The 235371-nt window shown below is 43.5% G+C and overlaps 2 protein-coding genes and 2 long non-coding RNA genes across 9 annotated transcripts; 2 read left to right on the plus strand and 2 right to left on the minus strand.

The window, feature by feature from the left end:
* Positions 1-15187: 15187 nt before the first annotated feature.
* LOC309516416 lies at positions 15188-16951 on the minus strand. The gene is made up of 2 exons (XR_014212896.1): positions 16857-16951; positions 15188-15892 (listed from the first exon to the last, which is right to left on the minus strand). It is a non-coding gene; the product is annotated as an uncharacterized lncRNA (long non-coding RNA).
* A 439-nt stretch (positions 16952-17390) lies between these two features.
* EPB41L4B (erythrocyte membrane protein band 4.1 like 4B) lies at positions 17391-155843 on the plus strand. Of its 5 annotated transcripts, XM_082194808.1 has the most exons (26): positions 17391-17642; positions 60206-60310; positions 63064-63106; positions 64628-64706; positions 68417-68461; positions 72085-72137; positions 75133-75253; positions 76258-76345; positions 76516-76604; positions 76803-76872; positions 77017-77186; positions 78429-78538; positions 79751-79781; positions 80544-80577; positions 81789-81856; positions 97285-97472; positions 100058-100164; positions 107438-107566; positions 112388-112455; positions 120749-120853; positions 123899-124019; positions 126043-126120; positions 126882-126935; positions 144148-144216; positions 150284-150450; positions 153818-155843. In XM_082194808.1, exons 1-26 carry the CDS (start codon positions 17406-17408, stop codon positions 153885-153887), a joined length of 2499 nt encoding a protein of 832 aa, XP_082050934.1. In that variant the 5' UTR covers positions 17391-17405; the 3' UTR covers positions 153888-155843. The 5 variants fall into 5 exon arrangements, with proteins under 5 accessions (XP_082050934.1, XP_082050936.1, XP_082050935.1 ...); XM_082194810.1 differs by lacking the exon at positions 144148-144216 and having other exon boundaries at positions 153818-155842; XM_082194809.1 differs by lacking the exon at positions 126882-126935 and having other exon boundaries at positions 153818-155842.
* Positions 29515-57890, minus strand: LOC309516387. Its single transcript, XR_014212864.1, has 5 exons — positions 57582-57890; positions 45125-45299; positions 34291-34397; positions 31384-31595; positions 29515-30462 (listed from the first exon to the last, which is right to left on the minus strand). It is a non-coding gene; the product is annotated as an uncharacterized lncRNA (long non-coding RNA).
* An 18627-nt stretch (positions 155844-174470) lies between the features above and the next one.
* On the plus strand, positions 174471-223272 carry DDC (dopa decarboxylase). 2 transcript variants are annotated; one of them, XM_082195552.1, is made up of 14 exons: positions 174471-174586; positions 187530-187746; positions 190648-190761; positions 191361-191480; positions 194718-194852; positions 197422-197565; positions 200474-200540; positions 203309-203403; positions 208692-208759; positions 209363-209439; positions 216528-216547; positions 216790-216888; positions 221985-222086; positions 222771-223272. In XM_082195552.1, exons 2-14 carry the CDS (start codon positions 187546-187548, stop codon positions 222975-222977), a joined length of 1449 nt encoding a protein of 482 aa, XP_082051678.1. In that variant the 5' UTR covers positions 174471-174586; positions 187530-187545; the 3' UTR covers positions 222978-223272. The 2 variants fall into 2 exon arrangements, with proteins under 2 accessions (XP_082051678.1, XP_082051679.1); XM_082195553.1 differs by lacking the exon at positions 174471-174586 and adding an exon at positions 183608-183673.
* The last annotated feature ends 12099 nt before the right edge of the window (positions 223273-235371 follow it).

Consider the following 235371-nt stretch of genomic DNA (forward strand, 5'->3'; position numbering starts at 1 on the left):
ACCCAGCGAGCCTTGAAAGTAGGAGAGCAAAGAGCTCAAACACAGAGGGCACGTAGCAGCACTCGTAGAAGAGGAGATGATGAGAATGATGAATGAGGAAGTGGGAGAGAAGGGGGTGGAGATTCACTCAGGGCAACGCCATTATCTAAGAGGCTGGGTTCTATAGCCTCTCTCTGTAAAGATTGAAATAAAAAAGCACTGTAAGAAACTTTGCCTTGTTTTTATAATTTCCTGGGCAATCAGCAGCATCCTGACAACGAAACTCCTGTATTGGTACAAATGTAAATGACTACCTCATGGTCACGGCAGGAATGCCTTTGAGGCTGGTGGAGCAAAGAGACTCAGTCAGTTGCCCTCACCTGTTTTGAGGGTTTCCGCAGGCAGAGATTCCACTGGTTCTGCCTGCTAGCCCTTTGGCTTTCCTGCCAGCGGTAGAGTTTCCCCCCCTCATTGACAGAAGCCAGAAGGGCAATGCCCCACTCAAACCACCTCTCATATGGCAGGTTGGAAGCTTGGATTTCTCAGTTAGCTCCCATGTGCTGTGTTCAAAATAAATGGGAACGAAGTATCCATTTACTTTCATACTTCTCTAGAAAAGGGGTGAAGGTGAGTCTTCACTAGGAATATGGAACCTGTGACTCTCCTGATCTTGTTGAACAACAACTACCACCATTCCTGACCCTTGGCCATGCTGATATCTGGAAGGCCACCAACTACTCATTCCTGAACTGCATACACTGTGCCCATGTACACCTTTAAAGGACATTCAAAGCACATTCATACTTTCAAATAATTCTGGGCACGGTAGTTTGTTAAGGAATGTTGGGAATTGCACTGCTGAGAGGCATAAACTACAATGTCCAGAATTCTCTGAGCGAAAGAATGTGCTTGTAAGGTATAGTGAATACATAGCCTGTGGCTTTTAAAATCACTATTACATTTGAACAAGGCATCAGTCCTAACCAGGCTTTTTAATGCAAAAAAGGAGAGGTGTCAAATATACTTAGCCAGCAGCAAATCAAGATTGCATATGCTACCAGGTAGACAACGATAAGAGTAGATTGTAAGCCTCATTCAAACAAATAAGCTGCAATGTTGGGCAACAGAAATCAAAACCATGCTGAGGCTGTTTTGTGTGGCCAAGCAATGCAAATGATTCTACCACAGCACAAGCTTCCAAAGAAAACAGTCTGCTGTGCCATGATGTCCAAGCCAGTGGCCACACTCAAGCAGCTTGCCACATGTGGACCTCAAGCAGTTTGGGATGTCAAGAGGCTGCTGCTTTATGCAACTCGAACCTTGAGAATGTAGAACTACCAAACCACAAAACTAGAGTAAAATGCACAAAGCAAAGGCATATTTTTATCAAATTAAAACCAGCAAGCACACAAGAAAAGAAAAAAACAGGCACCCACAATGATGCCCTTTGGGTAGGACGTTGGGGCAGAAGTCCTGGTCCCCAATCAGCAGAAGATGCAACAGGCCTGCTCACCACACTTTCAAGTAATACACATTGCCATCCTAAAAGGCCACTGACTTCAGAGTCTACAGTTACATACCGTATTTTTTGCTCTATAAGACTCACTTTTTCCTTCCTAAAAAGTAAGGGGAAATGTGTGTGTGTCTTATGGAGCGAATGCAGGCTGCGCAGCTATCCCAGAAGCCAGAACAGCAAGAGGGATTGCTGCTTTCACTGCGCAGCGATTCCTCTTGCTGTTCTGGCTTCTGAGATTCAGAATATATTTTTTCTTGTTTTCCTCCTCCAAAAACTAGGTGCGTCTTGTGGTCTGGTGCGTCTTATAGAGTGAAAAATATGTAACTACATCATTTGGACATACAAAGATGTGCCAAAATATGGGTACTCAAATTACTGTGTAATGTAGAGAATAAAACTACACTGAGTCACAATGTATTTTGCTAGCTACCTGTAATGTGTATGGGTTGCTCGTGCGTAAGTTGCCGCCTCTCCAGGCTTTGTTGCCTTGCTAAACCTTTCAGTCTGGGCAGCCCTTCACTTCGTGGCTGCCTCAGTCGCTAGCAGAATCTGTCAGTGGGCGTTTCTTGAACCTCTTCCAACATAAAAGTTGTTTGACACACAGTCTCCTCCTACTCTCTCTGCATAGAAGTCTTCTGCGCAGGGTGGGCATGGGTAGCGGAGGACCCATGCTCTCCCCGCTGGTGTCTGGTGAAGAGTCCTGGAACCCTCTCACCGATTCCCCCATCAGCCCCTCTCTATCCCTGGTGTTGCACTGATTTGCTTCCCCATCTGCGGAGCTGCCTCTCTCCCTGCTGGGCCCTTCTCCAGCATCATTTGAGAGCCTTCCCTCCGCCTCTAGCTCCAATGTCAGTTCCCTGACACTACCCAATATAAATCAGCCCACCAGTTTGGAAAGGCATGTGCCAAAAAGCACTGAAACAAAAGGCCACACACACACACACACACACACACACACACACGGAGAAACATCTGCTAGAAAGATGCGGGAGAGAAAAAAGAGGAGAGGGTTAAATGCAGAGACTCAATAGATAGACATTAGCAGAGAGGTATCTTAGGGGGTGCATTTGAGAGAGGATAAGGGAGAAAAGCAGGTCCCAAAGTGAATCAAGTTGGCAGGCAGGAGACACCAGATCCAATGGCGGCAGAGGGCAGGACGTAGGTAGGCAAGGAGCATCTCAACCCAATGAGTGCTGCGGCGCTGTTGAATGACAGGAGGTGCGCCCAAGAGAGGCATACCTTAGGTGGGAGCTAGGGTACCAAACCAAAAAAGTGGACATTTTGGCAAATTTAAAAAATCTGCCTGTACAGACACTTTACCAAAAAGACGATGTGTCCAGGAAAAACTAGACATATGGAAACCCTATAGTATGAGGATGCTGACGTCCTTTCGTGAGGAAGGCATGAGGGAAGCCTTTGAGCTTTCGTTTAAAAAAATAAAAGCAAGTTGGTGTCCTATAAATAAAGTGACAAAGTGAAAGTTACAGGCAAACCTTAACTTTCTGAACGATTTCTGTGAGATAGTTATCCTAGCTGCTCCCAAATTTCAGCATTTTTAGACAGTGAGTGAAGCCAAAGCTGTGATTGATCAGCAGATTGTTTGGATGCCAGGAGACAGGAATCCTTCTCTGCACTTTCTTTCCAGCTTCTGTCTCCTTTTCCATTCCTTGGAAACACTGTACTTACATTCTGTGAGTTACTTTCTGCAAATTTTACTATACAGTAAGTGTGGGTTAAAGAATTCTCCTTCTTTTGAGTGTGTAACTGAGAGCTCAATCCGCATACAATATTCCACTCCCCCCACCCCTTGGCAGCCCAGTATGTAATGAAGGGGTGGAAAGAATCAGGTTTGCTTGGAAAGAACTTGAGGAGTGTTAATAGCATGTCACTTTTACAGCTTAGATCTAGGGCAGTGTTTCCCAACCACTGTTCCGCGGCACACTAGTGTGCCGCGAGATGTTGCCTGGTGTGCCGCGGGAAAAATTTAAAAATTCGAAAGATTTTTTTTTTAAGTCAAATTTTCAATTGGGGCGCCGTCACTAGATGACCCCTGGGGTTCCCTCCCTCCCGCTCTGCGCCTCCCTCCTCCTCCTCCGGGGAGGCCCTTCCTGGCTCTCGGCCAAGGCTTGGCGGCTGCCACTCACTCACTCGCTCGCCCACCCGTCCCTCCATCCCTGCACCCGGCCTCTCCCCTTCCGTCCCCGGCGCGGGGGCTGCCGGGATCCGTAGTCCCCTCGCCCTTGGGCTCCGCGCCCGTGCGGGGTGCGCAAACTACGTTTCCCAGCGTGGCCTGGCGGGCCGGGCGTTTTGTTTGAAGCGCTCTTCTCCCGGCCATGGAATGAGCGCAGCGGCGGCGGCCGGGCGGGCAGGGGCTCTTCCGTGCAGACCCCGCGCAGCCTGCCTGCGCCCCCGCGGAGATCGGGCGGCAGGATGGAGCCCGGGGATCCCCGCGGAGGCGGAGCGGCGGAGGCGGAGGCTGCCCCCCAGGTAGGGCTGCGTCGGGGGTTTTTTATTTTTGCAATGCTGCATCCGCGCCGGAGGGGACGCATCGGACCGCGGGGAGACCCCTTGGCGGGCGTACAAGGCAATGCATGCATGCAGGCGTTGCATGGAGTGCAGTGCAATGCAATGGCAACGCGGCGCCCTGCATGCATGCATGCAACTTCCACCGGCGCTCCGGACTTGGCAGGTGAGGGGGGTCTCCAGTGGGTGGCAGAGAGAGCCGGGAGGGTGAAGGGGAGCCGGGGGGGAGCAGCGCTGCTCCCCGAGCCGAGCCCGGGGGGAAACTTCGGCGTCGTTGCGCCGGGTGTTGGAAGCAGAGGCTGGCGGGGGCCCCTCACCTGCAAAACCTGGTCGCCTCTCATATATTTCGTGCATTGCATTCATCGCCCGCTTTCTCCTCCAAGGAGCTCCCGGGGGCGCGCGTGGTTCTCCCCGTGTTATCCTCGCAACAACAGCCCTGCGAGGTGGGTCAGGCGAATGGCCCAAGGGAGCACCCAGGGATTGTCCTGGCCAGGTGGGGTGATTTGAACCCTGCTCTCTGCCCGGTCTTCGTCCTCATTTAGCCCCCACATGTGCATGACTGTGCATGACTGAGGTTTTCCCCCCTCGGCTATGGTGTGAGTCTGTGCTGTTAATTAATGGGGTTCTGCCTTCGGAGAAGATGAGCCAGCCCTCAAGGAGGTGATTATGTAATTTGCTAGCAATTCATGTCCCTCCCGGCGTGACGCTGCGCGCTGACGTCACGGGGCTGTAATGGTGGTGTGCCTCGAGATTTTTTTCATGAAACAAGTGTGCCTTTGCCTGAAAAAGGTTGGGAAACACTGATCTAGGGGGAAACTACATGGATGTTGGCATGCAATTCTGTTCGCTGATAGCTTATTGATTCATTCTTCATAGAAAACAAATAGGAGATGAATGAACAGGCCCACTTCCATCTTGTCTGCTAGACAGGAAACAGGCTATGTTGATCTACTTGACTTACACTAGTTGGAGCTGCTTTAATCCTGGGGAGAAAAGACATGTTGCAAGGTTTGGACAAAAATAATGCATAGCAAAACTTTATCACCCAGGAATTCACTTCTAATTTTTATTAGCATGACTTACCACAACTCACCCTGGGTGGGAAATCTGCTTACCCTTTGCAAGTCTGTATAACTCCCATGGCATTCAGTGGCCTCAGTTGCCCATTTGCTATTGGGTGGTTGAACTGACACGTGGGGTGGACAACTCTCACAGCAATCCTGATTTCTTCCCCTTCCCCTTCCTCCTATTTTCCTCCAGTTAAGGAGGTGCAGTCATTCTCACCAGCCAGAGAAAACCAAGACTCTTGGGCAGGGCTAGACAAAGAGGTTCAGGTTCTCAACATTTCAGAGAGAAATAATAGAAAATGATAGGAAACTATTATCGAAAGTGTATAGTCTGTTGCTAGAATGGGAAATGAAAGATGAAGAGGTTAAATCAGTTATGATTAAATGGGCACAAGATGTGGGCACAAGATGGAGGATTGGGAAAAACTATGGAGGGCTGAGATAAATTTTACTGCAAGTGTGGTGATTAAAGAAAACTATGAAAATGATGTATAGATGGTATCTAACTCCAGTAAAATTAGCAAAAATGTACAAAAATAAAGAAAGTAAGTGTTGGAAATGTAAATTAGCAGAAGAGACATTTTTTTTCATATGTGGTGGGATTGCAAAATTGTTAAGAAATATTAGGAAATGATTTATAATGAAATGAAGATGAAGTTTAAAATAACTTTTTTTAAGAAACCAGAAGCTTTTCTATCAGTATAACAGGAGTGGACATACCAGGACCACAAAAAGACTTAGCGTATTTTGCGCCCCATAGGATGCTGCGGCCCATAGGACGCACCTAGTTTTTTTTTGGGGGGGGGAATAAATAAAAAAAAAGGTGCAGGGCTGGAAGAACCAGGTCGGGGAACAATGGGAAGGCGCGCTCTGCCTCCCCGCTGTCCCCCGAGCTTGTGGGGCTGGCGATGGGGAGAAGTACGCTGAGCCTGGGACTGCAGGCAGCTCTGCGCAGCCATTGGGAGCTGGGTGGGACTCCCAATGGCTGCGCAGAGCTGCGCTGAGCCCGGGACTGCAGGCAGCTCTGCGCAACCCTCGGAGCCGGTCTCCCGAGGGTTGCGCAGAGCTTCCTGAAGCCTGGAGAGCGAGAGGGGTCGGTGCGCACCGACCCCTCTCGCTCTCCAGGCTTCAGCGAAAGCCTGCATTCGCCCCATAGGACACACACACATTTCCCCTTCATTTTTGGAGGGGGAAAAGTGCGTCCTATAGGGCGAAAAATACAGTATTTAAGTATACAACTACAGCTGCACGAATACTGCTACCACAGCACTGGAAAGAAGAAGGTGTCCCAAAGAAGATTGGCAAGTTAAATTAATGTAATATGCTAAAATGGCAAAATTGACATTGAAACTAAGAGGAAGAGACGACGAGTTTAAAGAAGACTGGAAGGACTTTATTGCATATATACAGAAGCAATGTACACAGGTTAATACATTAGCAGGATTCTAGAAATATTTGTAAGGTAATATGAATGGAAGATAAGTAATTTTAATGATTTTTTAAATTAAAATGGACATGCAGTATGATGATAAACAATGGAACCAGGGAAGGGACTTGGGGGAAGTCAACTTTTCTTTTTTCTTTTTCAATTTTTTTTCTTTTTTTTATGTCCAATTATGAATATGTATTATTGGTGCTATTGTTGATGTTATTCTTTCTTTTCTTTTTCTGTTTTATATTCGGAAAACAAAAATGAAAAAAAGAAAAGGTTCCGGAACTTGCTGACCATTTTCAGGAGAGCACCCACCCAAAGTTGTTGAGCCAGACAGCGCCTCTGCAGCACAGCCTCTGCCACCTCTGCCACCTCTGCCATGCAGCCCCAAGCGCCACGCAAGGGGACAGCACTACAGAACTGCTGGAACACAACAAAGAGGGGCTGGAACTCAGTTCCAATGAGCACCAGCTGGAAAAAAGTTCTGCTCCTGAACCATCTTTCTGCTTCAGCATATATTTTGCTAGGTTGTATAACCATCAAAACTCCTGCTTTAACTGTGCAATAAAGGTGCTTAAACATTATTTCATGATCAGTAGCTAAGAGCAGGCTACAGTGTTCTCTTTAAATTTGCTTTGCCTTTCTGTGACAATGAGGCAAATGTAGAAAATGCTTCTAATAGGGCAAGAAATAGGGTATGGGGCAAGAAAACAGGTGGAGAGATCAGTTGTTGGCAGGCAGAGTAACAGGCACCAGAGAGGGTTGCTGAATCTAGCAGTTAAAAGCACACCAGTGCAAGTAGATAAATAGGTACCACTGTGGCAGGAACGTAAACGGCATTTCCATGTGCTCTGGTTTCTGTTGCACCAGAAGCAGTTTAGTCATGCTGGCCACATGACCCAGAAAGCTGTCTGTGGACAAATATGGCTCCCTCAGCCTGAAGTGAGATGAGACCACAACTCCACAGTCACCATTGACATCCAGGGGTCTTTAACCTTTACTTTTTACCTGTTGAGCCTAGAATGTGGCTTCATATTTCAACTGTTACATACTCACGGCTCTGAGGCTTTTTGATGGCTCTGGTTCTTTAACCACAGTTAAAGAGGAAATTTGCATTTACCCATAATGCTAAGTCATAGTTAGCATTAACCAAGATTTATAAACCAACTACAAACCTTGGTTAATCTGCATTCTTTAACTGTATAGGTAAGCTGCAGGACCAGGTTTGGACCATAAAAATTAACTCTGGTTAATGAAATTATGCATTATAAACCAAGACTTAGCAGAATATGTCTTCCTTCTTCATGTAGAAAGGAATGCCTCTTGTAATAGGGGAGCCAGTGCTGTAACTTTGTGCACATGAAATGTTAAAAGTAAACTATTGATTTCTTGTTAGTCTAAAGAGGTTAAATAGGTCTGGAGTCTCTATACGTTTTTGAAAACAGAAATGCGCCAACAACAAGAGGACATCAGTGTCAGGCAAACATAGGTCCAACTATCATGAAGAATAATTTTTCTGGCACAGTGGAATGAAGAATAATAATTATTGTGCTGGCTTCCTCTTCATTGTGCTATAGAAGACTATAGGATCAGCTATGACTGCAATGTGATATTCCTGATGAAACCATACGCTGAGTATTTGTGTTTTGAGAAGCACACAAGATATTTCTCGGCCTGTTTCCATGGGAGATGGAAGCTGCTTTGATGGAAGTGTTGACAGTGTTGTCTGCAGCTCCTCACTGTCCTCTGTGGACTCATTCCATACTTTCTTTTGCAGAGATCCTGGGGGGGGGGGGAATCGTTCAGGCATTAAGATACTTTAACATTATTTCCCCCTACCACTCATTCTCAGTGATCAAGTCAGCCAAACCCACAATAACGTGAAGCTGCTCTTTAAAGGGCATCTATCCCACGAGTGTCTATTTTAAATGACAGCAGCACCCCAAAGTCTCAGGTGATGAGAAGCTACTTAAGAATCTTTTTGGCCTGAGTTATAGGGAAGTGAATCTAGGAGCTTCTGTCTGCATGGCGCTTGCTCAGTCTGTGACCCTCTTGGTTAGAATCCTAAACTGTCCCCAGAATAGCCTGCCCCCTTCAGCCCCCCTTGAAGGATATTGTAGACAAGGCTTCACGGAAGTCTTACTATAATTAACTGAAATTTTATCAAAGGTCTCCAGAGAGCATGTTGTTAGTCCCTGCTAATAAACTAAATTGCCATAAAGAACTGTAAAATTGCATCAACTGAGTTAAATGGCCACCAACTGTGTAAGAATAAGAATGTTCTGTACTGGAACATTGTCCTGTCTTGGTTTTACAGTCATTTATAATTATTCTTATATTACTGGCCTGCTGTTTTCCAATAAATTTTATGATTCTCTCCTTTCTTCAGTTGAGTTTTAGAAAACATAAATTAGTGGTTCTTATAACTGTTATCTGTTAAATGCAGTTTGCATATAAAAAACAATGGTTCTCTTTCAAATGAATTAAAGTCTTGATTGCTGGGACTGTGTGGGAAGTTTGACTATTAATATAATAAAGAGAGAGAGAGATGTGAACAGGAAAAGGAAGTCTAATCAGTGATGTGATTTAATGTTTCTTGGATTTGTAAATTACTTAACATTCTCCTGTGCTTTACATATTCTTTATTTTGTAGATAACATCTACTATTCTAATTCTCGCTGACAATGTCAAAAAATTGTGTTTTACATTATGATTTTATTATTTTTTGGCTTGCATTATTTTTCAGGTTAATATGTTTCCAATATAACCCTTAGATATGTTTACATAAGCATTCCTGACTTCCTTTTAAAGTAAATTATGGTTTTAATATCAGGCCAAGTCCATGGACAGGTGCATTCCAGTCAAGACCTTGAACATGTGTTCTCTATCTCATTTGCACTACTTTGTTGGCCAGGCTGAGGGCCAGGGCAGAAGACAAAGAAGATTCCCTCCCATTTTGTCATTTATACTTTCTGTCAATTTCAGGGGGTGGTGTTACATATTCCTATTCCCTTCTGTGTTTGAAGAGGGCTCTAAGATAGTGTGGCGGCTATTCTTGTAACTGAGACTATGTAAGGTGAAAAGGAAACATGCAACATTTTTTCATCTATATGTGCAAACAAGCACTTAATTAAGAAACCACTCCTGGTCTTCTGATTACTGAACTGGCTGGTTGTCACCTTTCTCCATTGGACTGATTGCTATCATTTGGACCCTTTCTTCCTTTCTCCCCCACCCCCCATAAGGGTCTCTTCTAGTTTTCCTAGTACTTGATTTTCCTTTTTTGTGTAATTCATATTTTGGACATCATTGGTCTGTTGTTGTTGGGAAGCTCTGGCATGTTTGTTTTTTTAAGCTTCTCTTCAGCCTTGACATCAGTAAACCTTTCTGGGTAAACAGTTGGCATCCGCCCCCCTGATACTTTGTGCTATTGCAGCAATCCTTCTAGGTGAACCGTCCTGCACACATTGATGCAGGTTCTTGCAAGGACCAATATGGCAGCTCTTAGCTAAGCATATAGAAGCAAGAACCACTAGGTCCCAAGCTCAAGAAGTGAGTTAGTTCCTCATTTACATCCCAAATTGGATAGGAGTCTTTTTAAAAAATAAATAAATAAAAATGAAGGCTCATATTCTATAAATACAGGGTGAGTCCTTTGAAAGAGGCCCTGTGGATACAGATTACACATGTTAAAAGGCTCACCCTGTATTATAACAACTAAAATGATCACAATTTGTTTGTTAATATTGTGACACGCTTCACCTTCAAGTCTAGTTTAAAAGAATAAATTTAGGCAAAAAGAAGAAACATATGGAAAGTGTTTTTCTTTCTTCACACTGATTCACTGACACATCTGGTATTTAGCAACATAGCACAGTATTCTGGAAGTTATTGCATAATATTGTGAAATGTTTGTAGATACAACATTGTGTAGCATCACTGAATACATGTGGCATCAAGCATCTTCTCTGAATGCTCAGTGTGAAGCACCAGGAGTTTCAGAGCAGGATTTCTGATCCAAGAGATCCAAGTGCCTGTTTCTTGCCATGAGGATGACAGCTTGCCAGAAGAGGGACCTGTCTGTGAGCCACTTCTTGTTCCTCAGCTGACACAAAACTCAATGGAGCAATACAGCACTGGGGGCATGTTTCACCTTTGCAACGGTGAAACTTGGGGTGGCAATCTCGTCAGTTGGTTTTTCAGGTACAGTTGCATTCCAGTATTTAAAAACACACGGTTTCAACTGAGGTGATATCATCATGAAGTTAAGTGCCCTTGTCAAGAGTTGTCTGAGGAAAGGGTGGGTATGTGGGTAACAAAGGAAATTCTGTTGTGATGTCATGTCTCTCACACGGGGGTGGGAAATCTAGCATACGTCCGGCCCTGAGGTTCAGGTGTCCAGGTCACTTCATGCCGGTGCTTTTTTCCAGCCGGAGCGCAATTCTGACACCCCCTACACTTTTTAAAGACCTATGGCTCCACCTGACTCCTAGCCGTGATTGGTCAGGCTACAGGGTGGAGCCAATTCGTATTTCCTTTTCTTCAATCCATCTCCCATGTAGCAGTGGCAGGCTCTAAGCCTTCCAGCCAGGTGTTTGCGTGAGGGTCCTTCTGAGCTGTCCTAGCTCATCTGCCTGAATCTAAGAGAACAAGGAAGGCGAGGGTGCATTCACCTGACCCACACCAGAACCAGGGGTGACCCCCAAACCAGCTAGGGAGGCAGCTTTCCTTCCATATCAGGACTGGTTCAGGACATTGTGCTGCCTAAGGTGAAGACAACCCATTCCATCCCACATGCAGAAGGCTTGGCCGTGGGACAGTGTTCTCCACCCCACCTGAGTGCAGTGAGCTAGTTTAAGGGAGGGGGTGGAGGGCAGGCCTTGAAGTGTCCACAAAGGGAAATGGCTAGTAGGCTCAGGGCTGCTGCCGCTGCCTGGTTGCCTCACTCTGGCTAGTTATAGAATAGAATCATGAACTTGGAATCGACCCTGAGGGTCATCTAGTCCAACCCTCTGCAGTGCAGCAATCTCAACTGAAGCATCCCTGACAGATGGCAGTCCACACTCTGCTTAAAAACCTCCGAGGAAAAGAGCCCACCATCTTCTTAGGGAATCCATTCCACTGTTGAAAGGTCTTCCTAGTTTTAGTCAGAACAGGACTGGCCCAGTTACATATTGTGCTGAGGCAATCTCTCATCCAGACATCTTAGATGGCCAAATATGTCTAATTTCCTAATAAAAGTGTCGTAACTTCACACCATTCTCTGGACAAATTGTTCTTGCATAAAAGGAGGGCAGTCTTTCCCCAAGTCAAGGTAACTTCTTGTCCAAAAGAAGTGGAATAGGGAAAATCTTCAAACTATACTGTACACTTCTGATAGCTCAGCTGGTAGAGCACAAGCCTTTTAATCTCAGCTCCAGGGGTTCAAGCCCCACTTTGGGCAAAGTCCTGCAGGGAGTTGGATGAGGGGTCCCTCGTGATCCCTTCAGTCTCTAGAATTCTACTATTCTACTACTATTTCACAGGACACATTAGTGATCTGCTGGGCTCAAATTACAAGTGGGCCAGAGGGATCCCAGCCCATTTACCTTTGAGGCAGCCTCCTTAATTAGTGTACTGCTGGTCAGAGACCATAGGGGACATAATTTAGCTAAGATTAGGGGTGGTAGTCAATGTCAGTCCTACTCAGAATAGACCCTTTAAAGTTAATGGACATGAGTAACTTTGAAACTAATGAATTTAAGAGTTTATTCACCACAGGACTTTGTGGAACAGAGCCCTATTTAGCTTAGGGCTCATCCAAATGTCTGTCCCAGTTGAATCTTTCAGCATTCAGTCAGATCATATGAAGAGCAAAAACTCATCTCAAGATGAGTCTGGCCAGTGGATGTTGAGGTAGGGCGAGGGTAGCAAGTTCAAGTTGGTAGGATGAGTAGCATTTGGTGAGGTGACTGGGTAGACTTTGCCCAAATATGTTAAAGGCAAGCTGCTGCACCCAGCAGATGGCTGCTATTCAGTTCGAAAACCTCTTGAGAATGAAGGTAGTCAACTCCCTATACAATGCAATCCTGTAGCAATATTCCCAGAGCTGTTTTCAAATAGATTTTTAAACTGACTAGTAGCCAGCTGCTGAGGAGAGTGGCTTGGCTCTGTTTAATGTTAATAAAAATAGAAGGAAATGGGAAGGTCACTCACTCGCCTGTTAAATAAGCAGGTATTCTTTCCACCCAAAAGTTTTTTGGTTTTCATGGGAACGCCATGAAGATTGCAGAAATTCTCACAAAATCTTCATTTGTGGACCAAGGTTCAGCAAGGAGGAAAGTGAGGTTGTGTATAGACTTAACTAAATCCCATCTTGGCAACAGGTATCAGTTTTGGGTCAAGTTGAATTTGGACAGAGACCAGGAAATGACATTCAGTAAGTAGTCTTACACAAGCCAGCCGTGCTTCATTGACTGGCATGAATTTTAAACTGCTTACCAGAGAATGAGCAAACCGTAAGGGTATCTTGATTTAAGTTATGTTCCCGTAGCTCTGCAAGTCAGCTCAATGCAAAAATATGCTAACTGCATTTTTCACCATCGTTGAGCAGGTAAAAGGGACACTGCCTCCCACAAGTGAGTGGCACAACTAACTTTAAGGTCAGATCACAGCAGACAGTTAACAGCACACAGAAGTACAATTCTGCCTCTGGGCACATTCATTTGAAATGAAAGAGAAGATAGGTACATGGTGGCAGGCACGGTATAATTAATGACTCTGGAATGCTGCCATACAGTCTACGTTAATACCTCTCCCCTTGTAAAAAGGACAACCACTTTTTTTTTAATTGCTCACCAAGAGCAAATGTTTAGTTGCGTATTTTTGAACAAATGTGGTTAGATTTATATTAGAACTCTATTTTCTTCTGGTTAGAAGAAAGGCAGATTACATCTTGCTTCATAGAACTTGCATCATAGAAGAGCAAAGTGAATTACAGAATCCTAGAATTGTAGATTTGGAAGGGCCCCTGAGAGCCATCCAGTCCAACCCCCTGCAGTGCCGGAACCTCAACTCAAGCATCATTACAGGTGTCCCTCCAACCTCTGCTTAAAAACCTCCTATATAGGATAATCCTTCACCTTCTGAGGGAGCCCGTTCTACTGTCAAAAGTTCTTCCTGATGTTTAGTCAGAATCTCCTTTTTTGTAACTTGGTTCGAGTTCTACGCTCTGGAGCAGGAGAGAACAAACTTGCTCCATCTTCCATATTGAGATATTTGAAGATGGCTTTCCTATCTCCTCTCAGTCTCCTCGTTTCCAGGCTAACTAATTTTGTGTTATGCTACACCCTGATGGCAGCCATATTCTGACTGGCACCCACAATACTTCCTCAAAAATTGAAATGGTCCTACTGGTCCAAAAAGGTTGGCCTTGCCTGCTCTAGATCTGTTTCAGCTCTGGTTGGGGGTGGGTGGGTGAATGTGTAAGACTGTTTGCTTATTCAAAACTATACTTGGCATTGAAAGGGAAACACTCTATTTTTAAATGAGAACAGAGTATATTATAAAGCTCCCATTAAGACCAATATGTATAGTATTTTTCCGTCTATAAGATGCCCCCATGTATAAGACTCCAATTCAAGAAAATGGGGAGAGACGCATCCTAATTTTTGACATTACTTTTTAGGGGGGAAACCTAGTCTTATACACGGAAAAATATGAAAATTCCTTCCAGTAGCACCTTAAAGACCAACTAAGTTAGTTCTTGGTATGAGCTTTCGTGTGCATGCACACTTCTTCAGATACACCAAAAGAAGAAGTGTGCATGCACATGAAAGCTCATACCAAGAACTAACTTAGTTGGTCTTTAAGGTGCTACTGGAAGGAATTTTTTTATTTTGACTATGGCAGACCAACACGGCTACCTATCTGTAACGGAAAAATATAGTACTTACTGGGTGATAATCTCACAGAATTTAGCCAAGTAGATTTCCATAGGAATAGGCTGAAGAGCATCTTGGAATACATTTTAAAGAAAATAACTCATTTAGATATGGAGGTGTAATTTGGTATTGCAAATTATTTGAGAGGTCAGTAGACTCCCTCTAGTAGGGTGAATTTTTAGCAAACTGACTTCACGAAATCTCCTCTTGTATACCTTGACCTAACCCAATTCTTCCAACAGGCATTGCAGCCTTGTTCTAAACTGGTAATTTTCCTTTCTTGCCCTAATTTTGAACAATGTTGCATTTCCCAATTAATTTCTCTTTCTTCTCTTATCCAGCGTTCTTTTAATATTTTGTTTTGTTTAAATACTGAGGCAGGGTGTGCTTGTTAGGCTTCCAGAAGGCCAAAAGGAGTCTGCAGCTATTGCAAAATCATGTATTCCCAGCCTGGTTGTTGCAAGGGAAGAGAGGCAAAGCACACAGAAGGGCTGTAATGTTTTCTTTATTTAAAATATATCTAGGCTGCCTTCTCCCGCTGCCGTTGCGCGATTACTGTTCTCATCCTGAAGCAAAGTTCTTAACCCGAGGTACTATTTCTGGGTTAGCGGAGTCTGTAACCTGAAGCGTCTGTAAGCTGAAGCGTCTGTAACCCGAGGTACCACTGTATATTCTTCCCAAGGTGGCGTGGGCGATCATAAATGAGAACCTTTTGAGGATCAGGTTTTTGTTTTGTTTTTTACAGAACTATTCTGCGAGTTGTTGATGTACCAGCCTCCCCCTTCCCTATGAATCGCACAACCCTTTAACCCTTTCTGTACTTAGTTCATACGTCCAGATTTTTTCAGAGTTGCAAAATGCACACCATCCTGAAAGGCAGGTTGTATGTGGAGGGAAGACATTGCAAGGATCTCCGGTGGGTGATGGGAACATACAGAGGGGGATGTGTAAAGGTGCCTTCTCACTGCCAGGCCAGCCAGGGCAGAGAGCAAGGTCTGCTCTCATCATAACAGTGCACAACTTGACTTTTCTCCATTGGAGTGATGGCAACCTTCCATTTCTCTGGAAGGGCTGCAATTCATGGACATGACTGGAGTCAGAGTTAAACTGCTCCTTGCAGCTTGTGCTAGTCACTTGGACTCCTACTTGCTCCTACACACAGCCCTGGATAGAGAGAAACTTGGCAACTTGCAGTGCTCACTGACAGAGACAGGAAAGTGAGACAACTGGCCCTTATCTGTGTTGTGCTTTGCTGCTTTGATCCATGACAGACCATAGAAGACACGGTGTTAAGATGGATGCCTTCTGTGCTGAAGAGCTCAACACTTGAGCCATTTACTGCTTTCTTTCCTGGGCAGGGCAAATCTTCTTTGTTCACACATGCATCTCAGCATGCCTGGTCCTGCAAGAAGGTGCTCCATCTGGGTCTGGCTCTGCTCCAGGACACCAACACCTAAAGAAAGGGCACCATTAATGAACAACAGTATCATTACTTTATGGCTTTTTATGTATTGTGGTATTTTATGTATTTTGCTGTTGCTTTATTTTATAATTTAAGTAACGGTTACTGCAATTGTTGAGAGTGAATTTCTGTCTAATGTTTGCTGATAGGTTGACATTATTTTCTTGTATACTATTATATTCTAATGGGATATTAAATATTACTTTATTTGATACTGTGGTTTATTTTAAGTCATATATTTATCTTGACATTTTTATTGGATCATTATAAGATGTGTGACCTTTGCTGTATATTGTTGTTTCTTCAGCTTGTAAACTGCCTTGTATATAGCAAGACGGAAAAGGCGGTATGCAAATTAAAAAATGAAATGAAAATGAAACAATGAAGGGTGCAGCCTCAGTGTGTTCTGTGCTTTACGGAAACCCTCATTTTGCACTCCCTTCCACTGGCCTCACCCTACGCTCTGGGGGAGGGGGCTGCCGGGGCCCCAGGATCTGCCTGTGTGCTTCCCATTGGCATCTGGTTGACTCCTGGGAGAACAGACTGCTAGTTGCCTTGATCCAGCAGGGCTCTTGTCCTAGTCATCCTAGCATGGTAGAGTTGGAAGGGACCCCAAGGGTCATCTAGCCCAACCCCCTGCAATGCAGGGATCTCCACTAGATCGTGGATGGAATGGTGGCGGTTCCTACGAAATAAAAGCACAAAATACATTGATGTTCAACAGTGAAAGGGGCTTCTTTGGGAAGTTGTGGGCTCTCCTCAATAGTTGAGATTTCTGCATGGCAGGGGGCTGGACTGGATGACCCTTGGGGTCACCTTCCCACCTCTGACAAAGAAAACAAGAGCACAGACTGGAAAACAAGCCAACCATTCCCATCCTAACAGTTGCTCAGGCCGAGATCCAAGCGTGCGTTGCCAGGCCCTTTCTGCCGGCTTGGCCTTGCCCAGAACTTACTCGGAAGTAAGTGCCCAAGGTCCGCAGGCTTCTTCGGAGCAAGAGACGCGCTCTCCGCCCTTCGCCTGCCTCGGCGCGGGCCAGAGAGGGCGCCCCCGACTCGCCGAAGGGCCTGGCCGGCTTTCCGGGGAGGAGCGAGGCATCTCGGCCGCTGCTCCGACCCCTCTTCCTCCGCCCAGGTAAGGCCAGGTGGAGCAGGTGGCCAGCCGGGCGCAGGTAGAGCCGCAGGCGCCCTTTCCGCCAGGCGGCCCCGGAGGAGGAGGCGAGGGACGCGGCCCCCTTTGGCCCAGCCAGAGCGACGGCGCCGCCGCCACAGGTCGCCGCCGCCCGCCGCCTTTGTGCAGCCGCCGCCGCCGCCGTCTGCGGCAGGAAGGGAGGCGGCGGCACACGGGGACCCCGCCCAGCGGCGGCGGCGGCGGCGAGCCCTCCGCTGCTTGCCTGCCTGCCTGGCTTCCCGGCGGGCGGCGGAGCTCCGTCCGCGCAGGAGCGCCGGCGCGGGGCCGCAAGGAGCCGGAGTGCCGCCCGCGTCCCCCGGAGCGAAGGCGCGCCATGCTGCGGTTCCTGCGCAGGACCTTCGGCCGGCGGTCGATGCAGCGCTACGGGCGAGCGGCCGGCGAAGGAGACGAGCGCGACGGGGCGCCCCGGGCGGCCTCGGCCGGAGCCCCGCTGGCCGCGCCCGGCGCCCCGGCGCCTCCGCACATCCAGGCGGCCACGACGGGCGGCCGAGCGGCGCTGCAGTGCCGGGTGCAGCTGCTCGACGGCACCGAGGTCAGCGTGGAGCTCCCGGTGAGTGGGGCGAGGGGAGGCGGGCTGGGGCTGCGGGACCTCGGGGGAGCCTGGGCAGCAGGGACTCTCCAGCCACCCCCCCCCCCGTGTCACGATCCCTCCCCAGGCTTGCCTTCCTTCCGCCACGTGAAATTGCAGTGTCTTTAAAACATGGCACCGGTTGCCTTCCTTTGCTTTTTTGTACCCCCGTGTATGCATTCAGACGTGCGGCTGGCGCCTTTCCGGACCATTTGCGCGCCGGGAAAGCGTTCGCTTGCCGAGCGCCTCGGTCCCGGGGGCGCGTCGCTGGCTGCCAGCGGCCTCCTCCTCCCCCTCCTCCTCCCTCCCCGGCGAGGCTTGCAAACCCGAGGGGGGCGCGCCTGGGACCGACGGCTCCGCCCCTCGCCCTCCGACTCCCCGGAGGCGTCTCGGTCCCTGTTGCTCCCACCCCGCGGCGTGTTTCCAGGTGCGCAGCCCTCCTCCGGTGGGGCCCGTTTCCAGGCCCCTTAGCCGACGGCGCGGGCTCCCGCCCCGCCTCCACTCGTGTGAACAGCCGCCCGCAGCTGCATTTTGCAAACTCCCCCCCCCGGAGGGGAGCAGAGCCACCTGTAGCCTGTGGCGCTGCCTTGGACGTGGCGAAGGGAGGCGGGGGGGTAGCTGCCCCCCAATCAATTAAGAACAAAAATACATAGCTAAGTGAGGTTCTCCCCCCCCCCCCACAACAGGCCTGCCCCTCCTTGCCTGCGCCCGTGGGAGCTGGTGCCTGTTTGTTTTCTCCTTGCCTTGCCTGAGGCAGGTGGGACCTGAGGGACCGGCCTTCTTCCTTTTTCATCTTTGACTTGACAGGCGCATTTCGTTGCCCACTTGGCACTAAGGAATTCCTGGCACTGGTGAAATTCTGCTGCAAGTTGTGGCCATGACCCTCTTCCCCTGGCAGGGCCATAGCCAGACTTTATATGGGGGGGCAGAACCTCAGTTAAGTGTTTTTATTGATTTACTTGATTTAATGGGGGGGGGGAAAGCTGCCCCCCTCCTCCCTTGGCTCCTCCCCTGTCCCCAGGGAAGAGAGTTTTATGACCCTTGGATCAAGAGCCTTTTGAGTTTTCACAAGACCAGTTCTGCCTGTCCCTGGTTACGCCACCTGGGATTGGGCTGCCTCTAAGCAGAGGATTGCCCTTTCCAGGGCGGGATCCAGTTCTTAACTGTCTGCAGCTGCATTAGTTGGATTCGCTTCAAGGCACCACACTGCCCTCCCTATAGAAAGCATCCTTCTTGGGGATGAGTGTCAGGTGGGGGTCAGACAAGCCCCCTCCCTTCCCCATGTCCAAAATTGTTGCTTCTGCTTCCTGCAGGTGTTCCCCTCACTCCCTGTGTTTAAGCTTCTTGGGTTCCTTGTGAAATTGCCTTTACAGTGTGTTGAATTTCTAAAGTGTTGGATACTGTATTGTTTTTAAAGAAACATGAGCAACTGTAGCTTTGAAAGTATGGAATTCATCCACAGAAATTGGCCGGATAAGCGCCTGTTTGCTCTCAGTAAAAATAAAATGCAAATCAGATATGATTTTAAAACAATATGGAAAGTAAGCAAGGTGAAACTTCTTTTAAACCCCCAAATCATCAGATTTCCATATGAATTTGTGTAGAGTCCGATTGTGTATTTTACTAATAATGACCTTGGAGTAAATATATCTGTGTGTGCTTAAGGTGGTTTGGACAGTGCTCAAATCCACCAGATTACCAGTGTAATAGGTACTGTATTAGTCTTGCATGAAAATGCACTCCAGAAATCATGTGAGAGATCTGTGTGTTTAATCTCCACACAGCAGGTCACTTATTTGTATATCAGAACAAGCAGGTGACCTGTTGTATGGAGATTTTAACACAAAGATCTCTCATATGATTTCTGGTGTGTCTGTATATCCAGAAATTGTGAGACTTCTGTGCTAAATATCAGTACCTTGAAAGCACATACGATGCTAGTTCTGCTGCATATAGTATTTCTGCTCTGATCAGAGTATTTGTGCTTAGATTCCTAGGCTGGTTATTTTAACTAGGTCTGCCATGATTAGTTCTGATACTCAGGAGGCAATATGTTCTTCTAAAGCAGGGCAAATGGTCCCAAAGGAATGATTATGGGGCAGAGGGCCCAGAAATAGTTTACTAGAGGGAATGCAAAACAGATGTATGGTTACACACCCTCCAACATTTCTCTGATGAAAGTAGGGACGTCCTATTCCATAATAATAATTTCCCCTATCCACTTTGCCCCCCATTTTTTTTTTACTCAGTTTATAACACAACTAAACAACACAAGCAGAAAAAACAAACAATACAAACAAATTCTTATCCTTATTTTTTCTAAACATTGTTAGGTGGGCTTCGCCAATCCCCTATCCACTTTGGGCAGCTTATCTCCTTAGCTCGGAGATAACTCCATACTTTCCAATATTTCTCCGATGAAAATAGGGTCATTCTGGGATCAAATCACAAATCAAATCATACATATCACTGTGTTTCTCTACTTCAACAGACATTGTAAGAACTGAGCCTTTCCAAAATGTTGTGTGCAAAGCACTCTAGATTTTTATTTTTAGTTAAAGGACAGTGGTGAATACCTTTTTTTTTAAAAAAAAAGTTCAAAGCTCTATTTCATTGTTGCTCTTTTTAACCAACACAAAACTCAGAACTCTTCAGAACTCCAAGCAACATCACAAGCATGTAATGCTGTAAGGCCAGTGAGACCTGTTGGAGGACACAATCAAGTGCCAGGAAGGAAAGCCAGTGGGATGCCGCAAAGTGTTTTTTTTAAATGTGCAGGCAAGAAAACAGTAAGAAAGAGTAAGTGACAAGTCCATGCCCCCACTCCAGATCATGGAGGAAAGTGAATCCCACTTACTTCTGCTGCAGCCCCACCCAGACCTATTTGTCTGCAGTTTGGCAGGCGTAATCCACTCTAGAGCAGACAAAAGGCCCCTTTCCCTGCCATGGATGGACCTTAGGGAAAGGGGGGGAGGGTGCAGGGGTTCCCTGGCTGTCCAAGAGACATGAGAGACGAGGGCCCTGGGTTCTGGAAGAATTGAGTTTAAGGGCATGAGGGGAAGGCCAGAGAGAGCGAGAAAGGACAGCCAGAGCCATTGCACATGAACCAGGAACTTCAGAGATTTGGGAGGTTGAAGTTCATTGACTGATCTTTGAAATAAGCAGGCATCCTTGGCTTCAGGCCTTTGTTTTTAGATGAATTGCTCAAAATATCCATTGATTTTATTTTTGCCCACTTTCTTGCATTTCATTTTACTGTGCAGCTATTTTTTAAAAATAAAAAACCCTATTATTTCCCTCTTCTCTGAAGTGCATAACCTCAAAAGGCTACTAGAAATTGTGCTTGCCTTTTAATGTAAAGGCAGTTTCCTCATCAGGCTTTTCAAGTCTTGATCTCCTAATGCTTTCATGCTCTCTTCCTCTGCTTTTAAGTCTTTACAGTGCACTTTCTCAAAAGGGCTCTCTCTTCTTTCTAAATGGAGTGATGCACTCTCTAGCCTCTTGAAGCTAGAACTCCTCAGGGTCTTCCACGCTGAACGACACAGATTCTGACACGAATGTCCGTTCATCTGTTGCTGTGGAGCGATTGCCTATGGCGAGGAGGGTGTAAATGTAGCCATTAGTTCCCGTTGACCTGATCCCATGTGATTCACTATGAACTGTTTTAGAGAGTAGTGAGAAGTGAGAGGAGCGCTTGGAACACAATCCTTCTCTCTGCCTCAGTGTCTGGGCCAGCTAAAAGCTTGCCGCTCTCTATCTCTCAAATTAAAACTGCAAATCTGCCCCTTCCTCTTGCTATGAGAGAGACCCGCAAACTCCGATGAGTATTGCACTCCAAGTCTGAAAAAATACTCAGGGAATTTGTTGAATCATCTTACTCCCAAACCCACAATTGTTTCCCTTAGTTTCAGGAGGAAAGCCTTTGTGACATCAGCAGTCATGACAGCACTTCCCACCTTCAGCTCAAGAGAAATGTTCATACCTAGCAACTAACACAGCAGAAGCAGGAGGAGGGAGGAATTTTTGGTGTCTGCCTGTTAATTCTGTGAAGGGATTCCTCCCCCCCCCGCGCAAAAAAAAACTAATGTAGCCACTGCACTGGACTAAAGCTGAATGCAGCAGAAAGTAAGTAAGGAAGTGAAGGTGTGAGGAGGCAACTGATGATAAAGGCAGGATTCAGAATTGTAGAGTTGGGAAGGGTCCTACCCCCAGCATTGCAGGAACCAGGAATCTTTGAGGGACAGAATAAAGGTGGGTCAGTGGCAGCTGCGCCTCGGATGTCGTCCCCCAATGCACTGCATCCTCACAGCATTTGAGGAGCTTCATGTGAATCTTTTGATGAAGAGCAGCTAACCACAAAGAAATCCTATTTTTAAAAAGTCATATAGACTGGCACTACACAAGCTCGCTCTTCTGCTTCATTGTTATGATTTCTTTATATAGCTATGTCCACATATTCTTAAAACCCACATTTCTGTTAATGAATTAATTATATAGTATGATTTTTGAAATGCATCCAAACACCATCTTGCTATTTTGCTACTGAAAGAGCAGTTAGACAGTGGAACAGTCTCCCTGGAGGTTGTGGACTTTTCTTCACTGGAGGTTTGTAAGCAGAGGCTGGATGGTCACCTGTTGTGGGTGCTTTAGTTGAGATTCCTGCCTTGCAGAGGGTTGGACTAGATGATCCTTGGGGTCCCTTCCAACGCTACAATTCTATGATTCTAACTCATAATTGTGGCTAGCCCTGAGCTTGCACTATTCAGAGGTGTACTGCCTCCAAATACGGAGATTTCATTTAGGTGTCATAATAATAGCTATTGATGCACTCCTTTTCCATGAGCTTCCTTTAATTCTTTTTAAAACCCATCTGACAATGTCTTCTTTCTTTTTTTTAGAACAATTAGTGTAAGTCTGAAATAATTTCATTTTAAACAATTGTTAGGAATCGCTCATCACTGGCAGTTAATACTTGAGTGTAGCTCATGAATGAAAATGCTGGCTCTTCAAACTGCTTCTCTATTCTAGACTGGTCCTGGAAAACATGGTAATAATGCCTAGAACTTCAGTACACCATCCTGTAATCCTTGCACTAACTCTATAAGAAGTGGTCAGTCAGTGTCCTCTGGAACCTGGTGGGTCTACTGAGAGGTCATGGTGGGGTGGTGGCCAACTTTTGGTTTTCTCCCCATCTTCCTCCCTTGCATAGATACTTAAGTGGACATTTAAGCATTGCTGTTTTACAAATAGCACCAGGGTGGATTTGATTTAAATCAAATCGATTTAAATCACAGTTCAAATCGCTAGTCAGTAAGACTTGATTTAAATCATATTTTTTTTACAGAAAGACTCATTCTTTCTGTTATAATCTTAATATTTACAACCAGATGGTTTCATTTTTTGGAACAACAAATTTTCAGAGTAGTTTTTACAATTACTGTATATCAAAAATTACTGATTTGGTTATACTATTAGAAATACATAGACAGATAATTATGAAATTGTTGTGAGGTTTAATAAGTTAACTGTTTATAGGAGCTATATTTCCCAGCAGCCCTGACTTTGGAGAGGCTGGTCTTTCTTTTTCTAGAGGGGAGAGTGGGGAGGAGGAAAGATAAAGTTGGTAGGCCTAGGCTTGCAGAAAGAGCAGGCCGAGGAGAAACAGGCTGGTGGAAAGCTGGAAAAGGGGAACCAAGAACTGGAGCGGAGAACTTCAGGGATTCCTGCTGCAGGACTGAAGTTCCTGGTAGAGACTTTATTGTTTGGAGAATGTCAGGTGAGCCCTGGGAAGAAGGGCATGGAACCAGTGAACTCTGCTTAGTTGACCTGCAAGCACTGCAAGGACTTCCAGATCCCAGTTATCCACATTCCCCCCCTTTGGATTTCCTTCTGGATTCAGGTGCCTATTCTGTACGGTTAGGTGTGAGTGCAGTTGTTGGAACCCAGTGGGATTGGGAAGAGGTTGCCAGCCCTGAAGAGCCTTCAGCCCTTGCCTCAAGTCTGAGGCACACACAAAGCATCCCTGCTGCCAGAATTGCATTTCTGCTGGGAGAAAAGTTGTCTTCTTTTCCACCTCTTTTGGTACTCTCCCTGTCCTCCTCTTTGCAAAGAAACAGTGGACATTTGAACATTGGCATTTTATACTTAGCAGTTTGAGCTGTTTGCAGATGTAGAAACAGCTCCGAGCATGCTCAGAACAGCCCGTGGGTCTACCCAAAAAGTAGACTAGTTCTTGTTAGCTGCATTATCTGGACTGAAATAGTGACAACAGTGAGGAGGGGAAATTACACATCTAGGACAAATAGCTAGTACTTCTGGTAAGATAAAACTTGGGTTTGGTGCTTAGAGACAGATGGGCAGATCATGACCCCTGGTCTGGGAATAGTTTTGGACTGAGATTAACTGAGTGGTGCAGAGAGCTCATTAGCCATAGAATGGGAGATTGACAGAAAAGTACCCAGGGCACACTCTACCTTGAAATCAATTGTGGAATGAGGTGTGGGACAGGAAAGAGTGTGGCTTGGAGATTTGAGGACTTAAAAAAAATAAAAATATGGGCATTTCACTTGGTAAGGTGAGCCCTGGTTGTCCCAAGGAATCAGCTTCCACCTCGTTAGGTAAGAATTATGATTTGAAATTTGCTAGGTGCATTTTTTCACCTGACTCTTGGCCCTTGTGACTGAGTGAAGATTCCTGGGCCCTAGGATGGCACCTGATGTCTCCGCCATCTGCCTGCCTGGGGATTATTGGATCGTGACTATTTTCAAACACTAGCAACACATCCTGTAGAATTCTGCTGTGATATTTTATCTGCACAATCAGAAGGAATCACAGCACCAAAAAGTCGTATTGAAAAATATGACTTTTGAGCCATCTGGCCCCAAAATGGCAACTAGGCATTCTGTTTTGGCAACTGTAACCCTGGTTTAAGGAGCCATTTGGCACCTAGCTTATATATCTGAGTTTCTAACACTGATTACAGGGTTATGTGTGGACTGAGGGCTTCAAAGAGGGTTTGCTTCAAGTTACTTAGTGAGTTCAAAGACGAGGTGAAATTTGAACCAGGTTCTCAGGATACTCTTTATTGGAGCAGCTATAGTGTTGAGGGTAGCAAGCTTTTCTTTCAGTGGCTCTGAAATGCCCATTACCACATAATACTTCTTTTCTGTAGAGCTCTGTGCACCTTATCAAACTTTTGAGTATACCAAATCAATTTGGTCTAGTGGAAACTCTCGCATGAACAAAATTGGATTGTGTCTGACAGTAGAATTAAATGCTTCATCTCCTTGAGTACCTGAGCTGCCAAAGGGAAAGTTTTGAATGTGTGTGTTGCCTTTCAGCCTCATTACTGAGCTGGAACTGAATAGTTTGAAAGGCCTGGCGGGAGAAGCTCCTGGCAGGCCACAGTGCGTGTCTTGAGGGCTGCATTTGACATGTAGGTCACAAGCTGTGCTAATCCACCCTAAAGCTAATTTTAAAAATAAGGCTGGGGCTTTCCCCTCCTCAAACAACGTTATCCACCAAATCTACAAAAAATAACGCTTCACCATTTTTCACAGTTGCGGTCAATTAGGCAAATATGTTACTTAGAAAATATGCTTATTCCTATGATGTTTGGATTGCATGAAGTGAGCAAAGTGGTTCTCCATTAAGGCTAGTAACCCACTGGATCCATTTGCTGCTTTGGTGAAGATGCCTTTCTCCTTTCAGGCCTGGGAAGCTGCTGCCTTTACCAGATTAGACTGTTTGTCCATCTTGCCGAGTGATGTAAACTCTGACTGAATTCCTCTTCAGGCTCTCAGATAGAAGTTCCCCCCAACATCTGTACTTTGTGTTGTTGTTGTTGTTGTTGTTGTTGTTGTTGTTGTTGTTGTTGTTGCTGTTGCTGTTGTTGTTGTTTTGTCACCCTGTCTATCTGGCTGGGTTTCCTCAACACTATGGGTGGCTTGCAGTGCATATAAAAGTAAACGTTGCACATTAATAACTTCCCAATACAGGGTTGCCTTCAAATGTCTTCTAAAAGTTGTGTAGTTCTTTATTCTTCGACATCTGATGGGAGGGCATTGCAAAGAAGGGTGCCACTGCCGAGAAGGCCCTCTGCTTGGTTCCCTGTAACTTCACTTCTCCCAGTGAGGGAACCGCCAGAAGACCCTCAGAGCTGGACCTCAGTGTCTGGGCTGAGCGATGGGGGTATATACTGGGCCAAGGCCATTGAAGGCTTTAAAGGTCAGTACCAACACATTGAATTGTGCTCAGAAATGTACTGGGAGCCAGTGAAGATCCTTTAGGACTGGTATTATAAGGTCCTGGTGGCTGCTCCCAGTCACCAGTCTAGCTGCTGCATTCTGGATTAGTTGTGGTTTCCGGGTCACCTTCAAAGGTATCCCCATGGAGAGTGCATTGCAGTAGTCCAAGCGGGAGATAACCAGAGCATGCACCACTCTGGTGAGACAGTCCGTGGGCAGGTAGAGTCTCAGTCTGAGTAGCAGATGTAGCTGGTAGACAGCTGCCCTGGACACAGAATTGACCTGCGCCTCCATGGTCAGCTGTGAGTCCAGAATGACTCCCAGGCTGTGCACTTGGTCCTTCAGGGGCATAGTTACCCCATTCAGGACCAGGGAGTCCTCCACACCTGCCCCCCTGCCCCCCCAAAACAATACTTCTGTCTTGTCAGGATTCAGCCTCAATCTGTTAGCCGCCATCCATCATCCAACTGCCTCCAGACACTCACACAGGACCTTCACCGCCTTCACTGGTTCTGATTTAAAAGAGAGGTAGAGCTGGGTATCATCTGCGTACTGATGAACACCCAGCCCAGACCCCCGATGATCTCTCCCAGTGGCTTCATATAGATGTTAAAAAGCATGGGGGAGAGGACGGAACCCTGAGGCACCCCACAAGTGAGAGCCCAGGGGTCTGAACACTCATCCCCCACCACCACTTTCTGGACACGGCCCAGGAGGACGGAGCGGAACCACTGTTTCATGTAGATGATGAACTTTTCAGTCCAGGGTAGTAGTTTATTTTAAACTCATTTGCCCTACTCCTTATAGCACCAGAGAATTTAATTTAAATTCTGTTGCTCTTTGGCTGCAGTCCTGACACTGCCTGCCTGCTTTTAAGCATACCAATAGCCTGCAAATTGCAACATTAGGTTAGCATTAGACTAGCTTCATGGACCTTCTAGAGTGTACTGTCAGGTTTAAATAAGTAAAGGACCCTTTTATTGTTCAGATTTCATGATACTGCTTCTCTCGTCTCAGAACAGCAAAGTGCATTTCAGAGAACGACTGCTTTTTTAAATCATAATGGCATTTCCCGAGACTCTGGATAGTTTTATGTTGTAATGGGAAGATGACATCATAATGAAACATTGTTCATGTCGGAACCTTGAATCAGCATTTTCAAGGAGTTAAAATCAAGGCTGTACCATCAGTTAAAGACATTTAGGTTGCTCATTTTACCATTTAATCAATTAGTTTGTTTAAATTTACATATGCATATTCATACCTCACTACTGCTTCTTAGATTTTGAAGGAAGTGCAAAGCTAACAGTAATGTTAAATCTCACCATTTGCAATAAATGATGTAGAATGCTTCCTTTTTTAATTCCCTATTACAGTAGCATCAGCACCAAAGTAGCTTCAAAAATAAAAAATGCATTTTACTGCAGCCCTACTAATTAAAATTTTGCCTCCTAACCAAATTAGTTAGTTTGCAGCTTTAGTTCTTTAAAAACCCATTCAGTACAATTTCCAGTGCTACATATGTATAAGTGCGTTCAACATGTTGGAAGTATTTTCTGTAACATGTTTACAAACCATGAACTTTGCCCTCAGAGTTCAGTGAACCTTTTGCATTTCAGATATGAATAAACGTTGCAACTGCTTCCTCTTAAAATAAAAAATATATATGCTAAAATGAGGCAAGGCAGCTTTCCGGGAGTCAGCGAAACTCAGGAGGCACTGTCAGGCTGCAGAAACTTGCTCATCTGTCATGGTTTTTGTTGCTATTTGCAGTGTGTGGAATGTTTGCATGATTCAGGAAGTTGCCCTTCAGCTTCCAGGACTTAGGTGTGCAAATAGAAAGCAAGTTACTTTCATTTTCTCTCCCTCAGGGTGTTGACAGGTGGCCTTTGTAAGAGGGCTATTCGAGGTGTGTGAAAGTTGGCAAAGTTGGCTGAATTTTCAGGATCTTGTTAACAAACGTTTATCCTTATTTTTGCCATACTTGTTCCTTCCTCTGTTTTCATCCTAAAAGGCTTCTGCTGAGTATGTTAAAATCCTTAGGAGGTGCTTTGTAAGCAGGATCTTATTTTGTACCTTTTAAATTTGGTGACAGGTGCTTCCTAGTTTTTTGCTGCCCTAATTTTTTATGTGTGAAGTGAGTCCTTTAGAATTTGCTAAATATATAATGCAGTTTACTGAATACAAGCATGGGATGTAAGTGCCCTGCCACTGAAACACAGTTTGGGACCTGAAAACTTGCTAACTATTTTGCAATTACTTTGGTTGATTCTAATACATAGTTTGTCCAACTATGGATCATGGTATTTTCCTACGGACAACTTTCTTAGTTTTTATATATTTGGTCAGTACCTGTTTTCATTTAATATCTCATAATTAGCTGACTTTGGCTGAGTGTTTTCACTGAGGCGCCAACGGCATTGGGATGGTTGCTTGCTCTGGCAGTCAGAGTGAAGAAAAAGGGGTGTTTCTGCCCCAAAAGTGTTCTGTTACTTGCAGGAACATTATTGGCTGACTAACCTCAGGGCTTGCAAGGTGAAGAAACTGCCTCGGGTGGCAGGATCCACAGGAGCAGCAGATCCAGCTTCCAAGGAATGCATTGGCTGTTGCTGCTGCCACTGCCCTGAGAAAAGCAGGGGCCTGGGGCACGCTTCTCGGAGGAAGGGGCCTCCGCAGCCCTGCCAATGCGGCTTCTGTTCTGGGTGAATAGGAGGTGCTGCTGGTCTCCTCCCACCCCCAGGAAGGAAGTGGCGGGCCGGGCTGCTCTCTGGGGTCTGCTGGGCTCTGCACCCCCCCCCCCCGAGCAGATCCTTCCTTCCGCCCAACAGCCTTTGATCCCCATTTCAACCATCAGGTTAGGTTGGTTTCATTCCTGCCTTGTTCCCGATGTAGATCTCCATTCCCCGCTTCTTCCCTGACGGGTGTTGGTGCCATTTTGTGGCTTGCCTCAGGTGCCAAAATGTCTCTCCCTTACTAACAAGGTTATCTTAAGCTTATAGTTGTGGCAAGAAACAAAATTCTGACGCTGGATTCCCTTCCCTTTTAAGAGGGGGTGTATGGCGGCCTTATAAGGACACTTCTCTGTGGAACCCTTAACAAGAAGGCAGCGCAACAGGAGCCGCCTAGAGAGAGTCCAGGGTGAAATTCAGTGTTGCCTCTTCTGGTTTGAAATGAGATTACAGATTTTTATTGCATGTGTTGATTAGGCAACCAGTGCCAGGATGTTTTGGGTTATTTCGCAGCGTTGCCTTGTTACCAATGACCGCTGTTAACTATTTTGCTTTCATATAATTATTAATATCTGTACAATATCTGTAGTTCTCAAATCCTTGGGTGAGAATCAGACAAAATTTTGTTATTTGTAACAAAGCCACTTGGTATAATATAAAATTAAGTAAAAAGCAAGGTATCTCATTCTCTGATCAATATTCTTAAGGGATAATGCTTGTTATAATGGGGTTGGCATTTGAGCCATATGTTTGTGTTGTTTTTTTAACTGGTCAGTTTTAATGCTATCAGATCCCGGCAGGTAAGAAAGCAACATATAAATGAACAACTTCCAAGGGGAAAGTTAACATTTTTTCCTTTTTCTGTTTCTTACTGGAATTCATGTAATGTTAAGTCACTCCACAATGAGCATATATGCCGTAGGCTACCAGAAGGAAGGCTGTGGGCTCTTTGCTCCTTCCTGGTCCTGCTGCTGCTGTGCGGGGTCACAGTTTGGCTTAGCATATTGTCTAAGCTCAGCCTCATGGTTTAGCTTTCTTCCAGACAAACCACAAGGTGTCACCAAGGTTTGTCCTGTGGTTTGTTTGGGGGACAGCACAACACAAGGCTGGGCTCAGATGACACATTAAGCTAAACAGCAGCTGAGTTCAGTGCAGTGCTGTAGCAAGAGAGCCAGAGAGGAGGAAATTTCCTCTCTGGAAACCCATTCATTTGCATTGACTAAGCCGTCATTTGGCTTAGCTTTAATTGTTACCTAATATTTTGATGGTGTATTTTCATGTAGCATACGGACTCAGTTTACTATTTTTTTGGCAAGATTTTGACAGTGTATATCTTATTTTTAATGGCTTTGCTGCACATGACTCATGCAACAAGGTGATCTAAATAATTGTAGATTCACACTGAAGGCTTTTACTGTGTATGTTTTGGAATGTAATACGGAAACTATACTTTGACTTCAACACCTTTCTGTATGGAACCTTGCCCAAGGTTAGAGGATGACGTTCTCCAGCCCCGTGCACTGATGAAATAATATTTTGAATCAATAGACTAGTAATCCCTTGCAGATGATGTAGTTACCAACCCATGGCATATCATTGTTTTCTTAGAAAGAACAGAACAGTCACTCTACCACTTAAGACGTAGGTCATTGTTATGCTTCTTTTCCATCTTTTCAAGGGACCTCCAGCTTCTGCCAAATTAATGTTCTCTCTGTCAGTGCTGCCAAGACTCTTGAAGAGCTTCTGTTGTCCAACAATAGGAACAATTGGGGGTTGGAGAAGGCTTTCTAGGGGGAACCAGCCATGCCTTCTGGGTTCCAGCAGGATCTGGTGAGAGGGGTGCATGCCCTCAGGGGTGCCCCTTGGATTCCACTGCCCAAGGCAGGTGCCTCAGTCGGCCTTAGGGCTTGTGGATGACCAGAAGGAGACTCAGGGCTCTTTGGCCAGGCGCCACTAGAGGCGGGAGAGCTCCTGTCCCCAACGGAGCCAGCCCTGATTTCCCTTGGGGCTCCTTGGCCAGACTCCCTCCGCCTTCGCTGATGTGGGGGGTGGGCGGGCTACCTTGTCCACTCGCCTCCCACTCCCCGATGACGGACCAGGCGGCAGTTTCCAAGCACACAGAGCCTGACAGGCTCTGTGCATTTGACTGCCTTCGCCTTCGCCTGTGTGGGTGTGCTGCCTCTTTCCTGGGGAGGGGGGTTCATTCACCCCAGGAGGAAAGACGCTGCCCACCTTGTAGAGAGGGGCTGCTGGAGGCTGCTAGTGAGCGCTAGACCACCTGGCTGCCTTCTACCGAGAGGGTGGGCTCCAAGCAAGGCTGCAACCCCAATCCCACTCCTACTCCTGTGCAAGCAGGAGTGGGTTTGGGGCTCTCTCAGCTGGGAAGGGGGACTAGTTTAATGAAGCCGCTGGCTTGTCGGAGCCGGTGGAGGGTCGGGGGCTCTGAAAAACTGCTTGTTTCTCCCTCTGCCTGTCAGGAGGAATGTTGGAGACTGCCTCCTCAGGAGGAGGAAGAGGAAGACAGTTTAGATTACACTCAGCACTGGTGTTGGCCTGGGACAAGACACCGCTGGGCATCCTTCCCTTGCCCTGACAGGATACGGCAAGCAGGGCAGAGGGCGCCCGAAAGGGCGACGAGGGGAAGCTTTGAATTCTCTGGTGGCGTGTGCAGGGTGGGGGAGTGGGGCTGTTTTACCCTTGCCCTGGCAGTTACAACCGCCTGCAAAGCTTGCAAACTGGAACACTTACCTCCGGGTTTGCGGCATTTGGGTTCCAAGTTGTTTGACGATTAAGCTGTTCGAGGACCAAGGTACCACTGTAATGGGAGAGGAGGAGCAGGCAGAGTCGGAGCAGCATCTGGCTGACATGTTGTCACTAGAAAGCATTCCAGACCCTCCATCTCCCAGAACCTGGCGAGTCTTAAAAGTAGGAGAGCAAAGAGCTCAAAGACAGGGCAGCATCTGTAGAGGAGATGATGAGAATGACGAATGAGGAAGTGGGAGAGAAGGGGGTGGAGATTCACTCGGGACAAGGCCCCTGTCCAAGAGGCTGGGTTCTATAGCCTCTCTCTGTAAAGATTGAAATAAAAAAGAACTGTAAGAAACTTTACCTTGTCTTTCTACTTTCCTGGACAACCAGCCGGGAGCTGCTGACAGCACCCTGACACAGCCAGGGCAGAGTGTGATATACCGCTGGTGAAACCGTCCCTGCTTGAGTCCCTCTGCCTCCAGCTCCTGGCTAGTTTGTTTGTCCTTCAGTGCGCTGGGCGCTGGAGACAGAGGGACTCAAGCAGGGATTGTTTCACCAGAGATGTACCGGTGAGTGAAGCTGCCATCGCAGTCTCCCCCCATACTGGTTCTGGGAAATATATTGCCCTGGCCCAGTTGTAGCATCATTCCACATCTTTGTATTTTTGTGGCAGGCTATACAGTGGTATCTCGGGTTACATACACTTCAGGTTACAGAGGCTTCAGGTTACAGACTCCACTAACCCAGAAACAGTGCTTCAGGTTAAGAACTTTGCTTCAGATGAGAACAGAAATCGTTCTCTGGCGTCGCGGCGGCAGGAGGAGGCCCCATTAGCTAAAGTGGTGCTTCAGGTTAAGAAGAGTTTCAGGTTAAGAATGGACTTCTGGAACAAATTAAGTTCTTAACCCGAGGTACCGCTGTATAAAGTTTCTACTTTGTAGTCCTGTGAACTTGAGCAAATTATTTGTAGTCCACTCTGCTTATTGCGATGTTTTTGATCCCTGAGTTTGCCACCCCTGGCTGGCACAATTGCTGGTGTTTGGGAGGCAAGCAGTTACCACATAGGTGATGCTGCTGGCGGTGATATGTTTTTTGCCTAATTTTGAGGCATTGCAGCAAGAAAGGGTGTGTGACCACTGGGCTCTGAGCTCCAGATTACAAATACTGTTACCAGCTTTCTCCAACTCCTCCAGTTATATGCAGTGTTTGTTTGCTTTTTACTTATTTATATATACATTTCTGTCATACCCTTTTAGTGGCTGTGTATCACTCAAGGCAGCTTATGACAACTTAAAATCACATAAGAGCATAAGGATCAGGCCGGCAACCCATCTAGTCGAGCATCTTGCCATAACACTCGCCAGCCTGTTGGAAGCCAGTGCACAAAACCCAAGTGCAAGAATGCTCTGTTCTCCTGCAGTTTCCAGAAACTGGGACTGAGAAGCATTTCTGCCTCCAGCCATAGATATAAATTCACCTAGAAATAATTAAAATAAAATAATGAAATACACTGCCCCCCCAAATAATTAATTGGGTTTCTTCACCATTATGTCACTTGAAAAATGACTTGTGGCATATACATAACCTTGGCTATCTGTTTATCCAGTCCTTGCGCTTATGTTCTGTGTTTGTGCCAGGATAAATAAAGATTCTTTCATTCTATACTCTGCATTTTGCTGTCAGAAGTTAGTATAACACTGATTTGTATGTTGAGCAGTGAAGTGGAGATAGTAGCTTTGAATGTAACCAAAATATTTAACAGCAATGAATTTTGTGGGGGTTTGTAAGTACATGAGTATTTTCCCTACCAACCCCCCCCCACAAAAAACACTGTTTTATAACATTTTTCCTGTGAAGAAAAGGCATGTTATCTCTGCAGACACAAATTCACACGTTTGAGAACTGCAAAAACAAGTATCTGTGATAATATCTTCTCATTAGAAAAACTGCCCCAAATAATCTTACAGAAACCTCTGGAAGAGCATGACATTGTGAATGGATTAATGGAATTCGTTTACCAAAAAATCTAAACATTGCATATAAAGCCTCATGCTACATAATTAAAAACAAATCCTTATTTCCTGATGAATAGCCTTTGGACTATAATGTAACTGAAATGGAAAACTATCTTTAGAAAGATTTTTCCTCCAAAAGCATTTTATTTTTTAAAAAATCTGATTTAATTTTTTTAAAAAAAGATTTTTAAAAAATATATATATATTTAAAAATCATTGATTTTTATCCACCCTGGTTCAATCATGGCTTCTAAGGTCATGACATAACACTACAAGTCATGACAAGGAAGGTCAAAACATGGTTTGTGGCCAATTCTTGACCATCGTTTAGGCATTCAGAGATCTTCAGGGGGGGGGAAATAAGGAAGCCAATATATATATATATATACGTCAGGACTGACTTTTTCTTTCTGGTGCATTTAACTGCATGTTCTTTGGGCACTCTTAGAACTGGAATCTAGACCTTCAACTCTGCATTCTGCTTGAGGGCCAAAGAACTTGCTTTAGGTGGTTGTTGTTGCACCAATGTCATTCCTTCTGAATATGTGCATTTGTAAATATAATTTTTGGAATACGTTTGAATTTATAGCTCACCCTGTCCAGAAGTTGCTGTCCAGATTGTACAGTGGCTTTTCCTTACTGGTCCTTGCAAACTTTTAAAATGGTAGCATAGTTTTAATGATAAGAAACGGCGGCTGTAATACAATGATTTGCTAGAGTTGATGCCTGAACTTAATTTGAATCCTTATCTCCTAAGTCTGAGTCTGTACAGGCTGTCTTGATTTCTCTCATAAAGATTAGGAAGATTTATTTTGACTTAAAAATGCTTTCTGAAGTTATTTTCAGACAAATTCTTTTTCTGAATTAGTTGTATAAAGGGTGACATACTTACTTCTCTCCTAAATCTTCTAATCTTCAGTGATCAGAGGAGGACCATCTGGTTGTGAGATGAGACCTTGCAGCCAAGACCTTTAAGTTGTTGTAACAAGATACATCTGCCTTGAAGCAAATATTAAAAGGGTTTCTCTTAAAAAAATAACCAGAACAACTGCCTGAAGATTACCACATACTTTCCAAATTCCTCATTTTGATTTTGGCATCGTTTAAAAATGCTGCATTTGTTTGTGAGGGACATGTCACCTATCCTTTTTTTAAGTGTTCTTTTTCTTATGATTCAAAACTTTGTCCGTATTCCTATTTATACAGTAGAATTATGTAAGTCTGCTTAGCGACAAGGCATCTATACCTGCAGTGATACTAAGATTTCAAGTAAGTGATCTTGCCCTCTTAGGTGGGTATAGCAGGAGTGGCGAGCCTCCAGTTTGGGGTCCTGATCCACACATACCAGCATTTTTTTCTGGCCTTCCAAGACAACACTCCCACCCCAATTTTGGTGGCAGTGGCAGAAACAAAAATAAAGTTCACACACCACAGCCCTGGGGCGATAAAGCTCAGTGCCCTGATTGGGATGCCAGTCACCCCTTCCTCACCCCTCACTTGGATCATTTGAAGAGTGGAGATGGGGCAATGCGCCCCTGCTCTGAACTGCAGAGGTTGGCTGAGGAGAGGGGGCTGTGTGTGTGTGTGCGCATGAGAGTGCATGAGAGAGTGTGAGGTGGTCACAGCCACTACTGGCATGCAGCAGCCCTCGGACCATAAAACGTTAGCCACCCATGAGGTGTAGGATCGCAGCCTGATTTGAAAACAAGTCCACTGAACAGAGTGGAACTGCAGAGTAAAAATGCACAAGTTTGGGTCGTAGCAACTGTCCAGTACTTCCCAGAGGCAAATAAAGGGAGTTACTGGGGAAAATACTCAGAACTGATCAGAGTTCAGGCATTTCAACAAAAAATAGGAGTACAACAGGATTGAGGTGTTTTAACTCTTGTCAGGGCCGTTAACTCGTATATAGGAGATATAAAAGCCATTATCCGGACTGGAAGCAAGTAGAACCAGAGTCTGCATTACATGGGATGTGGGGGGCATGTTGGTATGTTGTAAGGATATATACACCCTTTGGTTGAGAACAAAACCAACCAAAAGTTTATTTGGAATTATAATCGCCTTTTTCTTTTCTTTTCTTTTCTTTTCTTTTCTTTTCTTTTCTTTTCTTTTCTTTTTCTTTTTCTTTGCAATATTCTTCACACATGTAATCGAAGGTATTCCAGATTAGTCCAATGTGAGTTTTCCAAGCTGGGACAAATCAATTCAGTGATTTGACTGAAAGCAGTGTAAGATACCTGCTTGCTTGCTGTGAAATCTGCCATTTTGCATTTTTGGGAGCTCACACAGTTGGTTTGTGGATTCTGATGAATTTATCACATCTTTGTTTGCATTGATGTATAAGCTAGTTTCAGTGGAGGAACAAAATGTTCCCATGCAAGGATGGGTAAGAGAAACAGGTTCGGGAATTGGAAGAACAGGATATATGCCGTTGGCTAATAACAGCTTGACAGTTGGGAAAGTGTTATGGAGATCACTTCAGGTGGCAGATTTATATGTGGGATTTGTTCTGCTTCCAGGCTAACATGCAGTGATATGAAAGCTGTAAATGTTTTTGTGAAAGCATTTAGCTCAAGAACTAAATTCTGATACTTCCACACAGCACTTGCAAAAAAAGAGCCTTTAGTAAGCCCTTATTTTGAAGATAGCTAAAACTCTGCCATTCATCATTTTTATATCTCTTAATGTAATTAGTTCAACTTCCTGACTTCTTTGATAAGGCGGTTGTGACAGAAGGGGCCCTGCCCACACCTGGCAGAATGGTTCTTGGGCAGCCTTGGAGATGAATGATGTCGCTTCCAAGCTTCTGCTGTCAGTGCCGGAGACTCCTTGCTTTGAGTTGCTGCTTGCAGCCCAAATAATTTAATCCCTGCATTAGCAACATCATTCCCAGAAATCCATGTAACAAACACATCAAAACTTATTTTAGGAAGAGGCAAACTCTTGTTTTGGCTTCAGCAACCTGCCTCTGTGGGCTGACAGTTTGGCTTCAGAAGACGCGGATGACCATCTCCCCAAAGAAGCCGGAGGTGATCTGCATCAGAATATTTCTGCTGCATTCCTAGCTGGCCCTTAGATCCGATTCAGTTCTTGACCTGCTCATGAACGCCAAAAGCAGCACACAGCCGCCCAGTTGGATGCAGAGCCTGTCTCCCAAAATTGCCTTGCTTGTGATTCGTTCTCGGGTTCCAAGCTGTTTGGTGAGCCCCCACAGTGCAGTTTGGCGTGTGGTGAATAGATGACATGGTTGCTTAGCTATGCATCCAGCTTGTGGGCCAGCCGGCTGCATTTTAGCATGTTTGGGCTGTTGCAAGCTAGATTAGCAATTGCACAACCTCTTTATTTATTTACAGTACTAAAGTCTGTTCATATCAGCATTTCTCCATGTCAGAATGACTACATGAATTTAAGGCAAGGTGTATTTTTAATAAGCTCATTTCCTTCAAAACCTACTTCGTTGTCACACACAATATTTGCTTTACATTGCTGCTACAAGAAAAAGCTTTAACAAGTGTTAAGAAATTGCATAATAATACTCAGGGCTCCTTTATAACCATGTGAACAAAGTGTTCAATTTGGGCCCTGCTGGCTGAGAGGTTAAACCATGTAATCTTGGCACAAAAACAGTAGTCAAAGACTGGGCTAAACTGATATTACCTTAGTGATATTTGGTTTTAACCAGATGGAATGTTAAGCATTAACACATGAAAGGATTACGTTGATGTTGGAAATGCAGCTGATGACAGTTGCGTACAAAAGAGGCAATTCACTAAATTCTTTGTACTGCTGTGCCTATTTTTGTAAAAGAGAGTCAATCCGGCATAAATGGCAGGTTATAGCCCCCCCCCCACCCCAATGCATGAGCCTGTTCTAATCAGCTGAACTCTTGTAGCCTTTCTGTATTATAAGCTAACAAAACTTTGGGACAAGTAAGTACAGTGGTGCCTCGCAAGACGAAAAGAATTCGTTCCGTGAGTCTTTTCGTCTTGTGATGTTTTTCGTCTTGCGAAGCAAGCCCATAGGGAAATTCGTCTAGCAAAGCAACGCAAAACCGAAAAACCCTTTCGTCTAGTGAGTTTTTCGTCTTGCGAGGCATTCGTCTTCCGGGGCACCACTGTAGAGCGGAACTCTGAAGTGGGAAGACTCCAGGTGATGGAGAGGACTGCATGTGTGGATCCCTGCTCTGCTCAGTGGGAGACTATTGCTGCTGCTGCTGCTGCTGCTGCTGCTGCTGCTACTGCTAAAAATACAGTTTTTATTTATTTTCATGGTACAGAAGATAAATTTCGAGAAAACAATTGTTACAACAGTAAACAACAAATTACCGGTACTTGTCCTGATGAAATTACAGACTTCTGTCATGCCATGTGTTAAAGTTTCATTTGATTACTCTAAGAGATCACGCCACATTTTCCCATGAGTGCTGGGTGGATTCCTGCCACTGCCTGAAGAATTTATTTATTCAATAAACATTTGCCATATAAGAGGAATATGGATTGTGTTTGCCGTCTGCTGCTCTCACCTGGCATGTTAGTTTCTCAGCCAGTGCTATTGACTGTACTCTTGTTAGACAAACACCAGTTTTCCAACATCTGGCTGTCTCCATATGAGCAGCTGACAATAGAAAGGCTAAGAGGTCATCTTTGGAATAATCAGGAGCAGGCAGGATCCTAAGCCCAAGTAGTGCTAGTGCAGGGGACTTTCTCATACCTGTAGGAATACTGGTGTGAAGTTTGCTTTCCTTAGAGCTGATTTTTAGTTATCTGCACTCCCAAATATTTTATTACCTTGTGGCAGGTTTTAAAACCTGTCTGATTTTGAATGGTGAAGGAATGCCTATATACATTAGTTCTGATTTGGATTTGTTGATTTTTAATCCAGCCACTTCACCATATTTGCCTAGTTCTTTCATTAATACAGGCATTGCATCTTTTGGGTTAGAAAACATTATTTTTGCTATATCATCTGCAAAAAGGCTTATTTTATGCACTTTTTAATAAAAAAATTCTACTCCTTTTATCTCCAAATTGTTTCTAATGGAGAGGTCCAGTGGTTCAATTGAGACGGCAAACAAGAGGGGTGACAGAGGGCATCCCTGCCGCACCCCTCTTGCAGTGGAGAAGGCTTCAGAGTCTATACCAGTTACCCTAACCTGAGCGTATGAGTTTTTGTATAGTCTCATGACAGAATTCATAAAATATAGCCCCATATTCATTTTTGGCAACAACCCTTCTAGGAATTGCCAGTTGACTCAATCAGAGAATTTATATGCATCTATTGATATGACTGCTAGTGGTAAATTTTTGCTTTTGCTTGGATCGTTAACATTTCGTAGACGGAAAATTGGGTCACAGATCTGTCTCTGGGGTATGGACCCAGCTTGATCCATAATCAAATAAACGTGTTGAGGCTTGCAGTAAAGATTTTAGCTTCTTGATTTTTCCCTGGCTTAGGTATAATCTAGGGCTGGCATATGTCCTGAATTTCCTGGACATAGCCAGGATTTGGCCCCTGGAATAGACTGAGGCAATGAAGTTGCAAGCTGGAGTCCTGGAAAGCCTTTTGTAAAAGACAAAATTTCCATCAGCAAAGAATATTAAACCCCCTCTTGGAGGCAGGAGAGGAGAGGGGGAAGTTGTGGACTGAGTATGCCTGTGGGAGAGAGCGAGGAGATCTGAAATGCCACTCTGACCCTGGAAACGGGCTGCTAGCAGGACTGACCTCTTTTGGAGTGTTCATTGACAGCGTTTGGAACGTTTGTTGACAGCTAGCTAAACAAGAGAAATACATTGTTTCTACTGTCTCCGGCTGCTTTAAAAAGGAGTAAAGTAACTGAAAATTGAAACTAACTTTGGAATTGTTTGAATTGTGTCTAAAAGAGGATACTATTGACTATTACAAATAGAAACTGTTTCCCCCTAGTGGAAGCCTTTGTAACTGGTTGCTTTACAGGAGCTGGGCTAGGGGAATTTACAGCTGCAGTAAAAAACCGTGAGACTCTGGGACTGACCTTGAATCTTTTAAGTGTTATGGTAAATGGAAGAGGAAAAACAGACCAGTCAACTGCTGACAAAACATTAAGGTCTGGGAAGACTTGGCAATAACCTAGGAGAGGGTCACCATCAGACCCCCCTGCTCCTTCTGTGTTGCCTTTGTACCAGTACATTTAAAACCAAGAGGAATGTAGACAGAAGAGGCTTTAGTGGCTGCACTATATAAGATAAATGATTCACTGGAACAGCTTAACAGGAAAATGGACGCGATAAATGTGAGAATGGATGTTTCAATTACTAACATTAACTTAAATACAGAAAGTATAAATAATATCAATACAGAAACCACCCAGAAATTGATACAGGAACCTACTTTGATACGGCAAACTGCGGAGGAAGTCAGGGAAAAAGCCGTTGCGGCTGAATGTAAAGTAACACAACTGGAGAGAAAGAGAAAGAGAACCCCAGCCCTACAGAGGCAATTTGATGAACATAAGTTGACGCTTGCTATGATTGAATTTAAAGAAAAACAGATGAATTTGAGGATTAGTGTTCACCTTTGGTGGACATGCCCAAGGATCAAGACACTTTGTGAGATGATTCACAATGAAATGAAAAAGGTATTTAAATATACCCTTTTGAAGAAACCAGAGGCCTTTCTCCTGGGCATGGTCGGCCAATTGGTGTTAAAGAAGGATAGAACTTTTTTTACGTATGCAACAATAGCAGCAAGAATACTCATTGTGAAGTATTGGAAGACACAAGATTTACCTACTCGAGAAGAATGGCAGATGAAGTTGATGGACTATATGGAATTGGCGGAAATGACTGGCAGAAATCCGAAACCAGGGAGAAGAGGCGGTGGAAGAAGACTGGAAAAGGTTTAAGACTATTTATAGAAATATTGTAAAAATAATGAATGTTAGAAAAATGTTGGAATGAAGTTATAGGGCTTTAGTAGAAATGTTATAAGGAATTAAGTATAAATAGATTAATAGAGTATTAAAGGGGAAAATAAGGTTAGAATGTGTTAAGATAATTATAGGATAAGAAACAGAGGAAGATGGAAAGGAATTGCTGAAACAATTAATAGAAGTGGAATATAAAAAGGGAGGTGTGAGGAGGTCGTGGAAATAAGTGAATGAAAGATAAGATACTGAAATTGTTCTGTGTTTTAAATGACCTGTATTGTATAGAATTGCTGTATTGTTTTTCTTTTTTTCTTTTTTCTTTTCTTTTCTTTCTGTTTTGTTGTGTTTAAACTGTTGGAAAATTAATAAATATTATTTTATTTTATTTTTAAAAAGGATTTGGCCCCTGGAAGCAGCATCCGGGTGGAAAACGCTGAAACATCCAGGGAGGAAAAAACTCAACAACTTTGGCAAAATAAATAAATAAATAATGCCCCAAAACTTTGCCAAAAATACAAAATATGGCAACCCTATATAACTATTATTTTAGAGTGTTTCCAGGAGGTTGGTACTTGACCACCTGAAAGAATATCATTAAACAGAGAGGTTAATCTTGGGATCAGAATCTCACTGAATCACTTATAGAAGTTTGCAGTGTAACTGGCTTAACTTTATACCCCTTCAGTTTTTTTTTATTACTGTGGCTACCTCATCTATAGGCTGGTTTAATTAGTCCCCGTGGGTGTCATTTAGTTTAGGTAATGCAATTCTTTCCAAATACAGTGGTCCCTTGGTTCTCAAACGGCTTTGTACTCAAAAAACTTGGAACCCAAACACTGCAAACCCGGAAGTGTTCTGGTTTGCGAACCTTTTTTCGGAAGCCGAATTTGAGTGCTCCGTTTTGAGTGTTACGCTTCCAATTTGAGTGCCACACTTCTGTTTTGAGTGTTACGCTGAGGTCCGTCTCTTTTTGCTATTTATTTTGCGTTTTTCTTTTTGTGGCTTTTTTGTTGTTTTTTTGTGACTGTGTGGAACCCAGTTCAGTTACTGATTGATTGTTTGACTGCAGTACATTGTTTATTGCTTTCATTTTATGGATCAGTGGTCTCATTAGATAGTAAAATTCATGTTAAATTGCTGTTTTAGGGGTTGTTTTTAAAAGTCTGGAACGGATTAATCCATTTTGCATTACTTTCTATGGGAATTCACACCTTGGTTTTAGAATGCTTTGGTTTTGGAATGGACTTCTGGAACGGATTAAGTTTCAGAACCAAGGTACCACTGTATTCTGTAACTGTTGGGAAGGAGGTGATAGGATCAGCATATAGGGAGGCATAAAAATCTCTAAACATAATATACTTACTGTTATCATCATATTTAAGGGTACCTGCCTTATCCCTTAGCTGGTTTACTCTCTTAATGTTCATTCTTTTCTGAATACGGTTAGCAAGCATCTTAGACTTTTATCACCATGTTCATAATATTTTTGGTTGAGGAAAAGCAAATTTGTAGAGTTTTTTTATGTTTCCAAGGCTGTGACTTCTGCTCTCCTAGCATTCAAGATCCTTATAGTCTTCTTCCTGCCACCTCTTATGTGCTCTACTTCAAGCTGCCTTATTTCCAGTAGGAGGTGATCTGATTCTTTGGCAGCCTTTCTTTTGATTGCTGTCGCTTCACTAATGCAGGTCCCCTGATGATGCCTTCAGAGCTTCCCAGACTGTTGCAAGAGGCATTCTCTCTGTGGTGTTAATATCTAAGTAGTTATTTATTTCTGAAAAGAGGTGGTCTGTTGCCAGCTTGTTCAGTAGGAGAATTGCAGGAAAACTCCCGCAAGATGATGACTTGGGTTTTTCTTGGAGATGTAAGGTGGCTCCCACTGGAGCATGGTTGGAAACAGTGCGACAGCCAATCTTTGATTCAACAATTCTTTGAAAGTCTGATGTTGAAATCATGACAAAATTGAGATAGGAGTATGATGAGTAACAACTTTAAAAATTCAAAAGTCTTTAGTAGTTGGGTGGAGCTCTCTCCATATGTCTGCCAGCTTGTGTTCACGAAGTATGGCTTCCAATGCTGAGGGTGTTTTATGTGACTTGGTTACAGTGGGACCGGTTCTGTCCAGTTGGGGATCTCATACAAGATTTAATTCCCCTCCTAATAGCACCATGCCTTCCTGGAATCCAGATAGGTCTTGCAGAGTGAGTCGGAGAAATTGTAACTGTCCTTTGTTCGGAGAGCAAAGTGAGGCTATAGTTGGTGTGATGCCTTTCCTTGGGCCTTTGACATAGTGGCCTCTCTTGTCTTTCAAAGTTCCCTTGAGGGTAAAAATCAGACTGTTGGAAATCAGCACCGCTACCCCTCTTGCTTTTGATGTGCCAGGAGATGAGATTTTGACATCAAAGCCTTTGAGACAATGAATTCTATCCATTTGCTTCTTACAGTGCGTTTCCTGTAGGCATATTATTTTAGGTTTTCCCATTTGAGCAGTAGCTTGACTCTTTGTTGTTTCACTGGTGAGTTGAGACCATTGACATTTATGGTGAGTATTTTTCAACAACAACAACAACAACAATAATAATTTATTTATACCCCGCCCATCTGGCTGGGTTTCCCCAGCCACTCTGGGCAGCTTCCAACACAATATTAAAATACAATGATTCATCAAATATTAAAAGCTTCCCTAAACAGGGCTGCCTTCAGATGTCATTTCTAGTTTCCATATCATCCATTGGCCAGATTATTATTATTATTATTATTATTATTATTATTATTATTATTATTATTTAAATTTGTTAGTCATTTTATTTTGCCAAGGGTAACCTAGAGTGACTTACAACTAACCAGACAGATGGATTCCTTCACATAGATACATTAAAATAAAGAGGGGGGGGGACACATTAAAAACATTCTGTTCCCTTTCAAAAGGCCACATATAGTTAAAGTTTTAGCCCAGCACCTAAAGATATGTAGTGAAGGCACCAGGCCAGCCTCCCTGAGGAAATTTTACTGCTGTTGAGATCACTCGGGGTCTGAGGCTTTTCACTGGGGGGAAGTGGTGGTTCTTTTGCGTCTAAGGAACCCCCACCCTTTCCTAGTAAAATACGAAAGGGGATAGGAGATTTCTTTTTCTGATGCCACCGCTGCTTCTCGAGGCTCAAGATCCCCTCTTGAGCTTTCCCAGGGTTGCATAGCCCTTGCGTAGCCCCAAAAAGACCCCCTTCAGTGACTGCTCCATCTCCGAGTAGCTCAGGTGCGCACCCGCTTTGATCCGCGGTAAAACAGGAAGTCGGCAGTCCCACCCCAGCCTGTGCCATGCTGGCGTTTTCCAGCACTACCCTCCTTCTGCTGCTTGGTTCCTCAAACGTCAGAGGCTGCGAGCACCACCATGAACCACAGAACCTGGACACAGAGTTTGCCCTCGCTCTCTACCAATGCTGGGCAGAGCTCCACCACGGAACGAACCTCACTGTTTCCCCAGTGAGCATGTCTCTTTCTTTGGGGCTCAAGGGAGCGCATTGGCCCAGCGGCAGCATGCTCTGGGAACAGCACTCATGCCTTTGAGAAACAGCTTCTCGGTCATGAACTTCACCTTACAGCTTGGACTGTCAAGGCAGTGGATGGTATATGCTAGGTCAATACTGACCACTGTCTCTCTTCAGCCACATGTGAAGGGTTTGGGTCATGGCAGGCTCCGGAGAGCGGGGACAAGGGAAGAAGCGTTGGGGGACCAAGGGGCAGAGAGAGCCAAGCCCAATTCCTCCCAGGGCGGGCCCAGTGGGGAGGCAGTTCCATCCTTACTTCAGACATCGTGATATATCGGTATACGACAATGTTTAGCTGGTGTTATATTGTGATGTTGAAAGCCAGATGCCATCCAGCCCTAGTCATGGGTGGAGTGCAGGGCTTGCTGTTACTGCAGCGTACATTGGGGCTGTGACTCAGTAGAGAAGCACACGGTGTGCATGTAAAAGGTCCCTGGTTCAGTCTCATGAGCCACATGGAGACTTCTTGGCAGAGCTGGTCAGAAGTGGAGAAGGAACAGGACAGGACTGTGGAATTGGATCCTGGGAAGGGGCCCATTGGCTTGGGAGGTACTGATCTTGACACTGGGGAGGGACCAGGTTGGTTGTCAAATGGAGGTCTCATCCCCAGTACAATTGGACATCCCAAGAGCTGAGGAGGAGCCCCCTGGTTTGACTTCAGCCCTGTTTCCCATTGCCTCCGGATTGGCATCTGAGGCCGGAACAGACAGCGAAATAGCTGTGAGACTCTGTCTCCATATCCAAGGATGTGGTGCTAGCTGTGCCAGCACAAGCCGATCCAGCCTACTCTCCAGAAAGCCTGTTTGCATCTTCAGAAGGGGAGCTGCAGGGGCATGTGAAGCGTTGGGACAATGGCCTAGCCATGAATATTAGGACTGATATAACTGCTGACTTGCACGCCTTGTAACCTGATCTTTGTTTAGCCCTTGCATTTGGCAAAAAGGGAGCCAAGAGTACTGTGTCTTCAAGTGGGAGCCAGAACAATGCCCTGCTCGTGATCTTCCAGGGGCCAGTGTTAGACACAGAAACCTGTGTTTCTGACCCAGCTAAGGGATTCTTAAGTTCTGATTACAGTGTACCATGATGCTATAATTTATACTGGTAGTGTTTTTACTATTGTCTCCAAAGGCAGTTTGCAACAAACATGTTTTGCTATGTACGCCTTACAGGTGCAATGAACAGGGGCCTGGGATAAGCTGTGGCTCCTTGCTATGTAGACATGCGGGGGCAAAGCACACATGACATTGCATGCTGTGTGAAGCAGCTGTCCCTTGTACCTCATTCTCAGGCATCAGTCCTCTTCCAAGTTGGCCTAGGAAACAGATGGTAAATACTGCAGGTATTCAGCTGTCCATTCAGAATCCATTTATCCATCCTTCCTGAGACCTATTTTTAACTTTTGTCAATTCTGTTGTTGTTGCTGTGACAAGTTTGTGTAGCAGAGTTGATTGGCTTTAATAAAGATAAAGTAAATTACTAGAAAGCAAACTTAAACTGTTGATATACGCTACAATTTCTTATTCTAAGCATGCACATTTCCTAATAGCATGTACTAATTGGCTGACAGAGTCATCAGAACATGCTGATTTGCCCCTAAATGTAACTTTTATGTTATTCAGAAGAGTTTAGCATACATGTGCATGCCTGCACATGTATTATGTATATGTTAAGGTGCATAACAACCAGCTGTTGAGCACATTCTGCAGGTCTCACAGATAATGTATTTTTCAGTATATAATGCATCTAGTGTTTTAAAAATACAACAAATTCTAGTGTACTAGAAACTCATACAGTGGTGCCTCGCAAGACGAAATTAATTCGTTCCGTGAGTTTTTTCGTCTTGCGGTTTTTTTCGTCTTGCGAAGCACGGTGTCGGAAAAGTTTTGGAAAAGCTTCAAAAATCACCAAAGTCTTCAAAAACCTCAAAAAAGGCTACCACACTGCGTGCTATGAGTTGCTCCTTGAAGTCAAGTCGCAACTGTATTAACGGTTTTAAGAAAAAGGAAACAAACTTGCAAGACGTTTCCGTCTTGCGAAGCAAGCCCATAGGGAAAATCGTCTTGCGAAGCAACTCAAAAAACCAGAAACCCTTGCGTTTTGCGAGTTTTCCGTCTTGCGAGGCATTCGTCTTGCGAGGTACCACTGTAATGATATTTTGACGTACGTCAACATTCCCCAGACCCCGTAGAGACTTTTCCATGAGGGGTTCCTGAAGTGGAGTTGGGGCAGACATGTGGGTCTTTCACATGGAATCAATGCATCTGGCAGGAGGGAGACTTGGTGCATGTGATCCACACAATCGCCCTCTGTGATTGGGTCATTTAAATTTTATCCCAGCGATGTGAGAGCTTGTTCACAGAGAAGAGGCTTCCGTGAATTTGGATGCAGCTGTAAAGAGCCCCGTGCTCATGATTTATGTCCAACTGCATTTGGCTGATATTTGGATGTTGAATAAGGAAACTACCATACAAAGTCTCCAAATGAGGCTACTTGCAATCCACATTCTATTTTAAGTCGACACCAAGTCCCCAGAGATCATGGGATCATAGAGTTGGAAGGGACCCTGAGGATCATCTAGTTCAAGCCCCTGCAATCCAGGAATATTCACCTGTCCCTCATAGGGAATGAACCTGCAACCAGCATAGCACACCATGGGCCGAATCATAGAATTGGAGGGTGCCTTGTTAAGCTGTTCTGTTGACTCCCATGCTCAGTGTGGGAAAACCAAATGCAAAGTATCCCCAACAGAGAAGCAGATACCGTACTTGGTATGGAGACATAAATATTGGAGAACGGAACAAAACTGCAGAGTGTGAGTAATTAAGGAGTAATTCAACTCTCTGAATTAACCTGGAGAGATACAAGGAGGAAGGCATTTTCTTTGTAATATTTCTTTTTAAATTTTCATTTTATAATGTTATATAAAACAGAGAGAACAATTGTAACAGATGAAAATCAAAATATAAAAACAAAGTAAAATAGGCACCAAGGACGAGTGCAGTTGCACATGCAATAAAATAACAAAGTTCAAGTAAAAAATATTAACATTATCATCAGATTATCAAGCCAAGGTAAATATTTGGAATGCTCTCAGTCTGTCAGTTTTGCCAGCCAAACTTTGAACAGGAGCTTTCAAACTGTGTGTGTTTGGATGTTCTCTCTCTTTTCTTACACACACACACACACACACACTGTCTACATGTATATTTTGTGTGTCTATTGACATCAAGCTAAAAGCATTTTTTATTAGAGTGGCCTACCCAGATATGTAGAATGTTGAGGGGTGTGTGTGTGCTTAATAGATTTTACTGATTTTTCAAAATAACATGTAATAACAGTCCTCCCAACCAACATCACCCACTTCACACACCCCACCCTCCAAATACAGGTTCCTCATGGGAAAACATTGTTCCAAAGTGTCAGGTGTGAGTCTGGTGGACCTCATTCTGAGTGACAGTCAGTTGTGTGTGTAATAAAAGAATGCCGCTATAAAGTTATCCTCTTCTCCTTTTCCAGCTAATGCCTTGATGTCCTTAGTTAATTTTTTGAAAGTGCCAGTATCCCTACTTTCTTTTTCCACTGTGATGATAATAATTAAAGGTAAAGGACCCCTGACAGTTAAGTCCAGTCGTGAACGACTCTGGGGTTATGGCGCTCATCTCGCTTTACTGGCCGGGGGGGGGGCGACGTTTGTCCACTCCGCAGGCAATTTTTCTGGGTCATGTGGCCAGCATGACTAAGCCGCTACTGGTGAAACCAGAGCAGAGTACGGAAACGCCATTTACCTTCCCACTGGAGTGGTACCTATTTATCTACTTGCACTTTGAGGTGCTTTTGAACTGCTAGGTTGGCAGGAGCAGGGACCGAGCAACAGGAGCTCACCCGATTGTGGGGATTCGAACCGCTGACCTTCCGTTTGGCAAGCCCAAGGCTCTCAGCGGTTTACACCACAGCGCCACCCGCATCCCACGATGATAATAATAATGATTATTAAATCTGTATACCACCCTTCATTCGTAGATCTTGGAGCAGATCACTGCATAAAAATACAAGATAATAACACAAAATGCATAATAAAAACAAGTACAAAACAAACCTATAACCCCCCTCACCCCACCCCGCTCCCACTAACACATTTGAAAGAGTATAGGATGTTAATCAGCCAAAGGCCTAGTTAAAGAGGAATGTTTTTGCCTGGCTCCTAAAGGTGGATAATGAAGGCGCCAGCTGACTCTCCCTGGGGACTTCCTATTTTGAGCTATGTAGTATTCTAGTGGCAATGTAAAGGAAGGTGATTAGTGCTTTGTTTGTCAAATTAACACTATCACCTTAAAAACTGTTAGCAGAACCAAGGTTGGGGTGCAAGTAATGTTGTGGTTTGTAATCAAGCTTATGTCACTAACAACAGTCTTCCAGAATGCTTGCGGTTTATAACATTCCCACCACATGTGAATAGTTCTGATATCTTTACACCCTCTAATGAAGGCATTTTCTGAAGCACCCCAGTGCCAGTGATAAGTTGCCAATTCATCACCCACCTTCTCAAGGCAATAATACAGATTGCATTGAGGCTGAAGGTCCCCCTTCTTGGGTGCAAGGACACTTTCATGTTAAGCGTCTGGTCCACCAAGACCCCCAGATGTACTGCTAGTAAGCCAGGTGTTCCCCATCCTATATTTGTGCACCTGGTTCTTCTTGCCTAAGTGTAGATCCTTACATTTGTCCCTCTTGAAATTCACTTTGTTAGTTTGCGCCCAGTTCTCTAATCTGTTAAGGTCATTTTGAATTCTGATTCTGTCTGCGGCATCAGCTCCCCCTCCCAGTTTGGTGTCGCCTGCAAATTTGATGAGCATCCCCTCAATTTCTTCATCCAAGTCATTTATAAAGACGTTGAACAACAGGCCCAGGACAGAGCCCTGAGGCAGCCCACTGGTCACTTTTTTCCAGTCAACGATATACGATATCTTTATTGTCATTGTCCCATGCAGAACAATGAAATTGAAAACCTGCTACAAATCCACCTGTTGCCTCATTCAACCCACATTTTACCAGCTTCCTCGCAAGAATATCATGGGGGACTTCATCAAAAGCCTTGCTGAAATCAAGATATACTATGTCCACAGCATTCCCCTGATCCAACAAGTTTGTAATTCCATCAAAAAAAGAAATTATATTGCTGCCATTACTTATTTTTGAGAAACCCATGCTGGGTCTTAGTGATCACAGCATCCTTTTCTAAATACTCACAGACTGACAGTTGAATTATCTGTTCTGAAGTGAAATGCTATTCTTTCTTTGCATATAACATTTATATCTTGGGGGGTGGGGGTTGTATATGATGAAGGCATGTTCCTGGGCTCTCCTCAGCACAAGCATATAAATATAATAATAATAAAAACTGTGAGAATGATCAGGTACATGTTGTTGTTGTTGTTTAGTCGTGTCCGCCTCTTTGTGACCCCCTGGACCAGAGCACGCCAGGCACTCCTGTCTTCCACTGCCTCCCACAGTTTGGTCAAACTCATGTTGGTAGCTTCGAGAACACTGTCCCACCATCTCCTCCTCTGTCGTCCCCTTCTCCTTGCGCCCTCCATCTTTCCCAACATCAGGGTCCTTTCCAGGGAGTCTTCTCTTCTCATGAGGTGGCCAAAGTATTGGAGCCTCAGCTTCAGGATCTGTCCTTCCAGTGAGCACTCAGGGCTGATTTCCTTAAGAATGGAGAGGTTTGATCTTCTTGCAGTCCATGGGACTCTCAAGAGTCTCCTCCAGCACCATAATTCAAAAGCATCAATTCTTCGGCGATCAGCCTTCTTAATGGTCCAGCTCTCACTTCCATACATCACTACTGGGAAAACCATAGCTTTAACTATACGGACCTTCGTTGACAAGGTGATGTCTCTACTTTTTAAGATGCTGTCTAGGTTTGTCATTGCTTTTCTCCCAAGAAGCAGGCGTCTTTTAATTTCGTGGCTGCTGTCACCATCTGGAGTGATCATGGAGCCCAAGAAAGTAAAATCTCTCACTGCCTCCATTTCTTCCCCTTCTATTTGCCAGGAGGTGATGGGACCAGTGGCCATGAGCTTATTTTTTTTGATGTTGAGCTTCAGACCATATTTTGCGCTCTCCTCTTTCACCCTCAATAAAAGGTTCTTTAATTCCTTCTCACTTTTCTGCCATCTATGTTGTGTCATCTGCATATCTGAGGTTGTTGATATTTCTTTCGGCGAACTTAATTCCGGCTTGGGATTCATCCAGCCCAGCCTTTCGCATGATGAATTCTGCATATAAGTTAAATAAGCAGGGAGACAATATACAGCCTTGCCGTACTCCTTTCCCAATTTGGAACCAATCAGTTGTTCCATATCCAGTTCTAACTGTAGCTTCTTGTCCCACATAGAGATTTCTCAGGAGACAGATGAGGTGATCAGGCACTCCCATTTCTTTAAGAACTTGCCATAGTTTGCTGTGGTCAACACAGTCAAAGGCTTTTGTGTAGTCAATGAAGCAGAAGTACCAGGTACATACCAGAGAGTAAGTCCTATTGAACTCAGTGGGACTTACTGCTGAGTAAAAGTGCTTAGGATTGCAGTGTAAAACTGCTGCGGAGGCAGGAAGAAGATTAACAAAATCCACCCTCCTGGCAAACTGGGGAAATATCTCCTCCCTCACGCAGTTTAGGACATCCTACACCTTTCCTCAGCAGTTTCTTTTTCTTTGAGAAAAATAAGAAGCTCATGTAAATGTAAACAGAGCTTTAAAAATAAAGAAAACTGGAACAAAATAACATATTGGGAGAAACTAAATACAACAACATGAGGCAAGTTTTGAGGCAAGAAACAAGGTGGCAGTTGGTCCCTCTTAAGGGATCACACCCTGAAGGGAGGGGCTGATCCAGAGCAGAACCCCCAAGAGACTCTCCCCAGGGTGGGTGGGAGAGAGAGGGAGAGAGAGAGAGAGAACACACAGAAGCAAGCCAGACTCCAAAGTGCTTATCTTTGTGAACTTGCCATTTAAATTGTTTAATCATGTTGCAAAACAGAGGACCGGGTGAGGAGATCTGATCTCTTCATCACTTTTAATGGATCTCAGAGACGTGAAGGAGAGGGAAAAGCAACAGGAGAAAGGATCTTTCTGGGGGCTAGGGCGCTAGGTCCCTTCGGATTCTCTTCCTCCGCTCCCCGCCCCTCCAGAATTTCTTTCTCACAGGGGAGCCTATCTTCCGCTTCACTGCAGAGAGCCTCTCCACATTTTCCAGCTCCCCCTCTCCCTGCATCACATTGTAAATAAGGCACCTTCAGCTTCAGGGGGAAAGGGGACAGTAAGAGCTTGTGGCTGCTGTTCACTTTTTCATATTTCTCTCCATTTGAAGCACAGCCATGCAGGGAGGCTGGGATCCAGGAAGCTTCACCCCGGACAGAAATCCTGGCTGCTCCCCCCCCCCCAGCTGCGGCTCTGATTGAGTTCACGTATAAAACCCACTGTAACACTGTCCTTTATGCAGCCCTCTGTGTCTAGTTTATCCTTCTCTTGTGCCCTCCTTTCTTTTGCCACTGCTCCCAGCTCTGAAGTTAACTTTCAGCCAACAGAATGCCGTGAAGAGAATAGAGTGGCCCCCAGAAAATGCCCCCCCCATTACCAATAAAAGTTTCCTTCCTATGACTGCTGCCAATGCAATGCAGGTGGCCAAAAAGTTAGTTAGTAAATGGACAGAAAAGGCCCAATGTAAGTCCTGTAAACCAATCCTAAATGCAACAATTATATCACCTTTCAGAACGTGTAAAGTGGCTGGATCTGGTTGCACGGCTGACTGCAGAACAGAGGGAGAGCGGAGTCCCTGAGTGCAAGGCAGCCTGGCTCCGGTATTGAGATTCACTCCTCTTGTTTACAGGAAACACAAGCTCTGCAGAGTTCAGCGTCCTAGAAAAAAGCAGCCTTGTACCAGTTATAACTTGTACAACAAGAAGTACCTAGTTAACAGTAACAAGCGTGGAATATTCATTACAAACCTTATTGGTTTGGGGTGTTGAAACACCATGCTGAAAACTGAAGTTATGTGTTCATGCTCCTGTGGAATTAAAAGTATGCACGGGGGCTTCAACGTATTTTGAGTATGCCGAATTGCATTTTGTTCAGTAGGTTGTGTTGTCCTTGGGAGCCACATCTGGAATTATATGTTCATGTTACTCTGCACACTTTAATTAAACTTGAGAAAATCTGTGCATGCCACAGAAATTAGCAAATACCATGTAAGTAATGAGAAGGGCCCCGAGGGCGCGGCTCGACAGCCGCAAAATTCTTGCAGAATTACAAGAAGTACAAGGGGTATATTTTCTCCCCACCATCGTGCACTTAGTTTTAGGGGAAATCTAGAAGCATGAGTTCCTCTCCAGCTGATTTTTAGGTACTTCAGAATTTATTACTCATCTAAGAAAATCATTCTCTTACATAACTTAGTTACGAGTTAGATGCACAAAGCTACTGGTGTTCAAGTTCTGTGACTGTAGCTTCTCAAGGCTTTGTAAAACCAAGTTAACCCTCAACATAATGTTGGAAAATGTGCCTTTTGCCCTCCAAGTCAGTCAACAGTGTGAGTCATACTCTGAACTTTATCAGGCAGTAATCTTACACTTTTAAAATTGCAAATTCATTACAGTCATCTGTGCTTTATGTGGAATAACAGGCTCAACAGGGTTCTCTAGTCCAGATTGTGGTTACTCATTAAACATGCAAATCGAAAAATATTTCATAACTCTAAATGAAGCAACTGACATTGTTTTTCAGGGGGGGTAGGTATTTGAAAATATGAATATGAATTTTCATGCCCCTCTGTTTATGTATATGTTCATATATAAATAGGATTAACTTTGAATCAGAGAATTGGAAAGAGACCAAAAGGGTCATCTATTCCAACCCACTGCAATGTGATACATTCCCCACTCCTGACCACTTGCTACTTGGAAATCAGTGTGGAAGGAGGACTCTGTGGGTGAACTGAAAGATTCTCAATGGCTTAAGATCTGGTCCACTGTCTCTTTAGGTTTGTGTCTGCTAACATTAGGGATAATTCTTTGAAGGTGGTCCACCGCTGGTTTTTCAACTCCAGTCCAACTAGCTGAGGTCTAGTTCCTCCTTATGTTGGTGGGATTGTAAGGTACTACTACTCAATCCACCGGAGCCTGTCTCTGCATGCAGGGGAGGGTTTGAGACCCATCAGCCACCCTCACCTGGTCAGCCGGCAAGTCAAAGTCGTTTCCCGCGATGTGGCCACTGTCATATGCTGACAGCTTCTAGGAACCACAGGTGAGAACTGAGTGCAGCATAGAGCCCAAAGGTGGACAGACTACTCTAGGCAGAGCACAAAATGTCTCCCACCATCGGTACTACCCTTCCCCCCACCCCATACACCCCTTTTAAGTAAAATAAATAAATCAAAAGGCAGCAAGCAGCAAAGATATGAATTCATGATCCTTCTATCTCTGGTTTTATTTCATGTGGTGGTGGTAATTTTATTTTTTCTTTGATTTAGTAGCATGGGAAGGGAGGGTGGGGAGGCGGGGCACCCAGGACAGCAGTGGGGCTGCAGGGGGCCCAAACTGCTGCGTCCCTCCCGGGGGCCCTCCAGCAGGCCCAGTGCTGCCGTGAAACGCAACCGGGGTGCTCTGCGGCCGACACACACCAGCTGCATCCCTGCCGGGTGTCCCTTGCCCACTTGGGACCCCCTGCCTCCGTGGCACAAGCAGGGGGGTGCGACCCCAGCGCTCCTGCCTTCTTCCCACAAAGAGCCCTGAGAAGGAACTGGGTAAGAACCTCAGGAAAAGAGGGCAGAGAAGGCGGGCAGATCCCAGGAGACAGGTGCCCTCAGGGATTCAGTCTGCAGGTCACTCACTCTTCCTCACTGTTACTAGACAAACGCATTCAACGAACAATTTCCCATGGAAATGTAAAGCTTCAGAGAACCTTCCTGATCATGTTGTTTTTGGGAAAACTTTGTGCGCCCTCTGTGCCCAGCCACACCCCCCAACCCGGCTCCCCAGAGCAAACCGCCTGGTCCGAAACTAGACCTCAGACTGATCCCGGGTAGCCCTGCCTAGCCCAACGGCGAGAGGACCAGACAAGGGGCGTTCTCACTTCCCATTCACTCAGGTGGCACGCCCTGCCCACCTCTGCCCCATGGCACAGCACATGCAAGCACACCTTCGGCCCCCCAGGCACAGGTGGGTGGGGCTATGCCAGTGCCTCGATTTGCAAATGTTGGAAGAATTACCCTGCCGGTGCAAACAGGGTGGATTTGATTTAAATAACTAGTCAGTAAGACTTGATTTTAATCATATTTTTTTTTTACAAAAAGACTCATTCTTGCTGGTATAAGGTTTCATTTTTTAAAATAATAACTTTAGATACTAGATAAACTCTAGTGTAGTTTAGATACTCATATTTATGGTATGGGAAAGGGAAAATACATAAAGGCTTTTCAAACCATATAATAAGAAAGTCATTAATAAGAGTGTGGGAAAAATAAAAAGATCTATTAGAGCGGAAAACACCATGGTGGCTGTCACCCACTGACGCATTTTCACTTAAGTCGACCAAAAAAGTCAGCTGGTTGACATATAGAGAGTTGTTAACAGAAGAAGAAGGTAAACTCAAACTAAAAGAGTACAAAGTTGGTTACACCATAGGCAATTAAATGAAATTTTTTAAGGAAGACAATAAAAAGGGGTTTAGTTATACAATCTCCAAATTTCAAAAAGAAATAGTGGAAGAGAATGTTAAATTGTTAAAAAAATCATATAGTATTTTATTAGAGTGCGAAACCAAAGATAAAATCAGTTATGATTAAATGGGGTCAGGATGTGGGACACAACATCCAATTTGAAAGTTGGGAAATTATGGAAAGTTGATATAAAATTCACAGATTGCATACTATTAAGAGAGAATTACATGAAAATGATGTATAGATGGTATATCACGCCAGTGAAATGTTTAGGAAAGAAGATAACAGATGTTGCAGATGTAAGGAAAAGGAAGGAACACTTTATCATATGTGGTGGGAATGCCACCCAGAGTGGCTGGGGAAACTCAGTCAGATGGGCTGGGTATAAATAATAAATTATTATTATTATTATACAAATAGATTAAAAATATTGGGAAATGATATACAATGAATTTGGAAAAAAACGTTTAAAATGAATTTTGTCAAACACCCTGAAGCCTTTTTGTTAGGTATCTCAAATCAAGAGCTATCAAAAGAAAGATGGACATTATTTATGTATGCTACAACAGCAGCAAGAATCTTGATTGCACAATATTGGAACACGGAAGAAACCCCATCAAAGGAACAACGGCAAGAAAAGCTGATGAACTATGTAGAATTGACTAAGCTAACATACGAACTACAAGAGGACGAAAAGGACTTCAAGAGAGTCTGGGAACCATTTACAGTTTATTTGCAGAATTTATCACTGGCAGGATTTGAATAAACTTGCACAACTTCATTTGAGTAACAGATATTTTAGAGAAATGATAAGGGATTTTATTTTTGTGTTGGAAAACCAGGATACAATAAATAAAACTAAATAACTCAGCAGAGGGGGAGTTGAGGGAAGTCCAGAGGAGGAGAGGGAGAATAATTGTAAATAACATGTTGAATGAGTTTGGTATCATTGTTATAGAATTCAATAAATAATCGGAAAAAAAGAAAAAAAAGAAATATAGAGACAAATAATTATGAATTATTGTGAGGTTTCATAAGTTAACTGTTTATATTTGGACAACTTTTCTGATGTACTTTTTGTAGGGGGGGGGAGGAAAGATAAAGTTGGGAGACCTAGTCTGGAAGAGGCTTGCAGAAAGAGGAGGCCAAGGTGAAAAGCTGGAAAAGGGGAACCGAGGACTGGAGCGGAGAACTTCAGGGATTCCTGCCGCAGGACTGAAGTTCCCGGTAGAGACTTTATTGTTTGGAGAATGTCAGGCCAGCCCGGGGAAGAAGGGCCTGGAAGCAGTGAACTCTTCTTAGTTGACCTGCAAGCACTTCAAGGACTTACAGATCCCAGTTATTATTTCCAAACCCCGCCCCCCTTTGGATTTGCTTCTGCATTCAGGTGCCTATTCTGTACAGTTGGGTGTGAGTGCAGTGGTTGGAACCCAGTGGGATTGGGAAGAGGTTGCCAGCCCTGAAGAGCCTTCAGCCCTTGCCTCAAGTCTGAGGTGCACAGATATGCGACTGACTTGCACAATTAATACACAAAGATCCCAAGACTTGTGGAATATTCTGCTCACAAGGCTGCACTTTCATTTTCACTGCTTCACACTTAGCTAATTCCACTCCAAACAATCCATTCACTGAACCTCTTGGAACTTAGCCTTTCAGAGGTAAGGGCTTGGTTCTGTGTATGTAAATTTGCAAAGGAACAATGGGATTAAGGTTTTCTCCTCAACTCTGTATGTTTATTTTATAACATTTTTCCTGTGAAGAAAAGGCATGTTAACTTTGCAGACACAAATTCACACTTTTGAGAGCTGCAAAAACAAGCATCTTTGATAATATCTTCTTGTTAGAAAAACTGCCCCAAATAATCTTACAGAAGCCTCTGGAAGAGCAAGACATTGTGAATGGATTAATGGAATTCATTTACCAAAAAAACCACTGCATATCAAACCTCATGCTACGTAATTAAAAACAAATCCTTATTTCCTGATGAATAGCCTTTGGACTTACCGTAGATTCCAGCGTATTAGATGACCCCCCCCCCAAATTGGCAGCTGCAATTGGGGGTTTCATCTTATAAGCCCAGCTGCCTAATACACTGGGCTGCTCCGCACCGGGAGAAGGCTGCCTGGAGCGAAGCGCAGCCCCCCGCCCCTGTTGTTGCTTCCGAAGCAGCAGTGGGCGGGCTCCGCGCCAGGCTGCTCTCTCCCGGTGCAGAGTGGAGCCCGCCGCTGCTGCGGCTGCTTTGGAGCTGCCGCAGCTGCAGCGGGGGGCGGATATCCAGCGTAAAATGCGACCCCCGACTTTTTAACCTCTTTTTCGGGGTTAAAAACTCACCTTATACGCCGAAATTTACAGTAAATTGAAAACTATCTTTAGAAAGATTTTTCCTCCCAAAGCATTTTATTTTAAAAAAATCTGATTTAAATTTTTTTAAATCAGATTACAAAATAATAATAATAATAATAATAATAATAATAATAATAATAATAATAATAATAAATTTTTATTTATACCCCGCCCTCCTCAGGGCAGCTAAAACCAATAAAATTACAATAAAACATAATGGGGGGGAACAAACAAACAAACCAGTTTATAAAAATATGGGTTAAAATACAATTTAAAATGCAGCCTCATTTTAATAGTAGCCCATAAATCAACCATAACGGGAGGGAAACATAAGGGTCAGAGTCCAAAGCAAAGACCAGGCGGAACAGCTCCATCTTGCAGGCCCTGCAGAAAGATGTCTTGGGACAGAGCGTTCCACCAAGTCGGGGCCACGGCCAAAAAAGCCCTGGCCCTAGTTGAGACCAATCTAACCACCTTGCAACCCAGGACCTCCAAAGTGTTGTTATTTATGGACCTTAAGGTCCTCCGCGGGGCATACCAGGAGAGACAGCCCCGTATGTATGAGGGTTCTATCATTAATTTTTATCCACTCTGGTTCAGAAAACCAACCCCAAATTTACCCTCAACTCTACCCTCCTTTCCAGATGTTTGGGTTGCAACTCAAAATCACTTCCTACCTTGTGAATTCCTCATGGAGGTTGTTTGGCTCTGATGAATAGTATTTGATTCGAAAGTGCAATGTATATGGTGGCTCAACTAGATGAAGAAAGGTTTTTAAATGTTAAAAGCCAGAAGCCGTGCAGTAACTCATACAATACTCTATTACAACGATCGAAGGTATTTTGTGAAAGTGCTGAAGCCTATGGTGTGAGCAGGGCTGATGTCACAAAGGCCCAGCAGTGATGCTGCCACAGACAGACTAGGCAGGAGAGGGGAGTCCAGGGAGCACTGCTGAAGGAGAAGAGCAGAGAAACAGGAGAGCTGAACCAGATGTAATGGAGGCAGCTGTGTTTGTTTCATCACAGATTTGCTGGGGGAGCCAAAAAGCTGCCTTAGTAGCGTTTGGAAGCAGCCCCTCTGATTCGGATCCACTCTGCCATTCCACTCTGCGCCCTATGGTTGGGTGCGTCCTGTAGAACGAAAAATACGGTAGATAAATAGGTTCCGCTCTGGCAGAAAGGTAAACGGTGTTTCTGTGCACTGCTCTGGTTCGCCAGAAGTGGCTTAGTCAAGCTGGCCACATGACCCGGAAGCTGTAAGTAAAGCGAGATGAGTGCCGCTACCCCAGAGTCGGCCACGACTGGACCTAATGGTCAGGGGTCCCTTTACCTTTTACTAATTATATATATTTTGAATTTTATTGAAAATTAAGAACCTCTCCCTTTGTTCCTGGGAATGTGCTGTTGACGACTCTTAACGACTGCAATAGGTCTTACAGGAAAAGTAGCTGTTTTACTACAAAGGAATTTCAGAAATAGACTGGAAAGAGAAGCTGCTGAATTGCAACTCATTACCAAACTTAAAACCATGGAGAGACCTGGTCTGAACAAAGACATTGGATTCTTATCTCATTATACATGACTAAGCCATTTCTCACCTTCTCACCCCTTGCCTTTTCCTGTAAGACCTATTACAGTCGTTAAGAGTCGTCAACAGGCTCATCTCAGCTACCTGCCAATCTCCCATTCCCACCACCCTTCTGAGTAATACCCCTCCCCACCTTCTCACTATATAGAAGGGTCTGGCAACTTCTGTTTCAGTGTATCTGAGGAAGTGTGCATGCACACGAAAGCTCATACCAAGAACTAACTTAGTTGGTCTTTAAGGTGCTACTGGAAGGAATTTTTTTATTTTGGTGTTCTTTGATAGCTGACCTGTTTCTAGGGACTAGCTTGCAACATGGTGACTTAATTGGTCCTTTTGTTAACCTTAAAAATGTGTTCATCGTATTCTTTTTCATGATTGCCATTTGTGCCATCCTGTTCAGATGCTCTGGCTTTTGTATGAGTGTATGTGTGAGTGTGCAAGAGAGAGAGAGGGAGAATCTTTATGTGGGCTGTACTGCTTTAGAACGCAGTTAGAGGGCTCACGTTTTTGAATATTCCTTCATATTTAAAATAAATAAAATTAAAATTGCTTGATGTGGAAAACCAGATATCAACAAAGCATGCTCTTGATATGCTGGTTTTCTAACATCCCTTCCTGGAGAAGACTTGGGATATTTTTCACACCAGTAAGTTAAGCAAGAAAGCCTTTGCAGGGGTTTGCAGGTGGCAAGTAATGCAGCAAAAGACCCGTGAGAGTTTTGACCTGTTCACTTACTGCTTTCTGGGGAGAAATCCCAATTCAGTAAGAGGATCTAATGCACTGCAACATTTATTTTGAATGTTTAAAAAACATGGTTCAGGGACAGACTGGAAAGTGGTTTCATTCAAGTAAGTGGCAGAGCCTGACTTAACTTGTGATGGAGATGCCTGTTGAAACCATTTCAATTGCTCTGGTGGATCATCTATACCAGGAGGAAGACAGATTGTGGATTATACTGGATCCCTCAGTAGCTTTTATACCTGGTATGCTTCAGGATAAGTTCTTGGGCTGGGGACTGGAGACACCATTTTTCTGTGATTTTCCAATCCTATCAGGAGGGCCAGTAACCTTGAGACTGGATTGCTGCAATGCACTTTATGTGGGGCTGCCTTTGAAGAGAGTCCAGAAATTGCAGTTAGTCCAGAACACTCTAGCTAGGTCACAAACAGGGACTGGACAAAGAAATCTTACTTTGCCTGTGTTGGTCTTAACGTTCATGGCTTAGGACCCAAATATTTCTTGGGCTGCCTTCTGCTCTTTTGATCTGTCCACTTCCTGAAAGTATCGTCTGGCACTTTTTGAGGGGTGCCCTTGCCTTCTGAAATATAGTGAGGAGTGAGCAGAGAGGGTGCCTTTTCCTTTGGTGGCTCCTAGCCTTTGCAATACCTACTTCAAGGAAGTCCAGACCTTGTTGCCACCATTTAGGCAACCTCCACCCCCACCCCCGGCATTTAAGAACTGCTACTGTAAGCATCTTTAACTCAGAGCAGTTTGCTTTTACTGTCTATTTGAACAGGCAGTTGCTGCTCCAGTTGCTTTAATTTTCTGTATTAGCTTGAGTTTGTTATGCTGTCGTACTTTTTCTTTACTACCTTTCTGTTAGCTGAAAGCGCAATATTGTGTTGAAGTTGTCAGGTGTCAGTAAATAAATATTGTTTGTATGAAACATGCATGTAACTATATTTCCTCCTTTTTATGTAATCCTTTCTTGTAGAAACACGCAAAAGGGCAGGATTTATTTGACCAGATTGTGTACCATTTGGATCTTGTGGAAACGGATTACTTTGGCCTTCAGTTCATGGATACATCCCAGATTTTGGTATGTAAATGAGCTTTATTTTATGGTAAATATGGTGTCTAGAAGCATATACTAAAAGCTCTGATAAGGAAGACCTTGTTTATATAATGTTGTGTGCCAGGTGGACCATTGCTTCCTGACTAGGTCAGAAAACTGGCACAAGTTTCAGAATTGCTCTGTGGAAGCTGGTGTGTCTTCAGTCCTTGGGTCTGGCTCTTATGCCAATAAGATACATCTTGCATTTAGAGGTATGAGAAGCATTTTTACATCCTGGCTGCATTCTGCTGAGAGAGGGTGAGGGATGCTATAGAAAGGTATTCTTTATTGGCTGTGTTTTGCATATTGCCTCCAGTGGGATGTAAGAAGCCAGATATGTAGTACAAGAATGAAGCCCAAGAGTTGGGATTCAAATGAGAAAGAAAGTGTGTCATTGCAGATTTGCTCTCCAGGACCCTCCACCTAGTGGGAGAAGTGATGAATACTGCTAGCACCTCTTTCCACCTGAGCAGAGCTTGCATGTTTTCCTGCAGATATGCAAGACTGATCCGTGCTCTTTCTCCCTTTTTGCTCCCTGCAAAGAAGCCTTCTTATTAACTGTATGGTGATTGGATTGGTGTGGTGGTTTCCAGGGATCTTTCCACCAATGTGTGCTCTCCTTTCATCTGAGATTTTTGGTAGGCATGTTACAAAGGAAAAGGTATAGAAATGAGGTTGAGGGCTAATCTGAGCTATGTTATGTGGGATGGTTTTTCACTCACAACCGGAGGCACTTCAAAATCTGCTTGAATCTGTCACTTTCAAAGTCTGCCAGGAAGTCGTATGTGACTTGGGGTAAATCTACATCTTCAGTAGATAAACAAAGTACAGCTCTCTTCATCACAGAACCATTTCCGAGTAGGAACACTTGGAACACTTGTTTGTGTCATAAACTTCCTGCACGTTGAACAACTTTTGTGTCAAGGAAAGGCGTGGCAAAATAGGAGGGGTGAACTGAGATCCTTGCAGTGTAATGGCTTTGGCAGACCCTAAAGCTTCCCTGGCCTGTTTCTTTTGGGGTCTTTGTGGCTTCAAGGCTGAGAAATTGCACCCACATACAAACAGAATAGCTCTGTTTCTTTAGCAGACTGAATTGCCCTTGGTATCAAATGGAAATTGTCCTGGCAGTTTAGAAGAATTGGTGCTTAGAGGGTAATCTGAGACTATCTGAAACTGTCACTTCCAAAATACCATACTAGCTTCTTTCTGAATAGAGAAGTCATTTACTTGAGATGCAATAACATTTTTAATTATCAGGCTTCAACTCTACAGAGGAAGAAGCCAAAACACTTGGGATTCAATTTGTATCATCTGGCAGAGATGGCACAATAGAGATTTGCTGAAGCCAGAAGTTGCCTGAATTATCCATGGCTTATTTTTTGGTAACTGAAGTGACAGTGTTCTTTGAATGAATAACAGCAAATAGTTGTGCTCCTCGGCCCCTGGGTGAATTGTATGCGTCATCTTAAAGGAGATCTTGTAAAGCAGCTCCACCTCTAAAGGAGCCGTGTGTGTTAAAAGTGGGCATTGCGTCTCCCCCCCCCATTTGAAGTGGCTGCTTCAATTCATTGTTTCCCCGTTGTCATGCTATTTTAGTGCTGTGTTCTGTGTGTTCAGTTTTTAAAATAAATAAATGCAAACACACCTATATTTCATTTTTTTAAATTTACAGTATTTATATTTATTTTCCCTTTTTTGGTGAGATTATCTGTTAAGATTTGAAGAGGAGCTCGTTGCACAATGAGAATGGGGATTAAAAAAACCACAAAAAACCCACAAAAAAACCACAAAAAACATTTGGGCTCTTCCTCTCTAATGTGAATGGAGCTTTTCTCCATCAGGCATCCTCACTCTGCTTGGTCCAGAGGTTGGGGAGGCACAGGGGATTGGGCTAGTATAGGGAAGGGAAGTTGGGGCAAGCAGCTCTGGACTGCAGCCAAGTATGCAAACAGTGAAAGGTCTCCTTATTTTTGAAGTTTTTCCAAGGTAGATTTCCCTTTCAGTTCTCCTGTTTTTGAGGGGAAGGCTTTACATGTTTCTCAATACAACTTCTGAACACCCCCTCTTCCAGCTCTAAGCTGGGGTGGGGAGTCTGTGGCCCTCCAGAGTGCAGCTGGGCTGCAGCTCACATAAGTCCCAGCCAAGGTAGCCAATGGCCAGGCTTTGTGGAAGTTCCAGTCCAACAGCATGGAGAGGGCCATAGGCTTCCCGCCCCTGGTTTAGAGTGGGACGTGGGGGTGATCAGTAGTTGTACTGAGAAACCTGTAAATCCTTTCCCCACCCAAGCAGTTCAGTACCTCTCACTTATCATATCCACATGTGTCGTAAGGTATTTTTTCTTTTTAAAAGAGGAAATTGAGCCTCCTCCATCTCTTAACAGTTGTGGCATATGAGGTTCAGCTCCAGACATTTCCCAAGCCAAAGTCACATCTCTCAAGAAAAACAGACAAGCACTGCTAAGGACTGTGGAGATGGTGCTGCTTTTCTGGACTTTCAAAAAACATTAGATTTTTCTGTGGTGTAAAAAGTCAGAAATCCAGGGGATATGAAGGATGGTATTATACATGCCACATTTAAAAAGTGCAGTTATTCCACACAAATGCTTGGTGTGGAAGCAGCACATGGAAATGGTGCAAATGCTTATTGAACATGGTATTCTTTGTATGTTTCTTTCTGAACTATTAAAAACGAGCAGAGTCCTTCCTTTTTTAAAAAAAACAACAATTTTCTTTTCCTAGCACTGGCTAGACCATTCAAAACCCATTAAGAAGCAAATCAAAAGTAAGTATGGTGAACCTAAATCTTGAGTCATTGCTAAATATTTCATATTTTTCAATTCACGTTGCCCACTATTTGCTCACTAGTTGAAAGGTGTTTGTGTGAGTTCCCTAAGCACTCCCCCCCCCCCGATACTGCCTCTTTCAGTAGTTTTCTCTTGATTAATAATATGCTATTTGGTAGTTCCCCATCTGGGACCACAATGCAGAGCTAAGCAGGTATGAACTTGATCACCGTCCACCAGGAGCTCTTAATTAAGTTTGATAAGGGCTTTCAGACTGCTTTCTGATAAGCAAGAATGCAAACTTCTGATTGGCTTTGCTGATCTGAGCACCTAGATCCTGAGTGTGCACTCTCAATTTAAATCATAAGAAGTGCCTGGCTGAATCAAGCTAATCCCTGGACTAGCAATTGACTGGTAGTTCTGTAGTGAAGTGCATTCATCCTTTAGTCTACCTCTGCTCTTCTTACTCCATATTTACTGAGTATTTGATATGTCCTGTGTCTCTGTGCTCTGTTGATAGTTAGTTGAATGTGGAAGTGGAGTGAATATACACCGGAAGAGTAATTTATATGCAATGTAAATGTGCACTTAGATGAGCCCCTTAAATAAAAAAATTACACTGCTTTTTAGAGCACATTACCAGACATAAATTTTCCATAAAAGCATTTACGATAGAGTACCTACCTAAGTCTCCCAGTTGAAGGGTATTTCAACCAGTGATGTTCATGATCTATATTTCTTCTCCTTTAGCTCTTACACCCATGGCCCAGTCTGTCCGCCATTGTTCGTTTCCTGCTTTCTCTGCCCATTCTGCCTTCAGTGTTGCCCTTTCCTTAAGCACCCCTCAGCTTTTCTGCTTCAAGCTGTTGCCTCCTCCACTCCACCTATCCTTTTCTTAAGATAAAACAAGATGTAATAGTAGCAACCCAAATTACTTGGAGTCCACTTTTGCAGAAGTGCTGTACTGCCGCCTGAAATTTCACCATATCTCCAATTTTAATCCACTTTTAAAAATAAAAGTTTTCCTGCAGAAACCCCCACTGAATGGATTGGCCTGAAATTTGCCAGGCTTAATTCACTCCGTTTGAAGAGGCAATTTTTCGATTTATAGTCAAGGAAGGGAGAGAGAGGGAGCTTCAGATTTAATGGATCAGATTGGGATGACTAGTGAATGGAATGGCAGAGTGGAACTAAATCGAGGGGCTGCTTCCCAACGCTACTAAGGCAGCTTTTTGGCTCCCCCAGCAAATCTGTGATGAACCAAACACAGCTGCCCCCATTACATCTGGTTCAGCTCTCCTGTTTCTCTGCTCTTCTCCTTCAGCAGTGCTGCCTGGACTCCCCTCTCCTGCCTAGTCTGTCTGTGGCAGCATCACTGCTCGGCCTTTGTGACATCAGCCCTGCTCACACCAAAGGCTTCAGCACTTTCACAAAATACCTTCGTTCATTGTAATAGATGTATTGTATGAGTTACTGCGCGGCTTCTGGCTTTTAACATTTAAAAACATTTCTTCATCTAGTTGGGCCACCATATACGTTGCACTTTCGAATCAAATACTATTCTTCGGAGCCAAACAACCTCCATGAGGAATTCACAAGGTAGGAAGTGATTTTGAGTTGCAACCCAAACATCTGGAAAGGAAGGTAGAGTTGAAGATAAATTTGGGGTTAGTTTATTAACCAGGGTGGATAAAAATCAATGGTTTGTTGTTGGTTTTAAAAAAAAGATAAAAAAATGATTTTTTAAAAATTTAAATCGGATTTTTTAAAATAAAATGCTTTTGGAGGAAAAATATTTCTAAAGATAGTTTTCTATTTAAGTTACATTATAGTTCAAAGGCTATTCATCAGGAAATAAGGATTTTTTTCTAATTATGTAGCATGAGGCTTTACATGCGGTGTTTAAATTTTTTGGTAAATGAATTCCATTAATCCATTCACAATGTCTTGCTCTTCCAGAGGCTTCTGTAAGATTATTTGGGGCAGTTTTTCTAACAAGAAGATATTAACACAGATGCTTGTTTTTGCAGCTCTCAAAAGTGTGAATTTGTGTCTGCAAAGATAACATGCCTTTTCTTCACAGGAAAAATGTTATAAAATAAACATACAGAGTTGAGCAGAAAACCTTAATCCCATTGTTCCTTTGCAAATTTATATACACAGAACCAAGCCCTTACCTCTGAAAGGCTAAGTTCCAAGAGGTTCAGTGAATGGATTGTTTGGAGTGGAATTAGCTAAGTGTGAAGCAGTGAAAATGAAAGTGCAGCCTTGTGAGCAAAATATTCCACAAGTCTTGGGATCTTTGTGTAATAATTGTGGAAGTCAGTTGCATATCTGTGCACCTCAGACTTGAGGCAAGGGCTGAAGGCTCTTCAGGGCTGGCAACCTCTTCCCAATCCCACTGGGTTCCAACAACTGCACTCACACCCAACTGTACAGAATAGGCACCTGAATGCAGAATCAAATCCAAAGGGGGGCGGGGTTTGGAAATAATAACTGGGATCTGTAAGTCCTTGAAGTGCTTGCAGGTCAACTAAGAAGAGTTCACTGCTTCCAGGCCCTTCTTCCCAGGGCTGGCCTGACATTCTCCAAACAATAAAGTCTCTCACCACATCAGTTAACAAACATGGATACATATGCTGTAATATTATTGTTTTAGTTAAATAAATTGTTTAAATAGTTATTAAGGAAATGATTATTTTTCTCCTTCCAATAAAGTGCAGGAGAAAAGTTGTCCAAATATAAACAGTTATGAAACCTCACAGTAATTTCATAATTATGTATTTCTAATTGTATAACCAAATCAGTAATTTTTGATATAACTGTAAAAACTACTTAGAAAATTTATTATTCCAAAAATGAAACCTTCAGCTGCTTGTAAATATTAAGATTATACCAGCAAGAATGAATCTTTATGGGAAAAAATGATTTAAATAAAGTCTTACTTAATAGAGATTTAAATCATTATTTAAATTGTGATTTAAATCAATATGATTTAAATCAAATCCACCCTGTTATTAACAATGTTCTTTTTAATAGCATTATGTGCAGCTTTTGCCTAAATGTGTGTTAAGTGAGCTGCCACCAAGTATGGGATCTTTTGCATTCTTATTGAGTTTGGTGTCTGTAGGGACCAGGTTCACGGAAAATTGACAGAATTTAGCAATGGTTAAAAAAATTCTGTGCTTAAGTGACTGTATCTTCAGACTATCAAGGACTGATTTTGTCTTAACTGTGGTTAAGCTTCATTCTAGTACCTTCTTTCTCCCTGGTTTATCTATGACACTAGACTCCATGTTCATTAAACGTAGGCACTGGGAATAACTAGCCACTGCCAACAGCTAAGGAGGGCAGCTCTCAGATCTCCTTATCTTTCACACGGCTAAAGGATGCTGGGTCACTGTCTGTATCAAGAGAGTCTTATCAAGCAGCTGGTATCCAGTTTCTTATAAGATTTTGACTTATTCTTTCCTATATAGTCTCTGGAAAACACATGCAAGGTGATGTCTTGTCCTTCCTGCATTCTGTAATTCTAAAACTGGAGGCTTAATTTTGTCAGAGGTTGGTTTGGATGGGATGGTGCTGTTGCCTCATGGCAGGGAGCTAGGAGCACACTTGTCAGACAGGAAGGGTCTTGTTTCCCTCTTGAAACAGATGGTGCTTTAGTACATATCACACACTCGCTCTCATCTCCCCGAGAGAGGAAAATAACCTGACTGATGGGTTTTCTGTCTGTCTTCTCCAAAGACAGGTAATCCACCCCACCCTGGTCTGGAGTCCAAACCATGAGAGAAGCATCTAGGAGTGGCATTTTCAGGTCAGGTCATGTTGGAAAAGGTGATACAGTAGCATTCTCCCTACCTAGTTTCCTTGTGCCTTGACTTTTTCCTCACTAGTTCCATTATCGTACACTGAGATGTCTCCTAGGTTCTGGTTCCTTATAAGAAAACTTGGATACCTCTTGCCTTACCCAGCATCCCCTACTCCTGCAAAAGCTGTCAGGGTTTGAGAGTTGTCCTCTTGATTCACCTGGAATGTGAAGCCCCTGGCTCATCTCCTGTGAAAGGGTAGCAGCAGCTGGCATGGCTTGGTGGTTCATTCTTCTCTGAGGCCTAGCTAGCTAGAGTCTAAGTGGCCCAAACAGAAACCCAACTCTCCCTATTCCCTCGCCCAGAGACCCAGCAAGTGAGCAGGCAATGCAGCAGGTGGGTGGACAGAATCTCATCTTTCTCCACCTTCGCCTGATGTGTACCTTCTTTTTCAGGAGGGTGGGTAAATATTTCTTACTTCTTCCTCAGAGCCTGGCTATGTTCGGTTTCTGGAAGGGATGGGAGGGCCAGATTTGGCATAGCAGGCCTTTCCTTTACTCTTCCTTTGACCAAGCCAGTAACTTCATTGTTGGATGAGTAGGGCAGAGTGGGAATGAGGAAAGAGCTGCAATGCTATGTTCCTAAACTTGTCAAATTTGATGAACATTTAGCTTTAGGTATATGCAAGTTCCTAACATTCTGTCACACTGTAGCACGACCCAAAAAAGCAGAGGAGTGAGAGGTGAGGAACCTCCAGATGTTGTTAGACTCCAACTTCTACCATCCTTAACCATTGACGATGCTGGCTGGGACTGGTGGGAGTTGGAGACCCATGATATCTTAACAGCCACAGGTACTCCATCCTTGAGCTTTGCCAATAAGAGGGGGCTCTGTCACCAATGACTGCCGTTGAATTCTGTGGAGTAAAGTAAATGGACTGCTATCTGGGACACACCTGAAAGGTGGGGGTAAAGCCTGGACCCTTGAAATACAGTACAAAGTCACTTTCTCTGCATGCAGATAACCTGTCACAGTGGTTGGCATTTCACTAGTCAAATGATAAAATAAATTGTGTGCTATTATGGTGAACTGGGGTTCTATAGCTGGACTTCACAGCTTTGGGGATACTGGAGGCTGCTGAATCTCCTCAACATCTACTGGAGTAATAGGAAAGGGGTGCGTTCTTTTGGCCTAAAAGTTTATATAACTAATTCATACCTAACAAGGTCAGTAAGAAACATCCATGAGTGGAATAAGTTCTGGTTCTGGTTTTTGTATGGAACATACAAATCTTCCCGAAGTCATGGAATGCAGGCAGTTCACACACTACTCTGAAATGATACATTTGGTTTTATTTGAAGTGCTTTTGGTGTGGGTATGAGAACTGTTGCTAGGACCTTTTTAAAAAGTTGTGATCCAAAAGGGTTTTATTGTTTCACAGGGTGGGGAACTCTTGGGAAACATGATTGATCTTTTTTCTTTTTCTTGTGTATTTACTAGGTACCTGTTTGTATTACAGCTGCGGCAAGATGTTCTTTCGGGAAAGTACGTTCCTATTTTTCTTTTCGTATTTCTTGAACCTGAGTCCCGTTTTTCAGGAGGAGATGCTCAAAGTAAAGTGTATCAATTGAAAGCTTAAACCTAATAAGAGGGAACTAAAATTCTTAATCACTCAAAGCCCTGTCATCAGCTGGCATAACATTTCATAAGGGTGGCTAATCTTTGTTCCTCCAGATGTTGCTACACTCCAGTGCCCATCACCCCTGACGTTCATGCAGATGGGCTGTCTGAGTCCAGCAGCATCTGGGAGCCCTGAGTTAGCCCACCTAGGCAAAAACACTTCGAGTCACTTGACAAGAGTGAGAAACCTGCTGTTGGACTCTGTCATTCTCAACCAGCATGGACAGTGACCTGGAGTGATGGGAATGGAAGACAAAAGTGTTCTATCTTCCTCTTCTGGTGTGTCTGTATGTGTCTATGTTAATTACCTTCCCACACTCAGATGACACTAATCTGAGCTAAGATGAAAGGAAGGTTTGCACATCACTGCTCTGCATATTGGGGAGCGGGTGGTGCTGTGGTCTAAACCACTGAGCCTCTTGGGCTTGCCGATTGGAAGGTTGGCAGTTCGAATCCACACGACGGGGTGAGCTCCCATTCCTCTGTCCCAGCTCCTGCCAACCTAGTAGTTCAAAAGCACGCTGGCACAAGTAGATAAATAGGAGCCACTGCGGCGGGAAGGTAAACGACATTTCTGCGTGATCTGGTTTCCGTCATGGTGCCCTATTGCACCAGAAGCAGTTTAGTCCTGCTGGCCACATGATCTGGAAAGCTGTCTGTGGACAAATGCTGGCTCCCTTGGCCTGAAAGCGAGATGAGAGCCATAAGCCCATAGTCACTTTTGACTGGACTTAACCGTCCAAGGGTCCTTTATCTTTTTTACCGTTATAATAATAGAAATATGTTTTTACTTCCCTCTTTCCATTAAAAAAGCCCTCAGGCCAGGCTTACAAACACCGTTAATAAAATATAAAAATGCAAACAATAACTAAGATAAATTTGAAAACCATAACAAAATACAAAAAAGAAATGCAGGGAAAGAACAGTCATGGCCAGTAAATATTAATTGCTATTACATGCTTAAGCAAACAGGACCAAATTATTCTGGCATCTAAAAGGTGCTGTTGGTTTGCTTGGGGAAGGGCTATTGCCTGTCAGGGGCTGGACTCAGGGGGGCCAGCCCCCTCCTCCTGAACCCTCTCGAGAACAGGAGGACAGTATAGATTTAGAACTGTGGTTTGCAGAAGGACATAGTTCAGAGACTGCAGAGGGGGAAAGCTGGGAAATATTGGGAGAGGAACAACAGAAAGAAGAAACACCGGGGCAGAGGCAGCTGACCGACTCCGTGTCTTTGGAGCGCATTTCTGAGCCCTCCTCTCCCAGGACTAGGCGTGCATTGAGGGTAGGAGAGCAGAAAGCTCAAGGGCAGAAAGCTCAGCTTAGCCAGCACAGGAATGACACAGGATAAGAGAGACGGAGGGGGTTGGGCTTTACTCGGAGCAACGCCATTATAGAATAAGGACTACATTCCTTTCTCTGTGTGAATACGGAATAAATCACGTGGTAAGGACCCTTCGTGTTTATCTGCTTTTTGGCTGCCACTGGGGAAGGGACAAGATTCCCTGAACCTTGGCATTGCCAGAGGAAAGGTATGCTTTCTGGAAGCCGTGCCCCTGCCAACTGTTGGAAGGAGGTAGCAGCTTGGCAAGAGCCTCAGATGAAGATCTGAGTTGACAGACCAGTTCAAGGGAGGAGAAAGCAGTTGTAGAGTGCAAGTGAAACTTTGTCTCTCTGTGTTACGGTCAACATGAATAGCAGATGTCATCCCAAATGGAGCCTTTACTACAAGTCTCTGCTCCAAAATGTATTTTTGAAAAGGAAGTGATACCTTTAAAAAAAGCTGGTGGAAGTTTAACTGGTTTCCACCTGTATCTGATAAAAGTGGAGAGTTTTGCAGAGCAATCCTGAGTGCATTTATTCCTATTCTGCCCTTCATGCAATCCTAAACAAGTCTATTCAGAAGCAAGTCCTGCTGAATTCAGTGGGAATTACTCCTAGGGAAGTATGTTCAGGATTGCAATGCACCTTTCTCCCTTGTAAGAGCTCATTCATACTTTCCTTTGCTCCATGTGTCTAGGCACAGGGCCAGGCTTTCCAGGTCTGTGTCCGAGGGGTTTTGGTGTTTTTTGGTTCCAGCGCTTTCCCCAGGAAAACCCACGTTTTACCACTTAATTGGAGCAAATGGCAATTGGGTTTTCTGCCGTTTTAGTGGCAAAATGCAGTTTTGCCAGTGGAAAGCTTGGACCTGTGACTAGAAAGTGTGGATGAGCCCTAAGTGCTAAGGATTGCAGTCTTGGTCAACAACAGAGAGCCTTTCTCTGTAGAGTCCTTGCGGGAAAGTTTATCTTTCGTCACGCGCTTTTGAAAGGGACCCTTTTTGATTGGTTAATTGTTACATGGAGTGTGTAAAATCCTTTGAGCGACTTCCTTCTTCCTCATGGAAATAAACAAAGTAACATGTTATATTTGCAGCTAATAGTTAAGTATTTCACCTTTCGTTTTGAAAGGGCATGAGAAGCTCTTACATGCTAAGATTAGGCTTGGCAGTGGTTGCACTGTTACACATGTATACATGTGTATACATGTATACATGTGTAACAGTGTATGTTACATACATGTGTAACAGTGTATTCTTCAGTGTAACAGTGTATTCTTCAGTGTATCTGAAGAAGTGTGCATGCACACGAAAGCTCATACCAAGAACTAACTTGGTTGGTCTTTAAGGTGCTACTGGAAGGAATTTTTTTATTTTGACTATGGCAGACCAACACGGCTACCTATCTGTAACTGTTACACATGTAATTATTTGGTGTGGGGGCAGGGGAGGTCTGAATAACTGGTGTAGTAGGAGTTTGCTCTGTTTCCATAGAAGGGAAACATGAATCAGGGACCGTTAAGTGGGCTTGGCAAGTCACCCTCACTCCTGATCTGGCAAGTGCAGAATAGGAAAATGGCAAGGCTTGTACCTGCTGTTTAACTAGGCTTGGTTCTACAAGGGTGGTAAAGCCGTCTCTGAGTTGTACCCCTTCATCCTGTCAGTGGGAGCTCATATGGCCAAATGATTCTCTACACAGAGCAGTTTCCTGCACATAGAAAATTAGCTTATGGAGACGGCAAGGCCAAAAACTTTCCCCCTTGAATACTAGTTTTCTGTGTGCACAAAGTGGTAATACCCAAGCATAGAGTTAGCTCCTCACAAGGTAGTGGAAGAGATGGGGGTGTTGCATGCTCTGGCAGCCGCAGCCAAGGCCAGCCAAAAATTATTTATTTAAGCATTTCCATACTCCATGGATATGGAGTTCATGGATATGGCGTTTTAACATTGCAGGAGAATTCATAAAAGGTTTTTTAAAATGGTTTCACTTGTAACTACTGTAATTGGATTGTGTATCCAATTGTTTGCAGTTGGCCACCTTGAATGTCATTTAAGAGAAATAATATGAAATATGTTAATTAATAAATAATAATGTTCAATTGATGGAGGGGAGGGGGGCTTCTTTGTGAGGGATTATTGTTGTTTACTGAAATATTTGTATCTTTTTTTGCAGATTGAAATGCCCTTATGAAACAGCTGTAGAACTCGCTGCTTTGTGTCTCCAAGGTATATCCCAGTGTTGGTTGCTCATTCACATCTGGCCGCCAAAGGCCATGTGTCAGAGCTATGGTGGTGCCTGGAACTGCTGCAGACAGAGTAGACCTACATACGGCCTGTTTGAACTTTACTTGAACTGAACTTTAAGGGGGGGGGGAGTAACAGGCTCCGTAGTACTTGTCTTCCAAGAGAAGGCAGTCTTTCTCTTTCCCAGTAGCCTTTGCCTGTCAGAAAGTCTGATGGAAGCTCTTCTGCAGCCTGTGAAAACTCTCCCATAGTTACACGTTAATTGCTGACAGGGAACTGACAGCTAAAACTCATGTATGTATGTTAGGCTTCAGTTCCTGTCCCAAATCGCTAACCATGTTTCTATGAAATAATGCTTTCACAGAAATAGTAAATGGCTTGGTTGTAATACTTAAATTTGTTCATTTGAAAAAATCTGAATTGGCTTAGTGGAAACAAGAGAGGAGAAAAAAAATATATACAGTGAGGGGGGGAAAGTATTTGATCCCCTGCTAAATTTGCCCATTTGCCCTCTGATGAAGAAATGACCAGTTCATAATTTTAATGAGGTTTATTGTAGCTGTGAGAGACAGAATAACAACAGGAAACCCCCCAGAAACCCAGAAGACAAAAGTCAGAGAGTGATGTGCATTATAATGAGTGAAATAAGTATTTGATCCCCTATTAACCAGCCAGATGTCAGGCTACCTGGTATCTTCACTGTATGTAAGGAGCTGAGATTAGAAGCACCTGCTGTAAGGGAGAGGTCTTACCTGTAATCCCAGCTCGTTACAGTACCTGTACAAAAGGCACCTGTCGACAGAAGCAATCAATCCAGCAGATTCCAAAGTAGCCACCATGACCTAGACCAAAGAGCTGTCCAAGGATGTCAGGGACAAGATTGTAGACCTGCACAAGGCTGGGCTGGGCTACAAGACCATTGCCAAGCATCTTGGTGAGAAGGTGACAACAGTTGGTGCAATAATTCGCAAATGGAAGAAACACAAAATAACTGTCAACCTCCCTCGGTCTGGGGCTCCATGCAAGATCTCATCTCGTGGAGTTGCAATGATCATGAGAACGGTGATGAAGCAGCCCAGAACTACAGCCCAGAACTTGTCAATGGGACCATAGTCACCATGAAAACAGTTGGTAACACACTACGCTGTGAAGGACAGAGATCTTGCAGAGCCTGCAAGGTCCCCTTGCTCAAGACAGCACATGTACAGGCCCATCTACAGTTTGCCAATGCACATCTGAATGACCCAGAGGAGAACTGGGTGAAAGTGTTGTGGTCAGATGAGACCAAAGTCGAGCTCTTTGGCATCAACTCAACTCGCCATGTTTGGAGGAGGAGGAATGCTTCCTTCGACCCCAAGAAAACCATCCCCACCGTCAAACATGGAGGGGGGCATATTATGCTTTGGGGGTGTTTTTCTGCTAAGGGGACAGGACACCTTCACCGCATACAGTGGCGTAGCGTGGGTTGTCAGCACCCGGGGCAAGGCAAGTAATTTGCACCCCCTAACCCATGGATTTTAGCAGGGGGCAGAGAGCTGCGAGTCCGAGCGCGCCCCCCCCAGATGTTGTGCCCGTTGCAGCCGGCCCCCCCTGCACCCCCCACGCTACGTCACTGACCGCATAGAAGGGATGATGGATGGGACCATGTATCGTCAAATCTTGGGTGAGCACCTCCTTCCCTCAGCCAGGGCACTGAAAATGGGTCGAGGATGGGTATTCCAGCATGACAATGACCCAAAACACATGGCCAAGGCAGCAAAGGAGTGGCTCAAGAAGAAGCACATTAAGATTCTGGAGTGGCCTAGCCAGTCTCCAGACCTTAATCCCATCGAAAATCAGTGGAGGCAGCTGAAGGTTCGAGTAGCTACACATCAGCCTCGAAATCTTACTGACTTGGAGAGGATCTGCAAAGAGGAGTGGGACAAAATACCTCCTGAGATGTGTGCAAACCTGGTGGCCACCTACAAGAAATGTCTGACCTCTGTTATTGCCAACAAGGGTTTTGCCACCAAGTACTAAGTCATCTTTTGCAAAGGGATCAAATACTTATTTCACTCATTATAATACACATCACAATCTCTGACTTTTGTCTTCTGGGTTTCTGGGGGTTTTCCTGTTGTTATTCTGTCTCTCACAGCTACAATAAACCTACCATTAAAATTATGGACTAGTCATTTCTTCGTCAGAGGGCAAATGGGCAAATTTATAGCAAGAATCAAATACTTTCCCCCCTCACTGTACAATGCCAATAACTGTTGGGATAAAGAATGAATCTCGCTACCAAGGAAATTAAGAAATGATCTGTTCATAAAATGCAGTTGTTCTAGAGATCTTTCAAATAAGAGAAAAATGTGATGTTCTTCACATAGTTGCTCTCTTACATTCTCTCCCTGCCTCTTGAAAAGAGATCCGTGCATTCAAAAAATGTGTCAAGTCGGCCACCCAGACACGCCCAGGCACAGCACCCAGCAGGGGCGCCACTTGGCACCTGTGCATTTGGTACACAGCTCTTTCGTACAAGGGGGTGGGATCCAAATCAACTCGTGTGCAAGGTTGAATGCACAGCTGGTGTGACCTGGCTCCTGGGCAGGAGCAGCAGGGAGCGTGGGGACTGAGAGCAAAGCTGCTCCCTCCCTTAGCATCTGAGGGATGTTCTTCCTTAGGGCAGGAGGTTGTTCCGCTTAATCTAAAGGCTTTTTTCAAGTGAAATTATTTATTTTATATATGCTCTTAATACTCATAATAAATCCAGGAGTACCCAATGAATTTGTGTTACAAATCTGAGTAATACCTTTTCCCACAGACCAGAATATCTAACTTTCTCTGTTGCTTATTGCTCCCTTGCTCTGAATTTGTTTAAGCTGGAAAACTTAAATGGAGAAGGTGTTTTCTAATAACATCTTAGCTTGGAAAAGATAGTAGTGTTTATAATCTACTTCGATGTGATATCTTATTTGGAATTTCCAACTTTTGACAGCTGAGCTTGGCGAATGTGAGCTCCCTGAACACACTCCAGAACTTGTTTCAGAATTCCTATTTACTCCTAATCAAACTGAAGCAATGGAATTTGAAATCTTTCAGAAGTGGAAAGAATTCAGGTATGGTGGGAAGATACCTGATTTTATCTGCAATTTAGCATGTGATGAGAGAGAGAGAGAAAGAGAGAGACCAGCAAAGAAGTGAATTGAGCTCTGCCACAACTCTGGCCTCCTAGCAGCAACACTGCTGCTGCTTACCAGGAGAGGGGTGGCTTGCCCACAAGGCAGACTGAGGAATCCCCTAAGGGCACCTGCCTGCCCCTGCTGCTGCTGGAGAAGAGAAGAGAAGCAGCAGCAGGAGCAGCGGGGAGATCTTACGGAATTATAGCTAGATCTCACCACTGCCGCCACTGCTTCTGTGTCGGGGTGTGGTTGCCCCACCACTATCACTGGAGAAACGAGAAGCGGCTGCAGTTTCTGCTTCCAGCAAGATCACGCCAGCAGCTTCAGCTGTGCGCCCCCAATAAGCGAGGCTGTGGTGGAGGGGCGGTGGTGAAGATGGCACCTTCCCATTTTGCCTCAGGTGGTGAAATGGGATGGGCCATCCCTGCCAGGAGGGAGAGGGGCAAGGTGGTGGGGAGGTCAGTGTGGTGCGGGCACACTGGCAAAGCCAATTTGGTGCTAGCGTTCCCACACTCATCTCCCCACCGCTTCGTCCACCTCCCACCCAGCAAATGGGAAGGTATTGCTACAGCTCCATCCTACTAGATAAACAGCTTCTGGTCTCTGTAGTAAGACATGCAAAGGGCTTGTCCACACCTCCGCTTGTCCCATGCCTAGAAAGCATGGGTCTGCTTGACCCACACTTTCTAGGCCCGAGTCCAAGCCTTTTCCCCCTTGCTCCTCTCCTTTCCCAGGGAAAACCTGCTCTTTAGCAGAGCAAATGTCAATCTGGAAAAATACTAGAATTGCCATTTGCTCTGACTGAGGGCTAAAGAGCAGTTTCTCCCAAAGGAAAGCAGTGGAAGTGTGAATAAACCCAAAACTGAATCCCTAAGGTTTGGTGGAAGGAAAGAAGCAATACTTTTGATTAAGAACTGTTTTTCTCCCTTTCCTTTTCATAGGGGAAAGAGCCCTGCACAGGCAGAAATGTGCTACTTGAACAAAGCCAAATGGCTAGAGATGTATGGGGTGGATATGCATGTAGTGAAGGTAAGAGCTTCTCCCTGCAATTTCTTTATGCAAGGGCTGGGAACGAGGTTCGCAGTGTGGCTCTAAGACATTGTGCTTAAAAGCAACTTCCTTCACCTGTTTCACTTTCTGAATGTACGTCTGGCAGATGATTTTTTGTGTTTGAAATAACATCATTTGTTTGCTTGTAGGGAAGGGATGGTTGTGACTATGCTCTTGGATTGACACCAACAGGGATCTTGATCTTTGAAGGGGCAAACAAAATAGGTTTGTTTTTTTGGTGAGTAATTCCTACTTACTGTTATTCAATACTAATCTCTCCCCACCCACTAAAAAAACGGAGAGATTGACACCCCTCCCCCGGCTCTTCAGATTAGCATGATAATAATAAAACAGCATTTATATATAAATATGTTACATAATGTTTTGTTTCTCTTGAGAATTAACCGTTTACGTCATCTGTCTTCTCTGTGACCAGGCCTAAAATCACAAAAATGGACTTCAAAAAGAGCAAGCTGACCCTTGTGGTGGTCGAAGATGATGATCAGGTAATGAACCCAACCTCGCAATAGCCAGAGTCCCAGGAGTTCAGCAGTTGACCCTGAGATATTCAGCACATTGACAGTTCAAGCTCTCTTTCTGTGACATTGGTTGCATGAAAACTTACAAGGCTTCCATTTTTTGTCTTTCAGGGTAGAGAGCAAGAGCACACATTTGTTTTCAGATTAGACAATGCTAAAACCTGCAAGCATCTCTGGAAATGTGCAGTGGAGCATCATGCCTTCTTTCGGTTGCGCACACCTGCAAACAGTAAATCTAGCCGGTCAGATTTTATCAGGCTGGGATCCCGCTTTCGATTCAGGTACCTAGTTGCATATTCACCCTTGCAAATAAGGCCACAGAAGCTGCTAAGTCACAAAAATTTGGCTTGTTTGTTTGTTTGAGAGCCAGTGTGGTGTAGTGGTTAAAAGCGGTAGTCTCGTAATCTGGGGAACCGGGTTCGCGTCTCCGCTCCTCCACCTGCAGCTGCTGGGTGACCTTGGGCCAGTCACACTTCTTTGAAGTCTCTCAGCCCCACTCACCTCACAGAGTGTTTGTTGTGGGAGAGGAAGGGAAAGGAGAATGTCAGCCGCTTTGAGACTCCTTAAAGGGAGTGAAAGGCGGGATATCAAATCCAAACTCTTCTTCTTCTTCTTCTGCTTGTTTTAATAGGAGTCTCTTTCCTGCCAGACACATTGGCAGGCTTGGATAAGTAGGAATGGTGTCTGGTTCCTTCTAGCAATTGGAGAGGGTGAGCATGAGTAGGGAAACCCTCCGGAAGTCCTGGAGGTCTTGGCTTCGCTTCTGCTTTGCAAGGCAGCTCTTTGCTCATATTCTGAGTGCTATATTCTGAGGACTCTTTTGAGGCTGAGGTTTTTGTAATCTGGTAATTTAGAGTTGCAGGACAGGCAACCCCCCCCCCCAAATGTATACACCTATACTCACTGGGTGCTAATTTGTTACTGGGCCAAGTTCATGCTATTGCTATTGCTATGTCCAGTTTTGGGTCCAGTTTTCTTAAGGTTGCCTTTCCCTATATGAGCCCATTCAAATCATTTTATCTGTGGAACTTGTACTTTTACAAGTGACACGTGATGTCCATTCTGCATTTGTGAGGTGTTGTTACTTTAGTGTAGCAGCACCTGTATCCTTGACAGGTGTCACTCACAGTATGATATACAGGCTTATGCAGAATTAATTGGTCAGTTGAGACTCCAATGATTTATCCACTTAAGATTTCTGAAACTGAGTGACAGCCATACTTGTAGCTATATTGATTGCTATGAAGTGCCCTTGTTGTCTTTAATTTTCTTGGGGAAAGAGATGATTTATGAAGCCACAAATAAGTGTAAAATACAGCTGTACTAGGCTAAAGTCTGGGTTTGGCATACAGCATTTATATGACTGTGTAGGTTTTGTGTTTTGAGGATGGGAGCTGTTAGTGAAGTAAACTAAGGCTGAAAACTTATGCCCTCTTACCTGGAGGAAAATATTGTTGAACTTGCTGGGACTTGCTTCCAAGTAGATTATATAGTAAGTCTTCGTTACGTCTTATTTTTTTAAGTGGTCGAACAGAATACCAGGCAACACGTGGATCCAGACTACGCAGAGCCAGTACCTTTGAAAGGAGGCCCAGCAAGCGATACCCGTCCCGAAGGCATTCAACTTTCAAAGGTTAGAATTTGCAGCGAACTTGCATGCCATATTCATTAAGCAAACTGCTTAACTAAAATTAGAGCTTATTTTCTCCATTGCATCTCACATACCATAATGGCTTTGTTTCATCACACCATGAAGAAATGCAAGGGGGTGTTCTAAAACAAAGTTCCCCTTCCACTTTGTAGTGCTCCTGTTTGCTAGTTTGTTCTTAAATCTCCCCTCCCAATTATATTTTGTTCATTTTGTTTTGTTTCTGTCAGTTTCCTTTCCCGCACTCATTATTTTTCTGGTTTATTGCTTCTCCGAAGCACTTGAAAAGCCCCAAGTTCAGGCAAGGTACTTCTCTGTACGTTGTTCATCAAATACAACAGAGGCCTTAAAGAAGTCGACAACGCCTACAGTTATGAAGAAGCAGCACTCATGAGACAGACCATAGTTTAGCCTGATGAGAGCAAGGCACAGCAAGCCTTGTTCTCCTCCCCTCTTCTTACACACCTGCGAGAGCTCGGATGATTTCGGTTCTAATTTCCATTAACTACAGTTCAGTATGACACTGGAACCCTAAATTGTGGGTAATGTTAGCTATGGCTTGTTTAAACAAGTCAACTTCATAACCCCTGGTTTGAAGTTTGTTTCAAACGAACCATAGTTAAGATTCATGCTGTGTCTGGATTGAGTGACACAACAAGTTGTGATTAATCTAAGTTGGAAGTGGAAGTTTCTGAACTTCTTGTGGTCCCACCAGAGGATACGAGTGAAGGGCGGAATACAAGTCAGAGGCTCTCTGCAGCTTTTTCTTGTCGCGCTAACCTATGGCATAACGTAACATCTGGACACCATCAACGCCTTTTGAAGGTGGACCCTAAGCATAGCTGCATTAGCTTTTTGGCACAATCTTCAGTCACATACTCTCCTTTTCACCCACAGAAGTGGGCTGTACATTTAGTGGGCTGTACTTTATGTGCCTAGGTTGGGAAGCACAGAGAGGAGAGTTCAGTTGTAGGTGCCTCATTCATCTCCACCCTGTTTTCATGAGTAGGAGTTGGATGGAGAGGAGACCATGGGGGCTGTACATGAAAACTTAGGGCAGACAGACCTACTTATTCCCCCTTTTGTCACTTGCTGCCCCTTATGTAATGCTGGAATGTTATCCTGTATAAAAAACAGAGGATTGGTTTTTTTCAAAAGTAGTGATGTTTACCCTTGCTTTTCTGTGCCCTCTCTTAGCAAGCAACACTCTCAAAGCACCCCAGATTTGGTAAGTGTGATCCATCTTTCACATTAATTATTTGGTTTGGCATCTGCTATCCAAGCTGCCCCTAGATAAAGGTACTGGAAACCTCCTAGTGCAGGAAGTCCTAATGTGTCCCATTAAGAGATCAGAATAGGGACAGAAAACATTTTACAAGCAGTGACGCTCCTCATCTCTTAACTCAGAATACAGGCATGATGTTCCTGAGCACTTAATTTGTGCTTCAGAAGCAGGCGGCAGGATCGTGTGCTTCTCCAGTGTTTGAATCCTCCCTCCAACATTCAAAACTGATTTGAACCATTGCAACTGAATTCAGTTGGGAATTGTTTATGCTGTAAACTGTCTTTGGATCCTTGGAGGGGTATAAATCTAATAAATTAGTCTTCCATAGCCACTGGCTGAGGCAAACATGGAATGTTTGCAGATGTTCCATCTGCCCCAGAAGTTTCACTTCACGAGGTTGAGGCACAGATGGCAATATGCTGTTGGAAGGAGAATGGAGCACATCATCCTGTTGGTCAGCTGCGTGAGAGGGATTGAAGAGGGGAGATGCAGGCAATGTTTTGCAAAAGCACCTCCGCAAGTTGCAGTCTCTTGAGCTGCCATTCTAATAGCTACACTACTTAAAACATAATTCAAACCTGCTTGCTAAGATCTTAAAGGCATTTTCCCCCTTGCGTTAGCTTGCCTTGTTCATTAATAAGATAAGCTTCTGTGTTACACTTTATGAGAACTATGCAAAAAATAATAATATCATTTTTGTTTTAGCACTAAAAATAACCAAGAAGTCCATAACTATCAGGTAAGAGGAATGCTGAATTCTTAGTTTTCTGTTACCTTAGTTATAGCACCAACAGTGTCATGATCAAAGTGACTCTCTTGCTTGCTTGCTTTACCATTTGTGATTGTGAATATTTTTGGTGTGCTAATGTCATGTGCCTTTCATATGTTTGTATGTTTGTGAAGTATGTTGGCTAAAAGTGAAGCCGTATCTGAAAGCTGGCATTCAAGGGGATTTCTTTAAGAAAGAAAATTAGAAAGTTTGATTAAGATTAAATTTATGTTTCAAATCTATGCATTGTACACATGCACTTATTAGAGAGCAATGAGTAACCGAGATTATAAGATTTCACCTATGAAATGTGTGAAAATGCTTGAACAAATCAAAATCACTTGGAGGATGCTGTCAGTCTACCAGTTGTGTGGTTCCATTTTGGACGCAGTGGCGATACATAACAACAGATGTACGTAAACTCAAGTACTCAGAAAAAAGAGAAGTGACAAATGGTCACAGCAGCCTAGTGAGATAGATGGCCGACCAGATCTCTAGCCACAAAAGTAGTATCAGTGTCTCATTTAGAGTATTGCAACAATTCAGAAGTATGCTTCTAGACCCAGGAATGTGTGGTATAAGAGTGGTGTCACTTTCAGCAAAGAATTAGGTTTATTTCAGACTGGATTGATACATACAGCATAAGGGAACTGTGAGGAGGCGGAATGCCTGTACTATTTCAGATTACAGGAGAGGGAATCGCTTTGTTAAAAATGCCTGTCCACCACTGCAAATATAAAACTAGCACAGAAGAAAGAAATATTGTTGCCTAATTCCCCTACTACTATAGCCAGTTGTAGGGAAGCCTTTTATATATTTATTTTGCATTCAAAACATGGTCACCCAGAGTCTGAAGTGATACAGTTCATTCTCATATCTCGGGACTCCCCACTTTACCCCTAGTCAAGGGCACACCTGGTCGCTACATGTGAAGAGGAACCTCAAAAGTCAAAGCAAACTTTCGAATGTGTTTTTGCTCAGAATTGGAATCAATATTTGCCTTATAGGCAACTATAAAGTTCTCTGCCAGTCTGTAAGAAGTTTCAGTATCTTCCTTCCTTCCTTCCTTCCTTCCTTCCTTCCTTCCTTCCTTCCTTCCTAAAAGTCTGCTGTGGAAATTTTAACCTATGTAAGCGAGATTACAAATTCTTCAGTAACCTAGGTTCATATTTTATTTCCAGCCTCCGTATCATCCCAATATGCACCCTGGCCAATCACACTGGCACCCACATCCTCCTGTAAATCTAAGGTAAGTGATTGCTCTGTGCAGATGTTGTAAAAGTTATTCAGTCTGGGGGGGGGGGAATGAGCTCACTAGTTGGGAAACAGGACAGTGTGTGTACACAACATGTTGCTCCTAATCTGGTGTCACCTGGGGGCTAAGCATATGATGAGCACAGTGCCAGGAAATCCTCAGCTCATCTATGATCTCACTGTATGAGAATAGGCAAACCACTGTTCTCATTTTCAGCTATCATCTGCAGTACCAGCACCTCAATAATTCTAGCCTGTCTTGAAGGTAAGGATTGCAGAGATAATGTATATACAGTGGTGCCTCGCAAGACGAAATTAATTCGTTCCGCGAGTTTTGCCGCCTAGCGAATTTTTCGTCTTGCGAAGCACGGTTTTAACGGTTTAACAAAGTCGCGAAAAGTTTTCGTCTTGCGAAGCAAGCCCATAGGGGAATTCGTCTTGCGATGCAAATCGAAAACGAAAAAACCTTTCGTCTAGCGAGTTTTTTTGTCTTGCAAGGCATTCATCTTGCGAGGTACCACTGTAGTTTGAATACTGGGGAAGAAATGCTATTTGAGAAAGAGGGGATGTGAAGGAATTTTTCACAGAGGCACCTGTGATTTTGGAGATGGCAACACAGAAACAAAACTTGGCTCTGTATTTGGGGTTACCCATGCCTGCAGAATTACAGGTAGCTAAAATAAAAAGAGAGAAATTGGTAGACTTTATGAAATCTGAAATCTGTGATATGGGAATGGTGCATAACACAACCCTCTCATCACCCTTCTTATTGGATGCCAAGAGTGGAGAAGTCCGTAACGTGAGGCTGTTGCATGGGTTGCTACACATTAATGCTGCTCAGGCCCAGGGGGACTACCTTTACCTGCAGCAATTGCATGTTGATTGCCCTATTAAAAGACAAAGTCCAGCAACTGGAGGAACGTGTAGCTACGCTCCAAAGAATTAGAGAGCTGGAGCTCTTCTTGGAAGCAACAGAGCACACCGTCCCCACCAAGGAGGAGACAGGGGACTCCCCTGAGAAGGAGGCTTGTTCACCAACACAGGAGCCAGATATATGGAGAAACGTGACTCAAAGAAGTAGGAGGCCCAGGGTCCACTCTGATTGTCTAGAAATACACAATCGCTTTGAGGTCCTCTCCCCTAGCATGGAAGACGAAGAGCAGACTCCATTTGAGGATCTCTCCCTCATTACAGTCGATCAGGTATATGAAGACAAGCAGCAAAGTCAGTCCTCAGGGAATGTGCAGGTGACCTTGGAACGGACAGCTCACGGAAGAACCCCGACCAAACCCAAGAGGAGGCGTGTAGTGGTGATAGGGGATTCCCTACTGAGGGGAACAGAAGCAGTGATCTGTGGGCCTGACAAGATGTCTCGGGAAGTGTGCTGTCTCCCCGGGGCTAAGATCCAAGATGTAACTGAACGACTGCAAGGAATCATAAAACCCACTGACGAATACCCCTTCCTCTTGGTTCATGTGGGAACCAATGACACTGCAAGCAATAGCCTCCAGAAGATCAAAAGAGACTACGAGGCTCTCGGCAGGAAATTGAAGCAACTAAATGCACAAATTGTCATCTCGTCTGTCCTCCCAGTTGAACGACGTGGCCCAGGGAGAGAGGGGAAAATAGTGGAAGTGAACAGCTGGCTTCGCAAATGGTGTAAACAGGAACGGTTTGGATTCTTAGATCACGGACTGCAGTTTCTTGAAGATGGACTTCTGGCAAGCGATGGGCTGCACCTCACAACGGTTGGGAGAAATGTTTTTGCCAAAAATCTCAGAAACCTCATCAGGAGGGCTTTAAACTGACTAATGTGGGGGAGGGAGACAATGCTCCTGAAGGTAGGAGTCTATCAATTAATGAAGATGATCATCCAAATGTCATAGACCAAATGGAGCAAACAGCACGCGGACCTAGTGGTGGGAGGAAAAAATCCTTAAATAAGAGACACGGGGGAATGATTAATGGACTTCAATGTCTGTACACTAATGCGCAAAGCATGGGAAATAAACAAGATGAGCTTGAGCTCTTGGTACAGCAAACTAAATATGACATAATAGGCATCACTGAAACCTGGTGGGATAAGTCCCACGATTGGAATGTAATAATGGGGGGATACAATCTATTTCAGAGAAACAGACCAGACAAGAAAGGAGGAGGAGTGGCGTTATATGTCAGGGATGTGTATACCTGTGAAGAGATCCAAGATTTAGAACCTCAAAGCCAAAGTGAGAGCATTTGGGTCAAAATTAAGGGAGAGAAGAATAACAGAGACCTCATTGTGGGAGTTTACTATAGATCCCCAAGCCAAACGGAGGACATAGATGATGCCTTCCTGGAACAGATGGCCAAGCATGCAAAAGGAAGGGAGATAGTAGTAATGGGGGACTTCAATTACCCAGATATTTGTTGGACGTCAAACTCAGCCAAGAGCATAAGGTCAAACAGATTCCTCACTGGCCTTGCAGACAACTTCATTGTCCAGAAAGTGGGAGAAGCAACAAGAGGAACAGCCATTTTAGATCTGGTCCTAACCAATGTTGATGACCTGGTTAGTGGGGTAGATGTGGAAGGATCATTAGGCGCGAGTGATCATGCTCTTCTGAAGTTTACTATACAGCGGAAAGGAGCAGCCAAGCATACTAGGACTCAATTTCTTGACTTTAAGAAAGCCGACTTCATAAAACTTAGGGAAGTGCTGGGTGAGATCCCATGGACAGCAATACTTAAAGGAAAGGGAGTTCATGATGGCTGGGAGTTTGTTAAGAGGGAGATAGTAAAAGCACAACGACAGGCAATACCAATGAGACGGAAACATGGAAGGTGCCTAAAGAAGCCAGGGTGGCTATCTAAAGAACTTTTAACTGAATTAAGATTAAAAAAGGATGTGTACAAAAAATGGAAAAGGGGGGAAACCACCAAAGAGGAATTCAAACAAATAGCCAGCACGTGTAGACACAAAGTCAGAAAAGCTAAAGCACAGAATGAACTCAGGCTTGCTAGAGAGGTTAAAAGCAACAAAAAAGGCTTTTATGGGTATGTTCGTAGCAAAAGGAAGAACAAAGAAACTGTGGGGTCACTCAGAGGAGAAGATGGTGAAATGCAAACAGGGGACACAGAAAGGGCTGAACTACTCAATGCCTTCTTTGCCTCAGTCTTCTCCGATAAAGAAAACAATGCCCGACCTGAAGAATTTGGAGCAAATGATTCAGCAAAGGAAACACAGCCCAGAATAACTAAGGAGATAGTACAAGAATATTTGGCTAGTTTAGATGTATTCAAGTCTCCAGGGCCAGATGAACTGCATCCAAGAGTATTAAAAGAACTGGCAGATGTGATCTCAGAACCACTGGCAGTCATCTTTGAGAATTCCTGGAGAACAGGCGAAGTCCCGGCAGACTGGAGGAGGGCAAATGTTGTCCCTATTTTCAAAAAGGGGAAAAGAGAGGACCCAAATAATTACCGCCCAGTCAGTCTGACATCAATACCAGGGAAGATTCTGGAGCAGATCATTAAGCAAACAGTCTGTGAGCACCTAGAAAGGAATGCTGTGATCACCAATAGTCAGCATGGATTTCTGAAAAATAAGTCATGTCAGACTAACCTGATCTCGTTTTTTGACAGAATTACAAGCCTGGTAGATGAAGGGAACGCAGTGGATGTAGCCTACCTTGATTTCAGCAAGGCATTTGACAAGGTGCCCCATGATATTCTTGTAAAGAAGCTGGTAAAATGCGGTCTTGACTATGCTACCACTCAGTGGATTTGTAACTGGCTGACTGACCGAACCCAAAGGGTGCTCATCAATGGTTCCTCTTCATCCTGGAGAAGAGTGACTAGTGGGGTGCCACAGGGTTCTGTCTTGGGCCCGGTCTTATTCAACATCTTTATCAACGACTTGGATGATGGACTCAAGGGCATCCTGATCAAATTTGCAGATGACACCAAACTGGGAGGGGTGGCTAACACCCCAGAGGACAGGATCACACTTCAAAACGACCTTGACAGATTAGAGAACTGGGCAAAAACAAACAAGATGAATTTTAACAGGGAGAAATGTAAAGTATTGCACTTGGGCAAAAAAAATGAGAGGCACAAATACAAGATGGGTGACACCTGGCTTGAGAGCAGTACATGTGAAAAGGATCTAGGAGTCTTGGTTGACCACAAACTTGACATGAGCCAACAGTGTGACGCGGCAGCTAAAAAAGCCAATGCAATTCTGGGCTGCATCAATAGGAGTATAGCATCTAGATCAAGGGAAGTAATAGTGCCACTGTATTCTGCTCTGGTCAGACCACACCTGGAGTACTGTGTCCAGTTCTGGGCACCACAATTCAAGAGGGACACTGACAAACTGGAACGTGTCCAGAGGAGGGCAACCAAAATGGTCAAAGGCCTGGAAACGATGCCTTATGAGGAACGGCTAAGGGAGCTGGGCATGTTTAGCCTGCAGAAGAGGAGGTTAAGGGGTGATATGATAGCCATGTTCAAATATATAAAAGGATGTCACATAGAGGAGGGAGAAAGGTTGTTTTCTGCTGCTCCAGAGAAGCGGACACGGAGCAATGGATCCAAACTACAAGAAAGAAGATTCCACCTAAACATTAGGAAGAACTTCCTGACAGTAAGAGCTGTTCGACAGTGGAATTTGCTGCCAAGGAGTGTGGTGGAGTCTCCTCCTTTGGAGGTCTTTAAGCAGAGGCTTGACAACCATATGTCAGGAGTGCTCTGATGGTGTTTCCTGCTTGGCAGGGGGTTGGACTCGATGGCCCTTGTGGTCTCTTCCAACTCTATGATTCTATGAGGCCTCACACTGCAAGCATTTTTGCCTCACTGGAAAATATCCTTGAGCACTGCCAATGCCTCATTTACCTGACTGGAGGAATGATTGCTGTGTGAGTGTATGTGCAGTAAGCAGCTTACTGTGCAAATATAAAATTTGCTTCTCTGCCCCCACCCAACACTGGCACTTGACCCTCAGAAGGGAATCTAGTAAAGATTTTTATGCCCATCAAAGAATAGGACATTTTTATTAAAAAAGAATCCTGATTTTCTGGGACAGTCATTGATAGAGAAAACTATTATAAAATTAAACAGCATAGACAATCTATCATCTAGTTAGGATCAGAGAAGGGAAATGATGGCACAAATAATTCAGAAGATGGTTAATGAGATTTTTTTCAATTAAAATGAGAGCCTGAAACTTCCTTAGGTCTTATTGAATATCATTAAAACTACCATTGGCTGGACAAACAAGAACCAGTGTTACATATAAATAAATTATGGAAGACAGATTTTTTTAAAAAAAAAATTCTAGTACTGATTTTTTTTTCTTTAAATGGGTCAATTTGAGAGAGCTACATTTTCAGCCTTGGAGTAGCTGACTACGCTTACAGCCTTTTAAAGTTCATCAAAAAATACAAAATGAACTTGGTGTAAATGAAATGGGCATGACATGTATACAGATTTTGGCTGCAGATTTCTCCTGTTTCTGGGAGGTACCCCACAGGCCACTGGATGTTTTGGATCATTCTCTCCGGGTGGGGGGGGGGGAGAGGTCACAGAATAGGGAGGCAGGTCTGAGTTTGGGAGCCCCCCCCCCCGGCCATTGTGGAAACCTTGTCTTAGCACCACCAGACCTCCAACATCAGTGAAATGGGGGGAGCTGGTGTATGAAATGGAAACAATGGAAGTTTCATAAAAAATGAACCCTGGAAGAAAGGGGGGTGCTGCCCTGCCCTCTGTTTTTCTCTATTCTTCTCAACTTTTACCAGTCTAAAAGTGTTGGTAGAAATGTATTATGTAGTGAATTATATTTTGTATGTGATAGTGTTTTGTCTAAATGTGGGTTTTTTTGTTATGTCTTACTGTTTTTATAGAATTAAGTAATAAAAACAAAAAGGAGTCCCACATTCAGGTAGCATTTCCACATTACCCATAATGCCCACATAGAGCAGTGCACATGATTTCAGTACATTTTCAGTGTACAACTAACCTGTTTTTACATTAATGTGCAGCTCTCACGTGTTGAAAATTCCTTAGGGCTGTTTCATCATTTCTCTTCATGGAGCACATCTCTGAGATAAACCTGGTGAACAGCTTCTAAGTGGTCTACTTGAGGCCGAATAAACACTCGTATGCCACTTGGCAAGTGTCTGTGTATGCAATTCCATGCATACACATGTAGGGGAAAGCACGGCACATAATCCTCCGGGGGGAAAGTTCTGCACAGCCTGCATTGCACAGATGGACAATGAGTTTCTCCCATTCATTGAAGTGGGACTTAGTGAACTTTCTAGAGGATTGTACTCCATTTGTGGTTTCAGTTCTTCATTCCCACTTAGGTTTCCCCCTGCTAATATTTTCCATCCATATAGTCCCCCACTGTTGTCTCATTTTCCATGTATATGATCAGCTCATTTATTTTGCCATTCATAACTGTCTTTTTCCTTTTTGCTTCTCATTCACCACCACTCTGCATGTGCTTCAGGCCACCCTATCAGGATGACAGGCTCTGTTGGAAACAATCCCCAAATGGAGAGGACAGCAATTTGTGGTATATTCAGGACCAGAACCAGAAGAACTTAGTTGGGATCCAGAGCCTGTTGTATCAGGATAAGCTCATGACAACCCTTTGAGAAAGAACCTCATCTCTCATCGCTTTATGCATCATCTCACATACTCATTGCATTCCAAATAAGTTTTTAAAATTGTGTCATAGGTGTAGTAGACAAAGACTTGCAGGCTGTAGTTCCATTACTTTGGAAAAAGCTAAGAAATATGCCCAAAATTCTGGAATGTTGCAGGTAGTTTATAAAACTGTTGTTATTTTTTGACTACTGTAGCCTTTTAATTTTTGTTTTGTTTCATTTACACACAGTTGCAGCTGTTCTGTGGTTTCATTTATGAATAAAATCCAGCAATGATAGTCTTTTGATTTTTTTCTTTTGAGTTATACTGAAATCAGGAGTCAATATAATTGTAGTTATTAAATATGACTTAATGGCCAGTGATAAAGGGATCCAGATGACTAATAATGAAATGCTTTTAAAAATTCTGTTTATCCCTGAAACAAATAGGTTTTTGCACCATGTTAACAATTATACAAAAATCACTAGAGTTTATATATATATATTTATATAGCGCATCTGACTCTTTGGATTTTATTGATCAGCTTATAAAGTAATGAACGGGTGTTAAGATGGTGCCTTAATAACTGGTGGTGCTGTCTTTCAGTAGACTTGTGTTTTTAGATGAAAGAAAAACCACCTTAGCCTGGTGATGCTTCTGGTGCTACTTCTTCTCTGTCCCAAATTTGTTTGGCCTACGTGTTCAGGAATCCCTGGCTCACACATTCCATTCCAGCCACAGTTCCTGTCTGTAGTCATTAATTTTTGCATTGGGTTGTGTGAGGAGCAGAGAGAGGGTTTATATGAGCACCTAAGACCCAATCCAGAGCTCATTGTGCAAGGACATTAGCTGTCTGAATGCATCCCAAGATTTTGGTTCTAAAAGATAGTTTAGACCTATGTATTTTGACATGAGATATGGACAAACAAGTTCAGCTTCTACAGTTGGATATACATTCTTTATCTACACACTCAGGTTCCTTAAACAAGACAGGCTAAACTTGTGATAGTTTGGGTTTTCTTGAATATGGAGATAACAGTGCCAGCTTTGGTTCACGTGTTGATTTGGCCTTCAAGCTGTGATCTTTTGAAATTGATTGAAGTAAGGAATATCTTGCTATTTGGGGGATATTTTAAAGTGCTAGTGTTGTTCATATGATTTTACAGAATCTAACTTTATAAATGAGGGTAAGTCTACTTCTCCTTCAGAGCAAATACATGATAGTTTAATTTTTTTAATTTAAAGTATGTTTACAAATGCTATTACATTTGTTTTGATCTTTGTATGTGCTGAGTACAAAAAAATAAATATGAATATTTTCTGTTGTCTTTGCATTTTTTATATTCTGGACATGTTTTTAGTCTTCAGACTAGGAAGACTGAATACGTCCACAGTGCACTTGTTATACATTTTAGTTTTTAGAAAAAACAGGGTTATTGTTCTTATGGTTGCTACATGCACACAAAGTGGCTTGGAAATAGGATGGAAGATATATTCAGCAAACAGGAAACACAGGTCCAGTCTTCTAAAGAAAACACACACAATTGGGAGTGTCCAATTTATGATTTTTCAAGGATTGCCTATGAACTGTCTTTGTGAAAATGGTATGCAAAAGGCTTCACTCGGGGAAGTGTGCATTTCCCGCAATCCAGTGTTGCAAGCAAAGGCCATGCCTGCTGTCATTCCGCCAAAGTGGGGTTAGGGCAACCTGAGGGAGGAGTAGAGCCGAGCTTGGTTCTCCTGGGCTAGAACTCTGGTCTAGTTCTCAGATTGTAAACAGTATCTGAGCTTCACCACATTAGACTGCAGTCAGAGGGCTTTGTACAAGCTGAGGAAAACTCCTACACGTGCCCAGGGGAAGGGCTTTCAGCCCAGGCTGGTTTGCCCGTTTTCAATGTACAAAGGAGTATTCAATCCCACGTCCAAGGGGTACTGCCATCAAGGGGCCTTGTTTCCACCTCCGCGAGAAGAACCAGCCCTGGCTCTGCAACTCTTTTGCCACCTGGTAGATTCTCTCTCCCCCCCCCCACCTGATAGGAATCATGTTTTATAAGACCTTCTTGAAGCTATAGTAGACAAGAGCTTTTTAAATTATTCAGATTTATGTTTGCTACTTTCCCCTTCAGTGGGTCCCTATTGAGCCCCTGCCTCGCTTCTTTAGCAGACGTGCCTGCTTTGCGTTGCAGAGAGTCCAGAGCCCCATGGAGAGGGAGAGAGCCTTCCAACACAGTTCCTGTCAACAATCCAAGCCACATAAAAACAAGAATAATAATTTTATTTTTTATACTCCGTCCATGTGGCTGGGTTTCCCCAGCCACTCTGGAATTGGGGTTGTCTTTTCCCCGGGTGGCGCTGTGGGCTAAAGCCTCAGCGCCTAGGGCTTGCCGATCGAAAGGTCGGCGGTTCGAATCCCCGCGGCGGGGTGCGCTCCCGCTGCTCGGTCCCAGCGCCTGCCCACCTAGCAGTTCGAAAGCACCCCCGGGGGCAAGTAGATAAATAGGTACCGCTTACCAGCGGGAAGGTAAACGGCGTTCCGTGTGCGGCTCTGGCTCGCCAGAGCAGCGTTGTCACGCTGGCCACGTGACCCGGAAGTGTCTTCGGACAGCGCTGGCCCCCGGCCAATAGATGTGAGATGGGCGCACAAACCCCAGAGTCTGTCAAGACTGGCCCGTTTGGGCAGGGGTACCTTTACCTTTACCTTTTTCCCCTGCAGGATGCTAGCCATCCTTTTACAGAGTGGGTTTTTTATTGCTAAGGCTGGGTGGGCACAGAGGGAACTAGAAACTTGATTGTACTGGGGAGAAAACACATGGAATCATTTTCCCTCCTGCTCCATGGCCAACATGGCAGATAAGGTGTGTAATGCTTCATCTCGCACCTTGTTCATGTTAAAATTTTGAGATTCCTATGGGTACACAATGCCAGAAACACAGCTTCCAGCACAAATTGATTTTGCATGTATAATACCTGAGATGTATCACAGTTAAGTTTCTGGCATCTCCTTGTAAAGCCCCCGTTTCCCTTCAAAGTGAGTGGAGTCAACCTGTGTGGTTGCTCCTGTGAAGAATTGATGTCTTGAAAGCACGTACTGTGCAGGGATAGTACAAGAAGCTACCATTCTGCACAACCTCATTTGGAAGCGTAGTATTGAAAGGGCAGCAAAGCACCATGAATTTAGAACATTTGGGTTTCATAACAGGCGTGAAACGACCCAATACTATACATCTCTATCACAACATACATTTGAGGTTTTCATGCCTTCATATAAAGACTGAGGGTGCGTAGCCTTGCATGGCAGCAAAGAATAGGTAACATTGTGTTAGAATTTCTTTATCAGTTTGCAGATGAATGTGGCAAAGATGCACATTGGATGGACTGCACTTTAATTTTGTTCCCATAACTTGGTAGATCCTGTTTGCGTTTAAGGTAGTTGATTAAAAAATGCCTAAGTAGAGGGATTGAAATGATTTTAAGCTATTGTTTTTCAGCTATTTCTTTTCAGACTTTGTTTTTCAAACCATGGATTGAGCCATTTGCAAAAGTAATGCATGTACTGCAATTGTTCTTTCAATCTTCCATACTTTCTAATACTGATTTATTGACTGCTATCACACTTCCTTGTGTAAGAGATCAAAGTTTCCAACTGGATATCTATTATACCTAATGACCATTTCAGTCATAATGTGTTATCATTTTAGTTACCACAGAAAATAACGCAAAAGCTGAGAACTGTTTATGAAGAAATTTACAAATAGTAATGGAGCAGAATCTGTAAATGTTATAGACTTCATCTATAAAATTATTATATTGTATAAACTTTCCTTACATGATTTACTAGCAGCCTTGTACCTGGAACCGCTCAAGATTCTAAGAAACCAAAAATCAGTGCAGTTTTGAAAGGTTCAGTTCACCATCTTGATTCAAAACGGCACCCAATTCTATCCAAACTGTCTTGCCCTCTGCTGGATGAAGAACTCATATTCAGATTACAGTTCCTGCCAAAAACTTGAACACTCAAATCAGTATGGTACATAAGCAAGGCAAGAGGTTAAAGCAGAAGGCTAAGATATTCCTTCAATGGTTGGCACACCTAGGATCCCTGCTGTTAAGGACAGGGCTGGGCATGGCTTTAGCATGGTAAGCGGCGCATATCTTTGGGCGGGGGAACACCTTCTGGGGGGCTGGACCTGATGCAGCGCTGGCATCTCGCTGTGACAGGAGGAGACAGCTCTGGCTTGGTGTCAGGCTTGGCACCTGGTGCCTCCCTGTAGGCAAGGCTGGCCAGTAGGAATGGGAGTGGCTACCCCAGCAGTGCAGAAGCCAGTTCCAAGGAAGCTGGTTTGGGCTGGCTAGATGAGAGCCCCGTGACTCCTTCTTTGGGATTTGGTTCTCCCACCACAATATTTCCCCCATAGAAAGTCTAGCTAGTGGGGTCTGGACGAATTCAGTCTCCCAACCCCTGGGATTGTTGGCCTATAGCTCTTTGAGCCCCAAACCTTCAGCCTGATCCAAACAGCCCCTCCAAGACGTCTCCTTGGAACTTACGGCACAGTGAAAATCTACTCAAGGATAGATAGAATATATTCTGTATTCAATACACAATTGAACATTTAATAGTAAAAGTTAGCTACCTACTTTGAGAATCTGGAGAAAAACCTTTATGCAGAGCTTCTTGAAATGAGCAATGAAAAATGGTTATAGAAAGTCTGGAACAGCATAAAAGGTTTTCCAGCCCACATTTGCTGTTGATCTGCAAGTTCTAAGCAGAACAATCAAACTGCTAAATAGCACTCAAAGTACTCACATCCTCTTTTTTCCTTAGTGGCTGAATGGAATAATAACCTTTTTACCTTGAATATTAGTTTTTAAAAGGTTGAACAGAAATTTAAATAAATAGCATAATTAAAAACAGCTGTTTTAATATCCTCTCAAGTCATTATTCAGACATCTTATTAGAGCTTCCATCTCCTTAGTGTGTGGCAGTGAGTTCTGCAGGCTCAGGTTGGATGGTCAAGAAATAGAAGCAAAACAACGGCCAGGAGGCCTGATCTTTATTGTTGCAACAAGACTTCAAACTTCAACATTGAAAAAGCAGAGAGAAGCCCCAAACAATGGGTGCTCCTCTTTTTTAAAAGTTTTCCTAGATTACCCATAACAACTTGTTAGAAAAGTTATATATATGTCATAAGCATGTCATAAAACAGGAGTGGCATCCAGGCTGAAAACTGATGCCATGTCAATCAGAAATACTCAACATTCCTGTTACAGTGGTACCTCGGGTTACGAACTTAATTTGTTCTGGAGGTCCGTTCTTAACCTGAAACTGTTCTTAACCTGAGGTTTTGCTAATGGGGCTCCCGCTGCCAGTGCGCTGCTGCCACACAATTTCCATTCTCATCCTGGGGAAAAGTTCTCAACCCGAGGTACTACTTCTGGGTTAGTGGAGTTCGTAACCCAAAGTGTTTGTAACCCGAGGTACCACTGTACTTGTTAAGACAAAGGAAAATATTCAGCATCTCCTACTCCCCATGTCGAGTCAAATAACCCCCTTTGTCTCGACCAGTACTCCAATACACTGAGGCTGAGTGGACATTGTTTTCTGAATGGTTTTGTGTCTGGCACTCCGGAGACAGGATGCTGAGACTTCTCGCAGTGTGGTTGTTGAGTATGTGACCACACACTTCAGGGATTATGGCTGACCTAGGCCTCATCTTCAGCCCCTCCTCTGATAGCCATCTTTCCCCTGAGTAAAACAACGTTGGAATGATGAAAATCCACCACAGGAGGGATTTAATATGGATTTCTAAAGATTCCTGCTAAAAAGAGACTAAAACTCGAGCTGGATACCGAATAGCAAAGTTAGTCCGCACTTTCCCTGGCGCTCGGCACAGTTCCTCTGCAAACCTCAGCTGAGCTTGCCTGGGCAGCTGCAGTACCTGCGTAGTCCTTGTTAGGGGGCGCTGTTTCATAACCTTTCTACTACTGTGCCTCTGATTGGGTGAGGAACCAGGTAGCTGTCAGAATTAATGGCTGCTGGTTGGTCCATTTTTTTGTGAATGAAGAAAAGGAGAAGACAAAGGGATATGTCTATGTCGTGTGGCCCTTATCCATGGGCGTGAAGAGAGAAACAAAAACAAAGAACGGTCGGAGTTCTGGTTACAAGTGGAATGTGGGAAAGGGGAGAGAAACAAGTGTGTATTATCTACAAATCGGTGATACTGCCCTACTGCCCATTAAAAAAAACCCACCACTCATAAACAGAGCAGTGCACAAATTGCCCCTCCATTCAGAGGATGATTTCAGTTAATTTCTTCAGCGGGAAGAGAGATTCTCCAGCAGTTTTTCCTTGGTGGGATTCACCATTAGTGGCACAGCAGCACAGCTTCTTCCCCTCCTCCCCTTAAAAATTCCCTGTCTCTACAAGAAAGAAGAACAGCAATTGTATGGCTGCATCTTGGCTCCCATTTTGCAACCCCCACAAAGTTGCAGATATTTCTAGGACATTTGGGGAGAGTGGCTTCCTTTTTCTAGTGGTGGGGGTGAAAAAAATCATCTGTTTGCTCAGGAAAACACCTTACAAGAAAGCTCATCTCTACTCTCAGGGGCTTCACGTCAAAAGACATGGGGGACAGAATGGGAAGCTTGCAGCATCCCATGGGAAAGAACTGGCACCGCCTCTTGACACCTGCCTGAAAAGAGTGACTACTGTTGATATAATGTCTCCCACAAGGCACTTCAGAAGGGTACAGTGGTTGCTGGTATCAGATGCCAGAGTAATATTCAGGACGATGTACATCCCTCCCTTGCTCTCTCCTGAACAAAGTCATTGCCCACAACTAAGGCAAGTGACGTGGGTGACACTGTAGTCTAAACCACTGAGCCTCTTGAGCTTGCCGATCGGAAGGTTGGCGGTTCGAATCCCAGCGACGGGGTGAGCTCCCGTTGCTCAGTCCCTGCTCCTGCCAACCTAGCAGTTCAAAAGCACGTCAAAGTACAAGTAGATAAATAGGTACCACTGCAGCGGGAAGGTAAATGGTGTTTCTGTGCGCTGCTCTGGTTTCACCAGAAGCGGCTTAGTCATGCTGGACATGTGAACCAGAAAAACTGTGGACAGCTTCCTTGGCCAGTAAAGCGAGATGAGCGCCGCAACCCCAGAGTCGTTCACGATTGGGCTTAACTGTCAGGGGTCCTTTACCTTTAAGGCAAAGCTAGGTCTGAAATCAGACCGAAATGAGCTTAAATAAGTATTTACTCTGCTCAGAGGTGTAGCATGGGGGGTGGGTTCCTGGGCCAATTGCTCTGAGCACAAAATTTTTAGGGGTCTGCCTCTGCAGCTGCTGCCCTGACGGGAGGTACTCCATACCCAGACCGCCTGCCTCACCGGAGGGGCACACTGAGCAGTAGTTGGGAGAGGACAGGCCCTGGCATCCCTTGGCTGCACAGCCTCCCCAGCTGGCAGGAGAGGCAGGCGGGTGGCGAGACTTGCAGCGGTGGAGGTGCTCCAGCTGAGGAGGTGTGCACATATGTCTCACTGCTGCCCGGCAGCTCCACCTGGCGTCAGTGGCAGCGCTTAGAGGGCGCCATGCTTTCCTTGCCTAGGTGCTGGCTACCCACGCTACCCCACTGACTGCTCCTTCCTATTTTATGGTGGTTCGTTTTGAGTTCTGTGTGGGGAACAGCTTTTCCTTCGGTGCATCCCACAGAACAGCTGTAACCGTGGACAGCTCCAGGCGAGTCACACAGCTCCTTCGCCTCTCATTTTTGCCAGTGATTTTGACTGAGCCACCTTAACAGGAGATTGTGTGACTGGCATAACCCAAGCCTCTGTGGATAAGAAGGAGTCAGGGGTAGCGTAAGTGGTGCTGGGCCTCCAACCTTTGCTCCCCCCCCCCAAAAAAAAAATATTGAGCTTTTAAACTATCCTGTTCAGTTTAAAACCTAAGTGGGTCTCACACAGTTTAATATAAAATGTTAGGGGAGTAATCAGCCCACAGTAACTAAAGATATGTACTCAAGAGGACTAACATCAAATAAACCCATGAATCCAAAATCTCGCACTGGGGGTTCACCAGAACAAACAACTGCAATCTACTGAGATTCCCACACATAGAAAATTACCATGCTAGAACCCGTCTTCTGAGAATACTAGCTTGCAGGGATTTGTTTTATTTTTTGCATGGAGGTACATTAAGTCATTGGACCACCATTTGCGCTCTGAAGGGGTGCAGACTACACAAATGTCCATCATCTCAGTAAGGACGAGACTTGAAGCTACTAGGGTGGCCAACTCCCAAGAGACTGCGATCCACTCACAGAGTTAAAAACTGGCAGTGATCTCCCCCTTTTTAGGGGTTCAGGTAAAAGTGGTTGAGCTTTTTTAGGGAGGAGGAAAGCCCTGTTTTGGGGGGCTGCAGGGCAAAGATGTTTAGCTTTTTTAGGGGGGCCAAAGTTGTTGAGCATCTTTGGGGGGAGCCAGTGATCTACCACAGATGTCCAGTGATCTACCGGTAGATCACGATCTACCTGCTGGACATGTCTGGAAGTAAGTGAGATTTAGAGCCAGTGAGGCGCACATCTCCCAGGGTGTTTTATTATTATTATAGAGGTCTATATACATCCATTTGGGGATGTGATGCCACATTTCAGTGGTTACTAATTTAAGTGCTGGACAAAGTGAACTCAGAGAAAGTGCAGGATATGAATGCAGTACATATGCAGCCTTGTTTTTTCATCTCAAATATAGTTATCACTTTTTAATTCTCTCATTGGACCCACACTTGTGTTTCACAGCTACGCTTTGAACAGCACAGAGCTTCACCCATTTAATATCGAGGAAAATGGTGGAACACCATTGACTACAAAAATGCCTGGAAGACCCCACCACCACCACCACCTCCACCACCACCACCACTCCAACTATGGGGCACTGGCTCCTCCTGACAACAAGGACAGCATGGCTGGCAGGCAAAGCCCAAACAGTAAGTCTGTTAAACTACCTCCGTCTCGGCATTATGACGGGAGGCAATGGAAGGCTGAACTTTCTAACCTGAGATTGCAGTGAGACAAGCAGAAAGGGACATTAAACACAAAAAGCTGGTGGGGCTTGTACCTTTGGTCAGAGACATCGTAAGAAGATCATTTTGTTCTACTCAGACTGCTAATACCATTTTGTATATTTTACATAGCAAATTTGTCTGTACTGGAAATACATTTGTGAGGGAAGCTATACATTAACTAATTTGGATTTCACTGAAGCTTTGCACAGGACCTTGCCTTTAAAGAAAGTAGATCTTATGAAAATGTGGGTTGCAGTAAAATCTGGCTGCTTCTGTTAGCGCGTAGCCCCCATGAAGAAGTGTATAAAAGCTTCTCCAGAGCCAAGTAACACTCCTAAATGACTCATTGGTACTCCTCAAAAATTTTCAGTGCACGTTTTCTTCTTAATGGATCTGGAAATAGGTTTTTGAAATGTGGGAACTGTCACTCCAGATTGATTTGATTGACTGAATCAGTCAAAGGGGTGGGCTAATGGGAGGGTTAGAGCTCGATTCATATTTACTGGCTCAAGATCCTGGCTTTACAGTGTTCTGTTGTAAAAACGTTAGTACCCATCACATTAGCTTGTCATAATAGCCCAGACCACTACCTCATTATTTGTAGCAATACAGACTGGAACTGTACACAGAGTTCCAATGCTTGGGGTTCTGCTCACAAATTGTGAGAACAGAGGACTGGACTAGATTGGCCTTTGCCCTGGTCCATCAAGGCTCTTCAGAAGTTCTTGTGCAACCTTAACATAGATTAAAGGCATTGTGATACTTGCCCTTTTATTTGCACTTTACTTCCAATCTCTTTCTGAATGCCTCCTCAATTTAATATATTCTTAATGGACATTGTCATTTTCAAAATACATTGGATAGGCATAGTTACAGGTAGGTAGCTGTGTTGGTCTGCCATAGTAGAAACAAAATAAAAAAATTCATTCCAGTAGCACCTTAGAGACCAACTAAGTTGGTTATTGGTATGAGCTTTCGTGTGCATCACATACATGCACACGAAAGCTCATACCAATAACCAACTTAGTTGGTCTCTAAGGTGCTACTGAAAGGAATTTTTTTATATTGGATAGGCATGTGGCCTACAGTATGCTTATTCAGATTTTTTAAAATCTAGAAATATGGAAAACCTGGATATTCCACACAAACGTGAAAAATGGGAGTAAACCATGAGGTTGGGGGGGGGAATATGTTTATTTTTGTTTTCTTCATTTTCAGGCTATTACTGAATTGCAGTTAAATCCTTGAAGGCAAAATTTAAAGTGCAATGTTTTCATATGGCTATGAAGTCGTTCTTTGTATACTTAGATGCTTATTTGGCTGCTTTAAAGGATTTACTATATGGATAGAGTTTTTGTAGGGTTCATGAGTTCTCTGCATTTTATTTTTCATCTATTGTTAATTAAATTGTATGTTAATACAAGTTTTCTAAAAATTAAAGAAGTCGGAATGGTTGCAATTTCAATGTGACTGCACAAAAGTGTTTCAGGGAGGAAGCATTCATTGCCTAGTCTACTCCAGCATTGGACCTGGGTGTCGAATTAACAACAGGGGGGGGGAGGGGAGAACGGGGGACAAAGTGAAACTTCCATGGTGCTGTTTATAGGGAGTACGTCAGGGGTGGCAACCTTTTTCAGCCGTGGGCCGGTCCACCGTCCCTCAGACCATGTGGTGGGCCAGACTTTATTTTTTTTTTGGGGGGGAATGAAAGAATTCCTATGCCCCACAAATAACCCAGAGATGCATTTTAAATAAAAGCAGACATTCTACTCATGTAGATACACGCTGATTCCCGGAGCGTCCGCAGGCCGGATTGAGAAGGCGATTGGGCCGCATCCGGCCCACAGGCCTTAGTTTGCCTACCCTTGGATTACGTCATATCTCGCAAGAGGCTTAATTTAAGGGCAGCCTGCCATGAGGCAGAGTTAAGCAACTGCCTTGGGTGGCAGAATCCCGTGGGGTGGGGTGTCCCACCCATCCCTATTGCTGGGTTTGTGTGGTAGCAGTGGTGAGATCTTGCGCAAGTTCCATGAGATCTTTCTGGAAACCTCTGCAGTAGCAGAACCCCAGGAAGTGAGGGGCCCTTCTCTTTTGCCCATTGCTCCAAAGTGGTGATGGGCAGGGCGAGGATTGTTTAGTACAAAACACCTGAACTAGCCCAGTGTGCTTTAAGAATTAAACAGTAAAACTTATTCAACTCTGTAATGTAGATTTGCCCAGAAAGAGGGCGATCCTAGATACAGTACCATTGTCTGGGTCCTAGTACCACTGACTGCCACAGACCCCAGGACCAGGAGATGAATCCTCTGGTTATATTCCCCAGTCCCAGGAACAGCAATAACGCCTCTGGCTAGGTTGGCAACTCATGCAGCTCTGAAAGGGAACAAGAGCTGAACTTTAGAAACCATCTAACAAAAGGAGACATGGAAATCTGTATAGTGGTTTTCCTTGCAGGATTTTTGTACTTTGCTTTCAGGCTGTTTTCTTTCCTCATTTTGGACATCCAGGAGTATCCCGGCATTATGAGGATGCTTCTCCCCGTTTAAAGAAGATGGAGGTGGAGACTGCGAAAGTAGTAGGGCCTTGGTCAGCTCTGCACATCAGCACGAACAAGGTACATTTCAGGAAGATATGCCTGGGAACTGTCAAATGACAGTGATTTGAATGCACAGGGTGTCAAAGGATGGAGTAGAGGTAGAGACCAGGGGATGGATCTGTGAAGCTTCCTTGTGCGCATGTGCGCACTGCATAGAACCCTGGGCACCTTTATCCCTCACTGAAATGTCACTCCCAAGTTTAGCACTATATTCCCCACCCCAGGGAAGAAATTGCAGCCATTAATTTATGTGGGAGGAAGCAAAAAGGTTTATTCAATAATATCCAAATAGGAAGCTAGCCCCTCCCCCCAGGGAACGTAAGCTGCATACGCACCATACATTCAGAACATATTGTATTCCGCAAAGAAGCCTGGGAATTGTTTACTCCTCTCAGAGCTACAATTTCCAGCACCCTTAACAAACTTAATATTCAGTTCATCTTATTTACAATCCGTAGTCTAAGTTCATTTTGTTTTGATTTTTATGCTTTATTGGTTGTATCACTGAAAAACAAACAAACTACAGTTCCCAGGAATCTGTGTGTGTTAAATGTATTTTACAGTAAATGTGTGGTGTGAACACAGCCCTGGTCCCTGGCAGATTTGCTTAATCTCAGGTGCATTCCAGATTTCAAGGCATTTGCTTTATCCTATGGAATTCAATGGGAACCTTTGAGATCTGAGCCTGCCCATCTCTCTTGTGACCAGGACTCTTTTTCAGACAGAGCTCACCAGAGCTCAGCTATGGCCCCTCTCGGGGGGGGGGGGTGCCATTGCCATTCAAAGAGAGTAAGGGAGATGTTTGTGGTCAACTCCGGCACCTCTTTTTATAGAAAAATAGTGCTGCTTGTGACAAAGAGAGATAATAATTGGAATTGGCTGTTATTATATGCATGCATATAAGAGGCAACACCCAGTATTATCACAAACACAGTTGAAGAGGGGTGAAGTCTCTTGGGAAGCTGTTATGGGGTCTCTATGTTTGGAAGAATGTGATAGGCATTTCCTATCTGTATAGATTAGCTAGATGGGCACCAGTGGGAATCTGTTAGGAGAAGTGCAGCCAGCCCTGGGAGGGCACTGAAGGCACCAGAGAGGTGTAAATGAGAGCCCTCACTCCCCAATTGGCAGCTGGAGCTGTCAGTCAGGAACACAGCTCCCCTGCTCCTCTGTCTGTCCCTAAGTCTCTGTGTGGCATTTCCTGTTTATGGAGAGCTTGGGAAACTTACAGAAATGCTTCCCAGTAAGGAAAAAACACCTTAGAAGCCCTCTACTGCCTCGGTTGCAATGCTTCAGAGCTAGGGTTGCCATACCTCTGGGAAATCCTGGACATGTCCTCTTTTAGGGGGCCAACATGTCCACCCGGGGGGATTTTTACATCTTAAAGGAAATGTCCAGGTTTTGGGGTTTTAAATTTGTATTTATTTATTTGTGGCTTGGGCTCAGGCGGATTGGGTTGGGGCTGCTCTGCATGCCCTGGCCACTGCCAGCCCGAGCCAAGGAAAGAGGGATGTGGGCGCAGGGGCAGCAGCCTGTATGCCCGTGTGCCTCTTTCCCTGGCTTGGGCTGTCCTCTTTTTTGCTCTTCAAGGTCTGGCAACCCAATTCAGAGACATCCTGCCACCTTGGGATCCAAGGTGAACCCACACCCCTGATTTGTAATCCTCCACACTCTGGAACTGAAGTTAATATTTGTTTTGTATTTCACATAATTAATCATTTTCCAGTTTTAAGAATTGCTCTTTTAAAACCATTTTTGATTCTATAATTCAATTCAAATCAAATAGAAGCTCCCTTGTTTGGAGTCTTAAACCTATCCCCCTGAAATGAGATGATGTGCTTATAGACTTAAATGCATGTTTTAAGAATAAAGAACAATGCTGGCTTCTATAACAGGTTCCACACACACACACACACACACACACACACCCTGTCTAGCAGTCCTGCACAAGTTATTTCTCCTCGCTACAGCTGGTCTCATCTTGTGGGAATGAAGAAATATTCAGAAGAACTCTCTGTCAAGCGCAGCCATCTTAAGGCTCTTGATTAAATGCCACTGTCTCCCTTGGGCTGCAGTTCACATCGGGGTGTTGACAGCCTCTGAGAAAATGAAGCACCACAAGTGATATTAAAGAAGCCTGTTACTCTTCTTGACACCACAGAGATAATATTTAATGTCCAAGGTGAAGAGAAATATCCCAAACAGGATTACAAGTATCTTTTCCCTTAGTTCTTCATCCCCTCTATCTTCAGGTATGAATATTACTGGTGGCAATCTGAGAAGAGGTGTAGAAAACCCTCTTCCAGCGGAGCTTGGTACCAGGTTCCACATAGTCCAGGCTCCAGTCCCCATTTAATCATTCCTGCATTTCCCCTTTCTGGCTCTAACAGCATCCAATTGCAAGGATGTTGCTGAACCCTTCTTAACCGCAATGACTTAGTTTATGTCTTTATTTTTAAGATGACATGCCACTTTCCTATCCTAAGAGGTTCCCAAACATCCACAGAGAAGAATTTATATAGTACACGTACTACCACCAAAGGCTTAATTTTCTTAGAAGACTATCTTGACATAGATAGTGTTGGTCCTTTTCTAAAAGCCTTTCTACAAGATCTGAAACTGGTGGAGTCCACGTGGGAGAAGGTTGTATTGGGGAAGGCTAATTCCACTAGGCATTCTCAGTACTTTTTCTGGGGGGCGCAGGTGTACGCATACCCCTAAACATTTTGTGAGTCTGAGTTTGGCCTCATTGAGGGGCAGTATTTCAATATGAGTAGGGAAATGTGAGTACCCCTAAACATTTTTTTAGGAAAAATGCACTGGGCATTCTAGAATGTATCCAGAACTCTTGCTGTTTGGGGCTTTAAAATAGGTCAAGGGGGACTTTGACTCAGTCTAAAACAGATATATTTCATAGAATCATAGAACAGTAGAGTTGGAAGGGACCACCAGGGTCATCTAGCCCAACCCTTTGCCATGCAGGAATCTTTTGCCCAGCATGAGGCTCAAACCCACAAGTCTGAGATTAAGAGTCCCCTATTCTACCCACTGAACTATCCAGTGCCAGCCCTGCCATTAGACAGAAAGGGAGGAGTGACTGGCTGCTTCAGGTGGCAAATGCTGGGTGAGGACTGTGCCCAAGCCTCCTGGACACAAATTTCTCTTGGAGAATAGATCTGCTACCCTGTTGCTCTTTATAAAGGTGACAAAATGCACCTCTGCACGCACAGAGGTGGTGGAGACCTGTTTCCAGGGGGCTATAGCAACTCTACTGCTGAATAATGACTGGGATCCAAATCATTGACCTCATGGTTATTTTGCATTAATAATAATAAATTAGATTTCAAGATGAGATAAACCAAAATAAAAACACGCACAGTAATATTATTCTGATGGTTCGTCTCTATCAAATAGTTTTCATTAATGATCATGAGAGATAAAGTGTGCAGAGGTGACTTAGTCAGAACCATATAAACTGAGTTAGCTAGGCAGGCATAGGCAGACTCCAGCCCTCCAGATGTTTGGAACTACAATTCCCATCATCCCTAGCTAACAGGACCAGTGGTCAGGGATGATGGGAATTGTAGTCCCAAACATCTGGAGGGCTGGAGTTTGCCTATGCCTGCTGTAGAAGCATGACTAATCTGAAGCAATGCTATGAGTCTACAGCAAAGGGCATCTCCCTTCACCATGAAAAACATGGACCAAAGCCTTTGATGGGACATATAATGCGAATAAGCTAGACAAAACAGCCTGTGGCTTGCTTTGAAGGTTTTGGCTGTGCCAAAAGGAGTCATTGCCCCTTCAGCATTTCTCAACACCTCTTGTGAAAATTATCACTTATTTATTCAAATTGCCCCCATCTGCCTTCAGTGCTATCATCCTTCATGAAGCGATATTTGGTTGGCGGTGTTGACTCACGTGATTTCATCTATTGATATCTGGTGACAGTGCCATGTTTGACACGGTGCTGTGATGGCCTTATTGTTTTTGGATCCCTTTTGGGGGAAGGAGCACCAGTGTAACAAAATTCAGGAAGGAAGAGCCAGCTATTCTATCTTAAGGAAAGGACTGTGAGGGTAGGTAGAGCATTGGAATAGGGACAGACAGACGGTCCAAAGGCAAGGGCTGAGGCAGAGTGGAGTATTGGTACAGTCATAGTTAGAAAGAGCAGTTGAGGAGAAAATCTGTGTTGAGCAACAGAGAGGAACATGTGCCCCACTATCTTGTTAGATTCCAACTCCCATCAGCCCCAGCTAGCCTGGCCAATGGTTAGGGATGGCGTGGGGACTGCCACAGAGTCCAAAGAGCAGTGACAGAACCATCTCCAAGAAGAGGAGTCATCAGATTCATCTTTGAGGAGTCGGGACATAATCGTACCTGACTCAGAAAAATTATCATGCCACTCTGGAAAAACTCATACTTGTCAGATTATCGAAAAAAGAAGATACAGCAACAATGTATGTTGCTAAGTAGTATAGCAGAGTGAAATATTCTCTGTGGTTTGGGGAATTCACAGTGTAGATGGTGAATGCAATATTATATTTATTCCTGGATGAGTCCCTGTAAGCAAGAGCCCAGCACATTTGTTCCCCCCAGATTACTTCAGTATTTTGAGGTTACACAAATTGGTTTATCCCTAATTGAACATGGAGCTGCTGTGGGATGTTTTATGATATTTGAAGGTAACCGGTCTTCTCTAAAGGCTGGATGCAACAGTGACCCTCAGGACTAACTGAAATATTCTTCAAATATCTCTTTTTACCCTTGCCTCCCCTGTGTGCTGTCAGGTGCTCTTGCTGCCCCTCTCTCCACCGTGGTTTCCCTTTCCCTTACAAAATGTAGATGGTAAATTACTGGGGGGAAATCTAGCTTCATTTTCTTTTCTTTCTTTTTGCTTACATTACTGTACATTTCCATGCTACGTGATGGTGCTATAAAAATAAACAAGTTTTCAGTCATCTTCAGATTAGTAACAGCTCCTCCTCTGTGATAAATGTTTCCTTGAGGTAAAGGTGCACATAATTAATTTCTGGGGCAAGTGACAACATGAGCCATCACAGATTAATTATCATAGCTATAACTTTCATATTGCCCAATGTCAACTCAGACAAAATATATTAGTAGAGGCAGTTCACACAATTGAGAGTCAAACAAAGTACATGATGAATAAACTAGTTCTTTGCCTGCATCTGTGCACATTCACCAGAACATTCATATTAACAAGCCATTTTTAAAGTTATCAGTTCACAACACTGGAAAAAGGCATGTTATTAGCTGGTTGATAATGCAATCCTTTATGCATCTATTAGGAAATTAAATCCATTGAATTCAATGGGTTTACTCCCAGGTAAAGGAGTACTGGATTGTAGCATAACACCATACCCATGTAAAGATGTGTCTATCACTAAAAAACTGTGTTGTTCGCCAGGTCTTTCCTTCTGCAACCAGATTGGTTTTCATATGGACACTAAGGCTACAACATTGTACAGATGGTGGCAGCTGTTCAGCTTCACCCAAGTCAGCAGATTAAGTTTCTTGAGACATTTTAGCGGGCAGTAGTATCCTGCTTGCAGATCTATATGTCTGATAGAAAATTTGCTTGCAAGAGCAGGATAATGGAAAAATTGACTAATTAAAAGGATAGGCCTTCCTCTTGACATTTTCTCCACTGACTAAATATTATGATCTACCTTACATATATGGTGGACCTAGCAAAACCAATTAGAAACTAGGGTATGTGCTCAGTTTTTAAGCATTCAGTGTAATTTCTCTCTGCACAGCATCCTCCAGTGCGCACACTGAGAAGTGTAATAGCAAGTGTGCTAATATACTCCATTGCTAATCACTCACAGAGATGGAGCTCAACCACCTCTGTCAGCTCAGAAAGGGAGGTTGTTGGGCAGTAGGTTATGGGGTACACCAACAGAATTCCCCACCTGTCCCTATTATTATTACCACCATTATTATATATTTATACCTCCCTTTTTCCCTGACAGGGACTCAAGGCGGGTTACAGATAAAATGAGAACAGCTAAAACATATAAAAGAAATCATAAAAAAATTAACAGTCCCCCGCATTGAATGCACCCAAAAGCCTGTTGGAAGAAGGTTTTCACCTGTTAGCAGATGGACAACAAGGAGGGGGCCAGTCTAGCTTCTCTAGGGAGGGAGTTTCAAGGTTGCCTGGGAGGATGGCAGGACCTAAGCTGTGTAGGGCTTTATAGGTCGTAGCCAGCACTTTGGATTGTGCCCAGAAACAGACCAGTAGCCAGTGGAGTTGTTGTAGCAAGGGAGTTGTCTGCTTCCTATAACCAGCCCCAGTCAACAATCTGGCTGCAGCACCTTGGGGCAGCTGAAGTTTCCGAGCACTTTTCAAAGGCAGCCCCACGTAGAACATGTTACAGTAATCCACAAGAGCCATAAACTATGTAGAAGTGTTGGGATCCAGGTGCTGATTTGATGTGTGGTTGGGTAAGGAAGACAGAATCCCACTATGTCCTGCGCTGGTGCTTTCCTGAGATCTGATTTGGAAACATCTGGAATTGATTCAATCTCAGTGATGCAATCCAGGTTGGCTTCCTCTTCCAAGATGAAATCATGAATAATTGCAGTTTTATTACAGGCAGACTTGGTATTTAGCAACAGCACTGGTTTACCACATACCTGAGGGCAACCTGGCAGAACTTCTCAGGTTACTGTGGGAAATGGAGAGAGCTGGAAGCAGGAGGACACCTTGAGAGTCTCAATCATTTTCCCCTTAACTGGCCTGGCCAGTTACCTCCGCTGTGTCGCCCCCTTTCTGTTATCACTAGAACAAACACACTCCTCTCCTTCCTCCCCATGCCCACCATAAACTTAAACCTTTTCTAAACAAAAAACAGTTTCAATATTTGTTTCATTTATTCAATTGATACCATCTTTAGTAGATCACTGGTTTTTTAATAAAGAAGTTATTAATAAATCTACACAGGTAACTCACATTTAACTTGTGCATATTCAGCTTTACACAGTTCACAATTTAAAAAGTGGGGGGCAGGCATCTGAGAAAAAAGTCTTTGGCAATCCCACCTACCATTGAACCCAAAGTGATTTGACTATACATGATTTTGGTTTCACATGCTATCCCTAGAATGTAACCCCTACATAAGTTGAGAGTCGCCTGTATCCTCCTAATTTGTTTAGGACAGCACTGTTTATTTCACATAACAGAGGCTGTAGAGTGAAGAGACATCTCTCTCAGATCAGTATGTTTCCTGCTCAGCTGTGTGTCCTCTTGTGTTGATGACAGGGTGAAGATAGCAAAACTTCAGAGAAGAGCCTTCATCCTCCTCCCGTGTCCCCTTCCGCAGTACCTGACCACTTTAAATGCAATATCCTGAAGGCTCAGGTGGAAGCGGCTTTTCGTGTGGGTCCTCAGGTGGGTATGCCATGTCTGCCTCCCCTTTAAATGTTCTCTTATGGCTTGTGCACATGTGTATCCATGCTCATACACTACACATACAGGCCACACACACACATTCACTGCACATTCAGCACACACACACACAGCATGCACACTCACTGCATGTGCAAACGTTTACATGTAGTCAAGCACTCATGCATACCTTCTCTCTCACACATGTGCAAAGGGGTGTGTGTGTGTGTGTGTGTGTGTGTGTGTGCATACACAAAACCAGCATTTCCAACCCTACCCACTCCAGCACTGGTGGAGGTGGGTTGAAAAAGCTGCCTTTTACTTTGTGTTCGGGGTTCTTTTACTGTAAAGTAAAGTTGTTTCTTTGGAGGCATTTTCAGCCCATGTGGTTAGCCTATACTTTCTGAATTCATAGTGTCTGGATTTATTTTCTTACCTTGGTCCCCATTGCCTGAATTTCTGGCACAAACAATTCCTGCACAGACACAGATGCCTAGACCAAAAAGAAGCAAAGTGTTAGAAATAGTCAACTGTGCCTAAGGACTTAGTCTACCATAGTTACAAATAATTTGGGATGATGCAATTTTCATGACTGCAGTTGCCTAATAATAGCAACGTTTACATTGTTTTTCTTTAATAGCAAGGAAAAGAATAGGTGTGCCTTCAAAGATTTGTTCTGTGATTTATTCCATTCTCCCTCTTTTACCTTGGCACAGATTTCAGATGAAAGATAAATCACTTTGGCAAAATATAGGATTAAAACCAATCCAATTATAATATGGCTGACGCCTATGGGGCAAAGACAGATTTATCCGAAATACCAAGAGAGCTTAGATCAGGGAAAGTCCATTTACATATTCTGAGGGGCCACTCTTTTCTGCAAGGTAGAAGTTTATTTTGCTTCTCTCTCAACCCAGGCCCTTTAACTGAATTGGGGGGGGGGGTTGCAAGACATGAATGGGGGCAGCTTTTGCAGCTCAGTGCACAGCTTGACATCAGTTGGAGGTTGATGGTGTTCAGTGAAGAAGGAAAAATATGGTCTCCAAGATATGGTCTCTATTGACTTTCCTCAGGCACAGTGTTGCCTATGCTTGTCTTGAAAGGCCTCAATAGTCCCAGATCTCAATCTCCCAGCTGAAAAGCTTGCCGCTTCTACATTATAGGGAAGTTTGTCTTCTTGAGAAAAGGCCTAGAGGAAGAGCCCGTGCTTTTTTTCCTGGAGAGACGCAGGGGTACACATACCCCTAAACATTTTGTGAATCTTTGTACTTTTGGCCATTTACTGTATTTATTTGAACTATAAAATGGTGATTTCCTTGAGTCAAAATGAGAGTATCCCAAAACATTTTTAGGGGGGGAGCACTGGGAAGAGCTATTTCTGTTCCCCCTCTTTTTCAGAAACTGGTCCTGTCAGAGTGGGATGTGTCTTCCCAGAGCAGGCATTCAGCAGCATATACAAATGAGCGCTATGTTCTAGACTAGGGACACAGCACCAGACACTCAGGGGTGAAGCATGCCTCTACAAGGAACAAGGCGACACATTCCTCCTTGTTTTCCAGCCCTAAAATTCCAGGGAGTCCAGGTCAAGGCGTGAGGCTACTGAGTTGTGTAGCATAAACACTGTCAGATAGGCATTATTCAGATCTCTAGAGTATTCCTACAGTGTTGGATGATGAGGATGATGAACAACATAAAAATACAAATTGAGAACATAAAGGGTTTCCTTGAACCTTATTAGAGGTGAACCGTGTCAGTTCTCTCCTCCATAATTGTGGGGAGAGTTAGACATTTTCCCTCTCAGAACAGAGAAGGATATGAGCACTTTAGATGGAGAATGATCTTCTAGATGGGAAGTCAGTATTTCTTCTTACAGAATTGACTCTCTCTCCACCAAGGTTAGTGAGGAGCTTCTAGGGTCAACAGAAGAAAAGTCAGCTGGCTTCTCTAAAGTACCACAGCCAAACAAACAAACAAACAAACAAACAAACAAACAGATACAAATTGCTTCATGAGTTTTCATGAGAATGTTTTCCCTCCAGGTGACAGTCCTGTGTTATTTATATTTGAAAGCATTTCTAAGGATAGCAGCAAAGGACCCTAGTTTGATCTTCTGAATAGCTGCGGTCCAAAATAAATGAATGAATAAACAGAATCTCCATGTATGTATTTATGTGCATATTTATAGGCTTCTCCTGCCCAAAGTCACCCTGTATACAGGTTGTATTCTCGGCAAACAAAATTAATGCAGTAGACTCCTTGAATGCAGACGTGTTTTCTCCCCAAAACGTAGTGGTCAAGATGAAATGAGTGCAGATCTATGGTTGCCGTCATTTGTGATGGATCTGCTTATTACATGATAAGTGAGGAGGGAGGCAGAGCACCTTGCTAAAGATTAATATTTAAAACAGGCACAGCAGCAACTGTCTGAAAGTTTTGTAATGAAATTGCATGATTGGGGGTTTTCTACGAAATCATTGTTTGATCCTAGTTTATTATATCTGTGTTCAAATGTAATGCAAAACTCCCACTGCAAATAGAGGTGGATGGAATGCCATGGATCTTGCATGAGCCGGAGTTTTGCTGTGGCATGTTTGCTTCCAGCATCCCACCTCAAGGATCCTGGTTCAGAGAATCCGCATTCCAGATCTGGATTCAGTATGGCTGCAGCCATGGAGTGTAGGTCTGTAATAACCATGCACATGCTATATGAGTGTAGGAAGAGATTATGTGTGATGGTTTCACTGCTTTAAGTTGTGCACATTGCACAAACAACTGAATGAATTAGGAGCAAAAGAGGAAGAGCAGCAACTCTCTGGTTAAGTTGTGCTGTGCCCTTCCACTGTTGGCGCTGTGTTGTTGCACGCAGTGCTTTGCATTGCTCAGAATGAATGAATGAATGAATGAATGAATGAATGAAACTTTATTTGCGTCAGCCAACAGCCATAGCAACAAAAGAACATTGCAATATACACAGAACAAAATAAAAAGTCGATTATATAAAACACAGTTGAGGGTCCTGAATCAGCAATCAAATAGTGGACCTTATTCCGATTGCCTCAGCTAGAAACCTTTCAACCTTTGCAGTCATCTGCTTCTCTTGATCTGCCAGGAGAAAAGACACTGTGGCAGTGGTTGGGTGACCCGGAATGGACAATAAAAGGGGTGTGTGTGATAATTTCGTTCCTCATGTCTTTGTAAAGAGTGCATGCCAGGAGGACATGCGCCACTGATTCAGTGCTGCCAACAGAACTTTGCTATTAGTCAGATGAGAAATAAATTAAACTCCTCAGCAGTCACACACCCCCCACCCAAATTAACTTGAAAGACATTTTTATGAAATGCAACACCGACCAACTGTTACCTTGAAAAACCTCATTGTTTGTAAGAGTAGGATTTAATTCAGTTGGTCTAAATGGGGAAACGTGAGAAACCTAGGGGTATGGTGAGACTGAAATGGACTGAGTATGTTTGGTGAGGATCATCAAAAGGGAAGATCCAGCACCCATAACTTCCTTTCATCATAGCCTATATACAGTGTTACCTTGGTTCTCAAACTGAATCCATTCTGGAAGTCCGTTCCAAAACCAAAGCGTTCCAAAACCAAGGTGCGCTTTCCCATAGAAAGTAATGCAGAACGGTTTAATCCATTCCAGACTTTTAAAAATAACCCCTAAAACAGCAATTCAACATGAATTTTACTATCTAACGAGACCATTGATCCATAAAATGAAAGCAATAAACAATGTACTGCAGTCAATCAATCAATCAATCAATCAGTAGCTGGTTCCACACTTGGTTCCACACAGTCACAAAAACAAAGAAAAAAGCCACAAAAACAAAAATGCAAAATAAATAGCAAAAATAGACAGACCTCAGCCTAACACTCAAAACAGAAGTGTGGCACTCAGATTGGAAGCGTAACACTCAAAGAGTGTGATGGTAGTGGTTAAGAGTGGTGGACTCGTAATCTGGTGAACCGGGTTCACGTCTCCGCTCCTCCACCTGCAGCTGCTGGGTGACCTTGGGCCAGTCACACTTCTTTGAAGTCTCTCAGCCCCACTCACCTCACAGAGTGTTTGTCGTGGGGCAGGAAGGAAAAAGGAGAATGTCAGCCGCTTTGAGACTCCTTCGGGTAGGGATCAAGCAGGATATCAAATCCAAACTCTTCTTCTTCTTCAAAATAGAGTACGTTTGGCTTCTGAAAATGTTCACAAACCAGAACATTTAATTCTGGTCTTGCAAGGTTTGGGCTCCAAGTTGTTTGAGTACCAAGGCATTTGAGAACCAAGGTACCACTGTATTGTGTTGGTATGAGGTCTTGTTCCAGCTGAGGGCTGCAAACCAAAGCAGTCCTGGAAGGCATGTGAGTGATGGTGCTAGCGCAAATAGCCCCTCTGCAAATGAACCAAGAGCTTAGCAGCAATTGCTGTGTGCTCCTCATAGGCTCCCGTAGATCACTGCACTTGTATAATGAGCTGGGTGTGAGAGTTGGAGTAAAAGTTTATTGTTTTGCAGACTGGCCTAGAATAGCTGCCTAAAGAATAATGCGAACAAAAACGAGTCTAATTTAATCTGGAAATAAAAGTATTTATATGCCTACAATTTTCTAAAGCCCCCAGTTCTTGTTTAACAACACAATTGTGATTTCTGGTGATTCATTTACAAAATATTCTCAATGGAATGTACAGGAGAAGACCTTTACAGTTTTAGCCTTGATTCAAAAGTAAGCACTCACTGCTAAATGTATTTGTATTTGTATACTGAATCTATGTACTGTACTAAATTACTATGTACTGTACTAAACTAGAGTTATTCTTTCAACAGGTTGGAAAAGAAGAAACTTCTTTGACAAATCCTCCTAATGCTTCCAGCCTGCAGGACCCTAATGTCAGGTCTGTGGATTCTTATTTGCAGGGTTGAGATTATGAATGAAAGTTATTGGAATCATCAAAGAATGCAGTACATGCTTGTCAAGGATACAAATCTAGTTGATAGTTGCAACCACTCATGTCCTAGATGCTCCCTCTCCCCCCAAAAGCAAGTTCTTCACAAAGGGCAGGAATCTTCCACTCTAGGGGGTATGCAAACTAATTTCCCATCGTCCCCAAGTTTTCAAACACAGAGAGAGAAGGGGTGTATTCCTATTGTTTAGGGCTACAGTTTGAAAAAATAAATAAATGGTGGAAATCTCTCTTGTTAGGGTCCTATATGTAAACCTTGAATATTGTTACAAAAGTCCCTCTTGTTACCAGCCTGCCCCTCTCTCTGCCAAATGGTGGCAAGAGCCCATGGGGTCTGCGTCCCTTTGGAGAATAGAAGACGCAGCAGAGACTGTCTGGCTTTAAGAAATATGGTTTATTCACCTATTTACACCTTCAGTCTGCATGCCAGTTTTCAAGGCTATCCAGTGTTAGTGTTTGGTATCGCCTCCCTGTAAATATAATCTAATTCGTGTGTGTGTCCCCCCTATCCCTAATTACCGGTAACTGTCCGGGGCAGAGAGGTCTAGCTTGGAAGAATCAGTGGTCCAAACCAAATTTATCTAAATTTGTGTCCTCAGGTCACTGTCACTTTTATGGAATTAGTTTATTACTATTTTATAATTAGGGACGCGGGTGGCGCTGTGGGTAAAAGCCTCAGCGCCTAGGGCTTGCCGATCGAAAGGTCGGCGGTTCGAATCCCCGCCGCGGGGTGCGCTCCCGTTGTTCGGTCCCAGCGCCTGCCAACCTAGCAGTTCGAAAGCACCCTCGGGTGCAAGTAGATAAATAGGGACCGCTTACTAGCGGGAAGGTAAACGGTGTTTCCGTGTGCGGCTCTGGCTCGCCAGAGCAGCGATGTCACGCTGGCCACGTGACCCAGAAGTGTCTCCGGACAGCGCTGGCCCCTGGCCTCTTGAGTGAGATGGGCGCACAACCCTAGAGTCTGTCAAGACTGGCCCGCACGGGCAGGGGTACCTTTACCTTTTATTTTATAATTAGGTGCAATAGAACTGGAATGTTTTCAGTGCCTCATCAAAAACAGCTGCTTCAGAAACTGAAGCTGTCAATTAATGCTTTAGTTGGAATGCTTCCTATTTATGTCGAGGGGGGGGGGAGAGAATGGCTTTATGTGGAGAAACTGCCCAATCTTCATTGTACTTCACCTTATTTCATATTGGACTGATGAAGTAGAAATGGAGAAATAGGATTTCCAGACAGATTTGAGTCTTGTAAATGAAGCTCTGGCAAAACAAGAATCTGGCAGAGCTAAAATCTGGCACAGACTAGGTGCCATAAAGAGAACAGATTGATGCTGGAATGAGAAAATGGTTGCTTTTTTGTGATAGATGGGGCCATATCCAACATAATAATTCTTAGAGTACATATAGTTAAAACCACTTTCTTCACAATGTACAAAGAGGGTCCTTCTAAGGGCTGCACTTCCGCTGCCAGTTTCCTCCTCCCCATTTGAGATACACGTGGGACCATTTTGGGGGGAAGAGTGTCATATACTTTTCCATGCCTCCCCAATCTCTAAGTGGTAAGAGATTCCAGGGCTTGTAAGGCACAGTGGAGACTGCCTTTGTGATATATGGTTTATTTACACGTACATCTATAGCCTGAGGCTGTGGTGGAGGGGCTTCTAGCATTGCTTCTCCCATGGCCACAGTCTTGGATGCAGCAGAAATCAGCCCTGACCCTCAGCCCTGTGAGCAGCCCCTTGCCTTTAACAGACAGACCCCTTTTCTCTGCTCGCTCTCTCTCTGAAGGAGGGGCTCACACCTCTCTGCTATCTGCTTTGCTAATCACTCATTACCTTCCTTTTGTTCTCCATGATGATGGCCTTTCTCCCAGGTGATTTCCTGAACACAGAAAAACTGGTTTGGCCTGTAAATTGACACTGCTAAATTCAGCCTCTGGCAGCCTATTTTAATACTCCAAGTATGCCGGCAAAGCCCCAAAAGTTCTTCATGTGGCTTTTATTGACCTTAAGCAGGCATTTGATCGGATCTCTAGAAAGCAGCTATGGACAAAACTGGCTGCAACAAAGATCGATCGTCGTCTCCTTCATCTGATTATCAGCCTCCATACAAACACCTTTCTGAGAATCAGGCTAGACAATAAAGGCCTAGTCTCCAACCCCGTTACCACCACTAGAGGGGTAAGACAGGGTTGTTTATTGGCCCCAGCATTGTTTAACTTTTACATTAACTCACTGGTGACTCACATGGCCAACGATGCTTTCCACCCCCCCAAATTAGCAGGCCGATCTCTGAATGTTCTTCTGTATGCGGATGACGCCGCACTTCTTGCTAGATCCCCTATTGGACTGAGGAGAATGTTGCAAGCTCTACATGAATACTGTGATCAGCATGAGCTCCAACCCAACTATGCTAAGACCAAGATTATGGTCTTCTCTGCCCGACCGAGACTCCATCGATGGTCGATGAACGGGATCCCCCTAGAGCAGGTTAACTGCTTTAAATATCTGGGACAAGTAATACGGTCAAATAGGTCTTTTCTGGCCCATAGAGACTATATAACAACTAATGCATCTAAAGCAGCCATCCAGATTAGATCTCTATATGCTAAGAATCAGGCTGATTCAGTGAAGATAGCTTTGAGACTCTTTCAAATGAAAGTCCTCCCCCTTCTTTTGGAGGGCATCTCTTTAGGCTCCCGTAGGGACTTTTTGAAGCTGGATTCTATCCAAACGCGATTCCTTAGAGCCATCCTTAGGATTCCCCCCTCGGTAGCGGGTGCAGTTATGAGATTAGAGGTCGGCTGGCAAGCTCTACGGTATGTGGCCTTGAAGACGAAGCTCTGGCTATGGCTCAAGCTTTGTTTTAAACCAGTGGGTATTGCCCCCTTGATATTGAGGGACGATTTCCAATCATCATGGGAAAGGGAGGTCACTAACGAGGTTCAATCCTGCGGATTGTCTCATCTTTACTTTGAGTCTATGACGTACGATCAAGCTAGAGATGTGATCTCCCGGAGACTGAGTGACATTGCTAGACAAGAGGACATAGCCCAGGTAAAACCAGGGATGTTCCTAGGGGACCAGATCTATCGGACCATACCAGCCCCCTACCTTGCAGAAATCCACTATGTGGAATACCGCAGACTTTTTACAGCGGCTAGATTAAATGTCCTTGACTCTGCGATATTGTGGGGAAGGTACAGGGGAGTACCATACGCCCAGAGAACCTGTCATTGTGCCATGGGTGTGGTTGAGTCCACTGAACACATTCTCTTGACTTGCCCTTCTTATGCAGAGCTTAGACAAAATTTTATAGACCCACTCCTATGTCAATCTAGCTTCCTACCCGGAGAAAACCAGGTTTTACACTTGCTGAATAATGTCACCAGAGCTACACCTTCCTTGGTGGCCAAATTTCTTTTTTTAGCTTTTAAGCGCCGCAAGACTATAACTGACTGTATTGATATGGGGCTATCTGTTTAGCCCATTTTAGTGTTGGCTAAGCTCTAAAATCTTCTTGGATGTTTTAACTGTGTATTGACAATTGTACTTTTTTCTGACTGACGGTCGAATAAAAGGTTGATGATGAATACTCCAAGCATTGATTAAACTCCAACACACCCTAGACCCAGGAATTTAATCTGTCACCCACAAATTCATAATAATACAACCAGCCAACGTCATTCTTGAGGCATTTATTATGTGGTGCACTGGCTAGTAGAATGTTTGGTTTGGATATCGACAGGTTAAAATCCACACTGAGTTGCAAAATAGCCTTTGAATAGTTGTTGAATAGCCTTTGTTAATTTTGTTAAGTTACTGACGTAATCTCTCTCAGACTAATTTATTTTGCAGGGGTATTGTGACGATTGAGGTGGTAGAGATCTGGATTCAGATCTCTTCTCTGCCAGAAAGCTTTCTGGATTATCTTGGGTCAGTCACACCCTGCCAACATAATCTACCACAGAGAATAAAAAGAAGAACCACATATATTGCCCCAAAACCCTTGGAGAAAGGGTGGAATAAATATATATGAGAATTCATAAAATTACAATGCCACTCTTTTGGCTCCTGGGAGAATGAGAAATTCAAATGGAACAAATACATAAATCATGATAATTGGCCAATGCCTACTGGAGCCTTGCCATATCAAATGAGTGCAACAAAATCCTCTGCCAGTGTGTGTATGTGTGGTTTGAAATGTGCTCCAAAACCTGTGAAGTTGAAGAAAGGAAACATTTGCTGCCTCACATTTCTGATCATCCTATTTTGATTTTCCTGACTGTCATTGTTTTTAATATCACTTGTCATGTGGTACATTTGTTGAGCCACTACTTTCGTGGAACGCACACAAAAGCCGTCTGGGCTGTTTGGAATGCCAAATGTTTAAACATGTGCTCGCAATATTCTTTTTAAAACAAACTGTTGGCTCAGCATAGTCAGCTTTTATCCACTGATGGTAGCTATCATTATTCATTAAAAAAAAATTAACCCAGAGGTAGGGAAACCCTGGACAACAGGCCATTCTTGGTCCACTAAGGGGCCTAAACTGGCTCATGAGGCCATTTCCCCAAACTACTACTACTTATTAGTTTGTGAACTGCCCTAAGATTGTATTATGAAGGGTGGTATATAAATCAATCAATCAATCAATCAATCAATCGATTAAATAAATAAATAAATAAATAAATAAATAAATAAATAAATAAACAAACAAACAAACAAACAAATAAATAAGTCAAGTCTTGCTTGTGCTGCTTCATTAGCATTTTCCATAAGAGAAAAACCAATCTACATATCAACAGTTAGTCACTGAAGAAGAAATCAGCAGAGAGGAATAGGTCGCCTTTCTGTCTGTTATCAGGTAAGAAACAACAAGCGCTGCTGCTTTACTCCCAACAATATAATGATTATTCCTGTTCAACATCTGATGCAGAGAGAGCTCAGAGATCTCTTTAAATGAACTTGTTTGAATGTGCTATCCCTGTCAGACAGCACTGGAAAATTCCCCCAAATGCTGGGACGAGCTTTTGAAATTCATTAGCAGTGCAGAATCTTACACATTTTTAATGGTCTGTGAAATATAAATGGAACTATGATCTAAATATATTCTACTGCTGTTTTTACATTTAGAAGAAAATGCAACTTGACGAAATTAGTGTATTTAATGTGTAATTAGAGTAGGTCCGTCACATGCAGAATAGAAATTTCTGTTGCAAAAGCTTCGAAAAACAACTTAATGAATCTAGAAGAAGGTGCACTTCTGACATATTTAGCTTGGAATATATATTGGACCATAGCAAGATTAAACTAGACTTCTCTGTTATGTTTATCTGTATTTTGCTTTTCTCCATAACATGTCTCCGTAACTCTGTATCTTAGTTTGTGTGTTCCTTTGTGGGTTGGGGGAGGAGTAGGGCTGCCACATTTGTTCTGGCAAAATACAGGACAGGGCATGGCAGTGGGGGTGGGGGTGGGGTGGGGGCTTATTTTCATTTGGTGCTGAAGTGACTTCATAGCAATCCATTACAATCTATTGCAGCCTAACAGGACAGCCCCTCTAGAATTTGTCATACACAACACACACATGAATTTCCAAATCTGTCTTTGCTTGGCTACCCAGAGCTTAAATACCTGACCTTTCACACACCCTTTCAAACACATGTATTTGGAGAGGATTCCTAACTTGGCAGAGAGAAGACATGAAATACAGGACGTAGCATTTTACATTGAAATATGGGACAATCCTGTATATATATATATATATATATATATATATATATATATATATATATATAAATATTTATTAAGATTTTCAGAAAAATTACAGAATAAAAGGAAAAAAGAAAAATACAAAATAAAAATAGTTAAAAAAAACAGTTCAATCTTTCTATCACATATTTTTCATTTGCTTATTTCCCAGACCTCCTCACGCCTTCGTTTTCTGTATTCCAGTTCCAATTGTTAATTCAGCAAATCCCTCCCCTCTTCATTCATCTTAATCTTCAATTTTTAAATGTTTATAACATTAATTTTTTTACCTATTAATAACCATTTTCTCATATTCCCTTATAGCATTACAGCAAAAGACCACTTAGTTTCTATCCAACATCATTCTAACATTCATTAATTTTACAATGTTTCTGTAAATAATCTTTGAACTTTTTCCAATCTTCTTCCACCGACTCTTCTCCCTGGTCTCGGATTCTGCCAGTCATTTTTGTCAGTTCCATATAGTCCATCACCTTCATCTGCCATTCTTCCAGGGTGGGTAGATCTTGTGTCTTCCAATACTTTGCAATGAGTATTCTTGCTGCTGTTGTGGCATACATAAAGAAAGTTCTATCCTTCCTTGGCACCAATTGACCGACTATGCCTAGGAGAAAGGCCTCTGGTTTCTTCAGGAAGGTATATTTAAATACCTTTTTTCATTTCATTATAGATCATCTCCCAGAAAGCCTTAATCTTTGGGCACGTCCACCAAAGGTGAAAGAATGTACCATCAGTTTCTTTGCATTTCCAACATTTATTATCAGGCAAATGATAGATTTTTGCAAGCTTGACTGGTGTCATGTACCACCTGTATATCATTTTCATAATATTCTCTCTTAGGGCATTACATGCCGTAAATTTCATACCTGTGGTCCACAACTGTTCCCAGTCAGCAAACATAATGTTATGTCCAACATCTTGTGCCCATTTAATCATAGCAGATTTAACCGTCTCGTCTTGGGTATTCCATTTTAACAGCAAGTTATACATCTTTGACAAAATCTTAGTTTTGGGTTCTAACAATTCTGTTTCTAATTTTGATTTTTCCACCTGGAAGCCAATTTTGAAATATGGGACAATCCTGTATAATCCAGAACAGGTGGCAACCCTAGGAGTAATACTGAACGTGAAACTAAATAGCTAGATGACTTTTTAAAAAAACAAACAAACTTGAAATGCTTTGATAACTGGTTACTGAAACTACATAAAAACTGGTGTTAAAAGGCACCTCAAAGGTCCTCTAGTTGCTCACATGATCAGGAATTTCTTCTACACGTTGAGTTGAAATCTCCTCTCTTGTAACTTAAATTCCTTTGGTCCAGGTTGATTTCCCAGGAAATGGCTTCTAGGATATTAACTAATATGTTTACAGTATTGGGGGGAGGGGGGGCAGAGAAGCAGCAGCAAAGCCAATACCTGCCCCTCCGCATGGAGGAGGTGGCAGGAGCAGAGGCAAGCAGCTCAGGGCCCAGATGAAGTATTTTATACAGGGAGGAGAAGTGGTGGAGATGGCTTTCCTCTGACCATAGGTCTGCCTAGTGGAAGTGGTAGTGATGGGAATCCCTGGAGTTTCCTTGAATATGGGGTGTGTGGAAGAGGGGGCGGGGTGTGCTTCCCCAGCTGCTCCATGGACCTGCCTGTCTGCATGGGCTTTTCTTTGAGTTTCAGGAGTGAGAGATTAGCTTCCCAAGCTGTGGGTTTTTGGAAGGCGCTTGGGCAGAAAGAGAGTTAGAAGAGCACCTGTGGTCTAGGATGCAGGGGGAAAAGCTGCTCTTGGGAAGAGAGGGGGGTCTGTGGAGTGTAGAAAGAAAAAGAGATAATCTTTGGTAGCTGATTTGAGTTGATTTAATACAGTTCCGTTCCGGAGCTGTGTTCGCATCCTGAACAGAACGCAAAACGCGACAGCACGCCTGTGCTTGTGCAGGTCGCGTTTCACCGCTTCTACGCATGCACGTGACATCATTTTGACCATCTGTGCATGCGCGAGTGGCAAAACCCGGAAGTAATGTGCTCCGTTACTTCTGGGTCACTGCGGAGCGCAACCCGAAAGCGCTCAACCTGGAGAGTATTTATCCCGAGGTATGACTGTATTTGTATTCCATTTTTCCAGCAACAGATGTTGAGCTCAAACCAGCTCACAATATTCACAACAGCATTAAAAAACAGCAAACATTGCAATCTATAACAGCAAACACAACAGCATATAAAGCAAACAACAACAAATTCATGAAAACAATTCATACAATTAAATAAAATCATAGTAGGGTGTGGGTGTGTATGCACACACGCACACACACACAGAGAGAGACAAACAAACAAACAAACAAACAAACACTTGAGATATGTATCTCCCTACCTACCTAAGATATCGAACAAATTATATCTTCTCCCAGAAGTCCTAACTTTGTCTTTTCTTTTTTCTTTTTTATTTCTTTCTTCTTCTTCATTTAGAAATCTAGCCCCTTTACGGCCGGAGACAACACAGGCAAGCAGTGCACCTGAGAAGCAGGAAGTTAAAGCCCCACGGGTGAGGAAACTGACGAGGCAGTACAGCTTGTGAGTATAATTCCAATTATGGCTGCTGTACACTGTTTCAGGTGTGTTTTCCCTATGGGTCCATTTCAGGAGTTGCCAACCTTTCGGTTCAGTGGGCCCATTTTGAATGCTGTGGGTGCCAGTCACAAAATGGCAGCTTGGGATGTGGCATAATACAAAATTTAGAGTCTCATCAGTGCTGCTTCCCCCACCCCCACCCTGACAACTTCAGGCTTGGCCTGCGAAGTCAGCAATGTCCTGCTGGTCCTGATTACGGAGATCACACAATATTGATCACACACACAATGATGATGTTGCAGTGACAACGGTTGACCCATGGAAAGTCCCTCATCTCTCTGCCACTCCTCTTTCTCTTTCTCTCTCCTTTCACAGAGACATGCCTCCCCACCTCCACCATCCTTCTCCCAATCCATCCACCCTGAGTCCAACAGGTTATACCCCACCCCCATCAGGCCTTTCCCTCAGAAACAGAGCCAGCTCCCCTGTGATGGGGTGAAGCTCCTGCCTCGGTCAGTGGAAGTGCAAGAGGTGGCATCCTGCCCACCTAACCACTTCTGAAGCAGAAAAGGAGGTGTCCTGGCAGGTGGCATAACTAACCCGTTTTCCACAGATGAAGAAGCCGGGTGGCAATGCTTTGAGGAAGTGCTCCAGCTCCTGCTGAGTTTGGCAAGAGCCAGCCCCCCCAGCCCCCCCTACTTCTGCCCTCACCATGCCCTGGCTCTTGCCAAACTCACAGTCCTCAAAACATTGCAGGGGGTTGAACTAGAATCTGGCATGCCCAACAGGTAGATCGTGATCCACTGGTAGATCGCAGGGTGTTCCTGGTAGATTCCTGGTAGATCCTGGCTGATTTCTGGCCCCTCGGCAATCTCCTTCCTAAAAAAATACCAACAACTAGGGTAGATCACTGCCAGTTTTTATACTTTTAAAGGAAGCTAATTGGGCAAATGTCTGGTGCTTCAGCCTTGCAGCCAGAATGTGTGAAACTAAATTTCTTCTCCAACCTGCAGTTGTTATTTTCAAGTGACTGAGAATATTTACTCAATTGGCAAGCCGCATGAGAAAATTCCACTTCCATACAAATGAGTACAAGGAAACAAATTCACCTAGCAAGAGTGGGGAGAAAGCCAAATTATTCCTGCTGCGTATGAAGGGGAAAGTTTAAAAGAATGCCAGCAGCCTTGGTGCAAAATAAAGATTAACAAGGTCAAGGAACTAAAACCTGTCCATTTGCATTACTATAGCATCTAATTAACACAGAAAATAGTCTTTTTGTTTTATAATACCCTAGGAAAGAGGGTGTTGTCATGGGTTATTGTGTGCTCTGAGGAGGAGTAAGGAAGGCAGCCAGGAGCTGCTCCTGGTGCCCCTGAAACCTGGTTTTTATTGGAGGCTGAGACTCCTCAGACACAGCTAGGAGTGGCTTTGTATGTGGCAAGATTAACGTATTCAAGGTGTGTGTGTGAAGGGGGGGGGTTGGGGGTTGGTGGGAGACTTATCTTGGCAAGGAAGGGTGGAGTGGGAAGGGTTTCCCCAAACCATTGAAGTGATTTTATAGCTGTATAATGAATGCATTTGGTGAGAATCAGAAAGGAAGCACCTCAATTTTTGTCACCCTTAAATACATACGGTAATCTACAGATATGTTAATGGTAAGTGGAGCTTTAAATACAAAAAAAAAAAAAAAATCCAACCAATATGGAAGCGTTGCTGTTTTATATTGTCATTTGATATAATCTCTTGAACAAAATGCTTTTCCAAAGTGGTTTGTAGATGCTTTCTAATGCAGCAGTCGGAGCCAGTGGCATCGCAACGGGGGTGGGGGTGGCGGACAGGGTGGTCCGCCCCGGGTGCCATGTTTTTTTTTGGGGGGGGGTGACAAGAAGGCATCCTGCAGGGGCTCCGTTGGGATTGTCCTACTCTCGTGTAGGACTCTGGCAGAGACATATGCCTGACTGGCATGTTCTCTCCCTCCTTCAAAAGCTCTCTTCAGCCCAAACATCACAGCAACTGATACCAAGAAGCATCAGCACACTTAGGGATCCACAGAGTATTCACAGTTTGCATAACAGAACTCAGTAAAACAGCATTTTGGCTAATCTACAGTTATTTACATATCATACACTCGGAGCATCCAGCCTTAGCTCCTTCCTCTTTCTCATCAAACAGCAAAGAGAGAAAGAACAAAGGACAATAGTCCTATATTCCGGAACACAGTAGTACAAAACATCCTGTCTCCGTCACTTCCTACACTGTGGAATGAAAACATACACCGCCATGTGATAGACAACAATCCCATGACTGCAAACACGGAGCAAGAATCCTAACAGGCTCACCCCGCTGCCGCGGCACGAGCAGCCATCACGCCGCTGCAGCCGCATGTGGAGGATCCTCTGTCCGCAGTTGCAGCCGCGAGCAGAGGATCCCAGCGCTGGCAGCAAACCAGTATGTACAGCGCATGTGCAGTGTCGCACACGTGCGCTGTACATAATGACGCTGCACATGCGCTGTACATACTGGTTTGCCGCCGGTGCAGCTTGAGCGCCATATGGACGGTGGTGGGATCCCTCTGTCACTGCTACAGCCACATGTAGAGGATCCTCTGTTCGCGGCTGCAGCATAAGATCCCGGCACTGTCCATATGGCACTGGAGCCCTGCCACTGGCAAACTGCTATGTACAGTGCATGTGCGGCATCACTACGTACGGTGCATGTATCGTATGTAGCAACACCACACATTCGCCCTACGTAGCAACGCCCCGCCCTGGGTGTCACGATGCCTTCGTTCTGCCCTGGTCAGAGCCCCCTCAGCATCCATCCTCCCTATATGTACAACTCTGTATGTGCATTAGGAGATTCCTGTACCAGCAACTAGTGTGTGTATGTGACACACTTTTCAGAAAAACACAATATAGCAGAACTGAAGAGGCGAGCAGAAACAAGTGGTAGACATTTTGAAAATGTTTTCTAGGTTATCCTCCCCATGAAAATGAGTACTTAAAAATATTGTAGTGAGCAAAGTTTCTTGTACTTTTAACAACCCAGTGATGAAGATGACCTTCCTCCAGCGCTTGCAGCAGCGGTTGGGGCATCGCCATCACACTCCTCAGCATCTCCTGTGTCACAGAGAACAAACTCGGAGGGACGTTTTTCATCATGTGCAAAGGTACATACAGATAACTGGAAGGGTGGGTTAAAATGTGGGCTCAGCAGCAGGTAAGGGTGCAACTCATAAATTCATGGTTGTCTTCGATAAGCATATTTGGTTCACATTCCTTGCTGTTACTGAAAATCTCCCCTCTGCTAATCCAAGCCTGAAATGCCAAGGAGTCCCTGCAAGTTCAACTTTCTGTCTCATGTTCAACTTGACTAGCTAAGAGTCTCACAAGCCTGATCAGGAGAGCTTTAAACTAGATTTTGAGAGGGAGAGAAACAACATTACAGACAAAAGACAAATACCTGGTACTGGGGATAATAGCTTCATTGATGCACAAAAAACTGAGGTGGTGCTCCAGAAACCTACTAAAGTATAGAAATTACAAGAAGGAAGCAGCTGGAGGGAACAACTCATGGTTTTAGTTGTCTCTACACAAATGCATAGAGTATGGGAAACAAGCAAGATGAATTGGAGCTTTTAATTCAGGGTGGCAAATATGACCTGATAGGCATTAGTGAACCTTGGTGGGATGGAACCCATGACTAAAATGTAGGGATTGAGGGAGGGGTATAATCTGTTCAAAAGGAATAGGCCAAACAGGAAGAGGGGGGTAGCATTATATGTAAAGGATGTGTACACTTGTGAAGAAATCCTTGACCTGGAACATGGAAAGCAGATTGAGAAAATATTGGTAAAAATTGTAGGAGAGAGAAACAAGAGTGACCTTACTGTGGGGGTCTGCTATAGACTGAAGACTTGGATGATGCCTTCCTAAAGCAGATTACCAACATTCAAAAAGGAAATTCATAGTAGTCATGAGAGACTTCAATTTCCCCGATATCTGTTGCAACTGAAGCTCTGCAACGTCTGATAATTTCCCCTTTGCCTCGCTAACAATTTCATTTTTCCAGAAGGTGGAAGAAGCAACAAGGGGATCATCTATCTTGGACCTGGTCCTCACTGACAGGGAGGGACTGATGGATGAAGTGGAAGTACTCAGAAACTTGGGATAGAATATGGCAATATTGTTCACAAAAATGCCATGGGAAATGGACCTAGATGTGCAAATAGTTTCTGCAAAAATAAGGGAAGCCTCATTAAAAAATTCTGCATAGGTAGCATTATACACTGGTGAGGCTGTCCTGAATATGTAAGGAAGTCAATCCCAATTGTTGGAGGGGATGTGCAGTCAAAGGTACATATTTCCATATGTGGTGGTGTTGTGATATCATCAAACCCTTCAAAGAAATAAGCTGAATATACAAGAAAACCATGGAAGTGTCCCTCACTAGCACTGCTTGGGCTTAGGATCCTGCCTGCTCCTGATTATCCTAAAGATGACCTCTTAGCCTTTCTAATGACTGCTGCTCATACGGAGACAGCCAGATGTTGGAAAACTGGTGTTGGTCTAACAAGAGTACAGTCAATAGCACTGGCCGAGAAACTAACATGCCAGGTGAGAGCAGCAAAGGACAAACACAATCCATATTCCTCTTATATGGCAAATGTTTATTGAATACATAAATTCTTCAGGCAGTAGCAGAAATCCACCCAGCACTCATGGGAAAATGTGGCGTGATCTCTTAGAGTAATCAAATGAAACTTCAACACATGGCCTGACAGAAGTCTGTAATTTCATCAGGACAAGTAATTTGTTGTTTACTGTTGTAACAATTGTTTTCTCGAAATTTATCTTCTGTACCATGAAAATAAATATTTTAAAACAGTATTTAAAAAAGAGGTTATTCCACAACACGTGCAAGAGCAGGAGGAGCACTGAAATCTTTGGATGGGGGTTAACACAAGGCATAAGGAGGACTGTGGTGGCTGAGCTAGGCTTTATTTTGCGCCTGAATTGGGAGGCCAAAGAAGAGTTGAGAAATGCGCTGCCTCTCTTACAGTTATTGTTGTGGTTCTGACACTGCTAGTGAATACAGAATTTAGATTTCCTGCAGTTCATCTTCTCAAATGAAATTATTTTTGTTTACAATTCAGCTCCATTAACATTTCCTGATTTTTTACTGTGCTTCAGAGCCCTACAGATCCTGGAGGTCCCTTTGCCTTGGCACCTGGAGATCTGCTCATGGATTTCACTGAAGCCACGCCGATGGTAAATGATTTCATTTTGCAGCCCTGGAAGTTATGTCTCAGAGAATTTCTTAAATCCGCACGGGAAAAAGCTGCAATGCTTATGTTGTAATAATTCAGAACACAATACTATTATCTTAGTTCTGTTGTGATTCTGGCTTTCATAAATTAGACTAAACCTGTAGAGATTCCTGACCTATTTATTTGAAACCAGCTTAAGAAACTTCTGACAAATGCTTGTATACTGTCAAGCCAGGAGGAAATTGTATCGTTCTAGTGATCTGATATGATTTTTGTATGCATTTACTTCTTGTTTTTTTTTGTAACAGGACACTATGGTTGTTCTGAATTTTAAAGTTTGGACTTGCCTTTGCGCCAGCAGTCCCGTCTCCAATGGCAGATTCTCTCCTGGAGAAAATAGCTTCTGGGGCGGGGGAGGGGCTTTCACTGAAACCACTGCACAGGGGAAAATAATTTTGTGAACAGCAATTATGATTTTGCTCACACACACGCACACCCTGAAGGCAATTGCTTTTTGATTTATTTTTCAAGTAAAAAGGAATCACACATTTAATTTGTACACATATATATTGTCTTATTTTAGGCCTGTGACAGAATCTTGGGCTATTAAGAATGTTGCCAAGAGTGAGTGTTCATAAAACAAATGCCATAAACTACAACTTTTGACCATGTCTTCATCTTTGCAACCTCCATCTCCATGTTCACAACCAGACCAAGTAGTAATTGCCACCTTGTTAATGTCTGCTTTTTTTTTAAACTTAGAATCATTTCCTCTGTGGGATACCATCAGGCTGTGCTTTGCACTACGCAATTCTGGTATGTCTGTATTTGCAAGCAGCTCTTTTGGAATGCCTATTAATTTCATGGACCGGTGTTCCTTGTTCCTTGTTCCAAAATACTGCAAGTTTAATTTTTGAGAGTCAGTGACTTTGACTTTGTGAGCAAATAATAAAAGGAGCCGTGTACATTCCACTCAACATTTGACTGACCCTTCCCCTCCTGCCCATAGTTTGTATCATCCACGCTTACACTAAGGATGCAAGCAAAGCAATGCAGACAAATGGGCAGATACGGGGATATGGCATAGCATTTGCAAGGCTGTGGAGGATGGAAATTGGGATAAGAGGAGGCAGCATGCGTAGGCGCTTGGAGGAGCTGGTGTGTGGGGCAGGGAGAGCCCTGATGATTAAAACTCCACTTTAACCACCACCCTCTCTTATTTTTCTTTAAAGCCTTCACCAGATAACTGCCATTTTGTTTTAATTTCTCTCTACATTCAAGAGGTTTGTAATATAAATCACAAGCATTATATATCTAATTTCACAAGAACCAAGGTTATCCAGCAGTAAGTGTGCTTGAGTTTAAGCCTAAGGGGCCCAGCACTCGCTTTGTTGTTTAGTCGTTTAGTCGTGTCCGACTCTTCATGACTCCATGGACCAGAGCACGCCAGGCACTCCTGGCTTCCACTGCCTCCCGCAGTTTGATCAGACTCATATTTGTAGCTTCGAGAACACTGTCCCACCATCTCATCCTCTGTCGTCCCCTTCTCCTTGTGCCCTCCATCTTTCCCAACATCAGGGTCTTTTCCAGGGAGTCTTCTCTTCTCATGAGGTGGCCAAAGTATTGGAGCCTCAGTTTCACAATCTGTCCTTCCAGTAAGCACTCAGGGCTGATTTCCTTAAGAATGGATACGTTTGATCTTCTTGCAGTCCATGGGACTCTCAAGAGTCTCCTCCAGTACCATAACTCAAAAGCATCAATTCTTCGGCGATCAGCCTTCTTTATGGTCCAGCTCTCACTTCCATACATCACTACTGCGAAAACCATGGCTTTAACTATGCGGACCTTTGTTGGTAAGGTGGTGTCTCTGCTTTTTAAGATGCTGTCTAGGTTTGCCATCGCCTTTCTCCCAAGGAGCAGGCGTCTTTTAATTTCGTGACTGCTGTCACCATCTGCACTGATCATGGAGCCCAAGAAAGTAAAATCTCTCACTGCCTCCATTTCTTCCCCCATCTATTTGCCAGGAGGTAATGGGACCAGTGGCCATGATCTTCGTTTTTTTGATGTTGAGCTTCAGACCATATTTTGCGCCCTCCTCTTTCACCCTCATTAAAAGGTTCTTTAATTCCTCCTCACTTTCTGCCATCAAGGTTGTGTCGTCTGCATATCTGAGGTTTCTTCCGGCGATCTTAATTCCTGCTTGGGATTCATCCAGCCCAGCCTTTCACATGATGAATTCTGCATATAAGTTAAATAAGCAGGGGGACAATATACAGCCTTGCCGTACTCCTTTCCCAATTTTGAACCAATCAGTTGTTCCATATCCAGTTCTAACTGTAGCTTCTTGTCCCACATAGAGATTTCTCAGGAGACAGATGAGGTGATCAGGCACTCCCATTTCTTTAAGAACTTGCCATAGTTTGCTGTGGTCAACACAGTCAAAGGCTTTTGCATAGTCAATGAAGCAGAAGTAGATGTCTTTCTGGAACTCTCTAGCTTTCTTCATAATCCAGCACATGTTTGCAATTTGGTCTCTGGTTCCTCTGCCTCTTCCAAATCCAGCTTGCACTTCTGGGAGTTCTCGGTCCACATACTGCTTAAGCCTGCCTTGTAGAATTTTAAGCATAACCTTGCTAGCATGTGAAATGAGTGCAATTGTGCAGTAGTTTGAGCATTCTTTGGCACTGCCCTTCTTTGGGATTGGGATGTAGACTGATCTTCTCCAATCCTCTGGCCGCTGCTGAATTTTCCAAATTTGCTGGCATATTGAGTGTAGCACCTTAACAGCATCATCGTTTAAAATTTTAAATAGTTCAGCTGGAATATCATCACTTCCACTGGCCTTGTTATTAGCAGTGCTTTCTAAGGCCCATTTGACTTCACTCTCCAGGATGTCTGGCTCAAGGTCAGCAACCACACTACCTGGGGTGTACAAGACATCCATATCTTTCTGGTATAATTCCTCTGTGTATTCTTGCCACCTCTTCTTGATGTCTTCTGCTTCTGTTAGGTCCTTACCACTTTTGTCTTTTATTATGGAAATCTTTGTACGAAATGTTCCTTTCATATCTCCAATTTTCTTGAACAGATCTCTGGTTTTTCCCATTCTATTGTTTTCCTCTATTTCTTTGCATTGCTTGTTTAAGAAGGCCTTCTTGTCTCTCCTTGCTATTTTTTTGGAAATCTGCATTCAATTTCCTGTATCTTTCACTATCTCCCTCGCATTTTGCTTGCCTTCTCTCCCCCACTATTTGTAAGGCCTCGTTGGACAACCACTTTGCTTTCTTGCATTTCCTTTTCATTGGGATGGTTTTAGTTGCTGCCTCCTGTATAATGTTACGAGCCTCCATCCATAGTTCATCAGGCACTCTGTCTACCAAATCTAAATCCTTAAACCTGTTCCTCACTTCCACTGTGTATTCATAAGGGATTTGACTTAGATTGTATCTTACTGGTCCAGGTTTTTCCTACTTTCTTCAGTTTAGCTTGAATTTTGCTATAAGAAGCTGATGATCTGAGCCACAGTCAGCTCAAGGTCTTGTTTTTGCTTCTCCATCTTTGGCTGCAGAGAATATAATCAATCTGATTCCGATGCTGCCCATCTGGTGATGTCCATGTGTAGAGTCGTCTCTTGTGTTGTTGGAAAAGAGTGTTTGTGATGACCAGCTTGTTCTCTTGGCAGAACTCTATTAGCCTTTGCCCTGCTTCATTTTGAACTCCAAGGCCAAACTTGCCAGTTGTTCCTTTTATCTCTTGACTCCCTACTTTAGCATTCCAATCCCCTATAATGAGAAGAACATCCTTCTTTGGTGTCATTTCTATAAGGTGTTGTAAGTCTTCATAGAATTGGTCAATTTCAGTTTCTTCAGCACCAGTGCTTGGTGCATAAACTTGGATTACTGTGATGTTAAAAGGTCTGCCTTGGATTCGTATCGAGATCATTTTATCATTTTTGAGATTGCATCCCAGTACAGCTTTTGCCACTATTTTGTTGACTATGAGGGCCACTCCATTTCTTTTGCGGGATTCTTGCCCACAGTAGTAGATGTGATGGTCATCTGAACTGAATTCGCCCATTCCCGTCCATTTTAGTTCACTGATGCCCAGCATGTAAATATTTATTCTTGCCATCTCATTTTTGACCACATCCAACTTACCCAGGTTCATGGTTCTTACATTCCAGGTTCCTATGCAATATTTTTCTTTACAGCATTGGACTTTCCTTTCGCTTCCAGGCATATCCGCAACTGAGCGTCCTTTCGGCTTTGGCCCAGCCGCTTCATCAGCTCTGGATCTACTTGTATTTGTCCTCCGCTCTTCCCCAGTAGCATGTTGGACACCTTCTGACCTGAGGGGCTCATCTTCCAGTGTCATAACTTTTATATGCCTGTTGTTTTGTCCATGGAGTTTTCTTGGCAGGGATACTGGAGTGGCTTGCCGGTTCCTGCTCCAGGTGGATCACGTTTGGTCAAAACTCTCCACTATGACCTGCCCATCTTGGGTGGCCCTGCACGGCATAGCTCATAGCTTCTCTGAGTTATTCAAGCCCCTTCGCCACGGCAAGGCAGTGATCCATGAAGGGACAACACTCGCTAACGTGGGTTAATTTTCTCTTAATTTCCCCATTGTGTGCAGACCAGACTGTAGGGCCCAAAGCAGGAGGAGCCTCCTTGGCTACATGGGTGCTGGGAAACGATGCTGGTGTTGTGAGAGGAGTAACCATGCATCCCATGCTGCTCCATGAAACAGACCATCAATGCTGGAAGGAAGGAAGGAAGGAAGGAAGGAAGGAAGGAAGGAAGGAAGGAAGGAAGGAATTGACAGCTGGTGCAGCTGTTTTAAAATAAGTATGATGAGAGTTCTAAATGGAATCCCAGCCAGTAATCTGGATGCTGCCTTTCGGATCATTTGAAATTTATTAATTGCCTTCAAGGGCAGTCCCATGTAGAGTGCATTGCAACAGACCGATCTGGAGGTGACTGCAGGATGGCTTACAGTGGCCAATTCATTTCGGAGAAGGGTCCTAGCTGGTGAACCTGGTATAGCTCCGACACTTGAGAACAAGAACACGTAATGCTCTTTCCAAGTTTCATTTTCACTTTATTGCTGCACATCCAGCCAGCCCATCACCATCTCCAAGCATTCTAGTACCTGAACCTTTCACCTGATTCTGATGGAAGAGAGAGAGAGAGAGAGCTGAATTGCATTCATATATTAGTGGCACCTTGTTCCAGATCTCCTGGTGACAACTCATAGCAGTTTCAGATAGATGTTAAAGAGCATAGAGGACAAGACAGAATGCTCTTCAGTGGCCCACCAATACTACTTTCTTGGAAATGGCACTACAATTATGAGGAGAACTATTGAAGTACAGTGCCCCTAAACCCACCTCTCTGAGTTGCTCCTGACATCTACATTGGTTAACAGTACTGAAAACCACCAAGCAGTCAAGAAGAATGAGCAGGGTTTCAGTTCCTCCCTCGTCTCTCCCAACAAATGTCACCACCCAGTCAACCAAGACAGTTTTCACGCCATAACCAGGCCTGAAGCCATACTAAAACGGATCCAGATAACTAGTATTTTCCAAGCATGCCTTTCAAGCACCTTGTCCCAAAAGGGGACACTTGCCACTGGGTGATGATTGTTTAATGCTTCTGAGTTCAGGGAGGTGTCCTGTACTCCAAAAAGTAAATCTACTTAAGTTTCACCCCCACACAAACACACACATTTCCTCCACAACAGCTTTAAAAACAGTTGGTTTAAAAACAAATAATCATTATCTCCCTTTGTCTGTCTTGATTATATAGTATATATATATAAAAATACAAAATACCTCAGTGATGCAAGCAAGGGAGGGCAAATAACCCCAGTGCCACAGCTGAACTGCAAGCCCTGCCTTTTCAAAGCCCCACACTTCAAAATGCAATTGCATCGTACAAATTGCATTCATGCTAATTTTACAGACTCTTACAGAAGAACTAGGACAAATCTAACTCCAACTTTAGAGTTGGTTCTTTTTCTTTTTTTTAGAGCCAAATACATTTTTATTAGTTTCCCAACATTAATCCAATAATAGCCCAATTGTAACAATACCAATTCATAACCAATTAATACAATTATTCAAATACCAAATGATACTTTTACTCCCATCATTCTCTTCATCTCCGCCTGTGTTTCCCTGCAATGTTAAGGGAGTCATCCATTCCTGGTGCAGAACAGAAATGGAAGTCAGAGTTGGTCCGTTTTATCATACAGTGCTCTTTTGCTCAGAAGCAGCCCTTCTATACGTGGAGAAGGTTTTCAGCCTAATAATAATAATAATAATAATAATAATAATAATAATAATAATTTTTATTATTTATACCCCACCTGTCTGGCTTGGTTTTCCCAGCCACTCTGGGTGGTTTACAGCATATCTAAAAACATAATAAAAACATCAAGCATTAAAAACCTCCCAATACAGGGCTGCCTTCAGGTGTCTTCTAAAAGTTGCGTAATTCTTCATCTCCTTGACATCTGATGCAAGGGTGTTCCATAGGGAGGGTGCCATTGCCAAGAAGGCCCTCTGCCTGGTTCCCTGTAACTTGACTTCTCACAGTGAGGGAACTAGCAGAAGACCCTCAGAAGAAGACCTCAGGGTCTGGGCTGAGTGATGGGAGTGAAGACGCTCCTTCTGGTATACTGGGCCAAGGCTGTTTAATAAAGGGCATTTTACATTCAATCCACTTCATTCATCAGTTTATAGTGTACCCTTCCTCCCAAAGGAACCTGGGACAGCCTGTATGCATGTACAAAATGTACAAGTTAAATCCCCGTTACCATAGCTTTTCCTAGAAAAGCTTGAGGATACAGTTTGGGGAACAGAAACACTTGGATGCAGAAAGGACCAATTGCTATCTCACCATTTCTTCATGCTAAACCAGGGGTCAGCAAACTTTTTCAGCAGGGGGCCGGTCCACTGTCCCTCAGACCTTGTGGGGAGCTGGACTATATTTTTTGGGGGGGGGGGATGAATGAATTCCTATGTCCCACAAATAACCCAGAGATGCATTTTAAATAAAAGCACACATACTACTCATGTAAAAATACGCTGATTCCCGGACCGTCCGCGAGCCGGATTGAGAAGGCAATTGGGCCGGATCTGGCCCCCGGGCCTTAGTTTGCCCACCCATGTGCTAAATTGATCCCTCTGAAGCTGCTTTTCCTTTTAAAAAAGTCAAAATCAAAAGGAAGCTTTTCTGTGCCCAGTGGTGCATAACATATAGCTGGCTCCTGAGGGAAACACGTTTTGAAACAAGTCCATCACACAGGTACACTCAGCAATGATTGATTACAGCTCCCTGTTGAGAGTGTACTTGGCAACAAACATTTTTCTGCCATATGATCTGTGGAATTAAAGGTAAGGAAGGAGATCAACCACTCTGAAGTTCCTCACTTCCCATAAAATTCATTAGAAAAAAGCAAGCAAGCAACCCTTCAGTGACATCTGCTGACTGCATCATCATCGTATTGGTCCATAATTATATGGATGGAATGCTTTCTTGACCTTGCGAACAGTTTGTCTAATGCATTCCTTTGTTTCTCCATCTCTTTCTGCAGACACTAATTCTATCACCCATGCATAATAGGCAATTTGACCTTACCAGCCCTTTTCAATAAAAGCTTCCACTGTATCATAAAGGACCATACTGGAGGGAGCAAAATTATTGGAACATAGAGGCTCATTCTCACTCGCTTCATTTGTGTCACAGCAGATTTCTTAATCTTTTCTATGGAGTTTCTGTGGAGTGCCTCTCACCGATGAAGCATCCTTTAAAATTGCAGCTTCTTAATTAGATTCTGTATGGCTAATAGCAATACAATCAATGCACATCAATGTCTCAGAATGTGGATTTTCCCCCATTGTAGATTTAGAGCTCTGGTTTCTAGTTTATAAAAGCTGCTTGTTGCTCTATGCCTGATGGATATCTGTGCCATTGCATATGGCATCGCATATTACATGGCAAACCCCCTCAGCTCCTTAAGAATCAGGAAACGCACAAATCCTTGGCTACAAACAGCACACACTGTACTAACTTATATAATGATTGCCATGAACATTTATTGTGGCTTTGCCTCTAGAAATGTAAGTGTGTGTCCGCTCCCTCCATGTGTGAAAATAGGAGGAGATAATGCTCCTATCGAAAGTATGCAGTCATACTTCCTTTAGAGAACAGCACATTCCATTCTCTTGATAAACCAGTATGATGTGGTGAAAAGTATAATATGGAAGAATGAAAAACTGCATTTTATTTGGGAAACGATGGTAAGTCTAGCAAAATGAATCAATGCTAATTTGCATTCACTGACAATGCAAAAATTAAAGATAATTGTTGTTATCCAGCTAAGGAACTCCTTGTGTAAACAAGGTTATGGAAACATATTACTAGTTGGGTTGGAAGCCATGGATATAAAGATAATACAGATCCTATGCAACGCTGACTACAGTGGCACCTCAGTTTAGAAACAGCCCTGTTTACGAACTATTCGGTTTATGAACGCCACAAAACTGGAAGTAGTGTTCTGGTTTGTGAACTTTACCTTGGTCTACGAATTGAAGCTGAATGGTGGAAGGGCACCGGCGGCAGGAGGCCTCATTAGAGAAGGCGCAACTTGGTTTAAGAATGGATTTGGTTTAAGAATGGACTTCAGGAACGGATTAAGTTTATAGAACAAGGTACCACTGTATACATCCAAGAGAAGATACAGTCTGTCTGCACTGTATTGCTCTAAATGGGATATGGAGTCCAATGTGCTTTTAAATATGCATCCACATTTGTGTAAATACCTAATATCCAGCTCTGTTTATATACAGTATAGATGCAATCTTCTTTTCTCACCCTGGTAACCATGATTTCTCATTTCCTGATTGTAATTACGGTAGTTATAATTGTACTTAGGAGTCCACTAAATGATGATAGCTTTTCTTTCCAGCATGTGCATTTCTCAGACAAAATATGGTAGTTGGGTGATGTTAGCCTGCTGCCTTGAGTTTGACTAAACTGCAGGAGGCAGTGGAAGAGAGGAATGCCTGGCGTGCTCTGGTCCAGGGGGTCACGAAGAGTCGGACACGACTAAGCGACTCAACAACAACAAGCCTGTTGCCTAGACTCTGAAATGACTCCTTGCACCAGCACCACAGCTGCTGCATTACTGAGTCATCCGACAATGAAAAATATTAGTGGAAGTTAATTTCTTATTGATAAAAAAGGCAGGAGAAATGCTGCTGAATTTCTGACTCCTAGTAAAGTTTTCTAGGAGGCAGATGTTTTGAATAAGAGGCCAAAGTGCACTTTTGCTCCTACTGTGGTGGAGAAACGACGACTGGGCATCCAGGATATGCTGCCTGTTTTCTCACTGCTACTGTTTTGCAGGACAAAAATAATAAACATAAAACATAATTTTCATCAAGACAAAAAACAGAAACAATAAGTCTATTAAAACCTGAGAATGGGTTATACATATTGTTGCACATGTTCCCCATTTCCCTGAACAGTGAGAAATCACAAAAGCTACAGACAGTAATTAATTAATTAATTAATTAATTAATTAATTAATTAATGTACTTCTATCCCACCTTTCTCCAAAGTTGGGACTCAAGGCAGCTTACAACATTTTAAAAACACAGTTATAATAGCAACAGGTCAAAATATAAGAGAACACGTTAGAAGCAGCATTAAAATAGCAATTGACGTGATGGGAGCCCAGTGGATTTTCAAAGGCCTTTCTGAATAGGAAAGTCCTAAGAAAGCCAGTATAACCTCTCTTGGGAGGCAATTCCACAATCTGGGAGCAGCCCCAGAAAAGGCTCTCTCTGTGTCACCATTAACACTGCCTCTGATGCTGATGGGACCAAGATAAGGTTCTCACCTGAAGATCTTGGCACCTAGAAAGATTCATGAAGGGAGATTACGATCTTTCAGGAAACCTGGGTGTCACTTGCAACAGGCTGTGGATACTGTAATGCTTTCCAAAGCTTTGTTCAGCGTGCTAACAACCTCAAGTTGCCAACTGACACATTAATAAATGCAATCTTAGCCACTTCCCCTTCCCCCACAAGACCTTAAATGGGACACCTTGTTTTTCAAAGTTATTCTTGCTCCTCCACAATCCTTATTCTAAAGTCAGTCAAAAACCAGCAATTTAAGCTTCAATCATCTGACTTCATAGAAATTTCAGCTGTGAGGGATGACTATATATGTGTACAGCTGGGTTTTGCTATTTATTGCTGTGTCTTGGGCTATGTGATCTGTTTTTTTTTTTTTATTCAGGATTTTCTTGTTTTACAGGAGTGTAGTGCCTCGTATTTTTTTTCCCATGTAACATTTTTACAAATCCATTTCATTTGTTGAGGCATTAGGGGGAGAAGAAAAGAAAAAAGAAAAAAGAGAGGGGATGGAGGGAGGGAGGATGGATAGGGGTGGGGTCGGGTGGCGGTGTTTCTATTATGTTTAATGTATGTAGAGTTTGGTGTCAGCGTTGCTTGTGTTGTTCACTTGTGTTCCTTTGGTGGTGAGAGAGGTTGGGGTTGGCCTAGGGTGTGATTGTTTGCTTGCGATTGGCTGTGGTGATCTTTGTTTTTGTGTGTGGGTGAGGTGGGTGGGTGTTTTGGATCAGGTTAGCCATATTGATTTGTATGCTGTTGGTGGATTATTGTCACTGTCCTGTTGGGCTGTGTATGTGATAAAGGGGAGCCATACCGGGGTGAAGGCGTCTTCTTCTGTTTGTCCCCGTGTCAGTTTCAGTTTGTTAGTTAATTTTTCTAGTAGGGCTGTTTCCCATACTATTTGGTACCATTGGTCCATGCTTACTCCTGACAGGTCTCTCCAGTGTCTGGTTATGGTGTTTCTGGCTGCTGAAAGTAGGTGGGTTATGAGTTCTTTGTGGTGTAAATGGGCATTGTTGTCTTGGAAGATGTTAAGTAGGGCCAATTCTGGGGTGATGTCTATTACTTGCTTGGTTATTTTACATATTTCTTGTATGGTTGTTGTCCAGAATACTTGGATTTTGGGACATTCCCACCACATGTGGAGGTACGTGCCTGTGGAGGTGCACCCTCTCCAGCATTTTGGTGAGGTTCCTGGGTGTATTAGCGCTAGTTTCCTTGGTGTTAGGTACCACCTGTAGGTGAGTTTCAGTGTGAGTTCTTTTCTTTTCGTTGATATGGATTTAAAGGGGGGTTTAGACCACATTCTGGTCCACTGAGTGGGGTTAATCTCATAGCCTATGTCATTCTCCCATTGTTTTTTGATTGCGTCTAGGGGATTTGCGGGATTTTGGAGTAGTATTTTGTATATTGCGGATACCGTCCCTTTACCGTTTCCCTTTGTTGTTAGGAGGAGGTTTTCGAAGGTTGTCAGGGGCCTAGTTGCTGCTGATTTTACTGTTGGGTTGTTTAAGAGGGCATGTAGTTGGTGTTTTGTTAACCAGGGCATTTGGGTGTCTTCTAGTTTGTCTTGTATTTCTTGTGTTGACAAGGGTTTGTTATTTTTATAAAAGTCTATTAGGCGATATAAGCCTTTGGTTCGCCAGGTTTTTATCTTGAGGTTTTGTGCTGCATGGTGGAATAATGGGTGGTACGCCAGGGGGATTAGTGGGGATGGGGTTGGGGATAGTTTGCCTATTTGTGTTTTCCATGCTTTGAGCATGGTCTGTGTGTACCTGTTAAGTGTTGTGGGAATTTTCTTTAGTTTGTTTGGGAGGAGTGGGTATGCTGTGGTGCAGGTGTTTTCAATTGTGTCCCTCTCTAGGTGTACCCATTGTTTTGTCTCATCTTCTAGTATATATGGGATTATATGGCGTATTTGGTTGGCATTGTAGTATGTTTCTATGTTGGGGATTCCCCATCCTCCTTCTGAGGTGGGGAGGTGCAGATATTTGGGGTTTATTCTTGGTTTTTTATGTGAGAAGATGAAAGAGTGTAGTTTTCTCTGCCAACTGCGAAGTTGGGTTGAAGGGATCCAGATTGGGAGGGTTTGGAATAGGTAGGTTAGTTTTGGGAGTGTGATCATTTTGATCAGGGCTATTTTGTCTGAGAGAGTGAAGTTCATGTTGTTCCATCTCTTTAGGTCTTTGTTAATTTGTCGCCACAGGGGCTTGTAGTTGTGGAGGTACAATTTATTGAGGTTTCTGGTTATTTGTACCCCTAGGTATCTGAACTTGGTGTGGCAAAGTTTTATTTTGGTGACCTTCGTGAGTTCTTTTTGGGTGTGCGGAGGGGTGTTGAAGCACATAGCTTCTGACTTTGTAAAATTTACCTGTAGGCCCGACACCATTGCAAATGTGTTGAGTTCTCTGGTTAGGGAGGGTGCTGTGCTTATGGGGTCTGGTGTTGTGACCATTAGGTCATCTGCAAAGAGCCCTAATTTATAGGTTCTGCCTTTTATTTCCACTCCCTTGATGTCTGTGGCTGCTCGGATGCGGATTGCTAGGGGTTCCAGAGCCAGGATAAATAAGAAGGGAGACAGTGGGCATCCTTGTTTTGTGCCTCTTTGGATAGCTATAGTATTAGAATCCATATTGTTAGTTCTGCATCGTGCTGAGGCTTGGGAGTATATTTGTTTGAGGGTTTGTAGGAAGTTGGGGCCAAATTTCATGTTAGTTAGTACTGCTAGTATGTATTTCCACTCCAAGCAATCAAAGGCTTTGAGGATGTCTAGGGACATAATTGTCAATGGGAGTTTGGTTGCCTTGCTGTGTTCGATCAGGTTCAGTAGTTTCCTGATGGGGTCTGTTATATTGCGGCCAGGGACAAAGCCAGTCTGGTCTGGGGCTATTAACTTGTGTAGGAAGATTTTTAGGCGGTTGGCCAAGATTGATGTGAAGATCTTGTAGTCTTGGTTTATTAATGAGATTGGGCGGTATGATTCTACTTTGAGGCTGTCTTTTAGTGGTTTTGGGATGCAGACTATTCTGGAGTGGGTCCAGGTTTTGGGGATGGGGCCCCCTTTTATGATGTCGTTGAATAGGCGGGTCATGTAGGGCATCAAGGGTTCTTTGAATTTCTTATAGAATTCTGCTGTGAAGCCGTCTGGGCCTGGGGCTTTGTGTGGTTTCAGGTTTTTGAGGACCGCATCTATTTCCTCTGGGGTGATAGGGCTGTCCATGAATTCCTGTTCCTCATCAGTTAGGGTAGGCATGTTTAGTCCTGCTAGAAATGTTCTGATTTCCTTCTCTGGTGGGTTATGGGAGGTGTATAGGTTGGAGTAGAATTCTGCAAATTCTGAGGTTATTTCTTCGGGGGAGAATGTTATGTTGCCGTTTTTTTTGGTGATGCAGTGTATTCTTGTTTTGAGTGCTTTTTTCCTACATCTATTTGCTAGTAATCTGGAGTTTTTCCCTCCATATGCGTAGAAACGTTGTTTAGAGTATAGAATGTTGATCATTGTTTTGTTAATTTCTAGGGAGTCTAGTTCTCTTCTTTGTTGTTCTATAAGTTTGAGGAGTTTTTTAGATCCTGTTTGTTTGTAGCGTGATGAGAGGGCTATGATGTCTTGTTCTGTTTTGCTAATTTTTGAGGAGGTTTGTTTTTTAAGGAATGTTTTCTCTTTTATGCAAGCTCCTCTGGTGACCGCTTTCATTGCGTCCCATAGGAGGGGGGTTGTTATATTGTTTACATCGTTTTCTTTGAAGTAGTTTTGGAGGGTTTTTGTGAGACTCTCTCTAATTTGTTTGTTTGTAGTTAGGATGGGGCTGAAGGACCATGATGGGGTGGTTTGTGTTCCTTCTCCTATTTTAACAATGACTTCTACTGGGGCGTGGTCTGTGATTTTAATGTTACCTATGTTTGTTGATTCCACTGAGGGGATTAGACCCTGTGTGAGTAGAATGCTGTCCAGTCTGGATACTGTATCATGGCGTCCCGATTGGAATGTATGGCTGATGTCTCCTGGGTTTTGCTCACCCCAAATGTCGTAGAGACCCCTGTTTTTTAGCATTTTTAGTAACTTGTAAGAGTTCCTGGTTGTTGGGGGTTTCCTTCGGAGGAAGGTTGCCCATGGGGTTGTGGGGTGGATATCTTTCAGAGATATACCTTTCATATTCAGATTGAGGTCCCCTCCTAGGATTGCTTCCCCTTCAGAGAAGGAGAGGAATTTGTTTAGTGTCTTCTGGAAGAATTCCAATTGTTTCGTGTTTGGGGCGTATATGGAGCCGATTGTCAGTTTGATTTTGCCATCTAGTGTCCCTTTAGCGAAAATGAATCTGCCTTTTTTGTCCTTGAGGACTGTTGTGGCAGTGAAGTTCAGGTCTCTACTGAGTATTATGGCTACCCCACGAGCTTTCCCTGAGCCTCGTGCGACCCACTGTTGACTGAAGCGGGGGTCGCTCAGGAGTTTGCTGCCTTTGGGTGGGTTGTGTATTTCTTGTAGGAAGGTGATGTGTGGTTTCATGGTGTTTATGTATGAGGTGATGCGTTTCCTTTTGATGGGGTTTCCCAGCCCCCTCACGTTTAATGTAATTGCTTTTAGGTTAGCCATCTTGCTTATCTATTATGTGGGGCGATTCCCTGCCAACCCGTTCGGGTTGTCTTGTGTCTCTCTCTTCGTGTTGTTTAAAGGACCAGTGGGGTTGCGCTGACCTAGGGTGTGGTGGGTGGGGGGCTAATGGGATTAGAGTAAGATTTGGGTTAAAGAGTAGGGGGTAGGTTGTAGGGAGTTTCCTATATGTAGTCATATAGGTGTTTGTTTGGGGTATTTTAGGCCATCTGGCATTTAGCCAGTTGGTCCTAGGTCTCAGCTGGTGTGGAAGGCCGTGTTCAAGGACAGGCCATCCCCCCTGTTGTTTGCGATAGGGGGTAATCAGTGAGACAGTGTGAAGTGACTTTGTAACGTCGCTGTCAGGTATAACGTTCATGAGCAATGTTGCCAATGTTATGAGCAACATTGTTGGTGTGTTGGGGTGGGGATGTGGATGTTGGTACGCTCTGGTGCCACCATAGTGCTGGTTGGGTATCAGATTTTAGCCTGATTGTGGGTTGTGTTATTAAGGTTGGAGGAGTTGTTTTTCCCTAGTATGGAGTATGGGGGTGTTGAAGGTGTGGGTGATGGGGAATGTGGTTGAGGTCGTCTGGACTGGTGTTGGGGTGGGGATTCCTGTGGGGGTGCGGGGCTGGGGGGGGATGTTGATGGTGTTAACTAAATCTATGGGTTTTTTTTGGGGGGGAGAGGGGGGAAAGGGGGGGAGGCTATGTGATCTGTTAGAAATAATTGCAGTACAGTTCCCCTGCTTTCCATCACTGATGTCATGTCTGCATCAGTGGTTCCCTTGATCAAGGTGAGTGGTCTCTGCATGAATTAATGGCTCAGCTGCTTCCCTTCGCCTGGTGCACCTGATGTCCATCTCAGCAGGGGAGGGTGAATCCTTAGAGGAGAAGGAACAGATTGGATGAAGCAAGCATATGGGAGGTTAGCTCACTCTGATCTGAATAATATTTCACCTGATCTGAAAATACGGGCACTGTGGGGAAAGGTTGGAAGAATGCAAGAGTGTCATCTCAGGTGGGGTTACCTCTTGTGGGGTAGTGCTGGTAAAGAGACTGTTGGGTGCTTGTTTTTCCCTTTTTGTTCAGAGTGTGTGCTCACTTCCCAGTGTCTGCTCCCTCAGTATGCCTCCACTCATAAATCAGTTTAAAAGATGGTGATTACAATAGAAACAAGGTATTGTATGTATTGCAATTAAATTGTCCTTTCAAAAGAACGACAAAGAAAATGTCTGGATTATCTATAGATTCAAAAATCAAGTTAATGGCAAGATTTGAATTAGGAAGTCATTGAATTCACTTTCTACTTAGTATGTTTATTTCTTCAAAGACCAGTGAAAGTGTCAGAGAGCTTGTGTTCCACGAGATTCCGACTACTGCTAACTCACATGGGATGCAATTAAAAAGGTTGTGTAAAGATCAAAAAGTGGCAGAGAGAGAATCCCCCCCCCAAAGCGATGAACCAATGAGTTCCTAATTCAAATCTTGCCATTAACTTTCTAGGACTAAGGATTAAGTGAATCCTTTATAAACCACTTTGAAACAGAAAGGCTGGCCTTACCAAGAAAGCAGTACTGCTGTTCATTTGACATTTGGCAGATACCTGCAAATTCTATGCAATTTTGCTAAACAATTAAAAGTTATAGGACAGTTCCTTTTAAGTCATAAATATAAAAGTGCCCACTGCAAAAAATAAAACAACACCAAAAAACACACCACACCCATGGACCTATTTGTAATTTGGCAGATATCCACTCAGGAGGCACTAATATGCTTGCAAATCTGATCCAGTTCTGGCAATAAGTCATTTTTTATTTTTCCTTAATAGTTAATGGGGAAGAAACAAAGGTTTGTTTCCACATGAGCTGAATTGAACAACCTCCAAAGTGCTTTGAGCTGAATCTGAAGCATTGAAATGGTTGATGCCCGCCCCTATTTAATATCTTTCTTAATCCCAATAGGTGATCTGCACCAAGGTAGGGGCATCTGGGCATCTCTGTGTGCCCAAAGAAGTGTTGGCATTGAGTTGAAGTTAGGCTGAAGGTAATATTAAGAAGGGCCTCTCACAGCACTTAACCTAGTGTAAAAAAAAATATGCTTTCACAAGATCTTGATGTTTGCTGTGGGCAGGGACACACTTGTTTCCTACAGCAAACATGCAAAGCCTGAATAACCATTTATGTTGATAAAGTCTCTGTGTGTGTACACCTAGGAACCTCATTCCAATCAGGGTTGTTTAAGCACTTGCACAGAGATTATATACTTGAGGAAACACTGGGATAGCAACAGTGTTCTCATGGCAAACAAAATTGCCATGCAAACCTGTGTCCCTCCAAATTTTGATCGAATAAAATTCTCATCTTCCCTGACCACTGGCCATGGCTACTGGGGCTGATGGGAGTTGGAGTCCAATGCTATCTGGAAGGCTCAGGTTCTCCATCTTTGAAGCAAAGTGTTGAGTCGCTTTTTCGTGTGTGAACCTGTATTTTCAGCTGAGGGTGGAGTTCATGTATAAATCTGCCAACTGCATCCTTTTTCTGGATTTATGGCTCTTAGACTCAATCCTGCCATGTTCTGGTCAAGGAGCTTTGATATATAAATCTTATAGTTTGGCTTTATTACAGTACAAAACACTGAAAAGGAATGTATTTGTAACACCACAATGGTAAATGCTAGGCATGTGCATTTGTAAGTCTTTCCCTCACTTTTCCTCTTATGAGAAGGGACCATTCCAGGTCTGACTCATAAGAAGAGAAGAAGAGGACCTGCAGGGCTCAGTCCAGCCTCCTGTTCTCACAATGACCAACCAGAAGCTGTGGGAAACCTGCAAGCAGAACACGGGCGCAAGAGCAACTGTCTCCTACTGTGGTTTCTAGCAGCTGGGATTCAGAGCCAGAGTCCGGCCCCTGGGGCCGGGAGCCATCGAGAGCCCTCTCCTCCTCCATGGATTTATCTAATCCATTTTTATAGCCATCTAGGTTGGTGGTCATCACTGCCTGTTGTGGAAGCGAGTTCCATAGTTTAACTATGTGCTGTGTGAATAAGTGCTTTCCTTTTATCCACCCTGAACCTCCCAAGAATCAGCTTCATTGGGTGGCCAGGAGTTCTAGCATTATGAGAACCTGCCTTCTGCACTCTTTTTTTTCCTAACTAAAATAAGTGAAAACAGGTTTGTAGCATGACAGGATTTGCAGACCTTCCTGGTATGTTAAAACATTGTTATTATTCTTGAGCAGATCAAAACTGTTTACAATTGTGGCGTATATAATGTGTACTTCAAGGAGTGATTCTCAATCAGGTTGCATGAATAAAAGCAGCCCACCTTCTCTTTCTGTGAACCTCTGAATCCCCACCCTTAGCTTTTGCATGTGTGTCAGGGTGTGAGAGTTAATTTGTGTGCTGTTATAAACCATTCTGGTATGTCGGACATAATGCTGGAGCTTGCAGTGCTTCGCTTCATTTTGTTTGTGTGTTCTGAAAGTAACATCTTTCTCTTTATCTTCCTTAAAGATAAAGGCATTCCCTGCTGCTACATCCAAACCCTTTTTCGATCCTTTTCCAACACTACCACAGTTTTCTGTAAGTAGAAAATGCAACTGAAAAACTGCATTTAACATTAACATGACTATGGCCGTGGTTGCCAGAGAACCTTCCTGCTCCTTCCACAGTCTGCAGCCATGAAGAAAGATACAGTTACACACTTGATAGCTGTAGCATAGAGGTGCAATCCCATCTTATCCAGTGTAAGGGGCAACATCTCCACAACTTTAGCCATTTCTAATAACTGCACGTGGCCATGGTCTTTTCTTCAGTTTATGGCAGTACTATGCTGAAACATCTGCGCCGATGCCGTGATGGGGCTGTTTTGTCCCCCCTAGCAAGACTTTCACAATTATCTAGCTCACACCTCATGCAGCCTTGCATGACTAGTTGGGGCACAATATGGATAAGGATGCATATTCCACTGAATGCAATGCAGCACAAAACGGCATTTGTATTTGGATCTGAGGATGGGATTCATCTGCACTGCGTTACTTTCAGTGGGATGCGCCCTCAGATACGTTACACAGCTTGGAACCAGACTGCCTTAAGAACTGACATCTCCCACATAAGCCCACTGGCTAAAAACCTTGTTTCCCAGGCCTTTCTGAGCTTCATTTCACAACCCCACCCACACCAGTGACTTCAGTCTAGACATCAAATGGTTGTGAACACGTGAAAGGGCTTTTTCAGTTGTGGCTTCTCAGTTTTGAAATGCCTTCCTGGTGTCTTTCTGGCACTAGAGAAAGACCATTTAAATCACACAAGGCTTCTCATTGTTGTATTTTCAAGCAAAGCTTAAACCTGGCTCACATTACTGCTCTGTGTTTTGTCTTGGTTCCTTTTTCTGTAATAGTGCTGTTTTTAATTATGTTTCATGTGGCAGGACAGAAATTATAAAAATCAAATCAAATGAATGAATATGATTTGGATGCACATATCAATGGGCACGTGATCTACATTTGGCCCCAATCAGTCAATTAGGCCTGGCTGGATGTCAGCCGTGTTGTCTTGTCAGGGGGGTGCTGCTGCTGCCTCTTCCCTTGACACCCCTCCTTTCACAAACAGTTCCACCTGCTTTTTCAAAGGGGTGTGAAAAATCACTGCAGACAGTTGAAGGTTGGGATTTTGTACCTTCTATTGCAACCCAGCTTTATTTTAAGCAACTTTGAATGGCAAACAGATACCATTATGTATGGTGGTATGTATACATATCTGATAATATATTATACATGAAGTCCAGTACTGGGGACTTTCTCTTTCAGTTTTCTTAACACCCAAATTGTTCTATGCTCACCAGCACTTTATAACCCCTGCTAGAAATAACTGTACTTAAAGGATGGACAGATCCTGCAATTCAGCTTCTCAGTGTGAATGTTTTGCTCTCATGCTTAGTCACATTTGGTTGCCAATATGTGTATATATCCTTTCAATGCTTCTTTATTTAAAGTGTCTCATTTTTGGCTTATAAAAAGCTGTTGTGGTTTTTTCTTTTTCTTTTATAACATTGTTGTTCTTAAAGAGCAAATTTTAAAAAGTCAGCATAAGTTTTTTCTTCTATGTTCGTCTTATATTCCTTTAAGAACTGGGTTTATAAAGAAACAGCTCTTCCTCTCGTTCTTCTTCATGGCCTCTGAGCAGTTTCACATATTATCTCTGTGCCTGCATATGATGTCACCAGAACTTCATAGAGCTAGGCTAACACTTTGGTGGGAAGCCCAAGCCATGCTCAGCTATGCTCAAGGTGGTTCCTGCACCCCCACAGTGGCTGCATTCTCAGAGCTCAGACTAGGCAGGCGTTTATTAGGTCTTTCCCCCTTGCTTCTAGGGTGGTGGACTATTGGAGGCAACTCCAGCCCAATCAGTACCCACATAGCCAGTTTACCTTTTTATCTTTAATTACTGACCGTTGCAATTTCACATGGATTATTCTCTATATCATTTTTCCCACTGCATCTCAGTCACTTTTTCTTCAGCTGCCAAGGCTGTTTACAAGTTCATCCTGAAAATTAATAATGATGGAGGCAAAAGCACCTAACTAGGGAGGGCATTTTTTTTAGGAATTATACTGAAAGATTGGTGGTAGCTGTCCTGACTCTCACTGGAGCGTGAAGAACTCAGAGTATAGTTCCTGCCAAAATACTTAATGCTGAAATCAGTAGCAAGGGGGGGCAGTTGTCCCCCCATCTTAACTAACTGACCAATTCCATCACAGATAACTCAGTTCTGCCCCCCAGGATAATGCCTCCCCCCAAAAATAAATCCTGGCTGCACCCATGATGGTACATAGGCAAAAAGGATCAAGAGTCTCAACAGCCTGGCTAAGCAAGCTAAGGCACTGATCCAACGAGTAACACACACCTTTGAGTCCAGTTATATGGGAGCGAGTATACTATGAGACAGTTGCTGACAAGGCATTTCCCTCAAGGGTGCTAACAAGGGTTTCCCTCTTAGCCTGGGACAAAGAAGACATATTTCATGAAAATCTGATCTGTCCACTTTGATGGTGTGTTGCAACATAATCTCTGTGATTATGATTTTCCATCTGCTAGAAGAATCTTGTGCTTGTGTCTTGTGCTGAAGTCAATACCTGGCTGCTTGTTATGTTATGCAGCTTGTAGATGCCCCCATCCTATAGTATACTTCATATGGGGACTCATCTGTTATAACCTTGACTTCTTCTTTGTCTGTTTAGATGTTTCTGCTGCTCAGTTTTCGAAATTAAATAGTTCTTTTTCAGGTGTCTCTGCTTTCTGGCAGCAAAAACACACCCTGGTTTCTCCTCCTGCTTTATCTCTTAATCTGCCTAGATCAGCTCTGGCCTCAAGGATGATAATGAGAACACTATAGGGCACGGAGGGCATGTTCACATTAGGAGCTTAAAACACAGCAAAATAGTTTTTCCCTGCCGCATTTCCAGAGTGTTGTAGAGGGTCATGGGGGCCTCTGCAACAGCCCACCTTGAATTTCCATTCACAAAGCTGTCACCTGTGTGTGCACACTAATCTGCACATGCATGATGGCTGTCACAAATGATCACACCATTCTTAAATATGAAAGGGATGTGGTTTGAGTTTTCTACTTGAACTGTGGCTGATGGGGGGGGGATGCACCACACAGCAGTATTTGTCATGAAACGACAGGATCGCTATGGACTGTGGCTAACATGGTGTGAATGCAGCTTCAGAAACTAGTAGTGGGAGCACACTGGTAAGCAGTGATGTGAGAGTAATGTGTCAGAGACATAGCATATTAATGCTATTGTGTGTTAGCCCTTGATTTCTTCCACAATACCATGTAGCTGTTTTACAGTCTGTAACATGGTACTTACATATTCCTCTGCTGAGTCTCTTTATATGATGATGTAAGAGGTATAGCTTTGTTTTTTGGTGTGACTTGGATACTGAGTTTAGTTGTTCAACAGCAGGATCCCCAAATGGGCAAAGAGTATCTTGTTCTATCTTATGATAGAACTTGATTATCCAAGGGAGCATTTCCTTCAGCCACTAGGCAAAGCGATCTGGTTTGGCTTCCAATTTGGCTTCCACTGACCTTTTTTAATCCAATACATCACCTAAAATTAATGCCCAGCTTTATTAATATAAAAACTGCACAGTTCCTCTTTGCATCTGTTTTCCACCTACCAAGGAACCTGTGTGTTTCCCCTAAGGGTGGGGACAGATAAAGGCAGCAAATCTTATGTTTTCAGAAGTGTTGAATCAAACATTGTATATTTCTGCACCCTGGCAGTCCCAGGAGCAGCCTTCATGGCACTTTGTAAAGACTGCTTTGACAGTCTGCTACCCTCCTACATTCCATATTTAGGCTGTGACTCTGTGTAACAAATAAATAAATTCAGACTCCATGGCTAGAACTTCAAACCCAGGGATGGAGAGCTTCTGGCCAATGGGCCAAATTAGACTTGGCATACGTCCCAGTTTGGCCCAGGAGGCTGTTCCCCCCAAACTGCACCTGCTTGCTGTACAACAGACATCGTAAGGAGAGCCTGACTGGGAACTCTGCAGCCCAGCTGAAGACTGGGGGGGCTTGTTGGAAGTGTTGATCATCCGGTTGGAAGCCCTCCTTTCCTGCTGCAGGTGGCGTTGTTGTCCTGCTCTTGCTCTGTGTTTGCATATATAGTCAGGGCTACAGTCTGTTAGGAACTGAGCAGGAAGACAGGAACCATGCCCCCCCCCTTGAGCATATGCATGGAGTTGGGTTTCCAGTCAAATTGCTAACCTAGCTCTAGAAATTCGCAAACAATCTTCCTTGCACAGCACATATATGTGGGTTTGCACAGATGATCACTACAAAAACCGAAACAATCTGGGATGGGTTTTTTTTAACAGTTACTGGTTGCTGGCTTTTCTGAAACATTCATAAATTGCAATTACTGTACATTTATTGTAATCACTGTCAGATCAGTACGTATCCAGAACTACACCATCAGTTTCTCGCTTCTCATTACAGCAAGGCAGCTGAACCCTACAGGGCTGACTGTGGGAACGTGATTTACATGGTTAGGAAGTTACATGGGAATGACTCTCTCCTTGTGTCTTCCTTCTCATTGCAACCATGCTCTCCTCAGCCCACCAAACAGGCTGAGAGAAGTGCAATTGCTAGCACCAATCAGCTGAGGAGTAGGGGGAGATACGCGATGGGATTGCTGGTAGGATCAGCACACTCCTCAACTCTTCCCAGCACCAGTTGTCAGGGAAGGCACAAAATATCCCTGCCCATTGCACACCTGCCCTTGTTTCTCTGTCTCTCTGTGTGTGTGTGTGTCTGCGAGGGTGAGCAGGTGTGTGCTTTTATATGTCTGTACTGCATACATCTATGAGTGCTGAGTCCCCACCACCCAATGTGCCCTTGGGAGCAAAAGGGTTGCTTGGCCACGCATGTATATATGTGTTTGTGCATGTGCCCCACAATTTCAGATTTCCCTCTCCTTTGACATTGGCCAACTTCAGCATTTGATATACTTTGGAATAAGGTGTGAAGAGCAGAGCGAATATCTTGGCCTTGTTCAGATAAAACAGCAGAAGCTCCTTGAGCACGTCAAGGCTGTGGAAAGCTGCCATTGGGCTTGCAGCTCATCTGCTGTCCCCTGGGTGTGCCATCTGCAAGAACGCCTCCCCCTCCCCCCAAGGTGCTGGCTCTTAAAAGTGGCACCATTGCTGGATCCAGCTTTTAGAAGGCCTTTGGGTCAGGCACCTGCCAAGGGCACTTCTCTCTCGGCAAGTCTCCCTCTTCACTGCCATTGACACCAGTTGGTGCTGCTCCTCTTCCTCATTGCTGTTTGCTCCATTGCCAGGCAGAGTGACAGTGAGCAAGGAAGTAGCAGCAGCAACTTCTGCTCTTTTTCCAGACCACTGTTGTCTGGGCCAAACTTGAGAGGCAGATGAACAAGCAGCTTGCAATGGCCAGGAGAGCAAGCCAGCCTGGTCAGCCAGCCCCTGCTGGAGTATGGACCCTCAGCAGATGCCCAGTCACGCAGACCCCGAGTTCCAGGCCCCCAATGCTGTCCCCATACATTCCCAACGTCGTACCATAAATGAAACTGTTTATCACTAGTCTAAAATTTCAAATTCTACATGTTGATATAGGGTGTGGTATTCAACTATGTTTCACTCAGAGTAGTTCTATTGAAATCAATGGGCCTCTCTTGCTCATGTCAATCATTTCAATGGGTCTACTCTGAGTAAAACAGGGTAGTTGACTACCACCCATAGCATCTTTCTCCTAGGGTTCATTGTAGCAGGTGGTTTGGGGAAATCAGTTTTAAGCCTGACAAAATTGTCAGTTAAAAGTGTCAGAATTTATTACAGAATTTAGGAGAGACTTTATACTTAGAACTCTGTAGAGGTTTGTAAAAACTAATGAACTTGAATTTTATCCTCAACAAGTGCACTATGCTGAGGAACCTTTGCCTAAAAATATGGATGGTCCTCTTCATCACAATCATTATGATCATAGCTTTTTGGCTCAATGGCCTTTTGACATCTAGCTGTGCCCTTTTTTAAAAAGACCATTGCTGATATCGAATGTGTGGATGAAATGGGAACAGGGAAAGATATAGCAAACCTTTTTTTATGCTCCTTTGTAGGCAGAATTCATAGACAACAAGCTACAATGCTGTGTAGTACAGTCATCTCCAAAGATGTTATCACCAGTTGCCCCAACATCTGTGACAAAGTCTCTGGTGGGAACCTTTCCGACGCCAACGGTGCAGACCATCTATTCATCTCATAAACCAATTTCTCTGGCAGACAGGTACTGTTCAACCCTTCCACGGAAGTATTATGTGGCTTACTTTCTGAAGTCTTTCACCAGTCAATAAGCGTGTCTCATGGGGCCTGTTTTCAGATGTGGGTCGAGGAAGCAGAGCAAGAGCCTGGGGGCAGGGAAGGAAGAGGGAAGGCGCTGCTGTTTTGCCTGGGCTTCCCACATGCTCAAGCCCTCATCAGCCATTGTCTCTTCTTCAGAATATTCATGCTTAATTATATTTAAGTTGCTATGACAACCTGTCGGCTGAGAAACCTGATAAGGGATGGTGTGAAGATGTTAAATCAGCAGTGTTTCCATGTCAATGAAAATCTTGATTTCTTCCATACAAATGGGTATTAATCAGTGTTTACTGTAGCAGTAACCCTTCAAAATGCCCCCACAACTGCCACACTTTCCCATATTAACTTATCCCTTTACAACATTACACAAAAGTACAGCCCTTCTTCTCTGTCTTGGTGAAGCCTCTTTGATTTGCATTCTAAACGACTCTCAAACTATTTAAATCTTTGCCTCTCTTTTCTTCCATCTTCTCACCTTGGTCCACTCAGTTCTAGATGCAATTTAGTGCCACACCTTTCTTGTTTCTCCTCTAACCCTCCTTAAATCCTTATATGGATTTCTTATCTGTCTCAGTGCTCTCCTGCTCATATTTCTCATTCTAGCTTTTAAAATGCCCCATCTCTTCTGTCCAGATATAATCCCTCCCTGCGATGTTCGCTTGCCCAATTCCCATCACCTGAGGCACTGAAGGTCTCTCTCCCACTCAAACTACACCTTTTCTCACCTGCTGCCTCTTATCCATGGAACTGCTTCCAGAATTCTTGCCACCTCATTTACTTTAATCTCCATAGTGTATGGTAACTTATGCCAAGTACTTGGAACTGCACAAGCTAGATATTTTTCCATTCTTACCTCTGCTGTGATGTCACCCCCTCTTCTGTGTCATTTTCTAGAAGTAGCCTTATATTATTTGTGAAGTATCATGAACATCAGGGGGGAGGAATCTTGTTATTTTCCTGCCAAAGGTGGCCCTATTGCAGAGGTAGATTGTCAGGGGTTATATGGGGGGGGGGAGCCAGAACCCCAAGTGAATAGATAGCTATGAGACTTGCCTCATTGCGAGTCTCGGGGTCCTCAGAGCCCCAAGGTTTCTCCAGGGATAGCTAGTGGTGAGCCTTTCACACTTGCCTGCACACTGGCATCCAAAAATGGTCTCATGTTTAAAAGATGATAGAACGAATGGGTGCATTGCAACTGCAGAAGGACTGTTCTAGATTGGGCCTATGGCAAACAGGGAGGGTAGCTTAACCTTTCACTCCCACCCAATTTTTCTAATGAAAGTTGCTGCCAACCCAACAGCTACTATTTGCCTTGTTAAGGAAAAGTTGTGTGTTCATAACGGTACACAAACATTTCTGTGGAAGGCCAAACAGCAGCTGCAGAGAAGAGAAAATGGTGTGGTAGCGAATGGTCAAGCTGTTCCTGATCCAGATTTCTCTTCCTCAGCAGCTGATGCTTTCCAGGACTGAAAGAGATGGGCGTGCCAGTCTGTGCCCAAGGAGCCCCTGCTAATGCCCCATCTTAGCATCACTTTCCTAAGTGGCTGCATCTCATCATAGGAAACCCTTTGTTGCACTTTCTATGTACAGTGGTACCTCAGGTTACATATGCTTCAGGTTACATACGTTTCAGGTTACAGACTCTGCTAACCCAGAAATAGTGCTTCAGGTTAAGAACTTTGATTCAGGATGAGAGCAGAAATTGTGCTCCGACAGCAGCGGGAGCCCCCATTAGCTAAAGTGGTGCTTCAGGTTAAGAACAGTTTCAGGTTAAGTATGGACCTCTGAAATGAATTAAGTACTTAACCCGAGGTACCACTGTATTCCTATTCTTTGTTCCGCCACGAGGTAATTGACCCCAGAAGCCTTTGTCTGCTTTCTACCTCGGAGGAAGGACTGGCTAGCTAGTCCTTTTCTGGACCGCTCTTTCTCAATTCCCTCCTATTGTCATACCCACCTTGTTTCCTTGTTGAGTCCTTCAACCCTTTTTTCTTTCTTTGCTTCTCTGACCCAGCTTAGCTTGTTTTTACCTCTGTTTCATAGGTTTCTCCACTGCCATTTCCTCTTCAAAGATAACACATCTCTGCCTCTCTCTTCTTGCTCTCCTCTGTTCATACCAACACTTCTACATGCAAACTCTAGCAAAAATTAAATTCCAAGAGTCTAATAGGCCGTAAAGTGAACTAGAAAATCCCCCTGCATATAGATTTCCTTCACACTACAGGCACAGTCACAAGGAAGTGGGGCATACTATTGATCAGAAACCAGATCAATCTGTATATTATTGGAAAGGCTTGCAGCACTCAGGCTGCCGCTGGAAGCTCTATGACCTGTCTGCCCCACACTTGGCTACTGGACAGAGACTTCCACCAAGACCCCTTTAATGGGGTACCCCAAGTATGTTGCTGGTTCCACTCAGGGTGATGCACCAATTCACCCATTTTGCTATGTGACATTTTGCTGTGGGGAAGGCAAAACCTGCAAACGGAGTCTGTCTGTTTGCAGGCAAACTGCTTCTCAGCTCCAAATATGGCAACCATTGGTAACCATAGCAAGGTCAGGTAGTACAAGAAAGAAAGACATTGTTAGAACCTACCTGTAAAATAAATATGGTTAGACTTAATACAATTGACATTGACCTAGAAAGGAAAAGATGGTTAAACAAAAGCACTGTAGCCTAACCGGGGGGTGGGGTGGGGGGCTGTTCTGCTGACCGTGGTGAGGGTCACTGGCGTGATCGGCTTTTATTGTCACTGAGGGAGCCAAGTGGGAACGTCTGACTCATGGCCCACCAGTGATGCTCTGCCTACTAGGGGTCATTTGAACCAAGAGATTTGACAGGCAATCCCACAACGCAATGCAGCCAGCTGGGGGGGGGGAATTAACACCTGGCCCTGCATGATCTGGCAGCCCAGGGATAATGTAGGACAGCAAGAAGCTGCAGTTGTCACCCATCCTAAATGGGGGTAAGCAGCGCTTGAAGACCTATGCACAAAATTCCCACTGAATACAACCCTATTAGTTTATGCTCTAGGCTTACTCTAGCTCAATAGATCATTAGCGCCCTCAGGGGACAGAAGCTGCTGAAAGAGATTTGATTGGGTGTGTATTTGTTACTAAACTCACAATGTGAGTCACATTTCTTCTTACGCAGTGGAATATTTTCAGGATGTTTTACTTGATCAAAAAGCAACCTTTCTCTATGGTTGGTGTTACTGGAATGTTAATTATTTTAACAGAAATCTGCAGCATCTTCTGCCCATAACTGCTTTGTGTGTTCATTCATTCCACAGTGCTGAGACTCTAAGGCGGGAACTTGAGCGAGAAAAGTTGATGAAAAGACTGCTGATGACAGAATTATGAAACTTCTCACTTCTGTCTCGTTCAGAGAATGGATTGGGGCCTTTTGGTGCCTTCTGTCTGTTTACATTCCTTTGCTTGTGTGTGTGTGTGCGTGCGCAACATAATGTATCATTACAATATGATATATTATAATCCTGGATTAATCAGTTGGCTAAAAGAGTTAATTCAAGGCCTTTTTTGTATATTTGTTACTCTGGCGAGGATCCAAAGAACCATGAAACTAGTGGTTCTATACCCCGTGAAAAAGGGGTTTAGAATTCAGTATTTTACCTCAGACAGCAGCCCCTCTCTCTTCCGCAGGGCAAACAGCTTTTCAAACAGAGAGTAGTTTCAAGAGCGGTTTGGAAGAGGGAACTCAAACGGACTGGGACCAGCCCCTCCCTGAACCTAAGCCTCTCTTCAGATCCCAGTCTATGATCTGTCTGTCTTTTATTTCTGCTGAATGTTAGGATTTTTAAAAACTACAAAATTGAGTTGAGGAGAATTTTTGGTAAATCTGGAATGAAGAGGAACACTGAGGAATACACACACACACGGTGTTCTTTTTCTGCTAGATTTCTCCTATATGTATATTGCTTTCTATTAAGAAACAATATTCTGTATATATGTCAATAACTGCACAGGGATAAATATTATGCAGAATATTTTGATAGCATATACAAAAGGTCATTTTGTAGATCTGAAAACTGCAGCAGTCTGCTGTTGTTCATTTGTTTTGTTTTTTAAACAAAGAATGGTTGTTTGTTATATAATACTTCTACTTGGTGGCAGGGGAAGGGTGGGGAGGAGTTGTGATTCCATCTTACCCTAGGACTGTTAGTCTCCACAGAAAAATAAAAGCTGCTTTTTTAAAAATTCCAAACTTCAATATCACACAAGGAGGAAATGCACAAACCCACCTACACTTTCAGGAAATAAAAACCTTGTTAATTCAATTTTTTATTAAAATAATACAATTTTCAGTTACTCCAGTTTGCTTCCATTGATCCCCATGTTATCATACCAAATAAAATCGAAAATTAGATTTTTAAGTGAAATGCTAATCTGCAAACTTCTGCATGCAAATTTCAACTTCAATCAATTTATTGTGCATAGCCAAAGGCCTTTACAATGTACAGCAGAGGGCAAGGAAAGGCTTTCCTCTGAAATTACATGACATACCATGGAAAACCACATTTGAAATTCTTACATGCATATAAGTTAAGCATGTATGTATGTAAGTGCTGGTGAATATTAAGGCCTTAAAGAACATACAATATTAAAGGTCAAGTTTCTTAGAAAACTTTGTCTTCCCAATTTTAAGCAGTGCCTAAAAGTGTAGTTCAATTCTGAAACTACTGTTAGTCATCAGTTAGAGAAATTTTTGCTTTACATGTTCTGGTAACTCTGTTTTTCTGTTACAGATATAACTCTTTTTCTTGGTACTCTTAACATCAGCAATTATTCTGGTAGTCCAACAAGCTGCCCAACAAGGTTACCCAAACCTTGGTGATAGCCGATAAGTAGAGCAGGTTCAGGTCTTTCACACAAGGGTAAGGAGTGAAAACTGAATATCTTTTGAAAATCTACTGATGAAGAACTTGTGATAAAAAGAAAATGGCCTAAATGTTGGGAGGGCTCCTGTGATTTATGGTACCTGAATAAATTTCAAAATAGGCACCAATAATGTAAAGCGTCTCCTAAACTCCTGTATGCCTGAACTGCATTAAATAGGTGTTGCCACTTACTATATTAAACTGCTGTATGTCTGAACTCTGTTAAATAGGCATTACTCCTCCGACACAAAGCACACACTAGAGAGTCAGAGTCATTCCATATCAAGTGATCCAACTTTCCCCCCTCATGTCATCCAATTTTCTTAATAATTTGTACGCTTGTTGAATGATCAAAAATAAGTTTAAATCTAATTTTTTAAGCTTTTTTATCTCATCCCATTTGTGAGTTATGAGGGTTTGAAATTTCAAAAAATTAACCATTTTGGCCTACACAAAAACCTTAAAAGCTCAGACCAGCATTGAGATACGTCAAAACTAAAAACACCAATCTCTTTAGAACCTCACGGGCTTTAATATAATATGTCACAAGATGGACTTGCTTTAAAATTTAAATTACAAAATTTTAAATTTTAAAAAGTGATTAAAAATTAATATGATTTAAGAAATTCCAAAAGATTGTATTAATTATTTAATATTTCTAGGATCTACCTGTGAAATTTCATATTGGGATCTCAATGGGATCACACTGGAAAAAATATTTTGTACATACATGTCTACCTTATTGGGACATAATTTTATATGAATTTTGTTTTAATGTTCATGAAATGAAGTACTAACAATAATTATTTCAAAGCAGTAATTCTATCACTCTGCTTTGGAACACATTTTCAAAAGAAAAGTCTGACTAGCATTTCAGATACCTTTTAATTGCATAACTTTCTAAAGAAATGCCTGACGTAACTGATGTTATAGTTTGAAGTCTTGTTTCTTCTGTTATATTTTACTGCATGAAGACCCATTTATCCTGTATAGAACTCAGTGAGGCAGACATGTATGTACAAAGCATTTTTTCCAATATGATCCTGTTGAGATCCCAAGTTGAAGTTTTGCAGGCAGATCTTAGAAATATAAAATAATGAAAGCAATCTTTTTAAAAATGGTTAATCATACTAATTTTTTAATCACTTTTTAAAATTTTGTAACTTACATTTAAATTTTAAAGTAAGTCCATCTTGTGATATATCATACTAAAGCCCATGAGGTTCTGAAGAGATTGGTGTCTTTAGTTATGACGCATCTCAATGCTGGTCTGAGCTTTTAAGGTTTTTGTGTAGTTCAAAATGGTCAATTTTTGAAATTTCAAACCCTCATAAATCACAAACAGGATGAGATAAAAAGCTAAAATTTCAGATTTAAACTTAGTTTTGATCATTCAAGAAGTGTACAAATTATGTAGAAAACTGAATGACATGAGGTAAAAATGTTGGCTCCCTTGATCTGGAATGACCCAGGGGGAAAAGACCATGCCTAGTGGATAACAGCCAATTTGCCTGGCAGACAAATACCAAGACTGAATGAACATTACAATAGTGACAGCCTTTCTGATAGATGCTAAATATTTGACTTTCCGCCAAAGCACTGTGCTCCTTGTATATAATCACTTTTCTGTCTGAAATTGCAGAACGGAAGTTTTGATAAAACATTATCATTACGCATCTTTTTACACATGCTCTGAAAGAGTTGAACAAGTGACTGGGAAATTTTCTTTTAGAGACTAGAAACTCCTTATCACCCAAGGAGGCTTAATTCTGCATGCAGTCGAGAGTGTTTTGAGTTACTAGCAGAGGCTCCCATTGATCAAATGTCATATCAGATGCCTCACTGACTGACTGCATACACCACAAGTCATAAAGCTCGTTCTTTGAGAATCACCAAGGAGAACTTTCTTTGGGGCTGGCAAAAGAGTCCTGCCGATGAGCCAGGCGACACTTGCCCATATGGAATGGACTGCAGTTAGCAGCTCTGGTGGAAGCTACTGCAAATTTGCACTCCCTGAGGCCTCTATAGTAGCCCAAGTTCAGTTTTATCAGGGCTGAATGTAGCCTGTTTGGAAGTACGCTCAGGACTTGGAAATCCATGTTCAGTTTCTTTTTAAAGAATTGCATTTCCACCTGTTTCATTGTGGGAGACTTTTTGAGTCTAGAAATATTGTGGGCAGTATTTTCCTGTTAAGTCCTGTTTATTTTCCCTTCCCACAATCTGACTTGTGTTAGCTTGTTTATCTGTGATATCTTGGAGAGTTTCAGGCACATCCAAAGTTTTCTGGGATGGGAATCACAGTACACTGCACCTCCGTTTGCTTCTTTCCCCTCCCACAGGAAGCATATTATATCATAGTCAGATTTTCTATCATCTGGTGTTTGCCAATATTCTTACCACTATTCAGAGCTACTTGCAGTAGTCCCAAGGCAATGGGTGCACTCTTCTGTAAATCACAGTATCCTATGCCCATGATAGATAATTGAACCCTGATCCATTCTTGCATGAGCCATGAGTCATAAGATGCTCATTCAACTAAGAAGGGCTTTTTCATAACTGCTTATCCCAGGCAATGAGATCAATCTATTATTCCAGGGGAGGGGTTTTTGAGGTGGTGGGGTGGGGTGTTTTTTATGTAAATAAAATATTCCCAATATTTTACTGGCAGACCCTAATGAATTTGCTTAATTGGGGTGCACCTTCTTGAATTGTTTAAAAAGTTGCAACAAGAGAAACAATGTAAAAGGGATTTTCCAATTTTCACTGGGAGCCAAAGGACTGTAATTTTCCCTGTATGGTCTAGCATTGGCTCTCATGAAATGAACAGACACTGCCTTTGTAAACCTTGTGCAAAGTTCTAAATCAGCATCAGGATATGCTCCATGTAAGTTTTAAAATTATTATTCTGGCATTAGGTTTCTGTTTTAAATTTTATGTTAAGAGAAATTGTCCTCCCAGCTACATGTGACCAACAAAACAAAGTTAAATGTGCCAGCCAAATATATATTTTTTTGTTTTTGGAGGCTCATTTTCATATATTTCTTGCTATTTCCCCTGGTTAACAGAGAGTTTATACTTATACAGTGGAATATTGCTGTTTCCTTTTTTTTAAATGTCCTGATGCTCAAGGAGTTTGCAATAAGTATATTGGGACTGATCTGTTGTTTTGCATGCATGATCAGCCCCTAATGTGTGTTTTTGTAATTTTGAGTGCTGTTAACGAATCCCAGAATGCTGGGAGAAGGGAGACATCTCGGGGAGATTCCGCTGCAGAGCCAGGTACTTACACCAGCATGGGACCAACTGATCAGCAGCCTGGAACAGAAGCAGCACACTATGGCATATGTTAGTGAACCATGCCTTGAGGGAGGCTTTTTGTGGCTGAACTGTTTACCTGTTCCTGTATTCATGCCTGCAATAAAAGAACTGAAAATTAAAGAACAATCTCATAGTGATTTCTTTTCATGTCAGGGATTTCAACCTCACAGCTTCTGGAAGATTGGTCAGTTGCATATTTTGGATGGGCTTGCAGTCCCTTCTGAAAGAATAGGCTCATAGTTGCTTCCGGGTCCATCTTTGTTGCTGGAGGCAGCCTCCGTGACCAGGAGACCTCTTACTAGCCACAGCTGGTAGGCCAGCTATGGCCGTTCTTGGATGGGGGTAGTCTGGCCACAGTAGTCAGGCCCCTGAATATCATAATGTGCTCTATGTGGGGCTACGTTTGGGCTTAGTCTGGAAGCTCCAGCTGGTGCAAAATGTTGTAGCTAGACAGCTGGTCGGGACAACTTCAGGTTTCAGGTTCTGAATTAACCTAAGATCAATATTTGCTTCATTTTCATGTCTCTTCCCTGATTATAATCTTAACCTGTTTGAAGTTCAGAAATATTCCTTTCTTTTCTTTTGAAGTTACTCTTAAACAATGAACTGTCTGAAGTTAAATCTACATCAGCATTTCCTAAGCAACACGTTTCTGCAATCCATCAAGACACTTGAGTTCAGGTCAGGTTTGAATTTTCTACTTTGATGCTCCAAGGATATTTCTATTATATGTTCATTTTTTCACGTTAGCAAGCAGTATTACCAAATTTATCTTAACCAAGTTCCTTCTTCTTAAATCCCTTAAATGTCTTTCTTAAATCTTCCAGAGAAAGGAATGCAACAGGTGGGAAGCAAGTCTAATCTGATAAGTTTCCCTTCAAAATACATTGCTTCAGTTTTCAAACAACATCCGCCAGAATTGCCTCTCATTGGGTGCCTTGAAGACTAGGCTGAATGAGCTATAAACTATTTCTAAACTTCTAAAAGAGGCTCCTTAAATTCTTTGTTAAAGCTGTAGCTGCTAAGCCTCCTCAATGGACCTTGAAAGTGCACATAATGTGTTAGTCATAGGAATTTTTCAAAACCTTATCATTTGCAACAAAAGCCAAATGAGTAATCTTGTAGATTGCATTAAAGGTGACTTGTCTAGTTGATGCCACATATCAGATGGAAGCAAATGTCAAAGCTTCAATTCCTTTGATATTTCACTAGAATAAGAGAGCAGTAATGAATCTTGTGAGGTTTAAAATATCTCATTATATCATGTCAGCAGAGATCCAGGACAGCTGTTGTCAAAGATAATGCGAGAAATAAGATGGGAGAACATCAAACTATAAATATAGTTAAGAACATGAAACATGTTTTGGTATCTTACAACAGCATAATCAAATCCAAAAGGTGACATTTAAAGACATATTTATGAAAATGGCTTTTTCACCCTATGCAAATTGCTGGAGGACCTGATTCAAATTGGAAGCCCACCCACCCTCCACACTAGGACCCAGGTCAGACCTCCAAAGCCCCTCTACTTAGGGGCAGGGATATGGAGTCTCCTGGGTTACTCTGACACAAAATGCTCCAAGGAGAAGGGGAACCGCTTTTTAAAAAAGAATGTGGTGTGGTTGGCAATAAAACAATCTGAAACACACAATGTGTACCATGTGCAGTGTGTACCAATGTGCAGACCATGGGGTGGGGGGTTATGGAGGCACCCTCTTGACACTGGCAACCAATGTGATACTCCCACTGGTAGACCTACACAACCCCAGCTTTGCCGCTGCTCTCCCCCCGCCCCCCAGTGTACCAGCCAGTGTCGAGAGAGTGTCTCTGCCCCAATGCAGCCCCTGCTATGCACTTTGCCCAATGCAATCACTGGTGGTGGTGATTTGGGGGTTTTGTTTTGCAGGGGTCTTTAAACTCCGCAGGGCAAACACAACTGGAGTGTTATCACAGAACATCGTTAAGATATCCTCCCTACAATGCTCTGCTTTCATTCAGAGTGCACTGCAGTAGCCAGATAGTATAAGCACACAGTGCATTTATGACCTGAACTGTGAGTAGGCCAAAAGCTCGTCCACACATGGCACACCCAATCCCTTTTGACTCGGGCTGAGGGCTGCAGTGACCTGTGGGAAATCTTCTGAAAGCTGCGTGTCAAAGTGGGTATGACAAGGTGTAAAAGCGGAAGTGGCCAAGCCTGCCAATTGTATATATTTAGTTGCCTCTATAGGGGCTACCAAAAAGAAACATTTTGGCATCACAGCATCACACTGGGGAAACACATAGCAGAAGTCAATTTTGTTTTTGTTTTTTCAAGAACTTACAACACATATCCCTACTTTTAAAATGGTGAATTGGGAAGAGTGCAAAAAACACTTGAACTTTGAGCTCACCCACACTTCACTTCTTCTGTGCCTTGAAAGCAGGGGGCCAAGAGGTTTTCTACTTGTTGCGTGCTTTCTAGGGACAGGTCGGAGCAGTTATGCGTTTGCCCTGCCACTTTCCCCGGGAAACTCACTCTTTACTGGTGAATTGGAGCTGACATCAATCTTTATAAAACCGACAGACATTTGCGATAAAGAGGTTTCCCTGGGGGAAGGCAGAAGGGCCAGCAGAAGTGGAGATGAGCCCTGGATCTTGGCTTTCCAAGATTTGCTATTAACTAGGATTTGAAACTGAGGTTTAGGCATGCCCAGGGCTCGTGTGTGTGTTGGTTTTGAGCCCTGCCCTAAGGAGATGTGGTAAGCAAAAGCAAATCGGCCTGCTTTTTAGGTTTTTGGAAATAAAATAAGATACTGGTCCTCTCCTGGCAAATTCAAGAACTTCTTAATATGCCATTTCAGTGCTGCATAATCAGAAAGACCCAGGGACACCTCTTTATGCAACCTCCTCATATAGAAGAAGAAGAAGAGTTTGGATTTGATATCCTGCCTTTCACTCCCTTTAAGGAGTCTCAAAGCAGCTAACATTCTCCTTTCCCTTCCTCCCCCACAACAAACACTCTGTGAGGTGAGTGGGGCTGAGAGACTTCAGAGAAGTGTGACTGGCCCAAGGTCACCCAGCAGCTGCATGTGGAGGAGTGGAGACGCGAACCCGGTTCCCCAGATTACAAGACTACCGCTCTTAACCACTACACCACCATATAGCCAGGCAGCATCTATAGATTTTGGAATCTGACTCTCCTAACAATTTAAGCTAAACAATAGATGCACTAATGAATAGCTTTTTCTTCTTCTATCAAGACAAAAACTGGAGGGTAAATCATTATGTCATGGAAACTGATCTGGCACTATCAGTTTAAGCAAGGATTGGCACAGGAAAACTGGAATTTCTTTTGTAGGCTCAGATTCATTCCGCTGATGAGAATCTGTGATTGCTTTGCCTTGACTCCTTTCAGGTATATAAGCACATTTGGGCACGGAAGTCATAACTTATTACTTTCTTGGGATGTGGGCGTTGCCAAGATGGTCCTCAATACAGCCTGGCAGGGCAGTCGATGTGCCAGTTTGAGATGCCTCTCTAGGCAGCAGCATGGACCCAGTCACCCTTAAGGGAGAGCAAGGGAGAGGAACTGGAAGCATCCCCTGCCGCCTCCTCCTTGCCCAGCAACAAAGCTCAGGAGGAGGGTGTTAGGCTGCCTCTTGGCTCAGGCCGAGGAGTCCCTCCCCTCACTCTTTTCTTCCTGGGAGGGGGGAGAGATGGTTATTTACTGTTTGAAGACGACTCCGCAGGCAGCGTAAGCTAGACAGTGAGGCAGGACTTGAGAATCCTGACTGCTTTTGTTAACCTCCCTTTCCCAAAACACACAACACAGGTTTTTTCTTTTCTTTTCCAGTAATTGATATTGTTTACAACAATATCAAGATGCTCCTATCCTATTTTACTGAAGCTTCTTAGAAGCTGTTTCCCCTAACCATGATGATTATTTTGTTTACAATATAAAGTGAATATTAAAAAAGGTTTTCTTCCTCCATGCATGGGGCCACCTGCCTTTGGTCAGCTAAATTTTCTGTGGAGTGATGGCCCAATTTAGTCCTTAGATTAAAAACTGTCTTTTATTTATTTTAATGAATGTTCTGGGTGGTTTCTGCTTCTCTGTTTTCTGGTTTTCTAAAACTGTTCTGGTTTGCTTTATGTTGTGCTGCTCACACTGGTCACTTACTGCCTCCTAGTGGCAGCACATGGCCTTGTATTGTTTGTAAAAAAAATTATTGTGGGTAGAAAAATTTAACACTGAACAAGTCCCAGCGTAATAAATAAGAAATAGACTTACCTACATAGAATGCTAATGTTATGATTAGCAATAATGCTATGGATTTTAAAAATAAATACCAAGCATTGGGGTGAGGTTCAATCTTCCCCTCCCCAGTCAATATATCAATGAAAATGAATGCCCCACATAGCAATTATCATTTGGGGGGGGGGGCAGGATAGTTTGCTTTCTTCCCATTGCTAATAGCACTGCATGTGGGAGGGTCACCACCACTATAATGGCTAGAGAAAGATTAAATCTTTGCTCCTTCTCACTGCAGTCCCGAGGACAGTGACCAGCCCCACCAACCACCCATTACAGTGGTACCTCGGGTAATGAACTTAATTCGTTCCGGAAGTCCATTCTTAACCCGAGGCACACATTCCCTACATAGGCCTCCCATGGCCCTGGAAGTGGATTGCTTTCGTATCCCGGGGCAAAGTTCGCAACCCGGGACACCTACTTTGTGGAGTTTGTGACCCAAAGCGTTCGTAAGCAGAACTGTTCATAACCCGAGGTAAGGTAAAGGTAAAGGTACCCCTGCCCGAACGGGCCAGTCTTGACAGACTGTGGGGTTTGTGCGCCCATCTCACATTTATTGGCCGGGGGCCAGCGCTGTCCGGGGACACTTCCGGGTCACGTGGCCAGCGTGACATCGCTGCTCTGGCGAGCCAGAGCCGCACACGGAACGCCGTTTACCTTCCCGCTGGTAAGCGGTACCTATTTATCTACTTGCACCCGGGGGTGCTTTCGAACTGCTAGGTGGGCAGGCGCTGGGACCGAACAGCGGGAGCGCACCCCGCCGCGGGGATTCGAACCGCCGACCTTTCGATCGGCAAGCCCTAGGCGTTGAGGCTTTAGCCCACAGCGCCACCCGCGTCCCGACCCGAGGTACCACTGTATTATTCTTTTATAAACCACATGGCTGCTAATCACACCATTCACACAATGACAGAGAGACAAACCAAGGCTTGCCAGGATCATGCCCACGTGGTCCCGAGAGGAGCTCCCACCCGCTTTGCCCTGAAGCTGGCCAGAGAACATGGAGCAGGAATCCAAAGCCAAGAGACTACAGTCTAGTCAGAGGCAACTGCCTTGAGCTCCATGACGGAAGAAAGGGAGGCTATAAATGCCATAAATAAGGGACAAAGTCAACCCTGTCTCTATATGTCAGCAGGGGAAAACCACCTTCCACCGGGCTTTGGGAACTGACTGCTTTTAATGAAAGGGCCCATTATAGTACCAATTCATAAAAAAGGTTCCCCAACGGAGCCGGAAAACTACCGTAACATCAGCCTCCTTTCGATCATAGGGAAAATTTATGCCAGCTTTTTGCTGACTAAATTACTGCGATGGGTAGATGAGACTAACCAGATTGGCCACGAACAAGCAGGGTTCAGAACTAAACGCTCTACAACAGATCATGCGATAATTCTTTACCATCTGGCACGGAAGTACTCCTCCCCTCCCCGGGGCTACCTCTGTGCTGCCTTCTTAGATCTAAAGGCAGCCTTTGACAGCGTTCCTAGAAATATTCTTTGGGAGAAACTTGCGAAACAGGGCATTGACAGAAGACTCTTATGGCTCATAAGTCAGCTCCACGAAGGTACCCTTGCCAGAGTGAGACTTACTCCTGCGGACGACCTCACAAATTCGATACCAATAAACAAGGGAGTGCGCCAAGGATGTATATTGGCTCCCTGCCTATTCAACCTTTTCATCAGCGACATGCGAGCACCCCTAGTTAACTCATCTCCAAGTACACACGCGCCTAGACTAGCGGATTACCGCTGCCCACTCCTTTTATATGCGGACAACGCGGTAATTCTATCTTATACACGTGTTGGACTAACCAGAGCTCTGAAGATCTTTGCCACGTATTGCCAACTCAACCAACTAACCATCAACCATGCTAAGTCCAAGATTCTGATTTTCTCCAGAAGCCGGAGATTATACAAATGGAAGCTTGGTGGAGCAAAAATAGAGCAAGTCCTAAAATTTCAATATCTAGGAGTTATTTTTCAATACAACTTGGGATGGAAAGCTCAAATTCAACACCTACTTAACAAGGCCAAAACTCTGTCATATGCGCTCCTCCGATTTTTCTTTTCGGACGGAGCTTTGCATGTTCCCTCGGCCCTAAAGGTGTTCAAGGCAAAAGTGGTTGCAGTGCTTGCTTATGCTGCCCCGCTCTGGGCCGTGATGACAGACCTTGCTCCTCTTGAGACTCTGCAAAACCAATTCCTACGTCGGCTCCTAATGCTCCCCCTGTGCGTAAGCAACGCAGCCATGCGACTAGAATTGAAGATCGCATCCTTAGAAACTTGCCTGTGGAAGCAAGTCTTCAATTACTGGTTATCATTGTGGCATAGATTACCAAACCATTACCTTGTCCAATGCTTATGGCAAGATGAATTCTCCAGCCTTTGGACTAGTAAAATCCATGCCAAACTCCTGAGCTATGGAATCTCTCCCTCAGATTCCCTAAAACTAGACCAAATCACTGCTCAAAGACTGATCCGTCAAAGACTGGATGACATCGACTTACAGCAAAATTATATGCTGGGGGGAGGTGTTTGTTCGCCCCAGAACATTGGTATCACTTTAACTTATTGCGTTCCATCATACCTCTCCTCCCTTTCGACTGTTGCCCATAGACTGGCCTTCACCAAAGCGAGGTTCAATGTTTTCCCCTCCAATGTCCTGAGACATAGATTCTCAAAGGGCCAAGCCTCCGCCACGTGCGAATGTGATAAGCTGACGCCGGAGTCGCTCCAGCACATTATGTTCACCTGCCCCTTGTTCAAGGTGCCACGGGCAAATTTGTTGGGATCAATCATACAGAAACTAGAGGGTACCCCACCAAAATTCCATCTTGCCCAAATCTTGCAGGATAAGGATTCCCACACGACCCTGAAAGTGGCTAGGTTCCTGGTCGCTGTCCTCTCCCAAAAGCGACGCCAAGGAGCGCTACAAGCTAATTAAGGCGTAGCTTGCCTTTCCATCTTATAGTATTTTATTGTTAGAGCGGTGTTTTAGCGACTGTTTTTTCTATTCTTTTTTTCTTTTCCCCCACGGCACAAGCTGTCACTTATGTGTTGTTTTTACCTGTATGGGCCTATGGCCGTAATAAATATTATCTATCTATATCTAATGAAAGGGCTGTTGCCATGCTGTTTCATGGCAACTATTTGTATGGTTTAAACAGATTGTTTAAACTGGGAGTGTGTGTGTGTTAACTTGTTTGGGCATTGTTTTATTTGGGTGCATTTAAATTGTTTTTAAATGTTAAATATTAATTTGGATTTGGGTATTTGTTATACAGTCATACCTTGGATCCCAAACGTCTTGGCTCCTGAGCAAATCGGCTCCTGAACAATCGAAACCCGGAAGTGAGTGTTCCAGTTTTCAAAAGATTTTTGGAAGCCGACTGTCCAGCACAGCTTCTGCAGCTTCCGATTGGCTGCAGGAGAAGCCGCACTTTGGTTTCTGAACGTTTTCAGAAGTTGAATGGATTTCTGGAACGGATTTCATTTGACTTCCAGAGTACGACTGTATGATAATTTGGATTTTGGAATTTGTATTGGTGGGCTGGGGGCTTTGGCTGGGGAGTGTATTTTTTATTAGTTTGTATACATTAGTATTTTTCATTGTTGTAATTATTTTTATTATTTTGTGGTGTAACTTTGTGTTGTGAACCACCCTGAGACCTATGGGCATAGGGCAGTATAATTAGTTAATTAGTAGTATGTAGTTTTATTTCTATTAATGTTTAATTATTTTTTAATGATTCCTCCCCCCTATGTTTTTATCTGCAAGCTGCCTTGAGTCCTGTTAGGGGTATAAAGAAATAACAGCAGCAGCAGCAGCAGCATCTCTAGAAGACCATACTGGCTGTCCACTGCCGCTCATAGAATAAACTATACAGGTAAGGATATTCCTCAATAGCATAAGAAGAGTCTTTCTGGATCAGACCAAAGGCCCATCACATCCAGCTTCCTCAACTACTACTAAATCACTATTTGACTGAGAAGTGTGCAGAAGTGTACACCCCTTAATTACCACGACTAAATAACAAACAAACACAATTTTATTGCACCAATGCAGCTCCTGTTCTGGTGGTGGTGGGCCTGCAGGACACAAACAGGATTGTCTGCCAACAAGACACTAATACTCAACAATCCATACCAGAGAGGCAGTGGGTAATGCTGGACGTGGCTTTCAAGATTATTGTGTGGATATAATGGCATGATCTCCTGCATGTATGTCTTATTATTTAATATTTTTAGAATTCATACCCCAAACTTTTGGTCCAGAAGGACAGCTAACAAAGGCAGAAAAACAAAACTGAGCAATTAAAAGCAACAACTGGAACCTGCAACAAAATGATACAGTATATCAAGTAATAGTGATGTTCAGGATTTCAGTGATCCTGCAACCGGAATCCTATCTAGGCCAGGGGTAGTTGGGGTAAGGACAGGGAAAGACAAAGGGTACCTCTATTCTTCCCACTTCCAATCCCTGCACCCGTTGTGCTATATAGCAGAGGGGTAAACAGGTCCAAAAATGTGCTTTGTATCTGTTTCTGTGTTGTGTTTAAAACTCCAGACTGTTTCTGAGTAGTTCTGCTTGCTTTGCTTCAGATGTTGTGCATACCGCAAAACTCTGTGCTTGAAATTCATGAGCTGGAAACAGTGACAGCTCCCCCTCCCCATTTTTCCTCCATTTTGGCAGAAGCAGATGAAACTTGTAGGCACAAGAATGCCCCCAGAGTGGCTTAATTGCAGATCTGGAGGCTTTTGTGCAGGAAATAAAAGGGATTCAGTACATATTAGGACCATATCTTTATTACGCCAACTTTAAAAATCCATATTAGTTTCATATTTTCAAGGGAAATTGAGCTTTGACTCTGTCCCCAACTAGCCCCCCTTCCATACTCTATGGGAACTGAAACACAGTTATCTGAAATCTGCAGCTGTCCACATTTTGCAATGCTGTTCTCCAGCCAAACAACTTTTATAAAATGCATATATTAGGAGAAAGTGTGTGTATAAACAAAATATCCATGAAAATAACATTAAAGAATGCATTTTTTTTTGGGGGGGAATGATTTGCAAAAATGTGTGTGACTCAAAACTGCACATAAACACATTTTTATCAGGAGAAAACCAGACTAAAGTGCTGATAAATTTTCAAGAGGATTTTAAACAACGACATTATTATTAAAATTTGTATACCACCCTATACTCACAGGTCTCAGGGCATTTCACAACATAAACATTATGAAACTGATATCATGTATGGAGAAGTGGGGCACATTGATGCACAGGGCACATTGATACACCAACAATATTTCAATATCGAGAAATGTTATTCATGCCGCAACATCACTAAAACATGCCTATACATGTGTGAGTACAACAGTTGAAACCGCGCCACCTGCCAGTTAGCCGTTGGCGTTTAACGAGAGTAAGTGTGTTTTTAACAGGGCCAACTAAAAAATTACATGAAATGTAAAAGTGTTCCAACACTTGTTTATGTCATTTAGTTAAGATTTAAAAATACCTAAGGTAAGTTATTCCACTCAGTATTCAGGATTACACGTGATTTTTAAATAAGTTCAGTGTTTTTTTAAATAATTGTTAGCTTTTTTGAAAATATCCGTTGGGGCACTTTGATACACTAAGATATTGATACATATAAAAGTGCCCTGCTAGTGTAAAATAGTGCCCCAATATACAAGTTTGAATGAAAGCTCTAAACTCATTAAATTTTTTGGGGGGAAAGAAATGTTGTTTACTACGTGGCCAAAGTCATTTCTAAATATAATATGACAGATTATCAAGTGTCATATCTCAGGAAAAAACCAGGATCTTGTATGTGTGTTTTCCCCACTGTAGAAGATAAGGCAAGCGTTGATTTCAAGGATGTTGTTTTGCCGTTGCCAAAGCCAAATTTCCCAAAAGGCACATCTCAAAAATCATCTCTTTATACTTTTTCTTTTGACTTAAGTGGATATAATGTGCAACAGAAGGTAAACGTTAACTAATTATCTTATTTTTTATAAGCATTTTGTTTAAATTACTATTTTTTGACTAGCTAATGCGAGTTCTTATACTTTTTAAGTTTTTTTCAAAGTTTTTAAAAAATGGATAGGTGTTTGAGGAAAGATTAATATAAGTTTTGATGTTTTCTTAAGAAAACCTGCCATAAAATCTATGATATGTGTGAAACACTGTTAGTTTTGATACGTAATTTAGATTTTAAGTAACAAATTGTAAGGCTGATTATGATTTCTCACAATAAAAATTGTGCAATTTACGCTTTGCATCAAAGTGCCCCATCCAATGTATCAAAGTGCCCTGTAGGTGGGGCAGAATGATACAAAAAACCCCTTTTTTATACTGAAGTCATTATATTCTCATTATCTTCTAACTTTAATGGTTCTTTGGATTGCTATTATAATATTGATTAGTTATGCCATGCATCAAGCCAAAAAAATATTATTTGGCTCATTTTTGTTACATAAAATATGAAATTGATTTTTTTCTCTGTATCAATCTGCCCCACTTCCCCCTATGGACTTCAAACCTGTTTTGATATATCGCCCAGCCCTACCCAAGAGACATATTACAGGAGAAGTGCTGAAACAGCAGCTCGAGATGATGATGATTTATTAAATTTGTATACCCGCCACACATTTAGATGGTCTTTAGATGAATACAAAATTGAACAGTGTCTTTTTTAAAAATATCTTGGTATCACTTTCCAAGCTACATCTAGCTGGCTTGCCCACTTCAAGACTGTAGCCCTTCTAACACGTAGGACAATCGGTGCTCTGCTCAGTTTTTTTTTATTCGAGGGGAGGGCAACTGGTGATCCCGGCACTAAAAGCTTTTGTTGGAAAAGTGATTCCCCAGATGCTATATGGAGTAGAACTCTGGGGATGGAACCAGAAGCTGTTAGAACGGCTTGAAATCTTTCAAAATTTTTATCTCAGAAAAATTCTAGGCCTCCCTCAGAGTACTCCGGCAGCTCTCCTAAGAGTGGAAGTAGGATTACCTTCTGTGTCTGCCAGGGCCCACTTAAGATTCCTGCGTTTTTTCACCAACCTCACAGATGCCCCGAACACCTTATTGGCCAAACAAGCCTTTGTATCATTACAAAATAATGCTACTTGGCGTAAAAACCTACTACATATCCTATCCAGATATAACCTACCTGAGTTTAATACTCTCAAATTGTGGAGCCCTGATAAAGTTCGGGAATGGATCTTTGAAAAAGACGCCTTTTTGGACTCCACAAAGATAAAAAACTCTGGGTTTTCCTGCTGGCTTCCCCGAGTAAAAGCAGTCAAAATCTGTGCCAACTACTTGGCGGAGATCACTGATCCCACCCTTCGGAGAGCTTTCACTATGGCACGGTTTCAAACATTGCCAACTGCATATCTGACTGGTAGATTCACAAAAACCCCAGTAGAACATCGTTTATGTCCTTGTCTTATGAGGATCTTACACATTACCTCCTCTATTGTCCCATCTACTCGGGCTTTAGAGATGCATTGCTGCAAATTATACCCAACTCTATAACTAATCCTGAAGATAGAGTAAAATTCTTGTTAGTTGATGCAAACCCACGTATTATCCATGTGGTAGCGGTTTTTGTGGTGAAGGCCATGAAAGCCAGGGAAAGATTTATGGATGACAATGTAAAGACCCCTTCATCGTCTGTTTAACTCGTTCCTTGTTTTCCCTCTCTTTCTATTTTGTGGGATGAAGGTTTTGTTGGCATAGTATCTAATGAATTTTAATATTTTTTACTATTGTTGTGTTGATGTTTGTGCACAGGCATGGTCCTCACAAAAAAACGGATTTGTTGTTGTTAAATTTGTATACCACCCTAGACCTGTAGATCTCAATATGTTCACAACATAAAATCACAATGTAAGAAACACAAAATACGTAATCAAAATAAAAACACAATCCCCACTTCTACAACGTATTTTAAAAGGGCATCCGATGTCAATCATCCAAAGGCCTGGTTAAAAAGGAACGTGTACAAAAGGTGTACAATGAAGGTGCCAGCCAAACCTCCCTGGGGAGGGCATTCAACAGACAGGGAGCCACTACAGAAAAGACCAATTCTAGTTTGGCCACCCTCCGGACCTCTTGAGGAGGAGGCACATGAAGAAGGGCCTCAGAAGATGATCTCAGGGTTCGGGTAGGTTCCTATGGAAACAGGCGGTCCTTGAGGTATTGTGGTCCTGAGCCATTTAAGGCTTTATAGGTCAAAACCAGCACTTTGAATTGGCCCAGAAACTAATTGGTAGCCAGTGCAGTTGGACCAGGATCGGTGTAAGATGCTCAAACCGTCTTGCTCTGGTGAGCAACCTGACCACTGAATTCTGCACCAGCTGAAGTTTCCGAACCGTCTTCAGAGGAAGCCCTACTTATAACATATTTGAGTAATCTAACCTTGAGGTTACCAGAACGTAGACAACAGTAGTTAGGCTGTCCCTGTCCAGATAAGGGTGCAGCTGGGCCACCAGCCGAAGCTGATGGAAGGCACTCTGGGCCACTGAGGCCACCTGAGCCTCAAGAGTAGGGGTCAGCAACCTTTTTCAGCCATGGGCTGGTCCCTCAGACTTGTGGGACTTGAAAAAAGAAGAAGAATGAATTCCTATGCCCCACAAATAACCCAGAGATGCATTTTAAATAAAAGCAAACATTCTACTCATGTAAAAACACTGATTCCCGGACCGTCCGCCGGCTGGATTGAGAAGGCGATTGGGCCGGATCTGGCCCACAGGCCTTAGGTTTCCTACCCCTGCTCAAGAGACAGCAAAGGATCCAGGAGGCCCCCAAGAGACATGGCTGCTCCTTCAGAGGGAGGGTAACCCCATCAAGAGCAGACCACCTAACAGGGCAGAGGCGTCTTCTCCTGTTGCTGTCCTGTTCTGCCTTCCTTTGCTCAGCAGAGGGAGCTCCCATACTTACCAATAGTTATGAGGTGTCAGAGAAGGAATTGTTTTCTGAGACAGTGCTGAAAGCGGTACAACAGAGTCAGTGAAAAGAAGAGGCTGCTGGGTTGAATCGCAGACCCACCGAGTCCAGCATTCTAGCTCAAGGACTCTAGCACTCTCCCACCCCTGCTCCCTAGCCACGGGCATTCGGAGCCATGCTGCCTCTGATACTGGTAGCAATATATGGCCATCCTGACTCGCCATGGATAGCCTCGTCCTCCATGGATTTGTCTAATAACTTGTTGAAGCTGTCCAGATTGGTGGCCATCACTCAGGGCGGTGGCCTCAAGGTGGAAGGATTCGGGCAGCTGGGAGCCAGGGCTGTGTGGGCCTGCAACCAAATCCTCACCAGCCTTTTACTCTCCTGGCAGCGAAGGAGGGAGAGCAGGGCGGGGCAGAGGCATCTTCAGTTTTGCCTGAACACGTGTCAGGAAAAATTAAAATTAAAATGTGGAAAACAAGTGAAAACATGATGCATGTGTCAAGAGAAACAAACAAGCAAACCAAATTAAATGTGATGATAATGTGAAATCATGACCCCTGGATGAGGAAAAATAAAAATTCCAAGAATGCAAAAAACACGTGGCTCAGGAAAAGTAAAAATAAAAACAAATGTGAAAAACAAGTAAAACCATGACCTGTGGCTCCAGAAAACAAAAACTAAAAAAATTATAATGCAAAAAAGGTGTGTAAACTCAGGAAAAAGAAAAATACCCCAAAAGCAAAAAACAGGTTTCCCCCCTTTCCCCCTAAGATATAACCTTTCTTTATCAGCCTGGATACCTCAGTTGGTTAGAACCTGGGGCTGAGAATGCCAAAGTTGCAGGTTCAATCCCTGTACAGTCATACCTCGGGTTGAAGTTGCTTCAGGTTGAGCGCTTTTGGGTTTCACTGCTCATGCATGCGCAGATGGCCAAAATGACATCATGCGCAGACGCAGGTTGCGTTCGCTTCAGGATGCGAACAGGGCTCCAGAATGGATCCCGTTTGCATCCTGAGGTACCATTGTATTGGACAACTGCATATTCCTGCATTGAAAGGGGTCAGCAAACTTTTTCAGCAGGGGGCCGGTCCACTGTCCCTCAGACCTTGTGGGGGGGGGGGCGGACTATATTTTGGAAAAGAAAGAACGAATTCCTATGCCCCACAAATAACCCAGAGATGCATTTTAAATAAAAGGACTCATTCTACTCATGTAAAAACACGCTGATTCCCGGACCGTCCACGGGCCGGATTGAGAAGGTGATTGGGCCGAATCCCGCCCACGGGCCCTCGGTTGCCTACCCCTGGTCTAGCTGCGTCTCAGGTGGGATTCCTGGTTTTAAAAAACAGGTTAGCTAGCCAAGAGGAAAAAGGTTTCTGTCTCTCTCTCCCTCCCTCCCCGCAAAATGGCCTTGTTGCCTTGTTTTTACTAAACTCAGGATCAGTTCTGGAATTCTTCAGCTCTTTTTCAATATTCACTTGGATTTGCACATTTTGGAGACACCAGGGGGTTCCCCATGACATGCCGGGGGGGGAGGGTGCATAAGCCTCCGAATCTGCCCATTGGCCTCTGCATTCTCTCCCTCCGCCTTTTGGTCTTTGTTGACTCCTTCGGCTGCCCCTCACACCTTGGACCTTCCTGTTGGGTGAAGCGGTTTGTAGAGGAAACGCAGAGGGGGAGGGCAGAGGAGTAGTTGAGCTGCCTGCCCCTCTTTTCCAAATGCCCAGCCCCATCTGCCCTCACTTCATGTGCTGGTGCTCGGCTCTTGAAGACCTCGGTCTACTCTTAGGCCAAGATGCTCAGCATTTTAAAAAAAGGGGCACACTTGATAAAGCAACGTGTGTCCTGCACCTGGGGTGAAAGGTGTTTTCTTCACAAAGAGCTATTTCTCTTTTTTAAAAAAGGAAAGATTAAGATAGTGAAGTGAGGGGGGATTTAAAAACCCCAATTTTACTCATCTCCACGTTATTTTCATCAATTTGGGTATTAAAATGCCCCCACAGCAGTACGTCTGCCTTGGAAATAGTTCCTCAATGTTCTATATTGTAACGCTAATTCAAAATCACACCAGAGCTGCTTAGCATGGTGGTTTGTAGATGTAGGAGACATGCAGACATTCAAGCAGCTAACTGGATTAGTATTAGGAATATTTGCTAATACTGCCTGAATATATTCATTATCTGTTGGGTGCCTGCTATCTTTCATGTCTATTTGCTTATCCCTTGAAAGGTGGGAGGCCTGACCTTCCCTGCCATACCCATTTGTACATGTGTTTAAAAGCTGGAAGAACCACTATTTTAAAACTTTGCAGTTGAATATCATTTGCATCTATAAGCCAAGTTTCTTGTAGGCACAGCAGATCAAATGATTTGAGGGAATGGGAGAATGTGGTTGGGGGGGAGGAGTTTCTGCATGTGGCAGAGGTTAATGATTGGTGTGCTTCCTTGTGGATGAGATTGATAGAGTAAAAAAGCTTGGTCTTACTGCCCCCTGAAAATCTTATTTTCTTGAATCGGCTTGTTTGTGGCTCCAGGACTCTGCATGGTGCTATCTACTTTATTCAAAACACCTGAAAGTTGAAAGAAAAAAGTAAGTAAAAACGAATGTGTTACAGGAGTGGGAATCTTAACCTTTGTACCAGGCTTTTGAAAAGTGTAAACTCTGCACTGTTGTAATCAACTAGCTGATACCATGTTTTCAAGGCTACTGTTTTGCATGATCAGAGCGTGTTTAATAAATGCTGCTTTCCTGAACATGTTTGTCTTTTTAAAATCAAATCTTTGGAAAACACTATACTGAATTAAATGATCCATATATTTGTGATCAATCCTGTTTGTCTGCCTGCTTTCTTGTCAAATACAACTCTGTATATAACAAATGTATAACGTACACTGAATGTCCCAGTGCAATATTGGATATACCCGGGCTATCATCACCCCATGGCACTTTTTTCTTAATCTGAATGCCTTGACTGAACCACGTGTATACACTGGACTCCGAGTTATCATGGCTAAACTTCCTGACCTTATCTTGAAATTTCCTCAATGTCTGTGATATTATTTTGCCAAACACTATCGTCTACCTGTCCCTTTAAACTCTTCTCCAATTCGCAATCTCTAGTTCCATTCTCCGTTCCTCTTGGGTGGCCTTGTCTATAACTAAGAGCATTAAATCGCTGGAGCATTTATTTATAATGCCTACTGATTTCTGTTTAAACTTCTCTGAGTCTAAGAATAAAGTGGGAGCCTTTTGGTATGCATTGATTTTTGTAGTATTCTGATAAAGACACAGCATGATGGTGCATTTTAAGCGTGCGTTTTTAAAGAACCATGTATGCCGCACAGCTCTCCTTGAAGGAAAGGTGGGCTGAAAAATAACTAAATACACATTCTTGCCATTTTGGTGCCTTGCTGTTACAAACATATGGGATTTTCACTGAAAGCTTGTGTAATAGTCATGCACAAGTTCTAAAGGATACAATATTCATATGCATCACATTGGTTTTGGGGAGCGGGTGGCACTGTGGTCTAAAACCACCAAGCCTCTTGGGCTTGCTGATTGGAAGGTTGGTGGTTTGAATCCCCGCGACGGGGTGAGCTCTCGTTGTTCTGTCCCAGCTCCTGCCCACCTAGCAGTTCAAAAGCACACCAGTGCAAGTAGATAAATAGGTACTGCTGTGGCAGGAAGGTAAACGGCGTTTCCGTGCGCTCTGGCTTCCATCACAGTGTCCCATTGCGCCAGAAGCAGCTGAGTCATGCTGGCCACACTGGCGGAGGAAGAGGGAGGGCAGGAGGAGCGCCCCACCCCCGGCAGCGCGATCCCAGTGGGGTTCCATTGCGGCTGTCCCCTCGCCTGCGCTGGATGCCCCGTGCCTGCAGGTGGCCCGCCCCCAGGATGCAGGCTCCGCCCCTTTGGGTGGCGCCCCCGCCTCTGGGGTGTGCGCCAGCCCTGCCCCCGCCTGCTCTCCGCCCCTGGTGCTGGAGCATGAAGCTCCACCACTGGCTGGGCACATGACCCGGAGAGCTGCCTGCGGACAAACGCTGTCTCCCTCGGCCTGAAAGCGAGATGAGTGCCACACCCCATAGTCGCCTTTGACTGGACTTAACCATCCAGGGGTCCTTTACCTTTACCTTTTATCTGCATCACATTGGTAGTCAAATTAATGAAATGGTACCTGCTTTTTAAAAAATTGTTTCAAGAATAAATCACATGTTCTTTGATTAATAACAACTGTCTCTACTTCTTGTAAGTTTACAGTAAATTTCTTCTAGTTCCTCTGTCTGTGCAGGGGTATGATAACACACAGAAGCAAACATGGCAGTGTTATAAATAAAGATGGCCTGCTTTATTCACCCAGAGAATGGGAAAAAGGAATCAAAGGCCTGGCATTTCTTATAGCCCAAGCTATCACAAAATCACACAAGTTGGTTTGTAAGTAAGTGAGGTTGCAGGAAGAAGCATATTGGCATATTCTTGTGCAACAAGCATACAGATTTCTGTTGACCAAATAATCTTTAAATTAAACCTTAGCTCAAAAGACACATGCCATTTCTGTCAGTCTTACTGGTAGTTAACATCTAAGCTTGGTGGCATTACAATGTCTGCTACATTTACCTTTCTTTATCAACCAACTGGTTCAATCAATAAAATGTTTATTTAATGGCTGAATGATTGTAGTAAAGTACACATCACAGCCACCAATTATTTATGATTACAGGTAGCAAGCCAGGAGGTCTGAAAGATACTAGAACATTCAGATATGTTGTTACCTGTTGAGCAATAGATTTATTAGACCTCTCAAGAAAGTTATTTAGAACTGTCTCTTAAGGATCAACTAGGAAATTGCCTTATATAAATTTTGTGTTCTCTGACCCCTTGATAAAATCTGGACTGTTACAAGCTCTTTAGTGGTTGCAAGGACACTGCCTGTCATTAAAGGAAACTTTGGCAAATCTGCCATATAGAGTCCTAGAGGCCGCAACCTTTAAATATGCTAACGAAGCTTCTCTTCCATAATGCTGTAGAATTCAGATATGGCTACATTTATTAGAGGCTGAGCAATGCAGGGCAAGTGAGCATTGTGCATATGGCCTATAAGTTGACTCATGTCACTCTTGAGCATCCTTACACAGGCTTCTCCCCACATTCATGGGGGTTACCCTGCACCGTCAGTGAAATCGTGTAGAGTGAGGACACCCCTCTTTAAAAAGGAGGATGCGCAAGAGGACACACAGAGAGAGAGACTCACCCTGGAAATCGCTCAGGGCCGCTGACCTGCCTGTTCTGAGCCTGCCTGCCTCCAGGGAGCCGGTGTGTGCTGTGCAGCAGAGATGGGGAGATGAAGCCTCCTGCCCTGTGCCACTGGCTGATCGCTCAGGAAGCAGCCCCGAGTGAAGGAAGGCCACTCTATTTATTTATTCATTTCGTGGCAACCAGTGAGAGAGTGGTGTGTGTGTGTGTCTGCATGCGTGTGTGCCTGAATTTCATTCTCTGTTTAATCGAAGATTACCTTGCACTATGGAAGGATCAATTCTTTGCAGGTGTGGAACAGACATTATGTAGCAAATGTGAAAGTGCCTGTCCTGCAGATTGAAGTGGTGGTGTGGGCATTTAGGGGGTAAGGTGACCCTTCAGTTAGACTGGTCCAAAGTTTTGAAGAGCTTTATATAGTAATAGCAACACCTTGAAATTGGTCCGGTAACCAGTTGCAGTCATTGCAGATCTCTGAACAATGGTGTAATATGCTGACAGGATATCGCTCCTCTCAGCTGTTACGCTGCAGTGTGTTGCTGTTATGCTACCAAGTGCAAGGGAATTGCCACACGGAGTGTATTCAAGTCTTGAAGTTACCAGTGGCTGGATTACTGTCATCAGATTATCCTGGTCTAGGAATGGGTGTTGCTGTCGTACCAGCCAAAGCTGATAAAAGGTGCTCCTAGCTGCCGAAGCTACTTGGACATCAAGCGAGAAAGTTGGATCCAGATGCACCCACAGAAGCTCCTTCAGGGAGAGTGCAACCTCCGTCTAGGGCAGGCAACTGGCCAATTTCTCAGACTTTTCAAGTGGATTCAGACTCATTTTATTGGTTCTCATCAAAACCAGCTCAATTTAGGATTTAGGGCAGACAAAAGAAAATGCTTCTTTATGCAGCGCATAGTCAATCAGTGGAGCTTGCAGTGATGACCACCAACTTGGATGGCCTCAAAAGAGGATTAGACAAATTCATAGAGGAGGAGAGGCCTATCGATGGCTACTAGCCAGAATGACTATTCTCTGCCTCTGCAGTTGGAGGCGGCAATGAAGACCAGTCCCTGGAAATCTTGAGAGGTGGAGAGTTGCTCTTGTGCTCATCTTCTACTCCCCAGTTTCACCAGGTACCTGGTTGGGAGACCGGGATGCTGGCCCAGATGGAATATTATGTTCTTGTGATGCAGGAGCTGGGATGTGTCCAGAATTGGTGCACAGCTCTTGAAAGTACATCACACATCTGGGATATTTTCTCTCTCTTTGGCTGTTATTTGAAATGCTTCTTCCAAAATTCAGTTTCTGCTCTGTTGTATGCTTCATTCTTGATTTGTTTTTGCTTCCTTCCTATTCTGCACTCGCGTCTCTTTTCCAGGCACGATCCAGTATGGTTTCAGTATTCTTTCATTCCTCTAGGAAATGTATATTTAATGTTGGTATCCATCTACTATCCCTTCTTCAATTCTAACAGCTAAGGTAAAAAAACCAAACAAAAAACATTTAATAATTTAGCAATGTTTCCCTTAACATGCTTGTTGGAAATTACATGTACTCAGCTGGGATTTTCAGCATGATTTTTACTTGTCAAAATTCCTTTTATAATCCTGTTTTCCCCCTGATGTGTTTTTTGCCTGAATCTTAAGTGGCTAGCTGTCTGCTCTGTGTTTCAAAATATAACTTTGTTGTTTAGTCATTTAGTCGTGTCTTGGGTGGCCCTGCACGGCATAGCTCATAGCTTCTCTGAGTTATTCAAGCCCCTTCACCATGGCAAGGCAGTGATTCATGAAGGGGAAAATATAACTACAGTACCACATTTTTTTTAAAAAAAATATATAGGGTGAACTTGCCTCACTTCTGGGGAGGCAAATCAGTGGGAGAACTAAAGATTTGGTTTTCTGAATTTTGTTTTTGATTCCAGGTCTGAATCAGGTTAGATCAGGCCCAAAATGATCTGAACTGAGTTGGTGCCTGTTGTGCCAGCATCCCCCCCCACCTGCCCCGCCCTGAGGTCCTCTGGCTCTCCCCTGACCCACCTTCCCACTCTGAGCAACTTGTACAGCTCTGAGCTAGGTTTTGAACGGGCAAGTCAATAATTCCCCTGTATTCCTTCCGCCGCCACAGATAACATTTATCTGGATATCCCACCCCAGCATAACCAAATATGAGGCATGCAGTATAATACAATTAATTTAGCAAACAGAAATCATAAGCAAGGGTTTTGTGTGTGTGGTTTCAGCTTTTCTTTATCTTATTTGTTACTTTATTGCATACACAAAAACGGCTACTATAATAGTGATCCTGTACAAAAACATGGGCTCTGCCAAATCACGTCCACCCCCATCTCCTCCCCCCCGACTCCACTCTCATGTGTCTCAGCCCCAACATTCAGACTCCCTTTCAAGTTCTCCTTCATTCACCACTCATTCATTTGCCCACGTTCTAAGCTCATTCCTTCCTAACATTTACTTCAGTTCTTCTCATACACTTCCCTGTGCATTCACCTTAATTGCACTGCTATTTTATACACACACCAGAGCCTCCCACTCTGATTTCCCCAGTCGGAATCACTGAATTGGAGTTACTGTTTCATTGTGTTTTTTAATGTTATTGTTATTTTATGTTTCTATACTCTAAACTATCCTGTGATCTTAGGAAGAAGGGCAGTAAAATATGAATGAATGAATGAATGGGGCTCACACATTTCTAGCTTCAATCTATCCAGGTCTTGGTTAGTGGGGAAGGAAAGTGCCCCCTGCCTCAAGCGCCTCCCCTTGGCGGGACTCTGCGCTCTCTGCAGCCTGAAGCACAATATTAAGAGCTGTGCTCAGTCTGCCTTAAAGGAAAGAGAAAAGGCAAGATCCATGGCAAGTAGGGACTATGTCAAATGGTTCCCTGTGTCTATGTCCTGCCCTTGAGGTTTTGCTACTCCTTTTGCTGGCACATTGCACTTTCAAATTTATTTGTAGTTTATTCACTCTGAAAAGTCTATGATCCTTTGATCTTTGCAACTGTTGAGTATGTTAAATCTGAATTTTCTTTTTGGTCTTTTTACCACATGAAAAAGGATTTCTGCCTTTATTATACATACATGAGCTTAGCTCAGGGGACCCAATTTCCTCTTTTGTTTTATCCCTTAACAGGTAATCTAAAATTAGATCAACTGGGATCACATCAAAAGAGGGATGACTTTGTTGAAAGTAAATGTAATTCTGTCACCAATTCCAAATTAAAATTGTGTGTGCGCGCGCGTGTGCGCTCTCATTTTCATTACAAAAAAAGAACAATTAATAAGGGAAAGCCACTTATCCAGACTAAGTTAACAATGATTAATCTGAGCATCACCACTCACAAACTGATTATGGAACTGGAAGCCCACAGTTTAAGATGGCATCCAAAATGATGCCCCAAACTTATGCTTCCATTGCCATATAGGAGCTTGAGAGAAACAGTAAATGACTGAACTGAGATACCTACAAAATCATTAGAATACATATACATTTATACCAAAGCATAAAGTAAAGGTAAAGGTACCCCTGACTGTTAGGTCCAGTCGCGGACGACTCTGGGGTTGCGTGCTCACCTCGCTCTATAGGCCAAGGGAGCCAACATTTGTCCGCAGAGTTTTTCCGGGTCATGTGGCCAGCATGACTAAGCCGCTTCTGGCAAACCAGAGCAGCGCACGGAAATGCCATTTACCTTCCCGCCGGAGTGGTACCTATTGATCTACTTGCACTTTGACGTGCTTTCGAACTGCTAGGTTGGCAGGAGCAGGGACCGAGCAATGGGAGCTCACCCCGTTGTGGGGAATCGACCCGCCGACCTTCTGATCAGCAAGCCCTAGGCTCAGTGGTTTAGACCAAACCATAGCACAATATAAATTACATAATCTAAGCAGCAACCTTTATAGTCTTGTCAAAACATATAATGCCTTTAAATTATATTGTTCTGTAAAATACTTCATAGACTCACTTGGCATTCCAAAAAACATAGAACACTAAACAAAATATCACAGCTAGAAGCTTAGAGCTGACAATATTTTTTAATGTTTTATAATTATGGGTGTCACTGTAGCCTGCAGTTTGAGCCCCTCCCCCAAAAATGTTTCCAAGTTTTATTTAGTTTTAAAAATTAAAATGTAATTTTTTAAAGCTAACTGTTCCTATAGGTCTCTGCTACAACGCTGTGATGCCGAAATGTTTTTCTGTGGTCCTCTAAGACTCCACATTTATCCTTTAAAAAAGAGAGGCCATGCTCACTGTTGCACTTCAACAAGCAGCCCTTGGAGGGTTGGCCATGGGTAAATGACACCCCCCAAAAAGAAAAGGGGGAAAACTACGACTGGTCATCTTGATGTTGATACCAGGAAAGGTCCTCAAACAGATAATTAAACAGTTGGTCTTTGAACACTTAGAAAAGGAGGCTCATTACTAAGACCCAGCATAGATAGATATATAGATATAGATTACAAGCTTGGTGGATCAGGGGAATGCTGTGGACATTGTGTATCTTGATTTCAGTAAGGCTTTTGAAAGCGTTTCCCATGATATTCTTGCAGAGAAGCTGGTAAAATGTGGGCTGGGTGAGGTAACTGTTATGTGGATTTGTAGCTAGTTGACTGACTAAACCCAAAGAGTGCTCAACTAATGGCTCCTCCTCATCCTGGGGGAAAAGTGACAAGTGGGGTTGTTGGTCAATGTCTTTATAAACAACTTGGATGAAGGAATTGAAGGGGTGCTCATCAAATTTGCATATGACACCAAACTGGGAGGGGTAACTGATGCCGCAGGAGACAGACTTGGGATTCAAGATGACCTTAATAGATTGAATTTCAGTAGGGCCAAATGTCAGGTTCTACACTTAGGCAGGAAGAACCAGCTGCACAAATATAATATGGGAGACACCTGGCTTGCCAGTAGTCCATGTGAAATGGATCTAGGGGTATTAGTAGACCACAAGCTGAACATGCGTCCACAGTGTGATGTAGCAGCAAATCTTTTTTATTTTAAAAATGCTATTCTAGGCTGCATCAACAGAAATATAGTGTTCAGGTCAAGAGAAATAATAGTAGTACAGTGGTACCTCGGGTTAAGTACTTAATTCGTTCTGGAGGTCCGTTCTTAACCTGAAACTGTTCTTAACCTGAAGCACCACTTTAGCTAATGGGGCCTCCCACTGCCGCCGGGGCACAATTTCTGTTCTCATCCTGAAGCAAAGTTCTTAACCCGAGGTACTATTTCTGGGTTAGCGGAGTCTGTAACCTGAAGCGTATGTAACCCGAGGTACCACTGTACTCTATTCTGCCTTGGTCAGACCACACATGGAGTCTTGTGTCTACTTCTGGGCACCACAATTTAAGAAGGATGTTGATTGCAGCTCTCTGTCAAAATCAACTCAACCCTTAAAAGCTGGTCCATTTTGTTGCTCTCTCCCAACTTGTTGAGATAAGATATCTGCTATTTTCTCTCACACATCTCTGCTCATCCTGTAAATAGTTCCTGCATGAATAAAGCCTTTGAACTCCAGAGACTTCAGAAATTGTAAGTGATTATTCTAATCTAATTCACCCAAGCTGCAAGATCTGCTACCACATACACACCACACAATTTATGCACATGTCTGCACATCCAAGAATCCTGGCAGCCCATCACTCTGTCCACTACACCATGCTGCCTCTCCATACTTTTCTTAATCTCCACCTGACAATTTTCACAGCACTAGCTATCTTGCAGGTCAAAGTACTTGATAAGCATCCTTAAGTAAACCTTGAAGTGATTATTTCAGGCATAATCCAGCCAAGCCTACCCCCTCCTCTGTGCCAGTGATAAAGCAAGTTAACTGAAATTTGTAACCCTATAAATAATAGAGAAAACACGTCCACAATGTATTTCAACAATGCCTTTTCGAGTTGAGAGTTGTATGACCTTTGTTGGCTGGTTGCTTTCAGTTCTTCCACACACATGTATTAAAAGCAGCTCTCCTAAAGCTCACTGCATGCAATAATCGTGTGTACTTTCACTGATGTGTACCCAACAAAGCTCAGAGAGGCATATTCTAGACATACTGTAACAAAACTCTGTCAGTGCCAAATGTTTACTTCAGTAATTGTGCCACGGATGTGTAAATAAAAATTGCTGTAGTGGCTTCAATAGTAATGAAATCTTCTTGATATATTTAGGGTGAATACTTAGCAGTGTTTTCGAAAGATATTTAAAGTAGCGCTTGTGAATGAATGGATGCAGAGAGGGAGGGGTGTGTGACATGCAGAATGTTAAAATGCAAAGCACTATCTTCTGATTGGCTCATGGAAAGTGGATACTGTAGATATAAACTAGCAACTGCATCCTCTGGTCTTTATAACTGTCACAAAGAAAGCAGACGGGCAAGAGAGAGAGAGAGAGAGAGAGAGAGAGAGACGACAAAATCTCACCAACAGTAAGTAAAAGTCCTAACTTTCTAAGATTAAATAGTATAGAAATGGCACCTTCATGCACCATTTAATTGTACACTATCCCAGGACTTTACTGAAATAGTCAGGAGAGAGAGTAAATGGCACACATGCATGTGTGTGCAGATACACATTCAATTAATTTTTTTTAATTAACATGTGAAAATTGTCATACTGTTTTTTTATACACCTGGCATGCACATGTCTCTTTGTGGTTGCATAATATGACAAAATAGAATTGAAAGGTGCTGATCCTATGTGCATTACATGAAACTGCTATTGCAAACACGTGTCTTCAGCATAATATTTTGGGATCAAAATATAAATACTGTTCATGTAACTCAGTCTCTATATTAAAGCATGTATACTGGTTAGCTGCACTGACAGTCAATGAAGTGGCTAAAACAGGCACTTAATTCTTAGAAATAAGCAACAGATCTTAAAGGATCCATTCTATAGGAACTGAAGCAGAACCCATCCCTATTTAAATGAAAATGACAAATACAAAGTTTCAGCAAACTTACTTAAGCGGGTTTACTATATATACAGTCTATAAATGTCTATAAGCCAGAAGAGGGGTGGAGGGAAGTTAATTCAGATAAGATATAGATTTTAAGGAGAATACTATTGTTAAGCTGTATTGTGTTTAAGATATTTGAAAAAAAAAAAATTATGGGGGGGGGGAGTTTCAGCAAACTTTATTAGTATGTGGGGCATAAACCCGCCAGTTATTTTAAATGATTTTGTTAAATTGTATTATATCATTAAAAACAAACAAGATAATTATGTAGTATAGTTATTGATTTCAAAGGGGAAAATAATGCATAAAGTTGTATTTGATCTTGAAATTTACTCTTTCGGTGCATAGTAAATGAAATTAATTCCCCAGCAAATCTGTCCCAGTGTGTCTGTTCTTTGGCTCTCTTCTGTTACAGTAGCTCAGTCAGATACAGCCCAGACTGGTTTTTTTTACCATTTGTTTAAATGTGATTATGTCTCAGTTATTTCCAGTAAAAAGCCGCTCATATTTTTGCAGTTGTTAGTAAGCAAACTACTAATGCAGGATTTACACATGCCATAGAATCAGCTAAATAATCAGCTAAATATTCCAGTAACACTATATTTCAGGAGCACCTGCCTTATCTTTCAATATTTCCAAAATTTGCTTCCAAAGAATGTCAATAAAAGTACATGAGATGTCCAGACAGTAGATGAGATCACCAAGAATTATCATGCTTTGGAAAAATAGGCATGCTTTAATTTTAGGAGAATCAAGTACCAATGGAGCTATCTTTTGTAAGTTTTCTTTCATATTAATGTTAATCGGGTTTCCAGTCACATGTCACCATTTTGATACTCTAAATGAAGATATTTACTCCATTTCAGTTTCTCTCTTTGTATATGGTTAAACACATCTAAAACAAAAGTAGATATGTTTTTTCCCATTAGACCTTTCAGTGTAATTTGTGTTAGCCATGTTGTTTTCAATATGATTTTTAACTTTTATATAGACATTCAATGCAATCTTGAATTGCATTGAATACTTGGCTAGTTAGTCTTGTTCTTAACTTTCTAAAGGATGAGACTGAAATGACTATTCAGTACCTTGTACACTTCTAGCATTTTAATACATTTCTAGCTGGCCCCAGAGATGGGATAGTTGGCCCAATTGATGGTTTCACTTAGACTTCTTATGTCTCAGGCAAAGGCCCCTTCTTCCACATCATGTTGTTATGTGTAGCCCAGTTCCATTGAAACGAGGTCACTGAAGACTTATTGGTATTTTGTGATACAAGCTTTATTTACACATCTAGACAGGCTGATTGAGCATAGGTGTTTAAGTCCAACAGATGCCCCAAAGTTTAGTTCATTTGTTTATATACCACTAATTCATAAAAGCCCAAAGGGCTTTACCCCAATTTACTCCACTTCCTCTGCAAAACTCACAATGCTCTCGCTGCAGGAACAGTTCCAGGATTCGGTGAGATTTAAAGCCAGAGAACTCCAGCGCAGCAATAGCCCTTTTCAGCTATTACATATGCCACATTATACCCATTCTACGTGCACAAGAAATCAACTTTTAAGTGTTGCAGCACCTATGTTTTGGAACTCCATGCCGTTTGATATTATGGTGCCAGCTAAAAACATTATTGTTTAGACAAACCTACCCAGATAGGTAGAAGGCTGATTTCTGTTTCACTTTGCTTTTAGTTTATTGCTGATTTTAATTTTTTTAAATATTTTAAATGGTTATTTTTAAATTCTTTTTGCCAATACTTTTATTGTTTAATTCTTTTTGTAAACTGCCTTGAGTTGTGTGCTTTTTCCAATCAAACATTATATAATTTTTATTAAATGAATAAATAAAGTGTGTGTGTGTGTGTGTGTGTGTGTGTGTAACCACTTACAATCTAAAAGAGATATCTGATTTAACAAATGGATAATAGTGCATAGCTATAATATAATAAGGGACGCGGGTGGCGCTGTGGGTAAAACCTCAGCGCCTAGGACTTGCCGATCGCATGGTCGGCGATTTGAATCCCCGCGGCGGGGTGCGCTCCCGTCGTTCGGTCCCAGTGCCTGCCAACCTAGCAGTTCGAAAGCACCCCCGGGTGCAAGTAGATAAATAGGGACCGCTTACCAGCGGGAAGGTAAATGGCATTCCGTGTGCTGTGCTGGCTCGCCAGATGCAGCTTGTCACGCTGGCCACGTGACCCGGAAGTGTCTGCGGACAGCGCTGGCTCCCAGCCTATAGAGTGAGATGAGCGCACAACCCTAGAGTCTGGCAAGACTGGCCCGTACCGGCAGGGGTACCTTTACCTTTATAATATAATAACTGGGAGGCAGGTGGCGCTGTGGGTTAAACCACAGAGCCTAGGGCTTGCCGATCAGAAGGTCAGCGGTTCGAATCCCCATGACTGGGTGAGCTCCCATTGCTCGGTCCCTGCTCCTGCCAACCTAGCAGTTCAAAAGCACGTCAAGTGCAAGTAGATAAGTAGATACTGCTCTAGCAGGAAGGTAAACGGCATTTCTGTGCGCTGCTCTGGTTTGCCAGAAGCGGCTTAGTCATGCTGGCCACATGACCTGGAAGCTGTACGCCGGCTCCCTCGGCCAATAAAGCGAGATGAGCGCCGCAACCCTGGAGTCATCCGCGACTGGACCTAATGGTCAGGGGTCCCCTTACCTTTACCTATTATATAATAATGGGTCACTATTATATAATAATGGATAACAAATAAAATAATAATAAATTGAGGATTATTTCTACATAAATTACCCACATTTGTAATTAAGCTACCTTCCTGTGTATCATCTAGATATAGCAAGCAACCCATTTCTTTAAAGCCCCAGAACTGAGTGAAGGAGGTAGCTGTCTCTAGGATTCTTTTTCGGAGTATTCGGGGGGGGGGGGCATTGCATGTAACTTTGTGCAGTAAAACTGGAACAGGGCAGGATTTACTTCTCAGTGAATGAATGCATGAGCACTAGAATATTGATCAAGAACTATTACAGCAGTATGATTGACTGCAATACTATTGGGGGGAACCCCATTACTTTAAAAAGTATACAACTTGTTGTTTTGAATGAGACTATATTACACAGAATATTTTTTTAATTCAACCCCTCTCCCTGGTTTTTCCTTTGGAAATTTCCCTAAAAGCTTTCACATTTCTGACTCCATTCCTTTTGATTCCAGGCTCTGCCCTGGGATCATTTTTGTTGTTGTATTTTTCAGTACAGTAGTTGACACCCTGATTTTTGTATGCATCAGACTTCACTTAAGAGGAAAATTGGCCAATTCCAGGTGTCCATTTTTTAAAAATGCCAATTTGTTTCTTTTAGAGTCTGAAATCTTGACATGGATGCCACAGAGTTCCGAAAAAGAGGAAAAGAAATGGTGGACTATATTGCAGATTACCTGGAGACGATAGAGAAAAGACGGGTCTATCCTGATGTGGAGCCTGGGTACCTGAGGCCTCACATCCCAGATTCTGCTCCTGAAGAACCTGAGAGATTTGAAGATATCCTTAAAGATGTTGAAAAGATCATTATGCCTGGGGTAAGATCTAACTGCAGATGAGCTTTAAAGAATGGGCTTGTCTACATGGGAGGTTTACTGTGTGTTTACAGCTGTTTGCATCCTATTTAATTTGTGTAGTACATGTGTCGTTAGCCTCAGACAACAGCAGTCCCGATGCTTTCCTGCTGTAAATTTGAGTTATCCCAGCACAGGGATAACCTGTTAAATTGGGGAAAATCAGGCCACAAACCACTCCACCTGGAGCCTCAGACAATTAGCTGTGGTGGTTTTGGGTGGGTGGATCAGTTGTCACTCTCTGTTACTTCGCTTTCCAAATTCACTACTTCCCCAATGCTTTAACTTCCTTTCCAGCTATGCTCATGACTATATCTGGCATGATCCTGAATGGACGACTGTAGCTGTATATGTGTATATGTATATGTATATGTATAGTTCCCTCAGTTATGTCCCAAACCAGAAAACTACACAAGCAAATAGAGTGCTGAGTATTTACAATTGCCTGACTCTGTGCTTTTGCACACTTCCTGGGCTGGGCATTTAAAAACAAGAGAACGCCCAAGGTGTGTGCATTGCTATCCATGCACATGACCTGTTGGTCCTCAATCAGCATAACGGTATCAACAAATCACAGACTCTTCAAGTGTCCCTATTTTCCAGGAAGAGGCCCAGATTTACAGAAGCCATCCCGGTTTCTGATTTGATCCCAGAATGTCCCGCTTTTCATTAGGAAGTCCCTACTTTCATAAGAGAAAAGTTGGAGGGTTTGGAAATATGCAAACCCCGAGCCAAGGTGATAAGTAACTGTACAACCTTTAGAAGGCAACTGAAGACGGCCCTCTGAGGGAAGTTTTTTCATGTTTAATGTTTTGTTATGTTTTTATACATGTTGGAAGCCGCCCAGAGTGGCTGGGGCAATCCAGTCAGATGGGTGGGTGTATTATTATTATTATTATTATTATTATTATTATTATTATTATTAGAATAGGACATCCCTATTGTCATCTGATAAATCTTGGAGAGTATGAAATCAGAAGACAAGGACAAACAGAAAAGGGAACCTGTACAATATTTCTATCTGCTGGTACAAATGTGAAAGACCCAAGTAGTTCCTTATTTACAAATTCAATATACTGTATGTGGGATAGCCCTACTCAAAGATTGCAATAAAAAATGGTAATATGGCTAAGATTATCCACAGCAGAAAAATGGAAGACTTTGCAGGGTCTGCAAATATATCTGTGCTATAAAAATGTCTGGAACCTAGACATGGCAGAATACAAATCACAATATAAAGGTTTCCAAAGGCTTTGAAGATCCAGAATGTTTTTATTCTGTGCGGCGGGACTTTATCCAATGCAACTAATCTCTAAGTCACTATGGTGCTATCAATGCGGGAAATGTGGGCCTCTTAATGTTTCTACAAACAGGTGTCCTCTTACATCCAGTTTTGTTGACAAATTAAGAAAATGGCTACATGGCCATCTTTGTAATAAAATTCAGGGGGAGAAGGGGGGAATGTTGGGAAAAATAAATTAAACCATTCACATGCAACAACGGCAAAAAACATCAAATACATGTAAGTGTGGACTACTTCAGTCTAATTTGAAGGGGGGAAAGTGGATTAACAAATAATGTTCAAATGTGGACAAGTCCAATATGAATTAATTTATAAATAGCTGTAACAAAGTTCTTGAGGCAATAATTCTGATCAGTAGTGACTTGTCCATATGAGAATGGCTCTTCCATATCTGTAGAAATTGCCTCAGCACATTAAATCTGTCATACTCCAATTTTGTGATCCAGTACCAGAAAAAGGCAGCGTAGAGACTGCAAGTCATGTCAGAGTGCCCTGGGAAATCCATAAATCATCCACTACTAGATATGATCTTCAGTGAATGGAAAGCAGGTAAATTAAGGAACGGGAGGGTCAGCGGGCAAAAATCCAGCCTCTCTCCCCCAACTCCAATATAGAAAATGCCATCTATGCTGAGCTGGTGTCAGAGCCAATGAGTGTGAAAGTGACTGTCCCTTTGACTTTCTCCATAATCCGCCTCTTTGCAGACTGTTCTCTTTTGCTTCATCCTGCAAATAGCCTGAAGGAGGGTCACATTTGATTAATCTCTTCAGAATGTGTCACTGACTTAAGTATTATTGCACAGGCTGATCAAGATAAAGAGCTTCTGCTGCCTCATCCAAAGCATCAGTCTGCCTGGTCAGCAGCTCCATTTCTCAAGCCCTTGACATTTCCTGGATTTCTTTGTAATAACTGCCCTTTTCATTCAAATATCAGACTGAAGATCTTCTCCCCAGAAGCACCAAATGCGCTTCATATAGCAATTTGTAGGGTTTGTTTTGCATTTCTGGTTTCAAACTGAGATAAAAAAGGATGTATTTGCAGCACCTGGGCGGAGGGATTTTTGGAGATGAGCGTCACAACCCCAGAGTCGTCCACAACCGGACTTAATGGTCGTGGGTCCCTTTACCTTTACCTTTACCACAGCATACATTTGTAGCACATGACTTCCCCCAAAGGATAATGGAAACTGTAGTTTACTCCTCACAGAGCTACGATACCCAGCACCCTATAGTCCATATAAACTCAATAGTCAGTAGTAAATTTATAGGCAATATAAGATAGATTTAGATTTAGATTTAGATTTAGATTTAGATTTAGATTTGAACCAACCCAGACTCCGTAATCTTCATCTGAGGTCCTCCTTCTTCCAGGCTATTGGCTGATTAAACAATCAAGGGCCCGTGTTTTTCAGGGGGTATTGTTCTGTTTGTTGTTATTTGTTTTTAAACTGTAAAGCACCCATGATCCTTGGATGAAGGGTGGCTTGGAAATCTAATAAATAAAACAATTCTTCACTCCAGCTTCTTTTCCTGATGTATGCCTGCTTCTGGTTTTTCTGGCAGGTGACGCACTGGCACAGCCCCTACTTCTTTGCCTACTACCCAACGGCCAACTCCTTCCCAGCTCTTCTGGCTGACATGCTCTCTGGGGGCATAGGGTGTATTGGGTTTACATGGGTAAGTGTGTTCCACCCCTCTCTGCTGGGCTACCTAGGGGACAGGCGACGTGCGCAACCTTTGCACCAGGCAGGCAATTCACCCTGCAGTCCATATGCCAACCACACACCCAATTATTTGTGCTCCTAATTATCACCCACTACCAATGCCTCCCGCATCCATGGCCTGGAGACCCAAGTGTTTTATTGTGTTTTATTGTTGTGAACCACTTCAGGTTTTTGTTTTTGTTTAAATATAGAGATATATAAATATTTTAAAACACGCAGATTAAGATTGAAGGAGTTTAGCCTGGAGAAAAGATGGTTAAGAAGTGATATAATAGCCATCTTCAAACATTTTAAGGACTGTCATATAGATGATGGAGCAGATTCATTTTCTGTTGCTCCAGAGGATAGGGCATGAGCTGTTTGACAGTGGAACAGACTGCCTTGGAAGGTGCTGGATTTCTCTTTGTGAGAGACTTTTAAAGCAGAGATTGTGTGGCCAACTATCAGGGATGCTATATTTGTGGGTTTCCTGTATTATAACTCTTTGTATAAATATTGAGGAGAAGCTACCGCACTCCTGTAGTTTCTTTTTACCACATTTCTCTATTCTAGGCATCAAGCCCAGCTTGCACAGAGCTGGAGACAGTCATGCTGGATTGGCTAGGGAAGATGATCAATTTGCCACCATCATTTCTGGCCGAGAAGGATGGAGAGGGGGGTGGCGTAATCCAGGTAAGCTGGAAGCTTGTGGTCTTAGTTTCTGCATGGTGTATGTTCTGTTCAAACTGGATTGAAACCAATATGTTGTTTTTTTTAATATTATATGGGCATAATGGTTCCCCACAAAGGTGCAGAAGACATGCCATCATGCTTTCAAGTCATCATCTGATATCTGAGGAATGAAGACACTATGCCTGTGTGAACCATCCCTGAAACTCCTGGTTACCCCTGTGAAAACCTAGTTGGGACAATGTCCTATGGAAATATGGATTTGTATATGTAACCTGCCTTTTACCTGAAGGTCCCTAGTGGAGTGGCATACACCTAAAACCAACAAAATTAAAACACACACAATTAAACCAATTCGACACAAATTTACAAAGTTCATAAACCTTCCTCTCCAAAATCCTAGGCAAAAAGGTGTGTTTTCAATGACAATGAAACAACAACATACCTCAGAGGGATGGTTGTTGCAAAGGAATCAAGACTTTAAAATGAGCCCAGAAGACAGGAGATTGTTCAAGATTGATGTTATGCTGAGGCACCCTACTAGTACCCTGGTTGCCACATTTGGTACCAGATTCAGCTTCCAAACTGGTTTCAAGGAATTTGTTGTTGTTGTTTAGTCGTTTAGTCATGTCCGACTCTTTGTGACCCCCTGGACCAGAGCACACCAAGCACTCCCGTCTTCCACTGCCTCCCGCGTTTTGTTCAAACTCACTTTTATATGCCTGTTGTCTTTGTCCATGGAGTTTCCTTGGCAGGGATACTGGAGTGGCTTGCCGGTTCCTCCTCCAGGTGGATCACGTTTGGTCAAAACTCTCCACTATGACCTGTCCATCTTGGGTGGCCCTGCATGGCATAGCTCATAGCTTCTCTGAGTTATTCAAGCCCCTTCGCCACGGCAAGGCAGTGATCCATGAAGGGGGTTTTCAAGGATAGCCCCATGTAAAAGAACACCAACAATACAATAGGAAGTTACCAGAGTGTGGATGGTTGCAGCCAAGCGCTCTCTCTCCTCAGGTGGGGCACGAGATGGTGCACCTGCTGAAACTGAGCATCAGCACTCCTAGTTCCTGAAGCCACCAGCGATGGCACCAGAGTTATCCTCAAGCTATGCACCTGTTCCTTCAGGGGAAGAGCAACCTGTTGTAGAAGAACTTATCCCTCTTTTAGCTGAGCCAATTGTTTTAGATGCTACTCTGGCTAGTTGGATAAACAGCTGTAATCAGGGCTTTTCTTCTGCCGAAACTCAATGCCGTTGACATTATAATAGAACAAGGGAGGTGTTTGCGGTGAGTTCTGGCACCTCCTTTTTTAGAAAAATAGCACTGGTTGTAATAACTTTGCCCTTTTTAATGGCTAGTTGGAATTCTAGAACTGTACAGACCAGCACAGACCTTGCCCCCAATCCCACAGTATTAAATCTGGAATAACTGCTTGAACACTTGCTAGCTGCTGAAGCCTAATGTCAGGATGAATTGCTTTTACATGTAGGGTGCAAATGCTGTTTTACTTCACGCCACCATAGCCCCAGTTTTGTGCTGAGGATCAATGAGCAATTATGTCTATTTGCCAATGGGAAATGCTGCCCTTTTAAGCTGACAATTCTTGATGGACTATAATTTGGGGGCACTGAGAGTGGGTGGTGTCTGTGCTGCTGGTGGAGATGAAGCAATTTGTAGTGTTGGTCTTCTTGCCTCATTCTTGTATCAATAATGATAAAAACAAGAAAGAACATGGCGGAGATGGGCTTTATATTAGACTGCCAATCAAATGAATATTTCAATATTGGCCTGTGGAAATGGGTGCTTAATTACCCTTAAAGGACCAAATCAATATGAAATTATCCTGCTGCCTCAAAGGTGACACTTGAAAAATCCAAAGACGAAATAAAATTTCCGCTTGGGGCTCTGTTTGACTCACCAATGCTTCTGTCGCCTCTTGAGGCTGCTCACCATGGTAACCTTTATTTGCTTGCTGTGAAGTAAAAAGTATAATAGCCAGCTTACTTAGTATGTGTGTCATAAAAACCATCTTTCCCAGCAGCGCATTCAATGGGGGCGCCTCAGTTTCTCCACTCTGACATTTTATAGAGGCCTGATCCAGCCATAATTGCACAGCTAAGACCCACTGATTTCAATGGGAGGGATATAAGCAAGTGCTTAATGGCCTCTGAAATAAATAGTGTTCAAAAATGCTTAACTTTAACTACATTTAAAGTGTTCCTTGTCTCTATGCCTGCTGGCCTTCTCCTCCTGGAACTGGCTGAGGGTGCTTTCCCTCTAAACCAGAGCACCAGTCCGCAAACCAGATGTCTGCAGCAGAGAGAAGGAATTCCTAATGTTGTGAATTTGAGTGGGGACGGACTCCCCATAATTTCTACATTCAGTGGATGGTCAGAGTTAGAGTAGATTCCTGAATTTAGCAAGGGCTGGGAATAACACTCCTAACTTCCCCAGGCTCTGCCAGGTGTAGAGGGAGCATGATGTCACCCCAGGAAAAGAGGGTGTTGTTTTCCAGCAGAGGTTTGGGGAGAAAGGGATGTGGGGGAGAAGGAGCAGGAAGTGGGCACCACCTCATGCGGGCAGCAGTCATGCTGGCTGCCTGGATCAGGTGACTGGGCTGCTGGGAAGGACAAGTCCCACTTAGGACATACATGCTGCGAACTCTCCGTAAATTCAGGTTTAAAAGTGTGAATAAGCCATATTTCTAAGACACAGCAGATTCTGATTTCCCCACAGAAACACAACCCTGGGGGAGCACCTGGAACCTCCTGGAATCTTGCTGCCATTCAGCAGAGACTGGGGGTGGAGTGCAAGGCTATTCTGAATGCTGCTAGACCACAAGGGTTAGCAGAATCCATAGTGGAAAAAGAACGTGTGTCTTTGTGTCAGAAAGGCACAAGCGGAAGGTCCCAGGTTCCATCTACGATGGCATCCCCAAGGAGGCCTTGGAGAGACTCCCTGCCTGAAATCCCAGAGAGCCATTGCTGCCAGGCAGTGTAGACTAAGCCAGGTGGACCTGTGCTCTGGCCTCGTAGAGGGAAGCTTCCTCGGTTTCTAAATTGCTTTCCACAAGAAATGCCTGTTTAATGAGGTGCTTCCGGCTGCGCTTCCTTTCCCCTGGCTTGCAGCATCCTAAATCTTCACCATGTTCTCTTCAGCTCAGTGGATCTTCTGCCACTGTCCTGACTCGCTTTCCATTGGCTTGTCCTGCCCAACTGAGCCTCTCTCTCCTTCCCTGCAGGGCACGGCCAGCGAAGCGACCTTGGTTGCGCTGCTTGCAGCTAGAACCAAAGCGATCCAGCGGGCGCAATCAGAAAACGGAACGCTGACTCAGGGAGACATCATTGGCCGGCTGGTGGCTTATACCTCGGACCAAGTGAGTATGGAGACATTCTGGAGCAGGAATCGCCAGCCCAGCACCTGCAGCTGCCACAGTGCCTGCAAAGACCTTCAGTGGCATCCATGGGCAGCGGCCCTCGACCCTGAGCTTTCATATAGACATAGATATATAGATATACAGATATAGATTTGTACCTGCTAAAAATAAAGTTATGAAGCAAAAAGTACAGGCACCTTTTTAATAATAATAATAATAATAATAATAATAATAATAATAATAATAATAAAAATAAAAATAAAAATAAAATTTCATTTATATCCCGCCCTCCCCAGCCAAAGCCAGGCTCAGGGCGGCTAACAACAATAAATACAACATTCTAAAATCTTTTCATTATAAAATTAATTCAAATCAAATTGATGGCAACCATTGGGCTTGAGTTCTGTGAAGATTGCCAAAGGAGGGAGTCAGGCTGTGCCCTAGCCAAAGGCTTGGTGGAACAGCTCTGTCTTGCAGGCCCTGCGGAAAGATGTCAAGTCCCGCAGGGCCCTAGTCTCTTGTGGCAGAGGGTTCCACCAGATCGGAGCCACAGCTGAAAAAGCCCGGGCTCTGGTTGAGGCCAGCCTAACCTCTCTGTGGCCTGGGACCTCCAAGATGTTTTTGTTTGAAGATTGTAAGTTCATATGTGGGACATAACAGGAGAGGCGGTCCTGTAGGTACGATTTCTGTGATGGCTGCTCCCACCGGCCTGTGTTTTCGCTGATGTGTGAAGTCAGAGCTGTATAAATGAGTTCTTCGGACACCTGGCAATGGGGAGCACTGGAGTCCTAAAGGGCTGTTGTTTCTCCCTCAAGGGGTTTTCCCGCTTCTGTCTTATTTTCCATAAGTCCTTGGAATCGCCATAGTTTCCCCTTCCTTCCCTGCCCCTGGCAACCAGAATGGGCCTTTCCTATGGTGCGTCATCTGAGACCAGGTAGTCCTTTGAAGCTGTTTTCTGCATACAGAATCCCCGCTCCACACAAAAGGCAAATGTGAAAACCTGTGAAGAGGCTTAGATATGCTTCCACCTGTACAGGATATGGAGACCATACACCTGTTAACAACTGTATAGTCAAGTATGCACCTCTATTCTTATTTGCTCTCTCTGTTTTAAAGGAGTCTTACCCCCAGGTAAATGGGAACAAGATGCCAACCTAGGCTTTGGTTTAGAATTGGGGGATACAGGCTTCTGAATACAGGGTTCTTGTGCCTTTAACAGCTCTATGATAGGCAGAAATTCCACAGGTTAAGTCTTTTCAAGGATGGAAATAAAATTATGGGAAAAGCTTCACCATGACTGTGCTAATTTTGTTTCATGTCATGCCTCTCGCATGGTAATCACATTGAGTTATTCCATGCCCCAGTGGCAGCCATTTTTTGACTCTTCAACATTCAGAATATGTCCACTGGTCCAAAAAAGTTGGGTTGTGACATAATGAATGGTATGAAAACTAGTCCTACTCTGATAGACATATTGAAATGAATGAACATGGCTAACTTAGGTTCATTAGTTTCAGTGGGTCTACTCTGAGTGGGACTTAATTGGCTACAACCAATTTTCATCCACACACTGGCTTTTGAAGTGGCTCCTTGCACAAGCATACTTTTAAACAAGTGTGTGAAATTACCTATTCTTTTTTTGTAGAAAAAGAAGCTGGTGAAGGGGGGATATAAGGTTTAAGGTCACAGAAACAGGACCGTTATGTATGCAGTGAAGCTTTTCTCCTGTTCTTTGAATTCCTCCTGGGCAGCCCCAGCCACGCAGCTTGAAATCAAGTGCACCTGCCCCCCCAAAAAAACTTTGGATTGTAAATGCCTGATCCTCAATAAGGGATGACAGTCCGACTTGCCTGCTGAAGGTCAGGGGATTTTTATTTTGTCTGCACAAGGATTTGCCTTAAGATGTTTCTGACCTTTTAAGGCAGCCTGTTGCTGAGCTCACAGCTCCTTCTGCATTAAGTTCATAACTGGGTGACTCAGTAATCCAAAAGGAGAGACAGAAAATCCAACCTAAGGATTAATATCAGGTTTAACAAAGGTAGATGGTTTAGGAGAATTCAGGATTATGATAAACGGGATTGCTTTCTTTCTCTCTGAATATGGTTGCATCCTTAACAATATTTGGAAGAAGGGCATGTGTGTCTGTACTCCAGTTTCTCACTTGTCACGTTTTTGCTCCATCTGAGGCAGATCCACCTGCCCCTTTTAGGCCGCCTCCTCCGAGCATCTCCAGCTAGTGGTTACTAGCCTATACCAGGTGGCTTGGCCAGTATTTTGGGGCTGTATTTTACTCAGAGTAGGCCTATCGAAGTTGCAAACATGACTAACATGCTGCAAATGGGAGGCTGAGACTCGGATTTATTTGCCTGTCTTCTTTTTAAAAGAGGTGTTGTGTTCTACAAGTTTAAACTTTAACATGTTTTGTCTGTGATGCCTCTTCCCTTTTTAAATTAATTAAAATTTTTAACAATAAGAACAAACGCTTGTGTGAAGTAATAAGTAAATTCAATAAACTAAGCTTCTTATGCAAATATGTTTTTAAGACACATTTTCTCCCATTTCATTGCAGGCTCATTCATCGGTTGAAAAGGATGGCTTGATCGCTGGAGTTAAAACCAAGCAGCTCCCCACAGACGAGGCGTTCGCTGTACGTGGGTCAGCCCTAAGGAAAGCCGTAGACCAAGATAAAGCTGCTGGCCTCATTCCATTCTTTGTAAGTGCTGATAGCTCAGTGTTTGCTAATGGCTGTAATGCCCAATGAATAAGTAGACAACTGGGGTTGCCAACCTGGGAACTGGCCTGCTTCTCTGGGCCTTTAACAGGACCCAGAAGGAGAGCAGCAGCTGCCATTTGAAGAAAAGCAAGCTCAGGGCCCCCTCTCAGTTGCCAGCTGTATCTGCAAGAGGCAACCTGCTTTCCCTGCTCCTGATGTGATTACACTGTTGTAATATGGGTTACAAATTGGGTTAGAGTCATTGGCTGCTACAGACGCTGCATAAAAAAACCCTTCCCCCTCCCAGGACAACAGATGTTTTTAGCTTTCGGCTGTGGATAAAAGGAGCTTCAAGGTCTCTCTCACACACAAGGTCACAGGAAAGGCAACCAGGAGAATGAAATATAGCTGAGCTTCATCTCTTGTGATAAGGCCTAAAGCCTGAGCTCCTGCTTGAGGCTTGTGTGTTACTGCATTTAGCAGCAAGAGGACATTGACACCAAGATGCTGTAGCTTTCATTTGGATTTAGCTGTTTCCACTGAAATCAGTGTCTGGTCTGCCTACCGGGAGTGTGGACTCCTGGAGAGGTCACAGCCAGGTTGCTGCTCCCTGGCCCCTTTTGTGCCCATGAACTAAGCCAGGATTTGGCTCTGAGCACTCCCCAAACTTCGATTCATGGTTATTGTTGTTGTGGGCATGTTTATAGCCGACCTTTCCCCCTGACAGACACTCAAGGCAGCTTACAGATAAAAATAAAGAACCACTAAAACACATGAAAAACAGTCATTAAAAACAATTGAACGTTGAATGTTTAATTTGATAGAATGGTTAAGCTCCCTCCTCACTAACCAGAATCTTTCCCTACAGGAAAACCACTTGCAAAGCAGCACCCCACATAATTCACCCCCTTTGCTCTTGGTAGCGGGAGGGAGAAGAAAATGCAACTTCTCCTTCCTCTGCCCTCCTCTAGGACCTGTGATAAATTGGGGCCTTTAAATATATATATAATTAAACATTAACCCAACTCCCTGAATTAATTTGGGACTGGATCTGGGGTGGGTGGTCCCTGGGTCCAGGGTGGGTTGGTCTGCTTGCCCCCAACCTGGATCAGAGCCACGGGGCAGAACAAGTGGTCTGTACACAGCCCTAGTATTTATGTTGTCCAATAACTAAGGTTCTCTGGGCAGCTTTCAGTTTTATGCAAAAATAAACCCATAAAATCTAAGGGAGCATAAAACCAGCAGTAGAAGATAACCACCATTTCAAAAAGCTGACACCATAATGAAAGATCTGAACTTCAGAGTCATCCAAAGTGTCCTTGAGTCACAAACGAAGAGATTGAAAAGCCTGGGGAAATGAAAAAGTCTTTATCTGGCATGGAAAGACCACAATGTAGATTCTAGGCAAGCCTCTTTGAGGAGGGGTCCCATGACTGGAGCAGCACCACTGAAGAGACACGATAGAGTCACTGCTGAGCCAAATCTTTTGCCCCTTTGTCATCTCTAGCCAGTAAATTCGTTGGAGCAAGCATTATACAAAACCTGTCTGAGCGGAGATGGCAGTTGGGCAGGAAAAGAGAGTTTGCCAAAGCAAGGAGCAGCAACAAAAGCAATAAAAATAGTTCATTGAATGTCAGGTTTCAGCCCAGCCCCAGTTGGGAGCCTCCTCCGAGGAATGTGGGAATTAGATTCTCCTTCCCATTTAGCGCTATGCGAAAGGAAGAGTCTGGGTTGTTTAACCCTTTCGTTTGTTCCCTTCCTACAGAAATTACACAAGACCACTGTCTTTTAAAGTTTAAATAACAAATAACTTTTACTCAGTGTGCAGGCAGCTCCCCATTTATCTGGGGGTTACGTTCCAAGGCACCGCACACATTGGTGAAATCACATATAATTGAAAACCATTGAAAAGGCCTGCAAACACCCCGTTCTGCCCTTTTAGTGACTTTTCAGTGACGTGTTTATGATGTTTCTGAGTCACTTCTGGGTTTGGTACAATGTGCGTATATATGGTCGTGCACAGACTGAATGCGCGTGAACGGGGGCTGCCTGTACTCAAATATACAAGGCAGGGAGGTGTTTCTTATGTTAATGATACATCTTACGTAGATTTGTATCTAAGACAAAAACTGTTACAGATGGACTAACTCTGAGACAGACAGCCGCACAACAGGACAGACCTGCTGCTCAGGTGCTTTAACAGCTGAGATAGTTCACAGCTGCCAAAACTGCCCCAAATGACATCACGACCTCTGGCAGAAGGTGAATGATGTCACAGAGTTATATCTGGGAATGCTATGGCCCTTGTGAGCATTCACCTTTCACTTAGCATTTTGGATGCTTTCATCCGACAAGGAAGACCAGGGGGAGCAGAAATGTCCAGCAGATCTCCACAACCTGGGAAGAGGGGGAGGGACATGGAAGCACCTGCCTGGATTGGGTTCTGGCGGAGAGCCTGGAAGGAGTGGAACCTCCAGATCCCTTCCAGATCCCATCTCAGCTTTCTTAAGAGGTCCAAAGCAAAGCTTTTTTGACCTGGGGAAAGGGGCAGAGCTTCAGAGATCTGGGTCATGGTACATGTTCCAATAGTTTTTTTGAATTTCACAAAACTGGACCCATATTAGCTGAAATTATACTTAATGTGGAGCCAGTCTGGACTTGTTTTAGCTGAAAATACCACCACTACTCCCAAACATGCACAAATGCGTATGCACACGCACACACACACACAAGATCCTCAGATTTTGTATTGGGAAATGCTGCATGAAATTAGTTTGTATTAGTTTTATGCAGCTAATCTTGTACCTTCCCAAAGAATGCTGAAAGTTTTGGTTTTGGTTTGCTGATGGCTGATTCTCTCTTTCAATTAGATTTATTTTGTTGTTGCTTTTTGTTTTTGGTCCCGTAGTTTTGTGCAACACTTGGAACCACAACATGCTGCTCCTTTGACAAACTGTCAGAACTGGGTCCTATTTGTAAGTCAACAATTGTTTATTTTGTCTCAGAGTTGGAAAAATATTGCTATAAATGAGCTACCATTTAAATTCCAATAAATTTCACTTGTCACATCATTAAATACAGTACTTTCAGTGAGATGTGCTCATATTGTTTAATTAAACAAACAAACAAATAAACAGGGTTTGTTTGAATTTAGTATGTTGTCAAACCTGTTCCATCTGGGAGCAGAATGAAACCATTACCCTGGAGACCTGCCTCTTCTCTGAAAAACATCCCTGAGTTAGCTCCTTCCTGTTCTATTGCAAGTTTGTACCTGGATTCACAGCCAACACTCATGTATGTTCATATACATACTGCTGAGAGGTTTAGGATCTTTTGCTGCAGTTATGACTTGTGCTTGCTATGGATGTGTGTTAACCCTTAATCATATGCCCATGAGAAGCTCTCCCACAGAGGACTGAAAAAGCTTGGTTTATTCTGTGAGATAGGAGTGACAAAATATATATAAATGCTGCTTCAGACAGCCAAGTTATAATCTAAACAGGTAGCAAATTTTACAATACATACACACCTTGATTAAAGAGTAAAAGATCCCCTAACTATTCTAAAATGCCTGCAGAAGCACGGGCATGACAATTTTGCTATAAACCCCCACTAGAAGTAGAAAGGGGTGGGGAAACAAAGTATAAAGGTAAAGGGACCCCTGACCATTAGGTCCAGTCATGACCGACTCTGGGGTTGTGGCACTCATCTCACTTTACATGCCGAGGGAGCCAACGTTTGTCCGCAGACAGCTTCCGGGTCATGTGGCCAGCATGACTAAGCCACTTCTGGAGAAACCAGAGCAGCACACGGAAACACCATTTACTTTCCTGCTGGAGCGGTACCTATTTATCTACTTGCACTTTGACGTGCTTTCGAACTGCTAGGTTGGCAGGAGCAGGGACCGAGCAACGGGAGCTCACCCCATTGTGGGGATTCGAACCGCTGACCTTCTGATCGGCAAGCCCTAGGCTCTGTGGTTTAACCCACAGCACCACCCGCATCCCTTATAAAGTACTTTATTACAAAGTGTACCTGTCCTTAAAGCTAAACAGATGTGTGCCGAGTCCTGGCCAGTGCTGGGTCAGTTCTGTCATGTTGGAGCCAGGAGAGCTCACTAGCCTTTGAATCTAAAGGTTTTTTACAATACCTTTTTGCCAAGGCATGTCAGTGGGGAGGGGACTGTGAACTGAGTGATTTCTACAATTTCCATAATTCCTTCCAGAATAGTGAGAAAATGTTAAAACTGGACATCCAGTTTGCTTAATAAAGGGTGAAGGACTTGTGACAGTGAGCCATTATTTGAATCTGGCCGTCTTTGTCTGCTACCTGCCTTCAAATCACCTTTGAGGAGTTGAGTATCCTGTATTTGATAACTAAATTTGCAGGTGTTAATCTTTAGGTCAGGCGTGTGTGAATTCAGGATATGCCTGCGTGCCTTTTAGGGGCCTGGAAGTTCCAGAGTCACCAAAGTTTCATCATGGAGAGTCTCATGCCATGTTAGTTATGTCCCAGTGCGCTGCCTCGCCCCCATGACAGAGGGGTCCCAGGCCATGCTGCTGTCACTGCAGTGGGTGTGAGTGACGTTGGCACGCCCTGCCGTGTGTTCGTGTCACCGCGTAGAATTTTGGGGGCCCCCCTGCCCCTTCATTGAACATTTGTGGGTGTCTGGGTCCCCTTGCCCTGCATGGATGGTGCCTGTAGTTATGTCAGTCTTATACTCCTGCCATGATCTGCAGAGATAAACCAGATCGGAAGTTCAGATTCACACAACCTTTTCACAGTTTCCCCTCTGCTCCATCACTGCCCATGTACAGTGAACAGCTTACACATTTTCCTCAGTCTTGTACTCCCTGTTGCAGGGAGACTTACATTTTCTCAGCCCTGGATATGCAATATATATGGAAAAATATGACCTATCCACATAGTCCCTTCCAACTCTACAATTCTGTGACAGCCCATTTATTGTTATCTAGAAGAGAGTTGTGCACCAATGAAGCAAGCAGCCACTGGCTATTGCCTTGGATATGTAAAGTCGTGGGGAGCATCATTTCTGAGCTCTTCTGTGTCTTAATTAGGGTTCTTAAAATATATTTATGCTTTAAAGGCATAAAAAAGAAAAAGAAGCAAGCATCAGCAAGACTGCTCTATCCCAGCAGTGTTCCTCCACTTTGGGATTCTGTAACTTTAACATAAACCAATAAAGTAAGATAGTTATCTGAAGTCTGCGTCTTCTCCCATTCTGTCACAGGATCACATATCTACTCTGAAAATGTGTAAAGTGTTAGGGTAGCTCTGCTTATAGGCCACATTTCCACATAAGGCCTTCAAAGCCACTTACAGACTAAAAACAAACTTGGAAAATCACAGGAAAAATATTTATTTTATAACAAGACTGGTCCCCCCCCCCAACTTTTTAATGTGGATATTCTGTTGCAGAAAAAGATTAGAGTTTTTTAGCACCTTAAAAATTAGTCCATGAATCTTTGGTGGCATAAGCTTTTGTCGCAAGATGACTCTGTGCTCACTGCTGCCTTGTGGCTGCACTTCCTAACCATTTTGATCACCCTCTAGAATTAGCATGTCTCCTTTAGAACATTGCAGCATTTTAGATAGCTGCATTATGCAGAAATACTTTTTTAAAAATGACATTTAGAAACCTGCAACCCAGCTCTACCCTTATTACTGATTGCTCAGTTAGGTGGGTTATTAAAAATTGTTCCTACAATTCCCCACCTTCTAGGTAATGAGGAGAATATTTGGATGCATGTTGATGCAGCCTATGCTGGGAGCTCATTCATCTGCCCCGAATTCCGCCACTTTCTCAATGGAGTGGAGGTAAGCAAGAGTAATGAAAACTCAAAATGAAATCCAGGCAGAATCATTAGCTGCTAATAACATGATTTTACAACTTTTATCTTCATGCACATGTCTGATGCAGTGGAAGAAGGCTTGGCAAGGTTTTGCTTCCGTATTTTTCTCTTCCTTATGCAGCTAAAAATACCCTGGCATTCTGCCTCCCGGCCTCTATGTATGGCGGGCAGTTAGGATCACACCTTCCTGCCCTGGTGCACCTGTTCTGCCAGTACCTTGGGGTCCTTTCCCTTTCCCTTTATGAGCATATTGGTAAAGTCCAGAGTACACACACCTGAATTATGCAATCAGTCTTCCAGATAAAACTTGTGGATCAGCTTTGTTATTTGAGGTCTAAGCATATTGGGTTTTGTGTATCTACAACCTATTCAAACATTATATCATTGTGTTAACACCCGGTAATCTTGGAGGGTGAACAGGGAAGGGGGGGGGGCAAACATTCACTCCAAGTCCAGCAACCTCTCAACTGTAGCTGATGCTCTTCTTGAAGCTGGAAGAAACAAATTAAAATTTCCAAAGGCTCCTTTAGACGTGGTCCTGGCCAGTTGCATAGGGGCTCTGGAATATCTCCTAGAAGTACAATTTGTAGGGGTGCGTGCAGTCCCTATTGCTATTAAGCTACACATGGCACCTGCAAGGGAGCCAAAGAGCTTGCAAACTACATTTTAACAGATGGGGGGGGCAAAATGAGAGGAGGGCCGAGAAGTAAAGGAAAAGTGTGTGAAACAGACATTGATTGATTTGAGACAGCGGCTGGATTACTGGCTTGGGTAGAAGAAGCCGCCATTGTCAGCTCTGAGCCTGTTGAACTCAGTTGCTGACGCTTATTCTGCCTTTTTGCTATCACCGCCTGCCGCTTCTTAGCTACCACTGTAATTGTCGCAAATAAAGAGACTGGCAGAAAAGCAAAGGAAGACTTTCCCTGGCCTCTTGCTGGACTCTCTCCTCTGAACCTCCCTCTGCTTGGAGAAGGGAGATGGGGAAGGTTGCCTTTCCATCCTGATCAGCTATGGAAATATTTTCAAGCAATTATCTGAAACAACATGATCATTTAGTGACAGCTTTCCTCATCTGCATCTGTTTTGAAAACCTCAGGAGAATACATTCCAAATGCAGAACGGGGAAACTGAATAGTATGTGCAGAATCACCAAAGGGCATTCTGTTTCACGTACTGTATAAATGATAGGTGACTTTTCATTTTTTCAGTAATGCTGGGCTGCTTTTCATGTGCATCCTTAGATAAGGGCAATGCAATTTCCTGAGTCTCTTTCCAGACTGCCAGATAAACTCCTGGTCTTCCTTGACATTAAAGGGGAAAATATATTACTGTTTGCTGAATGTACCTAAATAATGCCAATGTGTACGAGCTAATAAATGAAAAGAAGCAAAAAAGCCCTAGCCAATAAAGCGCCCTCCTTTCTCGTTTTTATCAGCAAAGCTTGCTGTAATTTCCTGTGCGGGTTTCACTGGCTCCTGAAGGAAATGAATCATCACTTCCATGGTGTTTCAAGCGTCAGTGTGGCAACCATTCAACAAGTCTAAATAGATGCCCCCCCTCTAGCCATATGGCCTCCCTCCCCTCCCCCCCACCTCACAATACTGCTTCACAAAAGGCCTGTATGCAAATAGAGACGCTGATGCCGCTGGGTTGCAACTGGCTAAAACAGAGATATCCTGGTGTTGCAAAGCACCGTACCATTTTTTTCTTCATATACATTCAGAAACCACAAAATCAACCTTTGCAGAATGGATAGTTTCTTTCAGCTTCCTTTGCTACATGTGGAAATCCTTGAAAGGGGGGGGGGAGAGAGCTGCCACTCTGTTGGTCCTGGTGGCTCACTAAGGCAGGAGGGACCCTGCGGCTGGCAGCCAGAGGCTGGAGTGGGTGGCAGGGATGCAGGTGATGGTGGCAGGGGCACACCGGAGCACCCTTTTCTTCTGACCCAATTGCAGCAGTGTTGTTAGGGGACTTGGCGCGAGTGATCATGCTCTTCTGAAGTTTACTATACAGCGGAAAGAAGCAGCCAAGCATACTAGGGCTCAATTTCTTGACTTTAAGAAAGCCGACTTCATAAAACTTAGGGAAGTGCTGGGTGAGATCCCATGGACAGCAATACTAAAAGGAAAGGGAGTTCATGATGGCTGGGAGTTTGTTAAGAGGGAGATAGTAAAAGCACAATGTCAGGCAATACCAATGAGACGGAAACATGGAAGGTGCCTAAAGAAGCCAGGGTGGCTATCTAAAGAACTTTTAACTGAATTAAGATTAAAAAAGGATGTGTACAAAAAATGGAAAAGGGGGGAAACCACCAAAGAGGAATTCAAACAAATAGCCAGCACGTGTAGACACAAAGTCAGAAAAGCTAAAGCACAGAATGAACTCAGGCTTGCTAGAGAGGTTAAAAGCAACAAAAAAGGCTTTTATGGGTATGTTCGTAGCAAAAGGAAGAACAAAGAAACAGTGGGGTCACTCAGAGGAGAAGATGGTGAAATGCAAACAGGGGACACAGAAAGGGCTGAACTCCTCAATGCCTTCTTTGCCTCAGTCTTCTCCGATAAAGAAAACAATGCCCGACCTGAAGAATTTGGAGCAAATGATTCAGCAAAGGAAACACAGCCCAGAATAACTAAGGAGATAGTACAAGAATATTTGGCTAGTTTAGATGTATTCAAGTCTCCAGGGCCAGATGAACTGCATCCAAGAGTATTAAAAGAACTGGCAGATGTGATCTCAGAACCACTGGCAGTCATCTTTGAGAATTCCTGGAGAACAGGCGAAGTCCCGGCAGACTGGAGGAGGGCAAATGTTGTCCCTATTTTCAAAAAGGGGAAAAGAGAGGACCCAAATAATTACCGCCCAGTCAGTCTGACATCAATAGCAGGGAAGATTCTGGAGCAGATCATTAAGCAAACAGTCTGTGAGCACCTAGAAAGGAATGCTGTGATCACCAATAGTCAGCATGGATTTCTGAAAAATAAGTCATGTCAGACTAACCTGATCTCGTTTTTTGACAGAATTACAAGCCTGGTAGATGAAGGGAACGCAGTGGATGTAGCCTACCTTGATTTCAGCAAGGCATTTGACAAGGTGCCTCATGATATTCTTGTAAAGAAGCTGGTAAAATGCGGTCTTGACTATGCTACCACTCAGTGGATTTGTAACTGGCTGACTGACCGAACCCAAAGGGTGCTCATCAATGGTTCCTCTTCATCCTGGAGAAGAGTGACTAGTGGGGTGCCACAGGGTTCTGTCTTGGGCCCGGTCTTATTCAACATCTTTATCAACGACTTGGATGATGGACTCAAGGGCATCCTGATCAAATTTGCAGATGACACCAAACTGGGAGGGGTGGCTAACACCCCAGAGGACAGGATCACACTTCAAAACGACCTTGACAGATTAGAGAACTGGGCAAAAACAAACAAGATGAATTTTAACAGGGAGAAATGTAAAGTATTGCACTTGGGCAAAAAAAATGAGAGGCACAAATACAAGATGGGTGACACCTGGCTTGAGAGCAGTACATGTGAAAAGGATCTAGGAGTCTTGGTTGACCACAAACTTGACATGAGCCAACAGTGTGACGCGGCAGCTAAAAAAGCCAATGCAATTCTGGGCTGCATCAATAGGAGTATAGCATCTAGATCAAGGGAAGTAATAGTGCCACTGTATTCTGCTCTGGTCAGACCACACCTGGAGTACTGTGTCCAGTTCTGGGCACCACAATTCAAGAAGGACACTGACAAACTGGAACGTGTCCAGAGGAGGGTAACCAAAATGGTCAAAGGCCTGGAAACAATGCCTTATGAGGAACGGCTAAGGGAACTGGGCATGTTTAGCCTGGAGAAGAGGAGGTTAAGGGGTGATATGATAGCCATGTTCAAATATGTAAAAGGATGTCACATAGAGGAGGGAGAAAGGTTGTTTTCTGCTGCTCCAGAGAAGCGGACACGGAGCAATGGATCCAAACTACAAGAAAGAAGATTCCACCTAAACATTAGGAAGAACTTCCTGACAGTAAGAGCTGTTTGACAGTGGAATTTGCTGCCAAGGAGTGTGGTGGAGTCTCCTCCTTTGGAGGTCTTTAAGCAGAGGCTTGACAACCATATGTCAGGAGTGCTCTGATGGTGTTTCCTGCTTGGCAGGGGGTTGAACTCGATGGCCCTTGTGGTCTCTTCCAACTCTATGATTCTATGATTCTATGATTCTATGACTTGAGATCAGGAGGGTGACAAAAGTGGGGAGGGAGAGGAAGAGGTGGGGCGAGTGGAGGATTTCATCTTGGAAAGTGCTGCTTCTTTTGCTTCCAGCACAAGCTTCCTTCCTTCCTGCCCAGGGCCTGCCTCTCCTTGCCACCTGGCCCCTGACAGCCCCAGATCATTCTGGGTGCCGTGACCCAACCTGAGGTGATCCAGGATTGTCTCCACCTAAGTCAGGCAAAACCCGGATCCCCACAGATTGGCCTGATTTGGTTCAGGATTCAGCCTAATCTGGTGCATGGCGCCACAGAACGCATTGAAGTGTGGGATAACATGGAAACCTGTCTACTCAGCCCTGGAGCCTGCATGCTGAGCAGACCTTGTCCCCCAAGCAAGACAGAGACCTGGAAATCTCTTTTTGTCTGGGTTTTCTTGGCACAGTAAGGACTTTTAAGCTCTCTGTTTTTCTTATCAGGCAAAGTCTGCATAACATGCTGGCTCTGGAAGCTTGGGGGTGATCACGAGATCTCAGGGGAACTCGGACGCCCCTGAGAGATCTTGTGAGATCATCCTAGAGCCTGTGCACTGCATGGAGAGCTTAAAATCTCTCTCTGCACTGGGAAAACTTTCAACTTGTGCAATTTCAACCATTTTTCTCCATGGTTGTTCCCCAAATCCAGAAGTGCAGAGCAAATTCCTAATTTCTTAAGCTTCTCCCCTAGATCTCCACTTTAATGCATATGAAGTATATTGTGCAAGTTAAATGCACGTGAGAAGTGATTGTATTGTACTTTGAAATTGATGAATAGAATCATAAATAAAACCTTCAGAATATGAAGAGGACTTCACCAACCCATCAACCAAAACCTCTTAATAAGGGAGTTGTTCTTCAAAATCCCCGTCTGTGAATGCTACTGTTGAATTTCACCAGAATTCTCTAAAAATTCCAATAATTTATGAAAGCTGGAAAATCTGTCAAGGCTCTCAAGTTAGAAATATTGACCTGGTGGTTGTAATCATTTTCCTGATGGTTTTTTTTAAATCCTTTCAGTTTGCAGATTCATTTAACTTCAACCCACACAAATGGCTCTTAGTAAATTTTGACTGTTCTACCATGTGGTAAGTATGAAGTGCAAAAATGAAGAGTTTGCATGTAATGTTAAACCATTATTTAATGAACAAACCTTTGGCTCAAGCCATAAGATATTCTGCAGATAATCAAAGTAACTAAGCTAAGCAGTTCAGCCAGATCCCATTTCTTACTCCTGATTAACATCACAATGTAATGTGATGTGTGGACCAGGGCTGTGAATGTACTACTCCTATAAAACACATTCTAAACACATCTTCCTCTCAAATAATTCTAGGATTGGAGTTTGTTTAGGGTTGCTTGGAATTGTGATTGTGGGGCATCGTGCTACCAAGGTTTATTACACTTGAAATGAATTTGAAAGGAAATCTAGGAAAAGTATATGCTAGTTTCAGATACAAAGTAGTTGAAAAAATGATGTTTCATTAGGTTAAATTCTACGTTAATCAAATCCGACACAAGAACAAAGCATCTGGTGTCTGCATGACTGCATATGACCTGGGCCCTTCCATTTCACATAAATTAATGAGGGGTCAAATTTTAATCTGCAATCAAAGCTTTGATATATTTTACTCATGACAGAAGTAGCTGGTAATGCAATGGCAAATAATCCAAAATCAATATTTTTTCAGGGTGAAGAAGAGAACAGATTTAACCTGTGCCTTTAAAATAGATCCTGTTTATCTGAAGCATGCCCATCAAGAATCAGGTAACGTGTTTTATCTTTTCCCTAACTTGAAAATAGTTTTTGGCTGTCAAAGTTTGTTTCAGTTTAGATACTTTCAGCACAGTATTTCAAAATGGTAAGAGTTTCCCATTTTTTCTTCAAAACATGTGTTAGCCAAGTATGTAAATCAAGTTTACATGAGTTCAGAAAATTGCCTGATTTTACAAGTGTCCAAAAAATGGACAAAGGAGGGGAACAACTCTCTGATTTGTGTTCAGTCAATAATGAGGATTAAAATGACCACTGCCACTTTTGAAAGAATGCAGAAGATGTTTGCGGTGCATAAAAGGGTGGATAGGGTATGTTAAGGGAGAAGTGAAGCGATGAATATTTTGATTCTGAGAGTCCATTACAGGGGGATATGTTTTGTTGCAAACTGTAGGACTCTCTTGAGCAGCCAGGCAGCTCAATTGCCCAATTGCTCATTGTTCCGGTCAGGTTTGATTGCCTGTTGTTGAGAGAATGAAGCCTGGAATCACCCTCCCCCTGCCCAGGTGGTGAGTGATTGCACAACAGAAAGTAGGGGGAAAAATCTTGTTGGGGTGAACACCGCCCTGATATGTTCAGGTACTGGACATGCCGCTCCTGTTGCTAGGTGAGGAACAATTGCCAGGATAGCAATGAGGAATAGTAGGCCTCATATTTTATTTTTGTTTTATTTATGATTTATGATTTTCATTTATATACATTTCATATAGTTTTATAATCATCCTAACCATTCAAAACTCGACTTCCTTCCTCCTCTTCCTGCGGTTCCTTAAATTTATTTTTTACATTTCCTGCATACTCTAACTTAACTTATTCTTTTATTTATCTACTTTAGATATATACTCTTATGAAACTGCAGGTTATTACAATAATCCTGCTAATGTCCTTATCTGTTTACAGTAGGCCTCATATTTTTGCTCATTCTCTTTCTGAAGCATTTCCTCTACCATGAACAAGTCTATTGCCTTCACAACAGGTTCAGTCCATTTCAGTGATGGCTAGAATGAGCCAGCAGTGATGTTTCCAACATCTTTCTTGAAGCATTTCAGCTCAGGGATGGGCAGAAGGTAGACTCTGATACACTAGTGGAGCAGCTACTGCTTGCCTGTGGCTGGGATTCTTGCAAGAAATGCTAGATTCAGGCTCCTTTCATCCTAAAACCCTTTAGTGCTGCTAAAGTGTGGCTTTTCTGAACTCAGCTGGAAGCAGGATTAAAATGAGGATTCCAGTCAAACACTTAACATTGTTATAGATTTGGGGGGACCCTTCCTAAACCTTATAAATTAATAAATGGTAGGATTTTGGTTACTTGGAAAGCCACTTCCGGCCTGCCCAGGAGGTGGGGTTGCGGGCTTCATGCCCACCCCCACGTGAGCGGGGGCTGGTTTCAGCCCCCGTGAGAACAGGGGAATCCCGGCTGCGTCTGCCCTCCCCCCAGCCAGCCAATCAGCCTATTTAGGGCCGACGCAGAGGGGGCTCGCCCTCTTTTCGCCAGCTAGCCCCCACGTTTTCCCACCCTCCCTCCCTTTAGGTAGGCTTTAGGTAGGCTCTGACTTTGCTATGGACTTCGGTCTGTCGCCGCAAGGGGCATGGTAGGAATTTTTCCCAATTGGCAATTTACAGCCATTTGGTTTTTCGCCTACCTCGTAGCAACACGTCACAACACCTCGGCATTGGCGGTAGGCATTGGTAAGAAGGGGTTAAGAGGATGGGGGGGAGGAACGCCATCACCTCCTCCCAGTGAGCGAAGGGTGGTCCGTTAAAGGACTCTGGGGGGCGTGGCCCTGTCCGAAGCCTATGGAGGTGAGGGCCAAAGGCACGCCCCAGAGCGGTGACCCGGGGGAGCTCCTAGTTGATGTGCCTTAGCAGGAAACTCCCCCAATATAGTGTTAACCCTTCCCCATGCCTCCAGCAAATGGGCTGGAGCCGGATAGTCGATAGGACCAATGCCTAAGCCAATGCCTCTCATTCCTGAATTCAATAAAGTTGTGGCCTAATTCGCCCATTTAACCTTAAACTATGGTGTCTCGTGTCTTTATTTACCCTGGTGGGGGGCGGGAACTCGCCACGCAATATGGATGAAAGTACAAGCTGCAGAACTGTGTCAGATAAGGAATCCCTGGGCTGGCTTATGCAAACCAGCCTGGCTGGCCTAGCAAAGAGCAAATCTATTAACATGACAAAAGGTGTTGATAGACCATCTGAGAAGAATCCTTTGGCTTGGGGAGACAGATGTTGCCAAGGTGATGGTGTGAGTGTGTGTGTGTGTGTGAGAGAGAGAGAGAGAGAGAGAGAGAGATAACAGGAAACGGAGAGTCTTGAGCAAGGGTTGCTGGGAAGAAGGAGGAGGAAGGAAAAAAGACCAGTGTGAATCTACACTGGTTGGTTATAACATTAAAAATGCATTATAAAAATGTAATTCCAGAGGGTGCTGTAGAGCAGCAACCCATTGGCAATGGGAAATTGCATTGAGAGCTATATATATTTTTTAAAAAATAGCCTTTAATAGCGTTTTTACAGATCAGTGTAGATCCAGCCTCAGATCCATCTTGGGCAGGCTGGCTGCAGGGATGACTGGGAGAAATGCCTTGGACTCCAGGGTTGTGCTGCTGTGGGGACAAGCCCCTCTTGAAATGACCATGCTGTAAGGTCTGGACTCCCTCCATGCAGACCGAAGGTGTAAATAGGTGAATAAGCCATATTTCTTAAAGCTAAGACAGTCTCCGCCATGTCTCAATTCTCCAAAGGAGCATAGATGCTGGGTGATCGCCTGGAACCCCCTGGGAACTTGCTATCACTCAGCAGAGAGTGTGGGTGCACCCATCTTTTGTAACAATAAGTTGTCATATCATAGAATCATAGAATCATAGAGTTGGAAGAGACCACAAGGGCCATCGAGTCCAACCCCCTGCCAAGCAGGAAACACCATCAGAGCACTCCTGACATATGGTTGTCAAGCCTCTGCTTAAAGACCTCCAAAGAAGGAGACTCCACCACACTCCGTGGCAGCAAATTCCACTGTCGAACAGCTCTTACTGTCAAGAAGTTCTTCCTAATATTTAGGTGGAATCTTCTTTCTTGTAGTTTGGATCCATTGCTCCATATCACCCAACAACTTTTCTTGTTACTTATTTACAGAGGGGAGGCTTTAATAGCTAATTCCCACTGGTAATTTCTTTCAATTTTTTAGTTGTGAAGTAGTCCCATTTTACGATGAAACAAATGGAGTAATAATAATGGCAATAATGAAAGGAAACTGGGAATTAATCCTCCCCCTTTGGGAACAGAAGCTAACACAGGGGAAATTAAAAATGGCTACTTGAAGGGTAATTAATAGGCCATTATTTACTAATCTTCTGATCAAACTGATCAGGAAGCAATGAAACAAGAAGTGCTGAATTCAGGACACAGAAGCCTTTCAGAGTTTCACTCGTGTTCTTCTGACCATACACAGGATTTGCTTTAGATTAGGCATGAAAAACACAGGATAGCGCAAACCCCTCTGGAATGTAAGAGGAGGAAAGTGACATCAACTGGGTGCTTCATAAAAATTGAGTGGACAAAAGATGACAACTCCAAAGAAAAGGATTGCTGTAGACGCAGCTGACATGAACGCTGGGCTCTCAAAGGGTCTTCTGATGTTCTTAGGTGGGAATGAAAATTTGGGATCCTAGTATAGATTAGTTCTGGGATTTCAAGTCTCCACCTTGTAAATTTGAATTGGGTTCCGAGGATTATGGGGGTTTGGGGGTTCCAGTAAAAACTAAGTAGGCCCATGCAGAACGGAAACCAGTCTGTTCCAGGTTGAGCTCACTTGATATGCAGACCAGCCATTTCATTGATTGTTATCTGTGCAGCAGGGCATTTATTGCGCAGGCTCTCAGAGAACCAGCTATTAGTTGTCTTGAATAACAAAATCACTTGCAATTTGATGGTTATTTTCCTCTTAACAGGTCTTAATGAAAATGTTAAAAAGCACAGCACCAGAGCCCAGCCTCAAGGCACGGCTGCTTAGCTTCCCCCATATGATAACGGATACTCTCCCTTCTGCTTCACTGCCGAAGGCTAATCTAAAGTATATTTGCCTTTTTCTGTCCAGTGCTTGGCAATAATTATAATAAGCTGTGTCATTTACATTATTTTAATCTAAGAGCTGGATTCAACTCACTTTGGGGTTTGGGGTGGACCCTCTAAGTGTGGATGACACAGAACAGCTGTAGGCTTTCTGGTGTGAGAGGAAAGACTGGCCGTCTCATTGCTGGATATGATTCTGAAGCTTACAACATTTATTGTATTTAAGAAGGATATTGACAAGCTGGAAGAGTGTGCAAAGGAGGGCGACCAAGATGGTCAAGTGCCTGGAAACCAAGCCTTTATAGTGTTTTTGTGTGAATTTCTCTTAAAACTGCATACAAAAATGTGTTTATTAATGAAGGTATACATTTTTGCAAGCAATTTCTCCCAATTTTGGCATTTTTTGCCTACTCTTTTCACTATTACATTCCTTTTAAGGCACATTTTATTCTAACCTGCATTTTTTTAAAAGACTCTTTGGATAGAGAACTGCAGTGAAAAAAACGGATAAGTGTGAATTTTGAAGGATGGCTCTGTTTTGGTTCTTACATTGCTTTGGAATGTGCAGATTTGATAAATTGAGCTTCACATGCAAAAATAATCAAATTTCTTCCCCACCTCAAAGTCCACCTCATGTCAATCTATTTTTATAAAATGTCTTGCCTTTCCCTTCTTTCATGTAAAATTTTCAGAATTGTGCTTAATGCTTTTTAGTACCTGCCATTTAGAGTTTATTCATTTTCTTTGCACCATATTCAACTTCAGCTTGAAATAGATATTCTTCAGTCCTGACAGAGACATATGTCTAGCCTCTTAGTTCTCCTCTTCAGCTGAAATGAAGCCTTTGCACTTGCAGTTGCTCCCACTTCTTTTGCTGGCTTTTCTCTCTCTCTCCCTCTCTTGCTCCCCCTTTTTGCCTAAATTTAGACTACCTGTTCCATAAAGCAAGCACCATCTTGGTTTACAGAAAGTGCCCTGAGCACTTACTGCTGCTATAAAAAAACACCATGGAGCCAGATGGACCAGTAGCCAGGCAGTAAAGATGTTTTATAGGAAAATTTATTACGAACCCCCAAATTTGGGATTATCTCCAAACCTGTGCCAAAGTTTTGTAGTATTTTGCAGCACCCCACAAACTGAGCAAATGATACATCAAACACAGGGTTCATATTTAACTACAAATCCCCCAAATTTGGGATCCAACTGCAACAGTTTGGCACTGGCTTGGGGGGGATCCCAAATTTGGGGGTTTGTAGTTTATGGGCGATGTTTTATGTTTTTGGAACAAACCCTGAGCTCCTGGAATAGGCCCTGCCATTTCCCTAGGGAAAGGGTTATCAATCAGTTGATCCTCGCCTCTTCCATAACAGCTTCTTTTGAAAGTACTCTTTGCTGGGAAAGTAACACAAAACCAGGAAAGCTTCTTTGAAGCAGCAACAGGAGCCTAATCGAATTCTAGGTGCAGTTGGAGGGCTACAGCTGGCAAAGTTGACATAATGAAAGCCATTGCCCAGAAGGTAAACCAAAGTGGGGTGGATTTGTTGTTGCTTTTTCGTCTGTCTGCTTGTACGGAGTACTTCCATAATTGCCAAGCAACTCTGTACTGGAAGGGAAAATCCATATTTTGTCTGATGCTGTAATTTTGTGTCAATTTGCATTCTCGAATCAGGGATTGTTTTTGACTTCCTGGCAGCCAAAGGACGGCAGTCGGGTGGCAGCGAGGGAGGGATTCGCCTTTGTGCTGTATGATAAATGCCCCATGCGCAGCTTTAATTGCGCTCATCTGGGCTGCATAGAGCTGTACAAGCGAGGCTTATAATCATGGTGACAAGGGCTAATAGCTGGTGGCATTACGCTTGTTTCTGAGAGGTTGCTAGTAGCTCATTAGGCACATGGCCTGTTGCGGCAACATGGAATTACTTATCCATCCCCAGTTGCTTCAGACGTTTGCTCAAGGCCTGCAACCATTAAATTGACATCACCAGTGAGATAGAAAAACATGTTTTTTTCCTGCTGCTGATCTGGAGTTCTGCTTCATTGAGATGAAATATCTATCAATCCAATCCTGTATACCATATACACACACAGTTTTCCTTCTATCGATGTCTAAATGTTTTTAATGGTTATTTATTCCCTTTGTTTTTAGCTGTTCTTATTGTTATCTGTAAACCGCCTTGAGTCCCTCGCCCCTCCCTTGCTGCTATTAGGCTTTAAAGATAATCTTTGAGCCAATAAGCGGTTTGTGTTTTTTGAAGCCTAAAGGCAGTAGGGGGTGGGGGTGTTTTTTGGTAGGGGGAGTGAGAGCTGGAAAGGGAAGGCTTAACCTCAGCTGTAAGTGTCCTTCCCCCAACATGCCTCCTCCCACACTTAGATTTGAGAAAATCCCCTAATGCAAAGTCATAGCTATTTTTTTTGGGGGGGGGGGCGCTAGCCAGTATTTTTTTTGCCCCGGGTGAAGCCTCCAGAGGGGGTGTCATTGAGGCTCCCAGCCTGTGTGTGTGTGTGTGTGTGTGTGCAAATGCTTGTGCCAAACTGGGCCTTTGACCAGGGTGAAATAAAGTTGGTTTTCCCCCTGCCTTATGGAGCCAAGTAGGGGTTTCTCTCCCCCCCCCAAGCTTAACCACAGAGCTGGGGGCATTTTCAGTAGGGGATCCCAGCTGTGACCCCCCTCCCACAATGGTTCTCTTTACATCACATCCAGCGTGGGAAAGGGACATTTTTAAAAAGCCTAATTGCAGCACTGGGAGGAGGAAGGCAGGTGGGGAGACCCCACGGGTGGCCAGTGGCCTGGCAGTTCCACCCCCCCCCCTGAATTCTAGGTTCATGGAGGGGAGGGACGGGTGCCCTGCAATATATTTATATTGTTACAGAAGTTGGACGCCACAACCACTCTCTGCTGAGAGGTTTCAAGGATTCGACTTCCCACAGTATCATAATATGACATTGTAGTTGTGAATGTGTGTTTATATAATATTACATTATATGTTTTTCTCCCCACCAACATACAGGACTTATTACAGATTATAGGGTAAGTACAGAACATTATTTCATCACAATATTTTCATTTCTCACTCATGTTGGAATGCTTCAGGAGAGAAAAGCGGTGTTCACTATCCACCTATCTGTGTGCTGACCCTTAAGAACTCTGGGATCTGCCACCATATTTGGCTTCTTGAGCATTCTACTACGAATCTGTAAAGGTTTGGGCAGTTTCCTCTGATGCAGATTCTGTTCTGTATCAAAAATAATCTTATTCGATCTCTCCTCCAGCACTGGCAGATCCCCTTAGGCCGTCGGTTCCGTTCCTTGAAGATGTGGTTTGTGTTTCGGATGTATGGAGTGAAAGGACTACAAGAGTATATCCGCAAGGTGAATGCATTTTATTTTACCTCTGAATACTCAAAGCGCAAGAAAAGAGGAGAGAGAGCTTTACAGATGAACACAGGCTTTTTTCGAATGTCATTTCTCCTTTTTTGATAGATGTACAAGCTTGGTGGATCAGGGGGATGTTGTAGATGTAAAGTATCTTGATTTCCATAAGGCTTTTGACAAAGTTCCCCATGATTTTCTTCTGGAACAGCAGGCACAATATGGACTTGGTGAGATAACTGTGAGGTGGATTTGTAGCTGGTTGACTGAGAGAACCCAAAGAGTGCTCACTAATGGTTCCTCTTCATCCTGTTGAAGTCCCCCAGAACCAACAGTCTGGGAGTCCAAACACCACCTCCGAGACCAGCTCTGTCCCCTCAGGCAGGGAGACTCCTGGGCAGCGAGGGAGCAGTAAACCAGAAGAATCCCTTGGCCATCCTGATTGCCCAATGCCAGGAACACAGACTCTGGATTCCACCCCCAACTGGACAGAGAGGGAGGGGGAGAGAGAGAGAATCTCTATAGACCACAACAATTCCACCTCCCAGACCCTCAAGTCTGCCCTGATGCCACACTGAGTACCCAGGTGGGTACAGCTGGGTGAGACCAGCCCCACCCTGTTCACCCACCAGGTCTCAGTGATGTCAGGGATGAGAGAGGTCTTACTCCAAGCCGACCGGGCATTCGGGAGCTGCAGTCCCGAGGGCTGGCTGATAGAACAACCACAATTCCCCAGGCTGGAGCAGGGGCTGGCAAACAGCACAGTCACCAACTGCTTGTGCCCCTTACCTGGCCTGCCCCCCATCTCCCCCTGCCCTGAACTACTGCAATTGCCCCCAATGCACATTCTTCAGAGTAAACAACACCCACCCTGAATTTAAAACACTCAAGTTAAAAACAATTACAGCAATTAAAACAATTTAAAACTACAGTCTGCCAGGTCCCACCCTCACAGGAGAGGGAGCAGGATTCATAGAATCATAGAATCATAGAGTTGGAAGAGACCACAAGGGCCATCGAGTCCAACCCCCTGCCAAGCAGGAAACCATCAGAGCACGCCTGACATATGGTTGTCAAGCCTCTGCTTAAAGACCTCCAAAGTAGGAGACTCCACCACACTCCTTGGCAGCAAATTCCACTGTCAAACATCTCTTACTGTCAGGAAGTTCTTCCTAATGTTTAGGTGGAATCTTCTTTCTTGTAGTTTGCATCCATTGCTCCATGTCCGCTTCTCTGGAGCAGCAGAAAACAACCTTTCTCCCTCCTCTATGTGACATCCTTTTATATATTTGAACATGGCTATCATATCACCCCTTAACCTCCTCTTCTCCAGGCTAAACATGCCCAGTTCCCTTAGCCGTTCCTCATAAGGCATCGTTTCCAGGCCTTTGACCATTTTGGTTGCCCTCCTGGACACGTTCCAGCAAGACTTGAGTCCTCGCTGCCGTCTCTTCCAGCTACAGTCTTACGGCCAAGGCGGCCTCCGCTTCTTGCACTGCTATGATCTTTGGGCCTCCTCTGCAGACCCAGTTTTTGGGGTCTGGGCCCTGCTCTTCTAGGCATGATGTAAGGGACCTGCAGGCACGGAGCAGGTCCACAAAATTCCTATTAAAATAAAAACAAAAAAACCCCAGGAACGATTCTGAAGGGCCCACACACAAGAAACTTTTCGGCAGTTTTGATATTTAATTTGTAAGTGGCAATACTTTTTAAAGGCAACATCTGTGTTCATAGGCTTAGAAATTAGATGCCACTGAAGAAAACAGGAATGGCTTCTGAGTAAATCTACACAGGTCTGGCTGTAAAGTATCTTGTTGCAGCTGCAGAGGAAGAACTTCAGTTCAGCATTGTAAGAGCCAAAGCTCTTGGCGCCTCCCAGTGGTTTTATTAAGTACTACTAGTTATATAGATTAATACTGTAATTATAATAGATTTACAATTTAAAACTTCAGCGAACTATTATTTTCCTGTAGAACAGCTGCTCTAATGCAAGGAAAGTCCCACATTTTAATCTAGTTTCTCCTTTGTAGTTTAATAACATAAAAGCCATGCAGAGGCCATTTGAGGTTTTGAGGAGCAATTTGGAATCCCCCCCCCCAATTGATACCGTGCTCCAGATTAGTCTATCAGTTCTAACTTTCTGGAACAAATTAAATATAGTGAAAAGGTTGCCACACTGAGTGAGAACTGACCTTCAGCATATGAACCTGCTAAACAACATAGAATCAGAGAATTGTAGAGTTTGGAAGGGGCTCTGAGGGTCATCTAGTCCAACCCCTGCAAGGCAGGAACATACTAATAACCACATGGTACACAATATATTCACAACACACACACACACACGAGTCCTTTTTTCTGGGGGGACGCAGGGATGTGCATACCCCTAAACATTTTGTGAATCTTTGTCCTTTTGTCCATTTACTGTATTTATTTCCCCCAATTTGAACTATAAAATTGTGATTTTCTTGAGTCAAAATGAGAGTACCCCTAAACATTTTTAAAGAAAAAAGCACTGCACACACACACACACAGAGAGAGAGAGAGAGAGAGAGAGAGAGAGAGAGAGAGAGAGAAGACAATTAGTTTTGTATCTTGTAGACATTTCCATATTCTGTGCTCAACAGATTCCACTGAAATCTTCCTGTGAAAAGTGAGATCCAGTTTCCATATCCTGACATTGTAGCTACTGCTGCCAAGGATGCATTCATGCGTGACAGAGTCTGTGCAAAGACTTCTGCAGATGCGATTCTTCTAAAAATGTGTCTAGCCCAGGGTGGTCCAAACAGCAGCCCATGGCCCACATTCAGCCCAAGAGGCATTTTTTTTGGCAGCTCTCAGCAACATTCAAGAAAATAATCTTAAAGCCTTACTGAAGGGTGGGGATAGGATTAGATAGCTAGAAAAAGTTGGTGGCAAGGAAACACATAGGCACAAAAGGAGAATTCCTGGATGCTAAAATCCAAGTTTGGGGCAAGTGAGAGAACTCCAGCAGAGATTTAAAATCACAAAATATGCAGCAAAGTAAAACCTGAAGTATAGGCTCTTGGACTTTTAAAATATGCTTTCCTAAGTTCCTTCCAAAGTTTCCTTCTTCACCTAACATAGAAAAAGTATACACATTTGGTAAGTTAAAAGTGGTTTACTTACAAACTCTTCGAAGGTCATGTTCATGTACTTTTCCACACAGCATTCAGACAAAGTTGCATAGGCAGTAAAACTCAGTTTAGCTCCAAAGTGGTGAAAGTTCCTAAATTATTGTTATAGGAACTCAAGAGAGGCTTGTTAGAGGCATGCGGTCTGAGATTGGTGCAACCTGCTCAGACCTCACATGTTACGCTTCTCAGGTAGACTGAAGTACAGTAATAGGCTTCCTCCCAAGGCGAGGGGGAGGGACTTAGCTAAGCCTGGCAGGACAGCTTACTCTATGGTATTAACTCCAGAATAAGAATAAGAATAAGAATAAGAATAATTTTATACCCCACCCATCCAGACGGGTCTCCCCAGCCACTCTGGGCGGCTTCCAACAGAATATTAAAAACACAATAAAACATCAAACATTAAAAACTTCTCTAAACAGGGCTGCCTTCAGATGTCTTCTAAAAGTCAGATAAATAAATAAATAAATAACTTGTCCAGTAGCACCTTAGAGACCAACTAAGTTTGTTCTGGGTATAAGCTGAGAACAAACTTAGTGTGCTACTGGACAATTTTTTTAAAAAAATTATTTTGACTGCATCAGACCAACACCTACCTGAATCCAAAAGTCAGATAGTTGTTTATTTCCTTGACATCTGATGGGAGGGCGTTCCACAGGGCGGGCACCACTACCGAGAAGGCCCTCTGCCTATTCCACTGTAACCTCACTTCTCGCAGTGAGGGAACCGCCAGAAGGCCCTCAGAGCTGGACCTCAGTGTCCGGGCAGAACGATAGGAGTGGAGATGCTCCTTCAGGTATACTGGGCCGAGGCTGTTTAGGGCTTTAAAGGTCAGCACCAACACTTTGAATTGTGCTCGGAAACGTATTGGGAGCCAATGTAGTTCTTTCAGGACTGGTGTAATATGGTATTGGCAGCCACTCCCAGTCACCAGTCTAGCTGCCACATTCTGGATTAATTGCAGTTTCCGAGCCACCTTCAAAGGTAGCCCCATGTAGAGTGCATTGCAGTAGCCCAAGCAGGAGATAACTAGAGCATGCAGCACTTTGACAAGATAGTCAGTGGGCAGGTAGGGTTTCAGCCTGCGTACCAGATGGAGCTGGTAGACAGCTGCCCTGGACACAGAATTGACTTGCACCTCCATGGACAACTGTGAGTCCAGAATGACTCCCAGCCTGTGCACCTGGTCCTTCAGGGCACAGTTGCCCCATTCAGGACCAGGGAGTCCTCCACACCCACCCGCCTCCTGTCCCCCAAAAACAATACTTCTGTCTTGTCAGGATTCTGTTTGCTGCCAACCTCCTCCAGACACTCACACAGGAGAATCACTGCCTTCACTGGTTCTGATTTAAAAGAGAGGTAGAGCTGGATATCATCCGCATACTGATGAACACCCAGCCCAAACCCCCTGATGATCTCTCCCAGTGGCTTCATGTAGATGTTAAAAAGCATGGGGGAGAGGACAGAACCCGAGGCACCCCACAAGTGAGAGCCCAGGGGTCTGAACACTCATCCCCCACCACCACTTTCTGGACACGGCCCAGGAGGAAGGAGCGGAACCACTGTATGACAGTGCCCCCAGCTCCCAGCCCCTCTAGACGGTCCAGAAGGATGTTATGGTCGATGGTGTCAAAGGCCGCTGAGAGATCCAGCAGAACTAGGAAACAGCTCTTACCTTTGTCCCTAGCCTGCCGGAGATCATCAACCAGTGCGACCAAGGCAGTTGCAGTCCCATGAAGGGATCCAAATGGTCCGCATCCTCCAGGCGTGCCTGGATTTGTTCAGTAACCACTCACTCAATCACCTTCATGCATTCATGAGACTTAAGCATGTTTGTTATATGAAGCTGGTTATCTCCCAGAAAGAATGTCAGTTTTTCGGTTCTCCTGCTTCTGCTTCTTTTGATGGATTTTGTTTTATAACTTTTCATTATCATTTTAGCATGTTAAGCTGGCACATGAATTTAAGGACTTGGTGTTGCAGGATGATCGATTTGAGATCTGTGCTGATGTCATTTTGGGACTGGTGTGCTTCCGACTAAAGGTAAACTTGCAGTAATTTCCAGCTCTTATATTATTTGTTGCGACTTAGAGGCCTCAAATTTCAAAAGCCACAATCTCCCAGCACTACTTTCTGGTGATGACACTACTGTAAGACACATTTTTGTATGCCTTCCTCCTCCCCCCCCCCGCCCCCCAGACACATATTTTCAATGCATTTCAACCATAAAACATGTGGTTTTTGTATACATTTTGTGCACCAAAACTGCATTGCAAAATCTGGAAACTGCATTATCTGATGAAGAGGTCTGATCTGTAATTAAGTTTGGGACCTTCAAATTGGGTCACTCGGCTGTGAAAAGCAGAATGAACTTTAAGCCTACCCTGGAATGTAATTTTAGCATGCAGTTTTAACATGGGATTTTAGTAAGTATAAATGTTTTTAAATGGCTGATTATATAGGTAAACTTGTTTTTAATGTGTGTTTTTCTTTTGTACTTTTAATGAATATTTTAGGTTGCCTTTTGTAAACTGCTTAGGGGACTTTTGTCTGCATAAGTGCTATATAAATGTTACTAAAAATAAATAAATATGGGTGTGGCTTACTCCAGATTGAGTCATGTATCTGCAGGCTGAAGGTTGCCCACCTAAGATGGTCCTGGCAGAGCTACCAGAATGACGTGTGTGATGTGAATGACCACTCTTGCCTGTTTTATCTTTATTCTAGGGTACTAATGAACTGAATGAAGCACTACTTAGAAACATAAACGCTTCCAGGAAGATTCATCTTGTTCCCTGTAACCTGAGAGGGAAATTTGTGCTGCGTTTTGCAGTTTGCGCCCGCACCGTGGAGTCTGCCCATGTTCAGTTTGCCTGGAAGCACATTACGAAGTTGGCCGGGGAACTTCTAAAAGCACAGAAGCAGCAAGATTAATGGCTAAAATTCACTTGAAGATTTAAGGAATTAGGAAGGACAAACTGTAGCGATGAATTATTTCGCTTCTGGCATGACTGATACATGCAAAACTACCATAATCAATCTGTGCTGCTATAACCCAAATCCAGGAAGTATGTAGATAAAAACACTAAGCACTGCTTTCCTGGATCAGTCCAGGTTCCTTATGGTCTGGCATTCTGTATCCAAGAGCCCCAGTCAGATGCCTGTGAGGCCCCTCAAGCACTGACAGCCGCCTCCTGTCGTTTGTTGCCAGTGTCTGGAATGCAGAAGGATATACAGTGGTGCCCCGCAAGACGAAATTAATTCGTTCCACAATTTTTGCCGTCTAACGAATTTTTCTTCTTGCGAAGCATGGTTTAAACGGCTTAACAAAGTCGCAAGATGTTTTCGTCTTGCGAAGCAAGCGCATAGGGGAATTCGTCTTGCGAGGCAAATCGCGAATGAAAAAACCTTTCGTCTAGCGAGTTTTTTGTCTTGCGAGGCATTCGTCTTGCGGGGCACCACTGTACTGGTTCTGTGCATGGCAGTTCCATTTAGGAATCGTGGCTAATAATAATTTCTCACAAACCTTCCCTCTATGCATTTGGTCTAAAAGCGTGTGGGCCCCACACTTCTAAGCCACCCCTTTAGCTTGTGGCAGGTGGAATCAGTACGCAGGAAAAGCAGACAAGATTAAAATCTTTGTGTGTTTTTTTTAAAAAAACTCACAAGCAATCATTTTGTGAAGGGTATGAGAGGAGGTAGTAAAGAATAGAAATGGTATCATAGCTGATACTGTTCAGATTGAAAATCAAAAATATATGGAAAACTTTTGGGGGGTTTGTGAAGCTCACTTAATTGTTCCCTTTTCCAGACTATTGAATCACTCACTTTATTTTTGATATTTTCAGAGTTGAGAATTCCTGCGTAGTTTCCTAGGTTGTTTCAAGGTTGCTACCCTGAAGGAGCAATCCTTGTTTCAGTGGACAGGCATTCTTGCCCAGCTCCTCTCGTATACCTGAATCACACCCATCATGGCATATCCTTGCTGCTTACGGCAGAATGTTTGCCGTGTCTCTTGGTCCAAAAGAAAGAAATAGCTAGTCTTTTTTCTTTGTTTGCTAGTCACCACAGCCTCCTTGGTTTTGTGAAAGGAACAAAACCTGGTCAAATTAACTGTTAGTTATCGCAAGAACATTTATTGGATAAACACATCCTTTAGAATCATGTCGAAAAATGTATTTGCCATTATGGTAGTTTTGCTAGTATTGGACAAGCTGTTGATGACACGTACAAAATCTGAATTAAGAAAGTATTAATAACACAGCTATATCTAACACCCTGATTCTAAGTACATTACAGTGAAGCAAGTTTATTTCTGCGTAGCTTTCATTGAAATATTGATCTGGATTGCTGTTGTAATTCTCAAATGTGCTTGTGTGTATTGATTCACAATTCAGTATCTGGGTAGGTACAGGCAACTCCATTTGTGTGCAATTGGCACGCACACGACCACTGACACATGCATTGTTATCGGCACCACAGGACAGGGACAGGGCGGTGGTGGAGGGGGCAGCCTTGCGTGTGTCCCACTGATGCACACGGTGCCTCAGAATGCAACCGCTGCGTACCTGGGGAGTTGCCAGTGGCCACCTCAAGTTCTTCAGTGTTTAACTCTGAATAACTGGCAAGCTTGGTTTGTGACTGTATTTCTCTGAATTGCACGTGGGGCTAACTTGTTTTGAATAGTCTGTCATACAAAAAGCTATTTCCACACAGAAAACTGTACGCACACCCATGGCGAGTATACGAATAGTTTAGAACCGTTCTTTTGGCATCTAATTTTCTATGTGCAAATAATTAGTTTTCAATCATGTAAGACTTTGTCTAGAGTTGGAAGTTATACAACCCAGAAACAAGATTACCATGTCATTGAGAAGTAGGCCCTAGTTAAGCTAAGCAATACACACAATTATGGTTAGTTTGCTTTTAAGTTTTTATCACTAGATGCATCAAAACTCTAATAATTAGAAACCAGTACGCCTGTGCCTTTGATACCTGGCTTGCGTGGGAGAGGGGCAGGGGGAGGATTGGTTGGTTGGGGGGCATTGCTGTTGTTGAGCTTTGATTTGATTTTTGGATCTTTATTTTGGATCTTATGATTTATGTGGAAATTGTTCAGTTTTGATGCTTCATTTATTGTTTACGACTACTTTTGTTCTGTGTGTAGTTCTGTTGTTTTTTATGTTGCAAGCTGCCTTGAGCGTGGTTTGAACTGTGGAAAGTCAGCATACAAACAAAATGGTTGATCAAGTGATTCACAGAATTGTAGAACTGTAGAGTTGGACAGGAGCAAGGGGGTGTTCTAGTCCAGCCCATGTGGGGCTTGAACCCACAACCTTGAGATTAAGAGTCTCATGCTCTTCCAGCTGAGCTTGATTGACAGCATATCCCAGAATCCCCTCTGAAGGTTCAGGAAGCCTGCAGTGCATCTCAAGCAAAACAACAAACATTTTGTTGTGTTCTAATTCCCATCTCTAGGTAAATACAAGTTGTTAAATATTGGTATTTTGGTTTGCTACATTTTAAAATCTGTATAGTGCCTCACCTCCCTGTCTCACAGCGGAAACATTAACACATGGACACAAAGTCTGGCTACATCACCACTGTCATTTCTGTACTGGTGTTAAGAAGTCACCATAGCCAATATAGTGGCATTGAGGTGTGGCTGTTGGACGAGGGCAGGGAAGCTCATCTCCCAAACCCCATTTGGCCATGAACCACGTGCCCAAAGGTCAGTCGCTATTTCTCAGTGAGGATGAAATGTGTCGTGTGGAGAAATGGGTGGGAGAGAACTGAGCATGTCTCCTTGATGGGAAGCTAGGCTAGAAACATAATGAATGAATAAAAAGGCATTTCAAGGGAGAACATTTTCATTACCAAAGACATTTGTATACTCCAGATTGTAAAAGAATAGTACTTGTACAACAAATGGATCTTTAATAACCTAGAGCTATTGTGGCATTCCAGATTTCACCATCTATCATGGCTGATAATATTAATTGCCTGTGAACATTTACTGGACAAAAGAATAAACTGCTTCATCTCTCTGAGGTCCTTTCTCATCTTCTTTGCCCCACTGACAGACCAACAGAGTTTTAACAATAAAACACATTGAGCATTTTCTTTAACCGCAATTGATACAGCATCTGAAAGAATTCAGAAACTCATTGAATTCCCTTTCTAGTTCTAAATTAAGGAAATAATTGATTTACAGTATTAGCTGTAGATTATGCTTTATGCCAAGGCAATGTGAAGTTTCTGAAGTTTTCTGTGTGCTCTGGGTACCTAAAACTCTCTGCTCTGATGCTATAGTGAACTCTGTTGTGAAATTGTTGCCGCTGGTTCCCACCATTTAAGAAAATGCTATTTTATTTATTTCTTTTTGCTGACAGGTCTCCTGAGATTTTATAGCTGCACTGACAGGCAGAAATTCAGCAGCTGCCTAGCTGAGCAGGGGGAAACCTGTAACAGTAGTCCTGTCAGGGGGAAAAGGAGACAAGCCGATCAATAGTGATATAATATGGCAAAGGCTTCTTGCATTCAATCTCGTTTAGTGGATAGCTGAAGTGCTGCACTGTTGTGCTTATATTGTCTTATCCACTGCTTGTAAAATGTGTGTGTCTGGACATGCCTGGCACTATTTTTCCACCTATAATCACTCATTCATAGATTTACTGAGCGAGGATCCAATGTGTCTTTTCAGCAAAACCTCACAAAGCTGCTGAAATTATTTATTGTTAGCTGTTATTTTGTAATATCATAAATGCACTTAAGCAGAAAATCAAACCTCAAAGGTACAGTAAGATGAGGAAAAATGATTTGATATTGCAGTGTTCACTCATTTTGTACAAGAAAAATATTTGTGTACAAGAGATTATATATATGCACTTCCTTATCGGTTAATATATTTTAAAATAGATGTTAATTCCGCTATTGTGCATGATATTGTGTATTGCTAAAGTGTATGGCAACACACCAGACTGCATTAAAACTGATGCTGTAAGATTGCATTTCTCTCTTCATTCTTGCTTTCAATATTCTGATGGGGTTTGGCTGGGAGTTTTTAAATTAATGGGTGCTATTATACATAGGCTCATAGCTGATGAAATAAAATGACAGGGGACCCTGATACACTGGCCATGGCTTTGCTCACCAATGAAAATCTACATTCAAGTTGGTTCTGGATCTAATTTTGTAACCATTTCCCCCTTTGACAGGAGGGCCCCTTGCTTTGGTGGGGGTGGTCAGGCCCAAACCCGATGGGAAGGACAGGGCAGGAGCTCCTGGGAATGGTGTGTGTCCAAGAGGGCATTGAGTCCAGCAAGCTAGAAATCCCCAAGGGGGTGGACTCCTCTGCTCAGTCACGGAGGGTGGCCTAGAACTGTTCCAAAATGCTAAGAGCGATCTTGACATGAATGAATTCATTTGGGTCTGCTCCTTTGGAAGCGAGTGTAGGGTTGCAGCCTGACTTCCAATGAAGTTCATAGGATTTATGAATAAACAAGTTTTGGGGTTATACAGTAAAATAACGCATATGGGGGGGACTTGGGGGACTTTTAACCCCCCCAAAAAAAACTGTTGCAAACATGGAGAAGGCAAAGCATGAAACAGAGAATAAAACTGGTGTTTGATCTTTTGGAAATGACCAATTATTTCATGCCTGAATTTAACCCCAGCTGTGATGTAGTAGCTTGCACACAGTGCTTTTTTGGGGGGGGGTGCAGGGGTACACATTACCCCTAAACATTTTGTGAATCTAAGTTTGGCCTCATTGAGGGACAGTATTTCAATATGAGTACGGAAATGAGAGTCCCCCTAAACATTATTATTATTTTTTTAGAAAAAAGGCACTGCTTGCAAGTTCATCATTCCTGCAGCCCCACCTGGGCTAATGTGGAAGTGGGTCGATCTTCTAAGAGATCTTAGAGGGAAAAAGGGCACCCGAATCGTGGAAAGAAGCATATATTTCACTCATACCAAAGACAGAGACTGAAAAGACTCAACTGAAGAACTACCGCCCAATTTCGTTACTCAATGTGGATTACAAAATTTTTGCAGACATTTTAGCAAAAAGATTTAAAAGAGTACTGATGGAGAAGATTCACAGAGACCAAGCAGGCTTTCTCCCAAAGAGACACCTCTCAGACAATGTTAGGAATATAATAGACATTTTGGAAAAGTTAGAGGTGAACATAAATACTAAAGCAGTTTTGATATTTGTGGATGCGGAGAAAGCCTTTGACAACATTTCGTGGAGTTTTATGAAAAAGAATCTTCATGGGATGGGGGTAGGACAAGGATTTGAGAATGGTATAGGTGCAATATACTCTGAACAAAAAGCTAAGTTGATTGTAAACAATGTAATAACTGAGGAACTTAAGATAGAAAAAGGAACACGACAGGGGTGCCCAATTTCCCCATTGCTTTTTATTTCGGTTCTGGAGGTGTTGCTGAACATGATTAGAGAGGACCAGCAAGTTAAAGGTGTAAAGGTCGGAGTTAAACATTATAAGTTAAGAGCGTTTGCAGATGACCTTGTATTGACTTTGCAAGAGCCAAACACTAGTACAAAAAGAGTGTTGGAAATAATCCAACAATTTGGACAGGTAGCTGGATTTAAATTGAATAAACAAAAAACTAAAGTCTTAGGGAAAAACCTAACAGACATGGAGAAGAATAAGTTTCAAGAAGAGACAGGTTTGATGGTGGTTAAGAAGGTGAAATATCTAGGGGTTAATTTAACATCTAAAAACTTGAATTTGTATAAGGACAACTATGAAAAATGTTGGTCAGAAATTAAAAAGGATCTAGAAATATGGTCAAATTTGAGATTGTCAATGTTAGGCCGAATTGCAGTGATTAAGATGAATGTATTGCCTAGAATGTTATTTTTATTTCAAACTTTGCAGATTATTGACAAGATGGACTGTTTCAAGAGGTGGCAGAAAGACATTGCGAAATTTGTCTGGCAGGGCAAAAAGCCCAGAATAAAATATAAAATATTAACAGATGCAAAAGAAAGAGGGGGATTTGCCCTGCCGGACTTAAAATTGTACTATGAAGCAGCAGCATTCTGCTGGCTGAAAGAGTGGATGCTCCTCGAGAATACAGATATCTTGGATTTAGAAGGTTTCAATAATGCATTTGGTTGGCATGCATATCTATGGTATGACAAAATCAAAGTGCATAGTGCCTTTAAGAATCATATTGTAAGGAAAGCGTTGTTTAATGTTTGGATGAGATATAAAGATCTGTTGGAAAACAAAACCCCTAGATGGTTGTCACCTTTAGAGGCTAAGGCCCACAAGAAAGTTAACATGGAGGTCGGATGGCCAAAGTATTGTGAGATTTTAGAACAGGATGGAGAGAAACTGAAATTAAAGAGCCATGAAAAACTAAAACCCAAAGTACAAGATTGGCTCCACTATTATCAAATAATGGAGGTTTTTAAACAAGACAGGAAAACTGGCTTCCAGGTGGAAAAATCAAAACTTGAGACAGAATTGTTAGAACCCAATACTAAGAACTTGTCAAGAATGTATAACCTGCTGTTGAAATGGAATACACAAGATGAAACAGTTAAATCAGCTATGATTAAGTGGGCACAGGACATTGGTCATAATATTATGTCTGCTGACTGGGAAAGGTTGTGGAACACCGGTATTAAATTTACGGCATGTAATGCTTTAAAGGAAAATGTGATGAAAATGATCTATAGGTGGTACATGACCCCAGTTAAGCTAGCAAAAATTTATCATTTGCCTGATAACAAATGTTGGAAATGTAAGGAAACTGAAGGTACTTTTTATCATCTTTGGTGGACATGCCCGAAGATTAAGGCTTTCTGGGAAATGATATATAATGAAATGAAAAAGGTATTTAAATATACCTTCCTTAAGAAACCAGAGGCCTTTCTCTTGGGCATTGTCGGCCAATTGGTGCCAAAAAAGGATAGAACTTTTTTCATGTATGCAACAACAGCAGCAAGAAATACTGATCGCAAAGTATTGGAAGACACAAGACTTACCCACCTTGGAAGAATGGCAGATGAAAGTGATTGACTATATGACACTGGCGGAAATGACGAGCAGAATTCGTGACCAGGGAAAGGAGACCGCGGAAGAAGACTGGAAGAAATTTAAGATTTATCTTAAGGACTATTATAAACTTGATGAAGCTTAGAATGTCGAGATTTTACAGAGAGAAAGGGTTGCAGTAATATAAGATTAGACTAAGAAAGGACTATGATGAACTAGGACGGGAAAAAACATTTACAAGTTGCTATAAAAATTTGGACATGAGGATGCAGAAAGGGGAGGTATGGGGAAGTCCGAGGAAAGATGTTTATGAAAGGACATTATGAAATTATATTTGTTTGTTTGTCTGTTTTCTTTATGTTTGTTTGTTATAAAAACTTTTGTAAAACCAATAAAAATTTTATTAAAAAAAAGGAAGTGGGTCGATCTTCAGAACAAAGGAGGAAGGAATCTTTTGTGTGTGTCTAAGAAGAAAGATGGAATGAGACCAACAGGAGCTTCACTTACACAGAAGCTTCACTTACACAGGAGTTACGTTCCAGAGATAACATACAAAGCCAGATTCACATATAGTGGAAACACATCAGATTCAATGGGTGGGATTGCCAAAGTCATTTTTCCTGGAAACCAGAGCCCTTTTAATTTAATATAAATTTAATTTTACATTTTTAGCCATGCACGTAAAGCTGAATGCACACCAACTAAATGTGTGTAAGTTGTGAGCTTACTGCACATCATTCATTCATTCATTCATTCCCCACCTTTTTCCCTAATAGGGACTCAAGACGGCTAAAAACAACAGCTAAAAACATGGGGGGGGGACCATTAAAAACAATTAAACATTGAAAGAATTAAAACTATATATATGTATATATGTGTGTATATACAGCACCAGCCCTCTCATTTAAAGCAGTCAGTTCCCCATTATAAACAAGAAAGTCTTCACCTGCTGGCAGAAGGAAAACAAAGGGGGAGCCCGTCCCGCTTCTCTTGGGAAGCAGTTCCAAAATTCCCTGGGAGCAGCCACCACCAAGAAGGCCCTCTCCTGCATGCCCCCCCCCAGCGTGCCTGGGAGGGTGGTGGGGTCACGAGAAAGGCCCCTCCCAAGTTGTCCTGGCAAGGGAGTCCAGCCCTGGTCAGCAATGGGATTGCCGCTCTGGGAGCCAGTTGAAGTTTCTGAGCACTTTTCAAGGGCAGCCCCAAGTAGAGCATGCTACGGTAATTTGAAATATCAGAATTATTTGTCAAATGCATTACGGTGGACAAATAAGGGGTCATTTTGACTGTCTCTTCCCTAGTCTGAACTTAATGTGAAAGGCAAACTTCCCCCCTTTTTGTTGGAATATACTTTTGTCCATTTCTCTGTATGTCATGCAGAGCAGTAGCCCCAGTGACATATACCTGAGTGAATGGCAGAAAAATTACTTTGGTGTTACCTTTGGCACCTGTACACCAAGACAGAAGGCAGATGTGTATTGTGCACAGATTTTGCGCATGCATTATGCATGGGCAAACTTAGCGATCTCCCAGGTTTGTGCAGCCAACCTGTTCAAACCATGCAGAAAAATGCTCTACAGTTATTGACTCTGACAATGCAGAGACTGGCTTGAATAACTATGTTAAAAACATTTTGACTTTGGCAAGATGTCAGGAAAATGACAGTGATAAGTGGCAATCTGCTTTGACAATGAGTAATGTGATGGAATTAAAGTATGTGTGTAAGTGTTGGCTGGGCCTGGCAAAAGTTTCAGAGCTCTCTGATGGCACAGGCAGATGGAAGCATTGATAACAAGGTCACTGCCTCCGGTGCTTCAAATCTTCCCAAACTCACTCTCTGTAGTGGTGGCTGGAGAATCTGTGTTTGCGGCTGGCTCATTGAATTGCATAAATCAGAGTGTAGGTGTCCTTGGGAGAACCCCAGCTGTGAAATTTTATCAAATTTTATCAACCAAGGCAGGAGTTGCATACTTCAAAGTTCCTGAATTGTTTTGGCACTTGGAATCAAACAGAAGGGGAATCATGGAATCATAGATTTGGAAGGGACTCCAAGGGTTATTTAGTCTCACCCCCGCAGTGCAGGAAGCATCCATGACAGGTGGCCATCTGTCTAATAAGATTGTTTTTGAGAAACCCATTCTGGGTCTTAGTATCCACAACATCTTTTTCTATGACCCTACCTGGACCCTGAGATCACCAGCTGAGTTCCTTCTTCATGTGCCTCCTCCTCCAGAGGTTGGGAGGGTGGCCACATGAGAACGGGGCCTTTTCTGCAGTGGCTCCCCATCTGTGGAATGCCTTCAGGCACCAGGCAAAAGTGCTCCTCATTAACCAGGCATTTGACTGATTGACACCTATCGCCCATTTAAAATGTGATGGAAGGGCACTACTGTGTTGTTTTTGTTTCTATTTTGATTATGTATTTTGTGTTTTTATATTGTGATTATATCCCGTGAACCACCCTGAGACCCGTGGGTAAAGGGCAGTATACAAATTTAATCAATAATGATAATAATAATAATAATAATAATAATAATAATAATAAAAAAAAAAAAAAAACAAGCACAGGAGAAAAGCTATTATTTAAGGCTAGAAGAAAGTGGACATTGTTGCTAGGGAATGCTAAGAAGGGGGGGGGCAGTGCAGTTTTGTAAAGTCCTTTCCAACTCTGCAATTCTATTATTCAAAATCAGCATTCAATTGTATCCAAACATAGATAAAATATCTGGCTTCTTAATCTTGGGAACCAGCATGCAAAATTTGGTGACAATACCTTAAGATGTATCCAAATGCATAAAAAAGACAAAGGGATAAACAACTTCCAAAATATATAGTAGATACAATTAACCTTGATAATGTGTGCATTAAAAAAGAGGAGAAAAACGAGTTTTCCCCTTAATCAGCATTTTCAGCGAAAGTGCAATTACTTTTCTAGAAGATTCTTACTTTCTGGCAGCACATGACATAAACTTAGTTGCTTTTGAATGTTTCAGTTATGCTGAACCAGCTACCCAAATGGCTTCATAAAACTTTCATTTCTGCATTGTGTACATAGAATACCTGTGTCCTCTGCAAATCCACTGGTAGGTGGATTTTAGAACTCATTCCACAAGGGAGCAGCAGCATAAGCCAAGAATTGCACGCAGCAGTTCTCAGACTGTAAAACAGGACCCCCTGCCAAGGCGACGCGAAGTTCCAGAGTGGGAGAGGGACTGGAGACAGGGAGTGCCGTCCTTCCCCCTGGCCAAAAGTGTAAAAGTGTGGCAGATGAGAACTGCGGTCAAAACAGGAATCATAGAACTGTAGAGTTGGAAGGGATCCCAATGGTCATCTAGTCCAACCCCCTGCAATGCAGGGATCACAGCTACATTCCCTCCAAAATTTCTCCAGCAGAAATAGGGACGTCGCATTCCATAATGATCATTTTTCTATTTATACCCCAGACATCTTCAGGGTTCCCCAGCCACTCTGGGCAGCTTCCAACATGTATAAAAAACATATAAAACAATAAACAATTAAAACCCTTCCCTATACAGGATTGGCTTCAGATGGCAAGAGGGCTGGATAACTCCATCTTTTCCAACATTTCTCCAATGGAAATAGGGGCATCTAAGGAAAAGTGGGACATTCCAGGATCAAATCAGAAACTGGGGCGGCTTCTCTAAATCAGGGATGTCCCTGGAAAATAGGGGCATTTGGAGGATTTGCAGCTCAAGAATCCCACACAACTCTGCACAGGGAAGCTGCTAGTGGGTGATGTCTCATTGTGTCTTTATATTTTGTTGGAAGCGCCCAGAGTGGCTTGGGCAATCCGGTCAGCAGGAGGAGGAGGAGAAGAAGCTGACCACTGAAGCTGCACTGAGCTTGGCTCCATGCTTGGCCTCTTCCACCCTATTTGAGCATTGGAGGGCAGCCCCCTCTCTAAAAATATTGCCCCCCCCAAGGGCCTGGGTTTTCAACCTTTTTGAGTCAGGGGCTCCCTTGACCAACTACATTCTCTCTGTGGCTCCCCTGTGGGGCTCAGGAGCCCAGGTATGTCCCCCCTTGCCTGCAGAGCCGGCAGCCCCTCACCCCTTTTTGAACACCCTCCCTTCTGGAGGGTTCCCTCAGCCTCCTCTCCTCTCCTCTCTCCCTGGGAGTCCTCTGGGCAGCTGCTGCCCCACCCCAAAGAGAGGTGCTTCCCAGAGGCACCATTCGCCCGCAGCGCTTCTAGCCAGGGATGCTGCAGCAAACAGCTGTGCAAGCCTTGGGGAGGCAAGAGACGTGAGAGGGGATCAGAGGAGGGAGGGAAGGAGGGAAAGAGGGACAGAAGCCAGTGCTGCCCACGACGCCCCTGACCATCCGTCAAGGCACCCCAGGGGGCCGCAGCACACTGGTTGGAAACCATTGGCCTAGGAGGTGGTAACCCTTTAGAGACCCTTAATTTCCACATCTGTGGCAGGATACAAATGGCGGGGGGGGGGGAGTGGAATGCATACGCCGTATTGTGTTGTTACAAAAGTTGCATGCCGCCCCCAATCTCTGATAAGCTGTGGCGAGACTCCAGGAGGTTCCAGGGCTCACCCAGCTCTGTGTTCCTGTGAGACTCAAGACTCGGTGGAGAAATATGATATATTCACCTATTTACACCTTCAGTCTGCATGGAGGGAGTCCTGGTCTTATGGCCTGGTCATAGAATCATAGAATCATAGAGTTGGAAGAGACCACAAGGGCCATCGAGTCCAACCCCCTGCCAAGCAGGAAACACCATCAGAGCACTCCTGACATGGTTGTCAAGCCTCTGCTTAAAGACCTCCAAAAGAGGAGACTCCACCACACTCCTTGGCAGCAAATTCCACTGTCAAACAGCTCTTACTGTCAGGAAGTTCTTCCTAATGCTTAGGTGGAATCTTCTTTCTTGTAGTTTGGATCCATTGCTCCGTGTCCGCTTCTCTGGAGCAGCAGAAAACAACCTTTCTCCCTCCTCTATGTGACATCCTTTTATATATTTGAACATGGCTATCATATCACCCCTTAACCTCCTCTTCTCCAGGCTAAACATGCCCAGCTCCCTTAGCCGTTCCTCATAAGGCATCGTTTCCAGGCCTTTGACCATTTTGGTTGCCCTCCTCTGGACACGTTCCAGTTTGTCAGTGTCCTTCTTGAATTGTGGTGCCCAGAACTGGACACAGTACTCCAGGTGAGGTCTGACCAGAGCAGAATACAGTGGCACTACTACTTCCCTTGATCTAGATGCTATACTCCTATTGATGCAGCCCAGAATTGCATTGGCTTTTTTGCCAATTGTATTGGCT

Source organism: Podarcis vaucheri (genome assembly GCF_965113315.1).
Source record: "Podarcis vaucheri genome assembly, chromosome: 13".
NCBI classification, from domain to species: Eukaryota; Metazoa; Chordata; class Lepidosauria; order Squamata; family Lacertidae; genus Podarcis; species Podarcis vaucheri.

Coding starts and splice junctions, on each gene's coding strand:
- DDC (XM_082195552.1), top strand. CDS start 187,546: ATGGATGCCACAGAGTTCCGAAAAAGAGGAAAAGAAATGGTGGACTAT. Junction 194,853..197,421: donor TGGCTTATACCTCGGACCAA/GTGAGTATGGAG, acceptor ATTTCATTGCAG/GCTCATTCATCGGTTGAAAA. Junction 222,087..222,770: donor TGGTGTGCTTCCGACTAAAG/GTAAACTTGCAG, acceptor TCTTTATTCTAG/GGTACTAATGAACTGAATGA.
- EPB41L4B (XM_082194808.1), top strand. CDS start 17,406: ATGCTGCGGTTCCTGCGCAGGACCTTCGGCCGGCGGTCGATGCAGCGC. Junction 77,187..78,428: donor GGATCCCGCTTTCGATTCAG/GTACCTAGTTGC, acceptor TATTTTTTTAAG/TGGTCGAACAGAATACCAGG. Junction 120,854..123,898: donor CTGACGAGGCAGTACAGCTT/GTGAGTATAATT, acceptor TTAACAACCCAG/TGATGAAGATGACCTTCCTC.